Raw genomic sequence first — 288,358 nt, forward strand, 5'->3', positions numbered from 1 at the left:
AGCTTTGTGCAGCTTGGAACAAGAAGCCTATGGCAGCTGCAAAGGGAAAGTGAGGAGTTTACTTTGGAGATTTCCCAACTGTAGCCAAACGCTGGGCAAGCTGGAGATCTAGTCATGCAGGACATTTTCCAGGTGTTTAATCTACAGTGGCTAAATGCACACTTTTGTTATAAGCAATGTGTTGAAGGGGCTGGCAGGATTTTATCCTTTTTGCTAAATTCTTTTGCCAAAATTAAGGAAGGGTAGCTGTGCAGCAGGACTCAAGTCTTGAACCTTTCACGTCTGAGTAGGGTGCACCGATCCCATCGCTAAATAAAGCATTTCAAAGGACTGCCCAAAAAGGTACTGACAGGATCAGGAAAGACCCTGGGCAGGGTTCACAACTAACCTTTATAGCCTATTTTAGGGGTACACGAAGACCTGAATGGGCTTTGTGCCCAAGGAAGAATATTATCCTTCAGGGGATATGAAACTAACAGTCTTATATTGTACTGAAGCCAAAAAGGGTAGAGCACTCTGGGCCAAATGCATCCGTACTGGAAACCCCATGATCTGGGAAGGCTACAACAAGGATGAATTAAACCAATGTGTTTGAATCAAAATGGATGCCAAGTGGTAACCATTCCCACATTAATATAGCTAACAACTCTTGGAGAAAGCATGTTCCAATGAAATGCATAAACCTAAGAACTTTCTTTCCAGGTGAATAATGTAGGGATAAATTAAAAGCAGGGAATGTTGGTAAGTGCTATGAGGATGTCCATGCTAAAAAGCTATCAATCCCCATCTTCCCTGGCTCCCTTTCTCAACACCTTCTTCCTCACTAATCTCACTTGCAATGTTCTGAAGCAAGTTGCCGCCAAGTCAGGTAACCAGGGCCAGGCACAAGTTCTCATACTACAACCTCTTCAGATACGCGCTGCAGTTTTGTCAAAATGTAGGGAGATTGCCCAAAAAACAATTGCTCATTTTAAACAAGGTGATTATGAACTTCAGACTCTTCACCTCGGCTTTGTCTCTGAAAAACTCACCATTGAAAAGATTGCTTCCAATTTCTACACAGTAATTTTCACCCCCACAAACATGTGAACTGTGAGGTCTTTCAGTTAGCAAATACTAAAACCTAGAGTCAGCTTTTCCAGAAGTTGTTCTGGAGTACATTGGAGTCCTCCTGACTTTACTGGGGCCATTTATCTCACATTGACATCAGTACGTCTGTTAACTTGAGACCACTGTCTAAGCCCTTGGCCTCCAAATACCCCTTTTTCTGATCAAACAAGTCCTTACCATAAACTTTGAGAGATTTGCACATTGCATTTAAAACCAAATTTGATCCCCGGGCTCCTATTCATAAGCTCTTTGTACTCCGTATCCTCTAAGTGCCTTGGATCCCTAGTACCCACCAGCAAAGTTTGCTGGACATCAAAACTCATCCTTCAGATTTGGGGCCACTTTCTCCTTCCAGATAGCATTAACCATAACCAGCACAACCAAAGGAGTGAACTGAGAACACCGACAGAGGAAAAAGTCTCTCTGAAACCCAGACATATTTAACAAAGTCAGGGAGAGATGCCTCCTACAACACCACCGCAGGTTCTCCTGCTGACCAGTTCACACAGAATTTCCCTCTCAGACTCCTTGCCCTGCCTGCACCATTTGCAGATGCTTGTTTCCTCATAAGCTGTGAAGGAAATCTTACTAACTGGCTTAACTCTGTGGTTTTTCCATACTCTTTTAAAGCATTGCAATACCTACATAAACCTCACTGCCTCCCTAAAATTGAGGAGAGAAAGCGACAAACGTTGATCCATCCTTCAAATTCAATACTGTGCTGATTAAGGAACTATTGGCTTTGGCCCTAGATACCTCTTGACATGAAATTATCCTGCAGAGAGTATAGATAAGGCTGTGCTAGTGCTGTGATTTTACCAAAAGCATGGAGATTTGAAGGTGGAATTAAGCTAGATCTTCTCTCCTGTTTGTGCTGTGGGGGAGGCTCTGAATTGCTGAGAGCTGCTCAGATCTTTCCAGCTGGAAAATTTCTCCAAGAGGGCTGAGGGATGATGACCTGAGCCAGCTTTCAGCCATGTAATCACCGCTCGTGCGAGATGCTTTGTTTTATCCCAATTTTCAGCTGCTCTTTTGTCCACAGGGAACTAAAAACATCTCAACCGCTTGTGTCCAAGCCAAAGCTTTAAGATTTGACTGCAAGACAGGTGTTGACCATTGATATAACATGATAATTTCCATCAGCCACATATTTCTCCTTTCCTCACATACCTGTTACTCGTCTCTAGCATCAGTGCTTGCCTAGAAATATCTGCATGGGCAGGACTTCACAGACAAAGAGACGCTTCTCAAATCACTCAAGTTTTATGTCATATCATAAAATAGCATTGACTGCATGGGACTTTAAAGACTGTCAATTTCCAGCACCCCTACTGAGGGCCAGTTGCTAGCTCTAGATCAGGCTGCCCATTCAACCTGCCCTTGAACACCTCCAAGGATGGGGCAAAAGTTTTATAATGAGACATGCTATAGACACACATTTTCCTCACTTTTCCTCCTTCCATTTTGAAAAGCACAGACCATTTGATGTTCATAAAAACAGGAGACAAAATGCAAGGCCATGCCCTTGGATTCATCTCCTGGACCCTGACGCTTGGCTGCTAGTGCCAGCTGGACCCTGTGCTCAGCACCCTCTGCAAGTCTGCCAATGCATTCCTTGCTCCCTGCTGACTTATGATGTCACTTGGAGCAAAACTCATCTCAGTATCTTTCTTTTATTGCAAAGCTGGAAATAAAAGCAGCAGTACCCAGGCTTCTCAGCTGGTATAAAAAGGAGAGCTGTGTTGGTTTATACCAACTGAGGATGTGGTCCAAGCCGCCTGGGGAGTTTGGTTGTTTTTTTCCCCTGCAAGCCGTTTGCTGTAATCTCAAGGCCATTAGAAAAAAAATGTTAACATCAGCCAGTTGGGGGCAGGAGTGAAAAACACCCTGAAAATTTAATATAGTTGCAGAGCACTTCTTGTTTCTTCCATTAAGTAATATTCTCAGGTTACCAGAAAGGAATTTGTTGTACTTCGCCATATTTCCCTGCTAGTGAAAAATGACCAGGCCTTGAACTACTATGGGTTAGGGCCCTTACACCCTTACCAACCCAAGGTCGATTAGGCATCAATTTCCAGATCCTTGGCAATACAACTAGGAAATGTGGGAGGTTCATTGTCTTCAGCTTGCTGCTGCTGGCTTGATGCAATAGCTATACATCACACAGACGACTGACAGGCTCAGAATGTCCATGTCAATCTGCAGCTGCCTTTAATCATACACAGATTTATGAGACACCCCCCACACCCCTGCAGAGATCTAGAAACTGTGCTTTGTTTTGACTTGACATACATTTTTCCATTTAAGATTAATAAGTATGAGCCCTATTAGACTGCAGCTATGAACCAGGAGGGGCAAACCTCCATCCGAAATGGAGGAAATGATGATGTAATTTTGAACCGCTAAGGACTGAAGGGATTAAAAGATTTGGAGTAGGATTTGGAAAGTCTCTGGTGTTGCTTACGGTAGGGCTGCATTGCCTGCCTCGCCATCTGGACAGAAAAGGCCTTTTTCCTATTTACTGGTTTGGGGTTGTTGTTATAGCTGTGCTGCTCACAAGCACCACTGCACTTAATGTTCCATCATCATTTCCATCATAAACCCTTTTCTGCCCTGAGGGGCTACAACGTCACAGTAAATATTTGCTGCAGGGTAGATTTTGCCACCAGGGCCTGGGCTCAGGCCGAAGAGCAGCAGGGGCACTCGGCAGGATCAGACTTGGAAGCTTTCCACCACATAGCAACTTTACACTTACCTCATTTTGCTAAATTGAACATTTCTAGCCATTAACAACAACCATGGACCAAAGGCTGATGCTCCTTTTCCATGGGTTTGGACAGCTTGCTGTCCAAGGATTCATAAGGTGACCACTGTGGTGGTAGGACACACGTACTGAGTGATCCTGGCTGACACTCTGCACGTGAGCACATGTCAAACCACAGCAGCACACCGGTTCAGCTGCATGCTGGCTCAGCAGCACAGCGATTCCAGGCAGCTGGCTTCCCAATTTCATTTCTTGCTTTCTAATGCAACAAGCAGGATTTGCATGGAGAGGGGAGCAGCTGTATTTCTTAGCATCCCTATGGCCATTCTGCTCTCCTAAATGAGATCTGAGAGAGCAAAAGTGAAGTCATCTCATGCTATGGAGATCGCACTACAGCTCCATACTGCTCAGCTCCTACTGCTGGTCCTTGTTGTGTTATATACCAGTAGTTTGCAGTGTAGTATACCAGTAGAGTACAATAGTTGTTCCTAATTTTGAGAAATGAATTTCTTCTTTTAACTGCATAATTAAAGCCTCCTTATAAATCCAAATCCTCCTTATTAACCAAAAGTGGTTTCCCTGAACAAAGCAGGCATCAAGTAACAGGTGAGGCATCACCTGCTCCTATGCAAACAACCTGCTCACCAGGATTCTATCCGCCCTCCTGTGTTATTTTCTCAGGATCAGGTTCCATGTCTGACTGCAGGTCCAGGCCCTTGCTGTTTTTTTTTCCCTATTTGCTCCCTTTCCCAGTTCCTCTAACATACAGAGAGTTAGAATCAGAGCTGTACACCATTGCACTTGCATTGTCAGAAGTGCCTATTTGAAGTTTCTCATGGAAAAATCAGATTTTCCAGTTATAGATATATCCATATCAAGTACATAAGAGGGATTTTGAACTCAGAATAAGTTAACAGATGGCAAGACAATGAATTAACTTCTCTACGAGCAGAAAAGGTAGTTTGACACGTGCTTCCTTCTTGATGAGCAAATCTCATCAGCTCTCTAAATATGTGGAAAGTAGTTATGCAAAGAAATGGGCGTATCCTCCAGTAAGAAACTGATTCAGAAATACATTTTCCAAGCCTGAATTGTCATTACTCTGCTATACTGAAGCACAGCATGAACTTGTGATCTACTCTTGTTAGCTTTAATCACAAAGCAAGCAAGTAAAATCAGCAATCCAGACACACTGAAATAAATGCAAGAGGCCTGATAAACCTGCAAGAGCAACCACAGCTGCAAATCAGAGGCTCAAAAGAAATGAAAGTACATCAATCTAGCACAAGAGGATTCCAAATACCTACTTCCTCATTTGCCTCTGAAGTCATGGAAGTTGTTATCAGAGCGTATTACAGCACTCAGGTTCCCCTGAACTCCTCATCTGAACAGAAATAGCACAGGAACTGTCTTACAAAGGTGATAGTAAATCAAAAAGGAAACAACAGTTTTAGTGGAACCCCTGGGAGCTGAAGAGTGAGCCATTCTGTTACAGCATAAAGGCTGGCTATGAACACAGAGCTAAATGAACCTAAAAAAAAAAAAGAGTAGTGATTTACAGGATTCATATTCTTGTATTATTTTTATTATTATTTTATTACACAGTTCATCCAGCACCAGCTGAAATGTCAGAACTCACCAAAGCTGTGTTAGCCACTGCAACAGAAGACCTAATATTGTGGAAGGGAAGTCATGTCTGTCTGTCTCACACCCAGGCACACTTCTATGCTGGGGAAGGGGGTGCTGCTATGGGTAGAGCTTCTGCAGAGCATGGCAGCCTTCATCAGCTGAGATAATAAGGCACAGGAATTTTATAAAGCTGCTCTATTGTACCAAGTGAATAAAAATACAACAGGCAATATTGCTTGCCAGTGACTGACACTGGTATAGTTTTGTCATCTTCTGTTTTCACTCTCTCTGCGCCATCCTTAGAGCAGTTGCAAGCTGCCAACCAGAAGCAGATTTCAGTGTTCAGAGCGAGCGCTGCATCCTTTCTGCAGATGCTGTGCTCGTTATGTGTACTAGAAAAAGGACTGGAAAAGTATCTCAGAAGGGTACCTTACCATAAGTCACACTTTCAAGATTATAAGTGGCAGCTGATTGGTAGGCTGAAGGCAACAACCAGTTTTACCCCAATTGTATTTCCAACCCTCAGCTGTCACCTGGATAGGTGGTACTGCACCACCAGTTTGTTCTCAGGCCTGGAAGGAGTTTGGTTCCTCTTTCCCTGAGCCCTAAGGGACAGGTGGAGGTTTGCCACCAATGTGGGAGGAAATCTCCCCCTTGATTCCAGATGCATGACATTATATCTGTAAATTCTGGTCAGCGTTGCCATTGCTGGCTTCCATGGGGTTGTTTAAAAGGGCTTTTTCCCATTGTTTTTCCAAGGACCTGCCCAAAAATGTTTCCATCCAAACCACCATCACGCAAAGCTCCAACAGAGGAGCAAAGAACAATAGCACACAAGGTTCCAAGTTCAATAGCAATTTCAAGGATTTCAACTGTCGAAGTTAATTAGTGGCAATTTCTCTTAGGGCTCCTTTGCTTAACCCCTGAAGGATAATGCTTGGAAAGCTGCTGGTGGAGAGGGCACGAGAGGTCAGAAGAGCAGTTTTGCAGCAGCCAGGAAGAGTTAAGAAGACTGAACTGAAAAACAGAATGTGTTGTGAAGTGAAAATTTCAGACAAAATGAGATTGACCTTTTATTTCCATTTTTGTTAAGAAAGAGGCATGAGCCTGGAGGGTGGGGTCCAGAGCCTGGATTTTGGGCAGGACTGTTTTAGTAAGCTGATCATATGCCAACTCTTGTTCCAGGGCAAGCACCTCCCAACTTCAGGGTATTTTAAAGAAGCCTGGATCCTGATCTGAAACCTGTGGCTTGGGCTTGCTCCTGAACTTTTCCTTACTAAAAGGAAGAACTATCCTATGGTAAGCCACTGCAGAATAACACTGGAGTTCTGCTTTCTTGCAGGAATCTGCTTTGACATGCCTTTCTGATAGAAGGTATAGTTGCTAAATACAAGACTGAAAGCCAGAAGAACTGGGAAAGCCAACCATTCCAAACACTGATGTACAAACAGCCTCCAAACAATACACCAGAACAGTTCCTGACCTTCCTGCACAAGGACCATGATGTTCTGAGCAAGCCCCTCCAAGCAAACTGCATTGCAGGATGCCAGCTGGGTGCAGCCCCTTTCCTCATGGAAGCTGTTCTTCCTCAGCATCACCTCTGAAATAAAAGGCACAGCACACAGTGTCCTTGATGAGCCCATAGCAGAGTTGATAACAAGGAGCAGCTCCATTGGGACTTCATGCAGGACAAACATACGCTGAGCCACAGCCAAGGTCTCACAAGAGGGCCATATACCTTTAGTTGGCTCAAGAGGACCTGCAGAAACCCCTTATTTCAGGCCCTGTCAGGCAATATACCTGTGAGGATTCAAGTTTTTTCTTCTGGAAGGGCCAAGGGATTGCAAGTGCTCCCCAAGCCTCAACTTAAGAGAGCAGATCAAATGGAGAACACTCAGTTCAACATCCTGCACCACTTAGTCCCCTTTATATGCTGTGCCTCTGCCCCTGGGCTTGTCCCCAGGGCTTGTCCCCAGGGCTGTCCTATGGGAGCATCCCCCAAAGCTGCCCCGCTGTTACTCACACACACCCCACAGTGCATACCACAGCAAGATCAAAGCAACAAGCCCTAGTCAGGCACCAGCCCCTGAGGCCCAGCCTTTGCTGACTCTTCACAACACACTACTTTACTCCCTCTATTTTAACATATTTACGTTCTGTGCATGGTATTACAGATGGGACCTGGCCAGATTTAAGGGCTGACCACGAATACAGCAAACGTAGCTCAGTAAAAAACAAGGGAGCGTTCAGAATATCAGCACTTCAGTGTTACCTGAGATACAGCATTTGCTGGTGATATTCCTAGAGCTCCTACCCATCTTGCAAACAGCAGCAGCTGAAACATAGGCAAATCCTCAGTACCACTCCAGACAAAAACATAAGAACCTTGCACCCAAGCAAAATGCCCAGCAGTGCCCCCCTCTCAGAGCTCAGGATCTGATATAAATGAGGAGGGGAAGCTGACAGCAGGTGGAGGCTTTCAGGCTAATGACCTCCAGCAATTTGTCTGCAGGTGCTGTACAGGTGGTCTGAGCCCAGAGGCACCCTAGGAAAAATGATGGTAATTCTATGCCTACTATTGCTCCATCCAAGCTATAGCCTTGGGATGCTGAAAAAAAAATGCATGTTAACAACTAAGAGTTTTTTCCCTGACCATTTGAAGGAAGAGCAAAAGATTTGATGCCTAAAAAGGTTTTATTGCTAATTCAGTAGCTTGCTGCTTGTCAGCTTTGATAGAACTCCACAGATGAGCCCTTGCTTATGGTTTAGAAGGGCATTCAGAAGCTAACCCCAGTGGTGTTTAAAAAACAAAACTAAAGACGATGTATGTTCTTTCCTAAGGCCAGCAAGGCCTTGAACAAGTGCTGGGTGAGGTGTGGGGCTTTCGTGAGTCACAAACCCTCTGCTTCCTCCTGAAATGGGCTCCAGTTCTTCTCCAGACTGCTGATGGAGGACTGTGGCTGTTTTCAGGCTTACAGCTGTTGAGCAGCTCTTCATGCTAAGCCAAATTCTCAAGGCATATGAACTTCAGAAGTCACAGTAATTTCTAAGGAGAAGCAGTAATTTATCCTGGTGAGAGCTAGGTCTTGTGTTATCAACAAATCTTGTTTCTGGAATCAAATAAAAAACCTTCACCACTATTCTGTGCTCTGACGTAGAGAACGTGCTATGAAATAAAGTCTCTTGTTCATAGTGCATGCTCTACCAGTTCTTAACATCAGATACAGCTCTGTGATCAAGTGAGAGTTTTATTGTGCATTTGTTCACGTTGCACGTGCAATGCTTGGGTTTCATCGCAGCAAGCAGTTATCATCCTTTCCCCTCCCAGGGACACACGCAAGCTCAAAGCTTGGTGTGGGCTGACCCCAGGTTTACTGAGGCACCAAAGGCTTTGTCCACACGCTCAGCATCTGGGAGAGGGTGTAGGGAAGTGCTGGGGAGGTCTCACTCAGATGGCAGAGGAGTCCATTAAACAGCATGGACTGAAAATGGGAGTTGCCCTCTATTATTGAAAGGTGAAACACGGCAAAGAGGCACAGACAGGGATCAGAAGAGGCGGCTGTTCGAAGAATGAGAGCAGGGGTATGGAGCCGAAGGAAAACATGTTGTGCTGCACATGTGAGATCTGTCCTCCACCTTCACATCTGGGAACCTGCCTCGCCATAAGAGAAACTGCTGTAGCAGCACCCATCCCATGCGATGGGGCACCTGTGCACTCAGCAGGAGAGATGAGACCAAGAGGGAAGGGATTTTCTGAAAGCAAATGGGTGTTTTTCAGCCACTACTAAACAAAGAGCCCTGTCAGAGAAGAGCCCCATCCACGCCACCACTGCCACCTGAGACTGAATACACTCCCTGGGGGCCTATTTTCCCAGGGTACAGAATGTTCTGCCCATCTTCTGCCTCTTGTTGGACCAACACACCAAGCAGAGAAAAGCAGCATGGACAGAGTACAAACAGTGACAGCATGACCAGGCAGCCGCATTTCTTTGTCGTGGTGTTTCCATACTGCGAGTTCAGTCCAAGCTTTCCTCTGAAAAAGTCTCCTGGGGGATGTTTGATCTTCCCACTTGTTTTTGTTCCATCTGTCTTTTCAGAAAGTCCCCGAGGAATATTTATTCTTTCTTTGGAATCTGCTGTCTCTTTCATAAACTCTTTCTCACTTCTGCTATAAAAACATACCCAGGACAGAACTCCTTCCAGCTTCCAATTTAATTTTATTCTTGGGCAGTTTATACCCAGTTGTTTCCATGCTTTAACCTGAGTAGCTCTTTTCCATCCCCGGTGTGCTGCCTCACAGAGTGTGAAAAGTAAATCATTTCTCATGAGGGCACCTCACGTTTCTTTATGTTTCAGATGGGCTGTCTTGGACTTATCACAGACCACTTATAAAGTGTTGATGAGCTTCTCTTCAAAGACTTTGGCATGCATCAGGGTATCAGCTAGATACAAGAAGCTGGAAGAAAGGCACACAACCCCACTGCAGCCTCTTTATTAGTGAGGATTTTTCAAGCTGAAAGCCAATCTCTCTGAATGAGTGCAAGCCTCGTCCTGCAATAAGTGTAAGGATTTCTCTTCCTGTCTTTTGTATCCACCACTATTTTCCAACACCTATTTTCAGATGTCATAAGGAAATCCCAACTGTATCCATATGTGGACCAGGTTGCCCAGTGAGGATGTGGATCCCCCTCCCTGGAAGCATTCAAGGCCAGGCTGGATGGGGCTGCGAGCTACCTGCTCTAAAGGGAGGTGTCCCTGCCTATAGCAGGGGGTTGGAACTGGATGGTCTTCAAGGTCCCTTCCAACCCAAAGTCACATTCAGTTGCCATACATATTTTGTATGATGGGAGACTTTTTCTGCAGCTGTGTGGTTGGGTATTTTGTTGGTTGGTTTTGTGTGTGTTTGTTTGTTTTCCTGGATATCAAAGTCCATATAAATAAATCCATTGCAAGTTCATCCTGGCAGAACTCACTGTGCCAAGAGCACCCAGTTCTGCTTTTTTGTACTTTCAAGCTGAATATCCATCTACTTATCTTCTAGTTCAAGCTCTTCCCAGGCCAGGTTAGAGCTAGTTTATGTACTAAGAACTTGTATAACATCTATGCAATTCAGCTTTCTTGCTTTTTAGATGACAGTGTTGAGCTAAACTGAAAAACCTTTGAGGATTTTTCCCCTCTCAGCACAATTTTGCATTATCTGAAAAAATAAAACCTCCTTTATTTGCACTTCTGAATTATGGATGGGCACAGAAACGCACTGCAAATGTCCTGTGTTAGCCAAATTCCCAAGCTGGCCCAGTTCCCACACCAAGGAGACTGACCTTCATTGGTCTCCGTGACCTCTCTGTCACCTTAGTCAGGAAATGTTCCCCAAAAGCAAAAGCAGGAATTTGCTGCATCATCTTTTGCGTTGTTAAGCACCACATAGTTTGAGGAGTACAACTAAATGCACCAGTCTCCTTTCAGCCCTACGCTTTCAGATGTTTTCAGGTTGAATCCATCTATTTTTAGGCTAAATAACTGTGACCTTTTCACTCACCTTCTGCTGGTTTGTCCTGGCAGCAGCAGGACTGAAGATGCATGCAGTCTGTGTTGAGAAATGAGTGTGCAGGGCAGCCTCTCATTCTCCCTCAAACCTGATGCTATTCATGCTGGAGTTGTGTGTGGGGAAAAGCCATAGTAAGGAAAGCACAATATGGCCACAGCAAGGGGAGGTGAGAACCAGCAACCACACATTTCTGTCCATACCAATTTAACTGACTCAATAATTCATATAGGTCCCTTCCAACGTGGGATATTCTATGACTGTTCTTTCCTGAAAGTCCTTAGAGTCTTTTATTCCTTTTGGGGCACAATCCAAACACTGCTTATCTGAACTTTTGCCCACTTTGCTCTTTTCCTTCTGAGAACCTGATTGGGAATATGTAACACCATAAAAGCACTGTGGGGTTTTGGGCTTCCCCCATCCCTGTCACAGAGCCTAAGTGTGTGTCACCTGCAAAATAAATCAGTGCAAAGGTAGACATGTGCTTTATAATTAAGACTCCTTCAGTAGTTTTTCTGGCTCCATTTTACAAAATTCTGAATCACCCTGGCTCAAGCTGGAAGGAATCAGTGTTACTAGGAAGAGAGAGGGGTCCTAAATGCCTTCACACACACACACACAACTCATACGATTCTGTGATCCTATAAGTAACTCCTGCTCTGCTCTGGGGCATCTTGTGGAGCTGCTGGGATTTTGAACATCTCCTACTTGTTTCCAGAGCATCTCACGATGCCCCAGGTGACATCCAAAGGGCCAAAGCCTTCTTTCCCCCATTGATGGAAGATGATGTAAGACACAGTCAGAGAATTGCAGGGGTTGGATGGGACCTCAAGAGATCATCGAATCCAACCCCCTGAAAGCAGGCTCCCTACAATAGGTCAGACAAGTAGATGTCCAGATAGGTCTTGAATATCTCCACAGAAGGAGACTCCACAACCTCTCAGGGTAACCTGTTTCAGTGCTCTGTCACTTTCATCATAAAAAAGTTCTGCACGTTTGTACGGAACTTCCTCTGTTCAAGTTTTAGGCTGTTACTCCTTGACCTATCACTACACACCTCCAAGAAGAGCCTGGCCCCATCCATTTGCCTTCCACCTCCCTTTGGATATTTCCAAACATTTATCAGATCCCCTCTCAGTCTTCTTTTCCCCAGGCTGAACAGTCCCTTGTTTCTCAGCCTTTCCTCATACAGGAGATGCTCCAGGCCCTCTATTATCTTTGTGGCCCCACGCTGGATTCCTTCTAAGAGATCCCTGTCCTTTTTGAACTGGAAGACTGGTCCTACATCAATGACATACTCATGGGACCAAAAACAATGGTTGTCACAGGGACCAAGGCCATAGTGCTGCGAGCAGGCTGTGGGAGGGAGTGAAGGGACAGGTATATTCCCCTTACCAGCCACATCACACCCTATAGCCAGCTTTCTCCAGTGTCTCAATCTCTATCACACAAGATGATGAGGTGGCAGAGTCTTCTTGCAAGACTGGAGTGGTGATGCCTTTGACACCTTTACATTGTTCAGGGATGTCTGTGATCGCAGGGGTTTTGTTGGCGACAAGAGCCTGCCCTGCTGAGCAGCACAGTGCCACAGCCCTGCTTATAGCAAGGGATCCCACAATGGTGATCCCCCAGCAGCCAACCACAGCACGAGGTGCTGGTAGGATTATGGCACGTGGGTCAGAACAGACCTAGTGATGCCATGTTGTGTCAGCAGGAAAGCCACCAGAGTTGGCCAAGGCCAGGAGCTGGCTGTGCTCACAAGTACCAGTAGGCTGTGCAGGATGGTTCTGCTTCCAGGATTCCAGCAGCATATTGCTTCTATTTTCATAGTCACCAGTAACACAAGACCTGGCATCTTCTCAAAGATGAGAGGAGGTTTGGAAGTCAAAGACATTTTTAATTCCCTTGCATTTCCATCCTACTACTGGGTGTATGTGATTGTATTCTGCACACAAAAAGAGGCAAGAAGAAGTGAGTAAAATTGGTGGCAAAGCACAGTCCTCAATTTGACACAGGTCTTTTTAACCATGTCACAGAGGATGGCTGCACTCCCCCTGAAAGTATGCATTTCTTTCATAATCGAAAGACTTTATTTTTTTCCTTTCAAAATCAATGGAATGTGGACAACGAACAATTTCACATTGAGAGGCCAATTTTTCATCAGGGTTTATCCTTTTGATTTGGGAACTGGCTCAGTTAAGCTGGAAAATTCTGTGAGATGTTGCAATAAAAGAGGCTCTATTTTTGCATTAGTTAAAATATGCACACACAGAAACCCCAGCAATACAAAAGCAAGCAAACAAAGAAGTGCTCAGCCCATAAGCTCCAAGCTGCCCAAAATTTCTCATTTCAAGCACAAACAGCAGAGAAACCCTTGGCATCTCTAATAATACAGCAAGCTGCCACCCAACCACAGCATAATATTTCCACTAGGCAGCACATTTTGCTCTGTGAAAGTTAACTGTGGCTTCAGATGCCTAAAAGTCACCTCAATGTGTTGCAGTGTGCTGTAAACTTTGGTATTAATAGTCATATGTCATATATTCACGACAGTTTCTGGATTTGCTTTAGGACTGAAATGCTTCTGGGCAACAAAACCAATTTGCTACCCTCTGTTGTTGTCTTTTCCTGATTCCCTAGAAGGAGTTTCTCACTGAACTTTTCCCTTTCTGGCCTGCTTCTGTGCACGCTGCTTTGCTTTTGCTGTCTGAGAGAAAAGGAGAATCCAGATCTGGGATAGGCTTCAGGCCAGACCAGCTCAGATTTTCCATCCCATCTGTAACTGAGACGCAACAGGCACAGGTTAGGGCTGGGCAGCAGCGCCAACATCAGAAGCCCCATTTCTGGCAGTTTTCTTCTCCAGGTCTGTGTGTGTGATTCATGTTATGGCTTTCAGACCAAATACAGTAAAACTAGTTACCAGCATACGTTCAGACACTGAATCAAAGTTGGAGGGAAGGGTAGGGTTCTCTGCATTCACATGAAGCCTGCATACACTCGCTGGCAGATATTTATAGAGCATGACAGCATTAGCTCTCATCTGCAGTCAAGAAGTGGGATACATTACATGAATTCAGGGCTGCCAGTTCAACATAATTTCCTTTCAACACCATGACCAAATTGCTGCACCTCATTGCCTTGACTTTCACACCTGTGAAATGGGGATAATACTTATCCCTTTAGCAGGAGATAATGTTAAAAACATTACTTAAACTGTTTGTAAAAACGCTCTGGAGAAGCATCGACTCCTTCCTGTAAAATAACTTTATCTGCCCTGGCTGATATTAGACAGGAGGAGCTGAAATCCAAGCCAGGACATTGAGGGGGAAAGGAAGCATAATTTCCTGTTTGCATGGTGCACTCTGAAGAGCATAAAGCTGAGGGACACTGTGAGAAAAGGCTTTTTCAGCCAGTTCCCAGCTTTCACCAGGCTGTGCTCATGCAATGCCACGGTCCTTAACAAAGGCATTTGCGCGGTGTGAGAGGAGAATGCGATCCTTTCACATAAGATCAATTTTCCCTAGATTCCAGAGCAGACATGGTGCTGTGTGCCCCTGTGCAGTGGTACCTTCTGGTCGCAGGACGAACCTGGGTAACAAGCAGAGCACAGCTGAGAAAGCAATGGAAAATCCAGCCAGGCAGGAAGCTTTTCCTTCTCGATCCCTGTGAAGGTCTCCAGGTTTGGCAGGCTTTGTAAACTCAGTAGCGGGAACAGAAAAGGAAAAACCATCGTGTACAATTTTTCTGCGGTCTACAAAAGTCAAATGAATCAAAAAGGTAAGACAGCAAGACATCTGTGATACAAGATTTGTTCTGTGAATGTTTAAAGCATTTAATCACCATCCGTGTGGCTTCCAATTTTGTTTGCTAGGGCTTTATTACTTATTGTGTAAGGTAAAATCACATATATCGCAAGCGCTTTCTGGCTGTGTTCCATATTCTGCTCTCCTTCACTGGTGTGTTTTCCCCTTTGCATGGCTTGGGCAACTCCCCACAGAGCTGCCCATCTGTCCACCTTCCTCTCCTTTCTGCCTTCTGATTTATTACCAGGAATTGTCCGTGTCACAGCAGTGAAGTCCCTGCTGTCACAGTGGGGTCAGCCATGCCTCCTCTTTACATCCACCACCCATAGCACCCTGTCAGAGCTATGCCACCCATCTGCAACCAAGGCACGGTCACTCCATTGGGGCAGATGACCCCAATTCCCACCACCCATGGCTCAGCAATGAGGTGAGCGTACCACTGCTATCATGGTCCCATCCGTTCACCCCCTGTGCCATAGTATAGCTCCTTTTGCATCTCTTCACCCACAGCAATGAAAAGTAGCATTGCTTAGGTTGGTGTGGGAGACCTGGGAGCCACCACAACCTGAGCATGGAGCTCAGATGCCCCCAGCAGCCCCCAGCTCTGCGATCTGCACACAGGACAGGCAAAGGGCAAGTGGCCCAGTGTGGGTCTGCAAATTGCTGGAAAACCTGAAAACAGCCCCTGGTGCTCAGCCTTGTTCAGTCCCATCTAAACCCCTCAGTGTCCTGCTGCAGGCCCAAACCCAAGTTCTCAGCTATGGCTGTTGAATTCCCATTAAATAACTGAGTTTCCTTTAAACTCCATCCAAAACAAGAAGCTTAAGACTTACAGCAGTGTCTCTCAGGACCTATCAGCTCTCCTTTGGTGATATATTTCTTTCTATTGAAGGGAAAATTTCACAATACTTTGCTGCTTCCAGGCACCGTGACCAGAGACAGCGCAGAGCTGCTCTCCCATCATTTCCCCAGGGATTCACACATCCCAGGCTGTGCATTCAACCTTCAGTTTTCTGCTCTTGTTCTAGCCCGTCTGCTAGAATTGATTCAGAGCTGTAGGAAAAAAACATCCTGGGGCAGCCTATCCCATGCTGCACCCACTCCTGTAAAACCCCATCCGGAGCACCACTGGTTCTTATCAGCCATCACACCTTAAAGTATAAAAGGTGTGCCTAATATTAGCCAGGAAACATCGTGATGAAGACCTGGACTTTCTCAGCTAATCGGTATTAATAACTTCCTATGTTTGAAGACAGCCCATAGGAAATGCAGCCTGACTCATCTACCCCGTAATTAGATGAACTCCTCGAAAAAGTGCAGGTGGCTGCACCACAAAGGCACATTAGCCAAGGTGCAGAATATGCTCCTGACCAAAGGGCAGATAACAGCAGCAATAATTTCCTCCGGTGATATAATACAAAAAAGCAGTATTTCTGACAGGTCTGGCATCTGGCTGAGGCTGGAAACTCAAGCAGTCCTTTTCGATTTCTCCCTCTCTCTTTTATCTCGCTCAAGGGAAATCTGCAATACGCACAAAGCCTTGATTTATTTTTTTGCACTCTCACAAATTACTGGAAAATAATTACATAGAGAAATCTCACACACACACGCACAAAAAAAGATATTTGGGCCTTTTGGCTGTTTTGGTTACACCCAGTTTGTGATCCCTACCAAAGATATTTGGTTCCCCTGTTCTCTTTTTCTGCCGAGTTCAGCCATATATCACTTCTATGCACCCGAAGGCCACAGTGTAATGCAATATGAAGCTATGAAGGGGATAAAGTTACATATTCTCCATTGATTTTCCATTGTATCTGTTATCTTTAATGTCAGAACGTGGGTTGGTGCGAGGGCCGGAAGCCTCTGCGCCTCTATGCTGCATGAAAACCATCCTCTGGGGGCAGTTAAAATCAGCTGTGAGGTGCAGGAGAAGACAGGCAGCCCCCAGAGGAGGGAGGAAGAAGGTAGGAGAGGGAAGGGATTAGGGAAGGGGCTGGGAGGCAAGCAGGGCAGGGCTGGCACTGGAAGCAAGGGAAGGAGAAGAGCAAGGGAGAGGAAGCAGGCACTATTGGTGGTAGGCTGGTGGTTGCACTAGATGATCTAAGAAGCCTTTTCCAACCTTAATGATCTTATGGCAGATCTGCCTCAAGGCTTCTTGGCAGAGGACAAATACTTCTTGCTTTCAGAATGAAGAAAGGTGTGAAAAAGAATAGTTTAGTGGTGCATGATGCTGCTGGCACAAATCCCTTCCAGCCCTACCACTGCTGCCTGAGATGCTCAAAGGCCATTGCCCCCCGAACACAGGGCCTTGTGGAGGACAGGCTGAGAGCTGCTGCTCAGCCTGCAGGACATTGATTTCTGGACCCTTTTCCCCAGTCCAGCTGGATTTAAGGCTGAGCACAGCGCTGGGGAGTGAGGAAGAGGAGCAGGCTGGGAGGATGCAGCCACACAGAGGGCTGGCAGCTTGCAGCCCAGATGGACTCAATTGCACTGGGACGAGATGTTAACATTCACTCCCTAACAAGCTTCTCAAATCATGTTTTTTAAGGTCGTGTGTTAACAGAAAACAACTGTTCAAATTTAGCAAGTTCCAGCACCACTCTCACCCTCATTACGCTGCAGGAGTGAGAAACACCGCTGTGATTCAATCTCCATTCCTCTTACATAGGGTCAGAGCAGTTTGCCATGCAGGCAGCTGCCTTGCATGGTCTCACCTGGGTCATCCTGGTGGGATTTGCCCCCTCCCACCCAGGAGGGCTTCCCATCTATCAGTAGAGCTCCATCATCTCCACTCTACAGTTGCTGCTGGTAACCCTGGAGTGTATTTTTAAGATCAAAATTCTTCTGAAGGACAAGAAACCTGCTCGTCTTCACCTGACCTTTACTGCTCTGCATACTCGTGCTGACATCTGTGACTAATCTGTGATCTATGAAACCAAGCTGTGACCAATACAGAAAATCTTGATGAGAGCCTTGCCTGGATCACTAGCAGGCTCCCCAGCCTTGCTTAGGGAAGCTGCCCTGGAACAGCCACCTCTGGCTATCTCCATGGGTGACATTTTGGAGTAAGCATCCCACCCCAAGTGTGAGAGGCTGTGCCCCAGAGGGCAGTGGGCACAGAACAGGCTGCCCAGGGCAGTAGGTATGGCCCTGAGTGCCAGAGCTCAAGGAGTGCTGGCACACCACTCAGAAACGTGAAGTTTGGGAAGTCCTGTGTGGTTCGACTCATAGAATGACCTGGGTTGAAAAGGACCACAATGCTCATCCAGTTCCAACCCCCTGCTATGTGCAGCGTCGACCAACCAGCAGACCAGGCTGTCCAGAGCCACATCCAGCCTGGCCTTGAATGCCTCCAGGGATGGGGCAACCACAGCCTCCTTGGGCAACCTGTTCCAGTGCATCACCAAAAGGGTCACGACTCAATGACCCCTGTGGTTCCATCCCAACTCAGGGCATCCTGTGATGCTATGGGGATGTACACCAGGCTCCTTCGGGGCTGCCTGGCTCCATGTGAGTGCACACGTGCATGCGCTGCACAGCGGGGCCCCGCTCCTCCTTTAAACAGCCAATTAAAGCCTACTTTGGCACTTAGCACACGACAGCAGCTTGCAGCACTTAAGCTGCTTAGCACAGTGTGAATTTAATTTGATAAAGGGGCAACTAATAAAGATCTTGGAAGGCCGGTTAAAGTTCATTAAGCTTTTCCTTTCAAGGTACATTTCCCTCCCGTGCTCACGTCTGTATTTTTAAAGCCACGTAATATCCTGCCACCAGAAAAAGGTGCCTGTGTCACATCCCGACAGGGTACATTTAAGGTTCTGCTTCCTGAGTCATCTCAGGCCTCGATTCTTTGCCCAGAAATGTACAGAAAGAGGAGAGCACGTTGGGTTCGTGCAGCTTCTGCAAGGGGAGCTCAGCTCCTGTCACACTACGCTCCATCCATCCTATTTCTTCTGTGCAACCCGTGGTTCCAGATGGCTTTCATAAACAGATGAGGAGGCTCCTCTGAGTTCACTGGCTTAATGAAGCCCGTATGGCTGACTCATGTAATAAGTATTTAATCATGCTGATGAAAATCATTTTCAAAACTTCCCACCACACACAGTGCCATTCCCTGCACAGCCGTGGAGCTGATAACACAACAGCACAGCCAAGGAGCCTCCAGTCACCAGCGCTTGCTCAGGTGCCATGACTCTCATTATGGAGCTATAAACGTGCACAGGCATCTGTGTATCATCACCATTCTTTGCAAACAAATCACCCACAGAAGTGCCACAGAGTTTTTCAAGCTCCTCATTCTCTGGGCAGCTGTTTCAGGGGTCACTCATAGGTTAACACTTTGGTGTTTATATTTTCTCATTGGTTTCAGTGTGTGCTCTCAAATGCCCATGCCTTAAAAACTGGCCGAGTTTAAGTGGTCTCCATTTGCAAACAAAAGAATGCCAAAATACCTTGCAGATACTGAGTCACCTCTAGCTGGAGTTGATTCCTCTTGTCTGCAGAAGTCCTCAATGCTATGAAGAATGTGGACCTTCATCATTTCCAGAGCACAGATCTAAATGAATGCATCTAAGTCCATCACATGGCAACTACGGTGCTGTTGTCACCCAGATCATCCTGCATGGGCTGGAAGAGTCAGTGTCAAGGGTTGCTGACTCATGCAGGCTGCATGTGGCTCTGGGCAGTCTGGTTTGGTGGTTGGCAACCCTGTCCATGGCAGGAGGTTGAAACTAGATGATCATTATGGTCCTTTTCAATCCAGGCCATTCTATGATTCTATGAAGATCTGAATTTCTTGGGGGAAAGGGTCCAGAACCATTAACTCCTAGGGCTGGATTCACATCCTCACGTTTGTGCTTACAACAGGCTCATTGCTGCTCAGCAGGCCAACGTGCCTGAGAGCTCTGCAAAGAGGAAGAAGATGAACATGCTATCATGGTATGCCCAGGAACTGCTCCATTCCTCATGATTGACTGAATTGCCCTTAGTGCAAAGTAGGTGCTTCTATCCATAGCTGTTCTTTGGTGGTTCGCATTCAAAGCTTCAAGACTGGAAAGTCTTCTGGTTAACTTCAACTTGTACTCCTGTAGCACTCAGACACACGCAGCTGCAAATAACTGGGGCATTACGGTCTTACAGGCTTGATAATGAGATCCAGAGTCCACTTTGCACAAGTGCATCATCCTCCCATGCATGGGCTTACAAAGTTTGGAGCTGCAGGATAAAACTCTGCAAGTAATGGCTTTCCACACCTCTTCTCGCCTTTCACTTCAGAGCACCCAATAAAGATGTTGCTGTGATTGTTCAGAACACCTTAAATAAAACTGGAACAGCAGAGAGATCTCAATTTCCACATTTATGACTTCAAACTTCAGAGCTAAACGACACCAAAAAGAGAGTTTAATGCCCATAAATCCTTCAGGGCCACCTGATTCATGACTCAGCCCAAGTGCCCAAGTCCCCAAGAGTCAGGAGGACAACTCTTTAAAACACCGTTTGCTGTTATCACTGGAAACTTTAACCCACTGGTTTCACACTCGGAAGGTTTAAGCTGCAAATGGCAGGTTAGGATTTATGTGCTCCTCTGAACAAAATACGTCAGGGTGGGAAAACTTGACCTGACAGATTTGAGACACGCCTGCCATAAATAACCAATTGATCGGCTGACTAGCAAAGCCATTAGCAGGCGTGAGGTGCCTGCTGAGGTTCAGACACCACATAAAATGCTGGAGGTGCCAGCAAAATGGACACAGCAATTGGCCATGCAGTCATCTGCTTACAAGCTGCCTGTGAGGGCTCGTGAAAAATGGGGTGGCTTTCATCTCATCCTCTTGACATCACGGCTCTGGTGCTGGGATCCAGACTGTCACAGGCAAACGGGGAAGAAAAGAGAGACAAAATGAAAGCTTCATTCTTGAGCAGTAAATCATCCGCAGGAGTAGAACTATTTCGAATTAAGTTGGAGAACCTGCCTTGACAGTTGCAGGCAATGAGTCTTTTCTGCTGTAAATCATCACAGCTGCCAAATGGCACCGGTGAGCCTGAGCTAATGGGGCTTTCCACCCCATGAAAAGAGGCAGCAGCAGTCGTAGGAGGAGGAAATTTGACATCCCTGATCATAGGCTGTCAGATGAAATGACCAGGAGTTATGTTTTACTGTCTGAGAATGGACTTGGCCAAGCTCTAGTCCCCCCATTTTATCACCACCAAGGTACATATCTGCATACAGCCTCTGTTCCAACAAACTCTCCAGCAGTGCAACCTGCAGGACAGTGAGCATCGCTGGAGCAAGGTCTCACCCTAGGCTCCAAGTCTGTGCCCAGAACCCATGGCCTTCCTTTCATCAATGCATTCAAAACACCAAGGGTTGGCTTTACTGGCAACTGGTGTCCTCATGCTGGTTTGGGAGGAAGCTTCTGGGATCTTAGTTCCAAGAAGGCAGCCATTGGATCGCACTTCTGGAAGAAGGGAACAGGTATTGCTTGCTCTGTTCCCAGTGAGTTTGGTTAGTCCTGCCCTTCCAATGCTTTCACCACAACATTCACCAGCAAGGTGAATTCTGCAGTGCCCCAGGCCTGCTGGGAAAGGCCTTCCTCTTGCTTGCTTGGGCCTTTAGGCATCTTAGACTTGTGCTTTTATGACATGACAGAGTGAACAATGACCCCGCATTCACTTCTCAGCTACTGAGTGCTCAGCCCAGCTTCCCTCCTTGGTAGCTTCTGTCTTTCTCCCTTTGCACTGCCCAGGTTTTGGAAACCTAACACTGCATTCTGCACAAATATTTTGCTACAGGAGAGAAAGTTCTTGGTTTTGGAAGTGACATTTTAGTGCACCCAGTGCAAATGTTTATAAATACATACCTGCACACAGACACAGCTCTTGTCAAAACACATTCAAAGGATACCTAGGTTCTTTCGTGTATTACATACTCGGGGTGAAAATAACCAGCTATATTTAACCCAGATCCAAGCTTAGCCTAAATTATTGTAAAGGTCAATTAAAGAACAGAAAATCTCACTAGCAAAGAGGTAAAAAGCTCCCATCCATCTGCCATTCCACGAGCTTTAACAGAACCAAATCACAGAACAAAAAATTGCAATTAAGTAGGATCTTATATAAAACTTGGTGACAACTCCAAGTTTCTGTACCTGCCAAGGCCTGAATGCAGATGACTGAATTTGGCCTACAGCAGTTGATGGAAACTCCATCACTCACTGCGCTGATGTAGTTGTTTGGAAACCAATGGCTCTTGGCAGAGAAAACACATTTCAGCTTCTGTTGAATGACTGCACACATGATGAGCAGAAGATAGGCCAATAGCCGGCTTTCAGATCTGGATTATGTTTTGGCTGGGACTTAAAGTTCAGGTCTGGGGCCAAACGAAGGCTAGAATTTAACCTGAAACATTATCCTGAAATCACATGGACTCCTCTCCTCAGGTATTGGACCCGGTGGAACCCAGAGATATTTTCTCTCTTGCAACCACTAGCCTGCTCGTTTGGCAGGCGCTGCAGTGCTTGCTGCATTCCTGTTCTTTGGCCCTATATGAGTCAGTTCTGGAAAACTCTTATTTGACCACAACTGGAAAAGAAAAAAACTTTAAAACAAAACATAAAAATACACGAAAATCCCAAGCCCAAACCCACAGATCAAATTTGTCAGGCTGGTTGGAACCACAAAGCCTAGATTTCCACACCAGCAGCCTGCACGAGTCCAGCAGCCCCCACAAGGACCGCCAGCAGCCGGGGGGCTCATGGGGCTGGGACCCCCCTGCAGGTACCCAGCTGGAGCCAGGGAATGATGGGCAGCCCACAGCCAGCCGAATCCCCTTACAAACACCGGGGTTTGTTCTCTGGTCGCCTCGAAAAGCTATTTCCAGATCTTAACTAAATACCTTCCTTCAACCTCAGAGCACCTCCCCAAGTAAACATAACCACCTCCCAGGTTTGGGCCGTATGCAGGAATGGTATTTAGTGCAGGTCACAGCTTAAAATGCCATCAAAAATATCTGGAAGGGCAGGCAGGGTTGGGCTCTGCCATCAGCGGTGCGGTGAGGACACCTCAGAGTGTCTGCTGAGGTTGGGTGGGTGATGAACACCAAAACATTTGTGCAATCAGCAGAAACAAACCCCTGGCTCTGCTCCTCGCTGATTCTCACCATGTCCTGCACACTGGGAACCCATTAGAAAGGCAGCAATGGAAAACCTGGGAAGCGAATCGAAGTGAAGAAAAGCCCTTGGTGTAATTTTACAGCGTGTGAAAGACTTAAAGCAAGAAACACAACCAGATGCCACAAGGAAACTACTTCCAATTAGTTCTGCTTTGTGTTATACCTACTGATGAAAAATAAAAACAAATTTATTCTGTCAACAGCTCTATCTATAGCATAATCCTTAAATGAACTCATCCGTCAAACTGGTCTCCTCTGGCAAAACACATTACAATCCCTGTTTCTCAGCTGTGGGAATCAATCATCTGTTTCCCAAACCCATTGGTCAACATCTCGGGAACCCAATATATTTTTATTGCGCTGAACAAGCCAGTTGCAAGGCACCAACTTCACCACACCACCAATGCACGGCGTGCCCATCTGTGAGCAAACTCTGCTATTTCTATTAAATCATCTATTAAAAGTGTAATGCAGCCCCGGGAGTTTCTTGCAGATGTATCAGCACAGACAGACAAACTGCAGCGGAGGTTTTAGCTGAAGCCACCTCATGGAGGTTTATTACTTAGATGTATTTTAACTGTTAGAATAATAACTATTATGAATTTCAGTGGGAATCCCTCAAAATAATCTACACTGTTGCTGTCAGTGCAGAAATCCAAGGAGACGTGTTAAGGACACCTGGGTCTTACTGTCTGTGCTCAGGTTGGGTATTAGGAAAAATATTTTCTCTTAAAGAGTGGTGATGCAGTGACACAGCTGCACAGGGAGTGGTGGGGTCACCATCCTGGAGGTGTTCAAGTGCCATGGAGATGTGGCATTGAGGGATGTGGGCAGTGGGCATGGTGGGATGGGCTGGAGTTGAGTGTGGGGATCTTGGAGGTCTTTTCCAACCTGAATGACTCTCTGGCTTTTGCTGCTCTTGGTGTTAGAAGAGCAGCAATATCCTGCCACAGCCTTTGGTTCAAGAGAAACTCCCATCATCCCCCATGGATTTCATTTACCTGGGATATTTGGAATGTTTTTTTCTTACCAGGTTTGATGTTTTTTGATGTTAGGTTTTACCAATGGCTAAACTCTTCAGAGAGATGTAAATAACATTTCCTTGAAGCCTCGGGTGCACACAGAGCTCTCTCCCCACCAATGGGCAGAACTCGTTGCTTAATACGATTGGCTAGGGTCAACAAGAGAAGCACATGGACCCCTAAAAGCACCATGGGAAGCTGACCAAGTAACAAAGCCTAATGTTTTACTCACATTTTTAACAACATTAGAGTTTACTGAATGGTTGGGCCAGCAGCAGATTGGAGAAAATTAAGGCATGCCTGCAGCGTGGCAACCAACCTCTTCCAGCGTGAAGACTGAGTGTGGCCAAACTCCAGGGACCTGTGTGCCCACTTCAACAGGTATGAAGTCTGTGCTGTAGGGGCCCACTGATGCACTCAGAGATCAATACATTTCACTGCAGAGACAAAGGATTCATTTTGTCAGTTTCGTGCCTCCAGCATCAACATCCTTGGGAGGAATGAAAAGCTGCCAGCAGGGCAGGCTGAAAAACAAAGCAAACAAGATACCCGTGATTGGAGAGCCCATCCATCTCCTTGCCCTCACTGGCTCATCATTCAAAAGCAAATGAAGCTACGGAACTATGGCATCACCAAACGCAAGCATGGAAACCCTGAGTCAGCCCCACACTGTGTGTGTGGTTTCACAGGATGCACTGAACACACCTTTGCTTTGCTTTGCTATGACTAAGGTCTGCTCTACAACCACAAAAGACGAATTTTTGTCTTTGAAGATGCAATTTTGTCTACTGGCACAAGCTTACAGCCTAAAGCTTCTACATGGATACCAGGTGTAGCTACCTCATACTGTGCCACTCATGAATATGAGAGCAGATACTTGAATTGAGTGGAGACATTTGCACCCTGAGGAGCTGCCCTGACTGCTCATGCCCCTCACAGCCCCAAAGCTGTTGCTCATCCCCACTATAAATAAATATCCCCCCAACCCTCCTCACCCCCCAGTCCCCAGTGGGGCACCAGCTGCTTCACCCCCAGCAGGACATCAGGCCCTGAGCCCTGGGACATCCCAGCTGGCTCTCCCAGAGGCACCGGCAGATTAGCAGCTCTATTTTTCAAGCTGCCCCTATAGCTTTCATTCAGTTTGCAGGAATTCCAGGCAAGTTGGCAGGGCAAGCAGGTCTATATATAAACCCCAGTGGCCATTTCGTCAAGTAAAGCGTGATGAGCAAATGGCCTCAGTACCTGGAATGCAGCTTTGTGCAACTGACAGGTCAGCAAAGCAGCTGATATCTCTCCTCGCAGCACAATGGGGATAGCACAGATTCCATCAGCACTATTTTTTTCCTAACCTGCTGTGCACTAAGAAATTTATTCTAGGAACATTAGGGAGCAGGGGGGTAAAAATAGATGTGCAGGTTCAGCAAATCTCTCTCTACTCCTTGCACTTCAACTTTTTTTGCAGAGAATGGATGCAGAAAGTCGTGCTGAGCTCTGTGTTCAGCAGTTCCAGGGAAGGACACAGCTGCTCTGCAGGTTCCCGGCAGCCTGGGCACTTCTGTGCTTGCAATTCAAACTGGAAAGATGGGTTTCAAAGATGAGGAATTTCACTCTGTGAAATATCAACCTCTGGAATATTAAAATTTGCAGAAGCACTGCAGCTCAGATACTTTCTAACAACCTCATTTCAGCAAATGGCTTCTAGAGAGCTCTTCTATCAGCACGCCCTACCAGCTGGGGAAACGCCACCTAATGCCCTGCTTCTGGATCAGGCATGAAACAAAAGGACAGAGGACAGAGCCAAACTGAGTAGGACAGAGGGCAGCAGGGCCTGAGGTTTTTCTGGCTCTTGGCTCCAGCCCTGCAGCATCTGAGCCCTGCAAACTACATCCGGGATCCCTCCACCATCCCCACGTGTAGAATCATAGAATCACAAAGGTTGGAAAAGACCACTAAGATCATCTAGTCCAAGCGTCAACCCATCCTTGCCGTGCCCACAAAATGTGAAAATCCCAATATCAAATGCAACTACCTGGGAGGGAGGCTCCAGCATGGACCCAGTCTCCAAATTTCTCCACTCTCCTCTGGCCAAATCCTTCATTTGCTACATGACAAAATGGAGCCCTAATTTCCACACTGGTCTCCAGAAAAGTAGTTCAACAACCTGGGCCAATCAGACTCCCATAGATCATATAAATCTAGTGCCTTTGATTATTACATCATGCCAGAAAACTGAAATGCAAGTCAGATGGTTAAGGCATTACTGTGAAGACTCAACAATGCAAACCTCCCCAAAATGTTTGCTGCGCTGACAATAGGAGTGTGACATCATGTGCAAACAGGCCTTAAATCTAAACCAGGTGCAGTGAGCTGCCTGGCTTCCCAGGGCTGCTGCGTGAACCACGAGCCTGCAAGTGGCAATGCTGGAGGCAAGAGGAAGGCCAAGCCAGGACAGAACTCATTCAGCAGCACCAGCAAGTATGAGCAGCTGCCGCAGGGCAGCACCAAATTCTGCATCACATATGAAAAATGCAGCTGTGGGGCCATTTGTACCAATTCTAGTTGGGGGGAATTTTATAAATGAGATACAAATTTGCTGATGCTCGTTTCCATGCAATGAGCACGCTTCCATTCTTCTACCTCTGTTATCAAGTCCATAGCAGAGTAATGAGGTTGGTCCATACAACTGCCCTGTTCAGGACTGCCTCATACTGAAGGGTTTAGGGGTGCGTAACACAAAGGTTGGCAGCCAGGACAGCTGTCAGGGAGCACAGTAGGCCCTTCCCTTCCATGATGCTGTGGTTGCCAGTTTCCTCAAGCAGTCGTCCACCTTTCCTTGGCCATGGAGATGCTACAGCCTGAGCTGGGGTAACAGCAACAAATTTGCACTTCTGGAACCGACAGCAGAGCGCAGCGTCGGCTTCACTTTGCTTTCCACACTATGCACAGGAAGCAAAGATGAGCAGCAAATGAGTTATGCAAACACTGTTCTTTATTTTCTGTTTTTCTTGGAACACGCCGCGGCTGCTCCATTGAAATCTGTGGGAGGAAGAACTCGAAACAGGAAATGCATGGCACACAGATCAGATGTTCACGAGGTATTTTTTACATACAGATGGCTTCTTTTAAAAAAGAAAACTTCAATTCCACATTAAGCACAGTTGAATGATCACTTTTGAAACACAAATACTAAAAACATCACCACAAACTGTAAAAATTAGGCAGCTCTTTTTCAACAGTGGAAACTGTCTCTCAGTGGCAGTCATTGGGAAGTAGATGTGTCCCAAAGCTCCATGGAATGCAGAACAACTATAATGAATGCTTTCAACATCAAAGGCAATGTAAAACAATGATTCTGTGTTAAGTGTTAAATCTAATTAGGAGAGCAGTTCTACAGCAATCAGTGTTATTGTAACTCCTGGATTGACCTAAAGCTGAAGCTTTAATTAGAGTGCATTAGGATGCCCACTACTGAGCTAACGTTAATCTTCATTTCTGCACGTAGGGACAGTTGGAAACAACGTGATTAATCTTCATGTCTTTGCAGGGATGCATTGGTACAATGTCCACCTCCTCCTACCGTTTATAGGAAGCAAAATAAAGAAGCCAGGCTGCTGAATTTGCAGAATTCCAAATTCAGAACCTCACTCTGGCTCTGTAAGAGCGTTGGAGCCAGCTCAACACACCTGTGTTCAAGGTGAAATAATCACTTGTATCCAGAACAGGCACAGCTCTGTCCTCACATGTTGTGTGCCTTGCTGAATCTGCATGATGATGCTAATGAAAATTGCCATATTCCATAGAGATAATCCTAAAAATTAATTTCATGAAATTATTTTTTAAAAGATTGGCCATTTTGGATCAGGCCTATAGGCCCAGGTCTATAAGCTGCTCTACTGCTGCCCAATGGAGGTACACACAGGCAGATGGTTCCTCCAAGTCCTCTCAGCCTCCACGAACTGCTGGGTTCAGAGCACTGATTTCCAGATCCTTACCACGAGGACCGTTTGTGCACAGTCAGAAATACAGCAATAAAGAACAAGCCTGCATCCTCTCCCATGCGAACAACAAGTTTACAAGCAGGGTGGGATGTAACATCTGCCCTAGCAGCTCAAGCACAGAGATCTTGTTGCACCGTTGTGCCTCCGTGCTCAGGGGAAGGTGAAGAGAGGGGCAGAGAGGAGAGGATGGTATCACAGAGGTTCGGTTTACACTGCACAGGGACATGAGAGAACTTTAAACAAACTGCAGTGAAAATCAGTATCGAGATGCTTAAAAAGAAGGGAATAAACAGTGAGCACTGAGCACAATGCACACACAGGCTGTAAGCACTCTGTGTGCAGTGCTCCCTTCTGCAATGCTGTTTATAAGAGACACCACCAGCCCAGCTAACCACAGTGCATCTGAAACCTGAGCAGCCTTTACATGGGCACAGAATGGAAAGAGGAGAACGAGAGAAAACAAATCAAAGGCTACTGACTCATTTTCATCTCTCACATTGTTCTCCTCGTGCAGCTGGGGAAAGGCAACCTTTCCAAGCCAGGTCAGACATGCTAAGGGATCCTTCTAGCTGAGGCTTCAGAAAATAAGAAGGTATACACATAATAAAGCAGAACCACTGAAATGCACCAATTTGGAAATATAACAACAACAAAAAAAAACTGTATACAAGTTTAAAGAAAAATATATTTAAAAGCATGTGAGTGTGAGAGTGGAGCTCAACAGAACTCATGCTTGTGTACTGCTGTAGTGAAACCCTTACAGGACATAATGCACAAACAGTCTGGGGAAGACTGAGACTAAAAATAGTGTCCTTACTCTGCTTCTGAATTGTGGAAAACAAATGCACCTTTTCCTAAATTCAGCAGCAATATTTCTCTCCTTCTGCCCCTCTCCTCAGGTTTTAAGTTACGCATCATAGGACCCTCTTAAAAGCAGCAGCATTTCTCTTTTGCAAATGGAAGATAACAGCGTTCTGCAAACCGGTGTGCTTCCATCCCTTCTGCACCACAGCCAAAATGTAATAATAGAGCTCCAGCAGAGGTGCGAATTGCTTCCCTTCATCCTCACGGAACATTAACTTCACACACTGGTATTCATCAGCCCAATGCTACCTACCAGGGCAGTCAGTTAACAGCCTGGCTCATGTACCCAGAGCTTAAAACCAATAATGCAGTAATTTCCATAGCATTACAGGAATCAGCTGTAAAACCTACGCCTTATTTCAAGCATTTTCTCAGCCCCATCTTTCAACATGATGCACACAAACCCAACTGTGCAGACATAGGGGATTGCAGGGCAGGGCAGACTCAGTTTTTTTCTCTGGGAGAAACAAAGAGCAAAAGCTCAGCAGAATCTTGCCAACTTTCTGTACCTTCACAGATGATGTAAATCTTCCACATTAAGTCCTGCTGTTCAGAGTTTAAAATAAAGTGCCTGCAATGATGTCTTACAACTACTATTCAATAGTAAGCTGCGAGACCGTGATATATGAGAAACAGTTTTCATAAAACCTCACAATTCTAAGAAATATTCTTCCTAATTTCTAGCATCTTACAAAATATATCTACAGTTCACTGATGTGAATGTAAGGTCTCCTGTTTTCCTAAGTTTTGGTTCAGTTAGAAAATCATTTCCTGATCTGCAGCTATCACTGATTTCTCAAGGTACACTTCATATGAAATAGATACTCAGGTTTTTGCACTGCTGCCAGAGATGCTCTGCCTGACAGAAACCCCACAGCCAACAAAGCCTGGGAGCACAAAGCTATCAGAGGGCAGCCACAGGCATGAGGGGCTACACCTGATTATCAAGAACTGAAAAGGAAGGGTGAACTGCAAGGACAAAGGCAAGATGGACAGCCCCAATCCCTGATACTCACACAGTGCTGAGAAACTGTCTGATCAACCCCTTGATCACAGGAGGCCAGACAGCTCTCAAGTTAGAAGCATCTCAAGTGCACAAAGATGGAGAGTGAGGTTTGTGAGAAAAACACTGATCTAATGGCTGCTGTGGCCTTAAAAAGGCCATCCTCCTTCCCTTCCCCATCTCCAAGAGAGCTCACTTTGTTCAGTTTTTGGCAGATAACTCATCATCTTTCCAGGTTTTCTGCTAGTGAAACTGAGCAGGAGCCACCACTATGCCAGTGCCATAGGAGTGGTGTGAGTGTCTACCCAGGAGTGGACATGCTGTTTCTGGTAGTGACCTCACCTTGTGTCATGAAACCCCAGGTAGAAACTTTGTGATAAAAACACCTGCAATCTTTTCCAGAATACAGTGTACTGACTTATAAAGAATGGGGATCCTAACAAAACTCCTGAATTAGTTCCTATGCCTCATCACTCGAGTCTATTTCTGCATTAAACTCCTAAGCAGAAGAACATTCCTCAGGCAAAAGGATTCCTGAAGCAGTACCAACTGCACACTAACACCACCTGGGTGCCTGCAGGCCATCTATCAAAAAGGAAAAACATCTTACGGATCCCAGAGTTGAGTGATCTGCTGGCACTGAAGTCAGAGAAGGCACAGCTTGCCAGCTCAGGAACAGAGATGGTGGTTCCAACTCTGCTATTTTCTGTTCCTCCCTATTACACAGGGAAGGATCAAGCGCATTCTCTCTGGGTTATGTTGAATTTGGCACATCTTTTTCTGGAGAGCCCAGTGCTCCCTGCAGCCACTGGCACAGGCAGCCACGCTTTCCCAAGGCAGTCAGCTTACAAGTGAAGTCCTTCCAAGCTGAAATCAATCTTCAGGTTGCTCTACAGCCACCAGCAGTGAGGAGCTGAGTTACCAGCTATTGTGACAACATTAACAAAAATTAAAAATCAATACTTGAAAGACTGAATGCTGCCTCTCCTGCATCATGGGAAAATATGACTGTTTATGCAAGAAGTGCCTTTGGGAACGGCACAGATACGATTTTGCTGTAGCTTTATTGCTCACCTTTAGTTTCTGGCCCCAGTTTTGCACAGGAACTTAAGACAGACAGACCTGCTGCTAAGAGGTTAGAAATGTCAGTTTCTAGGGCGTCTTCCGTATCTCAAATGAGAAAACATATGTCAACATACTAACAGAACTGTTTCAACAGGATTTTCTAGCTAGAGTCAACTAATTTACTGTTCACCTTACGGACTGAAACATTTCCATAAATGTCATACACTAGCTTCTTTCATGTTACACAAATGAATTAATTTACTATGTTTCATTTGTATTTCATTCCAATTCTCAGATGTAAAAGTGCTAAGCTAAATTAAAAGAAATACTGCATCTGGAAATAATGAAGAATTTTCCCACTCTCTAAATCTTGCCGTTCGAGTCTGAGGTCTGATTTCTGAACTTTACATAAGGCATTTCTGCGGAGGCTTAACTTCTTCAGGGTATAAAGTCTCTCAAGAGATTAGGCTATTCTAAAGACATCAGACTCCATCTGATAGTAGCAAATTTAAGGAAGCTTACCATGATATTAGTAGAATGAAAGCAGTGGCTGATATGAGGGACTTCTGTGGTGGGCACCCCATACCATATGTAACAAAGCCCAGCTGGTGTTGAAAACTGCATTCACGATTCATTTAGACAGAAAAAAATTGCAATTACAAAAGGGTGTGTGAATGTTTCGAGATTTGGGGTAAAATCAAGGTTCCATAAACATAAAATCTCCTTTGCCTTTAGGACAGCAGAATGCCACCTTTCAAGTCCAAATGTACAGCAGTACATAAAACAGATACGTTCTACTTCAAATAGGAAACACTGGTAGAAATGGGAGTGAGAGAGAAAAAGAAAAGTCTCCCACTGGCAGGAATACTGAGGTAATTTGAATAATACTGAATTAACTGAAAGTGATCAGTTATTAACTACAAACAGAATCACTAATGCTGCAAGAACTTATTATGCTGGATGGGCAAAAGCTGCTCATTTAAAAATTACTTCAACATGATTCAAGTACACAGGAGGTATAAAACAAGAATACATTTCTCATGATGTGCCCATTAAACTGGACTAAGATGGCTGGCCTCTGAATATATATTAGGATAAATTAGGGTAAACACTTGGAATCAGTCAGTTCCTAATATCAACTGGCTGAAATTTTGGAAATCATAAAGCAACAGCAGTCTTCTAAGCAGTCTGCAGTCTGCTAAGATAATATGCTATATGCACATCACAACTGATTTAAAATCCACCTCATTCTCTTTAAAAGAAAAGTTGTCTTAAGGTTCTGCATTCATTCACCACGTGCTCCAAACCATCTTTGTGCAGCAGGAATTATCAAGAGATCTTTGTACCTGCCACAAGAGCATCATTAAGAAGTAGTATTTTAGACTCAAGAGTAATGAAGGAACATCACCAACAGGCTGAAAAAGTGTTATTTCTTCTGAAGATGGTTGCTGTCAGTGCTTTCTGTAGGCTGTCCGTATCTCTGGGTCTTGCTGTCCTCCTGAAGCCCACTTTGGAAAGTAACCACATGGCATCACTGATTAATCCAGTTGAGGATTATCAGAATTAAACTGAGCAGACCAACACAAACGCCAAAAATAAGCAATGCACATGCCTGTGAAGAAAGAAGGAAAAAATCTGTATCACTGAAAATAAAAAAAACTGTGTAAGAACAGGTTTAAACGGTGTGTTTTAAAACAGTCTTTCATGCTGCAAATTAGTCTTCAAACACAAGGTATTTGCTTAGAATGAAATGAAACTAAGTCTGCTCAAGGATAGTTTCACTGGGCTCTCTCACAATGGTTTGGTTCACTTGCACTGTTCCCCTGAGAACTGTACAGGTCTGCTTGAATAAACACAACTGTGAATGAATGAAGGAAATTAATATGTATTTTATTCAAAATGGTTGAAAGACCATCATCACTGGATTTTCTTTCAGGTTCCCTGTTTCATCAACATGAGAGCAGTCCTACGAGTCATAGCAATGGCAGATGGTCACAGCATAGGCACTCTCACCGTTTTTAGGACGAGAGGTGACACCTTTCAGTTGTAGCAGGGAAGATTCAGTTTGGATATTAGGAAAAATTCCTTCTCAGCAAGAATGGTGATGCAGGGGCACAGCTGCCCTGGGAGTGGTGGGGTCACCATCCTGGAGGTGTTCAAGAACTACAGAGATGTGGCACTGAGGGATGTGGGCAGTGGGCATGGTGGGGGTGGGTTGGGGTTTGACTTGGGCATCTTAGTGGTCCTTTCCAACCTGGATGCCATGATTTGAGATGCTGCCATGACATTGGGCTGAGCAGTGGCTAAAAAGAAGACAAGCACAGCTGCAGTGCAAAAAGCAGGCTGCTGCACAAATTCCAATTAGAACTCAACCAAATGTGCCAAAAGAGAAACCATAAAAGAAAAAAAACAACATGGTTTTGAGGAGGCTTAAATAGAAAACAAGCATAAACACTGTTTCACTTAAACACAGTTTGGCTTTGTTCCAGCTGCCCAAACAACATCAGAGTAATGCGTAAAAACCGCGGAGAAACTGGATTAAAAATCGACATCTGAAAACTATAGAGAAAAGCATGTATTCAGATCAACAGACCAGAATACAGACACTCTGCTATTCGGAGAGGTCTTGTAAAAAAGGAGTTTCAGACACAGCAGAGCTAACGTGAACAATAAAAGAAAACGCTCACAGATTTTGTGAACTGCATTGCAAACTGGAACTTTGCCCATTAGATTACGTTCTCTCCAGTGCATTAAAATGTATCTAAAATGAGCCTCTTTAAATGCAATTAGTACATGCACAGAAAAAGCATACCCCGAGTTTGTGTGGTGACAGAAAGTCCTCTCTGCTGAGCTTAAGATAAAACAGTCCAGGATACACAAAAAGCAAACATGTCGATGTGGTTGAACCTATAAGAACCAGAAAGTAAGACTTCACTCAGAGCACGACTGGAACACAGTGGCTCAGTGCAATTCTGAACTTCTCAAAGATAATAATAAAAACCCACAACAACTTACCAACGACTCCAAATACATTTTTAATGTCTGGCACATACAGCGCAAACAAAACAATGATTGTATTCAGAAGTAAAGTGACAAGGATGTGGCCAATCCAAGACATGGGAAGGTGAGAGAAAAACACCATCAATACAGCCTTCCTCGCCTACATAAAATGAAAAGGAACACAGAATGGGTAAATGAACACAGGTACTTCTTTTTTAATCTTATTCAATTTCACAAATGGGTATAAAGAATTTTACCACACGGGATGCAAAAGAACATTTTAACTCGAAATGTAAAAATCATTTAATAATAGTTAAATTACGTCTTTTTCACTCTGTAGCATGGAATTAACTTCAAAATTGAAGCACTATCACATGGCCATTGGTCCTGAGAACAATTCCTGCTGGGACAAGTAAAGATTTGGGGGCCAATAGTGTGCTGCCAACTGGTATGTAACCCAGGGTGCTTACCTAGACATAGTTTTGACTACTGTTTTTGGTTTATTTTTCATAACTGAATGAATTCTCTCAAATCTACCATGGTATTGATAAGCTAAAGCAGTATTCTTGCAGTGAAATAAGTCAATATGTGTTTTCAATTTACGATGAAATTGAGTTTTCAAGTATAAGTGTGTTTGTGTGTGTGTGTGTGTGCAGAAAGGAAAACCTAAGTCAGCAAAACTCAATTTAGGAGAAAAAAAAAAATCAAACTAAATAAACTTCAGAAGTTCCGAATTCTCTAAATTAAAAACAATGCTGTGGGCTAGTTTTAATCTGAAATCTGTCTCTAGAGCACAAATTAGCTTAGCGGCTCGTTGTTATTTTGGAGCTCTCATGGAACACATGCAAATCTGTGGTCTTTGATCAATCACTTGACAAGTGAATAAGATACACAGGACTAGATGTGTCTCAGATATTACAGCCTGCAAAGCATTAGTGTTAGCATTGCTTATGCCAGAGAGGAGTACTTACTGGGAAGTGGATTAGAGGGACTGTCAGGAGCACAGAGAACAGTATGGCCAGTTTAACAGTCATGATGACAGTATCATGTGGCAGGTAACTGCTGTAACCTCGCAGCAATTCAGAGTCCACTTTGTCTGAAAAGCAGAAAAAGGAATTCTCCTCTAAATCATTTGAGAACTAACGTGAAGTAATGAGCAACATGTATGAAGCTTACATTCAAACGGACCGATCTGCTTGTGAGTACTGCACAGCAGAGGAGACTGTATATAAACCCTACTGATGAACCAGCTAAAACTGATCTGCAACCTACAGAAAACAGAAAACAATCTGTGCAAGAGGCAAGATGCTGTAGAGACTCTGCTGAACTAAAAGCCATCTAAGTGAAGATGAAGGAAATATGGAAAAGGAAGGCTTAAAAAGAAAGCAATTCCAAGCTTGCAGATACGTGTTCTGAAACTTTCAATCCATTCACTAGAAAAGTAATTTTTAATCTTATCTGAATTTTACCATGTTAGCTAGACTTAAAATAAAAGACAAGTTTTAGTGGCCTGAAGGGATGAGCAAACAGCAGAAGTAAAACCTAGAAAACTGCTGAAAATATCTCCAATAACTGAAGAAAACATACATCTGTCAGTATGCATAAGCCTTAGACAATTCCTATAGGAGTATTTTAAACAGACAACAAAAAGCACTATTCACAAATTAAAACATAGGTTTAATTAAAGTCAGGATGACTGGATTGACTGAACCTTGACAAAAGCTCTGAAACTTAAGAAGGGGCTTCACTAATGAACAAAGAAAATGCATCTGGGCTGCTTGAGCTTTCTATCACAACTCTCTAGCAGCACTGTAAGCAGCACCACTACTGCACTGAGCAAGTCAGAGTTCTGGAAGTGGTCTGTCTGCTCCTCCCACTCTGAGTGCTTTGTTGGGCTTCAGAACAGACCAAATTTCCACCCAAGTGCAGGCGCTGCATTGAGTTTCAAATTCACAGAAAACAGTACAAAACTTCTGAGCCACAGAACGATGAAATATGACTCATTTCAAAGAAGGAACTCCTTCTTTGTTTTCAATTTAAAATAAAATGTTTTACATTTTCCTGGACTGGTATTTTAGGAACAGAAAACAGATTCCCCCTATTTAAAGAACTAAGTTAATTAAACAAGACAACCAAAAAGTTAAAAAAGGAGCAGAAGCTTGGAAGGGAAAAATGTAATCTCTTGCAGACATTCACTGTTGGTTCTGATGTTTTGGGCTCTTGAGTTTAAGAATTACTGAAAGAAATCATGCTTGCAGAAAACCAGAAATATTCAGTGACACAAACTAATAGACTGCAGTCAAAAGGCTTTGCCTCAAAGAAATGATGCAGTGAAGGTAATCGGAACTGGGGTCAGTTTCTATGAATTATTGCATTTTATTTTTGCTGAGATGTGACCTGGAGACAGATGGTTATCCCAGAGTGACTGCTGAATCTCTCACAGTGATGCTTCAAGTCTGAATTCCCTACAAAGTCACATGGAAACAGCAACAATAATATATGCTACTAGGAGCTTCAAGACTCCCCACTTCATATTTCAAAGGATTCTGTGCCAAGGAAATGCTTTCTGAAGTTATGGTCAGACATACAGTAATGCTTGGGAAACAAGGTGCAAAATTGCTCTCAAATTTGCAATTTTTAGCTGCTAAAAGCCAAATTCTTGCTGTATACTGTAGTAACATTACTGTAGTGTTGTTGTCTTAAAAGAGGCACTCACCTACTTCTGCCAAAATTATGATGGACCTTTTAAAAAACAAGAGCCACTATGCAGGTAAGAGCTGTGACATCTGAGTGTTGGTAAAATGCAATACCACCCCTCACTTATGTGTGAACTCAACTGAAAAACTGCACCCAAATGTATACTGAAGTGCAGCTGTAACACTGGTAGTGCAGTACGTTGTCATGTCAGCTCTAGAGCAAATGGAACTGGAAGGTATCCATGGAACTGGTCAGGGCAGTTTTATATCCCACTCTTCTGTTTGGAAAATGAAAAGGCATATTCTTCAAGTGCCGTGTTGACGATATCTCTAAGAAATGTGCTTTTCTTGGTTCATTATGTGCATCAAACAGACACCATTTCTGACTCAGGAAATGCACACAAGGCAATTTACTGAAGATGGGAAGCATGTGCTGGGAAGCTTTGAGCTCTACATTTTTAACTTCTTTCCTAGCCTTTTGTCCCTGCCCTCTGCTGAAGCCAAGACACAAAATTAGATTGCTCCTTCATCTGTTTCAGACCTTCTAAGTTTCTTGTTGCCAGTTAATTCTTTTCTGTATTTACCTCACACATTAAAAAAAAAAAAGCATAATGAAAAATTCATTTTGTGTAATCCTTTAAAATAAAGCTTTATGTTAGGAAAGGAACAAATCTTTCAGCAGATTTCTAGTGAAACAGCTAGTGCTAGTTCTGATAAATCTGTAAAAAACCCAGAAGCAAAACATGCTTTGTTCCCAAGCTGTATCAGACAGGACAAGCATGCCTGCAAAAATTCATGTCTCCCCAGCATTAGGGCTAGCTTCTCATGGGTCACATTCATATCTTGCGTGCAGAGCATCTCTGAGCATAAACCCTGCAATTACATGTTGAGAAGTCAATGGTACTACAACACTTTGGGAGATTCTCCATGGGACTAAGATCTATGAGGATCCCAGTGTATTGATGCATAAGCAAGCCTGAATTACTGAAGATAATGCATGCATCATTTATTATTACACTGCATTCTAGAGAATACTTCAAAAATATACTCACCATAAAATGTCAGATACCCAAACAAAGCAGACATAAAGTAAATTATGAAACTCAGGCCAATTCCTGTGACAGCTACATTCTGCATTCTACTTTTGGATGGACTGGAAAGAAAAAAAAAAAAAAAGAAGTGTTGATTCATCTATTTTGTGGACCATTCAACACAACGTAGGATATGTTATCAGACAACATAGCAGCCTGCCATTTATGAGAAAGCAACCTTGTAATTTAGGGGCACGCAGTATTTGCTGAAGATTGTGCTCTCAGTAACACGGTTCTTTTTAAAGTACTTTTTATCTTGTAGTGAAGATTCACTTATCACAGCCATCTAGCACCATCCCCAGCTGGAAAGGAATTCTGACATGCCTGTCAGTGAGATTTATTTGTACATTTATTTGATTTTTAATAAAATAAAAATAGCAGTTTATACAGGATCTGGGCCAAAAAAACCACTAAATCTAGTGAAATACAGATAACAAAGAAAAAAAAATAACTACTGAGCACCTTAGTAAATGACCTTTTTTTGAATGACCTTTTCTCAAGATGGCCAAGACAATGTACTGACATTGGTGACAGAACCACATTTGCTATTTTTCTCTCCAGTTAAAGAAGATCAGCTAATTACAGATTAGAACTGTACATTTCCAAAAAACATGAAGGTGATTGAGGCTGCAGTGTTTGATGGCATTAACTTGAAAATATGACACTCAATATTAATTTAGGAAAACAGAACAGAATGCTCCCATTACATCTGAACATTGCACGTGTTCTCATACATTACCTTTGGAGCTCACAGTAAATCGGTAAGACTGAGGTATGGCAGAGAAAAGAGAAGGCCATGGTGGGTATTGCATAAGCACTCTAAAATAGAAGATAAACACCGTGTAAGTTGTTTGTTATTACAGATAGGTGGGAAATTATCTGGAGGAATTCAGTGCAAGCCTTGAAAGACGTTGGAAATCATTCAATTTAATGCTTCAAGAGAAATCTCTGTAACACAGAACGGTGCCTCCGAGTCGTTACATAGAACTGGATCTCTTGAACAAGCCTCGCTTCTGGCATTGTTCTTAGCTTACCATTCCACAATCAGGAGAGCTCACTGGACAGCACGTCAATGAGCTAACAACTGAGAAGACAAGTAATTAAGTAAAAAGAGTAGGAATTTCCCCAAGGCTGGTGTATCGTCCACGAAATTCTCTGTCTTTTTAGCTACCTGTCAAATTACTGTCTCCCTTACCCTGACTTCCCTATTTTCTCACTACTTCTTAAATACTTGGATACAGTTCCCAGAAAACATAACGTGCTTTATCATCTCAAGTTTTAAGACAGTTACGTAACTGGGATTGTACCAAACACAATTAGTGGTATATTATTTCAAAAACTTACATTAGAAGAGATGAATCATCTAGTATAGCCTGCTTCAATTGCCAAGTGGAATAAGCTAAACTACAACAAGGCCCACGCTGGTAAAAATCTGCCACTTTCAATTGATAACATTGAAAAAGGCAAAATGCAATAGAGACGAGTTCCAAAATTCTACAAAGCACAAAGGCCAGACAAAAAGCTGGATCCTCGTGGTGCTTGATTCTGGCCAAAGCAAAATTTCTTCTGTGATCTGCATTTAACATTTGTCTGATGTTTGGGTGGTTTTTATGGGCTGGAGCGTTAGATTTTGTTCTTTCACACAAATGTTACCAACCGTGGCCCATTTGAATTCCAATATGCTACAGACCTTTCTCAAACCTCTTCCTCTTTTTTTCCCCATTCTCTTTACCCCAAAGCAACCAGAGCTGTACATGATAGCTCCCCTCCGGCAAGCCTTGTTGGGTGATGATGTAATTTAAAAGCACATTAATTAACAAATACCAGAGCTGACATCCAATGAAATGCATAAGATTGCACTAGGACTGAAGAATTAGCTCCAGATAAGAAAAAATGAAACTTATATCCAGGCAGTTTCAGAAAACATGTTCTTTAAGGATCTAAATGAATGCGTACAGTCAAGCAGCTCTGCATTCCAGCTGAGGGCACAGATAGTGCCCAGATCCAACTGCATCCTGAGGCTGAGCACCACTGCATCTGTTACACTTGATACTTTGGTCACATTTGCAAAATGTTTTCATAAAATGCTAACTTGGACACCCACCCTTCATATTTAAGAGCGAGACTGGAAAACACTTGGCAGTAGGTATAGGAAATATTTCCACAGCCTGTAACTGGTTTTACAGATGTTCAGCTTACCCTGGATAGAATTTAAACCCCAATTTTTTAACACCTCCCGCCTTTAGTTAGCTTATTGTTAATAGAGATTACCTCTTTTGAAAGATGAAAGAGCTTTGCTTTACAATCCGCAGTAGAATTTGAAACCTGTAAGACATATATGGCAAAAAAAAAAAAACAACACATAAGGAAAGAATGAGCCCAAGCCACAGACATGAAAGGTTTTGGTTTTCTTGATAGTAAAATTGTGATAGCTAAGAAAAGAAGGAATTTAAATAGCAAGTCATTCTGAAAGCGTTAATGTAAAAAAAGCATTACAGTTATTAATAAAATGTTAGAAGAACTTCCAAACAGCATGCACTTTACCTGTAAAGTCTCTATTGCACTGCTCAGAGGTAGAGGACAAGGGATGGACCATTTTTTTATCATAATCTGCAAAGACAGCATGGATTATATCCCCCAAATCAAGATACCTTCAGATACACATAGCTAAAGTATCAGACAGTTGGTACGCAAAGCTGGAAGCTAAACCCACAGTAAATTAACTAACTTGACTGGTAGGCAGACAGGCTACAGAAAGGGGAGCCTGACAGCAAAGTTTGTCAGTGCCATTCCACACAGCTGCTGGCTAAGCACAGCTGGCAGCCTTATGGCTTGCCTGTCTGGAGGTGCTGTGCTGAAATAAGCTATGACATTAGCTGAAATACAACCGGTGCTCCACATTCACTCTCTCTGTGCTCCATGCTCACCACCTCCCATACAGAATAGCTGCTGTGTTAGCTGTCCCAGGCCCTTTCCCTAAGCAGACAAGCCCTTAACAGATATAGAGCAGAGCCTAGGGCTAATCTTAAAAGGCAGAAACATATGGTGTGGACTAGAAAGCAAAGGAAAAACAATAAATGCAATTATTGTCCCGGAATGTCATTGGGGCTTTAGCTACACCCTGCTGCTTTAGGGACTGCCAAGTAACAGGGCTGAAAATCAAAGGGAAATTAAAGTAAGCAATGTTACCTCCTCTTTCAGGAGTCTCATTTAAAATGATAGTGGCATTGCTCTTCTCACCCTAATTAATTTCCTATTGTAGATGCCTGGCCTTAGAGGTTATAATTCTTTTGAAGCCTAGAGCAAATAATTAAAAACTTAATTAAAGACTCAGATCCATGAGAAGAATAACATGGGAGAGAACATTTCTTCTGGCTCAAGGAATCCACCTTTTGCTCACAGCCAACTGGTGTTTCCCAGAGAACTTTGTGCCATAAAGGCCAAAGAAAAGCAAGAGAAGTCTGCCTGTGTGGGACAAGGAAACAGCAGGTACCCACCATGCTGCTTCTGCTGTGGCAATACCTGCTTGGAGATGTTCAAGAACTATGGAGACGTGGCACTGATGGACATGGTCAGTGGGCATGGTGGGGGTGGGCTGGGGTTGAGCATCGTGGATGTCTTTTCCAACCTGAATAATTCTATGAGAAGGAAACGAGTTTTTCAAGGAGATCTCTCCATACTTGCAAGGTACCCAAAGAGGGGAAATAAAGGAGAGACTTGGAGGGCTCCAAAGTAAAAGGATCTGCGAGAGCTCTGGCTAAGATTTGAACAGGCTTCCTAAGCAACGTGAAGGTGCACCAGCTAAAAGGCAAGCCTTGGGGAAAGTGAGCTGTGCTTGGCAGTGGGTAGGCACACAGCTTTCTGCTAAAGGGCAACACTGTGCAGAAATACTGCAGAGGCGGAGGAAGAAAGAAAAGCCAACTACAAAAACTGGAGAACATTCTTCTAAAAGGGCATGAATAGAGATTTTCAACAAATTGAAACGGAAATAAAAAGAGACAATAGAAAATGCACTAAATTCATTTTAAATATAGAATTTTATTTGCCTACCCTCTTAATTACTCAAATCTGTTTGGATTACTGAGTGCAGTACACTTCATATCTCTAATGAAGCCACCAGCAGGAAGAGATTTTTCATTGCTTGTGCAGCCTGATCCACATAAGCACTGTTTTTCGAGTGTAACAAACATTTGGTTGTAACTTAGAAAAAAAGCAAAACCTAAAGGCAGATTCTGATGAAAACAAAGTGCTTCAAATCCTCAGCACAAACACTGCTACAAATAAAGTCAGTCACTGGCTCTGGGCAGCCTGGTTTGGTGGTTGGTGACCCTGCACATGGCAGGGATGCTGAAAGTAAATGATCATTGTGGTCCTTTTCAACCCAGGCCATTCTGTGATTCAGAGTTCTCAGAACGTTCTAATAGATGTTGCTTTTTATTATCCTGCGGATAGAAAACAGGAATCCCTTTATTCCAGCACTCCTGACAGCACTCAGCAAAGACGGGCTCTGTGTATAACATCATTCACTACATGTGGCAGGTTCCCAATCTGCATCACATTTTGTTCTGGGAACGTAAACAAGAGATTCAGAAAAATACCACTAGGAATCATTAACACCTTTGTTGAACAAGCTACCAATAGGGCTGTTCCCACCAAAAAATCTGGTTTTACTCCTCACCAATATTCAATACAGCAAGAAGAGGCAATAAAAGAGTGCAACGATCACGTTTCATTTCTCTTCATTTAGGATTCACATCGGGAAAGTATTCAACAATGAGAAACAAGAGAAAGTGCTCAGGACCTCACAGAATCTGGCTTTCAATTAACAGCTGCATACATACACATTTTTTCTCCCTCATCAGTTCATCTTGGTGTTTTCATTCTTTCCAAGTGAGGACTATAAGCACTGCATTAACTCTACAGGAAAAGACAGCAAAGCACAGGAGGTGTGTGACCTGCCAAGGCCCCATAGCACAGCACAGAGCACAGTCTGCAGACCTGCTGACCAGGACACACTGCCTATCACACCTATCTTTTCCACTGTATTAAAACTGTGGCTTGCTGGCAAGAGGCTTCACAGATGGCATGCACTTGAAAATGCACAGAATTATTTTGTATGTAAAATACAACTGCACAGCTTGCATATGACTAGCACAGCTTTCTTCTGGAATCAATTAAAACATATCTACCATACAGAAATTAACACTGTGCAAACGAAAACAGCATTTCAACAGCACACGCCATCCACTTCAAAGCAATTAGATGTGGAAATCAAGCCACAGTTAATGCCTTTGTGTTTCAATGTGTTTGAGTTTCAATGCCTGATGAAGTCGGAGAAAATACTGTGCAAAGAGTATTAGCTCTCCTTAAATATCACTGCGTGCTCCTTATCTAGAATTTTCCACACCTTTCTGTTACAAAGAAACACACCTAAATCCTAGCTTAAATCACCACAGTCGCAACCGCATGCAAGTCTTGTTTATCTGAGCTCCAAATTACTTTCAGTGCACTTCCCCATCAGAAAAGCTTTCTTCAGATATGTGCACAAATTCACAGCCAAATACAGGAATTGAAATTGTTGAGAAACTGTTGCAAGTAGCTTCACCCTGAGACCTATTTCAGCATATTTTTTTTTTCCTTCTTTCAAGATAAATTTTAGGGAAGAGGTCAAAAGTTAAGGTAATTTATAAATATTACAAATGCATTTCCATTAGCTCTGAAAGGCTGTGGCTGCTCCTCAATGCTAAGCTTTGGAAGAATACTTCCCAAGGTCCTCCAAACACTGCAGCTCTCCAGGGATACCCCAGGGTGATGTTTTGACAGCTTTGAAGTTTGGTTTTATCACATGGTTTAGCTCCTAATGGATTACCTTGGTCTCCCGGATGGCATGTTTGTTCAACTTGCCTTCAACTCTGTTTATCCCTTTGTAAAGCAGGTATTAAAAGCAAGTCAATGCAAGCCAGAATGATGAGGGAGAGGGGGAACATTGTTCCAGGCTCCCCAAAAAGATCCCCATTGCTCTACCTGGCTAATAGAGTGCAAGTAGCTTGGTTGTGCCATTTACTACACGTGTGCCTTCACATAGCTTTCACTGTAAGGAGGAAAAATGGTGCAACTTAAAGGTATGTTTTTCCTCCCAGATCTGCCGAGCAGTTCTCACTTGAGATATTTGGAAACATGTACCTCAGAGGGGCCTGGAGAGGGTGAGCATCAGGGTCAAAAAGCCCATATGGCTTAGAGAAAAGAACCTTTCCTTTCAGCAGGAAAGAAGAATAAGGTCATTGACGTATTAATGAATCTTGTAAACTGTCTTAATGAAGTTCTAGTTTTCCTTGCCTTTTTTTGAACCCAGTCACTCCATCGTACATGTAAATCTAATTTATTTGGAGTATATTAAATTTTCTTCTGCACTAGTTGCAGTAAGTAATAGTTAGAAGCTAAGCAAACAAAATTCCATTCTGTTACTAGCAGGGAAACAAAAGTATATGTGCCAGCTCCCTTCAGTGCACTGTCAGCAAAACAAAAATATTGTTGCATTTGCCAGTCCAAAATATAATTATTTTAAATCTTTTCACATGTTTGAAAGTTCATACGCATTTCCATGCCTCAGCAAAACAAATAGAGTCTGTCCAAGCAAGCACATACTGAACTCCAAGAAAACTAAATGCTACATAAAATGGAAGAGAGGAGAGGAAGACAATTCATTTCAAAACAGTCTTGTGAAAACATTTAAACAATAAGAAAAAAAAAAATAGATAAGCTCTGCTCTGATTTTTAACTTACCACAAGCACAAAGTACACCATAAAGAAAAATGATAAACTACTTGTGTAGCCAAGAAAGCCTGTAAAATAACAGTAAAAATAAAAGAGAATTTATAAGGAAAGTGATCCTAATGTACAGCTAAAGCTTTACATTTTAGGCATGTTTTCTATTACAGTGCTTGGTATCTGGGGCTTAGGACTCAGAATAACAACATTCCAACTGCCTGTCACAGATCATTTATGCAGTTTTGTAGGGCAGAATTAGAACTGGCTTACCACTAATGGCATGCTGTAAGTAAATGCAGCTCTTTAATGTTCTGCTGTAAAGATTTTATTTTAGTATTGCAGACAAAATACTACTGCAACCCAAGTAATAGGTTAACTAGGCAGGGCTGGAAGGCAGAACACAGTACAACTTAAGCAGCCCCCACAATGGCCAGCCCCCTGCCAGTTTAAATAAATAAATAACCCATTAAGGTTTTAAAGTCTTCAACTGTAATTGCTACTAAAGTAGAATAATATTTGCTTCTCTCCTTTAATTACTCACCGATTTTAGGAAGAAGCGCGAGGGGAAATACAATGCAGACCCAAGTAATGAGTAGCAGCAGTCTCCCATCGAGGTACCAGGACCTGTTGGAAAAGCTGCTTGTGACTGATCCACAATTCATGAGGCCTAAAAATTACCTTCTACTTTAAAACTGCCATCTTGGACAAAGTAACCACTAAAGACAGAAGCAGTAAATAATTCCAGTCGCACATGCTGTTTGCATGGGTTTGTACTCCCAGTGTCTGTACTGATATAAAATAGAGCTCCCAGACAGTGAGAAGCAGAGCACCATCCCATAATTAACCACCATGCTGGCGATGCTCCATCTGCATGGATGGAGGCCCTGATGTGTGTACAGCTTCTTCTCAGCAGCTCAATATGTGAACCCCTGCCTCCACTCAAACCAGTGATGAGCATGGAAGGGCATTCTGTACCACGCCACTCTCCAACAGAAGTACTTCTATCACAGAAGCACAGGGGTTGGAGGAGACCTTCTGGGGATCACCAAGCCCAACCCCCACAGTGTTCCATGCATCTCAAATTGGGTTACACTGAGCTGTGCACTTCCACAACTGGAAGAAGCTGCAACTCTCATTCCCATTTACTGCATGATCTCCTGTTCATCATTCCCACATCATATCACAGAAAGATAGAATAGTCTGGGTTGCAAAGGAGCACAGTGCTCATCCAGCTCCAACCCCCTGCTGTGTGCAGGTCGCCAACCAGCAGCCCAGGCTGCCCAGAGCCACATCCAGCCTGGCCTTGAATGCCTGCAGGGATGGGGCATCCACAGCCTCCTTGGGCAACCTGTGCCAGTGCCTCACCATCCTCTGAGTGTCCTCTGCTTCTCAGTGTTTCCAGGAGCCATGAAACAGGAAGTCAAGCAGCCCAGAAGCCAATCTATTGTCTGTTTAAGTTTTCTAAACACAGACATTTTCCACCCAAATTTTGCTATTCCTATCAGCACAGGTCAAATATTAGAGGAAATATACAAGTCAATCAGCTTGCTGCTAATTTGAAGTAACATTTGCTCTCCAGAGGTAATATAACAAAGAACTGTAAAAAGGGAGACTTTCTTGTCTTTAATATAGCACTGAACGATCCTTCATTCATTGCAACACCATCAAAGCACAAAAGAGATGGAAACAGCTGTAATGTCCGTATAAAAACGTAGATGTAAAAAGCACCATGGAGGCATATGAAGTCTTGATGCTGTTAAAAATCTATTCAGTACCAAAATCTCATCTCCTAAGCAGAGGGAAGCACAGATGTGTAAGCTGTTAAGAAACAGAAACATCTCAAGGGTGGCTCCCCGAACTTGGCACTGGCCATATCCTGTACTGATAAACATCTTGCACATCAGCCCTCGACTTTACTACCTATAAACACCCTGGCCTTTGACCTCCACGTTTATTTAGTCCAGGATATGGTTAGCACCTAATAAACAGGCAGCACCTCAAGTTATCATACGGAAAGCAGCAAACACCTGTGTTGAAGAATTACCAGAGACAGATATGGAGCACCGTCACACAGCGTGGCCAACTGGCTGCATCACTTAACATCAAAAAATTACATGTGATACAAATGAATGGAGTCACGTCAGTGCTGAAGGAATCCTGCCTATTTCCAAAGCAAAGTAACCCTGCAGTAACAACACCATACACACCACTGCAGCTCAGCAAGCCCAAGGAAGAAAGTACTTTGGTTACTGTATGGTGAGAAGAAGAAACTGGAGGGGGAAGGGAACAAAAAGAGCAGAACTGCAGTGAGGTGAAGGAGAAAAAATTTTGCAAAGTGTTTACTTTTAGAATATCCTTGATTAAAAAATTATTTTGAAATAACAAACAGACCAGTGGAAAGCAGAGGACCATCTACTGGTTGTCAAAAAACGCGGCTGTTTGCTCCCAGAATACTGCTGTAGAAATACACTTATTTTCCACAGGCAGAATAAATGTTCCTATATTTCCTTTAAAATCAGTTAATCCGCAGATATAATCCCATATGATAAAAACATTCCAAGTATGAAATGCAGAATATAAATCCTTGCCTCTACTGAAAATGCTTTGGCATGCAGATGTTCCTCCTCCGTCCCTCCCCCACTTTTAACTGAAAGCAGACATTTATAAATTGCTTTAATTTCATTCCTGAATGCAACAGGACAAGGGATTCATATGTTCTACATTAGGATCTGACTCTCAGTCCATATCAATTATGTAACACACAAGCAAGACAACTTAATTGCATCAATCATATCCTCCTGACAGGGTCATTAAATGTTAACAGAGGGCTCACGAATTACAAGTTTTTAACACAATCCTCATTGGAAGCTATGTTCATGTCATCAAAACTACGTGGAATTCTTCTTATGCAGACAGACAGAAACATCTCAACTTGCAATTAACAAGTGTTTATATTGCATGTTTTTGTTTTCTAACAAAGACACGTTGATATTTTGAACGCTGGCTCTGATCCTTTCCAATGCACGCACACCTGCTTACCTTTAGCTACAAAAATAATCCAATTTGCAAAATGATTTTCCTGTGAGCATGCCTTGGGTTGGTATATGCACAGAAAACATTTCTCACAGTTTAACTGACACTTCTGACAGCTTTTAACTCCAGTTAAAGATAAATCCTGCACCCAAACGGCAGCATATCAGATGCCAGGGACAGAACAGAAACAGAGCAGTTGTGCAGCCACATCTGGAAACAAGAGGCCCAGTTAAAGGATTTTAATCAAATGAGGCAATATTTATGCCCTCTGCATACGTAAGTTGCTACTTGGTCCTGATAACTGATTGCCTATTTGTCTTGAAAAATTCCCTACAATTTACATTCTGTTACTCAAAACCCACTCCAGTGTTAAGATAATCATGGAATGGTTTGGGTTGGAAGGGATCTTTAATGTCACCCCGTTCCAATCTCCCTGCTATAGGCAGGGACACCTCCCTCTAGACCAGGTTCCTCACAGCCCCATCCAGCCTGGCCTTGAATGCTTCCAGGGATGAGGCACCCACAGCCTCACTGGGCAACTGTTCCAGTTAAGAAATAAGCAACGTTCTGCAGCAAAAGATGATGATCCATCATGGCAATATAGATGAAATACAGTAGTGGGCATGCACACGCCAGCTGTGTCCACAAAGCTGGAATACTGACTGACTGCTGCATCTCAAGTACTTGCTAGGGCAAAGAACAGAGGAGTCAAACTGTGTCACACGAACACCATTCAGCAGAAGAGCTCTCAGCAAGCAGGCAAGGCTCTAGCTGAAAATGAACCGCTTGAGCTGCGGCTGGCATTGCAGCAGACCATTTCAGCTCCTTCCAAAGGCAAAATTGAACTTCATTCCCACCGTGCAGTTCTGGCTGAGCAAAACGTATGGGTGGCACACAGTGCAATGAGAATTGCTGTGGCTCAGCCCACTTATAGTAACTGGTTCAGCCACTGTAACCTGTTTGCTTGCTCACTAGCTGAAGATCTGCACAAGGACCTTTGATAAAGAGCATCATCTGCTTAATACATCTGTTGTTTATACTGTCTTCTTTAGACAGAACAATCTTTCATATGTATGTACATATGCATGCGTAGGGCACTTTCAGATCCTACCTATTAGAAGTGCTCATAAGCTGCTTAAAACTGTGTCTTTGTTGGGAAAAGTCCGTTTGCATAAACAGAGCTGGCATCAAATTAAGAAAAAAAACCAGCATAAGTGATGTTACATGCAAACAACAGCAATGAACAGATTGGAGCAGATAGAGCAGCAGATTCAACAGCACTCTGTATGGGACAGGAGAGCTGAAAGCACAATTTGGAAGGAGAGGGTAATAAAGCCCAAATGAAAAGCTGATGATTATCACAGCTGGAAAAGTTGCACTAACAGATCAAAAATGACATGCACATAAAACATAATTGTTTATTATTAGGCCCTTACTAAATATGCATTATCGTGAAGGCGAAAGGAGGGCAGGAAGACAGAAAGTGAGGTTAGCACCACACCGTTTCTCAAAGCACATGTTATACAATTGAAGCAAAAAGAAAAAATAGGACTTAAACTAAAGTGCCTTTTTAAAAACCAATTTCAACTTAGGAAGTATACCAGAAGCATCACACAGCCTTGAGAAAACTACACTGTCTTCAATCCAGCTTGAGCTCAAAACACCTAAAAAAAAAAATCAGCTTGGAAAAATTGCAGTAACAGTGTGAGATACACAATCAGGAACGACAGCAGCACTGCAACAGCCTGAACAAGAGATTTCAGCACTGAAGCTGCAGCGTTTGCCCCAGGGCAGGCACAGATTCCTTGTGACAGCTCTAATAGGAATCTGAGAGACACACATTACATCCAGCTTTATAGCTCAGATGTGAAGAATAATTTCTTTACTGGCAGCCAAGTTATGGAATTATAAACCAAGCCTGGAAACCTGGCCTTTTTCCCAAGACAAGTCCAATTACTGGAGCAAGACAACAAAATATTTAAATTTAAATGTCTGCCAGATTTCATACTGTGGTCTTGAAATATTTTAAGTGATAACATGACAGCAGTTTAAATGTTTCTCCTCCCCTCCCTCCCATTCCTTCCTGCTTTCCCTTTCAAATTTTTACAGATTTCTTTGAATGGAGTTCTGCCACCAACTTTAAGGTTGTCTGATGGGAAAGAATCACGCTCTGTGTGCGCTGCAGAAGGTTTACAGATGCCAAATATTTCATATTCCAAGAATGCCTGTAAATAAGTCATTTTTTTAGCACGTGAGATCAGAAGGCAGTGTCAGTACCCATCTCCTCCAGCAGTCCTGAGCTGCTTTCTTCTTCAAGATATATTCACAATGCTTGCAGCATTTTTACTTACCCGCTCTCATCTCCACTTAAGAACCCTGCAACAGCACCAGGAAGCTCAGACTTCACAATTAACAGATAAGATGACATAGCTGCAAACAGAAGCAGAGCAGATTTAGCAGAGGAACAGCAGTACTGTACCAACCAGCGTGGCTTAACCAGCACGCTTATGACTGGGACATCTCAGCTGTATATTAGACACCGTGGCACCAGAATCAACATTTATTTTCTCATATGCTTCCTTTAAAAATAGCTGCAAATCCCCGAGTACCGTGCTGATGCTGGCTAATGCTTCCAGAGAGGCTGTTATGACGTGAGTCTTGAAGCAAGGAAAACATCATCCAAAGGGCTAACAAAACAATACTGAGCAGCAGGCTGACCCTTTACCTGGCAACACAGATCTGCACAGACTGGGGCTGCAGCACTTCTTCCCAGCTCTGCAGTAGATGTTGTTGATGAGGATGAGAGTAACTCCTGAGATTTGCTTCTATCAACACAACAGATCTTTTTAAAATACTCTGTATTTGTTGTTGTTCAATTGTCGCTGCACTAAGCAAATGCACTGCAAATCTAAGCACAAGAATGGGACTTGAAAGGCTCTTTATATACTGCATGTCTGTATTTACAAGAACTACAAATCCGAAGAGAAAGTGTTAGTTAATCCTGCGGGAGTGATGATTTGAAATAGAGCATTTATATTTGTATTCATCAGAAAGTAATGATGCATACAAATAAATCCAAGCACTACTTCACGGTGCCATTTTTCTGCTTTGCTCGGCGAAATGATCAAAGGCATAAGTAATCAGAAAAAAAGGTGTCAATACAGAGGAGTTCTTACATTTTTTCCTCACAAATTCTATTACCCTGATACCTTCACATATTGCTGCTGTCACTTTTTGCTTTCACACAAACAGCAAACGTTTGTACAACCCAGAAACCAAGAGAGAATTACTCGTAACATCAGGCATTACAAAGAGCTCCAGCAAACATCGCAGCCTGCTGGGAGCTGACTGCCATCTGTCCAAGTGATGTCACCACCGTGCCTGCAAACGCCTTCAGTCGTGTCCAAAGCTTGATGAAAATTCATCTGTTGCATTCAAATCTTACTGACCTGTGTTTGGTAGTTCAGAACACCGTGCTTCCTTTTCTGATGTCCTCCAGAAATAATAATTGTTTGAAAAATGTATGACAGCAAACTTCCATCCATACACTGAGTTAAGAGTGGATGTGGAAAATGTGGACTCTGACACTGCTGTACTGCAGCAGCCAGTGTTAAATCTGAAGAAGAGGAATGTGGTCTCCATAAAGAAAGCAAATTGCATTAATGCAAAGTGACATCTACCTACCGCAAGGTTAAATTAAAAACAGTTGGTGGATCACTAAATAAGGGAATATTCGCTTCTTCGTAATTAAAAGCTCTGATTTTTTTTAGGATTTGACTGTATTTCCCTGTTGACGTGTAGCTGTTTACATCAGGCCAGGTGTGTTATCCATTGCCATTACTCTCCAGTCTGCAAAGATCACAAAGATCTTTACATCGTGTGCATTTCTAAATCACCAGAATTTGTAAGAAAATTAACACTAAGCTGGGGGTGAGCGGGTGTTTCACCCTAAGCAAAGAGAGATGGTCAAAAAAATCAGGAGGTGAAAAAAGAAAACTTCCTCTAAAGTATAATTAAATTTATTTACCCATTAGCCTCCTTTCTTGCATTGCACAATGCTTTGTACACAAGCAAATTGGAATCTTGATATATTTATGCACTTCAGAAAGGTTTCAAAATTAGTTCTTTTGCAGCTCAGCTGCAGAAAGCTTCAATTTCCAGATCAGATTTCCTCCTACCATGCAATCTGTCACTCTTCCCTCACATTCCTATTAGCCTCTGGCTAATCATTTGATCACTTATCCTTTGTTGTGCACTCACTCTTTGTTTTTTAAAGAGGAGTCCAATTTCACTGGATTCCACTCTGGAGTTGGGAACCAATCATGCACCACGAGTCTTGCACATGCTGAACATTTGTCTCCATCTCTCTTCCTTTCCTTGTGCATATGAGAAACAACCTCATGGGGCAGGACTTTTTTTTTTTTTTTTTTTTGCCAGTTTATCTCCTCCTGTTTGTTCTATAAGATGGAGAAAATAAATAACAATTTTATTTACATCCTGCTGCTCAGATACAACATGAGTCTCTTAAATAAACCTGAGCAGGACACCCTCACATAATACAGTTTAACAGAACAAATCCTGCTTGCTTTGTAGTTTACAAATGTAGCTGTAGTGCAGCCCATGCTTCTCACAAGCTGCAGCTCCTTCAAGTTTTACCCAGCACGACAGAAGTAAAAGATAGAAACTGCTGTATCACATTCTACAAGTTCTGAATAAGTGACTCTGAACAGATGAGACATTACAAATGACACACTCCACTACAAACTGAGTGCAGAAGACTGTTTCTCAAAGCTGAAGTTACCTTAGCTAGAAATAAAGGGCACGTGGTGTGGCTGAGGAAGAGTTGCTCATCTTTTGATCCAAATGTGACATTTTACTTAACTTTCCTGATGCCAACAATGAAGAGCAATGCCAAATAGTACTGGAAAATCTGAATGTCAGCCACCCTTGGTAGTGGGATATAAAGCAAAAGGAAGAGATGCCAGAGTCACATGGCTACACTGTGCCACAAGTGAGCACAACACAAAGCATACCTCTGGCTCTGGTTTATTCCACTCTGGCAATACCTGCATCCTTCACTTGCAAAATAAGAGTAATGTTTTAAAGATTAACTTTTAAGGCACCTTTTATCATATAAAAAGCCTGGTAGGTCTACATTAGTCTTTAGGATTCAAGATTTCAAACCTATCAGCAATAACATTCCCTTCAGCTTGTCCCCCTTTCACACACGTGGTACAAGAGCAGAACTTACTGCTCCTGCACCTCATTTCATCCCCAGAATTCAAAGCCAGCACCCTGTTTTCCTTCTATCACCTCTTTGCAGAATGAGCCATCTGTCTGAGCACCGGGTGAGGCAGGCCTCCTGCAAAACAAAGGGCGTTCAGTGCTGTAACCTGAGGCTTTGGCAGCACACAGGTGCTGATACCCATCACTGGAGCAACCTCAATTTGGTCACTTCTTCATTTTTAGCTACTATTGCAGCATCGATGCTACCTTACAATAACTTTCAATATGCACCAGGAGCTATTGGATGGAAACTAAGTGAGTCTGAAGTTCTGTATTCAGGAAAATCGATATTCCAATACTAAAACAGCATTCAGCAGGAATCAGAATTACTACTTAGTCATTCAATAGACTTAGCACCGCCTTGGAAGCAGCAAGAAATTACATTCTTAAAATACATACATATATGACTTTGTCACATTCCGAAATTTGGCATTGACTTTGATGAAAAAAAGTTTGTCATACAGGAAAGCATACTTGCATTACACTTTCATTAATACATTACATTATCTCTCTTTGCTTAGGGTGAAACACCCGCTCACCCCCAGCAGAACATTACAACCTGCTGAGCTGTATAACTATGTACCATGAAGATATTATTCAAAATTATTATTCAAAATACCCTCAGTGTGCTATAATACTGCTTCACACTCAGCACATGGGCCCCTACCTGAACAAAACATTAATTGCTGTTTTTAATTGTTGTTTTTAAGTTAGTTCCCAAACCCCTCTTTAGAGGCAGCCCACATGTGACTGATGTTTCAGTTACCAGAAATGCATCTGTAATGTTTCCTTACTGTCCTATCAAAAAACGATCAGCTGCTGAAGTCCACACAGTCCAATGCAAGAGAATATATATACATTAAACTTATGCACAAACATAAGATTCATTCCTTCCTTAGAAAATGGCTGGTGATAGAGTCCTCCGTGTAATTTCACTCAAGGGAAGGATTCTAAATCTCCTGATCAGTCTTCCTAACCTACCACTGTGGCTGATCACATTAGATCTATATAGACATCTCACTATAAAGACATCTCACACCATTAAGGGCTGAGCAAAAATGGAACCAGGCTGCAGTCTCCCTGAGCAGGAGAGGCAGGCTGTGAAAATGGCTGTTATCCACACAAAAGCATCGGCCCTGCAGCTTCTACTGAAAAAGAGCTATGCTGGTTTGGGAACCAGGGACAAGCAGAGCAATTCCTGTTCTCATCTAGGTGAGACAGAGAGATTCCTCCCAAGTACCATGAGATGCTTGAGATTAATCAAGACGCTTGCAACTCTTAATCCTCTGAAGTGTTCCATTAATAAGATCCTTGTTTTTCCCAAAATACTGAAAAGATCAGAGGCTGAAAGACAGAAATAAGAGAATAAATCCTATTTCACAGCACACTTAAGCCAAAGCGAGCTGCATCTTATTTCCCTCTTATTTCACTGGGGACACACAGGCAGCAGATTTCTTTTACTAAGATGTCATTAGTTTAATTGCACTTACACTAATAGAACTGCAGTGCTTTCCTATTCATGTTCCAAAGCACAGCTGCAGGTGAGGAGTTCTGCTGTTTTGTTTTTAAAGCAAGGTGAGCATCCCCTGCAGCGTAAACCTTCCCAACAACCACTAACTGCAATGGGAAAACAGCACGGTCATCCATTGTGAAACCAGCACAGGAGCACACAAACCTGCCCTTAATTAGGGCACTGGAAATCCTCACTGAGAAACAATGAAGGTAATTAGGCTGTCAGGTCAAAAGCAAACTGCGCTGTGAAAACAAACATTTGAGTTTGCTTGAAAACAGAACGAGGCTTTCCATCCTTAACGGCAGCTCAGTGGTTTCTTAAGGTACCAGCAGTGCAGTTCTCAGCGTGTGACAAGGCGTGCTTCCTTCTTCCACGATTTGCACTGTTTATTTATTTTCAAACTCCGTAGAGTACTGGACTCTGGTTAGAAAAATAAGGGTTCCCATCTTCTCTCTTGTTTTTCTCAAAACGTTTACTACCTCATAGACAAGTTTTGTGAAATACATTTATAATTAAACTTCAGAATTGAGGAACCCTGAGTGGAAGGAAAAAGAATGCTGTATTCTCTTGGTAAAACAAGCTCCTTGTTTCGCTTTGTTGTGAGACGCGTAATGAAAGGGAGCACGCGTATTCCTCACACAGGGGAAAGGGGGGGAAAAAGAAGGGGGAAAGGCGGGAAAAAGCGGCCCCGGGGCAGCAGCGCGGGGCGGCCAGCAGGTGGCGCTGTCGGAGCAGCCCTCAGCCGCAGCCGCTGCTGTCCCCGAGGCGGCCCGCAGCCCCGCGCGGCGCCCGGGAGCTGAGCCGCTCCGGATAAGCGAAGCCCTTCCAGCCTGGGATATTCTCTAGTTCTACAATCCTCCGCACGGCAAGAGATGTGCGTTTGGGAAACTGCTCCACTTACAGACCTGGAGATGGTCTGTGTTGGAAGGGACCTTTACGAACGCCTCTGCATTTGGACAACGACAGCTTTCCTGCGGCTCTACAGAACCAACCCGTGCCTTTCGCCTCGGGGCATCCGCTAGGAGAAAAATCAGCTCCGCAGTCGTTCAGCGTGGGCAATTAGGATGTCAAATGCAAATCTGCAATTCAGGCTCTCTTTCTAAACGAGCAAAGATGACAAATGACAAAGCCTAGCTGTATTTAAATGCTCGCTAAAAGCTTTCTCTCCCACAAATGAATGTAAATCACTTCCGAGCTTCAATTACTTTTAGACGTGATCAAACCGACTTTAAAAATGCAGTGAGTGACAGTAAGCCCAGCTCAGTCGCTTATTTTAATCGCAAATCATTATTCATTATCTAGAGCTCCCCAATCACCTTTGAAATCAGATCCCACATGATGCAATGTACCCAGGTCTGATGATGGAGGAGGTAGCAGAAAACAATGTTTATTTTTAGCCTTATTCTGGAATTAAAGCTGTTGACAGAGGCTGGAATTCTGCCCACCAGACACAGTGCTTCCTTCAAACAGCCATAAAACAAAAGGAGGGGAACACCTCATTGCACAGAGGTAAAAGGGCAGAACCGAAGCTTTAGCCTTCATTGCAGCACGGCTCCAGTTCAGGACAAACAGTTTCATCATTCCCATTTAAAATACATCGGAGCCAGAAAGACAAGAGATTTGCCTTTCTTTCTTCAAGCAGCCAGGCTCAGTGAGAGATGCAGAAAGCCCTTCATCCCTAACCCGGGCTGTCCCAAAGCACAGAAGGCATTTTTTGAAGAGAGAAACAGTACAGAAATGTGAATGCTACACAGGATGTGAGGCAGCTCCTCACACTGATAGCACAGTGACAGCACAACACGTATTCTGTGTGGAGGAAGGTGCCAAAGCAGTGTGTGAAAACCCACAGTTCCACAAGCGTGCTTCCTCAAAGTCTGGGGCACGGCTTCATTTTACCTACCTCAACTAGCTCAGAAAACAAAAGCCAGCTTGCTTTCAGTATTTGAAACTGAGCTCCTTGGAATCTTTGCAAACAAGAGCTGAGGATCCACAAAACGCTGCCACTCTAACAAGAAAAATACTGGCACTGGAAACAGAAGCATCGAGAGAGTTCTGAACACTTCCATCAAAATGAGGGTGCTCGAATACATCCAAAAGAGAATTTCCTACCTGCAGAATCCTCCCCCTCGACCAGCTGAACAGAAAAGCAGCGCTTGGCAAAGCAGGCCCCACTTGCTGGCAGAGAGGCCCACTGCAAAGGACAGAACAAGCACTGCTCGTATCCAGCGCAGGCCTCTAGAGTTACCAAAGTGAATTTTATTAAAAATGACACAGAGAAAGTTATGAACTGCTAGGAGGAAGAAATGAGAGCCTTATTTCCTTTGACCACAGAGCCCTGTGCGTTATCCCAGATCTCCAGAACCTGCACTGCGTACCCCCCCTCACCCAGTACTATTTATTAAGAGGTCCACTTGAACGGTAAAGGAAATTAAAACATTTGTTCACTGCTACAGAACATTCTCTACAACCCATGTGAATAAATAATCCTTAATTTTGCAATTAAAATGTTCGCTCCTGTCTAAAGCTAATGCAAGGGGTTTTAATAGCTGCTGAAGTCAAGCAGTTTTTATTACAGGAGCTTCCAGTGTAACAAAAGATTCTGATGTTATCCTACAAGCAGTTAGTTGGTCTAGCACCAGGCCACAACGTAGTAACAAGAGATCACTGAATTGTCTGGACTTGACAGATGATAACTAAAGGGAAGAAGAACAAAACTGGAATGCTGTTTCCTCCTGGCACTGCAGGTAATCATGTGTGTCTTGAGGGCGTAGGAGAGAATGGGAAGGAGGGAACCTTCACACTGTTTCCTCATCTAAATGAAAGAATCCAAAACATTCAAAGGAATCAGCCAAAGAAAATAAAAATAGTTCTGTTAAACACTGTTGGCTTTTGGATTATTTACTTCTAAGGACTCTACTACTCTGTAACTCCAGTATGTAAACGTACCTGAATAGAGCTGAAGTGCTTAGGTGATTATTTTAATGCAAAGACAGCTCGTGTTATTTTATTGTTACACATAAGGAAAGATACTGAAAATATTTGAATCCAAGGTAACCAACAAAGAAAAACCTATCACAATATAGCACATTTGGAATGTCACAGCTGAGCTTTCCATTGTTACACGTATCACTAAAATGGGTCAGCAAGTTCCAAAGGAAAAAAAAAAAACCACAAGAACACACAATGTGAAAAAAAAAAAAAATACAGCTTCCAAGATACAAATGTCCAGAAGAACAGGGGGGAGATGACAGTTCTGCAGCCCCCTTCCAGCCAGCAGTGCCAACTGATGGATGTCCTCCACACCATGGGATGCAGAGCAGGCATACAATCTGCCCCCCAGGAAGCACCCACCTACCCCATGGCCACAGCACTTCAGCTCTGTGTGATCACACAGATCTTACATCTTCTTAATCACAACCTTAAGAACGCTTTCATTTCATTACTGCCTTTGGCATTTCTGGAGTTTTGTGGACTGTAGAGATTAGACCCCACTCAGTTAAAATCGAGCGTATGAAGTTTCTTACCTCCTATATTCTGGATAATTATTGTAGTTGCAACAAGGACCTATAAAAAAAAATTGATTTCTTTAGAAAGGGTAAGGATAACTGGAGTCGTATGCCTGTAACGGTCATAAAAACAAATACGCATAATCTTAAACAGACCAGATGCAAAAGCAGCAACCAGTACTGAAAGGAAAGGCATCTTCTGCTTCACCAAAACAACACATGGAAACCAACCTCAAATGAATATAAAAGCAAAGCAATCCCTGAAGAAAAAAAAAAAAAAAAAAAAAGCATTTTCATTCTGAGATGACAAAACAAGAGTAGTTAAAGGGCAAAGCTTTGTTTTGCAGATCATAGAGAAAGTAAGTGCTTCCCAATCGATGTCAGGTAGGTAGAAAGGGAAATCATCCTTTGCCTCTGAAAAGGCACTCAGACAGCAGAGATGATCTACGCAAACTATTCCTCACTCTATGTAACTATGAATATTAACAGTCACAAGTTTTTTATGCCTATAAACTAGACAGACATTTCTTTTTGTGATTGCTATTACTCACACTGGACTAACAGAATATAGAGACAATCATAGGGCAAACAAATAGTTGACTGAATCTAAACAGTTGCTAACTTCCAATTGACAAAACCCAAGCAGCCGTGTGTGAAGCTTTCCCACTGTTTTAGCTTCAGCTCAGATCTAAAACAGTGCCCTCACCTACACAGCAGTCATTCGTGCCGTACATCATTACATAGCAGCGCCTTTCTACTACCAGAACTCAGCCTGGAAAATACGTTGAAAAAAAATAAAATCAAACCACAATTGTGGAAGAAAACCAAATTTGTATTTTCAAATAAGTTCTGGAAGCAGAGTTGCCGTTTTTCCCAGTCGATCAGTTAGAAAAGCACAGCAGACCTGTAATGAGCTGAATGTCAGCGCATTGCCGTTTGTCACCGACGGAAAGAAACGCGCCGTGCCTTTGGAGAGGGAGAGTCAGCAAGCTTCCATCTGCTGATCCCTAGCCTCACAAATCACACCAGTGTTCTCAGCATGAGATCACTGTATGGGTGAAGAGCTGCTTTACCCCAGGAGCAGTTACCAGCAGTTCACTATCAGCCCGGAGTTCAAGCATCGTCCTACAATGCTCTATCAGTAGTGGATGGCTTGGATGAGGGAAGAATGAGCACATCTTAACATACAAAGAAACCAAAAGAAGCAAAAACTGCAATCTGTGCCTGACCAAGCTGAGAGAAGCTCAGGGAGAACACTGGAATTCAAAATGACCGTGATAAATGAGGACAGTCTAAAAATCAATAGCACCAGTAAAAAGCAATGCATTCAGGAAGCAGAGATCAAATGTAGGGTTCACAGTTATTAGACTGCAAATGGAGAAAAGAGCCTGAGATAAAACAATTAGTGGCAGCCACAGCAATGGCAAACCTTGTTTATCCCTGGCAAGCTCTCAGCCAGCGTCCTGCACTCCATTGTTTGATCAAGGTGTACGAACAGCACAGATGCTTCCACAGGCAAAGGTCAGTGCTGCAGAAAAACATGGGTTCCTCTAGGAAGGCTTGGTGACCTCCGGCTTTCTGCTTAATCCAAACAGCTTCCCAACCTGGGTCAGTGGCTGGGACATACCTCAATCCATACACACTGAAAAGCCATGATTTTTAGCAGAGGAAGTGACTTAAAATAGTAAACTACAGAACAGTTACATTTGGGGAGGATAATACAAATCACCACAGTAAAGCTGTGATACCTCCTTCACTGGATAACATGGAATATTCACTAAATAACAAATCAGATATTTGCCATGAATTGCTTCCCTGTGCTGCAGAGAAGAGGGGAAAAAAAATAAAAATAAAAATTGGTCACATCTTAATATCCCCTTACGCCCTGTGTTTCTATGGCTGCTGCACCTAATGGCTTGTGGTTAACATACCCACAGCCCCTCTCAGGAAAATAGGATGATATATCTTAATATTAGAATGGTATGAAATCATCTGCTGGGGGCGATCACATCTTCGCTCTGCTCAATAGATATTGATCTCACACACTGCACTCATTATCTGCTCATTAATGCTAATGGCAGCTTATACCTAATAGCTCAGTTTTGACTCTTATATGAAAACAGAAGTGAGACTTCAGTCCGTTAAGCAGAACTCACTGAAGGAGTTGGTTTTCAGAAAGCTATTGAAATTGCAGTGGTGTGGTCAAACCTGCTTTTAGAATCACTTAAACGAAACAGAGCAGAGTCACAGTATTATATGCACAGTATTTACCATTAGTATTTCGTGTTACTGGTCAACAATGTCCATCAAGAAAAACAGATACAATTCCCATTACTAAAACAGCACAACTTACGTGCCCAGTATGCTTACATCAAAACATTAGCATTCATGAAACATCCCTGTTTATATATGTTGTAGAAACTGCATGAAAGGCAAACACCGCCGAGCTCTACGAGAACCTCCAAGAGCAGCAGTAAATCACCCAGGTGTCTCTTAACAGCTCACAGCAACGGTGCAACGGGACTGAAACCAACCTGGAACGGATGGCTCAGCTGACCTGAGTGCAAAGCCAGCGAGCAGACACTGGGAAATACAGTAAGAGGAACACGCTGGCAGGAAAGGAGCACAAAAACTTGTATGCAAGAAGTGCCTGTTACACAGCTAGCACAACACTGGCTGAAAGGGAGGAGAAAGTTGGTTTTGGGAACTAAATGATTTTTTATTTTTATTTTTATTTTTTACAATATCAGAACTTCACCAATCACACGGATTGCATCCATATATCCTTACTATGCAGTTAACAGCTGTGTATCAGAAGCAGGAGAACAAGAAACACACAGGCACCAACAAACACTTGCCTTTCCAGCTGATCCAAATGCAAACAGGCCGAGGTCCTCGTAGGAAGTGACAGCTGTCGATAAGAAAGAAATAAAAAAGCTAAAATATTCCTAACTGCAAAAATCACTCCAGCTTTGCCTTTTCCTTTTTTTTTTTTTTTTTTTTTCTTTTAAAATGAGTGCAGCTCAGGACCCAATTAAGAGACTATTTTATAATACAGCCTACTTATAAAATAGCATTAGGATACACTCGCATTCTTGCTCCTAAATATCTGCCCGACCATTCAGACTCACCAGGAATTCAATGTACCATTAAAAATAGCTGTATAAAAAATAAAAGTACTACACTGGGAACTGGCTGCCTTTTCCCAAAGAGTTTTGCATGCAACACTACCGATGAAGAATTTTGCTATTAGTCTCAAGAATTAGAGGCAAGCTATTTCTAGATTTTATTTCTTAAGTGTATGCTTGTTTTTAAGTGAAGACAATAAGAGAAACGTGCCTTCATCTTTCCCCAAACATAAACACCAATCAATCACTATTGTGGCAGCTTTCAAAAACACAGCTTCCAACACTGCTGAAGGTAAACACCTTCTTGGGCTGCAATCTGTTACAAAAAGCAGACGACAACAAACAAAACCAAGCCAAAGCAGAGGCAAAAGCAAAGCAAGCAGCCTGCCCTTACTCGCACCTTCCCAACTCATCACACCACCACAGCCTGCGGTTTCCTGAGCAGCCAAAGCTCACCTCTAATACTCAAAACAACTCAGAACGATCCCTTCTCAGAAAGGAGGAAATCATATTAAAGTCTTCCACAGTTGCTCTCCATTCTGCCATCAGAAGCTCTAGCGATACCAAAAGGATGAAAACTCCAGAGAACGGCCCAGAGCTGTAAATGCCTCTGAGGGTAAAATTAACCTCCAAAGCACACAGCTCTCTTGATGCAACTCTCGCCTCCCCTTCCTTGGTTCCACTTGGTGGACTACAGCTGCTCCTCCTGCTGCTTGTTCCTTTCTCAGTGAGGCCTGGGTGAGGAGGCAGCTCCGTACCAGGGCTGCCATATTAAATATTCAATACATTTCATTGTCTGTTACTAGATTTTACCCTCTATTTTTCTTCGATTTACATTTACAAAGCAGTTAGCAGCAGATAAATAGCATTTTCAAAGGCCGGTGTTTAGTATGTCTGAGAGCTGCTCGTACCGCATGGGAACAAATACCCAACACACACAAACAGGGAATTACTAAGAAAAAATGTTTTCCACAGAACTCCAAACTGGCAACACGAAGCCTTGGAAGAGTTTTTGTAGCCATTCTGGTTATTTAATGAGTTTAGTCCTGCGAACACTGAGGGAGCGTTAATATTTAATCACATTACTTTGGTACTTTCAAAAAAAATATATGGAACAAAATATCCAGCACTACTGCCAGAAATGCATTCTGCCTGCCTGGCTTCATTTCTTGTGCATTACTAATGGAAATCATTTCACCCCAAAGTCAAACTGGTGAGAAAAGCACAGGCAATCCTCGTGAGCAGCTCCAAATGGAAAAAAGCAAAAAGCCACGAAGCTCCAGGGACATCCCCCTTAAATTCCTCATTCCTCCACTTACAGCATTTTGCCACCCCAAGCCCTGAAACAGCTTTTGTAGCACTGAATTAACACCAGGAGGAAACCCCATCCAACCCAACCCCAACACACGGCACTGTTTGTTTTCTAAGTCATTTGGCCTCACAAATCATTTGACCTGGACAAAGCCACCCCACACCAACATCACTTACAAACTCAAGGCACTTCTTTGTTTTCAAACTACAACTTAAATGCTGCTCCGTTTGAAACAGAATTAATATTAAAGCTTCCTTTTCAGAAGGGGTTTTATATGTTGACTCTTTCCTAGGATTACTTTTATGATTTAAATACCTGAGCGAACAGTTTTCCAACAGTCCCATAAGGCTTTTCTTTACCCTTTCCCCTTCACACTTTCCTAGCTCACCTTTTTCAGTATAAAACTACTAACATCACTTTCCCATTCCTCGCCACAGATTAATACTGTAACACCGTTCACAGATGAACGCATGCTTAATGTTAAAATGCTCTACTTTAGAAGTATTTACACAAACTTCACTTTGGAAAGGCACAACTGGTCACACATCTCCTTTTTTTTCCTGAGGAAAAGCCTGGGATGCTATTTAATGTCAACTTACTTCAGTAGTTCACAGGACCTACAGCCGATAAAGATCACCACCATCACCCCTTAAAACAGCAACCAAAAATGCAGCAGAGACACCTGAGCATAGCTCCAGAGCTGGGATGCCCATCAGCACTAGGTGCTAACTAGTTACTGACCACATGGTGCTCATTTCAGACTAGGGGAGTACCTTCATCCCATCATTTAGGGCTACTCCTTGCTTTCGGCTGTTTGCATTTCCACAATGCATCCAGGAGGTGATGTGTTGCCTTTGACAATAAATAAGTGAGGAGTTAAACTATGCTGATGTGTGTATTAGGTCTCCATATTCAGTTTCCCTCCTCCCTCTTTCACCCCCAGCAGTTCTCTGCAAGGATATCTTCCTATTATTTTACCAGATAACAACACAACACCATCCGGTGCCTGTATAATACAGAACTTAAGAAGCGAGCAAACATCACCAAGATTCACCCCTTACCTCAGTCTTTTTTTCTTTTACTATGTACCTTTCTAGCTATTTATCCCAGGTTCTGATTCCTCTCTAAGAAGCAAAGCTTCAGAAAGAAAAAAGAGTTGCAGTGAGCCACAAGTCATTTAGCAGCCAATATTACACACAGATGTAGCCCTACCTCTGAAGAAGGTTTTTAAGGAGCGCATGAGGCAGATCACTCAGTAGGTGAAGACAGGAGCAGCAGATCTAAGAAGAGTCAAGAAGCAAAGATCAGAGAGAGCCCAAAGCTAGCTACAGAAAGCACAGCCTGTAAGGAATGGAACGCAGCTTTCCCCCATCACCTTTGAAAAGAGGGGAAAAGAGATGAGATGGAAACAATAACCAGGTTCCTGGAAGAGATGGAGGCTTCCCACTGAGACAAGGCCTTTGTGTGCTGGAACTCAAGGAAGCAGCCAGGCGTTCAGTAACAATTAAAACAAGCAAGAATTAAAATATTAGCAGCAGACTAGAACTCAAATGTTAGGATCTCCTGTTTGGACATTCTCAAAGCAGTGTAATTTCTAAGTAAGGACTGCACTTCTCACCCAGTATCAGAAATGTTGTGAAAACACACATCTGTGAAGCCTGTATTATAACAAAATCTGACCAGTATTCACTTCAAACAGTGGATAAATGTATTACAGTTAGAATAAAGGCAGTTGGCTGCTTACTGAGAGCAACACTGAGACTGCATATAGACAACCACACACCAAAAAATCACGGTCTAGCTCACAACAAAATTATTTGGGTGAGGAAATAGGAGACCTATCTTCTTGGGAATATGCCAGGTGCATTCTGAGGGAAATAAATGAGAAGCCAGCTAGGCAGTATTGCCAGTAAATCAGTTAGTTTGGTGTTTACTTTTCATATAAGACGTTTTGAATCTGTGGGGCTTTTTAATGGCAATTGGGAACTGTTCGATGAATCTAGATGATCTCTGAGGTCCTTCTCAACCCAGGCCATTCTATGACCAGACGAAGGATGGCTGTGGGACAGCTCTCCTCACTTACCGGTCTGCGTGCACATGCTGAGGAGCAGGAACACGGAGTAAGCCGCGAGGCCGGCGACCGTCAGCAGCAGGGCGCTGGAAGCACAACGCATTCACGTGAGCAACTCCCGCACAACAACGTGCTTTCTATCTTTAAAAACGCTCCGTTTGCAAAAACAAACAAAAAAAACATTTATCACAAGACAGCATTTCCTCATGTCGTGCTTTCCATTCAGGGGCCACACGTTCCTTCCACAGTGCGCACACGGGGGCGAGACAAGAGAACAGCACAGAGGCAGCGCCGAGCGAGGTGAGCCGAGCCCCGCACGCCGCGCCCGCACCCCGCCGGTCCGTGAGCACAACCCCGCTGCTCCCCCCGCTTCTCCACGGCCGCTCCTCGCCCGCCGGACCTCACCTGAAGCCCAGGACTCCCGTGCCGGCCATGGCGTAGGACAAGCCGAGGATGCCGCTGCCCATGATCGCGTTCATGAGGTTGAACACGGAGAGGCCGAAGGAGGAGCCGCGCTGCGAGGAGCCCTGCGGGGAAAGCGCGCTCAGCGCGAGGTGCCCGCGAGGTGCCCGCCCGCCGCCCCCCTCCCTCACACGCACTCTGCCCGACGCCGGCGGCAGCAGCGGGGCGGTCTCCTCGTCCTCCTCGCTTTCGCCGTCGCCGTCCTCCCCCTGGCTGCAGTCCCGCTGCCGCCGGGCGGACAGGTACCAGCCCCGCTGGGCCCCCCGCGGCGGCGCCTCCATGGCCGCGCAGCGCCGCGGCTCTGAGCGGAGCGGGGCGTCGCCGAGGGAGGGGGGCGTGGCGTGGGGGGCGTGGCTTACGTCGAGACCCCGCCCCCGGCTCTCGGAGCGACGCGGAATGATGACGTAACGGGGTGCCGGCGTGCGCGGAGGGGCTCGGCATGAGGTGAGGGCGGGAGTGGAGGGGGGCGGTAACCATGGCAACGCGCGGCCTGCGTGCGGGGCGACCCGGGCCTTCCGCGGGGGGAGGCTCCCGTCCGGCCTGAGAGGCCGTGGGCTTTGAGCCCGGTGCCTCTCGGGGAGCCGAGGCCGTATCCCCTACCAGGTCCTTTTTTCCTCTCGGTTCGGTATGAAGGAATCCCCACGGCTCCGCTCGTGGCTGTGGGAGGGGAGGAGAGGCCTCGCTGGGGCAGCTGCGGGAAGGCAGACCTGCCCAGAGCCGATGCTGTCGTTCCTCTCGCGATGGTGCTGTTGTAATGGCTTCCAGATGGGCCTGGTGTGGTGGATATTAAATCGTGGTAATGGAGGATCCATGCTAATTGGGTCGGCGGTCTTCAGCTGGAGAGAAGGGGAAAGCTGAAGGGAGACGATGGGATGCACCGACGTGAGCGCACCTAAAGAATGTGGTGCTTGTGTTTGAGTCAGCAGGGAAGGGAGCCGTGCGGTGCCAAAAGACTTGGATGAGGAAAATGAGCTGTTGTGGAGATGTGGGAGCACTGGGGTCTGCAAGGCAGGAGCAGGGCTCCAGCACCCAAGGGCCTGCAGCAGGGAGCTGCGTTATGGGTTCAGAAAATGGATTGGAAAAGAGCACTAAGATCCCAAGTCCAACCCCAGCCCATCCCCACCAGGCCAATGCTCAGTGCCACATCTCCATGGTTCTGGAACACCTCCAGGCTGACCCCACTGCTCCCTGGGCAGCTGTGCCACTGCATCACCACTATTTCTGAAAAGAGATTTTTCCTAATATCCAACCTGAACCTCGTCTGGCACAACTGTCAGCTCATAGTGTGCAGGCCAGTGGAACGGCTGCCTTCTCCTCAACCACCAGCCTTAAAGCAGATTGCCTGATTAGACAGGACAGCATCAGCCTCCAATGCTACCGGCATCATCCATTCCTGTCTAGGAGCACCCAAGACCCCTCAGTCTGTCTCTAGTGGAGGAAACCACTTGAAGAAGCAAAGAGCTCCTTTTCAAGTCCACATCCTATGAGAAGCTCTGGAGGATGGTTCAGCCATCCGAGCAGACATTACTAATGCTTCCCTGTAATGCTAGGAGAATCCTCCATTTAATCCTTTGCCTTTCTGGCAGTTGATGTGGTTCATGGAGCAAAGGCAGTGCTGTGTGCAACCCGTACTGCTGGGATGTGGAGGCAGGAATTCCTACTGAGCAGCTGTGACCGGTGTTGCTAATAGTTGTTTTCCAGCAACCACTGCTTGGTAATGCATTTATCAGAGGCAGAAGGGATCCGGCAGTGGGATCAAGGCGGTAGAAACTTTTTATTTGGCTTACTGGGATTAATATTGCATTTATTAGAATAGAGAGAGGCCGTTGTATTTTGGCAGGAGATGCTTATCTCACTGCTTGAAGTCAGTCAATGTGTTAAGTTTAAAAACATGCTTGCAAAAGGACAGAAATTTGTCGTGTATAATTGATAATAAAGAGGTTTGCAAAACTGTTGTGGATTCCCTGGTACACATGGAAATTCTAGTTAAAGAGAACAGCAAATCCATATGATTTGCAGCCTTTTTAATGGAATGGTTACATAATGTCTATAAAATGAATGATTTCTCTTCTAGGATATTATGGGGATTTGGATACTCTGCCAGACTACTGAAAACTAATCATTATAGGCCAGCTGCATCAAATACATCATCTCCAGCAGCTTGGATGCTATTGGCACAGCGTTCTGGCAGAATACCTGCACTCTTTGCAGTAGATCAGAAGAGGAGAATTTTCACAATGCCTGAAACAGTGCAGGGTGACACGAAGCCAGGACTGTACTCGCCGCATCCTCAAGTGCGTGGGATGACGCTGCTCGACAGAGAGGCTTTTAAAAGGACAGTCGTCGTTCCAGCTCTTAAAGTCAAGAAGGAAATTGTCCATACTTTGCTGAAGTCCCTAAAACAGACGGTACTGCAGCGACCCGGGCTGAAACGAGTGGTTGAGGATCCAGAAGATGAGGACAGCAAACTCGTTATATTGGATCCTCATAAAGTGCCGGAATTCTCATTGGGAGAGTCAGAGAAAGAGGTATTAAAACAGCTTCACATTAGTCCTGAGGTGTCCAAGTACAATTTGGAGCTGACTTACGAGAACTTCAAGTCAGAGGAGATCCTACGAGCGGTCCTTCCTGAAGGCCAAGATGTCACCTCTGGCTTTAGCCGTGTTGGTCACATCGCTCATGTGAATCTTAGGGACCATCAGCTCCCTTACAGACATTTGATCGGTAGGTAAACAGCTCTCACCAAAGAACTTATTCCATTTCCAAAGATATTTGTACAATTATTCTGCCCAAAACTACCACGTGCACAAAGAGGGCTGACAACAACTCTGTTCTTTGATATTTTGTCATTAAATTGCTTTGTGCTGATGCTTTAGCTGTACACAGAAGACACAACTCTTTGAACAATAACTGTGGTCTCACTGCTCTGAGTGTTGGATCAGGGCTGTGTGTGTGCTTCAGTGAGATCCAGCACTGTGCAGTCATTGGGGGGGGCTGTTGTAATACGTGTTTGCTTTTATAAACGTGAAAGTACACTGCAGTGTTTGTATCTTTTATATGACGTTAAGGTTGTAGCTCCTTAACCAGAATATCTCCTGTCCTCTTTTCAGGCCAGGTTATAGTTGACAAGAATCCAGGCATCACCTGTGTGGTGAATAAAACCAATATTATTGACAGCACATACAGAAATTTCCAAATGGAAGTGCTTGCAGGAGAGAGCAACCTGGTAACCAAGGTACAGGACTTTTCCCCTCTTACTTCAAACTTCATGTGCTAAAACCCAAAGCCGTCTACTGGAGAGCTGTGGTGGAAAGACACCGGTGAGGCCGCTGCCTTGCACAGGGAAGGCATTTGAACTGTCAAGTCAGAAGTGACAAGCAAATATTGTGCAGATGGTGTTAGCTCATTGCACATCTGGTGTAGCTGAGTGCACACCAAGGGATGCCAATCCACGTCAGCACGTTTCTTGCTGGCAAAGCGAACGTCGCAGTGAGTTGGAATAAGTTCCTTCAGAGCCACACAGTTCAGTGTAGTGGTGTGAAGAGAGCATTGTATTGCACTGCATTCCTGTCTGAATAAACAGTTTGTTTCTGGGTCTGTTGGTAGGATAAGGGGCATCTTCAAGTTTGGGCTTGGATCTGTTTCCAGTCTCTGTCACCTTAAGAGAGATAAAATGCGGTGTTTTTCAGCCAGCACAACTGGCTCCCAGTGGCTCTGGATTTGGCTGGCTGCTGCCATTCTCGGGCTGTATCATTCTCAGACACTTATTTATTGTGTAGACTCTGTGCTAAGGAGGGTTTGAGGCATCTTCCCAAGATCTGCTTTCAATAATGGAGTTGTCAGACAGCCACAAAGCTCGTGAAAAGCCTCAGATTTTATTTTGTATGGTCATTTTAAGCTCTTGCTTTACATCCACCTGGTGATTAAGAAATGCATAAGTGAGCCATCTGGATTGACAGCTGAAACATTCCTTATGGCTATTCATGACGAGCAGACCTGTTTATACACGTTGCACATACACTATCAATGGGACAAATGTCAGTCTGCACATTACCTTTTGTTTTTTAGCTGTCTTAATTACTGATTTTGCTTTAACGTGTCTGGAATTCAGACACGGAGACTTAACCAAAGGTTTCTGTCTTCCAGGTCAAAGAAAATAACTTCACATATGAGCTGGACTTTGCTAAAGTCTACTGGAACCCCCGTCTTTCCACAGAACACGGCCGTATCGTTGAGCTCTTACAGCCTGGCGATGTCCTTTTTGATGTCTTTGCTGGGATCGGACCTTTTGCTATTCCAGCAGCAAAGAAGAGGTGTGCTGTATTTGCAAATGATCTCAACCCAGAATCCTACAACTGGCTGCTGCACAACTGCAAGCTAAACAAAGTAGACAACAGAATAAAAGCATTCAACATGGATGGCAGGGACTTCCTCCTGGGGCCGGTGAGAGAAGAGCTAAGGAAAGAGCTCCCACTTGTAAAAGAGCAGAAAACAGCTTTTCACATCGTCATGAACTTGCCAGCTTTGGCTATTGAATTTCTGGATGCTTTCAGGCATCTCTTAGTCGCAGAGCCCTGCAGTGCTGCTGTCCTCCCCACCGTGCACTGCTATGGTTTCTCCAAACATGAAAATCCAACCAAAGACATCCAGGAACGGGCTGAGGCAGCGCTGGGAGCCTCCCTGGAGGGCCGCTGCTCTACTTACCTGGTTAGAAACGTTGCTCCAAACAAGGAGATGCTGTGCATAACTTTCCAGATCCCAGTGGACGTGCTGTACAAGAGGCCCTGCCCTGCTGGAGGTAAGTGGCATGTGGGTTTCAGGCTGCTCTTCTGCTGTTTGAGATTGGTCCCACCTCATCAGTCCATGGGCCACTTGTGCCACAAGTGTGTGTGTGCCACAGCTGCGGGGCTTCATCAGCAACCTCTGATTCCGGCAGAAGCCTTCACGGCCTGCATAGCATCATCCCACAGCCCTAAAGCAGAGCTTTTGCCTTTAGATATCCTCAGTGACCAACAAATTGCTCATTTGTTTCTTGTAGAAACCGCTTGGTTCAGTGACACTGAGCTTGGCACAGTGTGACAAGTTGGGATAGGGGAACTTTCCATCTGCAGTTACATGAACTGGAGGGAGGTTTGAGTAAGGTTTTATTGCCACGAAACATTTTTATGCTGTTACATGCAGTGCTGAGATGTTGGTCAAAAAGCAGCTCAGCACAGGTGTTTTGAGAGTCCTCTCCAGCAGTCCGTGAAGGAAAGACCTCCCTTTATTGCTGTAACAGCCTTCATTTGTGTTTGGGCTCACAGCTTCTAGTTCAATCCTGTGTATTGCGTGGCTTGTGCTTCAGTTCTGTCTGTTTACTGCATGCTAAAGAACTTTTCCAACTTTCTTCTAGAAAAACCAGCCCCTAAGCGCCTGCGTGCCTGCAAGGATTCCACTGGAGAAGACATAGAGAGCTGAAAACCAGAGCTCTGGTCATGACCTGATCAGTTTGCATAAGGTGTGCTTAGGTTACCTCTAGTCCTTCCCTTCAGTTGTTACCCATCTCAGGCACACAGTGTGCTGCAACCTTCCTTTCTGAGCACTGCTTCCTGCATTCATTTTTTTTTAATTGTGGGATCAATTTCCAGATTCATACTGTTCTTCTTACTGCAAGAAATAAAACTTCACTGTTTTTGTACAAAAATGTGTTGTCATACTCTGCTATTTCACACCCTGTCATGATTCGGTGACGCAGACTGGGGCAGTTCTCTGCTGCAGTGTTACTTTAGTACAGTTTGCAGTGAGAACACATTTGTGTATGTTGTAGGACCTAGCAGGATGATTTGTGTAACCCCTCATCTACAGCACAGGCCGGGATTCTCTTTGATAAATGGTCTGTAGGAATATTGGATTACTCTTAGCATACGCACAGACAGCTCTGCTGTAAGCAAGGCAGCCCTTCAGAGGCTGACCTAAGGAACAGAGAGGCAGCAGTAGCCATGTATAGCTCCTGGGCTTTTGGAGTCATAAATGCTTTTTACCACTAGGAGATTGTTGGGGTTAGGAGCTACTCTGATGCCACCAGCACACTTGTACACGTTGCCTTAGAGCAGCAGACTGGAAACCTGTACGGAGCTGATGGGTCCTCCTCTCACCGTGAGCCTTCCTCCTCTCTGTTTGTGCTTTCTCCAAGCTGTCCCCCTACCTCTGATGCAGCCTCTGGATGATCTCTGACTGGCTGCTGGTATTCTGCAGGGATTCAAAAAAGCATTGCCCTTAATTTCCTTTTCTTCCTTATCCAAACTATTGTTGGGCAACGTCAACCACAGACAATTTACTTGGGCAGAGAACTCGCATCACGCTCTCGGTTTCAGATACTTTCCTTCAGCCCAAGCTCACTCATAGCAACCCTTGCTAGATGTCCCTCACCCTCCTCCCTTACCCTGATGTCCTGCTGCTCTCCCTGCTCAGTGGCTCTTACAGCCCTTTTCCCTTGGCTATACAGCCTGGTTACTGCTAGATTGCGTTTATCAAACTAGGGGGGGAAAAACACGATGACTCACTCATGCTATCTGAAAGCTGCTGTACAGATTGCTTCCTCAGCCTGCCACTCCAGCCCCAGCATTCCTCCACTGGCCTTAAAATGGTATCACAGCGACTTTAACCTATTTGTCCTTTCTGTCAGTGTCAGTCACATCACATCCTACCAGCCACGGCTCCTCTCAGAGCAGGAGCTGCACTCCTGCCTCCAGGCCGCGATGCTATCTCTGCTGATACATCCTCTATCATCACAGCACGCTCTCCTACAGCTGCTCTTTGCATCTCTCACAAACACCACGAAGCTGCTGTTGTTTTTCAGAGCCCTCCATGAACACCACGGCGGTGATGAGGGCGCTGACCGCCCTGGCACCACGCAGTCACCCGCTGAGCTGAGCCAACTCCATGACCTGTAGCTGACAGAATGCAGAGCCCTTTGTGTCTGCTGCTTCGCAATGCCAGCTTGGGGCTTCTTGGCACTGCTGCTGTGAGAGAAACAAGGGTTTGATCACCTTTTTGCTGTCTACATTACACTGATTTTCAGTACGTGACCAAAATTTCCCAGAGCAGGGAGGGTTTTAGTGCTCAGCGGTTTTTTCATGTAAGGATTATATGCTATAGCAGAATGAGCTTACGTGCAGGTGAATGGGTTACATTTAACTGCACTTAAAATTAAGGGTTTTTTCCATGTTTGCGTGCAGCTACAACTTTTGCATAGAAACCTTGCACATTTAAATAGCAAAATGTAGCCAGCGTGCAGCCAAGTGGCAGAAGTACGTGGTACAGATCAGTACACGTCCTGCATTCGCTAGGTTAAGAGGCTGTACAGAGTGAATGGAAACTGGATCTGCAGTAAGGTGCACCTTGGGTCCGGGTGAGCATGGAACAGCACAGTGCCCCTGGCTGCTGCCTCTCCTTGCCAGGAGCCCGAGCTGAATCCCAAAGGAACTGCCAGAGCTTCTGGCTGCCAGGGAAACCAGCAAACAGATCTGGGAGCAGTGGCAGCCATCTGCCGTGAGATGAGGAACAGATAAATCAAGGCCACGTAAACTTTTAGGCTTTACAGATGAGAGGAAAGGAAGCAGGGCCTCCAGGGACAGAAGGCTGAGAAGGCCAGACTACAAGAAGAGTACGAGTGGTTTCCAACAGGCGCTGCACAGCTGAGGGCTGCAGCTCCCGGCCCAAACGCTCCCTTCTGCAGGGCAGGCAGCGCTCAGCAGGCTGTGCCTTTCTGCACCTCAGCGTTACCTGCTGACAGCACTCTGCACAGTACAACGGGACTGAAGAGAAAATGTTGGCACCCCCCTCCCCGTCCTTAATAAAGGAAGCGCCGAGTCTGGAACGGAGCTTATTCTTCTCTTTATTACAACTCAGACAAAAATACATTCAGTCAGCACGCTCCTCAGAGCAGTATTCAACAACTATTTGGGGATGACTTATAAAATGTGGTCCAGGCTTTACTCTACATTGCCCTGAATGGTTTCCAGTCTTCTGCAATTTATACACATCCGTGGAAAAAGCATCCCAAGACAGCACCCTGCTCCTGCTGCAATTAGCTTGAGCGAGGGGAAGGGATACACGAAAGCAGCAAATCGAGTGGCCAGGTTCATCCCTACAGCCAAAGGGAGGATGCTCCTGCCAAAAGAAGCTCCTGCACACTTGACACAGAAGGTGCAAACATAGCTAAGGAAACAAAACCCACTGTGACTGCTTTGAGGAACCGGCAGCATATTCAGGTCTCCCTGACAGCTTGAGAGGAACACAGCAGAAAGACTTTCAGCTCAAACTTTGCTTGTTCTCCAGACAAAGGTAACAACCAAGTGACATCAGGAAGGATCCTACACAAGAGTCATGTCAGCACAGTTCCTGTGTTTCTCGTCTCATCCCGCTGGCAGGAGGAAAAACCCACTTGTCTGAACTGGGGAAGCCAATTTTATGGGAAGAAAACGTAGGCTCGAATGTTGACACTAAATGTTATAATCAAAATGGCATTTAAATGCTTGTGCAAATAAAACCCTGCAATAAGAGTTAAACCACGAACTTTAATAAAAAAGTCTGGCTTTATTTAAAGAAATTTACAAGTGTATTTTTTTTTTAAACCTCAAACATACACAGCTGAGTTATTCACATCTTCCATTAGATGTGGCTTATTGCTTCAGCCTCCCTCAGCAAAGTGCCACATGACTAACGAGCTTCCCACTCCACAAAAATGTATCTACCATTTTACAAAGCCCTGGTGCAGTCTTCTTTTTTTCCTTTAGCACTTAAACACAGCTGGTTTTACACAGAGAAGTGACTGCAGCTCAGCCATTGTGCAATGGCAGCAATTTTACCAACCTCTGCCGCCTTAACTTGCTCCTCATCTCATCCAGCATCCCCTTATTGCAGCTGGTGCACACTGGCTAACTGGGGAACCAGAAGAGACCACTGAAAGCATCCTGCAAGGCTCGGTGGCACGCAAGAGAAGAAGTGTAGCCCCCAGCAACATCCTGTGGAGAAGCGGCTCGTACGTGGTTCAGGTACCTGAAACAGTGAGAGGCATTACGTTAGCACTGAAAGAAACCTGTCAAACACCTTCACAATTCCAGTGGTGAAGCTGGGAATGTTTTTCTGGGAGAAAGCAGACTGTTTGCAAGGGTGGATGGTGATAGGACAAGGGGGAATGGCTTTAAACTGAGATGGGAGGTTTAGGTTCGATGTTAGGAGGAAGTTTTTCAGCCAGAGGGTGGTGAGGCACTGGCACAGGTTGCCCAAGGAGGCTGTGGATGCCCCATCCCTGCAGGCATTCAAGGCCAGGCTGGATGTGGCTCTGGGCAGCCTGGGCTGCTGGTTGGTGACCTGCACACAGCAGGGGGTTGGAGCTGGATGAGCACTGTGGGCCTTTGCAATTCAGGCCATTCTATAAAAGCAAAGAGGAAGAAGCTGCCTGTTTGCAGTGCCTGTGCTCATTAGGGAAGAGGTCATCTTTTTTCCCATTTAGCAGTTCCTTCTAACAGTACAAGGCCAGCACAAGCCTTCCTACACTCCCACAGCAGTCACGGGGTTTCAGCTCTGTGCAGTTGATGCCAGGCACTCTCATATCCAGCCATGCTGCTCTGACCACACCAGGGCTGAACCCTGCTCTCGGGCTGATGGGTCTCTGCAGTAAGCCTACGGATACCAGGACCTTGCATCAGTATGAGGCTGTTGTCAACATTTGGGCTAAAATTCACCCTTCATTAACCACCATGCCAGCTTGCAGAGCCATCAAATTTTGCCCCACACCAGGCAGACCTGCAGATGCCTCAGCTCCTTCCTGAGGGCCCAAACGCAGCTGCTGCACACACTGAGAGCTCCAGTGGAAGGCATCTGCTCAGCAGGCTCGTGTTTTCATTCAGTGCTGTATCCCTACAGCGCTTGCATCCCACACAAGAAAACATCAGAACAGATTCTCGGCATTTTACACCCAAACTGCATCAAATGGATTATCAAATAATAAAAGACAGAGGCTCTGCCTAGCATGATCAGCAGAATATCTCACATTTTAAACACCAGATAAAATATCACAAATGAGAACTGCTTCGCACTGTAAGGCACCGAGTTTCAGAGAGCTGTTGTGATTCATCACTCAGTTGGTCCTGGGAAGTCCTTCCACCTCTGCCTTGGCAATTCAAGCATCAACTTGCAAAACACATACAGCCCTTTATAATGCTATCCTGAGAAACCTAAACCAGCTGCACTTCTGGCAGGAAAACACAAGACCACCAGTAAAATATCCAAAACAGTTGCATCTTTTAATTTACGACTATACGCTGTTTCCATAAAGAGTATATAAAACAGGTCAGGTTTTATAGGTAAGACATAATAAACGGTCATACTCACTGATGCCATAAATGTGTAGAAAAAGAGGTTACTTAAAAATGATTAATTACAGCTAAAAACTATTTCTTGCACCTAATAACCACAACACAAGGAACGCTGCTGAGCTATCGTTGGCAACATGCTAAAGCCAAGGCACAGTTTGCCCACAGTGGCTGAACTGAGGTGAGCTCCACTGCCTGGCATCAGGGCACAAGCCCTGTGGTGACAACGCTCAGTGCAAAGGGAACCTGCAGATACAGCAGCTAAGTTGCTGTCATCTCTTACTGCGTAAGGAAAGGCAGGCTGCAGAGAGCTCCTGCTGTGTAGGAGAGTGCAATCTGCCCTAGGAGATGTTTGAAATGAACATTCCTCTTACTCGCCCCTTAGTATTTTTGGAGGAAAATCTCATCCTTCCCAAAGGCCTTTTACCACTGCTGTGGGAAACAGGAGCTCCTTCCCCAGCCAGGAATGATGAAGGATCCTGACCATACCAATTTCCTCCCAAGCACTGGTGTGAAACTACCTCCACCCTCCAAACCAGAGAGTCTTATAAAACCAATTCCCACGGCAGAGAGATCGCACTTCTATCATGTTTATTTCATCACACCAGCTTTACTTTCCACTCCTGTACAGAACAGTCCAGAGAGAACGGGGATTATTTTACCTTCCTATATTAGCCAAGGTTGGTTGTGCATTTTTTGTTACTCTTCTAATATATCACTGAAGGAAGAGAGAGGCAGTTTGTCGTTTCCCTTTTTTAGGTCAGCCAAAATCAGGGCATTAACAACAACAAGCCCCGACTTACAGATCTTACAGCATTCCCAGTTAACTGGCAATACAGACCTGCTATTGCCAGAAAGGCTCCCATCAGCTTTTCCTAGGGCAACGTGCTCCCGTGACACAAGCACGACGCGCTGCTGGCTGACAAGTGAGATCTTTATTTTCCTGTTAAGTATCTAAACCTAATGCTCTTGACCCATTTAATTACTGTGGTGCACCAGGCAATTGCAAAGAATGTGCCACGCTGCAGCCGCACAATGAGAAGGGAATGTTTCGCCGGCTTTGCCACACCGGTCCCCATCTGTGCTGTTGAAGCCTGCTATGCCCATCGCTGCAGTGTCTCTCTGAACTGGATTCCTGGGGTTTCTGGCAGAGGTCAGCAACTCTTTTCATCTGCACCTTCAGAACAGCACCGGGAAGAAGCGCCTGCCAAGTCTTGTTTCCAAAAGTCAAGCTCAGTTAGGTCCTGGGAGCTGGAGGTAATTGCTCTGACTAGTTAGCAAATTCCAGCACACTGGGTCTGTTTTTCATAGGTTTATTTTAAGTACCTGTAAATCTTATAAGCAGAAACCAGGAAAAAGAGGTTTGCTTTTCCTGGTGCGCAGTTTTTTAATGTAACTCGTATTTACTGAGGGCAGACTAAGCTCTGAAGTCCAAACAAAAAAAGCCTGTGCTATTATTTCTGAACAAGGCTAAGCAGCCCTGTGCTCCCTGCTGCACGGTTTCACACTTGCCATTGACTGCAATCCTGGTGCTCTGTGTCACGCTCTGCCCAAGCAGGCCCCTTCCCCTCGCTGCAGCCCTTGGATGTTGATCTTCCCCATTAACCTTTCACGTCAGTTAAAACACGTCGTATTTTGTTCTTCATGAGCCTTAAGGGGTTTCATTCCTGACCTTCAGTTTCTCATCGCCACGTGGAAAAAAAAAGTCTCCTGTATTCAGGGAAAAAGGTGTAATTTGCATTCGGTTCAGCCTCAGCATCAAGCTGGTCACTGCTGGGGCCAGGCTTCCTTTCTGTTCTCTTTTCCCAGGGCCGTGTCACCATCACTTCATCAGGAACAACTGCAGCCGCCAGAGAACCACACAGCAGCACTCAGCATGCCAGCAAGCTGCATCCCTGCACCGCTGCTTTAGAAGGCTGGGGGACCCAACACCACACAGCAGCACCTGGGATCACTGGCAAACACTCACTGCCCAAAGGCTGCCTTCGCTGGGCTGCCTGACCTCTTCCAGGCTGAGATGCTGCAGGCACTCAGTGGTCCCAGTCTGAGCAGCCTTCTCCATGCCTCTTCCTGCCCTGCTCACCAGTCACACCAAGAGCCTCACAGTGTCACCCTGTATCGTCCTTGTCATCACCTCAGCATCTCCTCTAATCTCACCACACTCCGGGATGTGGTTCCATACAACTTAAGCCAACTGATGCTGCTGGGGATGGGGCATCACATTTTCTCTTCCCTTCCAATCCAACCAGTCCGTGATTCTATATGTGAAAGTAAGGTACGAGGAAGACACCTTCTGTAATGGTTCTTGACTGAACCTGAAGTGGAAATGGGAGCTCTCTCAATTCACTCCCCAAAGGAAGTTGCTGAGAAGACATAGTGCAGGTTGCTGACCAGATCCTGCTGCTCTTCCCATCCTGGTCTGGCCCTGGGCCCCACCATGTGCTCTGTAAGAAAGGGAAACCACAGGAACCAGCAAAGCATCATTCCCCATTCTCCATTAGAGGAGCAGGAAAAGGATAAGCTTGGCCCATTTATCTGGGCTGAACACAGCTATGGACACTTTGATGCGGCTCCCAGAGACCAAGATTTAAGTTTTGATGCTTTTCTGGGCGATGGTGCAAGTGGAAGGATTCACCTGGAACATTCCATACTGCGCTCTGCCTGCATCGTCCTCTGTGGGGTCACACATTCTGGCTTTCCTTTCTCCTCTCCAGTGGCACTTGGCATGGAGAAAGCCTTTGGGAGCATCTCTGGGGCTCTTCTCTCACTTATCTTACTGAAACTCATTAAAGGCTTCAGAAATGTCATGGGAAGTTGGAGACAGTACAATCAAATAAGCAAATCAAGCTAAAAATACTACCCAGATGACAAACAAAAAAAGCCCCACAGTATTTCCCTCCACTCATCAGTCAGAAACCCCTTATGCAGAAGCACCTGGGGCTATTTCACACAATCACCCCCATTTGACCAAGATAAAAATACTCCCACTGGTGTATTTGCAGATGCCTTACAGGAGGTATGCGTGCAGCACTGCGTATTTGGCACACAGATTTCACTTTTTTTTAATCTGTGAGACATTTTAAGGAGGTGGAGAAAAGAAAAGTCACTGACAAGTTGTTTGACAAAGGAAAGATACTGTAATTCTATTCCACATAATAGATTTGCTGTTCATTTGATTATCTGCAGTATCCAGGAGAAAAAGCAATGGTGCAGACATTAGATCTGGGATATTTTCCAGATTCATCATTTAAATAATAAATACTGCTTGCATGAAAGCAAGCAAAATACTGCTTGGGAAAACTGTGTAAAGCAGGAGTAACGTAGTAGCATAGGCTGCATCCCTGACTCTTCCTGAGAAAGTACTCCCCTTAGATTTAGCACATATCTAAGATAAGCTGTCAATGCACTATTCAGAGGGTTCTTTCAGAGACTGGTTTCTATCAGATGGAAGATGCACAAACTGGATTTTCTCTGGGCAGTTTTTTTGTTGAGGGATGTGGGGCCTGGGTTCTACTGCAGCCTCTGAGCAGATAGAAACCGAGCTCTTCACTCACCTTCATCTTGGCTTGAACCGGTTCTAGGACATGATTTATGCAGCCAAAGCAGAATTTGTTGACAAAATAAACCAGGTTCATTGTTACTCTTCATTAATAGGCCTGGGAAACTCATTCAGGAACCGGCCCCTGCTAAGTAGTAGCAAAGAGCAGTTTTGCTCTCCCTATCTCAGAGATTGTAATGTCTGAGGACGAAAACACAACCTGAAAGGCAGGTGGTCAAGAAAGCAGTCTGAATTGCAGTTCAACCATGCACAGACTCACGATAGGCCTGATCCCAAGCCCTCACAAGTCAAAAAGCCATCTTTCACCTATTTTAACAGACACTGCCACTACATTCAGGTTTTATAAATAAACCAACAATCCCTGGTGCACAAACGTCCAGCCTGTGCTCAGCCTGCTGCAATGTACAACCCAGCTGTAAGGCAACCTCTGACTCCGTGCAGGCCCAGCTCCATCCCCGCTGCAGGCCTTGCACCAGGCTTCCATCAGCTGCTCTTCTCCTTGACCCCCCAGGACCACAAGGACCAAAGGGAGACATTTCTTGTAGAGCTGAATTAGGAAAATTGCTCACCAGGAAGGAGTAGGCCCTGAGCTGTCTCCAGGAACCAAGATGTCACTGGGTTGATCAATGCGGTGTGACAGTTTTAATTACCTCAATTGGAATGTGACCATGAAGACAATAAGATGGAGAATGAATTACTGTGGTGTGGGGTTTGCTACAAGCCCCAGTGAGCAGGCAGGCAGCCACCCGCTGCAAAAGCCAACAGCTTTCTGTTGTTGCTCAATGCCTCTGGATAGCACTGTTTACACGACTGCAGCCACCAGTGTGAATGTCTGAAAACTGCTAAGTGCAACAAGGTCCAAATACAACAGATCCCAAGGCAGACTCTAAAAAATGTATTTTTAACCAGTTATGTCACCTGTTAGTCTTGCAACAGGACAAGACCAAATGCAGCCTGCAGCACAAGGATACAAGGGGACAAGGAAAAGTCAGCCTAAATGCCACAATACAAATTTGGCTGCAGGAAAAAATAAATAAATAAATAAGGCCACAGACAACAGTGAGCTACCATAAATAAATACCAGGAAACCTCAGCAAGACTGCAATCCCATCTGCAGACAGCAGCTCCACCAGGGCAGGTTCAGCTCGGTAAGTTGGTCTGGTTGCTGATTAATAACACTGTTTGCCTAAGCTGGTTTTCTGAGGGAGCTGAAATTGCTTACCACAGTGTCAGATGAGTGCCAGGCCCAGCACTAAGAAAGGAACATGACAGTCATTGTCTTTTCCACGCCACAAGCTGGCTCAGCCCATCCACAGTGGCTATGCCCGAGAGACTGCTGCAGAGCTGTCACCTGCTCCTCGTGACGCCTCAGACTCATGCCAAAAAACCCAACCTACCAAATCAACAGAAGAAATCTAGGACATGCAGAGATTCATTTGACTATCTTTCATCTGCTTTTTCTAAATGGCAATGTGCTACAAATGCTGTCCGTGTTTCTAGACATCAGTAGTTGCACATTAAGAACAGGTGGTAAAAGAGTTCTTTAAAATTCAACAGGTCTGCCACAGCACATCTCAGCTAACACAAACAGCACAGGTAGGAAGGGCAAAGCCTTGGAAAGAACAGCCCTGAAGCAGCAGTCTGTGATAACAGCAGTTCTGATTCCAAAGGCTGAAATCCACACGGAGCTATTCCACCCTCTTTGCCTACACTTCTTTCCTCCCTCGGATCAAAGGGCAAACATTTCAGACCCCAAATCCATGCGTGCCCTGCTGCATCAGCCAGCCCTGCAGCACCCAGCAGCAGGTCCACAGAGCTCGCTGCTCCTCCTCCTCATCAGGAAGCTGCTGCTGGGCCTATAAAAGGATCTCTGGAGTGTTTAACATAGGAACTAAGGCACTTTAATTTGATGTTTCACATAAACTGTTTCCTCTTTTAATGGTGAAGCACACATATAAACTGTAAGAGACATGCACTGACCTCTATCAGAGATTTTATTACAAATTACCTATGGCATTGTTGAGTACAACTGTGAACCTCGTAGCAGAAACAGCTTTAGATTCCAAGATACAAAGTCAAAGAAGGCAGCCTCTTTCAGACATCATGACACAGATGCATGGCAGAGGGGAAGAGAACAGAATCAGGTTTTCCCACATCATTTTTGCTGAGCCCTTCCTCTTTCTGCGATGAAATCCAGACCCTCCAGATAACAAACATTTCCACTACAAAGCTAATAGTTGGTGAGGATGGAACAGAGGAAAGGCTATCTCAAATTTTCTGGTTGCTGCAGGTACTGCTGCTACAGTTGTTTTTAGAGACCTGCAGTCCCACTGCAGGGTCCTGGCCCAAAGGCAGCAGCTTCAGTGTCACCATTTCACGTGGAGAAATACTGAGCCATCAAGTACGACAGACATAAAGACTGCATGGAGACTTCAAGCACTTTGCCATGGCACATAACACCCTTAAACAGTGCAGGCTGATCTAGTCTCACTTTCAAAGGAACCACAAATCCAATTACACCTGTGGACAGTATGTTAAAAATATCAAGACACAATTAACCTCATATTCCACTGAGGAGTTACACGAGTCAGAGGTTTATGTTCAAGAATTCATATATGTAAATCCAGAGCGAGCTTCACAAAGCCATTCTGCATTTCATGTGAGCACAGAATGCACCATGGATGTCACTGTAATTACTCTGATAATAACCAAATGCCACATTTAATCAGGTTCCCTTACTGTGTGACTAGACAGCCTCACCTCAGACAAGGTATAACACTGTTTTACCCCTACAAAATGTAAATAGCAGTGCAAGCTAGCGCATTCCTACCTTTGTGGTAAACTTGGGCACTTGAGCCTATGCAGGAAATGTTGAAAGTACTTTCAAAAGCTAAAGCACTGATAAAGGTCACTGCTGTTTGTTTTTTCTCCTAAATTAAAAACAACCAAAAAGCCTGAAGCACACAGAGCACCCCACAGCCATCATTTCCAAACTGAGAGAGAGGGACCACATTCCCAGCGCGATTAAGTCAGCATGGCTTACAGCCTTCTGTGCTGTCACAGGGCAAATCCAAGACAGTGATTATGCTGATGTTCTCCTCATGTTAGCACGCAATGTTTTAAAATAAAACTGGGAAATGGAAAGCAGAACCTGCAAACACGTTAAGCCTCTGCATGGAGGAAAACTAAAGGCTTCTCAGTTTTTGTGTGGAAGTGGCAGCCTGGTCTGGTGGTTGGAGACCCTGCACATAGCAGAGGGGCTGAAACTAGATGATCATTGTGGTCCGTTTCAACCCAGGCCGTTCTATGATTCTTTAATGGCTCGGGGGCTTCCTTACACCCCCATCCCTCTCTGTATCACTCTCAGTCATCCATAATGGCTCCACAGACATTGGTCACAAACCCGCACTGAAGATGCTCCTCATTGCCCACCACACACCCTGGCACCACACACTGCTTCCAGCATCCAAACGCCATCCCCAAAACACACCCAACCTCCACCATTTGGATGATTCGTTTTCCCTTCCAACTGAACCCATTTCTGCTTAAATCCTTTCCCAAGCAACCGCCTGGATTAATCACCCCTGCATACCTAACGGGGAACAAACGGTTAATGTTTATTTCTAGAAAGGGTTATCTTGCTCACAGGAAGCCTTCCCTCAGCGTGAGCCACTTCCGCAGGCCGTGCCCTCGCAAGTGGAGCAGTGAGGAGGGCTCCGAGGGGCACCTGGTCCCCCATCTGTCATCCCCCCGAGGTCACTCGCCAGCTGTCTGTTCTCTCAACGCCCGGCCCCTCCACCACCACCCAGGCATTCTCCCTCGCTCAGGTTTCCAGGTCTGAACTTCCAGATCCAGTAAATCAATCAGCCAATGCAGAAACTCCTCCAACAACTGCAAGTAAGCAGTTTGACACCCTTGAGCAACCTCGCCGCGTAACAAGGACACTGCAGTCCCAGCTGGAATCCAGCAAAGCGCTCGCTCTGCATGGCTGGTGTGGATTTCACCCTGGGACTGCTGAACTGCAGCTACATTTAGTCTATGACTAAGTCAGGCTCCGCTCATACTTGACCCTGGGAAGAATGTCATTGAACGTAGGGACTTTTCTCTCAGCTACAATTTCAGATTTTCCCATTTAAAGGCTAAAAGCACCGATAAGCCATCGCATCCATAACTGCAAAGTCACCTGCTTCAACACACTGTGGAAATGTTTCGGCATGGCTCGATCTTTGGATTTTTCACTTCCCCTTGCCCTCGAAACCGTGCTTTCCTCCTGCAGGCTGTGCTTAGGACAAAGGGCACCAGAAGAACAAGCCTATCTTTAACTATTATCACTCTGAAGATGCTAACCATCGTTTTGAAGCCTGCTACCTGAGTCAGGGTTGTTTTCACAGACCTACCTTTCAGAGACAGAGTAAGTTCAGTCTAAAAGACATCACCTCACCATCCCTGTGACCAGGAGGACGTTTCCCTGGGTTCAGCTCCTGGAATATAGCATCTCCAGTGCAGGCAAGAAGGGCGAACACAACTTTTATTCTGAAAGTCCTTTTTTTATATATACACATTCTTCTTCAAGGATCAAAACTCCCCGCTGTTCCTCACTTTCTGCCTTTTTCTCCAACTTCCTCACACCCCAGCACATACCATAAATCCCCCAGTGCACGGCCAGCAATCCATACTGATGAACCACATTTCTTTTTGAGCAGGAGACATGAAAGAGATTCCTAACAAGCCAGCCCCATGCAAATTATGCAGCTATGAAGCAAACTGGAACCCTCTGTGAGCAGAGCAGTCAGCCACTATCACCTCCAGGAAGAGGACGGGACGTACCGCAACTTTTCCCCTCTGTTTTTGCTATCTTTTGTGGATGGACTTGAAGAATTAAAAAGCATCACTTTCTTCCCGTCAGCATAAAGGACTGCAAATGACACAGAAAATGCATTTATCCCTGCTGCAAGATTTGCAGATGGGAAAAAAAATCATCTGAACAAAGCAAAAAACGTGCACGATCTCAACCTTGAAAATGCTGTCTCCCCAGATCCGCTGTTCTGTTTTCACTGTAATGCAGAATCCTCCATTCCAACAGAACACAACACATTTGCATTGTATGCCACTTCCAGTTTAAGATGACTCAGAAACAAAACAGTACAAGATGCACAAGAATTTCTAGAGGCTTTTCTAACCACCGATACTGATCAGATAAGTAAGCAGCCAAACCTAGCAATTATCTTGAATGAGTAACTACAAGCACAGAGCAAGCTAAAAAATAACCAAAGTTATTTTCTCTAGGCAGTATTTAAAAAACATATATGTCAAAAGCAAAAATTCTGTAGGTGGAATGACACCACCTCAAGAAGTTCAGACCACTCAGGTCAAAACAAGGTGAAAAAGACAAAGGACAGCCTGCTTGGTATTGCAGCTGACAATGCTCAAATGCATGAGACTCCTTGTGTCTTTGTGTTCTGGGTGCAGCTGATCAGGTCAGCATTTCAAATTGACGGTGAGGATCAAGCTTACAGCTCCCAGCCATGCTGACATGAGCTCTCAGGAAGGCCTGGAAGAGTGGGAGGGAGAAAAGAGAGGGCAGGAGGTAAGAGTGAGGGCTTATCCTGCGAAACATGGCTGGGCCAAGAGTTACAAGCATCTGCTTTAAGCCACGTGCACCCTTTTGGCTGAGCTCTCAAACAACCACCTGCAAAGAGACTGCTGAGCCCAGCAGGTTGAGGGAGGTGATTCTGCCCCTCTGCTCTGCTCTCATGAAACCCCACCTGGAGTACTGCGTCCAATTCTTCAGCCTCCAACACAAGGACACGAAATTGCTAGAGTGGGTCCAGAGGAGGGCCATGAAGATGACCAGAGGGCTGGAGCATCTCTCCTACAAGGACAGGCTGAGAGAGCTGGGGCTTTTCAGCCTGGAGAAGGCTCCAAGACCTTCTAGTGGCCTTAAGGGTACCTGAAGGGTACTACAGAAAAGCTGGGGAGGGACTTTTAAGGGCAGGTAGCAACAGAATGAGGGGGAAATGGCTTTGAACTGGAATAGGGTAGATTTAGACTAGATATTAGGAAGAAATTATTCACTGTGAGGGTAGTGATGCACTGGAACAGGCTGCCCAGTGAGGTTGTGGATGCCCCCTCCCTGGAGGCATTCAAGGCCAGGCTGGATGGGGCTGAGAGCAACCTGGGCTGGAGGGAGGCGTCCCTGCCCATAGCAGGAGTTGGAACTGGATGATTTTAAAGGTCCCTTCCAACCCAAACCATTTTATGATTCAGTCTCATGAAGCAGTCTCAGAGCAGGAGTGATACCACTCCTCCAACCCCAATTACAGGTCCAGGGGCATGAGAGGCACTGGGAAGCCTGACTGCCAGTAAACACTGAGGCAAATAACGTTTGGTACCTCAGCCTTCCCCATGTCTACTAAGTCAGTTCTCAGTTCTCATTTATCAGAGGGGGTACGTTCTTCTTGGCTTGCCTCTTCTGATCAACTTCTGTCAGTGCAGTGTAGGAGCTATTATTTTTGGCCTTGAGAACAAAACATTATTCATTCTCTTTTTCTATTTTTAAGTTTAACGTTTCTATTGTGAAATCTAGGTGTAATTCTCTAGATTTTATTGTCTGTCTCTATTGTGCCCTCGTGGAATTTCTAGAGGAGAAAAAAACTGTGATGGTGGGAGATTTTCATTTTACTCTTCTAAAACAGACAGTGAGTTAAATGCCTACACAATGTCTGTTAAATTAATTTTTATACTCTGCTGCTAATTTCAGAAAGTTTAATACAACTTCTTGAACCAGCAGGAGTACAGACCTCAAAGCAGGAGAGCAGTGAGTTAGGCAGAACCCACCAGCTTTACCTGGGGAAGAGAAGCGCTAGCAGAGCTGTTGCACATGAGCAACATTCAATGTTACTGAAATCCTCCAGGGATTATTTGTACAGCAATCTGACTCACCTTGCAAACTGTATCCTCACTAAACATAAAGGAGTTGTGCACACTGATTGAATTGATTCTGAAACCCTCTGGTGAAGAAACTGCATCTTCGGGTGCTCGCAGGAGCGCTTTGCAATGGTGTGGGTGGGTGATCATTCATAAGTAATGATATTTAATAAATTATCTGGTGATACCTTGCCGAGGAAAGAACTCACATTAACACTAGGTGGCAGAAGCCTCTGTCACATTACAGACACCTGCAAACAGATTCACTCACAGACTTAACACTACTCCTGGGCACACTTTCTGCACTTGAACTATGAATTGCATCTTTTTTAGTTAGGTGAAATTCTGTAAGTGACAGGCAATTCTGTTAAGACTGCATGCAAGTAGAAGAAAAATTCACAGTTTAAGAGACAGAAATGGTCACAAGGACAACACCACAATAAAAACATACACAGTTAGTTACTGTGAAAAATAACTTGAAACCAAGTGGATTATGACAGCAATCCCACTGCCCACAGCTGAAAAACCTACAGCCTACAAAAATCATTCAAACTGCTCAAGACTCCGTGCCAAGGAGGTCTCCTAAAAGTGGCAGCTGTTCATTAATGGGGAAACATTTTCAGGAGATATTTGTGTAATTACATATGATTTTCCACAGTTTAGCTAGTCTATTTTTATGTATTTGCCCTTTGAAAAATGCTCGTGCTTCATTTTTCTCTGTTCCGGCCACTTTTTTATTATCTGCTCAAAGTTTCTTTCTCATCTACTCTAAATATGAAAACAAAACATTCAGTTTCTGGTTTAAAAGGCAAGTGAAAAATTATCAGCAACCACAGCTCAAAGGCAGTAAACGAAGAAGAATTTACTGTGGGCTCTAGCAACCTGGATAGAAAAGAAAGCAAACATCAATGTGAGATGTGAGCAGGAAGCGCTGAACACAGAAAGAAAAAGTGAAAACCAGGCAAAGCCTAGGTGTTCAAAAACATAAAGACGTGGGGGAAATTACACTATTTCCTCTGACAGTAAGTATAAGAGTCGAGAGCAAAGATTTCTTCCAAATCACTGTGGCTCCACTGCTTTTACACTTGCCAACCAGTAACTTCCCAGATTTACAGTGCTCAAGGAGTGGGTTCTGCAGGAGTAGCTGGTGCCAATGAAGAGAGAGCTTGGTAGCACTGCAGTGGGTTATTTTGCACCTCCAGACACGGAGGCTCTTGGTGTTTAAATATAGTGTATTTTATCATTCACACTTGTCAGCAGTGGAAATTGTCATCTAAGCAGTAAAAAGATGCTGTTGAAAAAACAGGAAGGATTGGTTAGAAAGTAAAAATTACTTTGGCTGCGACAACTCATCTGACTGCTCATTTGGAAGGTAAAAGATCAAGCCACCCATTGGAATTTGCTGCCTGAAAGTCAGGAAAACCAGTAGTAGGTAGGAAAGCCTACCTGCCAAGGCTACAGCCACTGCCAGCAGATTATTAATGCATCTGACTGCATTCTTTAATGTTTCTTAAGAAGCGACTATGTTAACTGAAAAGGTGTGATGTGTCACCATCCCTTCTATTCTCTCCTCTTCATCTTCTTTCCTATATTAAAACCTCAGCTACCAAAGAAAACAATCATGTTTCACCTCATCTTTTCCCAGCTTTTCTGAAGTTCAGTTCCTGCTTGATAGCAATATATACAGTCTAAGTACTATCTGTGACAAGCTGTTTGACAACCCTAAGTTGCACATCTATTTTCCTCCCAGTGCTTTGGAGTTGGTAGGGCTTAGATGGGAAATGGAGGCCAATTAAAATAAACACAGACAATATCAATGAATTCTTCAGAAACACACAAGACAAGCAAAATGAAACACTACTGGCTCTTGCCCACAATTAGGGTTCAGCACATCTCGCACATCGAACGCCCTGGCTGAGATCCAGAAAGACACTTAAGCACATGTCTTATTTTAAGCATGTGAGCAGTGCCATTGATTTTTCACTTATGCCAGTAAGAATATTCAATGCGCTTAAAGTTAAGCACATTGTTAAGTGCCTTCCTGGATCGAGGCCAGGCTATTTAGCCCTTGCAAGAGTTAGACTACAGAATATTTACCATTATTTTAACTTCTCAAGACTTTCTTTGAGATAAAGTTTTATGGTGCGTGGAAATACTTCATTCATTGAGTATCACGCAAGCAAGGACTGTTTGAAGGCACCTTCAGGGAACGAGTACTCTCCTTTCCACATCTTTTGAAGTAGTAACTGGAAGCATAATCAAAACGTGCAGGCAGATACACCGAGGAAGGGAATTAGTTCTGAAAAGGAATTCCATGCTCTATATTACCTGTCTTGGAAAACAAAATTTGCCCCATAGTTTGAAGCTGAAATTTTAATTTTCAGTGAAAACTGACCAAGTAATCAGCTAATATCTTATTTCGATACCAACTCCTGTACAGCAACTTTGAAGAACATACTAATTGTTGGCTGAAATTAATTATCACAATAAGCTTGCATTCAATTCCATTTTTCCTTCTTCCTTTCACATCAAGTCAAATAAAAAAAAACTGAAGGAAAGACCTGTTAGTGCTTCATCAAGGTGATCTCACCACATCAGAGCACTTTGCAGAGATCAAAGGCACAACCAACACCACAGCTTTTTGCTACAAAGCAGCAAACACCATTTACTTTGCAATAAACAAGCCAACTGCATAAATACCTGCTTGCACGATAAAATCCAAGTTCACTTTTTGATTCTGGCAACATTCAAACCCGGTAGGGAAAGTATGAAACTGATTGTGGTATATGAACAAAAAGCCAATTTAAAGCTGTGTTATCTCTCTGAAACCTCAGGTTGACTCAGCTGTTATCACTCACCATTCCTCCCCAGTGCAACTCCTCTGGTTTCTCACCAGCAAGGCCACACCTGATGGTGACTAACATCCACAGCACCACTTCAGAAACGTGGCGGTGAACTTCCACGGACAATCACTGAGGCCTCTGCAAAAAGGAACTAAGAACGCAATGCTGACAGACACTTTCAGGTAGATTCTGGTTTAGAAGGCTTTGATATGACTGAAATACTCTCTTCTCTATAAGGAGAGATATTTTACATACCTCAACGCTGAGGTTTGGTGAAATGCTGTAATTATTTCACACAGAGGGCAGAGGAGGTGGACAGAAAGGCCATAGAGGAGCACTGAGGCTGCAAGGCACGCCAGCCTGTCCAGGGCAGGATCAGCCAGGGCAGTCAGTTCCTGGAGGATCTCTAGGAGGAGGAAGGCTTCACCATCTCTTTCAGTAATCTGTTCCAGTGTTTGATCTCCTTCATAGTAAAAAAAATTTCTTTCCCCTTCCTGTCCGTCTTGCACATGGGAAACAGACTGAACTGGTTTAATTAGTTCCCATTTTGTATCTGATGTAGGTTAAATGAGAATGCTATGTTAATGGGGACATGAACTAACTCTACTTCTAAACAGGTATCTGCTGGCTTTTGTCACTTTTGAAGAAGGAAAAACAGGCTCCCTTCACTTTCACTTGAGATAACAGCAACAAGAAAGCTGCATTCGAGATCTAGGATTATAGCCAGTTTATTACTGGAAGTAAATATTGGACGTGTGCAGTGTTAGTTTTCGCTGCCACAACTAGAAAAATTATTCTTGAATTTATACCTTAGATAGAACGCTGCTTAGCTAAAGTGAAAGCATATTCCAAGAAGTGTGAAAAAACAAACTTACCATGACTTCAAATCTACATTACTTACACTGAGGAGTTTGTTTTCATAGAAGTACATTTAGTGGCAGTATAAAGTTTCTCATGAAATGTTTTTAGAGATAATGAATGCCTGATGTCCAAAAAGAGCGTGGCATGAAGTTTCATCACCAACTTGTGTAAACTAACCTCAAATTTAACCAAATGCAACTGTGATCAATACTGTGTCAATCTGAAAATATCTGTGTTTTTGTTTTTAAGGCAGCAAAACCAGCTGCAAGAACGAGGAAACGCTGAAATCCTCAAACTGAATGGAGTTCCGCTGAAAGGACTGGAACAGTTACAGTGACAGGGAAAAGCCAGAAGAATGGAATGTTTTGATAGCGCTGCCACATTTAGCAAGAAGAGAGTCAAGTGCAAGAGAAAGAAGGAGCTAATCAGAGCAGTTTGTTATTTATGTGTGTTATTTTATTTCCTCCTTTTAAAGATGGCAACCTCTACCTCTAGAGAGCCTGCAGCACGGAATGTTCCTCCACACAGCTTTTAATCGCTGCGCGGTGTCGGGTACCATGGACTTGTATTGAATGTTCCTGGGCATGTTTGTAAAGCAAAAACTAGCCAAAATAAATAACCAAACAAAACAACCTCAAAGTGTAATAATAATAATAATCAGATCTCCCATCAATCTCTGAGAAACACTCATCACCCTGCAGCTTTAGTAATGCAGCTGCTTTCGGTCCGGATGACTTAAAGGACTCCTGCAGCAGCGGACAGAAAGCTCACAGAGCACACAGTCACATATCTCCCTAGCCTGTGAAAACCTGAATTCCTACAACAATTTTATCTTTGTTCTGCGGCAGCATGCAGCCACCTGTAGTACTTAGTGGAGAGACGGAATGCAGTCTGGTCACCCAATCTGACAACACGAGCTATGATATATCAGAGAGGCACAGACCCTTCTTAGAGTTCTGCAGATATCCTGCTGGATGTGCTGCGTGTTTGTACATAAGTGTAAGCGTGCATAAACATGCATGAGCAAATGCTGCCTATCACCAGTATCTGTCGTGCATCACAATAGCAGAAGGAGGATACAGAATAAAAAGTCATTTAGATGAATCCCTTTTTGTTGTCATCATCATTTCTTGGCAGTATCACTTATCACGAGTTGCAGTGGAAAAACTTGCCTCTGGTTTCCTCTCCAAAAAATGAATTGTGGGAAGAAAAGGTGTCAGCGTGGGGAGAAAAGAGTCGTATTCCTCAAACAAGAACCCCTACCATGGCAGCCTTGCTAACTCCTCCTCCACTGTCAGAAAATTTCTGCAAAAGAATCCCATGCTGCTGGAACAGAAAAATTGCAAAGCTTCAGGTATGACACAGACTGGTAGTGCAGGGATTAAAGAGCAAAATAAGACCTTTGACATCCAAATACTAAAATCTTATAACGTGACAAATCCATAGACACTGAAGAGGTTTAAATCATAACAATATGAAGTCAAAGAGAAGGACAACAACTAAAACCCAACAGAATACAAAATCTAGGACTTCACAGCCTCACAGAACATCCTGTAATTTTGTCTTCACACCTCAGGCAGAAAATCACAGGGCCACAGCAAGGCAGTGGATATATGAGGACTGAGAACCCCAAAACAAAGATGAATTGAGGTGGTTGATTTTATTATTTTATCCCTAAATCCTTAAACAATAGTAATTTTTTAAAAAGCATATTAAAAGCACTACTGCTAAAGGACCATATATGCCAGTGTTGTACTTTATGCACATTTCTCCTTCCACCTCTGAAAGGGTGTCCAGTATTTGACGTAACTGGGAGGAAGAATTTTCTCCCCTGGCTAAGTCAATTACCTCTGCTGTATTTGTACAGTCTGTCAGAGCTGAATCTGCTATCTTTTTGGGTCTGACACAAACTTCTACACCTACTTGACAGATCAAACGGGTTTTAAAGAAATTACTGTGCTTTGAAGGGGAGTTCCTGCCTACATTAACTCAAAAAGCTGCAAGACAAGAGGTGAGCGATTACTAAATTAGTAAGATACATTCGCCTCAAATATTGAAATACAGCACATCTTTGTACTTGAGCTCATTTTAACTTATTAATGCAATTTGCCATTTCATTATGAAGATCCTTTAGCCTTCGAGCATTATCATAAACGTATGTGAAGTCTAATAAAGTAATTGAAGTAATTTCCCCACTTTGTGCTCTTGGAGTGCTTAATTTCTCATATCATTGAGATACAAAACCTCATTACTGAGGAGAAAATAAAGAAACTGTCTGGCTTACAGCTTTAACACAGTCACAAACAGGCGTACTTATATATGCAAATATGCACACTGGATGTTACAACCAAGTTTGTTTGTTTTTAAGACTACACAAAAACATTAGTGCCTTATGCAACATCATACAACACAATGTCATTAAATTACAGATCATGCCAAACTTCGGCACTATTGGACCAGCTGACAGATCACATCACGTTCTGTTGTCACTGCAATTCTTGCTCAGACTTATTTTCCATTAGCCCCAGTTTAATGTCTGTGTTTGTCACATATCAATGGATAGACCGCCTAATTAATCCACCTCTGTGGATCCCCACGTCTCAGCTCTGAAGCCACAGAGCAGAACAGAAGGAAAATGGTCACTTGGATTTATTCTGCAGTACGATGTGGTATTCTGTCCACCAAAACCACTCTGGCACTTTGATGAGAAAAAGGGTTGAATACAGTCACTTTACTAGCAGAAGGAAGGTAGTCATTTCCAGCAGGTTGGTCAAGCCAGCATAGTCCATCACATCTGACAGCTTGCTAACATGATTTAAGGAAAGAGAGGCACAGGACCATACTGGTTTCTCCCATCAGCAGGACAAGCTAAGGAGGTTTTCAAAGGCTTAAGTAACAGTTTGGCGCACAAATCCACTAAAGGCTAATGTGAAGTTGGCTCTCAATCCCATTAGTGATGAAGAATTTCTCATACTACATCACTTCTGCTAGCTGGAGCCATGGAGAAGGAAAACATACAGCAAACGCAGAGCTGGCTCTTCCAGACCACCTCTGGTATTCCAACACACTCTGGCCATGCCTGTGCTCCAAGCTGCTCTGGAAGCTGTCTCAAACACAGCCCCCACACTTTACCACGACTGCAGTTCTAGACAATTTCTCTGTAACTCTTCAGAGGGATTAAATCTGTTTCTATGCAAATTCCTCACTTAAAAAAATAACAATAACCGCTCTATGGTGTTTTCCTCAAGGAAAAAAAAAAAAGATATACTAAGATTTCAATAGAAATGCTGTGAGTCATCTTCCTGACAACGTAATCTTTTCACATTGGAGTTATTGTCCTTTAACTCCACCAGAGTAAAAAGCTCTGGCTCCATTTAACGCACCGCTCCCGAATATGTTCCACACTGACCTACGTGTTTGTTTAGCCAACACAGCTCTCCAATTTCTTGCCCCCAAGATCTAACGCACCTCTCAGTGACTCACCTCAACAGAAAGGAAAGATCAAGCTCACCTTTAGGTTTCTAACAAAAACACGTCGGCTTTTCTTTAAAGCACCACATTCAAAATCATTTCGTAGGTGCTACACCAAAATAGATTTAAGCACAGCTTGCACCAATAGATCACAAAAAATAAGTGTGAATGGGGATTCATCCTCTGATGAGGTATTTTCCCTGCAGGGATCTTGTTTTATCTCAGTGATACTCAACAGCTTTCATCTACTATTTGAAAGAAAATACAAAATTCACTGCTTGTAAAATGTGCAGCTGTCACAAAATCTGAGGGCGCTGAGAAAATAGATGAATTTTTCAGACTAGTCCATAGCACTTCCTAACACTGGCTTCTTCCAACCAAAGACACGTTAATAGCAAAGGTCATGCAGCTAGGAGTAACAAACACAGGGCACACAAGACACAGCTGCACGTAAACGAATTAATACTGGAAACAACAGAGATAACAGTGGCCAACTTACAAAACCTGAGCTCCAGTTATCCTAGGAGGTGGGTACATATGCATAGTGCCAAGCATTGGAATGTAAGGAGAGAGATTTACATAAGGTCTGAAACCAAAATCCGAAAGCTTTTGGTGCTCAGTTACCTTTGAAGATGTTGGCCTACCTGATTTAACAAAAGCTACACAGGAATCTGTGACAGGAACGGATCTGATCCCTCTCCCAGCATGGCCATCTATCTCTGCCTTTGCTGCTCCACAAGCACTTCCAAAACAGCACGCTCAGCCCATGCACCAACACATCCCTTTATACTAACACCACGTCTCCAACACCTTTCATACTCTGGTCTCTTTACCCTTAGCCAGTATGTTTTTCAAATCAAGCCAAAGCCTCAAGTTCATTAAAACCAGCAAGACAGACTCCTCATTCAATTAGCTGCCCCAGAAAATGTAACCTTTGTCTATTCAGTGCTCAAACTGTTCTTCTGTATGAAGTTCTACAGTAAGCGTTAGCTTCTCTCTTCTGGGGCAAGACACCTATCTTAATCTGTGGCTGCTAAAACACTTAATGCATTGACATGCCTACAGAAACACCTAATAATGCAACAGCAGTAATGGCAATATTATTTTGGATATGTAAAATGATATACATGCATACATACATGCACCTACACACATTTCTATATATAAAGTAATACCAGCAGGAATTACAGCTTTTCTCTGTGCACAAAGCATGCTTCCAAGGCAGTTATTCTTGATGCCCTGAGGTCAACTCTCTTCTTGTGGGAAATCAACAGTGTCACTGCTGTTTTGTCAGCACTTTGCCAGGAAGTGGAGGCATTTGGGGAGCTCTCCTTGTCCCTCTGCTCCCCCTACCATGTGGTAGCTGCTCCACTGCTAGCATCCAAACCTTTGGCCAGAGGAAAAGCAAAACTTCTGGTAACAACTCATTAATAGAAAAGGCAATCAGTGAATTTAGATACGCACTGTAAGAAAGTAGAAATGAAAGAAGGTGATGGGAATTCAGGAGTACATGTTTATTTAGATTTTCCTGTCACTCCAAATTACTGTTTTTCCTATTACTCCAGAAAGTTTGCTAAATTTAGCATGTCTTCTGAACCATTTTTGTTCAGCGTGTTGGGTTTGGGGTTGGTTTTTTTTTTGCTTTGTTCTGCTGTGGTTTTTTTAAACATCAAAAGTATTTCAGAACCTCTCCTTTATTTGTATTTCTTGCTTTACATATTGTTTTTGCTTTCTTAAGGAAATTGGCAGCAAAAAAAGCTCTTCTAAAACCAAGTCACAAACATTTAGCAGTGTTGCCATTTCAAACACCAGACTCAGCTGAAACTGCTGTGTGGCAAGGCTGTGCTGTTTCAGCTGCTGGAGCCCTCAGAAAGGGCAAAAAATGCTGAATAAAAACAAAATATAAGTCATGAATCAACAAAATTCTGGGGTTTGTTGCAACTAACCATCCTTCAAAGCCAAGTGCAAATACAGTATGCACTACTCTTTGAAAATACCAGTAGCCTGTGTTACCACCTCCACTCAGTCATTCCAGCTTATGTGGTTTCCTCTAGTGTAATTAGCACTCCCTGTGCCTAACACTGATATTCTAGAGCAAGTTTTGCAATTTTGCAGATAATGAGCCAAAACACCAGTGGGAAAGTCAAAGGACAGCCCGTAAGGAGCCTAGGCATACAACTACCCTAGATTTCAGTGAAGATTCAACCTTGGTAACCTTCTCAGGCTTACAAAGAGCAACACAGTGGTGGAATCAGCTCTCCTGAGGCCTGGTGCAGAGCCTCTGGTGTCACTGCCACTCCTAAGCAGGGCTGCTGGGCTCAGTCTGACATCTGAAACAAACTGCAGTGCTCCATCACCATTTCCACTGACACAAGAGGTGCACAAGTGCGTGAGGAAAGCATGAAACAGTACCTACATCTCTGCAAATTGAGCTTCACTCACAAATTACTTTTCTAAGGGGATAAAAATAGTATTAAAAGATACTGACTTTCTTAAGAGGGGCAGATTCTGATCTAAAAGTCTCAGCCTCCAAAACCTGCTACCACAGTACAGGCGGGCAGCTGATCTCAGCAGGTAGCTCCAGTCGTTTTTTCAACAGTTCTGCCTTGAAATGTGGGACAGTCAACAGCAGCAACAGCTCCCAGGAAAACCCCACTCCTAGTAACCTGGCCAAACTCTTACCCCAATAAACAGACATGTTGTAAAGGAGTCATTTTGACGACTGCTCTACTCAAAAGTTAAAAGATCAAGGCGGCTCCTACAGGACTCCTCTAGGCAGAGTACCCTCTCATTCACAGTGGAGCTGAAAGCAAACTCTTGTATTTCATTTTCACCTTCTCCACAACACTTAGTGAGTTTGCATCTCTTCTGTTAGGGGAAAAAATAATAGGCAGAATGCACCTAGAACATGGAATAAGAACAAATAACAGCACAGTTTTCTTTCCTTGTTTCAGATTGTTCACAGACTCGGTATCTGTAGGGCTTTTCATTCCAAAATCAACTGTGCACTGGAGGGCCTGGAACAGCACAGCCTTTCTGCTTCCAAGTTTTGAGATGGCCTCAGAGTGCAGCTCTGCTCTCTCATTTTTGGAATAATTTTTGACAATTAACAGAATCGATGACCACAGAGCAATGAAGTCTGCCCAATCGATCAAGGCCTAAATGTGAAAAGAGGAGGAGGAGAGAGGGAAGCTTCTAATGACAGGAAGGGGAGAAGAAGCGTAGATTTATTTTGGCCTTATTCATGAGCATTTCCTCATGACTTCTGGAAGACTATCAGGAAATAAAGATAGCAGCCAGCAGTCACCTCTGAATCTTTTTTTAAGGGAGAACTAAAATGCAGTGGTAGCAAAAAGAGGAAATGCAAATATTTTATTCAAGACAGATGCTACCCCAGCGTGCAAAGCTGGCGTAAAACCAACGTATAGAGGCTCTCTGGGAAATTCTCAGTAAATACTAAAAACATGAATATGCTAAAATCCACATTTTTTCCAAAGCTGATAGAAAAATTATAACGTAGACTGACGCTCCTAATAATAAAGAGATAAGATTCCCAAGAGTGGATAAACTATCTCTTATCTTGAATCCCAATCAATGTCAATAGACAGCAGAAAAAAGTCACTGTTCCAGAGCCAGGACCACAGCACCTCTTCTGCCCTTCCAGAAAGGCTCACCTGTCATATTGAAATGAGAAAGCAGAGGTGCCTGGAGTCATGCCTAAGGGGCTAAAGCCACCAATACCCAAGACATAGGACTGTCTCTCTACACCATTTCTCACCAAATGGCTTACATGGCAGGGCTTCTGAGTCCATCTGGCCTAACTCCTGCTCTAGCAGCACCACCGAGAGCAGGGTACACAGATCCATGTCTGGGCAGCTTTAGAATCAGATCCCCAAGAAGGACTCCTCCTGACTCCTCAGCACAGGTACTTGCCTTGCTATCAGCCAACATGTCTCCCTACTATGAGTATTTCCCAGTTCCCTACTCAGAAGGGACACCCTGCCCCTCTGGAGAAGTCCAGAGAGGCGTTGGATTCCCTGTCCCTGGAGGTGATCAGGGCCAGGTTGGATGGGGCCCTGAGCAGCCTGGTCTAGTAATTAGATCTGGAGGTTGGCAGCCTTGCTTGTAGCAGGGGGGTTGGAGCTTCATGATCCTTGAGGTCCTTTCCAACTGGGGCCATTCTGTGATTTTCTGAATGGAAAGTTACTGCCCGTTCTTCCTAGCACATCCTTAGCACATCTCTCTGCAGCACAGCTCCAGAGCTACCTTGCCAGTAGCTGCACTTGGGAGGCTGAAGAGGTGTCAGCAGGCAAAGAGCAAGGGATTAGCCATCTATCCCTGCCTATCTGACACCATAATGTGCTGCCAATAGCCACAGCCATGCTGTGATTTAAGACTGAAGCTATTCAGGACTGTCACCAACAGCAGCCTGACCTGGCTGCCCTTTAGGTAGCTGACAAATCCCAGTTAGCTGTCCTATGCCTCTCAAATAGCTGCATATTGTCAGCAACTAACTGCAAGGGTAGAGAGAAGGGAAAACAGACTACTTGAAAGCCAACAGAAGGCAGCCCTTGTGCTGTGTGCTACGCACAAGACTAAGAGCCAGACAACAACCACCACCTGGTACCTGGAAGGCATTTAAAGCACAGGGAACGTGCTCACCTGGCTTAGAGGAAACACTGCTGTTCCATCAGGACTCTGAATTCCCAGTAAAAAAGCTGCACTGACAAATCTGTACAGATGGGTCGCTACAAAGAATGTCTAAAATGGACTTTTTTGTAACAGAAATATTTAAGATACAGAACAACGCAATCCCTTCCAATGCAAAAGTAACCAAGCATGTAGCATGCACATTATGTCAGCTTCAATAATAAATCTAACCTGCTGATATTTTCAACACCATACTTGGTTCTCACACAGTTTTGAATTACTCCAGTGCTATTTCTAAACAAATTCTTTCAGTAAAGAGAATATCAATATATCAAAACTATTTAAAACAAGCGAGGTTCCTCTTCTGTAAAGCAATCATTCAAAGTACTGAAAAAGTTTCCAAGGCACCCTCCACGTCCAAATGACAAATATCAGCTGGATTTAAAACAAACAAACTGAAAAACCCAAATGAGCAGAGTTTTACTCGAGGAAAAACATTAAATATTTTCAAGAAGAGGAACTGAAAAACTCATTCTTAAAGAAAAAACAAGTACGCACACCTGCTGTTCTATCAATCTAAGCAGGAAACAATTTCACTGCTGCATCATAAGTAGAAGAAAAGTGCTTATTAAAACATTAATCACAGTCCATTATATTCTGACTCCATGCCAGAAGTTCCCATTACATCACTGAAATATCTATTAACCAAAACCTGATTCTGACAAGTTACAGAAGTGTAGTGTTTAGGATTTAGTAATGTAAAAGTCAGTTTTAAAAGAACAGTTACACAATTGATTTTGCAGTGGCAAGCACGTATAATTAATTGTTTTTTGTGACATTTATTACTGCAATGGAGTTGATTTAACTGGTGTTTCTACTGTAAAATTATTCAAAAATTATTTCAAACTTCATCTACTTTTATTAAACACATTTATTGTGAAAGTATTAAATACCTGGGACTGGCTAAACAATTTTAAAATGTGCTGGATACACCGGTACATGTAAAACTGTATTGTCTCGTGTAAATATGGGCCTTGTTTAGAACTGCGTCTCACAGGAAATTATGCCAAATGAAAACCATCTCCCCTTCTCCTCTCTCACTGGAAAGGATTTATGTTTCTACATTTAATACCAGTTAGGTTAAGAAATGAAAATACGGTGGTGTTACCTTCATGCCTGAGCAATAGTTCATCTGTGAAGGATGATTATGTTCAAACCGCTGTTTCATTATTAGAAACATGGCCTAACTTGAACGCCTCAGTTTTGAAGGATGAGAAGTGAACAACTCAGCTCCTTCTGGAAGCCTGACACTGCACGGTTTGTTTACCTAGAACAGATCTCAACTTACTATGACCAACGCTTCAAAAAACAAGATGATGAAAATCAGCTCCTAAATGTGTATATATAAACTCCAGCCAACCAACTTAATTGCAGGTACTTTCCTCAACCCACTGTAAGCAGCCCCACACATACACAAAGCCGCAGAGCACGACCCTAACCCTAGAGAGAAGAAGAAAAGGCTCCTTTTCAAAAATGCTGAGTTAACAAGCACTTCTGTAGCTGTATGTTAAGTACCACCAGTCCTCAGAAGATTGCTCTATGCTCAGGACTCAAGGCAAACCCTCCCTGGCTGTGTTATGGATTCTACCGGTCAAGGCAAATCACTGCAACCACTCCATGAGCCGACTTCAGCATCGCCAGCGAGATTTCTGGGTAACACAGCACACGAGTGGGTGCGAGGTGACCGAGTAACGTTTCATCCATGGAACACAGAGGCTGATTTGATCAGATCCTGTGATTTGGAATAAAAGCAGTAGATGTTTATAAGTAACTAATATTTTGAGTTCCCACTGATTGTACCCCATGCTGCAAACACTGGCATTTCAGAGGTTCTGAATTCAAAGCACCTCATGTTCTGCTGTCTACAATGAATCAAGGGTCAAAGCTAAGAACAGCTGTGAATTTTTTGGTTGGCTGCTGGTTTTTCAAAGCTTTGGGTTCCTCTTCTGCCCCTTGCCCCAACATACAAGTCTCCAGACACAAAATACATCCGAGCTAATAATCTTTTACCTGTCCTTGGACAGCTTCCAACTCCAAAAATCCGAAGAGCTTCAGTTTTCCTCTCCTTTCTTTTTAAGAAGTGCCATATGCACCACGACTCATGCAGCCTGACTTCCAACAGTTTGCTCCCATGGGAGCTTGCAAGCTCTGACTGAAGCTGTTCATCAGCAAGCAGGACATACATGGGGTGTCTCATTCCCATGCAACTTCCTACATGTCCAGTAAGTTCTAAACTCACCACGCAGCCTTTTTGTCATCAGATGCACTTTTAGGGTCGCCCCCAAGATCCAACACCTCTTCATGCAGCAGCCTGGGGCCTATTTACCCTTGAAATTTCTGCTGTTGCGCTGACTGAAATCAGTGAACAGATGCAAAAACTGCTGCAATGGAGATACAAACAAAGACTCTCCAGTTTGTAAGACCTGCATTTAATTTTTCTTCAAAAGAAACCAGAAAAAAAATGAAGAATATCGGGTGTGAAATCAGATATATGCACAGAATCAACTTAATGAGTGAGATTACTGACTTTGGCTAGTGGTATATTCCCCTGGGAAGAGACTCCTCAATCCAACTTCTTTGCACCCTTCAGATAAACTTTAAACTTTGTTGACACCTCTCGTCAAGAATAATGCTGGAACAAAGCTATCTGTAGTGAGGGTAAAGAAGAATCATGAGCAACAGCTTGAAATGCTGCTTGAATCTTAAAGCATCTCCTTTGTGTTTCTCTCTGCCATTTCAGGAAACTTGTAATTAATCATTTTTTTTAGCCATTTGACACTTGAGCAAATATTTTCATTTGGAGTACTGTGTTACAACTATCTTCGTTAGCATCAGAGGCAAGAAAATACATTATTTCTGGCATTATTTTCCTCTTTTGGGGGTCTGTTTTTCTGCCTTAGTCTTGGTAATTTTCATTATATACTACCCATCCTTGTTGAAACAGCAGCATTGAAGGGTCTAGGAAGACTCACTCTCTGCTTTTCAGACATCCTTCTTGCATTTTTACTACTCAATGGAGTTTTATAAATACCTTAGAGGGCAAATTCAAAACAGGATGCTCCTCACCTTTGTGCTTCAACTGCATCTGAGACTAAATAATTAATTTAGAAGATTAGTCTATTCAAACAGGCCACTCAGAAAGCCATAGCATGTTTGCTGAGGATCCCCCAGAACAACTCCTTGCCGTGACATCCCTGTGTCAGAGTGCAAAGCAAGAGTGATTCTCAGATGCTGATCAAGCAGGGTGGTTCTTCCCTCATTCTTCAGCATGCTATCGAGCCTTGCCCTCCCATACTCTCCATCCATCATCCAAATGACTTTGCTCTTCTTGCTCCTTTATCACTAAGGCATTCTTTTTGCAGCTCATCACTGATCTTCAAGAAACTGTGGTTCTGTCCTGGAAAGAGCTACAAAAGCTGAGGGCATTGAGGCTCTCCTGTTGCAGGAAAGATCACCATGTCTTGCCTACAGAAAACATATTATTTTTCTTGTGGTAACTTGCAGTCCTCAATTCATCTGGCTTAGGAGTCAGAGGAAGTACTCAAAAAAGCAACACAATGGAGTGCAGGAGAAACAAGGAAGGAGAAACAAAGTGTAGATAAGCACTGAGCACAAAAAATACTGACCTCAAACCTACAACAGTTTCAGAGATGCAGTGAAAAAATTAAAAATAACTTCCAGAAAAAATATATTTTTCTAAGCAGATGGAGAACAAGTAAGGAGTGAAGCCTGTGGACATGAAGTCACCGGAGAACCACATATAGAAAGTGATAACAATGTAGGGGTGAAGGGAAGGATGAAAGCAGCAAAGGCTTTCATATAAGAGCTAGTACAGATCACAGAGCATGTAAGAGAGCGGTAATAAAAGTGCTTTGATTTGGTGAAGCACAGAAGAGTGCATAAAACAGTGCATTTGGCCCACACAGCTGCAGGATGCCTCCTGTCACATCGCAATCCATCATCAGACGGCTTTGCCTGACGGTGTTTCAGCTGCCTACTTAGCACTATTGCCTCTACACCTGCAGAGAGGGTTCAGGGTTTGCCTCCTACCAATTAGCAGCAGTAAAAGCAATGCTACCATCCTGATTTTTGAAGCAATTTTAAATATTTACTAGGTTACCGTAGTACAGTTTGCCAGACAGTTAGCTCTTCATTCCATATGTTAAGGCTCTGATTTATTATTTTTTTTATATTACATGTATTTTAATAAACAGCACGGTTTAGTGTTCTGCAAGCCCACACTACAAAAAGACTATTCTGGAATAAATGGTATAATTACATTTCCTACAGCGACCTTGTAATCTCTCGAGTATTTATTCTAGACTAAACAGCCTTACTCAGCTGCCCTGTGTCTGATTGTCGATGAAAGAAGCTTGTTTGACAACTGCTTCGAGCAGAAACATATTTTTTCCATGATTGCATGAAAAAAAGTAAAAAAACATTACCAGACCAGTATTCTGAGCACAGAGACTCGTGTTAGATCGATGAGTTAATATTGAAGCCACACGCCAACAAAAACAATTACCATGGACATTCTGCTGTCATGGCCAGCTTTTGAGGTTATTTAGTGGTACGTATACAACTACGGCCAACTTTAAATGTGAGAAACAACACGGTGTATGTATGCTTCCTTCTTTGTTTCTTTATATATTTTCCATATTCTCTGCTTTTATAACCCTCCCGAGACATTTTACAGTTACAGAGCCCACACTATACCCACAGGTGGGCGGGCAGGAAGTACAACTCTGTTTCATAAGCAGTCCACTTCTAATATATTCAATGCCTAATGACCTTGACAGAAGAGCTCCATGCAAAACACCATATACTACAGGGTGTCGTTTGAAATGTTCATAGACATTTTTGCCAGAAAGCTGATTTCTTAAACAGTAAGATTTCAGACTTACCATAGGCTGTGCTCCTTTCCTCAATTTCCATTTGGGTGGAGAAAAATTGGTGCTAATCTACCTCCCGTATATTGAATATGCATCGTTACAGGACCTTACTGCAAAAATCTGCAGTATGCTAAGCCAATGTAAGGTAGCTTCCACATCAAACCAAATAGACAGTGTACACATAAGCCCATGGTCTTGTATAACAAACAATTTACTTTTAAAGGCTGTGTGTAAAAGGAATGGTGTCAGTAAAACCATAATCACTTTTTACCTGCCAATTCTCATTCATTAAGTGTCTGACTCAAAGTACCTCAAAGCCAACAGAAACCTTTCTGTTGACTTCAGAAAACAGAGCATGAGGCCCTGCATCAAGAGGCACCGGGAAACTCAGACCACGAGCTTTGAGAGCCAGGAGAGCTCCTGTAAGAACAAGTGCAGTGCTCCCAGTGCCCCCAAAGCAAGACAAGCTCCTCTCTTGCGATTCTGACTACTGAGCTTAATGAGAAACTGTCCTGTACCAAGAAGCAGAAAGAACTCAGTGTTCAAAATCCATGGATCAAGACTGATCAAATAAGCCCTTAGTTTCTGGCTTTCCAAGAAATATCTGCATACTCCAATCACAAAGCAAGCAGATGTGAAAATTCACCTGTTACAACTTTCAACACTCAGTGGTCCTGTCACCCATTCAAAATCAATTCCCAGTTATTTTCCTGTCTTGAATGCAGTGCAGAAACTGACCAGCTTGAGAACAGTTTGGAGAGCATCCTCACTATTGCCTCATTTAAAAAAAAAATACACCATTGTGATTGACAGCAAAGAAGCTAAACTAGTCATCTCCAGATTAAGTGCCAGAACTCTACATGTGTTTCAAATTACACTGCAACACTGTACAACAAAGAAATATGCAGAAATTTTCCACTTGGAATGAAGGCTAAAAATTAAATGCTAACAAAGTTGTAACAGATATGAAATCCAGCCTACTCATCTTCACTCAAGACTTAAAATGACCGAGATGCTGCACACTAAGGAAAAAAGGAATGGATCAATCCAGTTGCCCATTATAAAAAGCACAGTGGGCTAAAACATATTCATTCTATGTACAAAATTCCCCCAAACTCTGACTTTCCTTCAGAACTTACTCTCAATTCTTAAAAGGACATTTTGATTCACTTTAACTTCTAAATTAACTACTAAGGTATGTTAATAGCTTCACCAGTGTTTGCCACTGACCTTTGTTTTTGCATCACACACCATTTTATTTTAAGCAGAGCAGGCTTGGTTTCTTTACAAGATCTGCACAAAAATTCCCTGTTAAGGCTGAGGATTTTGAAGTTGAGTGCTAACAGAAATCATAATTAATCATATCTGTAAATTGCCTCTATACTGTGAGCATCGTGTCAATAGGACTGTGCTGTGCTAGAGTGAGAGCTACTTTGGATTACAAGAGACTGGTTTTAAACTTTGAGACACCGAATTCTTCATCCAAAATGTTGATTGCAGAAGCAGGTTTTTAATGTACAGTTATTTTGCATGTAGCTCGTGCATGGCACTCCCACAGCTGTAACTACTTGGTGAGACTGCTGTGCTGCGGCTCCTGCTAACCCCATGGACCATCCAAAGAATGAATCCACATTTTTCAGGACCTTAAACAAACCATCATTTTTATCCTTGCATTATTATTATTCTTCAGAATCAAAACTACACAACAAGCATATTTAAATCAACAAAGCTCTTCACATGTGAAAGGGAGCCAACTTCCATCCCCCTCTTCTTTCACTCCTTGGCATGACAGATTGTTTTATTTTTCATTTCTTCTGTTTTGCTGTAAGAAAAATTCTATCTATTCCAGATCTCTAACCGCACAGACAAATTCAGTGTGCTCAGCTAAAACATTAGCAAAAAAGAAAAAAGAAAAAGGAAAGGAAAAATAAAGAAGACAGATCCTTTTGCCTCCTCTTAGGATACCCAGAGGTAAAGCAATGGCAGCAAGTGCCCTAGCATTTGGGCACTCTTGCTCTGTCAGCCACACATCCTCCATTCCCAGACTGATCGCCTTGCATGACTTAGGCAGTTCAACAGATTTGGACTGATTTGAGCCACAAGATGATATTCCCCACTTCAGACAAATGACACCAACCCAGACGGTTCTCAAAAACAAATGATGTGGCCCGTGAATGCACTGCTCCTAACGTGGCATCCCAAGTTAACTTCCAAAAACAAAATCGACAGAAGCCCATTTGGAATAGGAAGAAATGGAGAAATGTTGGCTCCCAAATATGATATTGAAAAAGAAGCATACTTTCAAAGGAAACAAAACTAATCTCTGAAACTACACTAGGTAAAGAAGGAGGAACAACAGTAAAATCTCAGAAGGGTGAGATGACAGTGGCCAATGTGGTATTTTCTTTAAACAAGAAAATTCAGAATTGACAAAAGATACTCAAAACTCATTTTGGCACTGGAATGTCGCACAGAGAGCAAATCTCAAGGCAGGTGCCAGTTGTGTCAGTATCTGCCAGTTGTGTCAGCACCTGATACCTAGCTGCCCTTTGCTGATGGCTCCTTCAAACCTCTGGTTGCCTGAAGGTGCACTGTGCCAAAGGCTCACTGGATGGACCCAGACTGGAGCAGTGGGTCTGAAAAATTAACAAGTTTCCCATTGAACTGGGAAGCCTAGAACTGGAAACCGTTCTCTGGATGCGATGCTATGATTGCGTGGCTTCACCAGGGCAGAGTAGTAGAGGAAGGGAACCTCCCTTGACCTGCTGGCTATGCTCTTTTCAATGCACCCCAGGCTACCACTGGCCTTCTTGGTCACAGGGGCACACTGTGGGCTTATGGCCAACCTGCTCACCACCAGGGCACCAAGGTCCTTCAAAACAAGTCAGCCCCTAACGCGCCTATAGGCATTCCTCCGCAACTGTAGGACCCTACACCTGTCTTTGTCAACCTTAGTGGCCCTGCATGAGGCAGGGGGTTGGAGATTCATGACCCTTGAGGTCCCTTCCAACCCTGGCCATTCTGTGAACTTTATGGGCAAGTCTTCTCTGCTTATTCCTTCCAACTCACGCTACGCACATGAAGTGTTCTCTGCCACCAAGATCAAATCATCTCCATCTGGCCACAGCACGTTCAGAGGGATTCATGGAAACATCACAGGACTTCCTTGCAGCAGCCCCACCACTAAGGAGTCAAGGGCATCTCTGAGGAAGTTGCTTTCACTTCCTCTGCCTAAAGGCTAAATGTTTTAACTACAAGTTAGTGTAAAACATATTGCTCCTAGAAAGTCGTGTATTTCAGGATTCTTGCTTATATTTTGTTCTTTCAAAAAAGTCTCCTTTTATGAAAAAATGATTTGGAAGGTGGACAGGACACAAAATCCTATACTTACTACCAATCCTTTGTATGGGAAAAGAAAAAAAATGTTTCTTCATTATTGTCAAACCACCAATAAAACAGCAAAAAAATATGGATCATATGGATGTTAATGCTTTCCTACAGTAAATAAAATTAAAGAAATTTACAGTCTTAAGAGAAATTACAAACAGATTTCTAAAAGCCATTTGGAACATAATTTTGTTATTTGCAAAACAAGTGAAGTCCAAACAGAAGAGCAGAGGGATGATGCAGAATCAAGGTTATTGGACTGTACAAAGTTGGTGGGGATTATTGGATTTTTTGTTAGTCTAAAGAGCAAATAACGAGTCAACTTAAAACACTATATTTTTTTTTAGTTAGAAAAGGTCCCTAGCAAGTGTCCTGAATGATCTCTTAAGGATTCACTCTTTTTCCAGTTTTGCTAGAAATCTCCCTGCCAGCTGCTTCCTTCATTATAGCAGCTTACTAAGAAAGAAAAAGCAACACTTATTCTGACAACTGAAGTCAGTCTTGCAGAATGTAAAAGGTTAAGATTGGAATATTTAAAACACTCATTCTGCTGGGTGTTCTGAAGATAAATTAAAACAAAGTCATTAATTATGTTAACAGAAGTGAACTCAAAGCCTCCAGATTGGCAGCATCTTTGCAATAATTCCAGCTCCAGAAACTCAGATGACAACAGCCTGCACATTTGAGGGAACTATTTAGCAGCAGAAAATGGCCAAACTTTAATCTGCAAGATTGTTAACAGGAACAACAAATGTTGCTGTACTTTATGAATAACAACAGCACAAACTGAGCAAACACTCACAAATTTGGAAGGACTGTGGAAAATTGCTTTCTTTCTCACAGAAAGATGATGAAAATGGGCCAAAGATGAAGGAGTAAAAACTGTAAATACTTTTAAACTGAACCTGAGTTTATACGAGTCCAAATTTAGAGGAAAATAGCAATCTTTAGCAGGGATGGATAACATCATGCCCAGCAATTCTGCCTCACTGAGGCAGCTGCAAACAGCTGCCTGAAGAAAAAAAAACAAACAACAAAAACCTGGGATCAAAGCACACTAGTTAAGCATTCACCATCAACAGGAAATGCACATGAGTTCGTATAAACACAGAAATAAAAACACATAAATGAACAGCCTTGCATGGTTTAAGGTATTTCAGACAGCCAAAGGTACAGGGTTAGACATTTCGATGGGATGGATGTGGACAGCAGTGCTCCTGCTGGACCTGGATGCCAGCAATCACCTGACAGGGCACGAGCACAGAGACAGAGAACCCTCATGGTACAAGTAAGTTTTTTTCCCCCTCAACATTCCCATTTGTGATAAGGCTTGGGGCTGAGAGGGCCCCAAGGCTCCCATCACCCTGGAGGTCCCTCACAGCTGTGCTCCATCCAAACAGGTGGTGAAGGTTGAATCTGGCTCTGCCCAAGTTTAAACTGCTAATTAATATTTGGTCTCGGAAGCTTGGGAACAGATAATAAATATTACAGGCACCATAAGGATAGAAACAATAAAAACGGAGACAACCTCAATTCCAGACAGCCTTGAATTTTCTACATCACCATTACTTTGCAGATTTGTTTTAAAAAGTCAATCTATATCATTTCCTGGGTGAGATGAAATTCTGTCTGTGCCACTGAACTAGTCAGAATTCCTGTTTGAATTTCAGTGTTCCCTTAATCTGCATACTGAAGTGCCTCAGCTTTATTCAGTCCTTTCTGGCTTCAGTTTTCCCATAAGCATGAAGGTAAATAACTAATTTTTATTTTTTAAATGCTTTCTTGCCTTGCTGAGCTCACATTCACTCTGCCTCATCATTTTCCAGCAGCTCCAAGTGCTTGTGACCTTGGAAGTCAGAACAACCAGTTTGGGGATGCTCCCTATCTTCGCAGTGACACATTTTCAGGTGGTATTTCAGCTACAAACACTTCTTCAGAGGGCAGACACGTCACTTTTGGCCTTCCCAGCCTCCATTACCCAGGCACAGCATGCTCCCAAACTCACTTCCAAACATGGCTGCACACCACAGTGCTGCCAAGCTGCTGGACCAGCCCTGCTTTATACTTTTTGACATAGTTAAGCTCTGTGCTTCATTTCTCACAAACGCAGTTTGACTGTAGACAGCAGTCGACAAGTAAATCTACCCCTTTTCCATGGCAAAAGGCCCAACTTTAATATTTTTACTGGCTTACAGCTGGGTAAATTAAGCCCCAGAATTTTATTTATTTCTTTTTTAATACCGTGCAACTGAAAATGAACAGCTACTTCACTGCGACTGCCAAGGACAACCTTAAAAACACTAATGCAATCCAGTCCAGCTCTCAATAGATCTATAAAGGCTTGAAGACCAAAAATTTTAGCTTATCCACCCAAACAAAATGTTGGTTGGTTGGGCAGGAAGTCTAATATTTCATTAAGATCCTTTACATACATACATATATATATATATATATAATATATGTAAAAATACCTACATGCTGGGAAAGTAAAGATAGTAGCCATCTCAGCTTTAATGCTGTGAAATGGGAATGAAAATCTGCAGTGTTACTTACCCAAGTCTTCCCAAACTTTCCAGATCTGGAACTGGTGGTCCATATGTCTCCACTTGCGGAGGCTGGTACTCATACAAAGTTTCCTCCAGCTTCTGAACGGGAGCTAACGAAACATGCTGACCCTGATTAAAAAAAATAAACAAATAAATAAAAGCAGAGATAAATAAATGTCTACAAAGTGGGTCAAAGTCTTGTTTACACTTATTAAACGCATTGCAAGAACAAGCATACAGCATTAAGCTGGTCTGGACAAAGACCATCCCCAGTAAAGACACACTGTCTACCACATCACTGATTTCTTCAAGATTTAAACTTTTTATTGTGATCTACAGTTTGGAACTCATGTTTCACTATTTGTAGCTATTTGGATAAGATAGGAAGGAAAGGATAAAGTTTTACTGCAGGCAAACTTACTGTTAGAGAGAGCAGCTGCCTCCAGTGTCACTAGTAAAATTACCAGTAGGTAAAAGAATTCCATTTTTCAGAAGTAATATCAAACAAATGGCTCTGAGCAAGCCTATTAGATTCTGTAATCAATGAGTTCTTGAAAGCCTTAATTAGAAAGGGAAGCCTCTTTCATTTCTCTCCGCAGACTTTGTAAGCTACAATATATAATGGCTCTCCAGATAAGACTTTTATGGTACAATACAATTAATTCATTCAGCAAATTCCCATTTGTTTCATAACTAAAAATACAGAAACACACAAGCATAAAATTTTAATTCCACATGGTACTTTTGCAAGCCCTTCAGACCACTGAGAAACTGCTAGACTTTCCTTCCCCTGCTCTCCAAGCCCCTATCACTCCAAGCTCTCACAAAACAGGAGACTTGTGGCTGCAAAGGAGGGGTCAGGAGGATATGAGATAGAGCCAAAGTTAACAGATGTTGCTGCGTGACATTCTACACTGATTTGTTGATCTTTCACACAGTTTCAATTTTCTACTGTATTCTATGGTGCTCACAAAAATTAGCAGCGGCAGCAAAAAGACGGAGCACTGTGAACTCCCCCAAAATAGCCCGGCTTCCCCTACAGAAACTGACCTTCACATCTGCAAAATGCAGGAATTTAGGAAAGTAGCAGTATTGTTCGTGTAGACATTTTGTCTGCAGTGGGAGATCGGAAACTTCCCATGGTGTAATGCCACGTTTAACCCAGGCTCCCACTGGCGATCCCTCACTGAGCTTCAGTTCCCTGGGGTTCCTCAAGATGCATCTACTGCCTCAACTGGGAACTCAGGATTCCTCATGTGGGCCACTGGGTTAAAATTAACTAAGCAGGAAAAACAAAAAAAAAAGGCAGTAGAAAGGGAAAGCTGCTAATTAAATTTGTGGTTGGGGGCAACGACCTTCCTGAGATGTCCTGTCATGGATCCAGGCTGAACTCTACAGGTCAAGATTTCCATTGACAAGGCTTTGTGCTTGTGATGGAATCAGTAGCTGTGGCCTTTCTGTACTGCTCAGCAAGGCAGGAGGAGCTCCTGGTAGTGCTGTGCCAGTGTTGGAAACAAAACGTTATGGAGAAAGTTCTCAAGTCAGCCATGAGTCACTGCAACGTTCAGTCACAGCACATTCATTTCTGTGCCACAAGATATTGCCACAGCATCAGAACCAGGCAAACACACGTTTTAAAAAGCAGGAAGAGAAAGGTTAAAGATTTCGTTTCAATATTCCTACATGTTTTGTTCTGTTTTTTGAGATACAAATGCAGGGTCTCTTTTTACATTGCTAGAAGTTGTCAATTTCCAATCCATTCCAGTTCATGAAAATAATACACTCTGTAACTATGCTGATGTGGGCAGATAACATCCATTGTAAGAAACCAATGTTTGAATGAGACATTCCGGTTTAACAATCATTGCATCTCCAACCAAAGTGAATGGGAAATAGATATCAACAACATTTCACATGTGTACACCCTCATCTGGTGAGTGAAAAGTCTCACTCTTTCCAAATCCTGAGGAATTTTGTTCCAGCCAGAGAAAAGAAAATTCAGTTTCAGGCAAAGATCAAAACCTTGATAAATATTTTTGGAAATTACTTGTGTGTGGAAAAAGGGAGCAGCTCAGATTGCAGGAGCCACATCTCTGGAGGGCATCACCAGAACAGCTGCTTGCAGAGTTGCCATTGGTGCATTCCTAACACTTTTTTAATGAGAGCAACTCCTGCTGACATTGGCCAAGAGGCACAGGAAGGCTCCTGACAAACAGACCGGGCTCATCACAAGTCCCTTTCCACACCATTCATATTGCTGCAGATGTCCATCTCTGTCTGGGAAATCCTGGTAGGACAGGATGAAAATATTTCATCCGTCTTCCTCTGTGGGATTCCCGATGTGCCAGAGGTTGCAAGGGATCACAATGGCTATTTGCTCTCACAGCAGTCAGCTGTTCAGCACAGGTGAGCTGCATCTGGACACTGAGAGGTCAGCGTGCCAACTGCATGGCAGGCACTGGTCTAAACATTAGGGGAAAGACACAGAGCCGCAACAGGATCCTTCAATGAGATGCATAATGCAAAAACACCACACCAAGTTGTCCCAGAGAGCAAGGCTGCATACAAACACCATCCATCCTTGGGCTGCCAGCATGTTCCTCTATGGCACCCAAGGGCTACAACTGGCAGCTTAGGCAAAGCTCCTTTTGAACGGCATCCAATCCAGACTTACAGATTTCAGACATCCCGTCAGTGAGTTGCTCCAATAAGCAATTACTTTCACCATTAAACATAGGCAGCTCATTTCTAGTTTATCAAGCACAGTCTCAAAGTGCCCTTACTCTCCTTGGACTTCCTCATTCCCATCCCAGGCCAAGGTGTGAGTGTTAGGAAGCATCGTGTGCTTTGGCATGGCAAAGTGCCTGCGTCCTTTTGGACCTGTCCTGCACATCTACCCCAAGGAGAACGTGCAGCTGTGTGACAGAGCTCATTTGTTTTCCTTTCCCAAAAATCACAACTTTAGCTGATGGGCTTTGGCAACATGGATTAAATTCCACTTAGCAACGGGAAAAATACACAACTGCCTGTTGCAACTGCCCTATAACTGCTTGGCCTTCAGGTATAGGTTTTTTTCTTACAAACTGGATTTTCCTCTTGACTTGGGAATTGGCTTGAGGGAAGGACAAGAGTCACAAGACGTATTTCCCAGCTGAATCTTAGCCAAACTCCACAAGCACATCAGCTCTGTAGGTATTTTGGATGTACAGCAGCTCAGGGCGGGCTGTTTCCTGCTTGTGCAGCCCCACACAATTACATGGGGGTCCCAACACTGAGCACTGCACATGTCTGAGCAGAGGGGCTGCAATGGAAGGCAGTGAAAGTTTACCAATAAAAAACATCGCCCTTTATCTTTGCACTGATGTTGGGCTAAGATGCATTTACAGTAAATGTTGCTGAAGTTAAAAGGTTCAGTGTGACCAATTCAGGCAGCTGAAATCCTTCTGACCAGCAGCATCCCCTTTTTGTGTCTCTGTCCCATGCCATTGCACAAATGATTGCTATACTGTCATGCAACTTCAGACATCACAAGACACAGTAACTATTACTTAGGACTTAGATGGCACTTTTACAGATCCACAAACCATCTCACATCTATGAGGTAAGATTCATAAATTTCCTGTATTCGACTAGACAGCCAGACCTACCTCTTTCCAGCATCAGCAGACATTTATTAGTGTGCTAAAACCAAAATAAAGGCACTAGGTTCAAGATTCTGCCTTTGCATTACTTTCTCCTGACAAACCTAAGACTGACGTTGTGGTCATGGGTAAGTATTTCTAATTCCCTTTGGATGCTGTAATGTTTGTGTAAAGGAAACTGACAGCATCCAAATGGAGACAGAGAAGGCTTCCAAGAACACAGACAACAGATTTTCCTACCTCTTCTCCCTCCCACCCTCTATCTTCATGGCATAGAAGTCTTTCTCTGCAATTATTCTAGGCACTAGAGCTGCCTATTACATCTTGGAATGTATGGAACCTCAAAAAACAAAAACAAAAACCAACCACCACCACCAAACACTGCTCATTAGAACTAATCCATCTGCTTATCCATATAACCTTCTGAAGAAGATTGCACTGAAATGGATTTGTGAGCAACTGACTTCCATTTGTGTACAGTATGGTTTTAGTTTGAACGAATAGGACTGAGTTGTGAGGGGTGTGTCAAATAATGTTTTTGTGCTACAAATAAAAAGGATTGATTTTTTTTTGTTGCTCTGAGAGCTCTAATTTTAAACAGTAATTTTTTAAAATAGGAGTCTTTTTTTTTTTTGGTTTCAGACTATGGTGCAACGTGGCGCTAAGAAAAACAAAACAAACACCAACTCACAGATTATATACATGGATGCAAAGAGCTGCCCTTGGAGTGGCAAGAAGCTTATCTCAAACAAAAACAGTAAAACCAAACAATGCTCTTCTAGGAAACATCACAGCCCACTTCAGCCTAGTAGAGCATTAGAGTTTGTACAGGGAGGCTTGGCAAATGCCAGGTATGTCAGTATTTGCCTGCTTGCAGAAAGAGGTTCTTTTAGCACAGCAAGTCCAGAAATTGCAGCTCAAGGTGCAGCATTCCCACTTCTTCCCATCCTCTCATCTCTCACTTCCCCTGGTGCCAGAACTATACTGCCTTCCTGCACCTCCCTCCTTCTGCGGCAAAAGGAAAAACAAGCAGCAGCCTTCTCAGAAATCTGAAGTGCCAAAGAGGAGGAGAAAGCAGAATGACAACACCAAGAACGCACTAGTAGGGGAAAGAGAAGAAACAGTTATGCCACAAAAACATCCCCAGGCAAGAGACAGAAGCCAGAGATTGGGGTCATTAAAACTTGTCTGGGCAATGCATGCTCCTGTACTAGAGGTGGCTGGATGAGATGGCGTGGCGAGTCTTTCTGCTTTTTACATTTCCCTCTGCTTAGGAACGTCCCCAGGGCTGCTATCAGCACACTGACAGAACGCTCCAGATAACAGAACCAGCAGTATTTACGTGCTGAGTCTCATTGGCTCAACTCACAGCAGCGCTGCGTTTGGGTGCGACTCTCTGCCCATTGCATTGCACACGGATCTCACAGCAAGCGGGGACGGAGCTGCACAGCACGGGGTGCCAGCACACGACTGCTGCAGCTCGACCGTACGCAGCGCTGCAGAACTCAGCTCAAACTCCTCTTGCTGCACTGCACTTGAGCCTGTCATTATCCAAATGCTTGCAAGGAATGGTACAACAATACTTTAAATTCCTGCCGTTTTCAGTGTGAGCAATCTTAGAAAACTACTTCGCTTTTAAACTTGTGACATTCTGCTTTTCTGTACGTATTTTCACGTTAATAGAATTTCCTTCAGAACAACATTAATGCGAATGCCCCAAGCAGTGCAGTCAGAGCCAAGAGCTGGGTTTTCAGTTTCCACCCTCCCCACTTTATTGACAAATCCATGTCAGCAATGCTAATGTGGCTTTCTGATTCTGATTAACTACCTTGTTTGACTACAGTAATACTCAGGAAAAGGAGAATGAAACTGATAGATTTGGAGGGCTCAGTTAATATTATTTTAACCTTTACCCTCCCTGTCTTCCACAGCTTTTTTAAATAAACAAGAAAAATGTCAAACTAAAATGCATAATTCCATTCCCTAGCCTAGAATTCCTACACCAGTGAGGTTTTTCCGAGCACTCAAATATCTGAAACCAACTGTTCTTTCTTCTGCTTTTGAAAACCAACAATAAATTCAATTTCTTTACACAATTGTGAGAAGTGCTAAGGGGATACCCCAGTAGCTAAGCAGAAAGAGAACAAATGATCTGACACAGAAACCATCAAAATCCATGCAATTTTTGCTACTGATCTCAAAATGAAGAATGCGACCATGTGTGGTAGGACAAAGATAAAGGACCCACACCCCACTTCCCTCAGGGGCCAATGATTTCAGATGCCTCTTACCAATACAACTAGATGTAGACTTTTGTTTTTCCCCCCCCCCACGGTAATTTAATTTTGAATGCCAAAATGGATTTAAAAGCTGTGCTTTCTTTACGAATGGCAAGAACACAGCAAGAGATCATCAGCACAGAAGAAGCTGCTACCAAAGGCGATCACATATGTGGTCAGTTACATGAAAACCTGTATCTGGGAACTTAACCACATAGTTGCATGTGCTCAGCTATACTTGCCTCCAAGCTTCTCCTTACAACTTTCTGACATAAATAATTACTTGACCAGACTTATCTTTAAGCTCCTGCCAAAAAGCCACATTTCTCTAATCTCTTGGAAGAAAGTCTACGTCCATTGCATAAGCTGAAATATAATTCTGGTTCAGTGCCAGAATCAGGATTTAGTGACTACTCTTCACAGAAAAGTCTTCTGCCTCTTTTTCCATTCGTGGATGACACTGTGTGCCACCAGCATCTCACAGCAAGCTGTCAAGCACAGCCATGACCCAGGGGACAGGCTGGATGTTTGTGGGACCGAGTCATGCACTCGTTTTCAGCAGCGACTCCACAGCTCTGGCAAGCTTTCCTCAAAATCTCTCAGCGCTCAAAGGACAGCACTGTACACAAGACAGCACCGTTTCTGGAAAGAGAGCATTAAAACACAATGACATTTTCATGCAACTTGTGAGCCCACAGGTCAGCACCCTGGTTTTCAGGGCTCATTTCTCAATCTCGCTCAGCGTTGTTCCCAACCTGGTCTCAGCTCCATTTAGTGCAACACATCATGCTTATCATGGCACACCAGCATCTTCTTTCCATAGCCCAGAGGCAAGCTTTGCGGAGGGTGACTTGGCGTCAATGTTCTGTGCAGTTTGCTCTGCTGTTTCCCAGTGTGCTATGTCAGTATTGCAGCGTGAAGCAGAATTGAGCAAACTTTTGTTATATTTCTACCATTAGACTTCTGGAGCCTCAATCATTTTGATTTGGCTCTCAACTGAGCAAACGTTCTGCAGTAGCCAGTCTAATTACAGGATTATGGGCCTTAATATAATACGGCTTTAAATACTCACATTAAGGGCCTAATTTTTCAAGGGATGTGAAATAGAAATCAGTTTGACCAATGCCACTCTGTGCATCACAACACGTAAATTTCAGAGAACAGGCACACCATGGGGATCAGAGCACAGCAATAGCTGCACATCACTCACCAGCCAGCAACAATTGCTTGAGCCTGAGCACGGCTGAACCTGCTGCTGCTCCTGGGGGGTTGCAGTGAAGTTGAGTGTTACGCTGATACGACGCCTCAATTATGCAAGAAAATAATTTAGCACTGTAACTCTGTGAATTCCTGGAGAACAATGGAACTTGTAAAACATAGCTGCTTTATTGGTGAACATGACAGCAGACCATGAGCAGCCAAATATCACTGTACCCGTCGCCTGTTCCTTCCTGGGACCCTCTGCAGCAGTTTCCTCAACCACAAATATCCCCAGCTACACAGTTTCATTCTTAAGGAATGCAGGGTCTGAAGGATGGTTTTTAAAGAAACACTGCTTAGAATAACACAACTGAACAGAAAGCTGACCTCAGTCTGGAGAAGATGAGAAATTCCATGTGTGAAAATCTGAGACATATTCCCTATTTCGCTGAGCGTACAGCCTAGCCACAGATAAAGGTTGATAAAGATGCAGAGCACCACAACCAGAATGGCTTGTGTCTGACTGATAAAGAAATAAAGTGAGATTCCTCGAATAGCTAGATTTTAAGGAGGGACTGCTAGAAGTTGATAACTCTCTGGCAAAAGTAAGCATACAAGTTTTTATAGCAATGGGAACAAAGAAAGGAATGAAATATGAAAGGACAATAAAGGCAGATGGGAAGCAAGAAAAGAATAGGAAAAAGAGGAGAAGAGAAAGTCTGAATGAGCAATCAGCAAGGAGGAGGCACTCAGAACAACCTCAGCCCAAAAGCAGAAAAATGAAGACAGCATCCCCAGGCATTAGCATTACATGAGCCATCTTCAAAATATTTATGCTCTGCATTTACTATAAATTTTAAATGAAAACTGAAACCTCTTAGCAACATATTTACAAATTACCGCTTTTAGAACAGAGTGGGAAGGAGTTTATTTCCAGCCTTTTTTCTTACTTGCACGCAGAAAGCACTGCAAATGTAGTACGCAGTTCATGCACCACTCTGTAAACACACGTTTAATTTTATTAACAAATTAAATGAAACACTGGGGCAGAAGCAACTTTTTCATAAATACTCACAAAATTCACTCTTTGGTCCTTTTTGAGAGGTTTATTTTCTGTCTCTGTTTTAATTGCGTGTAGCAAAGTGACACCTGCACCTGAATTACAGAGAAGTAACAGCTTTCCAAGTGGTTTATACTTCCCGTGGCACCTGAATCTTAGCAGAACTTTGCACAGGATCCCCAGAACTTCCCAGGACCAGCAGCTCCATTTCCAAGCTCTGGCTGCTTCTAGGAGCGCTGCACGAAGAGTCCCTCTGTGTACTCAGATACGGACACAGCCCTGCATGTGGTTCCAGGGGCTGCAGCTTTGTGGCTCCGTGAAGCACAACAACCAGAAACATCTAAAGCATCCCTAGAACAAGCAAAAAGGAACGGCTCCTGCTGTGAAAAATCTACAGGCTCACTCAGAGGAAAAGAGAAGCAGGCAGCAGAACAGCAACATAGTCACACGCTTATTTCACTTAGCCCTAGAAAAAGCCTATTTATCTATTTAAAAACATTAGGAGATGCCTCATCTGTTTTATCTCGTTCACTGGCTCCTTTGTGAGTCCCTTAGAACACTTGTATTCAAATTTATTTTAAAAAAAAAAAACAACAACCAAGTGTTGCCACAGATTCTGAAAGAGGAGACTGCTGTGAAAGCAACTGCAGCACAAACATCACATTTCCAGCGAGTTACAGAGGTTGCATGGGTATTTCCTGCTACAGGCTCATAACAAGACAGTTCTGCCTTAAAAACAACACTTCCATTGTAGGAAGAATGATAAGCTCTGAAATAAGCAATGGATGAACCGACACCAGCAGGATGCCCTGAAATTCAGAGGGAAATCACTCAGATGCAGCACACCAAAGATGGGGGCTTTCACTGCACTCATATGCCGTGGTTCCTTCTTTCTTCATGGGGAAGCACCACAAACTAGCTGTACTCCAAGACAAGGGCAGCTCCGAGAACAAATATTAAAGCATTTGTTAATCAAAGGACTAAACATATGAAAGAAAAAAGGAAAGCTTTCCTGTGTGTTATTTCCATCAGGAAAATAGGCACTGAGCTCTCCACACACGATGCAAATGTCCAACTCTGGCTCGGGGCAGCTGCTGTTCTGAGAAACAAACCAAAATGAGCTGATCATTTGAATTCCCTTAAAACTCAAAATACTGAGCCAAATAAAGCAAAGCAGAGCTTACTGCATGGTTTAAAAAGCCACGTCTAACATCTCTGTGCATTTAGAAATTATAATTTTACCTGTAGGAGAGAAAAAAAATTCAAGCTCCTTTTCTCCTCCACTCTGAACTACTAAGTCCGAATCCCTACATAAGAAGTAATAAAAATAGTTTGGTTTCTGGTAGCAATAACAAAAATGTGGGCAAGATTAATTCTTACACTTTTATGGCAAACAATCTAAAGCAGATGTTTGAGAATAAAAGCGAGATGTCAAAGTAGTTAATAGGAGCATTTCAAAACCAAACAACAAAACAACTTGCAGCTTTACGTGCTTATGTAAAACTCTAAATCACCTCAGCCAGCTTCCACCCTTAGCCCTTCTCTATTCTATGGAGCTTCACAGCTACCAAAAATGTTACATTCATGTCAAACACACTACAGGTCCATGTCTCCCAAAGGAAGATATCAGGACAGAAGCGAGCTTTGCTGATTAGAGACCAACTGCTGAATCAGGACCTTTGTGGTTTGAAATAAAGCGGAATAAAGTTCCCGACTTTAAGAGACAGAATATATTTTAAAGATATCTTTAAAAAGCTCAGCTTCTATTTACACTTCCTCTAGAATACTCCGTTTTAAGACAGAGATCAAGCTTCATGTTGTAAGGTCAGAAATCAACATATGCATTCCTGAGAATCAGACTTCAAATACCCATTTGAAGTTATCCACACTTTCTTGTTTGTGAGTTCAAAGAATTGCCGATCATAAAGCAAACTTGAAGACATTAAATCTTCCAAGTACAAATTTCACAAAAGACGATGCGTGCATGCAGGAGAATTGAGTCCTTCTACATTTAATATGGCAAAAGTTTGTGTAAGGTAACCATAAGCACACCCTTTTCAAATGAAACTAGCTTTTATTGTGAACACGAAAGACACTGTGTTAACTTAAAACACCATTCACTCAGATGTGCCTTCCAAAACGCCTTAAGCAGGATTATATTGATTTAAATAAAGTAAATTAGGCAAGTTTTTGCACTCAAGCTTCCCACTCAAACAGGATTTGCCGAGCCCTTTGAGTTTAATCAGCGGTACAATCACACAGGTACACAAGAGACTGACTAAGCACACACACATGCAATTCTGGACTCACCAGCCAAGCTGATTTTCTGGCCAGCTACGAAGAACTGCCTTCTGAGCTATCAGCCCAAATCTCCATCTACCTGGAAGCCATCCACCCAGCAACACTGTGCTGCTGTGCATCTGCTTTGCTGTTCCACTCCATTACACGAAATACTAACCCTTCCTTACCGGCATGGGGTAACTGATACCGTATCAGTGAAGTTAATGGGAGCAAATCAGAAAGCCTTGAGTACTGTGAATAATGATATTTTGTTGCGTTTCCTTTCCCAAGAACAGGCAGTTGGGGGGGGGAGAGGGGGAGGGTGGAAGAAGGTATTCTCTACCCTGCCCCAATTTATTTCACTGCAAGCTGCTAAAGAAGCTCTCAGCACATTTATCTTTATACAGAGCGGGATTTTGCTTTTTTATTTAAGTCTCCAAGATCTGCCAAGAAAGGTAATGAAAACTGTATTTTCAACAACAGATAGCTTTAAAAATTTTTTTTTAATCACCACCAGCTTATCTAGCTTTGCCCTAACTCTGGGTATATACCTTCTTCAATCAATAATGAACTGAAAGCCACGTTTTTGCCTTTAGCTTCACATTAATCTAGGGTCCTGTTTAAACCACAATACTGTATCAAGTTTTGTCTCTCCATCTCCTTTTCACAGCCACCACTGTGATGCTGAGACGCCCGTCACGAGGACAGAGCATTGGTACCTGCAGCATCTGAGAGACCAGCAAGGAAAGCAGCTCACCTTAGGAAGTTGTCTAATCCCAGACTCAGCTGCACAGGTGGCTGTGGCAGCCTGCCCTGGGGCGTTAGCAGAAGCTGGGAGTCACAGCAACTGCTTGCTGCTATCCAGACAAGGAAATTCAGACTTTGTTTCATCTTCCGTATCTCAGATTTAAATTTACACTAAAAGGCAGCTACCCAGTATACTCTTTCAGTCATACAGCCAGCTAACTCACAGCAAACCAGCAGTTCTGCCATGATAACGCATCACAGGATGCACCTACATTTGTTTCTGTTGGATGTCAGTTTGCTTGTTATTATAATCTATAACGTACTTGGTTGTTTATAGTGTACATGCGCATTGCTTATTTAGTCTAAAGAATAACCAAGTCTCAATTGTAGCCACTTGTCATATATGCATATACTCTGATTCACAAGTAATCCAGCACAGTAATTACGCAGTTCTTAACAAATGCTATCAGTGCACATCTTGCAACACCCTACAATGCCCCAATCCTGGGAGCATTTACACACAGGCTTCAGTCAAAAGCATTTCAAGCCAACAAATCTATTTGCTATGAGGAAGTTTCATCAGATGCTTATTTGGGGCTTAGACACAGATGCTAAGTCGAATCAACATTACCGAAAATTACTCATTTTAGGCACAGAAGGCAAAAGGAGCAGCCCATGCTGATTGCTTCGCCTGGATGGCGGCCTGCAAGTCCAGTCCAACAAAGGCCAGCAAGCCTAAACGTGACTGCGTAAACTGAGCCCATCCGTTCCGCTGCAATTACCGATGGCAGGAAACACAATGGCCTAGGAAGCAGGGGCTTGCAGAAACAGGCCCTGAGAGAAGCAGCCTGCATCCTGACAGCACCAGTCCCCACTCTGCGTCCCCTGGCAGCCCACGGATACTGCTTGAAAGCCAGGCAGCTCACTCAGGCCATGCTGGGCCCACAGAGTGCCGCCGGCCATTGGTAGCCCTCAGGGCTGAGCAAGGATGGAGTAACAGAGCCGAGGGTGAAGCCAGCATGAGGACGTGCTTGCTTCATTTCATAGCTTAAGGGTTCTCTGGGTCAGAACCAGGATGATCCGCATCTTATGTGATCAAGATCCTCTTCCAACTTCAGATCATCATTTTAACATGACTATTGCCATGATCAGGCTGGCTTTTCCACTAAGGCAGACTTGTGGAAGCTTACAGTAAGATGAATATTATGAGAGTATTCAAGTTGCTTGGGCCATTTTTGAAGCAAACACCCACTTCTGAAACTAATTAAAACAGATGCTTAGCCGTGCCACTTTAACTGCAGGTGGGCATCAAGAGAGTAATACAAAGCAAGAGAGATTTTAAGAAGTAGACGGGGCTTCCGAGTACCTCCTTAAGAGCAGTAATTCATTACAAAAAACACCTTCATTTTATTATCTGGGCCCCAATTCCATGGCCTACACAAATGGAGAAAACAGTTTCATTAGGGATTATATATAACTGGGGCCATTACTCTGATCAACTGTATCGAGCATCCTTAAGAAGCTAATTTACAGAGACAGTTTCCAAATTTCTCTGATTATGTCTTTAAAACATTCAAAAGAAGACAGTAGACAGTTATAAATCATACAGACACACAGCCGCAGTAATCCATGCTATTTTAAGAAGTAGAAGAAGCGATTCACTGTAAAAGCCATTGAATTAACTGTATTTACTTCAGTGTCTTATTTGAATAAATCGTACCTCAGTGCTGGACAGTACATCTAACATTTGTCTTCATAGTAGAAAAAAATAAGAAATCACAAAGTCACCAAATGCAATGCAGACAAATCACAATCCTCTGCAAACTGACATTTGGGGCATCAATATGTAATGCACCTTAATCACATCAAACAACGTGAAAATCTGCCTTCTTTTGCAATCCACATCAGATTGATTTAATTTCTGCATTTACTGAACTGCACAAACGGTCGTTTGATGCAATCAGTTCAGTTCCATTTAAAGAATAACACATCACAGTGCTCTTAAGTCTTTTTGGAAATACCTCTGTTGCCCAGCAGCACAAGGCTTCCACCAGTTGCTGCTCCACATGCTATTGCCAATCAGCTGCATTTGCTGTAGCGCATTCCAAATTTTACTAATTAATCTCCACACTAAGCCACACCAATGGCTGGTTGCCATTTGAAATGATCATCATCTTTTATTTAAAGACATAGTGACCCTATGGTCAATCTCAGACCTTACTTTAAAACAAATTGCTCCCAGTTTCAGGGAACTTGATCCACTGCAATAACGAGTTGGCTTTACTTGATTTTTTTTTTTAACTGGACAGAGAAAGTATCCTGATGCAATTGTCAGTAATTTGAGTGTCTGTACTAAGCATACTGAATTATTTCAATGATAATTGGTAAGAATTGAGAAAAACCTTACATTTTCATCTAGGAGTTACAGTCAGCAGAGGTTACCGAGATGCAAACTGCTGGAAGAAAGGACCACTCGCTCTTGCAAAACAAGCTTTGAAGCTGTGTTTTAAAGACTCCAGCCTATTGCTACATTTCATATGAGGTTTTAAATATTGATTTCACACAGACCTATCGCTCACACTATTGTTACAGGCTGCTCTCATTCAGCAGTGCATGTGAGCTCTGTGACCTTCACAATGACCTCTACAAAAGCAGTTGTGCATTTTAGTGTGGTGTAAATCCTCACAGACAAGTCGAACCTGTTCTTTTTGGCATCCAGCCCTTCAGATGAATACTCTGCTGAGATTTATTATGAAAGGGGAACGAAGGGGCATTATTGCACAACAGCCATCCCTCTCATACAGAGAAGTTCTATCTTTTACAACTTTTAAAGGCTTTTAAATAAACACATTTTCTTTATTACACTAAATACACACAATGAACACTAAATTGATCATATTTTCCACATTTTCTGCAACTAAAATTCATTGTCATTTACCAAAATGTAGACATGCCCAGAAAAAGCGTGTATGCAAAGGTGTTTTCTCTTGTCATTAATAAATAATATTCATACTTCCTGTTACTGTACACGAGGGATTGGTGTTTCCTAACACACCATTCAGTTACAACACTGAAGTATTATTCCACATCGTAGCAACACACACTGCCTTAAAAGGGACATTAATTATTTTTGTAATGCCATGAAGTTGCTGCAGGATATTAGACTGTCTCCATAGGAAGCACACTCCTATGGTAAAATGATGAATGACAACATTTGCACGTTTTTAATTAGATTTCAGAAGAGCATCGACAAAGTTATTTTCCATGCTCTCAACTTAATACTTCACAAGCCCAAATGCAAATAAAATAGAAGATTAATTGAATTTCAAAATGTAAATTATAAATTACGAAAGGGACAAATTTTATAAATTCAGTGAACCTGCTAGAATAGAACAGTAAGTGTATCATTCACATTATCCACTTCCCTTAGCATTTCCTAATTCATTTTTCAACAAAACATGCTCTGTTAGGGAAGACAGTGAAACCCAAACAAAAACCACCCAAAGCTGCATTGATACTCTATTCCAAAAACTCATGTTCAAACTGGCTTCATCTGATAGCCTCGTGGAATCAACTCCAAGTATTTTGATTGAAACAAACACTTTCTTATCTAAATCTCTGAATTCCCCTAAAAAGTTCCTTTCCCCTGCAGTGGGAACAGCCACAAACAAGTGACAATGCATACACACATGGCAGTTGTCTGGTTTTTTTCAGCCCAAGCCCATGTCCTTCTCCTTGTCTCACATTCACTAACCCACAGTCCATCAGGTCTGGCCTTCCTCAAGTCTCCCCTGGTCTTTCCTTAGCTTTCTTCCTCCTCCTGTTCCACCAGCACAATCAAACACAACAATGCACAATTCTGAAGATTTCCCCATACAAGTTTAAAAAAAACAAGTGCCACCATTCCATCTTTCCCTACTGCACTTTCATAGCCTCAGAGCTGCAGCGGTTTTCCTTACATAACATGCAGCAAGAATTTTTACCAACTAAATTTGCTTTTCCTCTGTAGGTCCCCATCTGCCACCTTATCACGGATTTCCAATCCTGATAATACCACTAAGATGAATTAGAGATAGCCTGAAGATAATAGAAGATAAACCAGCATGATATGCAGTGCTGTATTAAGAATCAAGTATCCTGAGTGCTAATGAAAGGTTTCTTCCTACAGAAGAAATTCCACATTTTGAAAAGCTGCAGAGGTCATGTACTTTCCATAAACAACAACAAAAAAAAAGAGATGAAAATAAATATTCAGCTGTATTTATACTTCATTCTTCATAGAAACAAAAACAAACAAACAAAAGAAGCCCAGTTACAACCATTATTTTACTCAAGGTTTAAGAGCAATCAACAGTTAAATGAGTACAACATCCATCAGGAACGCTTCTTTTGCTTAAAGAGTCACATCTTTGTTTGATTCTGTATCTGAAATTAACCGATCAGATGCAAGTTGTGTTAAAAACAGCATAAAACAGAAGCTGTACACAACACTATCAGTAAAACTACACTAACGCAACATTACGGATAAAGGTGGTTTTTGTGTTAGGGCTTTTTTTGTTTTGTTATGTTTTTTTATTATTATTATTATTATTATTCCAAGCATTTCGATTTCTTGAATGGACTAATCCTGTCTAGGCTCCAGGTTCCACATAAATCAAAATGGGAATTCAAGCTCATGGCATCTCACAAAGAAGTACATCGAGTAAATAAGTGAAAACTGAATGGGTGAAGATGAAGGAGGCAGATAGTTTCCATTGTAATCCCCTATACATCCTCCCATCAGCTCTGAAGCCAAGCCATCTTCCTCTCCCCACGCAATGAATAAAACCCTAATAATGCACTAGTAGGAACAAATGCAAAAGGGAATCCATGGTATGCACGCACAGCTAAGATAGTGCCAACAGACATTAAACACCAGGATATAGATGTTGAAATTCTGTGCCAAGTTCTCTTCTGTCAAGCAGACCACATGATAGCCCTCCAACTTCATCCATATGACAGTGTGCCAGTGGCTGGTGGGAAATCCTTACGATAAAGCTCTTTGGATTATGCTTTTTCTGAACTGCAGTTATGACCAGGCTCAAAACTTGCTCCAAAAGAAAGCAAAGAAAGCGGTGCCGTTCCCAGTATCATTACCATTGGACTTTCACAGAAACTGCTGCCCTTTTGGTAAGGCAGAAGCTTCTTTGAATATTTACTAATGGATTATTCCTCACACTTCACCTGCATGAGCCCTAAGATCCTACTGCTCTGAGGGCAGCACTACAGCTGGAAAGCTTTATGCATAGTTTTGGATGGAGGTGCCTTTTTTCCGCCCTGCTGGCCGTGTGTGCATGCCCACAGGTACACAAATACAGGCGGCCCTAAACCCTGGTGCCAAAGAGTGCCTAATGATGGCGAGGATCAGATGCCCGCATCGATCCCGTTTAGATCTGTCAGCAAGTCTACACGGCACAGAGCAAAAGGTCTTGTTTACTTGAGCACTGCTTGTGACAGTCTTACAGGGGATCACGTTTCTGTCATTCTCTGCTTTGGAGAAAAGAGCAGCACTGCCTTTATTCATGCCTCTCTTTCAAGAGATGAAACGAGAACAGTCCTCAGATCTAAAAATACATGGTTCTTCACTCCTGCTCACAGCCTTCGGTTCTGAATTGTTCCTCCCTCCTCCAACTGTATCTGCCCTTCCTTGTTCCACCGCAACAGTTCCCCATGCACAACCTTTCAGTGCACTATCTACCTTGCCCAGGATCTTCTTAATGTCCCAGAGAAACACAAGAATGATTACACTGACACAAACCCATCGTTTCACGTTCTACTAATCCTTGCAAATGTTGCAAGTTCCAGTGTCTCGTAATTGAGAGGGATTGTTCCACATGTGCTCTCTGTCCCTCCATTTCCTGTCTGTACCACTACTCACATTTGTCTGAGTGAGTCAAAGCAGGTTTCTTTGTTTCCAAAATATTTTTAATTATCCTACCATTTTAAAGAGAACCTACATAAAATACAACATTTATACTACATTAGTGTCTCCTCTGTAAGAGGCTGAGGATGTTTTGCTCTGCCACACATTCTGATGGAACTGTACCACGTCACAGGTTACACCTGGCTCTCCCACTTCCCCAAAATACAGTTACCTGTGTAGTAGCTATGCTTAGACAAAGTAGAACAATAAACTAAAACAATAACTTCTCCACACTGATATATTTCGTATTTAGGATTTTCTTCTTTTAAAAAGTTAGGAGGAATGAACACAAGCAAAACTTTCAGAGACCAACACGCTCCTGCAGGAAGATGACTTCTCTTTCATTAGCAGCCAATGTTGTCAATAATTCCTTCCAGCAACACCCTGACTGACACACTGAATCCAGACTAGGTATGCACAGGGAAATTTACCTTTTCATGTCCAACACTGATTGCCTAAAACAATATTCCCTTCTCCCACTCTCTGCACCTGAACAAACATTCTTCAGGAAAATTATTATTGAAGTCTTGGTACAGAACATCGTCTCTTTGATCCAAAATATCTTTTACTGCAAATATCCTAGTACAATATGAGAGCATCTTGTATGGCCAACCACTGGAAACTCAGGCCCCCAGTACACCTTTGAAAAACATCTCTATTTTTAAATCTATTTTTAATTTGTAAATATGCTATTTTTTAAACTTCAGAAGTTGAGTAACTTGTCTGCTGTGTTGCCTTACATGCAAGCATAGATGCAGAAAGAAGAGGCTGCTACACAGCACACCCAGCATGGCCTCAATCAACACGCTGAACACTTCTTCCCTTGTAGGAAATTAAGGTATTAGTAAAGATGGTGCATCTCAAAGATAAAATCAAAACTGAAGATGCTGTGGGGAAAAAGAGGTCTTGCATGTACACCTCTGCCTACAGCCAGAATTCCTGTTAGAAAGTGAGTGGGACGTCATATTCAAAACCATCTAAGTGTGTACACACAATCCTGCTGCCCTCTCAGGTCAGACCTTACACAGGAACTTCTCCAGCCAGATGTGTGACAGAACACTGCCCTGGTTTCAGCTGGGATAATTTTCTTCATAGCACCTAATACTGTGCAATGGTTTGGATCTAGAATGAAAATAGTGGTAATAACAGCAGTCATTGCTGAGCAGTGCCTACTCTAAGTACTGTAAGTCAAAGACTTTTCAGCTTCTCGTGCTGCCCTACCAGCAAGAAGGCTGGGGGTACACAAGGAGTTGGGTGGGACAGAACTAGGACAGCTGGCCCAAAGGAATATCTTGTATCATATGGTGTCATGCTGAGCAGTAAAACTGGGGATGTTGGCCAGGAGAGCTGCCACTGTTTGGAGGTCGGCTGGGCATCAGCCAGCACTTGCTGAGCAATTGCACTGTACATTGCTTGTTTGGGTTTGGTTGTCTTTGCGGTCTCTTTTGTTCCTCCTTTCTATCTTATCAAACTGTCCTTATCTCAACCCCTGAATTCTCATACACATATTTTTCCCAGTTCTTTCCGCTATCTCTCTGGAGTGTAGCAATGAGCAACAGTTGCACGATGCTTAGCCGCCTACCAAGTAAACCACAACCACCCCCAATCCCCAAATCCTTCCATCACTGAGCTCTCTTAAAATTCCCAACCCCATACAGGAACTCCTCAGCCTTTCCTGCTCCCCCTACTCTTCTCTCATTCCCACCTTTCTGCCAAACTGCCCCAAATTCCCCACCAGAGTGACAAATACACATTTCCCATCTCTTTGTTCTCTCCAAAGCATCTCCTATCAAAATCCCTTCCTTCTCCTCCATCCATCATTTTCTGTCCTGCGCTTCCCCATCCCTAAAATGCCCTGAACCCATGCTCCATCCTGACACCATTGCTACTGTTAGCAGGATTGGATACTGAACTTTCCACCAGGTCTCTTCTGGTGACCATTTCCCACTACAATCACTCCTTTTGTCCTTTAGGTTCTCTTTGCACGACATTTCAACTCTCCACAAATTTCAAAGACAACACAGGGCAAAATTTGTCTGAAGAAGATACAAGCAAAGAAGACACAGGCAAAGAAGAGACCTAACAATGCTGCAAAGGTGAACAGGCTTTACAACACAGGCAGGTAGAGGGTTCGAGCCTCCTCCACTCTGGGTCCAACAAACCCAGGGGCCTCATACATCTTCTCCAAATCTTCCCCATCTTCACACAATCACAGAATGGCCAGGGCTGGAAGGGACCTCAAGCATCACGAATCTCCAACTCTCCTGCCACATGCAGGGCCACCAACCTCCACATTTAATACCAGACCAGGCTGCCCAGGGCCCCATCCAACCTGGCTTTGAACACCTCCAGGGATGGACGGGGCATCCACAACCTCTCTGGGCAGCTGTTCCAGCACCTCACCACTCTCTCTGTAAAGAACTTCTCCCTGACATCCAACCTAAATCTTCCCTCCCTCAACTTAAAACCATTTCCCCTTGTCCTGCTGTTATCTATCCTTTCAAAGAGTTGATTCCCCTCCTGTTTGTAGCCTTCCTCTTCATAGCCCTCCTTTGGAGGCTCTATAACAGCGATAGCTCTCGGTGTTTATAAGAAATGGGAGTAGTCAAGAATAAAACTAATCTGTGAGGTAAGTCTCACACATGCCTAAGAGGCAAGTGTCTCCAAGACAGATGCAATCCAGCTGACAGCTGACTCGGAGGAATCCGTGAGCCCATTCCCCAGCTCTGCCATTCCAGGCTGTCAGCCCCCCCTCAGGTAAACAATAGAGAGGATCAAGGAATGACACAAAACTGCTTTGATCAGCAGCAACAGAAGATTAAAAGAAAACCTGTAGTGCTCTCACAAATGCAGGCAAGCGCTAAGAAAATGGGACTATGGCAAGAACAGCTCACACTTCTCTGTGCACGTACACAAATTCAATCTTTTAACGTGACTAAATGCCTCCAAATCTTTCTTTGCTCTTAGTACAGCTCCTTCAATATTTTTACTTCTCTCCGTAAATTAATTTTCCTAATTTGAAAAGTCCTTTGCCACTTGATAAATGTAATTCATACCTAGTCTGTAAAGCGCAGACAAACTACTTGCAATTGAGAATTGCAAAAGAAATCAAGTATTTGATTGTTAAACAACAATTAAGACATCTGGAGTACTTTTCTAGATGTAAATTCTAAAACATCAGTTCTATGAAGTCCCATTACCTCATCACCTTGAAGTACACAGGAAGTTTCTACATAAAGGCAGAGAGCAACGTGCTTTTTGCATCTGTGAAGACAGAACGCAAACTAACAAATCTGCACTGTGTGAAGGAAATGCACTAACAAAGCTTCCCCTAAATGCAAAGGCAAGGGCAATGAGCTGCTATCAGAGGCAGCCTGGGGAGACTGCTGAGCCTCCATCTCAGAAGGTCTTTAGGAACAGGTTAGACAAGTCCCTGTCGGGAACATTTAAGTATCACCAAATCCTCAAAGCAGAAGTAGGAACTCAGGACCTCAGACAAGCACAGCAATTATGCAATTCCACAAGTAACAACTGCAATTTGGGTACCAAAGTTTTGCATCTTATTCATTTTTCTTCGTAGACCAAAAGTTCCACTCTTTATGAGGGAATCTGTCCTCTCTTGATTTTCAGTATCATCTCTAGCAAGATTTCAGGAGATGGATTCAATGATCTTTGCGGCTCCCTTCCAACTCAGGATACAATGAGAAGGTTACAACCATGCTTTCATAAAAGGTATTTACCTCTCCTGGAGTCTATCTCTACCATCCGGTATGCGTACTTTTAAGTAAGCATCAAACACCACTACTGAACCTTTTGCATTAAAAAATGTGGTTCAGTTAACTCTGTGCTGTTCCTTTAACATGTACATTAATACTGGGCATTCATGACGTGTGCAACTCCTGGCCAAAGCAGAGCATCAAAATGGCACACATACACTAAATTGTATCTTGTTAAAAAGAACAGCAGCACCAAGAAGTTATATTGGAACAATCTATTAATGTGTTTACATTATATGAATGATTTGCTGTTCCTTCTCAAGGCATGTAGGAAGTCAGCACTTCTCAAACGTGTAAAGTATTTCCATGTGCTTAAAGCATGATCTTTCCAAAACAAACAATGATTGAGAAATTTTTTATTATTCTTTATTTTCTTGCCAGCTGTTTTTTTGGACTTCCCTCTCAGCCACCTTCTTTCTTTCAGTCAGATCTCTCCTTATTGCTCACAGTAACACCTACTCAAGCAACAGCTTATTCAGAGCTATAAGACTCAGAAATGGGAACATCTCAATCTGATTTAAGTGGTATTTTCCTCAGATCAGTTTACAAGGTGTCTCTGTGCTGTTGTTGCAAGCATTAGGTCTCCTTGGTTGTCAGGATGGAACTTGGGCATCCTACAGTAGAACTCAGAGGCCATTTCTTGCTGCCTTCTCTCAGTGCTGCTTCAGGCAAAGGAACAGAGCACAGGCTGACCAGAGCACCCCAGCAGCCTCTTCCCTGTGAGCCTTTTCCTAAGACTTGTTTTGTGTGACTAAAGCAATGTACTTATTGCTTGAGATACACAGATGTACTGCTGAAATTTCATGCTGAAGAATCAAGGCAAGTGAACCCTTGAGCAACTCCATAAATTAAATATGGAGGAAGAGAGAGAAATAAATAAATAAGGGAAGGAGGCTTCCATTTCAAAAAGCATCCGATAAAGGGCAGATACACCGCACCACTAGCTAGAGCCACTAGCTTCACTAATATATACATTTGTCTCCTTGTTTGCTCCTGTACAATTAACAGCTTTGGCATCATTTCGTTCACTAAATTCCACTCATTACAGCTGTGCAAACTTCTGGGCTGAATTCTTATTTATACTGTATGTGCATATAAACATGTGCTGATTTAGCCATGGAAAGGAGCCTTAAAGCAAATGTACAAATATTTATTCTAACCGAGCAGTATAAAAGAGCCCAACCATAAAACAGAATCAGGGCAAGTGGTTCTGATTATGTCTGTGCACCAAACTGTTTAATTTTGACTATGGCATCTTTCCTAAGGCATTCCAAACATTAATCCTGCAAAGAGATACAGCAAGACATAGAATCACATTTTCTAAATCCAGTCTCCTTTTCCAAGGCCAACAATGCATAAATGAAAGGAAGGGAAATGATAAATACTATCATTTACTTTGCTTTTCTTTCCCCCAAAACATTTCTTACCTACATTTAGAAAAACGCTCATTAAGTGAATATAATGTGCTTAATGTTTACACACTTTGATATAACAGTAATTACACAGCGAGCGCAGAACCCAATTAAATGTTTTTGACTCAGTTTATGGGTTGAAGTGCACACGAAGCATTCTGATGATAGAACAGTTTTAAATAAAGTGTACCTGGCATACACTTCAAAAACAGAGTTCAAAAATTTAAGCACAGCTCTGCATGTATGCATTCAAAGCTTAACATCACATCTTTAAATAGCAGGCTAGAGATTCGGTGAAGCAAATATATTTTCTCCTGCTAATCACTCTCCGTCACACCGCTGTGAAGTTACAGGTACATTGTATACATAACCCTATGGGACTGAAGTGAGCACTATATGGGTCACAGCACTCAAAATCCAGTACCTTAGCCCTAAACTGAGTTCTGCCATTCAGCACTTTTTGTGTCCCTTCATTCATATATTTGTCTTCTATATGTATTGTCAGAGATCCAACAGCCCCCATTTCTTCTTCCTTCTTCACTTATCAGAAATAGATATCCTCCCCACCAGATCAATGCGATGTTCATTGCTGAAAACAAGTTATTGCTAACGATGGCAAAAAGTCAAAGCTAAAGCCACATGCAGTATTCTTTCTAGAAGTCATGATGAAGTGCTGAGGGAGGGCACACTCCCACTTGCAGAGCTGCTGTTACACTGACATACGTGTGCACCTGCTCACCAAACGTGCAACCCTTGAACGTCCACTCCAAAGAAGTGCTGTTTCTTTCAATATCTCACCCAGAGACCTGCTGGAAAGCACTGCAAAACAAATCCCCTCACCGGCACATCCTATTTCCTCTGCAGTAGGATTCTCTTTCATGGGGCTGCTGCCCAGCACACTGTGCCTAAGCTGGGACACAGCCACGTGTGCGAAAGGCACCTGCACCACAAGGGGAACGAAGCAGCCTCGTGGTACAGATTCAACAGCTGACTCCTGCTGGAGCTCTAGACAACATTCAGTGCTGCTGAAAAACGTTACCCTTACATGCATGCTCTCTAAAACTAGTGTGCCCATTCTGACAGAATCAGTACGCCTGAACACATTACTCTCACTTGAGAACGTGTTGCAATTTTGTCTAGAATCACAAAGACATGCTATGAAAAGATAAATATTCCACCCAGCTGCAGAAAAAGCCATGCATGGCACAAGCCTGATGAAGATTAAAAAGAAAATACCAATTAAACTCAGATCTCAAAGAAATCAGTTCCATCTGAAGTGTTCCAGCCAGAAGATCAACAGCTGAACTAACAGCAAAGGAAGGAAAACGGCTGGATTTTATTTTATTTTAAACTTTAGGCAAATTCTAACAGCGCCAATAATAAATGTATAATAAAGCCCAACAAAACAACAAACAAAAACCCAAAACAAAACAGAGCAGTAAAAATTGGGAAAGCAAGACCAGGAGGCTGAAACAGTTCCCTGCCACACAGATGGGATGGCAAAGCTGGAGAACAGCCACAGCCTAAACAGAAGTGCTGCACTCACTTCACTTACCTCAGAGTCCCTGGCATTTGTCTAAGCAGCTTTGAAAGAGCACAACTTATTAAAAAGGTATTTTGAGAGACTTTTTTTGTGTTTGGAACAGGATTTTGGATAATTGCTCCATGAGCTATAAAAGAAACAGACTGAAAAGCAGGAGCCGCTGCTGAACAGTTGTTTGCACAGGAAGCAATATTGTAGGAAAAGGCAATAATGAAGAACAGTTAATTTGACCTGAGCTGATGAGGTCAACGTTTTAAAAGAAATAGCTCCACATAATGTAAAATAAGAATGCTATTTCCCATTAGAATAATACAGCAAGTGTAACGCCACAAGAAATCCATTCCTTAGCACATGTTATGCTCAGTTTAGTAGTAACATGCATTCCTGAGGTGTCCTAGACATCCTGTGTCTGACAAAGATTCATTTCACTGAAATACTGATTTGACTGCTGCCTCCTGCGAGCTCTGACTGCTCCAGCCTGCACACTGCTCTCATGGCTTCCAGTTACAAACAGCCTGAAACTACGGCGACTGGAATAAAACCCTGATAACATTCAGACACTAAGTTAAATGCGACGTCGCCGCTGTGATTTGGACAGTAAAGGAGCCGAAGCAGATATTTCACTCTTAATTTGCTGCCATTCAGAGGTGCTGTTGACAGGAGATGGAGCCCGGCTCAGCGGAAGAGACACTAGGTCAGGAATTCAGTAGGGCTGGATCCTATTCCTCCTTCCGCCCTGCTCTGTTGTCTAATCCTGGGCGAGCACATCGCCTCCGGGCATCTGCTTCCCTCCCTCCCCAACACTTCTATTTGAACTGCAAATTCATAATGACCATCTCGGTGATGACGAAGCATGTATGCTGCACCAATGCTTCTATTAATAAATCCTCCCACTGCCATTAAGTATTAAAACAGAAATCCTGAGAGAAATTGAATGATCAGTGAGATGTTATATTCCTTTTGAGTTATTTGGATACGAAATGCAGAGGAAAGCTTTCTCAATGGTAAGCAGGCCAGAGGACACCCACACTCGTCTATATACTTGGACAATGCAGTTAGAGGAAGCTGAGTTTTTAACTACGTGAATTTACTTCAAGAATACTATCACTGGAGGCTAAGCACCCCCAGGGACCTGGGAAAGGGAGCAAAGACACTGTAAAACAAAAAGCAACAGAAAAGGAAGAAGACACGCAGCCTGAAATGGGCTTAAGATGGTCTGCACTCAGGCCACTCTAAGGGATTCATTTGGACTTACTACAGACACATAAATAGCTGGGTCCCAGGCTCAGAGGTTTGCACATTCCCAGTTCATGATGAATTAAAGAGGAGCTGAATATCTCTACACTTTTATGTGTTTTTAACCCCAGATGTACTGTAAAGCATGTAACTACAAGCACCAAAAGGCTCCCACAGTCCTGTAAACACTAGATTCACAAAAAAAACACTAGAATTACTGTAGTATAATGGATTCCTGCTTACATTCGTACATTGCCATTAACATACAATGCATAAGAGCACCTCTCCCACTTTAAAAACTAGTTAAAGCCATCCTCCCAACCAGAAATGGTCACTATATACACCAAGAAATGGAAGAACAGTTCTGTTCCCAGTCATGACATCTGTTTTGCACACCCTGGTAAGCCCTAGAAACAGTATTCATTTCTAGTAACCACTGCTCTTCTTCGGTCTGGTACTAAAATCTGAAGTGCATGCATTGGTAAGCAATATTTTCAGCATTACTGCACTAAGTATAATTGTCATAATTTCTCTTGCAGCTTCTACTGATGAGATTAGATATAATGAGACTAATATTTTACATATTCAAATATGCTAAAATCCTGTTCCTTATTATGATAAGTGTGATGAGCAGAAAACTCTGAAGAGCCTCTATCCCCACTTGGGGAGGCCAAATCACACTGACTGACAGCTTCAAGCATGGAAGATACAACGTACTGAAATTAATTTAAAATATTAATGAGATCCATTAGAATGCAAATAAAAAAGTAAAGCAACTCCTGCCTGAAAGGAGCAAAACAACAGTTTAATAAAATGAAAAATGAAGATGGAAACTCTAGCCCCTGATCTAATCGTCTTTCTCGTGCTATAGGGGATGCTCTTGCTCAGCTTACCAGGGACAGCCATTCCCTCCCTCTTGTAAGCACAGGAACTCCACAGAACTTATATGACACCTTAAATGAGCCAACTTCCTTGAGCTCAGCCCAAGAGACTAGAATGGGCATGCCTCTTAATTCACGAAGCAAGAAACTCGTCCAATTATCAGTCAGGCTGATGAGCACCACTGACCATGACCATCCCAGGAAAAACACTCATGTTAAAGCTGAAAAAGAAAAATGCACTGCCACAACTGGCGTGTTTGTAAAGCCTTTGTGTAAATAGAAGTTCCAGATCTGCCAGCATCTCAGCCAGCTTTACTCGGGTTCCCTTCCTTTGAACAAAATTAAAGACAACATCCACTAGAAAAGGTCAGCTGGGGAAAAATAAAGGGATGAATGCACATCTGCATGGTGCAAGAACCTTTAATGGTGGGCCCAGAATAGAATTTTTGAAAGCAGGCAGATTGTGTACAGTAGGATTTCAGAAAAATAAAATCAACCTGGAACACATTATGTATCTTAGGTGAGTCTCAAGGTAGAATGTCATCCAGTGCTGTCACTACATCATCGGCTGCACCAAATCACAATCAACTACTGCTTTTTACAAAATGAACTCATTCTGAGCCGAAAAACATGCATTTGACAACAGTAACTTTCCAAGAGGCATCCTTGTCCTGATCTGAAAACATCAAGAACTAGAGATTTCGTCACATTCGTCACAGTCAATTTTAACATGAGACCAATTAACCACTGGAACACTGTGAACTCTGAGGTCTATTTGTTCCTCCAGTTTCTATTAAGCTCCTATTTGTTTAACTAAGGTTACCAGTTCTTGCTACACTAGCTGCTGTGCTGTTCAGACCTGGCTTTTTCTGCAGCGAGGAGGTGCTTATTGCACACTGAGTCACAGCATAACCTTCTCATGAACTACAGGCAGAACTCAGCACAAAGCATAACCTAACCACCTTTGAATGACCCTTCTTGCTTTCAAAACTGTCAGCAGAATGCTTCAGTGTATGAGTCTTCCCAACACTGCATCCAGGAGAAGTCCCTTCATATTTTATTGCAGTACTATTTATACACCCAAGGTTCACGTGCACTGCTGTGGTTGAGGGTCAGATTCATTTGTACGGTTAGTTAAACTTCCAAGCCCTCTTCACAGGGCCCAATATTTATTCTTCTATTTATAATTTTGCATTTAGCCATATTAAGACACAGGTCATTCAGAGGAGGCCATCTTGCCAAAACTGCCCTGGAAATTGCCAACTTGCATGTCACCCACAGAAATCCAGCATCTGCTTCCCAGCAGTGCACGATGTCCTTGCAGAACACCCCTTCCAGAAATATTCCCATTCTGTGGTAACCAACAGCTACAACAGGCATCACAAGTAGCCAGAGAATTCATTTACCATGCGGGGTATCAATATTCTTTTTGTCCAATGCCATTTCTATGAACTTCTAAGTAATGTTGTTACATAATTCAATCAGGCATCCTACAAATATGGAGATAGGCAACTTTCTCAAGGTAGCCTGTAATTTTAATCAGTATGAAATTAATTTTGTTTGATGGCATCCATTTTCCACAGAACACGAGGCACTAACTTCAAATATCCTCACCTTTCACTTTTATTTTAATCTTTAACTGTACTTACACTTTTTTTAATATATATCTAAGATCAACCAGGGTGGAGGGTTTTGTTCATTCATCGGAAACCGAACAAATAAAATCAGTCACCTAATCACACTTCCTGAATACAGACAGAACAACAATCAGTTACCAGGAGTATCCCTTCTTACTGCAAATAGCAAGATTTAAGAGTCACAATGTTAGAAATCTCCTCATCCAAGTCCTTTCCCATTTTTGAACGAAGTTTACTTAGGGCTGCAGATTTGAAACGTCTGCAATTGCTTAATACTACTTAAAATCCATCTACAAATAAATTGCAAAGTACTTCCATTGTCCTCATCATGTAGTTAAGCTAATGGAAGCTTAACTTAGCTCTCTAAGCAAAGTTGGAAATACAGACAGCATAAAAAAAGTCTGAAAATATGTTCTAACAGCAAGTACAGGAATTCCAGTGGAATATTTTGTAACCAGAATCCACAAACACTTTTGTCTACCAGCTTTTCTACACACAGAAAATATCCCACAAAAATGACCTGTCTACCCCCAAGGTCTTAGACTGTAAGAAGAAAAAGGAAGAAGACAGAGCTTTGTACTACAGAAATGCAAAAGAACAATGTGCAAGAGCTGACACTGCTCTTAGCAAAGTAAGCTGCAAATGCTATTGCAGTGCAAACTCTTTGGGGGAAACAGACAACGAACATAGCCCAGATATCCTTGACAAATCCAAACTGACAAACTGATTAATTGATGGGAGAGTAGTTTGCAAGGCTTACTTTTTGCTTTCCTTACTTTCTGGTTTGCCAGGAGGGTAGGGAGTGTTGGTTATTTTCAAGACATCATTTAGCATTATCAACTCTAAAAAACAAAGACTAAGAGAAGAGCAGGAATTTTTTAAAAAGCAGGAAATCAGTCAGGTACAAAAGAGATCAACAACTCGTACTCCATCTACACCCTCCTCTGTCCCAAAAACTAGGTTTATCTATCTTACATTTCTATGCACCACTAGATGCAGACTTTGCACCACGTTGAGACATAAATGCAGGAATGACGACAGATCTTTAGCTGTCACTACAGTAGTAACACTTGAAAAAATACTTGCTGCTTCCTGAATTCCAGTAGCAATGAAAACCACTCAGCATCATTTTCAGTGTTGCCTATCCACTTTCACTGATTATTTCAGTGCTCAGAGCAAACTTGGAGAGTGCAGTCTTTTAAATTTCAACTTCCAAAATTGTTACACAAATGAGAGACAATGTAATTCAACATACAGCACAGCACTGCATGTAATTCAACATACAGCACAGCACTGCTGAGGGTAAGGTATAGCTTGTTTTTAGACAACCATGCAATGAAAAGGTTTTGTATATTCCAAGAAGCTGAATAATGAAATATGCAGGCTGTTCTTTCCCAATTACATAAATAGAGATTCAATTATTCAATACAACATGCTATTCTGGTTAAAATAACCTTAAATTTCAAATCAGGAAATATGGTGCCTTTTGAAAGACGTTTAAAAAAAACGAACACAAGCATTTTGAAAGAATGCTTGAAAACAGTAAAAGAAGAAACTTACCATTTTGATGCCAGTGGAAAATGTGACTGGTTTGACAGGTTTGGGTTTTTCCAGTTGCATTTCTAGCTGAGTAGATCTGTCTTTATGCTGGGCCAAAAGCAGCGAAGCAGGAAGACTGGAGCTCTCCTGTAAGCATAAGAATAAACATCTGAATACTGAACCAGAGAAATACTAATTAATGCTGCATCCACTTCAAAACTGCAAGCTGTATCTGAAAGGGCATCCTTAGCAGAGCAGTGTAATGCTAAATATCCTCTATACAAAGGAAGAGTTTTCAGAAAGAAAAAGCTGCAGTAACACCATAAATCAGAGTAACCTGCAAATAATGATTTTTATAGAATCCACATTAAAGACAATGTAACAGGCTCCTTACTCCAACCAGCCAAGGTGACCGTATTTATTACAATTAAAAAGTAAAAATAAAAGCTTAATCAGAGAAGGAATAATACAAAGCAGTAGAACTTGGATCAGATGTTTATCTAAGACACATTCTTTCTACCAATGAACTCAGACCAGTTTGAAATTGTTTCCCATTAGATTTCACCTGAGGCCGTTTGGAAATGATCCTTGCTCTGCTTTGCACAATGGCACTATTGTAAGTGCAACCAACAGCATATTTATTTTCTCCTTCACCAACTTATTTTTAGGGAAGCCAGCCAATTTTTTTTTAAATATATAAAAGTAATAAAACGAATAGTTAAGCAAATTAGCTACTAAAGCTCTCGTGTAGGCTACAACAGAATGATTATTAACATACATCTATGTACTACATTATGGAGAGAGTCAGAAATTATTGACCAATTTTCTAATCAACTAATGTGACTATCCACATGCACACCGAGTTCCCCTGGGCTCCCAAGCTAGAACAGAAGTGAAGCTGAAAGCAGCGAAGAAGTTCAGAATAGATTATGCCCAGAGTTCTGCAGGGTACCATTTTTCACACAACACTCAAACCAAGCAAACATTGAACCGTGAACCATGCTGCAGCAGACTGGATGGTGATTTTCATTTCTATTTTAGAACAGTTCAGAGGAAGAAGTTGGAAGCTTTTTAAAGCTGCACGATGCCTTGCTGTCCACAGTAGCCTGAAGAAACCTCTACAAGTGCTCATGAAGAAAGGTTGTGTTTTACACCTATTATTCCCCCATCACTCTCCCTCCTCTTTCTTCTCGTTTCTTACACTCACTTCATCTCATAACAAGGTAGCAACTGCTAAAAGCAGAAAAATCTCACAGGAAATCGGCTCCAGAATGGCAAACATCAGACACGGAACCTTCCTGATATTTCAGCAGTTCCCAAGGTGGAAGAGGTTTAAAAATCTAAGTTGTAACGATGAGATTCTTGCACAGCTGGGAGAAAATCTGTACCACAGGAGTTTCAGCTGACAGTCCACATCTCCAAAGCATTTCACACACCCACAGCCATCCTGCAGACACCGGGAGCTGCTGGATCTCACAAGGATTGTCGATTCTTCTCATCTCCAGATTTAACACTGCAGGGTACTCTAGCTCATCTGACCACATCGTGTTCCTTAAACATTCACTGCATTTCTGGCACAATAAGGGAAGCCAATTTTTATACCAACTTCATAACAGCTCCACATCAGCGCAATGGTTGGTAACCAGATTACACAACTGTGGGAAATCACCACAGTGCCAGCAAGCCACCACATTCGTGATTGTTTGTCCTTCCTAACGTGCACACAGTCCTCCTGTTAACTATTAACACCGAAATACAAATCAAAGATCCAATCCTGTAAGCACTTATTCACACCAGCAATTTTCTGTATGGGGAAAAAAAAAAAAACCAACCATGTAAGCTACTTACATGTAAAAATTTCTGAAATATGTTTAAAGAAGCCTGAGGCTCTGGCAAAAGGTGGATGCTTGACATCTTTAAGACACCTTGACCTCTGTGTGATTCCAAACTACTGCATGGCCCAGGGGGAAGACGCCTGTTTGCCAAGTGCTGCAGTGCCATTCTGCTCCTACCTGTGGAGTGCAGGCTCTTGAAGAGCTAAGTGTAAGTCCCACATCACAGAAGACATCTAAGGGCTGTTCTGTAAACCTCTGTATACAGATGAGTTTATACAGTAAATAAAGGAAGTGCTTTAATATTTTATTAAACTCTGATTGCCCAAGTTTAGAGGCTTTAAAAGAGGGGAGAAAAAAAACTTAACCACACATCTCTTCTAATAAAAATGTAAAATACATTTGAGACTACAAGCCTAAATTACAACGAGGTGCCGTGCTTTTCAAGTGGGAGGTTTTATGGCAAAAGAGGTCACTTGTAATGAAGGTTATATAAAATCTGCTTCACTGAGTAGTGGGAGGCAAAATGGGCAACAGGTAACAGAGCAGGATTGGGAGCTGAAGCACGAGACTGTTCTTCTAGCAGCATGCAGAGCATGAGCCACACAAAACCTGATCCTCCTTGCACCAAACCATGCCAGCCTTCCTCCCTCTGCTCCCAGAGAGACCAAGCTCTCGAAGGCTCGGCCTCAAGGCCAGACCTTTCTGCAAGACCTGAGCAACCCAGAACCCAGAGCCTGCTGCTCAACATTTTAAATACCAAGCATTTCTGTGCCTATCTAAATTATAAGCTCTTTGAAAACAGGACAGTATACTTGTATGCAAAATTCTCCTGTTGAAAGTGCATGGGGCACGCTCACTTCAGGTGCTTTTCTCTTATAAGCCCAAAACCTCTCCGTCACTCAAAACAGAGGGAAGAGAGCACCTGCTGCACAAGAAATATGCCTTAAGTGTTCTCTGAACATCCAGTATGGCAGGGAAAAAAACTGGGAAGAAGAAAAAAAAAATCACCAAGAGCCAGGTCACATGGCTGCAGGTCCCAAACACCAGGTGATACGTTCAGAATAGAGCATCTGAAATCATAGGGTGAACGCTGGCAATTCCCACCTCCCTCCACTCACAGCCCTGCCAAGCCAGCATTTCTGCCATTGATATCATGGTACCACTGCAGACAGAGCTTAATCCTACTGGTTTTGGTACAGTACCATCCAACACCACAGATCTTTTCTTTTAATTTAATTCCTTACATTGCTCCTGCTTTTGCCGCATTTCTCAGCGCAGCACACATTTCAATTTTAAGCATGATCAGATTCATTTTCAGATATGTAGCACAGCATTAGATGGATTTAAGAGACCATAGGAAATGTTTATTTGTTTAACAACTGCTGGTTTTCCAGAGACTTTATAAGTCATTGTACAAACACCTTAATGCTGGTTTTATAAACCTTTAGTATTACAAAATAAGTTTTGATCCAAATTTGAGTTGACAGTGCCCCCTTCACAGAGACAGAACCTAACTTTAAACAACTTAAAGTTGCCCAGTTTCCCTCGTCAGCCTTTAAAATCACCTTTCTGTTATTTTTAGAATATTAAGATGTATTTTAATAGCAGTACATATGCAATCACAGTTAAAACTACCTATTTGGGTCATGTTTTAAGGATTATTTATAACCGTTCTTACCTCAAGCCATCTGGTGAAGTACGTTTCCAGTAAAACCAACTGCAGTGTAAAAGAACAACACTAGTCTCTAGTAAATTAAGGCTTCATTTTAGAGCAGGATTGAACTAAGTCAGAAACCAGTTCAAAATCCCTTTTCTGAGACAATAAATTTGAGTTTGCAGTGCAGTTTTTATGAATTGATCCATTGCTCAAACTGTTCCCAATCATGGGAATTGTAAGCACTTATACCTTGAAAGTGAAAAGAGCCTACTGGATGCAAAGTCACAGGCTTGAAGGATTCTCAGGGAGCCTTTCTGCTCATCTCTGCTCCATACTATAAACAATGAAATAACAGCTCCTTTAAACAAACCAGGGAAAGGTTTCCACAGCCCCTGGCTTTGAAAACAATAGCTCTTCAGGAGAGCTCCCACAACCCCTGAATTGCACACTGACGCTCTCTCTTCGTGCCCCGGCTCAAAGAAGAATTCTCTTTTTCCTGGAAAATCAGGGAAGTGTTTCCCTCTTAAATAAAAATCAAGAGTACAAAGCAGGAATTAATGTTATACTCACATAAGATACTGAAATGAGACAAATTCTGAATTAAAATCTGCCAAGAAGCTTTAAACCACACATGGACATAACTGCATACTTTGTAAGTACATGCATACGTACTTATTTCTTCTGTAATGTTATACACAGACTGTTTTCAGGAGTGATAGAAGGTGTGAATGTTTGTGCAGGGGTTGTCAACACATATATAGGAAAAAAAACTGAGAAGTGAATCTTGATTAAAGAGCTTCTCTATGGCCAAATTTCAAATACAGAAAGATGGCAAAGTAAGCCAAAAACAAGATTAAGACCATTTCTAGAAGGAGTTAAGTTTCTCTTCAGAAGCCTATACACCCCTCAAATGAATCCAATGTTTGTTCACATCAGAAGAAGCATCTCATGCACAGAATGCCCACCATAAGAGAACATGACAGGTTCAGAGCAAGAAAACTTCTAGTAGCTGTTCAGGAAGCTGCTAAGCCTCAAGTCTTCTTTCCAAGCTTCCCTGTGAGAAACTCTCTCCTTGAAACCTGGGAAAGCATTCCAGGACTAGCCCTGCCTTTATGCCCTTCACTGGGCACTCAGTCCACTGCTGAGCAGAAGACAGTGAATGAAAAGGTCTTTACGCTGATCCAACACAGAGATTCCTGTGTGATCCATACCCAGCCTATTACTTAGTTGCTCTGACTCAAAATGGGTTGACCAATGCTCAATTAAGTCACAAAAATACTGTTACCTGCTCTTCATTTTTCTACTGCAGAAGTACTGAGCTCATAAAGTCGCTCCTGATTACTGCTTTGCTTCAGCATACCAGACTGTCAGCCACAGATATTCATGACTGCTTAACAAACAGTGACAAGATTTCATGTTATGATTGAACCAACTTATGTAGCTCCTCTCTTCCTCTCTGCAAATTGCCTGATCAGACATACACCACAGCAGAAGCAATTATCATCAGCTGAAGGAAACAGAAGTAGGCAATTGCACAGGCTACACCATAGCAAAACTCATTCATCATACATCAGCTTTGACATGGAGTAGTGACTGCATCAGCTATCTAAGTGAAAACCTGCATCTTGTGGCTCTCACATTGTCAAGCTGAATGGAAGTCCACACTTTTATGCTCTCTTTTCTTCACATATACAGTGCAGTATCAACTGTTAAGGAAACTGATACAGTGGCTACATTCACTAAGGACATTTCTGAAATAAAAACCTTCTAAATTTGAAGGAGGCTTATTTGGATCTTATCAAGAATCAATTTGGCACTGAAATATCCAAGAACGCTCGCCCTATAATTCCTGAGCAGCATTGGAAATTCTGGACAAATGTGTCCATTCAGTCTATGAGCTAGTTGTGATATCTCAGAAGCATCCTCCCCCACTAGCCCTTGGCTTACCAAAACTGTTCAGAGTTCTTTCTAGCATTGCAGTAAGTGGAAGGAGACAGAAGAGTAGTATAAATCATGCAAGACAGGAAAACAGAAAGGGGCAGCTCGGTTAATTCCACAGTGAACTGAAAGATATGTATATAAACCCATGTGGTATTTGCTCTGGTACAGAGCATTCAAAGCCTCCAGCTTCGTTACTCACCAGTTCATCCAAGAGTGCTTGTTTATTCTTCCTTTTCATCATCTGTTGTAGCTGTTCCTCTTTCTGTTCAAGCAGTCGCCTTTGTTCATTCTCCTGTCGTTCCACCTCTAAAGCTTCCTCCAACTCTTCCTGCTCCCGGGTCTGAAATGGAAACATGAGAAACTGACTCTCAGCAATCTTCATCCTTGCATGGACTGAGATCTCTTACAACTTTTCTGCCTATCAGAGGACATAGGGCAGACCAAGCAATGGAAAAGCAGCCAAATTTTACCTTTTAATGCTCATTATGGATGATGATTCCTACCCTTCTCCTGCTGCCTGATGACAGATTTTCACCTTGCTGCTGCAGAAAAAGTACCCATCCAGATTTTGGCTCTAAATGATAGAGAATGACAATGGCTTTTCCTTTGATCTTAGCAGTAAAATGAAGGCATCCCTCTTTGCTCCCCCACACTCTACTTCTCAAGAGATGTAAGAAAGTGACAGAAAATATAATTTCACAAAACTTTTCCTCATCGCCCTTTTCTAGATCAGCTGCATCTTGTGTGCAAAATTCTGTTTATCAGTGGCATAGAAGAAGTGTATGAACTAGAACATATTTATGAATGAACATCTTACAGGTATAGAGATAAGTGAGGTATTTTTCCTATGACTTGAATAATACTTGTGTGTATTATTCATGTATTATTAGGTGTATAACAGAAACAGCTCACTAGGACAAAGATGACTGCGTTTTTGTTTCAGGATTAACTTCTAAAGATGAAAAAGGCTTTTTAAAACTGCTGAGTTAACTGTATTTAAAACTCACAGTGGAACTAAAAAGAAGAGGGCTGAAAAAGTGACAACCACTGAAAGGGGAAAAAAAAAAAGATTCAAGGTGAACAATGTTATACAGAAGAGAGAATCAAAAGAATGCCGATCGGAGAAAAGATGGTATAGAGCAATTACATACAGAAAACATCTTCCCAAATCTTCCTTCCACAAAATAATGAACCAAAGGAAGATCCAAAATAAATGCAGAGAGTACTAAAATCATATAAAGTTTAAATGGTCAATTAACCCACTGAAAGGGTTTAAGCAGAACATTACTGCAGCTAAGAGCTTAGAAAAATCTGTTCTGTAACACAACCCGAAGTCGTATCACAAAGCACAGTGGTGTGACAAAGGCCACAATATGCTCACAAACATCCTGTTAGCAGGAAGATCAGGCTGCTGGGTCCCAGATGGGCCCAGTTACTCCCTGTTGCAAGAGCTGACAAGATCTCAGTGCTTGCCACTGAGTCAATGGATGACGCCTTCATTCTACAAGTAGCAGCGACACTGGTGAACAGAAGGTCAACAAGATGCCTTCTCTTCACGTTCAATGAAAGGAAATAAACAATAAATAATAAAAAATCCTCCCATTGCTAACTGAGCCTCCCATTGCTTATTTCAAAGAAGTAATACGTCTAGTTAGTTCAGTCAACAGAACTAAGAGCTCAGGGTCTATAAACACTCCAAGCCTCTTCTATGTTTATGCATAAAAACTGCCTGGACTTTGTAACGAAACAAAAGCAAAATTGTAAGAAAGTGCTGACAGATCTGAAAAACCAGCCGAGAATAATCAGAGCCAGGAATAAGTAAACTAATATACAAACCTAAACTGGATCGGGCTACAGCAATAACAGAAGAACAAGTCAGATAAAATTCTTTCTGAAAGGAAGACCAAACAAAATAATAATAACAAGAGAGCTCGACAGGCAGCAAGGGTTGTGTCAAGCTTAAAGTTAGTCTGGACACAGTTCCATGACCTGAAGAAGTAAAGATGATCACAGTGAAGGCCTCGGGCAAAGTCAAAACAAAAGAAGAGAAAATATGATGTGCTACTTGATCACTACTGATTTTGAATTTCTTGTATGACAGTGCTACAAGAAAAAAACAACCTTAGGATCACTCATGTCAACACATTTTCAGTAGAGAGGAGAAAAACTGCTGAGGTCTCGGGTCCAATATAGCTTTCAACTTTGGTCCTTTCTGCCTGCCAAACAAAAATACAAACTGGAACAGGATAAGGGTTAAAATAAATAAGTAAATAAAATAACATGTATCAAGTGTGATGGAAAATATCAATGTTTCCTCAGAAGCAAAACAGGACAGTGGACACTTATTTGTCAGTCCAGCAACTAAGGGACAAAAACTGACCATAAGAAGTTCAGGCTTGAAGTTACAACATCTTTTCCCATTCAAGGAGAAAAGGCATTCTAAATTCTGATATGAAGAGCTAGAGGAAAAAAAAAAAAAAGTATCTTTTCAGCTTTCAGGAGAGGGGTAAATTAATGGGCAAGATTGTGCATTTTTGTAATAGCAATTGTGTGAAGTCTATTATTTAGTTTCAATTGTTCAAAAATAAAAGAATCCAGACTTACAGGAGACCTGCAGACATGCAGACTTGCCCAGCTTCCACAAAACAGCCTCTAGCACAGCAAGTCCACTCGTTAGAGGATACAGAAGACCCAGAGGGTTGAGGTGTGTACAGAGTATTACTGTGCTGCTTGATGTGATCACACTGCTAGCACACAGGCTGTCTGCAAGTCAAGTACACAAAGGGGAAATGGGCAGCAGGTAAAGCACACTATTCTTATGGCAACGCTAGAGGTTGTGCCTGCATTGTAAAATAAGAGCCAAATATTTGCAAGGTCTCTTCCAGCTCTGAAGCAGAGGGTATCGCACAGTGTCACACACAGGATAACAGATCAGAGAGATGGTCCCCTAGGGACATTTCCTTGCCTTTAGGAGGAAGAGGTTCAAACAAACATTTTTCAGATTCCAGTCTCCTCCTGTGAAATCCTAGTGCTAAAGAAATCGCTGGGAGTTTTGCCACAGACTTCAGGGGAGTGAGGATTTCACCCCTACTGATCTGAAAGCCAGTCCTTAGTGCGACTGGAATACAAACACAAAACCTTGTTAAGTCACACTCTGGGCAGACATTTTCCTTCAAGAACCAATAAAAATGTGTATTTTTATACTGAACAAGTACTTAACAGATTGAACTTTTCTTACAGAAGGAAATGTTTGAAAGTTTATTTTTAAAGAACAAAATGATATCTGAGCCATATTTTAGCAAATGCATCTTCAAAGAACTGTGTGTTCTGCATATAGATCATATATACAGTGCTCCCGATGTTACTGTTATCAGCTCTCAAACAAAAGTTTAAATGTTTGTTTCAACATCTTTCATTTTAAATTTTGCATAAGCCAGACCTGTGCTTTCCTTCAGTTTAACAGTTCTCTCTTGGGAGCTTCATAATGTCTGCATCTGGATTCCTTTTAGCATTCAGATGAGAAAGGAGCGATTGTCCTAGCTTAGGAATGAAGTTGGTCTCTCCTGGATATTGTCCAATGAGACTGCCAGCACAATGTAGTGGTGATGTATTAAATGCAGACTTCACTGCCTGTCCCTCTTTTTAAATGCCTTCCAAAATGAAAGATAATTGCATTTCAACTATCAATTTCATCTCTTCAAGCAGCACTGAGTATCATTATCACAGAATATTAGCATATTGCAGTTTTTGAATACAAAGTGAAGTATGCATAGTGCCTTCAGTTTTGGCTTGCTTTTAAGATATTTTAGAAAGTATGCCACTTTGAAAATCCTTTAATTCTTCTGCTAATGAATAAGAATTGTAAGGGAGAAGAGAAGTTAAACTAACCAGTTTTATCTTGTTTTTCTGAATGACTTCTTTGTTATCCTTCTGGTACAGTTCCATTTTCCTTTTAGTGTTCTCCAAATCCACATTGTTAGTCAAGTTAAACACTGCATAAATATTGGAAAGACATAAAGTAAAAGTATTAGGTCAGCATGCATTTCTATCACAAGGAAATACTATTCTTATTCACTCCATCACTTCCAGCAACAAACACAAACATCACAATAATAGAATTTAGAAATGCCTTGTAGAGCAAGACGCAGCTTGCTAAATCCCTGCAAAATGATACTGTTTCAATGCCTCTTGATCGTGACAGGCTAGATCTCACATAATTATGAGCAAACAGAGTTGGCCAGCAAGCTCCACAGTTTTGCAGAACATTCCTAACTATCTACATACAGCATGGAATACACCTCAAGAATTGATTGGTTTCTACAATCAACAGCTTAAAAGATGGTTTGGATGACCAGTAACTCAATACGGTGCCTGAGTCTTACACCTCTAGGTCACTAGTTCAATTGTGGGCAAAGTGAATTCCAACAGAAAGCCATTATCACTGGGAAGTCGCCCAGTGTTCGATATCAAGAGTGGATCACATCCACAGTCCTAAAGCTTGTGAAGACCACAAATGTACAGCAATCTTCCCAAAGATCTCTAAGAGCTTTGTAACACATCTACTGTAAGCTTACAAGAGCAGCAGAGAAATTCACACAGCCAGTGACGAATCCCTTCCAAGAGAATAGCAGCACAGCAATTGCACAACCAGCAAGGGAAGGAGCTGCAGTGAAAATGCCAGCAACAGGAACTGGAAGATTTTTATTTGGTTCTCTGTTCCTAGTCTTTTTAAGTGACTAGAGCTAACTGAACCCTGTGCATGGGTACCACTGCAAAATCATTTGTGTAAACAAGACTGAGAGAAATAGAAGGCGAAAGAACGATATCTGTGTTGCTCCCCATCAGAACAGCACACATCTCAGTTTGGTAAAGATTAACATCCCTTACTCTTTTCTTCTCTTCACAGGTAATGTGGCAGAAATTAACTTTCAGGAGGGCTCTAGATAAGGCAAACCACCCACAACCTAGATTGGCAAGACCGTTGAGAGCAATCAGAGAAACAGAAAAATGAAATTTCGGTTAGATTTTATGAGGAGATTCTTTACTCAGAGGGCAGTAAGGCATTGCTGCCCAGAGAAGCAGTCTCTTCCTGGACACCCCATTCCTGGAGGTGCCCAAGGCCAGGCTGGATGGGCCCTGGGCAGCCTGAGCTGATGGGTGGCAACTAGCCCACAGCGTGGAGTTGGAACCTCCTGGACTTTAAGTTCCCTTCCAACCTCATCAGTCTGTGATTCTATAAAATCAAAGCAATAGATCAATTAATGGGGATAGACGGGGGAGATCTGCAGCGTAAGAGTCACTGGCTACTGTTGGACTTACCCAGCAGCACAGACTACACTTCTCCCAGGCACAGGAGTTGCCTCTCCCCCTGTTCTGACTGCAGGATTCCGGGTGCTCCATGGTGTCTGCAAAACCTTCCAGTAACCTGAACTGTGTCAGTACAGGCAATGGACAAGTGCCAGAGATGGTGTAAGGGAAGTAATAGAAATGTAAGAACACTCTCTTTCCAGGAGTACAGAACTAGCACTTTACTTCTATCAGAAGCATTCAGTCTTTCCTTGAACCACAGCAAAAAGGGCTAGGCAGGATATAGCTGAAGAAATTCACAGCCTTAAGCAAACAAACAAAATGCTGCGTTTATTATTTTTTCCCCTTTTCTAAATAATAAGCACTATCAGGAGGACCGACATTTCAATTCAGTCTGGCTCCTGATAAGCAGCAGAACTCTTGCAGCCCTGCCCCAGCCTCCTCACTTCAGGAGGGATCTGAGAAGCAGGCTGGTTTTGTGGGCTAAGCATTTGATTGGGAATCAAAACCTGGGTTCAATTTCCAGCTTTGCTGCTGTTCCAGGGCAGATCACTTGACCTCTACACTGGAGGTCTCCCATATATGAGAACCATTAGCAGGAGGATAAAGCTTCCTTTCTCCTGGATACATTCTGCTGTTTCTCCTTACTCCAGCTCCATGTAGCACCTATCTCAGGGTCTTGATCTCACCTCAAGTGGAGCCCTGGACATTACCACAAACCAACACATCGCTCTGAGAGCTCTTTGACTTTCTAAGTTCAGCTTCTTGGGTTTTGGAAGCAAATTACTAATTTCAGTGTATTTTTCCCCACTCCAAAAGGGTTATAAGAACATTTCCAGTTTCTTATTGCAATTACATACTGCTTTCCAGACCTGGCAGCATTTCCTTAATAAAACACAGTATTTCAGTTTAAGCTTTTATTATTTGAGGGAAGATTTGACCTCCGGTTTCTAGTCTACAGTCCCCAGCTGACAAGCAGCTTCACATTTGAGTATTACAGCACAGAAGAACGGTCATGTGAAAATGCTGGCATTCTATCAGATCAAGGCTCTGCAATGACAGCAGCTGCATGGGGATGTCAGCACTTCCTACAACTTAAATCCACACACCAGCTCTGTAAACTTTTCAATGACGACACAAGAAAGAAATAGCACATGAGCCATGCTGTGCTAGCAGGATGCCCAGATGCCACCTTCAGGTGCAAGAGGAGGAACAAGATGAGATGCCAAAATGCCTCAGGCTCCTGAACATCTTGGTTGTTCCTCTAAAAATAATCCAGCAATAAGCAGATGACCTGGCTTTTGCAAGTATTGCTGCTTGAAACATTCAAGTGGGCTTTTTTTTCCTCAGTTATTAATGGATTCAACAATACACAATCTCAGTTTGTGAAACACCAAACATAAGATTTAAAACCCACATCAGGTAAGAAAGCAAATGTTAGACATATGCAGATCACTGCCTTTATTTATAACTACTTACAAAAGTGAGTAATCTTTATCCTTTCTATCACCTTATATCACCTTGCAGCAAAGTGCTGTGTTTATTTCTCCATCTGCCTCCCTGTGGTGGCTGGAAACCATGGGAAGAATTCTGTCTGCAACCAAATGTCCTCGCACTGATTCTTCTCTGCCTGTCTTCCTCTACTTTGTCACCTCAGGACATGGTAGGGCAGCAATCAGAAAGATTCATACCTCCTATACCCTCAAAAACCAGAGCAGATCTCTCCTACTAAACAGTGCCTTGCTGTCACTGAGGAAAAAACATCATCCTGGTCCCAGTCACCCTTAGCTATTGCTCCTCAACACCAAGGGGCCCTCATTTCAACACTTAACATACTGGAGATTTACGTTTTATTGCAGCAGTGTGAAGACCTGGTTGTGCCTAAACCGAGATCAGCATCAGCAGCTGCCCTTGAATTAATGAAAAGAATATCCTCCCTCCTACATAAACATCCTAGCAGCAAAACAAACTGAGCTCTCTGACACCGCTCAGTTATCAGTAACCAACCTGTCAGCCTAAATACTTTCCAACATATTTTCTAGTTTATTTTTCATGGGTTTCAAACATCTCTTCATCAATAACTACAGAATGCAGACCTGCCATTTTATCCCCATAATTACAATAGTCAGGTTCATTTTGGAAGGGGGACTGGGTCACGATTACTTCCTTCTCTTCTCCATGCCCCCACCACTATTTATCTGGCATTTAAAAACCAGCAAATATCAAATCAAAGAACACAGTAACTAATGCTCAGCATCTTACCTTCTACACATATAGGACTACACTGCATTGTTTGATTTGGTTTTATTTGTGTTTTGTCAGAAATTCATTTTTAAACTTAATTCTTCCAAATGTTCCTTTAAAAAAAAAAAGGACAACGAAAATTATAGAACTAGAACAGAAAGAGCTAAAAAAAACAAAACCCTGACTCACATGCTGTATCTCCCCTGAAAAATATTGGTGCAGGTCTGAATATGAGTGGCAAAGCAGATGGCTAGTTTGAAAAGGTTTCAAAGAGAAGACAGGCTTATTTTTGTCTGTGTTAAAATATAGCATAAGCTGATATAAGAGGTCTGAAACCCTTGAGGGAAAAGAAACAGAAGCTGTTTTGTATGCAACAATTATTTATCTGCTTATCCATCTCACACTGGTTCGTTTATAAATTGACTTGCCTTGAGACATCTGTTGAAGTACAACAGGAAGACTATTGTGTTTTCCTGAAACTTTTCATTCTATTTAGGTAAAATTCCTTCCTTTGGAAATTCAGCCTCTGCAGGAAGACTTTCACTGCTTTTTAAAAAGCAACATTTATTCCGCAGTTCTATAACAAATGGGAAAGTATTTTCTTGTTATAAAAGGAACTCAAGATTTGAGCCAAAGCTTTGGATTACATGGAACAGTAAGTTGTCCAGAGATGCAGCACTGTGTGTATGTCACTCCACTGCAGAACTTCAAATTCGATCCATCAAAATATCCTTGTTTTAAGTCTGAGATACTGAAAACTATCTGAGATTTCTCCTCCTAGAAGAGACACCAATATTACCACGTTAAAATATTTGTTATTCAAACTTTAGGCTCACTACCTCTCTGGTGAGACAGCAGGTGATTAGTTTAATGACCTACAAAGTCAGTTCCTATACTGATCCTTTTTCCCACATCCACAATCCTCTTAAAACCTTCACCTTCCATTCTCTGTACTTCCAGCTGAACCCAGCTAGTGGGAAAATGGCCACACATCCAACTCCTTTCTGAAGGAGGTATTTGTGGATTAAGGAAAATGTTAAGGTTTGCTGTAAAGAACATTCCTCCTCCCTACTACCAAGAACTCCTCCATTACCATCTTTGTAAATAACCAGCTAGAGACTGAGAATGGCAGAAGTGCTTTGGGCAGAGCACTCTAAGTAGAGTCATGACCACATCCTCAGTCTGCACAGGGAGACCAGAGCTGCTTTGGCACCTTTGCTTGGTGCTTTCCATCTCTGGGCAAACCTGTGGGGCCTCACCCTTTCACAAGGATGGGAGCAGTTTGGTGGTAGAAGAGACAGGCAAGACCTTAAGAGGTCTCTTTCCACCAACATTGCTACAAAAAAAAAATAAAAAGTCAGGAAAACCAAAATGCAAAATTAAGCCAGGAAAAAAAAATCTAGTTAGGCATTACTAAACATTTCTGTTTATTTTCAGTTGTCTTTTCTTGTGACGATTTTCCAGAAAAACACTTTGTTATGGAATTGAATTATTTGAATCACTAATCCTCATCAGATAAGAAGGATCACTGTGGCTGGAACAGCATGATACTGAAATCTCAGCTCAGATGAGATGACTGAAACTGATCTTTGATAAGGCCACCCTATTTCACATTAGGTTCCTCCCATTCTTAGCAAAGCAGCACCATCTTTTTACATACAGGAGAAAACCCTCAAACAATAAACAACATAACCTACAAGCGATCATAGATAATAAAATCCTGTCTATCCAAGGATCACTTGTTAGATAAACATTGGGAGCAAACAAATCACCAGGCAGCTGCTATTACACAAAGTCTCAGAGAAGTAATGAGATCCTGGAATCCAAGGGGCACAAACACAGAAGCCTCCTTCTAACACGAATGTACTGAATGTTAAAAGAAATAATAGCTATTAGCAATTGTGTTGTGGTAATGCCTAGAGGCCTCGTTCAGGTATCAGGAGAGCGGTGCCAAGCCGTGTGTACACACAGGATAGGAGGCAGGCCCTGCTTTGGAAAGCTGGCACACCTGGCTTTCAAGAACTGGCTGTGAAGACACCCTGGGGAAGAAGAAAATCTTGTAGAAAGCACAAGGAAAGTTTGCATGATGTCCAGAGAGTGCAGCCCTGTTGGCAAACTCTAAGGTTTAACCTCCCAGCAGGACACAGACCTGACTTATTTCAATAGATGTTGCATGCATTGCTCCAAATGATATCTTTTAACTTTTTCACTTCATTATTACTCCCGGTTCTAATGACAACTAACTGCTAACAATGTTACCAAATCGTCCAACTGATTTTTCTTCTGGAGAAAGCCTGCATTAAAATGTGGTTTCTATTTTAAAGCCTTGTATAACACATTTTAGCCCAAAGCATTATTTAGTGGCTACATTCTAAACCACTAAAAATTTGCTCTTTATAACACCAATCTGAAGATATGACTACCCTCGTGTTTGACCTTTTCCCCCCACCTCTGTTGCTGTACCACCCAACGCTTTTCTTTAAATAGCAAAGTTTGTAGTTATAATACTCCTGCTACAAAGGGGGAGATGTGCTTCAAGTGAGGCCATACATCACCTCAATGGAATAAACCACTGCAGTCACTACAAATGCTGGAGATGATCTACCTGAAACATTTGGAAAAGCTATCAGAATCCTGCCAGGGTCACACAAGCATACTCACACAGGATGTTTACATATTTTCTCTGCCAAGCAACTACTTTATCTGAAACCCCTTCACAACTTAAGAATCAAAACTTACCAGCAAAGAGCAAACAGGGTAAAGCTGTGCTTTTTAACACGTTGACCTTCTCACAGAAAAACTGGGAATTTGGGGCAGGAGAAAGAAAGGGGAAGATCTGGTTCTCTGCACCCTCGCTTCCCAACCTGGCAGCTCTAACAATCACCAGCAGCCCCTGCCAACCTGCCATCCATTGGCCCCATGAGGCAGAGCTTTGCTCCGCATGACTACACTCTTTCTTTCCCTTCCCACAGCCCAGTTTCCCACGTGCACAAACAAGCAGGGAATTCACATATACAAAGAAAAAGGAAATAACTACTCTTACCAGTTAAATCTAAAATACCCATAGAGTTGCAGGCGCCTTTAGCACATTGTTCTGCCATGCCACACACAACATGCCCTAAAAAAGTGCTGAATAAGTAACACTACTGCTGCATATCAGACAGCAGTCAGTTGGAGAGTTCTGCTCAGGAACACAGGCAGGACGTTTGGGGAGATGACAACAATCAATGAAGTCTGAAAGCAAAGTGCGACCATGGGAACAAACAGGGCTTGAATTCTTGTTGGATGCGTTTCTTGAATCTAACAAGCCCTCTGGATTCTGGATCTACAGCACATTAATAGATCATAAACTACTCCTGTGACTGTGAAGACACAACCCTGGCTGAAGGAAGGAGGTATTCCATCTTTGTAGACCTTTCAGGTGTTTTAGGTCCCTTCCCAGCAACTAACTTCAATTCCTGGCATGCATTTACTGAGCTCCTACGTGATACATTTGCAGGACCAGCACAATTACAGACAAGTTTGCACTTCTCCACGAGGTTACGAGGATCAGTTTCAAGTTCTGTTGCTTCCAAAGCAAATGGCTATCAGAGGCTCTGGAATCATCTGAAATTTACCCACCTAATCCCCAGAGCTGGGGAATCATCACATGCTGCACAAATTGACAAGGTTCAGGAGTTTTCAGGCAAAACTTCAACTCCCTTGTGGCAGGTACCAGAATATCACATAACAGCAGTAAGTGGGAAACCTGTATTTAAAACTACATAAATACAAAGCAGTTTCCCTTTCTGTGCACACACAGACTCTTCCAGAATCCTCTGGCTAAGCTGCAATCAGTCTTTCTGTTCACCCTCTCCTTCCTCTACACCATCCAAAACATATACAAACAGAACTACACCCACATTGTCTCCTCCAGATATTTGGACCCATATGAGTGTGCCTGGTGTTTCCCAGCCACACGATTTAGCTCTCCAGCCTCAGCCTTCCGATGCCAACAAAAACATGACACATTGCTCACAGCAGTAAGTGTACTGGATATGTTTCTACAAAATGCCTTCGTGCAAAAAGCAGCCAGGGCTCCTTTGAAAAGCAGCATCTCCATGACTTCCTTCAAATGGCATTCGCTGCCTTTTCTGCACATTTTAAGCCACCTCTTCATCCTCCAGGACAGAAAAAAGAGAAGTCTATAAAACCAAGAAGCAAACCATTTAGGAGTCTCTCCTTTGAACACATCCATGTTTTTCTAAGCAAAATCCATCACTCCACCATAAATCACAAGTCACCCTAACTAAGAAAAAAAATAAACTCTGTTGATAACATAGGCCCCTTCCAAAGGGCAAAGTTCTACTTCAACTAAACCAAAGAAAAAGAAACCAACGTCTGTTCCTAAACCTTCTTCTTCTGCACAGCAACAGAAAATGCTACCACAGTGGTATGTAAGGTCATCAGCTTCAAAGCAGCTTCAACTACTGTAACTTGCAGAAGCAAAACTGATGAAAGACACCATATGGCTTCTGTCATGGTAGATAAAGCTAATGGAGGCATATAATGAAAATTTGAATTTCTCTTCTGTTTAATCTTTCCCAGTGCAGCCCCGACAACCGCTTGCAAGCCCTCCTTTTCTAGCTATAAAGCACTACTTCCACTTTGAATTGTGTTTTTCCTTTGGAAGATAAAATATTTTACTTCACAACGCCCTACAGTTCAGCAAATACGGTTAAAATATACAGGAAAAAAAGTAATTAGATAAACATCTGATACTACAATAAATCCTATTACAGGAACCCAACTTCGACATAGGCAGCTTGTCAAGATAAAGGCCTATGGTCTCATGAGCACAGCACATCAAAAATGCAAGCATAAAGACTTACCTATTTCTTCTATTTCTTCCAGGAAATCATTATATTCACTTAGGCTGGGAAAGTCATCCTCTCTTTTATTGTATCTTTGAGAAAGGAGAAACAATCGTTTGTATAATGCACACAGATGAAATTTCAATTCAGCAAGGCTCTTGCTGCAAGCATATTAAGTATTGACCTAGTTTTATCAACAGTGTTCTTTGTTGCTCCCACAGCTGACCAACGTACACAGTCTTTAAAATGAGACAGAAGTGCTTGGAAAGGAGACGGTCTGGTATAAATCAGTGCTATCTTTCCCTACTGTTTGTAGGCTCCTTTTTCAGCAGTTCAGGTAAACAGAAGCACAAAACCTAGTTCATTGTTATTCCAAGCCAACCTGTCATCATGAAAAACCTGCTGAAGGCAGAAACAACAGCAACACCCACAAGAAAACTTTTTTTTGTACAAGTACGGAAAAGAGAGTAGGGCTTTTTGCCAACAAAAGAAAGCTTATGTCAGCAGCAAACTCAAAGTGCTACATGATTATCTTACTCCATACCAATAGATCCTTCCAGAACTCATTTATTCAACTCTCTGTAGCTGGAAAAAAGGGACAACAAGTCTGGTAAGAACACAGACAAGCTCTCAAAATCAAGATACGTAGCCTCTCACAATAAAACACAGAACGGAGATTCTGCCTGCTCTGCAGCAGACCAAGACACATGACACCTAGAAATACAAAAACCAAATTCTGAGAACTCAGGCACAGTTCCAATTTGGAGGGGGAGGTGGGTCTGCCTCCGAAAAATTAATCTGGCAAATCCAAGCAGGCCAAGTATTTTACAGCATTTTCTGTTCTAACTATGCTTCTTTTTGTCTTTAGTCAATCAAGTTGACTTTATTCCAATTTAACTTTTGTTAGCTTCACTAGACTTTATAATCAAACCTCAAAATTATTACTTTCCACATCAGCATCTTGTATTCAGTGAAGCAATTCTCTTACATCTCATAAGATTCATTTAGTTCAAGTCTTCACTAAGTCTTAGACAAAGGCTGCCAAGCTTACGATTTACCTGTGTTCCCTCTTGCACACCTCTGTCCAAGTTTGCTACATTCCATCAGCCCTCCTTCTTTTAGCACTCATCAAGTGGCCTACTTCTTTTTTTCTTGTAAAATATCGTTTAATGGCCACAAGACATGAGATGCAATTTGAGATGCAATTTATCTCAACTCCAAGAGCTCTCAAATCCACATGACTGTCTCGCAACACAGTGCTTGTAAGCAATGGTTTCTGCTAACAATTGCTGTGTGGAAAACAATGTGAACAGCCTCTCTTCTGCCCATTTTCATCTGGAAGGGAACTAGCCTTCAGTTCTCCAAACAGGTCCCCAGGCAACAAAACAATCCAGGTCCTAATTCTGTCCCACTCCCATGTTCACCCCTTCAAAGGGAAAGCAGCTGTGGTCCTCAGCATGAAATCATCTCCATTTGGGAGGTAGGTCTTTGCCAAATACCCCACACAGAAACACCCAACATTTTCTAACACTAAGTAGGAGTTCCTCCAGGCTAAGCTGAGACTTCATTCCTCAGTCATTGCACAAAATCAGATTCTCTATAATTCCTCAACGTTAAATGGAGTCAAGTTAAGTTCTGGTGTTGGGTTTTAGGAGTTTTTATTGGTTTGTTTTTAAATTGCTACAGGAAAAATAAGACAAGTTTTGAAAATGGGAGCCACGAAACAGATCCATATTCTGATCTTTTGACTGGTGACACTCACATTTTCAGCACTTTCTTACGGATTTCCACTTCCTTGTCAACAGCAGGATCGTCGAAGAGCTGCACCCTGAAGTTACTCTTCCGCAGCGGCGTATCGCACTCATGGCAGTTCCCAGCCCCTCTCACAAACAGCAGCTCCACGCAGCTCTCACATCTGAGGGAGAAGGACATAGAGGCACATACACGTTAAACTGTAAATGAAAGACTTGGACTCCCTTTTTTTTATTGCACATGCTCTCCAAACGAGCACCACATCTCCCCTTTCTTTCACTTTTTGCACACTGTCACATCAAACTCCGCCGTTCTTCCCCAAAGCATCCAACACCTGCACAGAAGCAGGGACTCTGCACCATGCCTGGAAGGAAACGACCTCAGCAGCACAAAGGCATTCACTCACCCTGCCCAAACAGCTTCACCTCTTTGCTGAGCCCGAAAGCTAATCCAAACACAATGATGGGTTTTGTGTCATGAGGAAGTTTGTTTATTGACACCAAACTCATTTCACACCAAGAAGGCTGCAATATCCTTATTTACTCTGAGCACTACCTTGCCACACAAAAAGCCCCGTTTATTTTCTCAGCACGAGGGGGGATACCAGATCCTGCCCAGAGCCTTCCAAAGCCCTTACCAGCATTACTGTGGAGGAACTATTGCAAAAACCCAGCTGAACTCCAGCCCAATATGAAGAAAGGAACCCAAAAGAATCCCTACACCATTTTTACCTGTGCCCGACATTCTGCACCTCTCCCACACTTGCTGTTAATACTTTCAAAATTGCACACAAATAAGTGCCCTACAGAGGTGCACAACAATAAAAATAACCTTCAGGCTTTATTTCTTCCATCTTACTGAAGATTTCAGATTTTAGCATGACACTAACTAGCAAGTCAGCGGGCATTTAAGAAAGGAAGAGCGCACTAGGAGCTAAGTTACTGTATAAAAAGTACTTGGGTATGAATAAGTGCAAATTTCCAGCAGAGGACAACACCTGCTGCAGTCATTTCCTACTGCCAAGGGGGGCAAGGGGTATCTATTTATAACCTGGGCATATTGAAGCCAAGACTGTTGTACATTAAGGGCTGTGCTGTGCCTTCAAGTCAGCACAAAATCTAAACAAGTTAAGGGAAGCAATACTGACGTGGTTGCAAAGGATCTTAAACAGAACTTCCACCCCGCGGACCGGCTCCTAACTAGACTGGTTCCAGTACACACAGAGGCAGAACTGACTACTGCCAACCAGTTTTGTTCAGCTGCTGTTTGGGAGATTAGAAAGTGTAAGAGAACTGTGATTGTATCCTACAATTTAAGAAAAATTACTGCAATTTTGTTTGTTAACAGAAGTAGAACTCCAGCTCTGTAATGCATCTTGCAGCTGACTGCACTAAAGAGCAAATGTTGGATTTACCTAGAGATTTCCCTGCTCTGGCATTCCTCTGGTTAGAGAAACAAATGCACTTAAAAACACTTTAGCTGGGAAGGGAAAAAGCAAACCTTTCAGCAAGCTATGTCTGAAAGTCAGAAGATACGAGGACATGAGCTCAGGCTGCTTTAGGGAGGTGTTTTAACTCACTGTTAAGCAACACTAAATGAAAGAGAGAGACGAAAGGCTCTTTCTCCTTCCCACAACCGGCCCATGCCTGCAGCAGCCCTGCACACAAGGACAGTTTCACTGTCTCCTTCATTCTGGCAGCCAGCGCTGTTTGTACATCTTTCAACACAGCAACTACAGCACTTGGAAAGAAGAAAAAAAAAAAAAAAACCAACCTTGTCTCCTCCTTCCTATTTTTAAGTTATAAAAAAAGGTGAGCAAAGCTCCAGAACTTGGCAAGAGGATCCAAGCACAGGTGTTTGATTTGTTTTTATCACAGTGTTGCCTAAGGACCAACAGAACAGGGTCTCCCTGTGCGAGATGTTATGCACAGACAGTAGCACCTGAAACTACTTCACCTTTTTCCCCCCCTCTCTTCCCCAAATCAAAGACATTTCAAGTTTACGCAGGACCCAGCTAGGGAAAACACCCCTCCTTGCACAAGCACTCCATGCAAGTGCTTCAGTGCCTGCCCAAACTGGGAGCAGAGCTCCTAAGGCTAGAAAGCTGCTTTCCTATAAAAATCACATTTAAAAAATAAATTTAAAAAAAAAAAAAAAAAGATGAGTGCAAACTTCACAAGGGGAATCCCATATCAGGTGATTGAGTTCTTTCTCATTCACACACATCCATGCTTATATTCATTCTTTTTGAACACAGAAGCAGTTATACGGGCCAGGACAGGACCAAGCCCAAGCCCTGCCTTCTCTCCATCTCCCCATAGGTTTAATGCACCCATTTAGACCCATACTCAATCCCAGCAGAGCTGCCTATGCCCCAGTGATGGACGCACGATGGGTCCCACAACTCCTCCTCGCTCCTGGAGGAGAAAAGCCATCTCCGAAATTCCTGGCAAGTGAGCCCACCTCATCTCCTGGAAAAACAAAGTATCCACGATAGGATACTAAACAGCAGTACACCACATCGGTTTGCTCTGTATTTGCTCTCCCTTTCATCCCCAGGAAGGCACGGCTCAGCCTCAGCAGTCTGCAGCGATGCACATTTTTGAGGACAGCAGCACTAAAGCAGCTCAGCGGTTTGGCAGCACCGCTGCACAAAGCACAGCACGCCTTACACACATCTCAGTGCTCAGGGGCTTCAGGATCATACGGAAAATGTTTTGAACGCATTGCAGAAAAAGAGAAGTTCCTCCACACACAAACTCTGTGCAAGGAGGACAAGAGACAAGCAGGGGAGCCCCCGGCACATCCAAACTGACAAGGATGGCCCAACGCAAGTGCAGCTCCACAGCACTGCTTATTTTTCTAGCTTGGCTGGCAAGAGAGCAAACAAAACAGAATGAAGGAAGAGCCATTCTCACAAGCAGAGCACTAAATACCCTCCCTTTTTAAATTTTAGATTCTGCTGACCGGAGCAAAAAATTTTCAGGGCTTTGATACGCAGCCATTAATCAGATCAGAAAGAGAATCTTTATTGCTCTTGCTGTTGACTGGGAATATTAAAGAATGAGTTACTGACCTTCTTCACAAGGGCTATTTTTAGTAGATACGCTCGTTAAATAGAATCAAGTATTTAGAATCTCTAAGGCCCTCTTTTTCAGCTTTTATAACCAAGATGTTTCTGTAATTTAAACTAACAGGCAAAACAAACCATCCTCTCTACTATGGAAAAGTTTAGATTAAAAACATAACGATACAGTCTTCTGTACAGAGCCAAGACGAACTCCAAACAAATGAAATGGAAAGTATCAGCAAAAATAAAAATAAATAAATAAAAAAAGATGTGTTTTCACTTGTTCCTCAATTCTGATGTCAGATGGAAATTTACTTACAGAAATGGAATGATCCTTGATTTACGGACAGGGAACATTAAAAACAAACAGGACCAAAAACCACACGAAAAAGCTTAGAGAGACATCCCCATTTTTAAATCAAAGAGGCTTCTAAGAACATTCACAGGCTTTTTGTTCAGCTCAGATCAGACTATTTTGAGTCCTGTAAGGACATAAGTGGCACAGTGTGGAGCATGCAGCCATCAGACCTGTTTGTTTCACAACCTCCAGTATGTTGAGCAAGTGCTCAGAACCCACAGAGGTTTCTACCACGTAGCCAAGAGCTCATCTACTATTTGCAATTGGCCATTGCAGGTTTCTTTTCCAAAACCAAGTTGATGGACTAAGAGGTACATCCTAGAATGCAGCTTCTTGGAATGGACTGCCCAGGGAGGTGGTGGAGTCACCGAGCCTGGTGGTGTTCAAGGAAAGGCTGGATGTTGCGTTGAGGGACATGGTTTAGTGGGAGCTATTGGGAATAGGTGAACGGTTGGACTGGATGATCTTTTAGGTCTTTTCCAACCTTGGTGATTCTATGATTCTTCTTGGAGTCTGCAGCAATGATGAACTTTCACTGATCCAAGCAGCTCTGGGATCCAAACGAAAGCAATTAGTTTGTTGAATGCTACATTACAGGTTAGGTATCAAAAACAGAGAGAAGAGAAAGAAGCGTGACTGCAATGGCACACGTCAGAGAGCCCATTATGGCAGTAAGACATCTCAGGTTATGGGCAGAAATCACAGTTCCATCCACCAACAGATGAGAATGTAATACTTTATAAGCTGTATTCAGTTGCCTGCAGCCCCCCTCTGCTCAGCCCACAGTAACATGCACTGCAAGCCTGAACTTCAGAAACCACTTCCAATTTATTTTTTGCCCCACAAGAATACCGAGACCCTAGAGAGCTGATCTTAACCCCTCTTGTAAATAACAGAGTATAACAACAACAAAAAAAAAAAAGGCTCTGGTACTCGGTCTGTAACTGTATCATGTCAATTCTCAGCATCATCTGCCAAGCATACCATCTTTCTTTTAGACTATTTATACCTTTGGGGAAAAGGATGCACGCATAGACTTCTGTTTCACTGCTGTTCTGTCAGACGAGTTCTACTCCATACTGCAGAAAGGAGGAGGTGAAACGAACCCAGATACCTCAAGAATTCCAGAGACACTCAGCCCCAGGTAACCCTATTTTCCAAACACCCAGACACACGTCCGGGTCATTCTGCAAACACTACAGCCCAGCTCATCCCACCTGCACTCACCAGAAAGCAGACCAGGTTGCGGTTGAACTACAGCCCTGAATGAGTGGCAGTGAAAGCAATAAATAAATAAATAAATAAAAAGGACACTGGGCATGAATTAATGATCAACAGAAACACTTCCACCAGCCATTGTGTTTCAACATCGCCATTACAAAACCATTTCAAGTGGCTTGGGCCTGATAAGGGAGTTTTGCAGCAAACTGAAACTTAACTAATGCAGAACACCAGGCTTTTTTTTTTCTTTTTGGACCCCTTAAGCACATAGAAAATATTTCCACTGATGTTTGAATAAAAGTGGTTCTTCATGAGATACTGCTGCATAATCAGTTAAGCACACAATAATGAAAACGTATCCTATGGCACATTTATCTCAATTGAGTCGAGATGACAAGCCAATACTTGAAAGGCCAATTCTTGACAATTCGCAAGCAGCTGCACGGCATTGAGAAATAAATGTTTTCACAATGACTAGGCATACCAAAATCGATAGAGAACTTACCCAATGCACCAGAATAACGACTTCAAATCCATTACAGCCGACTGGGCAAACACATGCACTAAAACAATAATTCAACTATGTCAATAACACTTTTCTTCTGTTTTATTCTCTTTCAGTAAGAACTTTCGCAAGTTTTTCAGGTTCTCAATAGATCAGGCTTGGTTGCTTCCAGGATTAGGAGCTGCCCACAAACACCTGACCCTGAGACACCATTACGAAATTCCCCACATCTGCCTTAAACCTATAAACACACACCTTTCACACGGGGTCCAGCTCAATGCACCCCTTGGCTCACAGCACCCAGCACAAACACGCTTGTCGTCCCCAAGTTCAGGCTCTCACACCAAGCTCCACACAGGACATGCTGCCCCACAGCCATCTGTGACATCAGAGGAACTCCTGGACCACTGTGGGCAGGCCTTGCTGGCTCACTTGCATTGGCTTATAGAACACCTGCACATATCAGAAATCTCACTTGAAAAACTAAAACACATAATTGAAAATACGCACTTTAGGGACCCAAAGTAGTCACAAGAAATGTTTTGCTTGAATTAATACAATAGCGTGTAGAAGCAAGACAAGGAAATAAGGCTGTACAGTAGAAAGTGGAAAATAAATCAAAATGGTATTAAAGGCATGATGTGATATCCTGACCACAATACTGAGTGTCACAAGACACTCCCACGTTTCACGTCTAATCTCAGACAGTAAGAAGATAAAGTTGATAAAACACACATCTGCAAGAGAACTGGGCACATGCCCAAGGTTTTCCATAAAAACAACAGTGGTCTGGGGTCTCAATGGGAAGCATGCAAGCGTTTTAAAAACCATCTCAAAAGCAAGATTTCTCAAAATCAAAACCTTTACCAATCTCTTGCAGGCATACCTGCTGAATGCTCTGCATATGTTGGCTCTTCTCCCTTGGCCTTTGGGAGGAACCAAGCCAAATTTCTGCCAAAAGCACTGACTTGTATTTCACCCTTAGCATAAAAGCTACACAGTCTGGTTTCCTTGAACTATTCAAACACAGTGAGATACCCTGGACACATGTACTGTGTAACAGCTAAACAGAACGGTCTATTGGAACAAAGACAACTTCCAGTCCTGACAGCACTGAGAACACTGCTGGTGCTCAAAGAGCAGCGTACAAGGAAGAACCATTAGGTTTCCTTGGCTTGAAAGTCACAGCAGATTGTGCTTTCAAAGTGCTCTGTACTAGCTGCTGTTTTATGATAGAAAGCAATCAACTATTTCCTTTCAGATAAGTAGTTTTAGATAAATAGTTTCATTCATTGCTGTCAAAAACTAGTGACCAAATAAGTTGTGAGACACCATCTTCTGTTCCCATGAGCAGCAAATGTCTTCACAACCTTGATTTTGTATGTTCAACAGAGGAAGCCAACACTTGCATTTCTATGTGTTGAGGCAGCAGCAGTTCCAAAGCTGTTCATCTCCCTTCACCCTGCTGCACAACGTCCCTTCCCTGCTGCCATCTCTCACAGGCCAGAAACAAACACTTGTGCAGCCATATGGTTGTTTGCGGAGTTTTTTTTCTGCCAGACAAACTCACCCACTTGGTTCACCGCATAGCTCACATATACTTATACCAGCACATAGCAAAGGGCAAAGTGAAAAGAGGAACCAGCAAAGAGGGTGAGAACACTTCAGCAGGATATTGCCAAATATAAAATCACAGTCAGAGCAGTACGTATATCACACTATGCCATGGAGGTCTTGAAAGACACATGTTTCAGAATCATTCCTTGGGGAGGCTGAAGCTGGAAGGGGAGTTGTGTTCAGCATCAGAGGATGCCAGTGCCCAGAAGAATGGTGAAATGCCACATACCTCAACAGCTTGGCAGATCCCACCTCCAAGCAGAACAAGAAGAACCCATGAACGAGCTCCAGGCCCCAACAAGTCTGGCAGCCAGACTTCCTGCAGACAGGTCAGGGCATCCCACAAAAAACATTCACATTCAGGCATCTTGCACCACTGTATTTACACACAGTTGGTACTGACAGCCGGGGATCCCTTGGCTGAGGCCACGCATGGAACACAAGCAGAACAGCTGGGCTGCAAAGAACAAGGATGGCACTGCAACAACTGAAGCTGATGTAGGCACACAGCCTTGAAAGCTTTGAGAACAAAAGGCCCTCCACAGTGTCCAGCATGGACTCACATTATGGCTGAGGCTGGCAGGGCCCTCTGGGTGCCTCTGGCTCAGGGTTCCCAGGCCTGCATCCAGGCAGCTTCTGAACATCTCCCAGGAAAAGGCCCCACAACATTTCCAAGCAGCCTGAGCTGCTTTTAAAGCTATCTGAGATGCGACATCTCAGCCCTTGGAGGAATACTTCCCCTAGAAAAGACTTCCTCACAAGTGCCCATGAAAGTAACCACAGCAAATTGAAGTGGAAGATGCCCAGAGCCAAGATGCTGTTTGAGATGAAACAAGACCCAGCATCAAGGTACTGGGAGGCAGCATGAAAAGTTTCCTTCCTAAGCTTTGAATTCAAGAGCACGCAATGCTGTCTATTAAAACGTGTCCTTCCCTTCCCTCTCCCAAAGCTTTATGACATTCTTTTAGCTTGATCCAGAAGCATAAGAAAAGAGAATAGGATTAATAAGCATCCTCCTTTACTCGAGGGTACCCTCGGCTGCTTCATCAATATCCCTCCCGAGAGGAGCACTGCAAAAATCACAATGGAGTTTAGTAAGCTTATGAGGAAGACTTCATGACCTGGTTGTGTCTTGAAGACAATTTGAATTACTAATCAAGAAGAGGTCATTCAGTCCTATCTATGGCCCTAGCTGCTTGTCCTAGTTCTGTTTTTAGAGCAACAACATGCACAACACAGATGTTCTAGCATCTGCTCTTAACAGAAATAACTCCTAACCGTCAAACCGAAGCACTCTTTCTTAAATTACACAGATCCACATTCTCCCATCAATAACCAAATCATTTATCTTATCTGGCATAAAACATGATGTGTGAATGTCTCAGAGATCCAAGCTTGATTCACTTGGGTCAATTTTTGTCACCTGGAAAAGGAGAGAGGGTAAAATCACACTGTTCAGTTTGTCTGACCTTAGCAACTGATAAAATAGCACCAAAGAATGAGAGCAAGCATTCTTTGCCCGTCTTATTTCAGATAGTACAGCAATTTAAGACATAAGCAACAGATATATATTCAAGCATGTGGAAAAAAAAATCTGTTAGCATTACATACATATTTCCATATACATTAGCTGATGCTTACTTCTGTACACTTTGCACTACAACACGTCTTAGCTTGGAAGCAAAACAAGTCTAGATGGATAGTTTCTGTGCAGCAAAAGGTGGTGGTCATGCCTCAGCAGCCCGTCATTCCCTCCTCTTCATCAGCCCTATGTGGACTCAGTGCACAAACCACTTCTCAAGACTGCTGCCATTTGGTGAGACAGGCCAAAGGCAGCAGCACCCTTTCAACAGTAAGGATTCAGGTCTGCCAGGTAAGCGTAGGTAACTTAACCCCAATTCTCTACCGGAATTCCAATGGATTGGGCTGCTCTTAATTGCCTGACCTACAGCCATGCTCAGAGTGGCTTGCTAAAGCTTTCTTGCCCCTACTGTAACAGTGTGAAAGAATGGGAGAGAAGAAAGAATGACTTTTACATTGTCCTCAAAGAGCTGACAGAGCTGAGCCTAAATTACAGTTAATATTGAAAGCTGCAGAAAAGTTCATTAAAGAAAATAAAAAGGACCAACATTTTATTGCCATCTTGCACCCACACAACTCAATCCTTGACAGGTTTGGGTGAGTATTTTTTCCAAGTGAAAGGCATAGGAAAAATAGGGGAAAAAAAAATGACAGAGTGAAAGGTTTGTGTACATCCATTTTTGAAAACAGACAAAAAAGTAAGATGAAATGGTATGTATTTGGCAAGACAACCACTAAAAAAATCTAACAAGCAATTCACAGCTTGCTGAACAAGTTCACTTGAAAATAACCACACACAGACAGGGCTGGAAGGGCCTGCTGGGGTCATCCCCTGCATTTCCATGGAGTATTTGATATCTGCACATCTGCCCTAAATGGCACAGCAAGTTAGACTTACAGGTTTCCTCTACTATCTGTAACCAAGCAGATTCTATTCTAAAAATTTAAAAAATAAAATAAAATGAAAAAATAAAGCTTTTTTTTTTTTTTTTAATCTCACCAGACTCCGTTTTCCTCTGCATACGTGCAAAGGAGCATCCTTCAGAAAACCCCAGCAGTAGCAAATCAAACTGCTTCCCCCTCCCTCCTCTCATTTGGGAATCTCCTACTTCCTACCAATTTTTAAGGGTCATTCCTCACTTCATTTTCACATAATCCCTAAACAACCATTATCACATCTTTACTCAGCATGAGGTAAAATATAGACTGTGCTTGGTAAACAGTGGAGACCTTAAGATTACATTCTTAGTGGGACACAGCATGATAAATATTTCAGGGATGTCTCGAAATATCCTACAACATGTAGTGTATATATACAGCATTATGTAATGTGTATCACATATAATGTGTGAAACTATCTCAAAAATAAACATTTTTAGTTTTTTCTTTTTAAATAGAGAGAAAAGAGCAAAGCCTCCCCCTATGCTGGCCATCAAGCAGGTCAGTCTGCAATTTCCCTTTTAAGGGTGGCACAGATCCTAATCTACCTGAAGGCAGCTAGGAAGCACTTCTTTGCATTGCAAATGTAATCACTTAAAATCAAATCAAAATTTTTTAAAAAGCACATATTTTTTCCTTGATTCTGAGCTTAAAAACAAACAGCAATTGCTATTTTAATACATTAACCAGGTTGGTTAATACCAACTTGTTTTTACTACTCAAAACTTTCTGAAAGCAAGGAAAGTGGTCATATCCAGTGCAACTCTTCATAGAGAAAGGTATTAAATAAAAACAAGGAGGACACGTGCCAGGCCTTCATTAGCTGCACTGGCATCTCAAACATTTCCTAAAGACTGTAGGGAACAAAAACCCAGCCCTGTTCCATAAAGCTGGAGGTGCCTTCAAAGGTTATCAAACATGGCAAAGTAAGCAAATATTTTACTCACCAAAGAGGTAACACAAATTATTTTCCCAATGTTGCAGCACATCTCAAACTATTTAATCACAATGACGATGAATGTGCTACATATAAGAGTTACCTGCTATATATTCTATTCCCTTTAGTGGCACAGAAGAAGCAGCACGATGCATTACACTCTTGTTTGTGCTTCTATCCACATGCATTATATGCCACAAAGCTCACAGATCAGCACACCCAGAGCTGTTACCCTGCAGTGGATGCAAGCACTCAGACAAGAGACAACCCAGGACACGGGCAGGGGAGCACACAGCTGCATCTCCCCCCAGCTTTTCACATTCTAATTTTTATCGAAAACTTTGAAGTGAGACAAATATCCACAGATCTGTTCCTCTTTACGTGTTGGAGCACAGAACTGTTGGGTGGTTGTGTGGCTCACAGCCAACCCACAGCCATCATTGCTCAGGCAGCACAGCTCTGCCACCCCACAGGTCCCCACTGATTGAGTACAGGGCTGTCAAAAATACACAAGGAAACAAACACCCCAAGACATAGATGATCAGCTCTACACAATACTTGAGCTTATCTGTTTCACCCAAACATCAGCTGCGAAGCCTTCAACAATGCTGCAGGTTTTCTCATAAACACCACGCTGTTCATAATTACAGAGGTCTGTGCACCTATTTTGTATTGGGATCACAACAGCTGCATTAAAAACATTGTTCCCAGTCTGAGAAACAGCTGCTATTACTTTCCTTATCCACATAAACTGCACGCGATAAACACTTGATACTATCTAGCACTGCTAAAAGCAGTCAAATTAAAACTAATCAGGAGACTATAGCCTTGAGCACATATCCCTAGAAAGACTGGAAGCCTTTGAACACACAGTTCTATGGTTTTCAAATGCTCCCAGCGACATTTGAATAGTAAGTCATTCTCCAAGCAAATCTGGGGTTCTGCAGATCCTTCAGAAAAGCAACAGCCCTCTAAATTGTTTGACCAACAGGTTGGGGTCCAGTAAAGAAACCTCAAAACACAAAGGACAGGACGCCCTGAAATGAGGAATCTCACCAGTTTCTAACATTGTGGAGGTGCCCACTTCAAAAGTAGGCCAGAGCAAACTGTGTACACAAAGCATAAAGTTTTCTTGATTACAAAATGAATCTATAAGGAGATTCCAGACTGTGAATTATTTACTATCATCATTTCAGAGCATTATATATGAGTGAATTATTGGGCTCAATCCTGCAAACTTTAAGCACAATTTGCTACTGATGTCCAGCAGGGACACCCTGGGCAAACAAGGCTTCTTCAGGACTGGTTTTCAGTCTGTTGGCTGAGGTTCTCTCTCCACACAAACCTCTGTTCTCCTCAAACCTGGAAGCACAAGCTTAGCATTGCAGCACTCTCCAGGAAATCCACCATCTTACCCACTTCCACAAAGGACATAGCCAGGTTTACCAGTCACAAATCATAAAGGGATCCAGATGTGAGGAAGGCACAGGCTGCCTCTAGATCCCAAAGCTCACACAGAAGCTGTGCAGACCCCAAGAAGCCAGAACCCGGTACAGGAGCTGCAGTTGGTGACTATGGGACTGTTGCACAACATCTGAATCTGAAGAGCAGCTCTATGCAGACTGTTGTGTTACTGTTACATTACTGTTCAACTGCAAAGACTGGAATCCCATGCCGGATGGTTTTCTTGGAGAACCCTGTAAAACAAGTTTGGTGGCACTCACAGAATCTAACATACAGGGTTAACCAGTTGAACAAAATTCCCCTGTAAAAAATATGCTTGGCCTTAAAATAAGTAAGTAAGTAAGTAAATAAATAAATAAATAAAAATCAGAGGACGGATCACATTATCAAAGTGGCTCCAAGGTGGGAAGCAACACAGTTCTACTCACCGTGGTGCTCAACAGACCAGCCCAAACCTGCTGTCCCACCATGGTCACCTTCCTCCAGCAATGCAGCTCAGTGGGGTGCAGGCAGGGGGTGTCAGCCCCCAAACAATTTCCTGCCTGTTGTGCTCATTAGAAAAAAATACACGTGTAAATGAATTCAGTGATCCTACAGAGCATGTAACTGGCCCTTCTTTTTCCCCCCTTCAAGGAGGCCCTACATGTCACCTCATTCACACTACATCAGCACCAATCCTGGCACACTGAGTCTTCAAAACCATTGTATATTAAAAATAGAATGCATGACTCAGGTGGTTTAAGGATGCATATGCTTACACAAAAAAAAAAAAAAAAAAACCCACAAAAATATCACTTCTAATAGCAATTTATACAATAGTCGGCAAAACTGCCAAAAAAGTTGGCTGCAAAACTTTCAAATGATGGAACTGAAGCACACCATGTGTTCTTTAAGAAAAATTAGAGCTATTAAAATGCAGGGCAGGGAAAACTTCCTTGCTGATCAGCCCTTACGTAGATTTAATGTCACTGACGGTCAACGTTCACCTTATCTGAAGGTGCTCTCATGGAGGCAGGGGCAGCAGAAGCAATCTCCTGCCTCTCCTTGTCTGCTGAAGGTCTGACGTTAATGCTTACACCTCTCAGCCTGCAATCACACAGATACAATCACACCGAACTCTTATCAATACTCTATGGGTGGAATTAAGTCTCACTCAATTTCTCGTGAGCTTTAAATGATAAAGAGTTAAAACTGTGGGAATGTACATAATAAAGGTAGCTTAAAGTGTAATGCGGGCTAAGGCATTAAGAGTGAATGCACTAATAAGATAATAGCATGTTTTGGTTCTGCTGGAGAGGCAGGAATTTCTCACTAAGGGCACAAACAGCCCCAAGTGCCAGCAGCACCTGCACCATGCCCCCACCCACACAGCAAACAGCTGACACTAAGGACAAACTGCTCCTGCAGCAGCAATCTATAGCAAAACCAGTTTCAAGTGGAGCTAAGTGGTCCATGAAGCGGCCAAACCAAAAGTTGCTCTTTGTTTTTGACAATATACAGTTCAGTCACTTTTTCCATCCCTGGGGTATCCATTCAAGAGGCGTGTTAAAACTCAATACTTCACCACTGGCTACACAACAGTTTACAGCCTATAGACTCATTTTAACTTTCTCAGACATAACATGTCAGAAGTTGACTATATTCAGATCTATTTTACTACTTTAAAAAAAAAAAATCTGGTCTAATCCTTCAGGCAACTGCTGGAGAGGAGAGTTTGTTTCATAGCCCACTGGGAATGGAGGAGGCCAAGGAAGGAGGGGAAACAAAACGACAACCTCTGGTGGGCTTCAGGGCTTTGGATTCCACGCCACACTTCTCATTTGAACAGCCCCACAGGTACATCAGTGCTTAAAACCAGACTTCATTATCATTCACAAACTCCAGCCCTGCAAGACAACAGCCTCCAGAGAGCAAGCACAAACATCCCCACTACACAGAAAGGAGAAGAGAAAAATCAAGGAACAGATTAAACACCTGAGAAGATTCTTATTAGATGCACTGAGTAATTCCTATGTAACTGCAGAGCTTTTGTTTTACTTAGGAAGCCAGTGTGGATTTAGGGCTGCCCAGCATTCCTTTCTGCAAGCAATCCTAACAGCAAGGCTATACTTACACTAAACATGGAGGGGAAACTGATCAAGAACTGCTTTCCACTTTTTCACCGCAGATGTAAGTATTCTAGTCTTATTCAAAAAGAAAAGCTATAAAGGAATAATATACATTAAAGGGAAACTGCTTCAAAGAAGTGAGAGCCTAAACTCAGCACACCAGGCTACAACTCCACTTTGTTCCACTCAGCAATACCAGCAAGGGTCTTTCCACCACTGAGGAAACAAACAAACACAAAATCACCACTGCTTCCTGTGCTACAGGAATTACTTATCAACTATCAAATTCACACAGAGCAGAAACAAGCAAAAGAACCACGCTGCCCAAAGGGATGCCTGAAGACACAGAGCCCATGCTCCCTGTCCTCAAGGCACAACTATAGATAACTGTATTTTTGGTTTCTATTTTTGGGACTTTGCTCGTCCTGTCTGAAGATCACCCTGCTCCAAAGGTCGCATGGCAGAAATGCTTCCTGCAGCTTTCACAGGCTGCTGATGCCACCTGGGGAAAATGCGTCACTCCGATCACTGCCAGAGCACCAAGGAAAACAGGTCAGAAGACAAAAGCCTTCCTCAACTTGAAGCGGTGTTTACGAATGTGATGAATGCCAGTGTGTGTCCTAGCATGCAAGCCTGAAAATAAGTCAAGCACCTGGACCTCTGCACAAAAGGCTGACTCACCTGTACGGCATCCATTATCCTTTGCAGAGACCCCAAGTTTTGCACTCCAGGGACACAAAGTACTTTCAGGAAGCTAAAGGCAGCGTGACTTTCCCTTGTCCTTCTCTGCAGCTGCACACAGCAGGTAAGAGCTATGGGATTGCTTCCCAACCACAGGCAGCAATGACTTGCATGCACACAAAACACTCCCAAGATCCATCCCTACTCTACTCTAAGAGCAGAACAATAAACAGCAGAGATTTAAGAACCACAATCACCTAAACTCAGTGTTACTCCCCATCCCACCTTGCCACTCCACTGAGAAAAGAACACACGTAACAAAGCAAGCACTCCACTGAGAGACACTGCATTAAACAAGTCATGGGGAAACTGTGATTTTCTTGTTCACACTGTGCCCTCAAATTTGTTTGCCTTTCACACTACAGCTAATTCAAGGCTGACTCCTTTCCCTGTGCAAAGCCATCGTGAGCTGAGACTGCAAGGGTTTTTCAGCTACCAATGTGAAAGATGCTTAAAAGAAGTCCACAGAAGTAACATGTTGTGATGGCAGCCACGACGCATCAAATATCAGCCTTGCTTCATGGTCAGTCCCACCACAACCAAAACAGATTCTGCTTTGCATTGTCTTCCCTTCCGTTTACGTAGGGAAGAAAAACAGGCAAAATGAAAATCGTCGCTCACACGAAGTACCACACATTGATCATCCTGGATAACACAGCTCACAAACACCTCATTCACACTGCTGACAACACCAGGAGACCAATGTAGAATGAATCCCTTTGCTCCAGCTTTGAAAGGGCTACAAAGAGACCTGAAAAACTCTGACCATGCTTCCAAGCAAAAAGTTGCATCTTCCCCAGCATAGCTCTTTCCAAACTGCAGCACTTCCAATAATCCACAAATGATCTTTTCATTCTCAGGAACATAAGCTTTACACAATACAAAGAGATGGTTGCTTGTGATTTGTTTAAGCCAAATCCAAATCCAAGCTGTACAGCGTTTGAGCAAAAAAACAAAAAAAACCTGAGCCTCTGCATGCTCAGGCTGTCAACTAAAGCAAACACATCAACCCCCACCGAATGCAAAGGGGAAATTGTGTGGGATCATCCAACATCCAAAGTTTTGGGGCATGGCTGCCAATAGCTACATGGTTAATTCATGCTGAACAAACACTACCAGGACTGCCAGCCTCCCGGTGCGGGGCTGAAACCATCATCAAGGAAGCACGTGAACACTGCATACGGTTATTTTTACCCAGCATCACCTATGGCTACAATTGCAAGGTGCAGTCTAGCCCTACAGTAGCTCATCCTTCTATCAAATCAAGGCTGATATGGCTTCCCAGCCCTCATTCACATCCTAAAGCTTGTATTCAGTTTCCTGGGAGCAGCATAAGGAGCTAATCCATTTGAAAACCATTAAATGGATCAAGCCCTGCACTGGCTCACCTCTCAATGCCAAAAAAACAAATGTAGGAACACACGGTAGGACAAGCATGCAATAATGAGGATATCTGAATTTCAATGAGCTGGACTTACCACAAAGACTCAACTGGAAGTCACCATGTATGTGTCCAGCAATTTCTTTTATTACTTTTTATTACTTTTTACCAAACTGCTGCTCATCTTTTTCCTTCCTGTCACCCTTATACATAAAAGGCATGGTCAACAAAGTCTTCATGCACAAAGCAAATATGTGTCCAATCAAAAGCTTGTATTTGCCAGAAGCAGAGCACAAGCAGACTCAATGTTTTGAGCACAAGCAGTAACAGTACTGCCAACAAGGGCACAATCACAGATGCTTGACAGAGCACAGCCTTCTTCTTCGTGATTCAGCTTAAAAAATGCACAGATAAAACCTGCATGGGAAGGGGCATGACTGCCAAAGAGTCTCAGAAAACAAGAGAACCCACAGGAAAGGCAGAGAGGCAGTTACAGAGCAGATGTTGCTTATCCCCACCTCCTCCCTGTACCTGCATCAGCACTGCAGCTTGCTGCCTTTCCAACACGTGGATGTAACTGTTTGTGGGGTTGGGACACAAGGCATAACAAATGTGAAACAAGGGGGGAAAAAGGAAAAAAAAAAAGACACCATATCCAGCTTAATCCCACTCTTTTTCAAACTCTACTGCTTCTTTTTAATCTTAGTTTCCCTTCCTCCAGGATCAAAATTTCAGCTTTAATACTGCACAGCAGCACTGAGATGACCCAGTGCATTAGCTGCCCAAAACACTGTTTTACACAAGTTACCTGTCACCTATGTGCTCCATGTCATAACACTAAATAAAACCTTTTAAAACCTTAAAAACTGTACTGCAAGGTTGAAATATAATTACCTTAATGAACACAAACACCTTTTCTGGAATGCCCAGTAGCTATTCATAGAATCAAAACAGTCCAGCTTTAACACTCTTCACCATGATGAGGCTCTCAAATGCTCATCTTTGTTTGCTGTAGAAGGAAGTTGTTGGAAAATAAAAGGGTAAGTGGCAAAGTTCTAACATTCCCCCAGAGAACACTTCTGAGAACCCTGTAAAGTCTCGATTCTTCTCATCAGTACTTTTGTGTCACATGAGAAACATAAGCATCAAAGGTTTTGTACACAGAGTCACTGTGTACCATGAGAAAGGGAAGAAATGAACAAGCTTATTATTCATTACAGATGCTTGATAATGTCCAGTAGATACTTGGCTATCAAATAAAGATGAAAATGTTCTCTGAATATGGTACAAAATAAACTCCTAAAAGATTTTTAAAAAACAGCATTCCATGCCAATAATCATGTTATCATATATACAGAGAAACCAAGCTCAATCTGAACGAGAAAACCTTTTTCTAATATTTCCTAACTTCTGAGCTCTGGAATCCAAAAGAAAGGTTGGAGCATAGTTTGTATGTGCAATTAGTATATACCATAAGAGCCCCCACATAAAAACAAGTTTTCCTTAAAGCATCTGGAAAAAAAACTGCAGAAATTAGGAAAGTAAAAAATAAGTTTGTGCTGAAGTTCCTCCAAGCTTGCAAAAAACTTTTCTCATCGTAATAAGGTTGCATTTATTACAAAATCACAGTAAAAAGCTGCCCCAGACAGCAGGTCACACTTGAGACTGACAAGTAAAATAGCTGGTGTCACTCAGGACAAGATGATAGAGAGTCATTTAAGACTGTTGAACTAGTAAAGTTTAAAAACAGAACAAACACACACTGTTCTTTCTCAAATACCTTCAGTCTCTACTGCGAACAGTCCCAGCCAAATATGAAAAGTGACTCTCAAGACAAACTCCTAACTTACTGCTACCAATTTACCTTAAATAAACTGTGTCAAGTAAATGACTTCATAGAGAAGCAACCATCAGAAAAGATGCACGCATTTCAGGAGTGAAAATAAATAGTGATCAGGAAAGTAATTGCTACATAAGGAATCTCACTGCTCCTATGGACTACATGGGTGTTCAAACATCTGATGAACTGAGCTCATCTTCGGGAACACCAGCCTTGCCACACAGCTCTCCTCTTCCCCAGTGCTCTCCTCTGCATGGCTAGGAAACAAGAACTTTCATTAGGAATCTGAACTTTTTAATTAGCCATCAGAAATTCAGTAAATACATCAATCAGTACCTAATGGAAATGTCCCGATGCTGCCCAGCAGCTCCATAAAATGCCTGGAGCAGACTGGAACAGCAAGTTTACTTCCCTGTTCAGGATACATCAGATCATGCAAACCAGATCTCTTCTATTAAGACAAGAGTCTCTGAAAGCCTTACAAATTGGGAAGGGCAGGATTCAGAAGGTAAAAAAAGCCATACTCTTGCTGGGATACACTCTAGGGACCAGGAAACAATCAGAGCCAGGTCTTGCAGAGACCGCAGGCTGTGCTGCATTGCTTAACTTCCCCTGGCAAAGGCTTGCATCCCAGCAGGACAGAGCTGGCTGGGGAGGCAGAAGTCAGAAGCCAGGCCACTCCTGCCCTGCCTGTCCCCACTGCCTGGGGATGACAGCCACAAGGCTCCCTGACACTGCTGGTGGCAGTGAGCAGCACAAGACAGGGATGATGCCATAGCTTCTCAGTCCTAGAGATAGAAGAAAATTCTGGGGCTGCTATCCCACCTGGGAGAACATCCATATAATACGTTTGGCAGACATCAGTGTGTTTCATTTGAGATGCTGTCAAAACATGCATAAAATGTTAGGTTTAAAGAAAAAAAAAAAAAAAACAACACAGGAGACCACCCAAACTAACCCTGATCGTGTAATGTATCAAATAAACTAAGGCAAGAAATTTAGAACAGCCAAGAGCCATCAGGATACAAGCATGCAATGCGTGCATAAATTTGTTGTGGCACTAAAACAACTCTGATTTCTTAAATATATATATATTAAATACTAAATTGCATACTGCTGAGAAAGAAAGTGAAGCAGAAGCTACTCTCTGCACCTCCTTTTGTATTATTACAAAGGCTTTTTTTTTTTTTTAATGTGTAGCAGCAAATATTTCTGGTTATTATATTTTATGATTCTGTACTCGAGAGCATTGTATTATATATGGCCTTTTTCTGCAATTAACCTCCAAAACAAATTAAATATTAATGGGTAAACGCCAATTATGATTTTGAGAAACAATAAAAGGACCATAAATTAAATAATGCAGATAGAACAGTAAAGCATTTTCACATGATCAAAACAGTGTTTTAGCGTTAACGTTTTCCCATTCTAATGGAAAATGTAACCCTGCTCTCATAGCTGTGGTCACTGCATATAATGCAGAGCAACGCCACCTTTTCTGCAGCTCCGCTCCTGCTAAGTGCGAGCACGAGGAGCTGTGCTGCTCCTCCAGCCGAGCCAAGCAGCACAACAAGATCTGATGTTTCACAGCAATCCCTCGTTTGACGCTGCGCAGTGCTGCACGATACTTTCACAGCTATTCCTAGACTGTTTCCATCTTCTGCAATTCATTACACACAGTTCTATATTTCGCTCAGTAGTACCAGCTCTGCCACATATATGAAGAATTTTCCCACTATTGTACTTTTTAACCTTAGGCTTGCTAACGGAGGGGGGAGGAAGAAAGTCACAACGCAGAAATACTTTGAAATATCACTCAGGCAACAGCCTCATTGCTTTAAGGTCACTGCTTCTGTTTCCCAGGGCTGATTTTTATGAAAAAAATAGAGGTCTGAAACAAACCATTTAAACCAGCTTCTAAATGCAGTCCAATGCTGATTTAAATAGCAGCTGCTTGACGCTGAGATGCACGGCCCCTCCCACGCTTCACCACTCCAGTCAATGGCTGCTTCACAAACTGCAAGTGACATGGAACACGTTGTTCACAAACAAACCAGATTTATGGTTATGTTCAGTTGTTCCTGTTATCTGAAATTAGAATTTGAAGCTCATTAAAAATGAATATGTTTCAGAGAAAGTAGAGGCACTGCATTGTATTGATGAAAGCTTCATTAAATTTTCAATGATAAAGCTGCTTCTATATTTGTGAAGGAAGGACGTGTGGTAGAAAGACATTGGTTGGGGCAACTCTCCTTCAGGCAACTTTGCATCTTTCTACCATCACTAAAACCCATTTCAGAATAAAACACTGAACTAATTAGGGGTAAGAGAAAGAGGTGGAGGTCCATTACATTCAATGAATGATTACTTTCAGATGCATTCACCAATTGAAGCTCTGGAAGGAGGGAACCACTAGAACTCTGGAAATGGGATCCAACTGATCCAGCTCACAGAAAACACAGGCTGTGCAGGTTCTTGCTTAATGATGCAGTTACCTCTGAACTACCCACATAGAGAAATCCCATGAGTTTTGGAAATCAAGTCTTACTTGTGCAAGTAGAAATATAAAGTTGCATCGCAGTCATAAATACAGCCTTATTATTTTTTTTTTGCCAGACTGAAGCCAAAAAAAAAAAAGTCAACCTGCAACAGAGCATAAATAGGTCAGACCATGTCTAATTTATAATTCTCTCACGTCAGACAATTAAAATCTGTGTATGTAAACCACCCATAACCAATCTGCATGGAAGAATGCAGAATGAAACTGCAGAAGAGAAAATCCCAGTGGTCTGATCCCTCTGGTGGTCACACGCACTGATAGAAACGCACTCCATCTCTGCACAGTTACCCCTTCCCTCAGAAGGCAGGCTGAGGCAGTCAGGCTGCTCCCCTCTGCATCCATCAGCCTGCTTCAGCCCAGCCAGGCAGTGGCTGGAGGCCTCGTGCCACGTCACTCCTGCACAGCGTATGGCTGAGCGCTGCCTTTTTCCCCTTCAAGCTATGTGCTTGCCTGCCAGAAGCTGAGCTGTAGGGCTGCTCTTTTCAGCTTGCCAGGACTGCCACCTCCTTCAGCCCTCCAGAGAGACAACATTCAACCAATGTGCATGCAGACAATGTCATTTTATCCTTGTTTATTCTCCCCATTCAAACCCTGTTTCAACAAGTTTACTTTTTTTTTTCCTTCCTCTCCAGTTTTCCTTGGCATGCACAGTGAGCATTTAGCAACCGACCTCCTCAAAAATCACCATGAGGCACTATTATCCTCACATCACCAGTTAAGGAAATTAAGCCGATATAACGCCTGAAGCATGCCCAAATTTCACATTTCTGATTTGAGAGCGATTAGCATTAGCGCTCTGTAGGATTTCTTCTGCTCAAAGCACAGCTCCCAGGGAGTGGAGGAGCATTTCTGCAGGCTGTACTTCTGCAGGGCAGCCTGAGCAGCAGGTGAGCCCCTGGAAAATGTGGGGCTTCGGGAACTTGGCAGCTCCAGGACTTTGCAAAGCATTCCTCAAATGCTGGGTGCTGCTGCAACCCCACAAGGGAAAAGCAATGTATTGGGGTCACACGCTCCAGGTCACTCCCCTAAGGTCCTTATGCAGTTGTTCCCTTTCCCAACCAAGATCCATTTCTGCATTTGTGTTTTGTGCACTGTCACAAGGTAGGGCTGGGAGTCACCCTCCCCTTCCAGGTCCTCTACAAACACAGCGGTTTCCACAGAGCCATGAGATGTTTCCCAGACACATTCTCTATTAAGGAGAGGGATCTTTCCAAAATTTCTTACTAAGCAGCAAAGCTTCCCATGTGCATGCCCCAATTTCATCCTAAGGAACAGGTCTGCAGGGGGCTGCTGGACTCATGCACCACTGACGTACTGCCCACACAGAGACAGCTCGCTCTGGACACATCAGCATTTCCATCCTGTGCCACCTTTCCACAAAACCAAACAGACAGAATAGAAACAAGGATTTGTTTAATGAGACTTTAGGCCAGGTTTTGTTGGAAGACTAGAAACAAGACGATTCAAACAAATACAGTAATTCTAGACTAAGCTCAACTGACATGGGCCTCTCCAGCTCCCATACTGCCCCAATGCTGCCTGGCTCACAACATTCACAGCAGCACCACATCATCCTGGTGTTGCCCTCAGTCTTAAACGTCCCCTTTCTCAGGATGCAGATATTGTTTGCTTTCTCTGGAACAAGGGGATTTGGAGGATTTAAAGGCAGCTTCTCATCTCCAGGCCACAGCAAATCAGTCACAGAGTTATCAGACTACACAACCACCACTGACAGCCCTTCCCAACACCATCCAGGGTGCGTAAGGACTGAGAGTTTGCAGTCTTCTTAAGCTTGCAGACAACTACCCCGAGAACAACACGAACCCTTCTCTTTACACAAGGCTATTCATATACTCATGTTAAAGATTATCCAGTCATTAGTTACACATATAGACTTTTCAGCTCCTAATCTCCATGAAGTTACCAGTTTTTATAGGACGCGCACACGACACACTGCCAGCAAGGAGTACAAAGGCATGTGTGTCTGCCCGTACTTGCCTGGAACAAGCGAGGTCTTCCTCCTTCAACCTGGCACTGTCAGCAGTTCTTGTGATGCAACAAATCTTGGTGCCAAACCTGCGGCCCAATCAGACCCAACACTTCCCATGCTGACTCCCAGGTTTGAAGGTGTCAGAATCAGCCGAAGCGCTCCATTCACTTTTGCTGTCTAGGAAAATGAGAAATTCTCTGTAACCTGGGCACAAACGGACAGCCTGCTGACACTGCTTGGCATTACTAAAATTAGGGAGCGGAACGTTCTTAGGACTTGAGAACTCTGACCTGAACGCTGCTTCTTAAAAAGCACCTGCTCCTCACTCTGCACCAACCCACTGTTTTCCAGCTCTCTGTACAACCACTTATCTTTGTAACTTTAAGGAATCAACATGCTCAGATGAAGCCTAGGATTCTGCAAATGCTCAGACATATATTTAACCTTTGTGCTATTCATTGGAGCAGGACTACAGTAAAACAGTAAAAATAATTACCTACGTGTTTCTCAGTTTGAAGCATAACTGCCATCAAACCAGATTATTTGCTGATCATTCGTTTGTGGCAGAGGCATCCTGTTCTCTTTCCTGAACATGAACACTCTCCCTCCCATGTATGCTGTATACAACTACAAAGGAAGCACAACTTAGAACATTATATTCAGAGCCTCAAAGTTGATCTTAGCTAAAAAAGTCCGATTTTGTGAGGTACAGCAGGAACTATTGCGAAGCTCTTAGATCAGATCTTGTCACAAATAATTATTGCAAAACATTAAAAAAAAAAAAAAAAGCAGATCTCACTACAAAACTCAGTGCCCCCTTAGCATCAATTCTTATGACTGTAATAACTACCAGAGCAGCTCTTCTGCGATGAAATACCCACCATTTCCTGCAAGACATTAAATAAAAAAGGGAACTGGAGATGTGAATCCTAACTGCCCACAACAGCAGCTCATGAGCTTGTCCCACATTCTGCTACCATCAGGGAAGGTTCTTTTCTTTTTTTTTTTTTAATTTCCTAAGCATATCTGAACACTGGAATACTCAATTCAATTTCCAACATGCTGACCCAGCCTTACTTCAGACTTCACCTTCACTTGTCCTTGGAACAGAAAAATAACAAGAAACCAATGCCTTGGACAAAGAACACGGGAATGGAACTTCCCAGTGTTCTAAGACGGCCTTTTCAATTCTGTTCTCCTAACAATTTAGTATTATCTGAGGCACGTAACTTTCCTAACTCAGGAAGATATTTGCTCAATTTCCTAACTGTTCAATCTAAGCATATCATTTACCAGCATTTTCGAGCTCAGGCAACAATAGAGAACTCAAACATCCTCACAAACCCACAGAATTATTAGCTTGAATTATAAAGTAATAGATGTATTTTTAACATCATTTCAACAGAAGTATTTAGACTGTGATCCAGAGCCAAATTTAAAAGCAGATATTCACTGTCAAAACTGGATGGCAGAAGGAAGTAACCTCTTGGGTATTTCAGCAATGATTTAACCACCACCCATGACTAAGTTGGAGAGGCTTTAGAAGAGTCATGGGATGGATCAGTTCTAATCTCAATTAATAAAAACAGGAATAACTCCAAAAAGACAAAGAAAGGCAACTCAGATCTTTATACCTTGAGAAAATTTGAGGGAACTGGGATTATTTAGCTTGGAGAAGAGAAGGCTCCAGGGAGACCTCACTGTGGCCTTCCAATACTTGAAGGGAGCGTACAAACAGGAGGGGGAACGGCTGTTTGTGAGGGTGGATGGTGATAGGACAAGGGGGAATGGCTTTAAACTGAGACGGAGAGGTTTAGATTGGATATGAGGAGGAAGTTTTTCACTCAGAGGGTGGTGAGGCACTGGCACAGGTTGCCCAAGGAGGCTGTGGATGCCCCATCCCTGCAGGCATTCAAGGCCAGGCTGGATGTGGCTCTGGGCAGCCTGGTCTGCTGGTTGGCGACCTGCACACAGCAGGGGGTTGGAACTGGATGAGCATTGTGCTCCTTTTCAACCCAGGCCTTAGGAAAACAATAATAATAATAATAATAATAATAATAATAATAATAATAATAATAATAATAATTCAGGAGAAAAAAAAACTCTTTCTGCGGGAATATATTCAGCTAAAAAATAAATCACCTTTTTTGCTTCTTCCTTTGAGGATGCAAATAGGCTTTGATTGTGCTGCTATTTCAAACAAACGTCAGCCAACCTAACTTCCTGTGGCACATCCAGGTGAAAAGTTACATTATGTTTTCCCCAGTTCATCCATAAGAAGTAGTTAAAATGAAGCATCTTATCTAGTTTTTCAGTAGAAAAACCCAGAGGCCTTAAAAAAGCAAATATACCACACAGCAAACTTCTAGGGAACAAGTGACAGCCCTGAATACAACAGCTTGTGCACCTTGTATTTAAGATGCTTCGTTTAGGAAGAAAAATCTTGCTGAATAAAACTCAAATATGTATTTAAGCACTTAATTCCCACATGCTTAGGTTAAAATTACAGGTCTGACAGATCCTCACTACCTACCCCTAATTAGGCTTCTTCAGACTTAACTTGGCTTAAGCACAGTTTTATGTTATTTTCCACAATCTCTGGGGCTTCCCCCTCCACCCTAGAAGACAGTGATTTTCTTGAACCACACTGCAGAGAAGAATGCAGCAGGAGGCCAAGCGATCCTTTCACTTGGAAGGAGATTAAACACAGAGATTCCAAACTTTTTTCCAATGACTCCAGCCCCACGTGCTGCCATGAGATCCCACTCTGCTGTATTCACTGGGGATGCTCATACTTTCAACTCCTGGTGAATCTGACAGCCGCAAAACTCCAAGTGCTCCTAGCATTAAAATAAACAAGCAAATAATGAAACCTCTGTTTCTTCATTTTAGCAGCCGTTAGAGCTGCAATTAGAGTTCTCAGAGGATGCACTTACCCCCTAATGAATCCCTGGAACAGCCATAACAGGGTGCAGGGCAGATTAGAATCCCCACAACACAACCCACTGAATTGATGTCTCCCCTGAGCGATACAAAGCTGGGCCCAGAGATCCTAAGCATTGTTACACCATCTTCATTTTGGAGCCTTATTAACAAATTAATTGAGAAATAAACATGCCTCCCTCTGGGAAAAGGAGGAAAAAAAATCAATTTTAATAAAGAGACTAGACACCTTTCCACAAGGCTCTTGTGGACAGGAAGAAGACAGCAGAAAAGTTTATTATCAAGCAAAATCATTAACGACCATCTAACATTGCAGCCGTGTAGGAACAAAGGCAAACACAGGACAGGGATGAAAGCAGGAGCGGAAAGCTTTCTGCAGAGGCTGCTCCAGTGCCCACACCCATCTCCCAGAGCTGTCAAGCACGGGAAGGACACTTTGCAGAGACAGCACAACGCCGGGGGGGAAAGGGAGTTTCTGTGCTTTTGTTAGTCTGCAGACATCCACGCTTCCTCCCTCCAGTTAGGATAGGTCACAGGTAGCTGGAGCAGCCCCGCTGACTCCAAAGGAGCTTTACACACCAGTTTCTCCCCCCCCATGAGCAGGCAGCAGGACAACAAAGCAGAACCAGCAGCCCCCATTAATTGCTTTTTTACATAAGACTTTTGTCTGATTGTCGGAGGCCATATGGTCCAAGTTTACAGCCAACAGTAAATGTCTTTACCCTGCCCTGTTTGCGGTAACAACCTCAACATTCTTTTAATGTAGTTCTTGGTGGACACATTTCCTTTCTTCTTTACGTAAGTAAATCACCGGGATGTGCTTAACCTGCCCTCTAAAACTCAGCATAGGCCATGAAATTCAAGCAGATTGAATAAAAGATAATTCAGAGTCTCGAAGCCAGGTGGATTGCAACTGCACTGGCACACACACACACCCTGCATCCGTGTATTCAGAGAAGACATTAGGAATCTGAAAAATCAAAAACTGCATTCAAAAGCCTTTGTGCACCCATGACAATTCTTCAGAGTGAGCTTTTAAAAAGAAGGCAAAGCTACCACTTCACCTTAGAAAATAATGCATGGCAGAACTTTAATCAAGCACTGCTCCGTAATTAGACACGCTTTCCCCTGAGCAAAAGCATCTTTAAAGCCAAGCATGTGATGCCTTGAACCTCTGTGATACTTAAGAAAATAAACTTAAAAAGACATTCATTATTCTTGAACCGAGCATTTCCATACTAAGTCCCACCTTAGAACAACTTTTAACTGCTAATTTATCATCTGCCCTCCCTGTGACAGGGAAGATTTATAGTGGAAAAGGCTTATTTAAGATTACAGTAATGCCAAAAACATATGGTGTTACACTTCTTGTTGTTTTGGTCAAGCAACAATAACTAAGGAAAATACTAAAAAAATACCCCCCCATATATTCCCATAGTTGTAGGGTTTGGCATGGTTCCATCAGAGTGAACTACAGCGGCAACTCAACCTGAAGGATGTTTACAGCAGAGACTGAGTGTCCAATCTTATCCTCTTGCACTCATCTGGCTACCCCTTATCTCCACTGCAGCACCAAGGTGCTTATCAGTGCTCTGACCCCTGCCACCAGTGGATGCAAGCACATTCCAAAGCTCCCTGGCCACAGAAGAACTCAGCATGGCAAACATATGGTGCTACGAGAAAGCTGCTCCTCCCTCCTCTGCCTATCTGCCTGTGTTGCTGTGCTCGATGCTACCTGCATACATAGGTGCTATGTCTCAGGGCCTAGGTCACAGTAAAAGAGAGATGGGAGGCTAAATAGGTACTAGACCACATACAATCTACTCCAGAGATTTATATTAGCAAAATCAGGAAGGGGAAAAAGATGAACAACAGAACAGCCGAAGCACAAACTTCATAGCAATGAGGACCTTCACTGCAGGCATCTGCCAAGAAAAAAGAAAAAAAAAAAAAAGAGGAGCAAAAAGGACACACATTGCCCAACAAGCTCTCAAATACTTTGAGATTAACCTTGTTTACACAAGAAATAGGGGGAAAAAAAAGCTATGGAAGGAAGTCTCTTCTAGTTTCATTCTAAGCAAAGGGGAGGAACTAGCTAGGAAAGTGAAAGCAGAAACTTCCAACTCCTGAGACAACAGAAAGCAGGAAAAAGCACCACTTGCTATTCTTCAGGAGGACAGAACAGCCACAAAATAAAGAAAGTGAACTAACAATAAAGGAACAAGCTATCTGAAAGCCAGAAGATCTGAAGTTCTCTGACGAACCATAGCCAAGTATAATCACAGAACTGTAGGAGCTAGAAGGGACCTCCAGAGACCACCAAGTCCAGCTCCCCTGCAAAGCAAGCCCCTACAGCAGGCAAAAGCTGTTTAATGATTTGAAATTCAACAGATTTTGCATGTATTCCCTTTTGTAAAACTTCAAATAACTGAAGGTGACTGAAGGTGAACAGTACAATTATTAAACCAGGAAAAGTAAAAGCATTAGGAAAGAAACAACCTGTAGGTAACAAAATATCCCTTCAGAACACACGCAGTGAAGGAAAGAGCAGTTAAGTAGGAGTGTGTTAACACCATCTCTAACAGGTAATGCTAAAGCATTCAGAGGGTTTGCTGCATCAGCCTTCACGAGGTCAGAGGAGCTGGCTAATGAAACCCCTGTCAGCACAGAACGACAAGAACACAAGCCAAAACTGGGAAACACATCAGAGCAATTGCCTCAGAACTCCTGAGCAAACATCAAACAAAGACAATTAAGGCAATACAACTCTGCAGGGAACTTACTAATCTTCACCTATGAATAGTATTCAGGCATCACTGCGTTCAAAGAGTACTTCAAGGTTTCCAAATCTGGTCAACATAACAACGTGTACTCTACAAAAAGCAACACAGGCAGTTATCAAAGACCATTTCTGCTCCACACATCAGGTTCCAGCAGCCTGAAGAAGGAGACAAACACTGACTCCTACAAAGCAGGAAACCAAATACACATGGTAGCACAGGTTGCCATCAGTCCTGGGATGATGCTGGAATACATGAGCTGCCAAGCAATCTATCTGCTGCATATTTCAGATAACACAGTTAAAGCCAGTGTAAGAACAAACCATAACAAGGGAACAGAATTTCCTTCAGTGACAGAGGAGCAAAGCAGACAGGGAAACGGCAACTTGAGGCAATATAATTTTGATTTTGTGAGACTTCTGACACATCAATTAACATTCATACAAACTGGAAAAAGAGTACATAATGAAGTACTGAGAGATTCCTAGAACCCTACAGGAAGAAGCCAGTACCTTTATTTTAGAGAGAAAACACACATAGCAAGCCATTACCAAGAAACAGCTTCAAGCACGGGGGTTTTAGTAATAGCATACAGAAATAAGCACTTGTAATACTAAAAACACCACTTTAAAGGTGTTACTAGAAGGACACTACAGAAGAAAAGCGACCCACTGGAATCACATCAAGATGAAAACTTCTTACAACAGAGGTAAAGAAATACAGAAATCCTACCTACGCAGCGACTTCAACTTCACCCTCATGCTCATATGCTTTAAGGCAGTGGATCCCCATTGCAGTACCTCTGTACTGGGAAGGCAAAGGAAGGACCAATCTCTCTGGATCCAGGCAGGGTCAGGCTGGGTGGCACTGCACAGTTCTTTCTACCTGCAGATACCTGGGCTGCCCAAGCCCAAAGCTGCAAGAGCTTAGATCACCAATTTGGCCATGGAGAAAACAATTCCAAATGCAGAAGTGCAAAGAACAAGAGCTGAGGAAAGCAGAGGCAGTTTCTGAGCAGCTAGGAAGAAACAAGGAAAGCCAGGCAGGAATATTAGCCTCAAACAAGTTGTATCCAGGATAGCACAAAATACAACTGATATTCTCAAGAAAAACTCAGCTATAAAAGAAAACATTGAGAATCAAAGGAGACCAAACTGAAATACGCTGTCCTCTGCTGGAAGTGGCTCTAGAGGAGCTTGAAAGCAGAAGGTCAAGAAGTGCTTTGATCTCCACTGGAAAAGAAGATAGATAGAATCATCATTTTCAAGCTGCACAGCCACGCCTAAACCAGCTGCTACCTTTTGAACTAATTTTGTGCTGATGCTGCAGTTCCACACAGCCAGCGTTGCTGTTACCAAAGGGACACTCCTGCTACCTCTTCCTCCTACAGTAGCACCACTAGGAGAGCATCTGCTGCCCTCCCACATGCTTCCCTGGTGGCAGCAAAAGTGCGTGCATGGACATAGAAGACGTGATCAGGGAAAGGGATTAAAACAATCCCCCTTTTTTCTTTTCACCCTTAAGTAATATAACATAAACCCCTTGCTGCAATCCAGTTTCTTCATCCTGATAACTTACTACATGAGCACGCAGGATTTTTTAGGCAGTCTGAAACATACACATTATCCTAACATTTACGTAATGGAACAAATGGAGAGATACATTAAAAAGATGGAAAAAAAACCAAAACAAAAACGGATTGCTACTGCAGTATGGGGGTTTCTATCATGAATATCTAGAAAGAATTTAGAGCAGCACCTTTACAACTTGCCCAGAACCTAAGGAAGACCTCCAGATGCATAAGTGCACGTGTTCAGACCACACAGTGCTTACATCAGTACTGCCAGCAGCGGGAATTACCCACGTGTTCAGCTTTGGGAGACAGGAACAACATCGGTAAGGACCTCCCTGCTGCAAAAGGGATGTACTTGGAGAAGCACCGCCAGCACACGCTCAGCAGAGGATAGCCCAACATTAAAAGCAGCACCGAACCTTCAGATAAAGCATTACTCATTCAGAACACACAGGGTAATATATACATAAAGGTGTTTTTTTCCCTCAGTCACCCAAGCAGAGCACTAAACAAAAACGAGAAGCCTTTAAATCGCCCAGAAACGCGTTTCCCGCTCCTCCCTCCTCTCCATACCTAGAATCCTCGCCTGGCCGCAGCCCGACAGCCCAGCACAACACCAGGTCGCTCCCCGGGCCCCAGCGCTCCCAGCGCACCCCGGCAGCCCCCACGTAACCCCGGGCTCACTCACAGCGTGTGCCCGCAGACATTGACCATCAGCTTCAAGGAGGGGTTGCGGTACTTAGTGGTCTTACAGCGCGGGCAGCCCTGCTCGTCCATGGCTGCTGCCGCCGCCTCCTCCTCCTCCTCCTCCCCTGACTGCTCGCCGCTCCCTTCCGCCTTCCGCCGCCCGGTGCGCCTCCAAAGCGGCCCCCCGGCACCGCCCGCCGCCCCGCGCGTTCCGCACCGCGGCTCTCAGCACAGCGCACGGCCGGGCCGGGCCGGTACGAACCGCTCCGAGCGGCACCGCGCCTCACAGCCAGCCTCAAGGGAGTCCCAGCACGGGGAGAAAAGCTTTATTTTTTCCACCTCCGGCCCCGCGGGACGGCAAACTGAGGAGAACGGGCTGAGGGGGCCGCGCGGCTCCAGGTGAAGGGAGGAGGGAGTGGGGGGGGGCTGAGGAGAGCGGGGCCGTTTGATTGACAGTTGCCATGGCGACGCGCGAGTCCCCGCCCTCTCCTGGCGGTGCAGCCAATGGGAGGGCGCGGCCGGGCCAGCAGGCTGCGGTGCCATATAGTATTGCGGCGGGGCCGGGAGTCACGTTGGGGGGAGCCGCGGAGAGGAGCCCGTTTACACTACTTTGCTATAGCAGCTCTCGTTAATGGTTATTGCGTGGCCGGGAGGAAACCTGATCGGCTAGAGCCGGCCGAGAGCAGGAGGAGGAGGAGTGGACTTTCCGGAGAGATAGAAGAGGGGGGAGAGGAGGAGAAGGGGACACCGAGAGAGGGGAGAGAAAAAAAAAAAAAAAAAAAGAAAACAAACCAAGTCATGTCTTCTGCCTCCCCCGCGGACGAGATCACGATCAAGCAAGAAAATGTGATGGAAATCCTCTCCGACGCCGGCAAGGTGCCCCCGGACGGAGCGGCCGCGCTGAGCCCCGCGCCGCCGCCCCCCCCCGCCGCCGCCCCGTTCCCCATGGAGCACGGAGCCGCCGCCGGGGAGGAGGGCAGCGCCGAGCCCGTCCTGCTCCACACGGAACTTTTGGCCCGGAACCACCACGCCGCCGCCGCCTCTCCCTCCTCCTCCTCCTCCTCGTCCTCTTCGTCGTCCTCCTCGCAGCCCCCCCTGGCTTTCTCCCCGGACCACGTCGCGTGTGTGTGCGAGGCGCTGCAGCAGGGGGGCAACCTGGACCGCCTGGCCCGGTTCCTGTGGTCTTTGCCCCCGAGCGATCTGCTACGTGGCAACGAGAGCCTGATGAAAGCCCGGGCGCTGGTGGCTTTCCACCAGGGCATCTACGCCGAGCTCTACAGCATCCTGGAGAGCCACAACTTCGACTCGTCCAACCACCCGCTGCTGCAGGAGCTGTGGTACAAAGCTCGCTACACCGAGGCGGAGCGAGCCCGGGGCAAACCCCTGGGGGCGGTGGACAAGTACCGGCTGCGGAGGAAATACCCCCTGCCCCGCACCATCTGGGACGGCGAGGAGACGGTGTACTGCTTTAAGGAGAAGTCCCGCAACGCCCTCAAGGAGCTCTACAAGCAGAACCGCTACCCCTCGCCGGCCGAGAAGCGCAACCTGGCCAAGATCACCGGGCTGTCCCTCACGCAGGTCAGCAACTGGTTCAAGAACCGCCGCCAGCGGGACCGCAACCCGTCCGAGACGCAGTCCAAAAGGTGAGCGCTCGCTCCGCTCCCCGCCCCCTCTCCCGCCGCCGTCTCTCCCTCTCCCGGCCCTTTCTTCCCTTGCAAACATGGCGCTTACCTTCGGCCTCCCTCCTTCCCCCTCCCCACTCCCTCGCTCCCAGCGCACCCCCCCGGGCGCAACTTTTCCGGCCGTCTCTGTGCGTGCGTGAGGCGGGGGAGGTGCGTGTGTGTGTATGTATATGGTGCGTGCGGGGCGGGGGGGGGCAGCGATGTTTGTTTGTTTCCTCTCTGTTTTGTTGGTTGTTTTTTTTTTTTTGTTGTGTTTCTGTTTTTTCTTTTAAACTTAACCATCCCTCCTGACAGAGTTAATCATTGACGCGCGGGGTCCCGCCGCTCACTCTTGTTTTGAAACCTGATTCGGGAGCGGCCCCCGCTCGGGTTTCAACGGGGCGAAGCACCGAGGCCCGAGTGGCGGCGGAGCGCGGCCCTCCCGCCCGGCCCCGTCCTTCCCCCCCCCCCCCCCCCAACACACCCCTCCCGCCCCGCTCCGCCCGGCGCTGCGCGGCCCCGCTCCGCCTCCTCCCCCCGGGGCGTGGGGCCGCGGCGGGGGCTCGGGCAGGTGGAGGTGACCTCCCTGCTGCCGCCCCTCCCGCCCGCCTTCCTGCCTTCCTCCCTCCGCGGGAAGGAGGGAGAGGGAGTGAAAAAAAAGGGGGGGGGGGGAAGGAAAGAAAAAAAAAAAAAGGGGGAAAAAAGAAAGAAAGAGGGGGGGAAAAAAAAAAAAAAAGAACGAAACAAACAACAAAAAAATAAAAAGCAGAGGGCCCCAAGGCATTTCTCAACCAAGGGCGCGATTGTGCAGCGCGGCCCCCCTTTCCTCGGGACACATCAAAGGGCGGGGGGGGGGAAGGGGGGGAGGGAAAGACCGAAAAATGCGATGTGGGGCGGTGGAGTCAGCGAGCAAAACGCAGCGCTGCGCTCCCGGGGCCGCCCCGCCGCCGGTTCTTCCTCGCACAAAAGGCGGAGGTGGCACCTGGAGGCCGCGCTGCCCCGGGTGTCCCCTCGGGGCCTCTCCCGCAGCCTCCCGGCCCGCAGCTGCCGCGGAGCTCTAAACCAAATGGCTGCTGTTGCTGCTTTCGCACGTGCGGGCACCCTTCTGTCGGGTGGACGGAGGACTGGGCCCGGCCCGGTGGGCTCTACTTGGTTGGGGTCAGCGAGGAGTTTGTAAAGCAGTTTCGCCCTGCTGTGATGTGTTCTTTACTGAGAAACCTCTGGTTTGACTCGCTTTAAAGGCAAAATGTAGGAAATAGAAGTTACTCCCACAAGCCATATCGTGGCAGAGAGGCAGGTCCAGAGCTTTGGTCCAGAGCTCTCTGGTAACAGTGTCATCTCTCCGTCTTTCCCAAAAGTGAATCAGATGGCAACCCCAGCACGGAGGATGAGTCCAGTAAGGGGCAGGAGGATTTATCCCCGCATCCGCTCTCCAGCTCATCTGACGGAGTCACCAGCCTCAGCCTTCCCAGCCACATGGAGCCCGTCTACATGCAGCAGCTTGGAAACACTAAAATAGCTTTGAGCTCATCTGGTGTCTTGTTGAATGGGAACCTCGTGCCTGCCAGTAGTTCTCCCGTCTTTCTCAATGGTAGCTCTTTTCTTCAAGGACCCAATGGTGTCATTCTCAATGGACTCAGCGTTGGGGCTTCCCAGCCGGTGACTTTAAATTCACCCAAAACCACTTCAAGTGCTGTGAGCAATGGGGTGTCCATCACTGACATCATGTCATCTTCTTCGGAAGATGTGAAGGACTTCAAACTCCTCCAGGCTTCAGTCCCCAACACAGCAGCAGACACATTCAGCCCCAGCAACATACCGGTCTCCTTCCCAGGATTGATACCGAGCTCAGAAGTGAAAAGGGAAAACACACAAACTGTTGCTTCCCAAGATGGAGGCTCTGTAGTTACTTTTACTGCTCCTGTCCAAATAAACCAGTATGGCATTGTCCAGATCCCCAATTCAGGAACAAATGGCCAGTTGCTGAACGGAAGCATTGGTTTTTCTTCTCTGCAGCTGCCTCCTGTTTCTGTGGCAGCTTCTCAAGGTAAAAGCTTTATTTGTTGCAGGGAAAACTGTGAGGAAAAAATCGGGGTTGGGCACATGTTACAAAGCTATAATACTTTTTCTTTTAGTGCACTTACATGTGCTGGCCCCAGCTACGCACAGCACATCACATCATTTGTCCCTTTTCCTTTCGTGTGGATTCTTTTCACAGGTAGGCTGTGATGTGAGAGCTGAACTGCTTTATCAAGAGCAGGGAAGGAAGCCTGCTGCTTTCCACTTTCTTCATTCCACGCTTTTTCCCCAAAGCCTATGATATCAGTCTTCACAGAAATTTGTAAATTTCACACATTTCAGTAAATCAAAATACTCCCCGTGTGCCATTAAAATCTTTTTTTTTTTTTTTTTTTTTTTTTTAATGAGAAAGTTTATAAAAATGAGAACTGCAGCAGCTGGAAACTGTTGCCGTTGTTGTTCTTGTGGTGGTTGTTTGGTTGGTTTTTGTTTTTTAGCCAAACAATTTCATAAATAAATTTTATATGGCCATAGACACAGCAAAACCAAGTTGCACTCGTGCACTTCCTATCCCATAATTAAGAATGAATAAACTGCAGGAAAACAATAGGCATATGTAATAGCTTGTAGATAGAAAGTGCAGGGGGGATTTGGGTAAAACTGCCCTCTGTCCAAGGGAAATATGTCATCACAGGCTCACGTGCCAAGTGTGCAGGCTCCTCCCTGACTTTGCCAGGGTTTGTCTTAACAATGCCATACTCTGAGACTTCTGGCCAGCCAGGAAGAAGCGCAGCAGTGGCTCTGCTTCATTATTTTGAGGCAGCTCAGACACAAAGCGGAACTGAACGACTTTGTTACTTATTAACCACTGTATCTTTGGTTATGAAAATGATTAAACTTGAATGAATTGCTGTAGTTCCAGGAGTGCTGAGTGCTGCACTGGTAATCATATTGTTAGCTAATTTCAGCTATAGGAACTTAACTTTTTTGCTGTTAAAACAGCACAGAAAGGAATATTGAGGCTGTACAAATGCTTTTTAAACAGGTAGACAATCATAAGAACTGAAGATATGACTTTTTCCAGTGAGTTTTGGTCACTGGGAGTTGTTGACAATTTGTTAAAGATTAAAAAAGGCAAGACGTTGGTGCGAATACCACCTGCAATTACAAAGCTGTGTAATCCATGTGCTCCAAGGCATAAGCTGACAGCTGGCAGCAGTGAGAAAGAAATTTGTGCTCCTGAAATATGGGACAATGGGAAAGTCCAAAGTGCATAATAAGCCACTCTCTAAACATTTTGCCCATGGTTGACAATATCGGGAGGTTGATCCATACTACATCTGGTGCAGAGAAGAGTCAGGATCCACACTGGCTGCTTTGTTTTCTCTCCTTTTTTTTTTTCTTTTTTTTTTTCAACATGAAGAGGATGAATAGCTCCCACTATTCCAAGTGAAGTGCATTGCAGACTGAGTAAGCTACAGTAAATGACACATTATTGCCAGGTAACTTCCAGTTGCCTCAGCTTTAGTATTCTGGTTTATATGTGCAAGTATCATCTTCCAAAAAATCATCACGATTGATGAGTGGAAATGAATGAGGACCTAAACTTGTCCCCCAGGTGACATATGCTTCAGTGCTGTTATGAAAAATCACACTGTCTCCAGCTGTACCTCTTAAAATTACAGTTATTAAAAACCTATTGTGAAAGATGTTTAAAGTGGGACCCTGTCACAATAGCCAGCATATCTTATTTTAGGGATGGTTACAATGACCACTTTCACGGTGTGTCCAGTAGAACCAAATTCAGATCTTGTCTGGCCAGATTTTCTTGCTGTGCTTATCTAGGACATCACCCAAGCAGTCCAGTGGCTTTCAGAGAGGGTGGTTGGGGTGGCTTTACACCACACAGTCAGTGTAGGAGGATTAGGCTTCTAGCAATATGTGATGAAGCACAGTGAAAGGCAGTACGTCTGTGTGCTTGACTGACTGCATAGTTATCCTGGTAGAAGTTATTGTTGTTTGAACTTTCCTCCTGCAGGTTCACTTGGGTAGGTTCTGCCTAGCAATGGTGTATTTTATGTGACGTGTCTATGCTTTCCCACACACAAGTTGTGATCTGTCTCTGAACTATCTTTAATAGCTTCTCATGCTTCTATTCTTAGATAGAAATGGAGTGGTGGCAACTAGTGAGGGCCAAAGCACGTTCATTTTAATCACATGGCTAGGAACTGTTTGCTCCTTAATGAGAGTGAGTCTGAAAGATACCTAATTTACCACAACTTTTATTTTCTCTTTCTAGATGCAGTTTCTATTAACAGAAGCTTTTATTTCTTCCTAATTTTTTTCTCACCTGTTGTAAACAGTGCTCTTCTGTGTCATGTGGGATATGTTGTGTGCATGTACTTCTAACGCAGGACTGCCAAGGCTTCTCAGCAGAACGACCGCAGAGCTTTCTGACAGCTGTAATCTGTATTTTCTTCTCTTTTGTTTCCCTTTCCCTAGATAACGTTTCGGTGAATTCTAGCACATCAGATGGAGGAACTTTCACAAGTGACTCTTCAACGGTGCAACAAGGAAAGGTTTTCTTCAGCCCCCTCGCTCCGAGCGCCGTCGTTTATACAGTTCCCAATTCAGGTCAGGCGGTGGGATCCATCAAGCAGGAAGGACTGGAAAGAAGCCTTGTGTTTTCTCAGTTAATGCCAGTCGGTCAGAACACGCAACTCAATGTAAACATGTCTTCTGAAAATATATCTAGCGGAGGACTGCAGTCCCTGGCCTCCTCGTTAGTGAATGTAACGCCCTCACATAATTTCTCCCTCACGCCGCCGACTCTTTTAAATGCTGCAGAACTGAGCTCTGGTATCTCTGAGAGCCAGTCCATGTCGTCGCCCGTAACCAGTACCTCTACCGTGATATCTATCAGCAACACTAACTATGCAACTCTACAGAACTGCTCCCTCATTACCAGTCAAGATCTGTTGTCCATTTCTACAGCACAGCCCGCACTTGGAGAGATCGTTTTTACGACCGGGGACCGTGTGAGCCATCCATCTGCACAGGTACACCAGGATTTTGTCCGAGAGCACAGGTTGGTTCTGCAAGCTGTACCAGACGTCAAAGAGAATTTCTTGCCTAATTCGGAAAGCAAATCAACCGGCAGTTTGATGATGCTGGATTCGAAGTCCAAGTATGTTATGAGTAACATGGTTGACACGGTTTGTGAAGAACTGGAAACGGACAAAAAGGAACTTGCCAAACTGCAGACAGTTCAGATGGATGAAGATATGCAAGACTTATAATTTTTTTTCTTGCTTTCTGTTTCAGTAGATAAGACTCCTGTTTGAGGCCCTAAGAAGCACCAAGTGGAGTGGGTTTTTTGTTGTTGTTTTTTTAAAGAAAACAGAAGAACATTTAAATGGTCTGAATTGATGTACAGAGGAATCTCTGGCAACGGGTCTCAGTTGCCGCACTTGGTTTGCATGCAGTATTCTCTTTTAAGCAGATTAAAGGAGAAAGGAAACGCCAGGGGAAGTACCAAGCAAATGGGTACAGGTTTGGCTACTGCTACTGCGCTGATAACCTAACTAGATTCTCTGTAGTGCAACATACTATCAACAGTAAGTATACACTCCTAACAGTAGGTAGAAAGCAAAAATCTTGCTCTGGAAAGGTAGAAATGATGCAGTTGTTTTCGCTGTTTACTTCTAGTCCATGGGCATTGAAACATTTTTTAAGAACTCTAGACGATACCTCACAGGCTACTTTTTTGTTGTTGGAGGTTAAGAAACAAAACAGAACCATAACTAATTTTGTTACTGGTGTGTTTGCTTTTTTTTTTTATTTTTTTTTTTTCCAGCAGGCTTGTGTTCATACCAAAAATCTCACATCAAACATTGACAGGTTTCGAGGTGCTACAGATAGCATTTTGTCAGTGCACCAAAAAAGCATCATCTGAAACTCTAATTATGCAACTCGGAAGCTTTCTCTCCAGTATGAATGTAAATATTGTTTCAGCTCTTATCAAGGAGACTTTTTTTTTTTTTTAATTAGTACAATGGATTTTATTTATGGTTAATGTTCCCTTTCACTTTAGACACAATGCATTGAAAAGGAAAACGTTTTTTGGCTGTTTAATTTATTTTTATTGTTTGAGCAGGAAGTAAACGTAGTTATTTCCGACAAGGTTTTACTTTTTTGTAGTTTTTCAAGCAATAGACTGTAAAAGTAAAATGTTAATCACACTGAAACTAGAAAATGAGCTCCCAGTCTCACAAACCCAAGAGGTCCCTGTCTCTACCCCCTCTGTCTTTGTGTTCAGGGGTTTTTTGTTTGTTTTGTTAGTAATTTGCAAATTAGTTGAACCTTTTTTCTTTGTGTATTTTTTATGGAATTCCATGTGCCTTTCTTCCTAGTGGCCTTATCTTTGTTACTAAAGCACAGTGGCAGGAGGAATAAAAACACTGACTTGCAAATCTCCGTCCTCAGGGCCGAATCCTGATGCCTTACTTTTGCAAGTAGCCCTGCTGACCCCAGAGTCCCTACTTGCACGAGTAAGAAGAGTTGAGTCTTTTGGAAGAGTTGAGTCTTTTGGTCAGGCTGGGTGACATTGAATGGTGGTGCAGGGAGCTGGAGGCAGGAGGATTGTGCATAGGGACCACGGGCAGAGCAGTGCAGGAGGAAAGATCTTGGCTCTGGCCTCGGTCTGATGAGTGTGGAAGGTTGGTGGGCAGGCCAGGGAAGGGAGCCCCATGTTTCCCCACAGCCGTTGGCCCAGCAGCCCTTGTGGGAGGGCTTCAGCTGCTGTTCAGCAAGCAGGCCCCCATCCAGGAGTGCACTTAAGCATGGATTTATAAATCCTTCCAGAATAAGCAGGGCGGGGGCCGGTGGTGGGAACTGCAGCTGCCCAGAAGGTCTGTGGAGCAGCCCTGCTCCCTGCCTGCATGTGGATGGGTGTCCTCTCCCTTCACCCCTCTGCTCTCCTTCACGGACAGCACAAGCAGGCAGACTGTGGGCAGGTGGAAAAGCCCTTACCTTTCCTCCAGAGAAATTTCTGTAGCGTGGAAAAGCACATCCTTAAGCTTTAAAATAATAATAATAATGCAGATGTATAAAAACGACATGCTGTTTATTTTGTGTTTCTGTTTTATTTTTATTTCTTATTCTAATGTGAATATATACAGTAGGTAAAGCATGTATTCATCCTCATCAGGGGCATGGGCCGAAGCCTTTGGAAGACAATAGGAAATTTTTTCTTAAACTTCTGAGGGCTCCATGCCAGGCCTAACACAAAATCACTTGGGCAAAAAGAGTGGACAGGAAAGTGAATAGAGAGAGCACATCCCAGTCTGTTTCTGTCTTGGTTATTACCTGGTTCTGTGGAAAGCCTTTAAGGAATGAAGGTTTCTCCCATATGGCACAGACATCCTTGCTGTTGTTTTGCACTATATTGGATGCAGCATGTTTTGCAAGGCAGCGTGTGAAACCTCAGAGCTGAGCTCTGCTGGTAAATGCTGCAGTTTACACTGCAAGCTGGAGTCTTGAACATTGCAGGGAAAAGTGCAGGGGAAGGGAAGAGCAAGCGTGCGAGGCTTGCACTTTGCAAGGAGTCACTGGTGCTTGGCAAACAGAAGCAGCCCCTGAGTAGTTGGCTGTCCCCACATGCACCCAAACAAAAAGGGTGTTTAAGGCAAGTGCTTTAAAGTGGAGATTATTACAAGCAGAGCATGGAGCTATATATATTTATATATATATATATTCCCCTGGCACAACTTGTCTTGGCATTCAGGGGATCTCCATGTGAGCAGGGAATGGGATGGTGCAGAACTCTGCTCCAGTGGTTTATCTGAGTGCCTTGCTGGGCTCCAGCATGAACAATTTGTTTTCCACCCCTCCTTCACCCTCAAAACAAAGATGATGATTATGATAACAGTATCTGCATCTAATCTGCATGAATTACTCAACTTGGGGAAAAAAAGGATCCTGTATTGCTGTATTAATGGAGAACGTGTGCACAGAGCGGGAGCTGTGTGTAGCTCTGAGGGAGTTGTTCAGGGCTGAACGTTTGGTTTGTGGAGCTCGGACTTGTTTCTAAAGGCAAGCTAGAGAATATTTCAGAGCTCTCTGTCAAATGTTGAACTCATCAGGTTCCATAACTGAAAAGACTGTGGTGTCATGATGTTACTTTTTTTTTTTTTTCTCCTCCCTTACATTTGTGGTGTTACTGAGGCTCTGAATTCCATGGCTTTGCAGCACAGTTGATGTGAAAACTGTGTATGCTGTTACAGTGGTGCGTATCTCGGGGTGCCTGGTACTTCTAATAGGAGACCTCCCCTTCTTTCGTGGGAGCAGAGGATGTATATAAAAGCAGTGGTTTGGGACAAAGTAAGATTAATCTATTCGTCTTCCAGGTATCAAGTAACTTATTTCGTTATTATGTTTTACTCTTTCTTTCTCCCACTGAAAAATAAGTGTCATTCCCTCCAGATGATGTAGTTAGAACCTCGTGTTTTTTTGCAGGTACATATGCACAATATAAAGACTCATTGCACGGTACAGTGTTTCTAAAATAGATATTTAAATAGTAGTTTTACTCCTACTGTAAATTAAGGGTCGGTTTTTATTATGCGGCCCTCAAGCAAGAAGGCTGACTGCTCTACGTAGACAGGACACAAAGCCCCATCGAGCATCTGGGGCCAGATCTTCAGCTGCTGTAAATAAGGCATTGCTCCACTGTTTCCCAACTGAAGATTTTACATGGTGTTCAGGGGGTACGGATGCTCATCTCCCACAGATACTCATGGCGGTGAGCATCTGAATCTCACAGACGGTCCTTACTGTCACGTTCTATTGTTTCAATGGAAGATCAGTCTATCCAGCACAACTACTACTTCTCTTCCCTTCCCGCTGTGGATGAGAATAAAGGATCATTTCAACTTCACATATGTTTGTAACTTGTAAGTCCACTGGAAATCTTACAGGAAACGTTGCCAAATTCTACTGCTTTTCTGGTCCCAGACTCAGCTTTGAAAAATACGCTTAAAGTTTAAGCAAATTCCTATAAAGCATGAGTGCTAAAAAAAGAAACAAACAAAAAAAAACTGTATTCTTCACTACCTTTAATTAAAGCTGCCTCTGTTTCACCAGACTTTCGCAGAGAACCAGAAATATCCTGAATCAAATGCTCTGTCTGGACTATTTGCAGCATTATCCCTGCGGTCTCACCTAATTGGACATTTCAGCCACAGCAGTCGTGGACATCTGTCAGCCAGCTCCTTGGCTGGGATAAACGAGCACAGTTCACTGACTTTCGTGTCATTTCACACCAGCTGAGAATGTGGTCCATTCATTTCACTGGAGCTGGATCAGGGATGGATTTGGCCCAGTTTGCAGTGACACTACAAAGCAGTTCACAAGGCCGATGCTCAGACAGTTGCAATGAACGGCACCAACCTATCCAAGCAAATACCTCTTGCCATTTATCGTTTCGCCCTGCCTGTGGATTCAGGAAGATGCATTTAGAAAGCTGTTTTCTCTAGAAATAAGGCTGGAACCATCTCTATTGTTGTTATCCTTATGAGATCAATGACAACAATGGATGGATTCACGGAAATGATTTGCAGTTAAATTAAGCAAGGCAGAATTTGGCCCCGCGTGCACAGGAACTTTTCCTGTATGCAGATTTCCAGTGCCTGTGCACTTTTCTTAACGAGGACAGACAAACAACCAGTAGGGCACATCCCTCTGGTTCTGCATGAAGCAAACATGCAGGATCCCAGGAGCATGGAGCCTGTGTTGTCTGTGGTCCGGCAGCATCTCAAATCACAAAAGCAACAATAATTTTGTAACTCCAAAAGCAAAATGAATGGCATTTTACAAGCAAGGAGACCTGAAGTCTTCCTGTATCTCCTAGCAGTTACTGTCTTGAAGGATGTTTTATATCTTACTTTTATGTTTCATATAATTTAAACTTAGCTTCTTACATTTCTGAACTCAAGGAGGAGGGGGTGAATCCTCTGACTTTCAGGATTCACATTCAGAGGATGTTTGTTCTTTTGCTGCATGTACTGCTTGTCCAGAACTAACCAGTTATTTCTGCGATATGGGTTTATTGTGCCTTACAACAAATGAGATGTTGAAGCGGAATGTACGCATTAGAGGGAATAATCAGAAGTCTTTACTGCACTGTTAGATGATGCCGACCCAGAGAGCATCATCAAACATATCTGTGCTTAATTACCCAACCAAAGAGATCTAAAGTATGTATGTTTGTTGTACTGTAATAGGGGTTTGTGCCTGGACAATTAAGTGTTTTATTTGTATTCTGAGATGATGTGAACTTATTTTTCTAAACACTATACTGAATAAACTTTATATTTATACACATCTCGTGTAAGTATTTCTCTTCAGCTACAGTATCTTTGAATTGTGTGTTAAAAGAGCAATCCAAGGTAGATCAGTGCTTGTAATGGCTCGCTGTGAGGGTGATGGCAGCAGTGGATGCCTGCACTCACCATGGAACTGATGTGAAGCCTCCCTAAGAAGCACGAGCTCTTCTTGTGATTCAAATGGTTTTTTTTTCCAGACCGTAACTTTGCTTCAAAAACACTAAATTAAAAACCATAAATCTTCTATTTCATATGAAACCCACGTATTAAATCTTGTCTCAGACCAAATTTACGCCCTAATTAAATACCATCATAATACATTTCTACCTACTGCTTGGGACCGGACGGTATTTACTCACAGCTTCCTTGACATTAGGACTGTTTTGGTTTTGGGTAGGTAAATCCCTATTTGCTGAATGTGTGGAGATTCTATCCCAGCAGCAGCACACATCCTGCTCGCCCCACACAGCACTGCTCACAGTATTCCTGGAGGCCCCCCAGCCCTGCACATCCCTCCCTCTCTGCCCCGTGGCTCCTCTGCAGCTGCCGCAGCAAATCCAGCTCCCCGAAGGTAGAAGGAGAGAATTGTGGTGTTGCCCAACTACTTTTCCTTCCCAGCAGCAGCGTGTGTGACTCAGTCCTGTTGTTCATATCACTTACCTTTGGCATGGCAAAGGTTTTGCCTGAGCAGTAGGACTGGAATAATATTTTCCTGCCTGTGGGGGACGGCTGCAGTTTCCAAGTAGTTAATTGATCTCCGACAGCAGCTCCGTTCCAGCTTTGCTTGGGGCAAGGCTGAGGGTCTGAAGCCATCCTTCAGCTTGGCCGACCCAACGCAAGTGGGCTGGGAGCAGCTTCTCATCTGAGGCTTTCCTGTGGGCTCCTGTTGCTGCCCTGTAGGTGCAGGGGGGAGCAGCTGCTGGGTCGGCTCCGCTTCGGGGGGGATCCCTTGCAGCCACAGGAGGGACTTGTGGCTGTGCAGCCCCCAGCTCGGCCCGGCAGAGCACAGGAGGGCAAGTGAGAAGCGGAAAGTCTCTGCCTATGCAAATGTCAAAATTCTCCCTGAGCAGCCACCCATGCGGTATGCAGGATGAATCATGTCCTAACGGAGCACATTCCTACTACTTTGGAGGGCTTTGCAGATGTGTTCCAGGTCACCTTAGGCGAGAAAACCACACACAGCCACGGTTACTTGTTCCCTGGCAGCTTGTGTGCAGATGGGGAAAGGGGGACAGCACCTTCAGAAGGTTGGGCAGCCCTCTCCCCGAGCTGGGACCCTTTGTGTGGGGATACAGGATGCTGGAGAGAGGACCAGGGCTGCCAGAGCAGTAGGCACTCGGCTGGGAGGAAGCTGATGGGCTCCTGATCTAGCTGGGAATGGAAGCAGTGCTGGAAGACTGCTTTTCATCCCCTGTTTCTGGCTGGACTTTCCCTAGCAATGGCTCAGAGGGAGTTTTTCTGCTCTAAGAGGCATAGCGTGGGTCAGTAAAGCAAGGTCTTAATGAACACGTTCGTGGCTTGGATACTGGAGGTCTCCTTCCAAGGCTGCATGAGTCCCCCCACCGCGGTGATCGCTGGCTGCAGAAGTCTTTGGGCTGGAGCCTCAGTGATGGATACAGATCACATCTTTAATACAGAAATACATTTCAGAAGGAAAATGATTCCCAGAAATAGGAATTCATCTGCCAAACAATGTGTGCATAACTGACTTTACACTCAGAGGTGCCAGAAAGTTCAGGAACGAGACCAACAATAAAAACCAACACACGTGTGAAAAATCTACTACATTAAAGCCAGATTCAATAAAAATAGCACCTACTTTATATGCTGCCGAAGCTGGCACAGGCCTCAGAAAGGAGAAGGAAAAAGATAAAATGAGGAGTTGCACCCAGCCCCGAGGAACCTAGCAGTGCTGATGGTGACTCAGTAACTCCCGTGCAACTTTCTCAACTCCTCATCCTGCTGCTTCTCGGGCAGAAAGACCCCATTTGGAATACCTGAGCCTGGCTGATAGGCTTTATATCAGGAGCTGTAAGATGTGGCCCTTCTGAGCTGCATACGGTCTGCGGCGTTAAGAGGAAAGCACCGAGAGCAGAACTCGCCCGGTGATGCCGGTGGCAGAGCAAACTCAGGTCTCTGCCTCCCCCTGTTGCTTTGCCCACTGCCTCCCGTTTCTCCCGAGGAGCCAAACGTGATGCAATGCCCCCTGAGAGCAGCAGGAGGACGGGCTGCCTTTACCGGAGCCAGCTTACTGCGTTCATTTCTTCCCTTGCATTTCTTCCCTATGTTCGCAGCCGCATTCTGACGCTGACAAGCGGCAGTGAAGGAACCCCCGACCATGGGATGGGAGAGGCTGCTCCTGTGTGCATCACCCCGACCGATGTGCGTGCAGCTGGCCCTGTTTTTTAACAAAACCTCTTTGTTTTGACGCTCCCTGTAAAGAGGCAGGCCTTGCTTGCCAAAATCAAAACCCAGCAGCCCCCAAAAACAAGGATATTCAACCAAACCAAGTATTCAAGGGCAGGCTGGATGGGGTTGTGAGCAGCCTGGTCCAGAGAGAGAGGTGTCCCTGCCTATAACAGGGAGTTGGGACTTGATGATCTTCAAGGTCCCTTCCAAGCCAAACCATTCTGTGACTCCATGTGGGAGCATACTGCTGGCAGCAGCCCATTTCCAGCTATCATGACAACAGCTGCACATGGGCATCACAACAGCAGGGCATGGGCATCTTGCACCCGCCAGGCAGGAACCTGGGTGGCCCTTGTTTCTAGGAATAGGAAACTTTTCTTCTCAGAAGGAGCAGTGAAGCAGTGGCACAGCTGCCCAGGGAGTGCTGGAGTCCCCATCCCTGGAGGTGCTCCAGAACCATGGAGATGTGGCACTGAGGGACGTGGGCATGGTGGGGCTGGGCTGGGGTTGGACTCGGTGAACGTTATGGTCTTTTCCAACTTTATGATTCCGTGGGATGATTCCACAATCCCATGACTCCATCTTTACATCCAGCTGTTCCCTATCCACAGTTTGGGCAGCTGAGCACATCCCAGCATCTCCATCGGCAGGGATGTGTCCCAGGTAGCACAGAATGGGTCTCACAGCCCCAGCCCTGTCTCAAAACGAAGCACTGTTCTGATTTGCCAACTTTCACAATTTATGAACTCTGCAATATTTAGTAACTGGTGAGAGAGGGGAAATAGGAAGGAGGTTTTATGGCCACAGCTTCCTACTAGTCTGAAAAATTGAGTTCCTAGTTGAAAAAGACAAGTACAAGAAAGAAGAAAAAAAAAAAAAAAGAAAAGAAAAAGGAGATACTGAAGGTCCCCAAACCATAATACATATAAATATTGGTATATTGCATTTAATAAATACAAAACAAAATGCAAAGTATTTCTTCAAGCCAGTACCTCTAAGGCTCACTCTATTTTTAAGCAGTTCAAGCATATTCTTAGTCACAGCCCCGGAGAAAGCAGGTAGGATCCGTATAGCAGCCTGTGCCTGTCCTTAAATCAGTTTACCATGAGCAAATGGCTTCTGGTGGTGACAAATGGTGCTCAGTGGAGTTACTGCTGATAAGGGAGATGAGACCAACCCCAGCAGTGGTGGGAAATGAAACACCCAGCACATGCTTTGTGCTAGGGAACGCCTCAAACCCTGCTCCACAAGCACTCCAAAGCATTCATTCTCCCAGGCAGAGATCTGAAGGTAAATGTCATTGACTTGGGGGGTTGGAAATAGATGGTCTTTGAGGTTCCTTCCAACCCAAGCCATTCTCAGTGCTGGCCTGGCTGCAGGAGGGCACAGTGCAATGCTCAGTCACCAACAGAGCTGCACAGCCATCTCCCCAGCACTCAGATGACACTCGCACTGCACTGCCTGGCAATTCTGCATGGTATGTGGATTAATTTTCTTCTCCATAATGAGGAATCCAATCTGAAATGCACAGATTAGTTTACTAATCTGTGCAAATCCTATTAATATTCCTTATGCTGCCGTGATCTCACTCACGCTCTCACAAACCTGCTGCATTAGATTGGTTTTCCCTCAACTCCAACAGGCCCCACCTGGCTGTGCTCATATCCTCCCAAAATGGCCATGGCCACCAATGGATTTCTTCCCTTTCCAGTCCTCTTTCCCAGCTCCCTTGTGTCCCACGGTGCAACATGCCCTGGATCAAAGCATTAGAGCTGTAAATCACTGCGGTGCCACCGGAGCTGAAGGGATTATAGGAAGGAGTGCTCAGCTTTCACAGGGATGGGCAGAGCCAGGATCTTCTTCATGCAGCATTGCTGCCTTTTGGTGCCCATCCACAGTGACAGGGAAGGGAAGGGAAGGGAAGGGAAGGGAAGGGAAGGGAAGGGAAGGGAAGGGAAGGGAAGGGAAGGGAAGGGAAGGGAAGGGAAGGGAAGGGAAGGGAAGGGAAGGGAAGGGAAGGGAAGGGAAGGGAAGGGAAGGGAAGGGAAGGGAAGGGAAGGGAAGGGAAGGGAAGGGAAGGGAAGGGAAGGGAAGGGAAGGGAAGGGAAGGGAAGGGAAGGGAAGGGAAGGGAAGGGAAGGGAAGGGAAGGGAAGGGACTCTGTTGTAAAATCAGCAAGATCTCCAGGCTAGCTTTGGGACCTCATAGCTTCATTCGCATTGAGTTAGACTCAATGATCTTTACAGGTCCCTTCCAACTTGGGAAGTTCTTTGATTCTATGATTCAGCCAAACTTCTTCTTCGGGAACCATCGGTTGTGTTGAGTAAAAAAGATTTGCCCTCACTTCTTCAAGAAAGGGAAGAGTGGGCTCACAGATGTGCCTGGGAATAACTGGCACTGCTGTCCAGAGAGCTGGAGGCACCCCACCCCTGGAGGTGCCAAGGCCAGGCTGAATAGGGCCCTGAATAGCCTGAGCTGGTGAGGACCAACCAGCCCATGGCAGGGATTGGAACCGTGTGGGCTTTAAGGTCCCATCCAACCCAACCATGAAACAGGAGGAATTAAGTTTCTACTAATAACTGGTGTCACTGAAAAGCTCCCAGTCTGACCCTAGGCTGCTTGGGGAACCAGCAGGCGGGGCAAGGGGGACAAATAGAGGAGGAACAGGAATCCGTTCGTTCCTTTTTGAGCTGTTCTGATGAGCTCTGCTGATAAGGGACCCACATGCTGCTTTTGTGTGCTCAGGTTTTAGGCTCAAACATTCAGCTCCCCGGCTTTGGGTAAAATAAATACACTTCTGGCTTCCTCAGCCACCCCTTGGAAGCAATGCCATCGAGCAATCAGATGTGAGCCATGCAGAGGGTGGGGGAGGAAGGAAATGCACATCTGGATGTGCCAAGTGGTGCAAAGCAGAGCTGCACAGCTGGATATGCCAAAGGTACAGGGCAGAGCTGCACTGATCCTGGTGCCCTGGCTGCCTGCTGCCCTGGCTCTGGGGCTGCTGCTACACCACATGCTCGGAGCCTGGGGCCTCATGGAGCTGAATGGCTTTTGTAGCTGAGAGCACTAATGTACGGAGGCAAGTGGGAATTAATTATTTAATGTGATTCTCATTGGTAGGAAGCTCCTGTGCCCCTCGTGCGGCTCAGCTCCCATTAAATGTGCGTTGCTTCCTTCAGACTGCAGCAACCTGAGAGCAGCAGAAAATTATGGTTAAACCCAGCTTCGTCTCACAGTGAGCTCTGTTTAAATGGACAGAGTGGCACTCAGGTAACCAGGAGCTCAGTTTGGTGTTATTAATATGGGCGGTGATGGCTGTGGGCAAAGCTCAGCATCCCCACCTGGGAGAACTGCCCCATCGATATCCCTAAGCATATCCCCAAACACAAATACAACGCTTTTGCCTTTTTCCTCTTTTGGAATGAGAAAAACACACCTGTATAGATGTGCCTCTCTGAGATCCAGGAGCACAAACCTTGAAGTAACACAGCAAGGCTCAGGAGCGAGGAGTGCAGTCTCCATGGAGGCGAGGCACTGCTGAAGGTCGATGAAATCATACACCCGGTGCGGGGCAGTGAGCTGATCCACCACTCTGATCTGCTGCTCTCAGAGCCGATTCCCCCGGCAAGCTGCGTTGTGCTGCTGGAAAAGATAATCACTCATGGGAGACGCGGGGAGAGAAAGGAAAAAAAAACAACGCGGTGCTGGCAGAGCAATTCCCTTTAAAGGCAAAGAGAGGCGAAAGCATCTCGGTGCTTCCCTGCTCACCCGCGGGCTGAGCATCCCCCGGTGCGGCAGAGGCAGATGGAGGGCACCCGCCCGCCGCCAGCACCCGCCTCGACATGAGCTGACCTTTCCCCTCTCTAAAATTTCAAAGCTGGAGCTGGCGGCGCTGAGCAGACCGCGTGCCATCTGCGGGCTGACCCCGGCCCCGCACTGCCCGGTGGCATCGCTAATGGGAGGTGAAAGGTCCCCTCCGCCCCACGCTGCCACCACCGACCCACCGGGATGGGCTGGGATTCGATGAGATGCGACGGGACCGATGGGATGCGATGGGATGGGACGCTCCCGAGAGCTGCGGATCGCACCCCGAGCCACGTCGGGCGTAATCACCTTGCCGAGAAAATATTTGCTCAGTGCCCAAATGCAAAGCGAAGGCAAACAGCCCCGCATGGAAATGTGGTACCCGTGCACTGCGCGGTGCTGCGTTTTGCATCTCCCAGACTAGGGGCGTGGATGGAGCCTTCACAGGGACAAAAAGAAGGGTGTACGAGGCTGCCCCATAGGTGCCAGTGGGGAAATGAGGCACCGTGGAAGGGATAAGCACTGAGAATGGAGCGGGTGTCGTCGTCCACCCCCTCCCAGTACCAGCGGGGTTCTGGGAGAGGGCTTAGTACTGCCACAACGTGGGGAGGAGTGGCAGCCCCCATCCAAAATGGACTTTTTTTTTTCCTTTTTATTCATTTTTTTCCCCATTTTTTCCTTTTTTTTTTTTTTAACAATTTTTTCCTCACTTTTTGAAAAATATTTTCAGCGCTTTTTGCACAAAAAGAAGAAGAAGAAGAAAAAAAAAAAAAAAGCATTGTAACATAGCACGGGAAACAAACAAAACAAACAAACATACATACAAACCCAAACCCCGGCCCTGCAAAACAACCACATAGCCACCCTTTCGTGGCCGACTCCAACTCTGTCCTCAGTCTCCCATCGCCGGGCATCCCCATTCCTCACCACCCCTTAAAGAAGCAGCGGCTGCCAACCCCCCGCCGGGACACGCGTGGGGCGGTTCGGTTCCGCGCAGCCACGCGTGCGGGGAGCGGTGCCACGGATGGGACGCGCACACGAGTGGCTTTGGGACACGCCGTGGGCAGCCCCTCGTGTGGCTCCGTCCCGCGTGGGCTGAGCACTGCTCTCTCCGTTCGCTGTTTCGCTTCGGTTTTTGCCCGCAATTCACCCGCAGCGCTGCTGAGGTGGGGACACGCGTGGGCAGCGCAGCCGCGGCTGAGCCCTCGCTGCCGTTCTGCAGGGAATTCCTCTTTCTGTCGCATCTCGGTGCGTGGAAACGCGACCGTTCGTTTCCGATCCCCACCGAGCGTTCACACGCATTTACTGGGAGCGCGGAAGCCGGAGGCCCACGCGTGTCGGGAACGCGGGTGGCAGCGGGGAGTGCCGTGCGGGGATCGCCTGCTCCTGCGGCCCCGCTCGGGGTGGGAGAGCTCTTGAGAAAGGGACAGAAAGCTGCAACAGGCATCGCCTCGTGTCGTGGTAATTCCGTTCTGCTGAGAAACGGGAAGAAAACGAGTGGGAACTGTCGGACACGCGTGGGTATTGTCGGACACGAGGCCGGGGGGAGCTTTGGGGGGGTCGCGTTGGGGAACCGCAGCCGCAAAGTGCTGGGAGGGGGAAACTTCGGTGGGGTTTTCCACGCACACGGACACGCGTGGGAGCGACGAGCTCAATCCCCGGCGTGGTCCTTTGCTTTAGGAACGCGCTCATCCCGCGGAGCTGAGGCTGATCGGGGGCAGCCCGGCCGCTCGCTCTCCCCGCAGCAGCCGAACATCTTGAAGTAATCAGCAGCTGAGAACGGAGACGTCCCCCTGGCATCTCAGGTTAAAGGAGGAGGTCCAGGAAAATGTGGTAGAGCCATTACAAGAAACCTGAGATGCATTCATCAGAGACTCCAATTGCCATCGCATTAGGATTGATTAGAGACCAGCAGTACCGTAATGACCCGGAAAGAGGGGCATAGAGGGATTATTAATATCAGACTTTGAAACAAAAAAAAAAAAAAAGAAAAAAAAGAAAAGGAAAAAGAAAAGAAAAAAATAAAGGAAAAGAAAAGGAAAAAAAAAAGAAAAGGAAAGGAAAGGGAAAAAGAAAAGAAAAGAAAGGTAGAAAGGAAAAAAAAAAAAAAAAAAAAAAAAAAGGAGGAGGAGGGAAAAGGGGCTTTAAAGCGGGGAAAATCGCTTTGCGGGGCTGCTGCCGGGACACGCACCTACCTGAGGAGCGCGGGCACCGTTCGGTGATTGCAGCCGTATGAGAGCAAAAGGAACGGACCCAACGGACCCCACGGACCCCCACGGCCCGGCGCTGCCCGAGGGGACACGGCCGGAGCGGGGCTCGGTCCCCGTACGCCCGCATCGACGGCGGCGGGGACGGGAGGAGCCGCGCTGCTCCTCGGCTCCTTGCGCCAAAACAAACCGGCCCCTCCTGGTCTGGGTTTAAATGGAGCTCACGGGATAATTAACTCCATCTTTGCAGCCCCGCTTTAACTGTTTGTTTAGTGTCACCCCGTATTACCGTCACCGGCACTTTCCTCTGAACGGGAGGAGCCGGAGGGCTTCACCTCCCCGGAGGAAATTCTTGGGAGCTTAAAAAAAAAACAAAACAAAAAAAAACCATATCAAAATAAAAAATAAAATTCAGAGTCTCCCGGAGGTCCGTCAGCAGCGGGGAAACGGGGTGCGGGAGGAAAGCCGGGGGGACGGACGGGATGCACGGCCGCCTGCTCCCCTTTAATCCGTAGAAGTGAACGGAGAAAGGGCCCTTTGTGGCCCGGCCCGGGGTGCGTCCCGGCCAGAGGGGCACAGGGGGAGCGCTGTGCAGGGAGAGGGGTCGTAACCCCCTCCCCCTCCCCGATCATCCCAAGGCCCCCCGTTAAAAAAATAGAATAATACGGGGGGAGAGGGAGGGAGAGGCGACACAAATCCTTATTGTTCGGGGCGAGCCGGCAGCGGGCTGTCTCCCTGCGCATTCGGCGGGGAAGGCAGCGCGGATCCGGTATCACGTTGCAGATTCTCACTAAAGATAACGAAATGTGATCTATTTTTCAGAACAGCAAGTGGATGGGAAAGGAGCCCTCTCCAACACAAACCTCATTGACTAATGGGGCGGTTTTGGGTTTCGCCTCCGAAAGGTTCGGAAATCGGCAGCGTTCTGTTACCGCCCGCCCGGCTCCAGCCCAGAGCCCGCGGCTCTTATCGGACACCGCTCCCAGCGCTGCCTTCTGCTGCTCCTCTTCCCCAGAAACCCTCACTTTAAAAATACATAGAGGTCTTTAGGTTTATTTTTTAGGTTTATTTCTATTTCGGATGGGCAGAGGGGGCCGTGTTTTCTATGTTTTCTGTACTTCTTTTTTTTTTTTTTTTTTTTTTTTTGCTTTTTTTTTCCGGCGAAATCGGCAAAAAACGGCCGAGCGCTGCCCCGGCTCTGTCCCCATCCCTGCTCCGCATCGAATAAACCCGCGGAGATTTCCGCTCCTGCGCAAAGAGCGGAGCCAGGTTGAGCCCGATCCATACGGCACAGAATCGCTCCAGTCGCTGTTCGGCCGTTCGCTTCGAGCTCCGTTCTTTTGCTTTTATTCGAGCGCTTCGAAACCATTTCTCGTCTGAATTTATGGGGCTAAACGGAGCGTGAGGTTCGGAAATCCGTGCCGTTTCACTTCTTTCGCAAGGTTTGAAGCGAAAACTTTTTTGTAGGAAAAGCAGGCGGTAACGCACAGGGCTGGGAGCTGCCCCGTGGGCACAGCCCCGTTCGATCCGCGGGCGCTGTGGGGCGCGGAGCGGTGCGGCCCCGCTCGAGGCTGAGCCCCAGCGTTCGGGGTCGGCCTTAGGAAGGGACTGGCAGGGAGAAGCCGCACTCGTTACCAAAAAAAAAAAAAAAAAAAAAAAAAAAAGGGCTCCCCACGGCCCCGCTTTGCCTCCTTCACCCCTCAGCCCTGAAGGGACGAACCCTCAGGTCTGTGCTTCCCAAATGTTCTTGGAAAAATAACAAGAGGAACGCATCGTAATAAAGGGAAAGGGGTGGGGAGCGCGTCCCGGGCTCGGTGCGGCCGTGGCACCGCTCCTGCGGGAGGCTCCGAGCCCACCGCTGTAATTCTGCGCACTTGCTCCAGACTTTAGGGTATTAGTTGGTGTTAGAGCCGGGTTTAAGGCTCCGTTCCGGTCCCCACGCAGCTGCCTTGTCAATAAGGATCTGTTCCAAGCAGACATTCCTTCTGGGAGGACACTGCAGCTCTTTAAGACTTCATCTGCAACATCACAAGCACTAAAATAAAATGGAAGGGAAAATTAGCAGACACGCGGTCATGGGACGCGGCGGTGCCCGAGCGGTGCGGAGCGGACAGGCGGGCGGCAGCGCCTTATTTAACCGCCCCGAGAGGAGCAGGACATGGGAAAAACAACCACCGAGACATGGGGGGACGGCGGCGGGGCCTGCAGCCGGGGTGCGGCGGGAGGGACCCGGCCGGGTCCAGCCGGAGGGTTCGGGGCCGGGTATCGGGTACGGGGATGGGGATGGGGCAGCGGGAGCACAGCCGGCCATGGCTTGTAGTCCTCCCCGGCCCGGCCGCGCGGAGCTCACGAGGGAATAAATCAGCTCGCTCTCGGAGAAGACAAACAGGTTTTCAAGAGCCCCTCGATTGTTCTCAGAACCCACGGAGTGAGCCCAAACGCCGGCCGGAGGGTGCTCAAAGCGCAGCGCTCCGCTTATCTCAGCGCGTATAAACACTGCCATAAAGACACCCTCATCCACGCCCTTATCTCAGCGCATTGTCCCCATCTCCCAGCCCGCCCAGGCTCCCGACGGCAGCTTATCTCTGCTTGGGGAACCTAATTGCTTTCTAATTTTTGCAGTAATTGCTTTGGAGCGAGGTGTGCAGATGAGGATTTGGGCGAATGAAAGCGCCGCCGCTGTTTTTTCTCTTCCCCCTTCCCCGAGGGCAGCTCCAAGGGCGCTCTCTCCCGACCTGAGCGGTCCCGGCCCGGACCCCCCCGGGCTGAAGGGGAAGGCGGAGAGGTGCGGGGGGGGGGGGGGGGGGGCGCGTCTCCGCTCTGCTGTTCAGCGCTCGGCATCCGCTGTGCGGCCGAGCGGTATTTATTCATTCACGCCTGGAGTGAGGGTGATGGAAGACGGGACGAGGAGGGGAATTTAGAGAATGAAGAAATTGGAAAGAAAAAAAAAAAGTATATGAAGGGAAATAAATGAAAGAATAAAAAAAAGAAAAAAAAAAAAGAAAAAATAAAGAAAAAATAAAGAAAGGAAAAACCAAAGAAAAAATAAAGAAAAATGAAAAGCTAACAAACGAAGCGGAATGGAAACAGGAGAGCCGCGCAGATGCCCGCGGGGTGCGGGGCGCGCCGTGCCCGGAGCTCCCCCCGCAGCCGCAGCCGCAGCCGCACCCGCGCAGCCGCGCCGAGGCCGGGGCCGCGCCGCCAGGCCCCGCCCGCCCGTGCCGAGGCTCTGCCCGCCGGGCCGGGCTGGGCTGGGCTGGGCCGGGCCGGGTCGGGGCCCTCCGCGACGGGGGCCGAGCCGCGGGCGCCCAATCAGCGCGGCGCGGGGGCTCGGGCGCTTTAAGCGCGGCGGCGGCGGCGGAGCGGGGGCAAAGTTCCCCCCGGCGCTCCGCCGAGCATCCCCCGCTCCGCCGCCGCGGCCGCCTCCGCGCCTCCCCGCTCTGGGGACGGGACCGGGCCCGGGGCTCTCCCCGCCCCTCCGCCGCCTCCCGGTGCCGCACGCAGCCCCGAGCCGCCCCTCGGCGCCCGGCCCCGGCCATGTCGATGCTGCCGTCGTTCGGCTTCACGCAGGAGCAGGTCGCCTGCGTGTGCGAGGTGCTGCAGCAGGGGGGGAACCTGGAGCGCCTGGGCCGCTTCCTCTGGTCGCTGCCGGCCTGCGACCACCTGCACAAGAACGAGAGCGTCCTCAAGGCCAAAGCGGTGGTGGCCTTCCACCGGGGCAACTTCCGCGAGCTCTACAAGATCCTGGAGAGCCACCAGTTCTCGCCCCACAACCACCCCAAGCTGCAGCAGCTCTGGCTCAAGGCGCACTACGTGGAAGCCGAGAAGCTGCGCGGGCGGCCGCTGGGAGCCGTGGGCAAATACCGGGTGCGCCGAAAGTTCCCCCTGCCCCGCACCATCTGGGACGGCGAGGAGACGAGCTACTGCTTCAAGGAGAAGTCGCGGGGGGTGCTGCGGGAGTGGTACGCGCACAACCCCTACCCCTCTCCCCGCGAGAAGCGGGAGCTGGCCGAGGCCACCGGGCTCACCACCACGCAGGTCAGCAACTGGTTCAAGAACCGGCGGCAGCGGGACCGGGCGGCGGAGGCCAAGGAGAGGTACGTGCCTTCCCCTCCCGCTTTCGTCCCTTTTTTTCTCCCGGCCCCGCGCGGACAGCCGTCCCGATCCCCCCGACGCCCCGTTCCGCGTTGTGCTCTCCGCCGGACGCGCGGCACCGGAGCCGCCGCCGCCGGACGGTCCAGACCCGGTCCCACCTGCCCGTGGGCACCGATCCCCCCCTTCCATCCCCTCCTCTCCGGCGGCTCTCCCGGGCCGCCCCCGCCTTTGTTCGGTGCCTTCCGGGCCGCGAGCGCCGCGGCCCAGCTGCCGGCCCCGGGGGGATCTCCGGCGGTTCCGCGCGGTGTGGGCTCGCGGCGGCTGTTTCTTGCGGCCCGGCCCGCATCTCCTCTCGCTTCCGCGTCCGCCCGCGGCCCCGCGGGGCGAGAATCCTTCCCGGCCCCGCCGAGCACCGAGCGCCGTTCCCGGGCCCGCGGGGCCGCGCTGGGATTTGCAATGAAAAAGACGGACGAAAAGGAACGGCGGAGTCCCCTCGTCCTTCCTCACCTCGGTTCCCGGCAGCTCCGGGACGCGCGATGTGCAGCAGCTGTCTAAATAGGGGCCGAGCCCGGCAGCTGCGGGACGATCCGTTAGGAACATACTGGGCGCTTTCTTCCTTTTCTTTTTCTTTTTCTTTTTTTTTTTTTTTTTTCCCTTCCTTCCCCCATCCCGGAGGCCCCCGCCCTGACCGCCCGCTGTGCTTCTGCCTTCGCAGGGAGAACACGGAGAACAACAACGCGGCCACCAACAAACCCAACCAGCTCTCCCCTCTGGACGGGAGCAAACCCCTCATGTCCAGCTCCGAGGAAGAATTTTCACCGCCGCAGAGCCCGGATCAGAACTCGGTCCTCCTGTTGCAGGGGAACCTCGCTCACGGCAGGAGCTCCGCGTACCCGCTGAGCTCCCTGCCCGCCCCCCCGGGCACGCACAGCCTCCCGGGCCATCAGCTCCAGGACTCGCTGCTGGGGCCGCTCACCTCCAGCCTGGTGGACCTGGGCTCCTAAAGGGCTCCACTCTCAAACACGGACTCTCGGTTGTACATAGCGGACGGTGATCCTGAACGTGACTTCGGCTCTTCTCCACGGTCTCAGCTCCAGGTCCGGTCCCCCCCCCCCCCGCCCCCCAACTCCCTTCCCTACTGTCGTTATTTTTATTATTATTATTATTATTATTATTATTGTTATTTTTTTCCACGTAGCCAAACGCAGAGAGCGGCAGAAAGCCCTCAGCCTTTCGAGTTCAAGTGAGCGGGAATTACAACAACAGAAAGAGAAATGAAAGGGGAGAGGGGAGGGAAAAAAATCCAACCCCGAACCTCGGATCCCCATTGCGCCCCATAAATCCCAACTGATGCGGCCCAGAGGCAGAGGGAGCACAGGGCCCTTTGTGGCAGCAGGAGGAGGGAGGGGAACTTTTCGTTTACATTTCTTTTTTTTTTTTCATATTTAGCTTCACCGGAAGGATTTCGATGTAGTTTAAAATTAAAAAAGAAATATATATATATATATTATATTATATATATATATATATAATTAGGAAGCGGCAGTATGAGGGTTTTACCAAGTGCCTATGTCTTAACGCGGCGGTGCTGCTCCCCTGCCGGGACACGCAGCGATTCGGCTTCACATTAGGACAAGAACAACAGCGAAAATAAATGCGGACGGCCCTTTCCTTCTGCACGAGCGTCTCTCTCTGTCTGCCTCTTCCCCCCCCCCCCCCCCCCAACCCCCAGCTCTGCCTCTCAGTAAGCCCGCAGCTGTCTGCCTCGAGTCTGTGTTACCGACCTCGCGTGTGCTTTCAGGTTTCTTTTCTATTGTACTCAAACAGCCGAAATTAAACACCGCTGATGGCAGAACCCCGACGCTGCGCTCTTCTCTGTGGAGCTCCTCAGCCCCCCCCCTCCTCCCCTTGCCAGCCCCCTCCCCCCCGCCTTCTCACGACGTGGGAGCCGCTCTCCTTCCAAAGCTGCCCCTTTGCTGTGCCACCACCGAGGGATGGAGCCGAGGTCGGGGTTCGGGGGCTGCACACCGGGACCGCCCCCGGCCGCACGGTGCGGATGGTGTCGCTTTCCGCACACCCCCGCGTCCGCGTTTTGCACCATCGAGCGGGTGTTTGTTTAAAGCTCCACCGTGTTTGTACTCGGGGTCTCGGGCCGTGGAGAAATGTCACCCTCTGCAGGAGGGTCTCTCCCGGCCGCCTTCTTCCCGAGCGGGTCCCGCTGCGCTCCTCGGCTGCCCCCGGCTTCCCCCGCCCGACTCCGGCCGCGAGGTCACAGCACCGGGGCGCTTTTCATCCTCCCCGGCTGTGGCGGCGGCCGCCCCGTCGGGGCACGCGGCGCCGGTCCCGACGGGTTCCGCGAGGCCCTTCGCTCGCTTCAGGAACGGGCCGGCTCCGCGAAGCGGGGAGGGTACGGCCGCCCCGAGGGGACGGGATGGGGAGGGCAGCGCGGCCGGTGGACCCGCATTGCCCGTCGCAGGGCATCGATCGGGCCCCGTCACGAAGCTCGCTGGAGTGGAAGGATAAACACTGCGCGGGGCTCCAGCCCTGCGCGGCGCAAATCAAAGCGGGCATCGCGGGCCGGGGACTATTTTCAAAGCAAACGGCGCAGAGGCGCTTCCTGCGCGCAGGCGGCCTTAAGGCTCCGCTTCCGGGGGGGGCAACCGGGGGGGTCCTGCTCTCCCAGCTCCCCCACCTTCGCACAGAGCCGCTGCCAGGCCTGTCGGCTGCAGAGCGGGACGGCGCAAACAGCACGCAGATGACGCGCAGCGCCGCGCGCACCGCCCTTCTGTCCGCAGAGCCCTGCGTACGGCCCGGCTCTGCATTCTCTACCGGGGAGAGCTTGCAGGTAGGTGGGGAAGGCCGAAGGGAAAGCCCTGGAAGTAAATGCTGGACGTAAGAAGAGACGGGGCCGCGCAGGTGGGAGCGGAGCCCGGCGCACTTCGGTCGGCTCCCTCCGGGCGCGCTTGACCTCGCAGTAAGCTTGTCACAGCACAGCCAGCCCGAGGAGCAGCCCGGGCCCGCCCTCACCTCACTTTGCTCTGCTTTCATCGGCAGGAAGGGGTTAATCCACCCTCGCCCCCCCCCCCCCCCCCCCCCCTCCCCTTCACCTCCCAGGACAGATTTCACACTGTGTCCAGGTCAGCCAAAAAGGGGAGGAAATGGGGAACAGCAGAATGATTAATTCTACCTGCTTTTCCCATGAGTGATCACCTGCTTTTGGGGTCATGAATAGCAGGTAGCTCTCCCCGTCTCCAGCTCTGAGAGGCTCATTTGTTTGGTGACAGCTGAGTGACAAGACCTGAAACCTGAGCCCTCAACTTTGCCTGATGTGTGGATAAAACCCTGGATGTTCCCTCAAACATTTCAGGAAATGAAAGTTGTAACGCGATCCCTTGCGCGCCCACATCTCCCCCAGCAACACACAAAAGCTCAAAGGAACCTTCTCGGATTAAATTCAGCCTGGAGAGGATGGAAGGAAAATGGAGAGCAGGCTGAGAGGGCTGGGGCTGGCAGGCATTTCTGCAGCCCTTATTGGAAATGTCTGTCCAAAGCAGGGATTTGGAAAGGTCACCTCTACCATAAGTGCCTTTCGCCCCGCAGAGCCACACGGGGAGCCCGCTTCTCCCCAGCCCACCTCTGCCTGCAGAGCACTGGGGGTTATGCTGAGATTCCCTGGGCAGGAAATTCGGTGTGTAAAAACCAGTGCCAAGCAGGGAAGCCACCCCCCTCCTCACTCCTCATTTCATTTCCCGGGTCACGTTTAGAGAGTATCGTCCTGTGGCCGCGTTTGCAAACCGCATGCCTGCTCTGCCCCTACCCTGCCATGAGCTCTCCATTCTCGTTCCCAAAACAGGGCAGGTACAGCCCCGCTCTCAGTCCTACCACCCTGGTCACGCAGTGAATGGCAGATGCTCGCTCAGCCAATGCATTTAAATCCACCAATTTTAGGACTGAGCACCGACATTCGCAGCTGTGTGGCAGCGATGGTGCAGGTGGGGACCTCTGTGCTCCGTGTCCGTGCAGCCCAGGCACCAAGCTGCCAGCACCTCACCGATGAGCGCTGGAGCTGGGATGGTGCAGGGAGAGGAATTGGGATGGGGCATCCATCCATATTGCAGGCAGTTCTGCGGTGCTGGCTGTCACGAGGCAGGCAGTCTCACCCAGCCATAGACAAAGCCCCATTCAGCAGCTGTTTGACTATTACTGAGGTGCTGAACACTCCACAGAGCTGCAAAGAAAACTTAGCACGTGCACCGCGATAACACTTCACCTTTGCCCTCTTCCCTTGCTGACGCTTTCCTGCAGCAGACAGGGAGAAGTGCAGGAGTGCTGTATGGGAACAGGTGGGAGCCCTCACTGAGTGCTCCTCTGTCAGGAGCTGTGCACAAAGGATGAGCTGTGGCTGCTGTGCTGGGTCTGTACGGTGCCTCCGGGGAGCCCAGGGCAGCCTCTGGCATTTGCTCCCAGCTCCTTACGTGGGGGCTGAACGCTCTCCAAAGCATATAATCCCAATCCTAATAATGAGGTTAAAGAGATGGATTTAGTTCAATTACAGTTTCCTGTGTTCGCTGGTCCTCAGCTTCCTGAAAGTGTCTCTGTGGGCAGAGGGGCTCCTTTCTCTACCTGCAGGAGCTCTTTGCCTCCAACAGCTGGGCGCAAGCCGCGTTTTCACGGCTTTAAACTGAAAGAGGGGAGATTTAGGAGGAAATTCCTTACTCAGGGGGCGGTGAGGCCCTGGCACTGCTGCCCAGAGCTGTGGGTGCCCCATCCCTGGAGGTGCCGAGGCCACGGATGGGGCCCTGGGCAGCCTGAGCTGCAGGGAGGGGAGGGACAGCCAACCAAGGTCCCTTCCAACCCAACCATGTTGGGATTCCATGGTTCTGTGGTCTTGAAGGTCCCTTCCAAACCAATGTAATTGCATTCTGTGATTATATGCTTCCATGATCCTCTGCCTTTGTACAGTGCTACCTGCTCAGGCTGAAGGCTGTGAGCTGGGATAGGAACTGTGCCTTCAGCCTTGTAACAAGGCACCACGGCTTATCATTATGTAACTCAATATTACTAATCACACAACACAAAAAACAATGGAATAAAACACAATGCCCAACGAGGCCTGTGGCTAACACTCCCTGAAGAAATAGTCTGTTTTCTAGAACCAAACAAACAAACAAAAAAATCAACAACCAAGGAAATCAGAAACAATTGAAAATGAAATCACATCTGCAAACCATCAGCGCTCTCCTCCTGAGCCCTGGGGATGCAGCCCCACTGCTGGGTGCAGGACCCACAGAAGGGCAAAGCTTCAGCATTTGTTCAGTGGAAGGAGGGGTCACATCACACTGGAACAAATCAGAGATTTATGGAGGGAATGAAGATCTTCCTATTCCTGATTGACCAGGCTGCTTTAAAGCAGGAGGAAAAGAGGCAAAATGAGCAGCAGCACCTGAAAGGTGTGGGTAGGATGGAGCTGTAACTCACTATCTGGGGAGCTCAGTGTGTGCAGTGTGGCCCCTGCACTGTGATATAATGCCATAAAAGCCACAAGCAGGGCAGGAGCTGCAGAGGAGGTCAACCCAAAACCCATAAAGGGGAAAACGAATGCAGCACATGGAGCCATCCTGGTGCACACAGGGGCAATCTGTACTTACACAGCCCCACCTGAACTGGGTATCTGTGCCTCCAATCTGCATGGTACGATTGTTCTCCCCTGGAAATCCCAACCGCAGGGACTGCTGGCAGCTCAGCTGGAGCCAGAGTGTCCACCTGAGCACTGGGGTGCTTTCATGTGGCAAAGAAACCACAGGGCCATTTTCTTGAAATAACAAGAGAAAAACAGAGAAGCTGCTGGGGGAGAAGGAGCAAACGGTGCTGTCATTGTGGGTGCAGGCCGCTGGCCTCATGCCAGCCACCAGAGCAGGGGTGAGATGTGCCAGTGGGGTGACAGCTGCCACCAGCCATGGGAAAGTGGTGCCCAAAGCAGGCTGGTTTTTAGGGATCTGCCCAAACTTGGCTGTTTTTCATTGCAAACTCTTTATTTTAGAGCTGGTGTCCGGGGTGTGGGAATTGTGTGGGGGATGTTGGAAGCGGTCATCACCGGTGTGACACTGGGTGCTTTGAGAGTTGCTTGGGTGGAACTGTGCATGATTAATGTCTGCACTGGGCGGGAGATGGAATACATGAACGTGTCACACCCAGATATGTGGATGTGTAGAGATAGAGCTGCTCACTGGAAGGACCCATCGCATAAGCCATTGCCATGGGGTAGAAGAGCAGGATTAGGTCGAAGTAACATTGTGGGTTTGTGCCTATGGTGGTTCAGGAGGCAGCTGCAGGACACGTGTCTGGGCACAGGGGTGGGCAGCTCCCTCTGGTCCGCACATCGACCTGGGCTCCTCTTGAAACAAAAAGCTGGAAAAAATGGTTGTTTGGGGGAAATCCCAGCAAGAGTCAAGTGATGCTGGAGGGGGAGTCTCCTTCTGTGGAGGTGGCACTCAGAGAACTGTTTGTATCTGCCTGGTGTGCCGAGCTCTGAGCATCATGGGGCTGTGTGAGCACACAGAGCCCCCCAGGGGAGGTTGGTGGGCACAGGGGTCCCAGCCCCTACCAAACCCCTAAACCAGGACACAGCCCAGTGTGTGACAGTGGGTTGTAGGCAAGAAAGGGGTGAGCTCAGCCAGGCTCCAACGGCCCATGGGGACGTGGTGGTGTCTCCTCAACAGCTTGGCTTCATTGAGGACGAAGACATCCCAGTGCAGACGGACACCGAGCACCCAGCACGCACACAGAGTTGTTGGGGTGATGAGTGACAAAGCCCTCTGGCCCTGCCCACAGCCAACGCAGCTCTCAGCAGCCCTTCCTTCTCCAGGGCTCAGTGTTTCTGGCAAAGCTCACGCGGAATGAGAACGCCTGTAATTTTCTGAAATTCCTTAATCCTGCTCATTTTCTCCCTTTCCCCGGGAGATCAGCAGCCGCAGTGGTCTCCCCGAGCCCACCCACCAATTACAAGACATGAGCTCAGCCAACTGCCGGCCAGAAACAACATCACGGGGCCGCGCAGCTCAGCAGCACCGCTCGTGTTTCTGACTCCTCTGTGCTGCAGCTGCTGGAAGGCGAATCACAATGAGCCCTGCAGTGCTCCAGCGGCCAAACCGAAGGGAGAAAGGCAGAAAACAGCCTTTTCTTCTCCCTCCTGCAACCATCCTGGCTTCCCATGAGGGACTGACCCTAAAATTTCTGCACAGCTCCTTTAGGTCTCTCCCTTTTCCTTTTGGCTGCCACTTCTCACCAAACTTGAACCCATGGGTTGGTGGTTGGACTAGATAGCTTTATTTGTATTTCCAACCTTAATGATCACAGAATCACAGAATGGCCAGGGTTGGAAGGGACCTCAAGGATCATGAAGCTCCAACCCCCTGCCACAGGCAGGGCCACCAACCTCCACATTTAATACCAGCCCAGGCTGCCCAGGGCCCCATCCAACCTGGCCTTGAACATCTCCAGGGATGGACGGGGCATCCTCAACCTCTCTGGGCAGCTGTTCCAGCACCTCACTACTCTCTCTGTAAAGAACTTCTCCCTGACATCCAACCTCAATCCTCCTTCCCTCAACTTAGAACCATTTCTCCTTGTCCTGCTGTTACCAACCATTTCAAAGAGTTGACTCCCCTCCTAAAGTTTCTACGATCATCTCTCAAATTCACCCCAAAAGGCCCTGCACTGGGACAGTGCTGGGAGAATGGGAGTTGGTAGCAGGAAGGTGGCGTTTAGCAGAAAGTCTCCTCTCCAGAGGAGTAGGATCAGACAGAGCCCCAAGGAAGATGGGCTAAAGATAAAGGCTGAGCTCATGGGGAGCAGTGGTGACATGTGCCTCAGTGCGTGCTCAGCAGGCACAGCTGGAAGCACTGGTGGGCAGGTCTTTGGCCAGCATAAAGCTGTGCAGTGCATGGAAGGGCGTTTTGTTTTGGTTTGGTTTAATTCTATGTTCACATTCAAGGATTTACAGTAAGTCAGGTTCCTTTCCTGTACTGCCCTGGTTTGTGGTGCTGGGTGTTCTGCCTGGGCTGCCTTCCTATTGGTATGTGAAGGGGACACTCTTTAGCAGGGTCAGTTGTGGTAGAGCAAAGGGAAGTGGTTTCAAACTACAACAGGAGAGATTTAGAATGGATATAAGGAATTAGTGTTTTACACTAAGGGTGGTGGGGCAAGGGTTGCCCAGAGAGGTGGTGGTTATCCCATCCCTGCAGACTCCCAAGGTCAGGCTGGGTGGGCTCTGAGCACCTGATGGAGCTGTGGGTGCTCCTGCTCATTGCAGGAAGGTTGGATGGCCCTTAAAAGTCCCTTACAACTCAAACCATTCTACGATTCCACCTCCATTTCTTGAACGCTGCGGTGTTCGCGGGGCTGCAGTGCCACCTGCTGTCACCGCGGCCCTTTGCTGGCGACCCCGCCGGTTCCTCGGCCTCGCAACCCGGGCTTGGCCCCTTCCCCGGCTCCGGAATGGGTTTGTCCGCCGGAAAACAGAACAGATGAAAGGCTGTGGGCAAAGCTGATGTTGGGTCGAAGGGATGGAGAGCTACCCGTGGGATATCCCCACATCACGGCAGCCCGGGACGCTGCAGATATTGGGCTGTGGTTTCCTTCTGGACGTCCTCCTTGACACAGCTGCCCATGGAGTGGTGGGGTCACCGTCCCTCGAGGTGCTCCAGAACCATGGAGATGTGGCACTGGGCAGTAGGGGGGGTGGGCTGGGGACAGACCAGATGATCTTAATGACCTTTTCTGACCATAGTGCCCGTATGATCCCGGTGCCTAAGTGGGTTCTGCAGGGGCTTCAGCTGGTGTGACTCTGGCTCTCTCTGCTCCTCACTGCAGGAACAATCTGGGTTTTGCACCATGTGCATGTGCTGACATGGCCCTGAGCTGGTGGCCAACTTGTATTTCTCTCCCCCAACCTGTTTTCAGCCTAAAAAGCCCCAAATCCTCTCCTGGTTCACCCACTGCTGCCCCTTGTCTAGGAGAGAGCTGCTTTGCCCAAAGGGAATGGGGAGTTCATGGCTGGTGTTCTCTGGTTGTTCTTCCATTTACATTGAAAAAAGAATGGAAATCTAAAGGAAAAAATAAGAGAGGGGAAAAAAAACCAAACCCAATGGGTAGAGAGGCTATAGCTGCTGAAAAATAAACATTTGGGGTAAAAAAAATATGCAAGTGTGAGCCAGCTCCAGGCTGCATGGGCAGCGTGTAGAAACAACAGAAAGTTTGGAGGAAATCAGATACTCACCATGAAAATGTGGGATTTGTAGCTGAGTGAACGTTGCCATGGAAAAGCCATGTCTGTGCAGCCCCGTGGCATGAGCTGCACTGATGCCATGCAGATGAGGGGGTGGGCAGGGCTGGGGGCTGCCCTCTACCTGTGTGAGTTATTGCATGAATTGTGTTCATTTGGCACAAAGGAGAGCTGAAAGCTGCCCACAGAGCAAACCAACCCTCTTTGCCCCGGAGGAGATGTGCGGCATTGGTGCATCTCCACCATTTGGCATTTTGGGAATGGTGTTTCCTTACAGCACCAGCAGGGCTGGCGGTGTTGAACACCCCTCATTGGGCTCAGCCAAAATGAAACAGGGAAAGGAAAACTAAGGGGAAACTTGGCATCGGCCGCTCCTCTCGCTGGGCTGTGAGGAAGCGGCGCACAGAGAAGCAGTCATATTCCCTGCACTGTGTCCTGTGGAGCCAAGGCAGTGGGCCAGGGGAGATGGAGCCTGGAATGGGCTGTGTGCTGTAAGCCAGGAGCTGGGAGTGGGAGAACAACGTGTGGCCCCGTCCCTCCTCCTCCTCACCATCCCTCCAAGGACATAAATGCCTCTCCATCGTACCCCGCTCCACCACTGCATCTCAGCAGGCCAAGCATTCACTCAGTGCCAAGCAGGCGGGCGGCTCGCTTTCCTGGCATGTGTCCTCCTTGGCTCCCTGCTCAGACCCGCGTCTTCCACTATTTAGTTATTTATTTATTAATGTTTTCCCCTCTCTTTAAAATTCGTCATTGGTTTTAATTAGGTGGCCACGGGCTTTGCAGCCCTGGTGCCCATCCAAGAGCAAAAAGCAGAGGTCTGAGCACCGGTACCTGGCATGGGGCAGCCAAAATCACCTTCCCTCCTCCCAAAAACAAGGCTCAGAGATACTCAAAGTGTTTTATTTGGTACCACCTCTGGTCACCCAAGTGCATCTCCACAGAAAGCACCTCCAGGGGGCCCACTATGGAAATACCACCTTGTGGGGAGCAGCAGGGATCGGGACGTGGGGAGCCCCAAGTGGGGTATCCCAATACAAGGGGGAATGGATAGAGAGGGGTGAACCCCAAACCAGCAGAACTGAGTCCCCACAGCCCCAGGAGCCCCAGAACTGCCCCCCCCTCCCTTTGCCCCAATGTTTTTCTTTCATTTTATTTTTAGACCCGCTGCTCCCGTTAGCTCTTTTCTATTTGTTTTTGGTTCTTATTATTCCTGGCTTCTCCCAGTGTTTTGCTTTCCTTCCTTAGCCCTCGCCCGGATGTTTATTCTCCCTGCGTGTTTTTGAGCATTCCCAAGGTGCCTCCTGGCTAAAAGATGGGGAGGGCTGTCAGCATCGCCCCAGAGCTGCAGTGTTGTGCTCCCCGGGGTCAATGGGGATAGGACCTTCACCTCTGTGTCCCATTTGTTCTGGGTTCCCCTGTTAAAGTCTTAATTCCAGCGCAAAGGCACAGAGTTCCCTTTATTTTCTTCTTTTGGGGTTCATCTGCATTCCTCTTCCCCTGAAATTTGCGTTCAGGACTTTAAAGGGCTTCAGGGAGCTCTGTGCCTCTATATGGGGATTTTTATTGCTTGACTTCAAAGCGGTGCAATAACAGAGCGGGCGCTCAGGTAGGAAAAGGCTCTTTCTTCTCTCCATCTGTGGAGGTGTGCCATGGGACACAGCAGCATCCCCACACACACAGAGTTAGGGGGCTTGGGGGGTGGAAAACAGAGGGGGCTGAGAACTTTGCATCAAAATATTGTTGGTTTTGGAAGGGAAAAGAACAGCGTACACAGCCCAAAGTCATTATCCCTTAGGCTTAGAGGGGATAAAAAGCAGAAGGAAAAGCATTTAGGATGTAAGCACAGTGCATTTGCTCTCCTTGCTGCATTTGGTCCAGCAGAAGGAGTAGGAGAGCTCAGCATTGCAGGGAGCAGGGCATACCCCTCCCAACCAAGAGCCTGGCAATAAAATGCAGTTTTCTGCATGTGTGTCTTTTATGAACATTTCATTCCCCAGGAAGGATGGGCACTGTGTTGCCTGCTTGTGGCCTGGGATGAAAGAGAACGCTGAAAAACCACGGGACACCCATCCCATCCCATGCTTGGGATCCTGCTCCAGCTCCAGCCCTACTGATGGCACAGAAACCATCGGTGCACACAAAGCACAGGCATATAAATGGCCATGTGTCTGCAGGGCTCACCTCATACCTTAGGGTCCGGTTTTCACCCCACCAGTGCAGGGTGCAACAGCTTTGCCATCTCCCCCATCCACTGCCTTCATTAAAAAGTGGAAGGCGGGGGATTTTTTATAGGATCATTAAGGTTGGAAAAAACCTCTAAGACTGTTCAGTCCAACCCCAGCCCACTCCCACCATGCCCACCACCCGGGTCCCTCAGTGCCACATTCCCATGGTCCTGGAACCCCTCCAGGGATGCTGACCCCCACCCCTCCCTGTGCAGCTGTGCCACTGCACCACCACTCCTCCTGGGAAGAAATGTTTCTTAATATCCAACCTAAACCCTCCCTTGGTGCAACTTAAGGCCATTACTTTTCATCCTGTGGCCTCATGGACCAATATAAAGAGTACTACCTGAAAGGGGAATGCTGAGAAGGGGCTGCAGGCACATGGGGACAAAGCATCTCCATCACAGGGGAACGTTGTCACACTCAGGTGGCAATCACCACCTCCCAGCACCTCTACAGGGAAGGCTGCTCCAATTTTGCAAGCCCCACAGAAGAGACAGGAAGGAGAAAGCTCAATTCCCATATCTCTGACAGGTGAGCTCTGACCTGCTTTGCACTACAGCCAAATGTTGAACTGTAGGGATGCAGCCACATCTCTGCACACCCTGAGAGGAAAGTTCCACAGCTGCCAGCCTGGAATCCACAGGAGCTGGATCTCATTTGATGTACTGTAATTCAGCTTGCAGGTTTTGTTGCTCCCTTCTCATCCTCCAGCAAAACCAATACCTTGGGGTCCTTCCATAGACCCCATTTCCACGCACCTGCCGGCTCTACTGCTCCTTTAGGGCTGCCCTTAGGGCTGCCAGTAGGTGTGGGATGCTCTGCTCCTCCTGGGCCGCCCTTTATGAAGAAGAAGCACTGTGACTGCATTCCATGGGAACTGTGAGTACACTACATGCTGAAGGCACTCTCTCAAGGAAGCAGTGGGTGCCCCATCCCTGGAGGTGCCCAAGGCTGTCGATGGGGCTCTGGGCAGCCAGAGCTGGTGGTGGGCACCCAGCCCACGGCAGGGGTGGGGATGGAGAGGCTGTAAGGTCTCTTTCAACCCAAGCTGTTCTTTGATTCCACGGTTCGGTGATTCCTTGCTGCCACAGTTAGCTCCCAGCTCTGCTCAGAGCACCTTCCCCAAGCGCAGGGAGGCACCCGGCCCCATTCCAGAACGTCCCCTCCCGTCAGCACCCAACCCGCTGCCTGCCCTCTCCCTGCTGCCCGCGGGTGACCCCGCCGTTCTGCCCTCCCTCCACACGGGGGCGCTGTTGCCCCATTTCTCCTCGGCCGCCCCTCCGAGCACCGCCCTCCCCCGGCCCCGCCTCTGCCAGCGCTGCCGGCGTGCGGCTCCGTCATTCCGTGCGTGCTGCCGGTGGTTGAGCAATCTGAGCTGCTGGAGGAGGCCACGAAGATGCTCGGAGGGTGGGACACCTCTCCTACAGAGCCAGGGAGCTGGTGGTGCGCAGCCTGGAGGAGGGAAGGATCCGGGAGACCTCACTGCAGCCTTAAGAGAACTTGTAAACAGGAGGAGGACTGACTTTGTATGCAGTCTGATAGTGATGGGACAATGGGGAATGGCTTTAAACTAAAAGAGGGGTGATTGAGGTTAAATGTTAGGAAAAAAATTCTTTACTCAGAGGGCAGTGAAGCCCTGGCACTGCTGCCCAGAGCTGTGGGTGCCCCATCCCTGCAGGTGCCCGAGGCCATGGACGGGGCACTGCACAGTGCATCCTGAGCTGGGGGGACACTCAGCCCACAGCAGGAATAGCACTGGATGGGCTTTAAGATCCCTTCCAACCATTCTGTGATTCTATGGTTCTGTGATTACTGTTGCACGGTGATTTGCATTGAGAGCAAAGCCACACAAACCTCCATAGGAAAACCTCACATAAACCCATACCAAAGCTGAGTGTTTCCAACCCGCAGCCTCAAGCACAAATATGGCAGGTATCACCTATCGTTGTGTGGTATTTCTTAAATATTTAAGATCAAAGAGTTTTTAGCCTAAATGGCTGCCTGAAGTTTCAGCATTGGACATTTACAAAATTACTGCTGGGCCGCATGGATGAACAGAGGTCGGCTTTTTGGATTTTTTCGTTGTGTTTCAGGACAGTCAGCTGCTTTTCAAAGGCCATCCTACATGGGGCATTGAGCACACAGCCAGGAGTGCTGGTGGGCTTGCAGAACCTGAGTGTTCTCACATGTCTTCCATGTTTGTATCATAGGATCACAGAATCACAGAATGGCCTGGGTTGAAAAGGACCACAATTACCATCTAGTTTCAACCCCCCAGCTATGTGCAGGGTCAACAACCAGCAGACCAGAATGTCCAGAGCCTGGCCTTGAATGCCTCCAGAGATGGGGCATCCACAACCTCCTTGGGCAACCTGTTCCAGTGTGTCAATGTTTATACCATGCAGAAGATGCTTTTAGGCTGTTTTTCAAGATATCATCATTGTGTATAGGGAAAACTTGATTATTATTTGCTCCATCCACCAAACTCACCCTCGGTTCTCTGTCCCAACACAGTCCCTTGGTGTTTCCTGGCAAAGTCCCCAGAGAGGAGCTGTGAGATGGTGCTGAGCCCAAGCACAGGATCTTGCACACGACAGCAGCTTCAATTCATTGCAAGGAGAAATCTCACCCATGGGGCTGCAGCCAGTGGGGCGTTTTCAGCCTCCCCTCCCCTTGGGCTTCCAGGTGTGATGCTTTCTGCCAGCACCCAAGGGATTTTCACACGTGCTGGGCAGCAGGAAGCATTAAAAAACCAACAAATTCTCACTGGCAACTCCATATGTTTTCATCTTTCCTATCTGCAGCACCGGTGGCTGGGGCTGGCCAGGATGGAAAGCAAGTTCGGGTCCCTCAAATCTGAGTTTATGGCCAACACCCAGCTCCCAGTGGGGCAGGGGCTGTTTTCCTTTTGCAGGCACCCTTGGGTCCTGGCAGTAATCTTGAAGCATCTGCTCCAAATCATCCAGGATTACAGGAATTAAAGAAAAAACCAATTAGAGACCCGGGGTCCTGCAAGCACAAATCCGTTTAACCTTAATCTCATGGGGAACAGAGCTGCTGCCCCTTCCCAAAAGGCAGAGAGACAGTCCTCCCTCTGGATGTTTTTTTGTGCGTCCTCTGGTACCGTCTCCTCTCAGCCCAATTACCCATTTTTACCTATGTGGGCTAATGGAGAAAGGGCACGCAAGGCTTTGGGGTCTGTCCCACCTTCTGTCCCACCATGACCACCCTCATGGGCTTTGCTGGCAATTCAACGTGGAAAAGATCCTAGCATTCACTAGGAGGATCTCCTTCCCTATTTCTTGCAGTGCTGTAGGGTCTCCTCCAGCAGTTAGTTACATCTTTCACCTGCTGCTCTGAACTCTTTAAAAAGTAAAGGCATTGTCCATGGAGTGTGTCCATGGGGAGCGACCAACTCCATGGAAAGTGTGCTGTGATCAGCACTGAGGCCCTCCCATGTGTGCTGACCTTTGTATTTGCCTGTGTATCTTTTGTCAAGAAGACATCGAGGCCGTGATGCCACCAGGCACCCTGTGTGCCCAGGGACTTCCCATGTGTAATCCCCAGACACCAGGCTGAGGAAAGGTCAGGAGAAAGCTCATAGGAATGTATGGAGAAGATCAAAGGAAAACTCTGCATTTTCAGCCCAGTTTTCATACCATGGCAGAACTGGTGTTGGCTGCTGGGAGAGAAGCAGAGCTTTCCTCAGAGGGGGCTTGAACTACGTGTGGGATTTGCTGCCAGTGGGATGTTCAGCTCGGATGCTTTACAGCAGTGAATCTGAGAGGCAGAACTGAACAAGTAGCACAAATGCCACCCCATGAGGTGCTGTGCTCTTTCAGATGCCAGCTGGACACAGTCAGCCCTGACTTGTGTCAGGGTGCTCAGTGAAGGATTCTCCTCGTGGATGGTCATTTGCAGGACGACAAATCCCAGCAGTGCCTTTCCATTTTGGAAGTTTCTCTGTGTGATAAATGAGGGAAGGAATGTGACCCCCCCGGGTGGGTATTGCTTCCATCACTCAGAAGAAGATGGCAGTGGGAGAACATTCCCAAGCTTCTGCGTGACAGCCAGCTTTCATTTGGCTTACATACCACATGGACTGGGAGATCTGAGCCAACATCACTTATGGACACAGCTAACAGCCTGTCCATTTGGTGCTCATCATGAGACAGACCCCTTCCATCTCCCATAGAAAAGCTGCTGCCCACCTCACCCATCTCAGGGGCGGTGAGGATTTTCTTAGGGATCCTTGGATTTTCCTGATGCCTGGCAGCACTGCTTCTGTCTTTGCAATGGAGAATTGCAAGGATGGGAAGAGATACTTCTTAGGGTCTGTGCATTTTGTTACAAAGTTCTTTTTTTTTTTTATGTCTGGCTGATTCATCCCCTGAAAATGGTGATTTCATGTTGTTATATTAGGATCTGGATGAATGATCACTGCAGTCAGCGGGAACCTCTCTGTTAATCTTCAGAGTTGGAATCCAGTGTGAAATGATAGCAAGATGCAATGTAGAGCTCAGCAGCCCGTGCTAGAGGAAAGATCATTTATTTATGCTACAAATAAGTATTAGACTCCTATTAAATAAATAAATGAAGCCATTAATCACATCCACTCTGCAATGCTACCAAGGAGTCCTTCTGCTCCACAGCAGATTTCTTCTCTAGAAGGGTGGCACAGCAGCGCAGGGAGTGGTGGGGTCACTGTGCCTGGGGGTGTTCCAGCAGCATGGAGATGTGGCACTGATGGATGTGGGCAGTGGGTATGATGGGGTCATTTGATGGTTGGTCAAGATGACCTTGGAGGTCTTTTCCAGCCTTAATGATTCTAAGGTTCTATGGTTCTGATCCTTTGCTGTGGCTCCAAGGCATTTGTAGCTGCTCTGAGCCATGCCCAGTGGCTTTGTTGAAGACAAAAGATGCAAACGGGATGGATAATGCTGAGCTGAGACACTGGGAGCTCCCTGAGCAATCAGATGTGTGCATTTGGAAGGTGAAACCCAGGAACCTTGTGCTGACTGCGCCAGCCTCACAACACAAACAAAACCAAGCAGAGAAACCGTGCTTCTGTGTATGCACAGTGACATATAGAGGTGACATGTGAGCAGCAACTTCCAATGCCTGGAAGGCCAGGAGAGCCTCAGCAAGGTGACTTACTCCTAACAAAGCACAGGGAATGGTTCAGAGTAATAAAGAAAACTGCAACCCACAGTGCAGCGCGGTGAGAACAGCCTTTCAGCTGTCACCCTGCCTCATGTGCTGTGGCTGTGACTGCGCAGCCCCCCCATGGCACAGACAGCCCCCTGAGTCCTGCAGGAGCACGGGGGTGCTGAGGAATGCTGCTCGTGGAGGTGACACACTGCAGGATCGGGGCTGCACACGGTGACAGCTCGATGCTGCTTCCACTGTGTGAGGGAGCAGCAAAGAAATGGCATTTCTGATGAAAGAGCTGAAGCAGGGGGGATTTACTGAAGCAGTGTTACACTGCCCGTGCAGCTTGCTCGCTTGGCTGTTGCTAGCAGTTGAGATATTGTCCGAGCTGTCCTGCTCATCAGTGCATGAACTCAGAAAACACTTAGCCACTACCAGCTCTGTGCATTATTTCAGCTGGGAGAACCAGGGTAGGTAAAGTAACGATGATGGATCTAAATGATAATAAAGTCTCCCTGTTGAAAATGTAAAGTGCTACACAACTATTTTTAGTGACCTCTCCAGCTGAGATAATGCAGGAAGCTAACTAGATGTGAACACCCATCTTAGGTGGATTGATTCTTACAGTTTGCCAACCAAGGTGAATTGTAGGAGGTTAATGTTCATGCTCCAATACAAGAGATATCCGTCACGTAAAGAGGTGCGTAGTGTACATGTAAAGAAATCACTTATTCAGTATCTAATGTGGATGTGATGGCTTTTTCCTTTGTGCACATTTATTTCTGCAATGGACGTTTATTTCCATCCAAACACTAAGAGCTCCCTCCCTTCTCTCCTCCTCCCCCTTTTCCCTATGTGTGTATGTGTGCACGATGTGTGCAGACTCTTGGCTTTGCTTCAGGAAAGCAAAGCGTTCTTGGGTGGGGCGAGAGAAAGGATTTAAATTTGATTTTCCAAAATAAAACATTTTTTTTTTTAAACATTTATTTCCCTCTTTAAAAATGCCCCGAATCTGAGATCTTGGGTCCAAATTTTCAGATTCAGAACCTCACATGGAAGCGACAATGCCTAGAATTCATAGCTTCTGAAATACAAGGGCTGAGCACCTGCAGAGAGATGCAGCACGCCGGGTGTCTGTGCAACACTGCAGCACTCTGCAGCAAACTCATTACTTCCCAAAGCCCAGTGGTGTCGGAAGGGCTCTGTGTGTCCTCCCCTCCCAGCTCTCCGATGGCAATTAGCGACATCAATAAGTAAGAGGACAAATCCTTGTCTCTACAAAACAAGCCACAAGCAGAGCAGCTCTCTCACTTTCCTCTTGGGCTGCATTACAAACCCTAATTTTTTATATTTCATCTGTTTAAAGCCCCATGCCTACACTCACTTCGTTTGGAGATGATGCCCTTAAAACCAACGGGCAGTGAAGTCTTGGGGCGGATGAGACCCGAGGCTGCCGTATCCATTGAGTCCCGTGCACACAAAGGGGGCAACCAGCAGGGAGATTTTCAGCTTTGGGGTTCTTGGTTCTTTGCTCCATTTAGCAAAGAGCTTTTGGAATGAGGAAATGACTCTGTTGACCTCTTGGCTCCTGGAGGCAGTGAGTGTCCAGCAGAAGCAAAGCCAGGAGAAAAGGGCAGAGTGCAGCTAAAAAGCTTCAGTAGGAATATGTATGAGCGCTTGCATGGTAATAAGCTGAAATACTACTGGGAAAATCAGCTGAAAAGAGATGAGCAGATCTGTGAAGAGCCATGAACTGCGTGCTGACAAGTACCAGCCGGCATTGCTCTGGTATTGCTTGCAGAGCTCCCCATGCAGACACCCCACTGCTGCAGCCTGGGAGTACTTCTGACCCCTGGGTGACCCACCCAGCAAAGCTGCTGGGAAATACTCCAGCACCTTAAGTATAACAATCAAGCTTGTTAGCATTGCTCCTCTAATGCTTGTGATGTCAAAGGATAAAAAGGAGCACGGGATGAGTGGGAACAATACTCACAGAAACTCAACTTTGGCCTCAGGAGCCTCTGCAGTCAATAGGCAGGAACGAGCTCTCCCAGACAGGGTGCTTGATTAGAGAGCTGATCTTGGTTAACACTGCACAGATCTTCTTGCTGGGAAGGATGGATGGAGGGGGAGGAGGTGGGAGCGTCTCTCCGGGCAACAGAGCTGGATTGGCAGGGCTGGATTACAGCCGTGTGGGATTAGGGGCTGTGCGTCACCCACCCAGGGACAGTCCCTATCTCACTGCCTGCGCTGGGGACCTCAGCCTGGGAGCATCTGTCCCCGGTGGGCTGCCGCCTGTGCTGGGAAGCAGAGGGCAACAAATGCAGGAGAAAGTGCCCGTGAGCCCAGGTGATGTGGTACAATGCCCACAGAGCTTTCCAATTGATGTAAAGAACCACTCGGCCTGAAGAGGTGGTTCCAATGTAAAAGTGCTGTTCTCTCAAAGTGTCTGAAAACACCAGACCTGTGTGTCCCCGTGTGGGGCTGGTTTCACTGTTCTTCATGGGGAGTTATCCTCCAGTATGAGGTTCTGGAAGAAGAGCCATCATTCTGGTCTTGTGACTCTTTGGCGTTGCAACTGTGCTATGAGAGCACTTCAAGAATTGCTTTGGCAGAAGCATGTGTATTTCGATAGGTAACCCAGACAAGTGAAACTGGTAGAAATAGAATCATAGAACCATTAAGGTTGGAAAAGACCTCTAGGATCACTGAGCCCAACCCCAGTCCGACTCCACCGCGCCCACTGCCCAGGTCCCTCAGTGCCACATCTCCGTGGTTCTTGAGCATCTTCACAGACAGCGACCCACCACTCCCTGGGCGGCTGTACCACTGCATCACCACTCCTTCTGAGAAGAAAAGCCTTTATTCTGAGTGGAGCCACTGATGGACATCATAAGAAGATTCAACACCGCAAAATTTTCCACCTGAAACAAAACACGCTCTGCTCTCCCATTGTAGAGCTCTCCATTGCAGTCAGTGGGTCATGGAAAAGAAGAGGGTATGGCAGAATAAAGCTCCATGCTTGCCCTGGTGAAGCCCCCAGTGATGTGTGGGTTACTATGGAGTTATTGAAGAAATGCAGAGGAGCTCGTTCTGCTGATCAGTGCCTATGTGTGCAGGTATGCAGAGATCAGCTCAGGCTGTGCATCTCCTGCAGGAACCCCTCAGAAATCTGCATTCGCCCATGGGAAGTCTTCCAAGGGACAGAACTTCAGGGAAGTACTGGGGGGAGCAGCTTTAAGTGGAAATATGGAAGTGCACCTAAATCCTTTAAGCTGTGGAATATCTCAAGTGGTTTAGTACAGCTGTATGTGTGCTCAGACACTAAAACACATGAGAGATTTATCATTTAACCTATTAAAATAGCAGGAGAGCCCCTGACTCAGGGTGCATCAGACCAGGTGGCATCATCCTGCCGTGACAATGGAGAGCTAAAACTGCTGCAGATGTTTTCCCAGAGGAGCCTGCGTTGGAGGAAGATGTGTTTGGGCAGAGCACATCCCGAGGGCAAGAAGGGGCTGTGAGGACAGTGCATTGGCACTGTTTTTAGAGTCGAAGTGTCATCGTGCCTCCAAGGAGGGCTGGAGGGAACAAATGCATGAGCCCACTTTGCTTTTATAATGTTTGAAGTGGGAAACTGCCATCCAGACTGGATTCCTTATGGGGTCTGTATTGCAGATCAGAAAGTAGCAGGGTTAAAATGGGCTTTCCAGGGAATTTCTGCATTTTGGAGTGGACTTGGACTGAAAATGTTGAAGGGGGGGGGGAGCCATTTCTAGGATTCTTGCCGTTTTCTAGGGTCTTGCAACCTGTCCTGAAACAGAAAGGAACAAAAATTCAAGGGCTTTCTCCATCACGCCCATGCTGAGAATGAAGGCAGATGGATTGCAAAGTGCTTGCATGCCTCAGGGGACCTAACACTGCCTGTTCCTTCCCTTAATTCCTAGCCAGGTCTCGCCCCTTCCAGAGGAGGCACAGCAAGATCAGCCCAAGGTTCAGGATCCAGCTGTGTGCCGTGGGGAGGGAAATGGGGAGAGGATGGGTCCTGGTTTGGCACGGGCACTCTGTGGCCTCTCACACCTCCATCCTCTGCTTGGATCTCCTGGAAGAGAAGTAAATAAGGTTGTACATGCAGAAGCCGACGCATTCCTGAGGGAGAGGTATGAGCATCGCTGGAGGTATTATGCTCTCTCATGGTATTACCCCTGCATCATCTGGGGGTGACTGGATGTGAGACACACTCTGATCCTCCCAAGCCTTTAATTGGATGCATGAAAACTCCAAAATGCGAGCGGCTCCCGTGCTTCCCCGGCTGTGAGACACACCAGTCTGTGCCACACAAGGCGTTTGCCAACGAGCCGAGCTGGGGGAAAGCTGGGGAAATACCTCGCACGGCCGCAGACGCCCAGCCTTCTTTCGTTCTGAAAAGCAAATAAAGCAGTCGGGCGAGCGGCGAGCAGCAGCGGCGGGGCAGCGAGGGATGCAGCAGGGCAGCTCCGCGGTTTCCCGAGACCCCCGCACCCCCCGGCCTCCCTGCCGCCTGCTCTGTAGGGCCGGGGCTGAACAATGTGTCCCGGCTAAGTGGAGCCTTCTGTCCCCAGCTGCACCGGGGCCGAGCTCGCCCCAACCTGCAAGCCTTTTGCTTTCCTCCTTTTTTGCTCTCTCAAAATCAATTTGCGGACAGCTCCTCATTTTTCCCCCTCGCGAACTTATTAGCTATTCAGCCCCGGCGAGCACTCGTAAGCATCCTTTGTCCCAGGGAGGGCCGGAGCTCCCTTCATTAGCGGTGATTACCCTGAGCGGTCTGACAGCCTCCCAGCCCGCTTACAAGACTTTCCCATTCAGCCCCGCTCGGGGCTGCCCCGCTTCTCAAAAGAAACGGAAATATTCCACCATTTCTCCTCCCCCCTCCCCGGTTGAATAGAGGAAAAGCTGCTTCTCTCCTCCGCCCTCCCCGTTCGCTTCACTTTTGATACAATATTTTCCTTCTTTGTTAAACCGGAGAGAGAGGGGTCAAGGCAGACTTTTGCGACCCTTTTCTGAGAGCCGTGTTTAATGTCAATACCTCTCCCCCCTTCCTTCCCCCGATTATTATTATAATTTTTCAAACAGCGGAAACCCGGGGAGAGACGAAGCAAAAAGCAGAAAAAAAGAAAAAAAAGAAAAAAAAAAAGAAAAGAAAGAAAGAAAAAAATGAGAACAAGAGAAAAGGGAAAGGTGCTGCCTTTCGGTGCTGGGAGGGAAAAGACAGAGGGGAAAAACATGTATGGGTTTCCTCCGAGGGTCGTAGAAGCGAAACCGGGCTCCGGAGGGGGAAACTGGGGCCTGGAAGGTGTAAGAGGGGCCGGGCGCTGCTCGGGTCCCCGCGCTCCCATCCGTGGGTTCGGACATCTGAGGGGACCCTCGGAGCGCACCGTGCAGCTCTGGTGGCATTTCAACTCTTTGTCGGAAAACATCGAACAGTCGCCTCTGCCCAGAGCCTAAATCCCGGTTTTTGTAGCTAGGAAGGAGTTCTAAACCAGGGAGGCAGGCTGTGTGGGTTCATAGAATTATCTCCTTCTTTATATGTCTTTTGGAAAGGGTTAATTCCTCGCAACCAGGCGCTACAACTGCTACATCCGCAGAAGCCAAGGGAGAAACCACGACGAGCTGTGCCTATTCCTTCGGAAAAGAAATAATTATATTTATATAAAATAAAGAATTAACTGCGTTGTGCTTCAGTCGATTCCATTCTAGGTGTGAAATCAGGATTTTTTTTTTTCGCTTTCCCCCAAACTCCCGGCTAAGAAGCCCATCGATGGCCGCTCCGTTCGGCTCCTATCGGCCAAAAAGGAAAATCCCGAGGAAGGCAAAACGCGGTGCCAGGCTCTGATCACGGCAGGGCAGAACCGAGCGCAGCCCCGTAGGCTGCAAGGAGAGCCCTACGCGGAGCTGGGAGCCTCAGCCCTGGGCCCGTTGCCCAAACCGGGATGCGCCGATGTCACCCGGCGGGGAAAACCGGGGCTCGGGAAGGGATTTGAAAGCAGCTCGGCAATACCTGGAGCCGGCCCCGTCCTTAGGAAAAGCGGCTCTCACGCACGGAGCCGACCGAAGGAGGCTGCGGGGAGACGGCGGCACTGCGGTGCGGGCGGAGGGGGAAAGGAACATCGCCCCGAAACGGAGCCGTGAAGCGGCGGTGCCCCCCGGGCGGTGCCGGGCTCGGGCTGAGGAAGGCGGCGAGGAAGCAGCTTAGCGGGAGGCTCGGCGAGGACACGGCGGCGAACGCGATGAGAGCGAGCGGACAAAAAAAGCACAGCTCAGGCGATTTAAAGATCAATGTCAAATTGTATAATATAAAATCCTTCTGCTGAGGGTGAAAGCTTAGCCCGCTCCTCGGAGCCGCCGTTTGCTTTCCTGCCGAAAAAACAGCCGTCAAACAGAAGGGGGGACCCCACGGCGCTGGGATTTGGGGTCACTTCGCCCCGATCCGACCCTGCCCGGGCACGGGGCTGCTCATTTCCATCCTCTTTGCACTCATCGGGGAGGAAGCCCGGCGTCCCCGCCTCGGCACGATTTCCCCTTCTTTCTCCTCTCCTCGTTTTTTCTCCCCCCTTTTCCCCATTCCTTCCCATTAAATCCCCCGAAATCTCTAACCCGAGAGACCGCAGCGCTGCCTCCTCCCTCCTTTCCCCGCTCACCGCATCCTCCTACGGCCGCTCCCCTCGCCTCATCCCGACCCTCCCGACCCCCCATTGCCGACACTTCACCCCGTGTCGGGACGCGGCTCTTTGGTTCCGAAGTGCCCGCGGCTGCCGAAGCTGCGCTGCGGGGACCGCCGGGCCCGGGGCCGTAAGCTGCCATTTGAAAGCAGATCCGAAGGTCGTTCACCAAATATTTTATTACGGTTTTTAGGCTGCTTCATACACTTTTCGTCCTGCACATGCTCTACAAGTCACCTGTGCACATAGAGAACAAGCCAAAAAAAAAAAAAAAAAATTAATAATAATAATAATAGAAAAAAATCTACCATCGCCATCCCTTAAATAAGTAAATAAACATTATATATATATATATAAAAACCCCTTTAAAGTAAAGCGAAACCCAGCCACGAGAGCAGCGCCTGTTCCACACGGAGCCTCCCCCCCTCTGGATATGGGCGCTTGGGCATTTTGCAGTTGGCATTCTTTTCTTTTTCTTTTCTTTTCTTTTCTTTTCTTTTCTTTTCTTTTCTTTTCTTTTCTTTTCTTTTCTTTTCTTTTCTTTTCTTTTCTTTTCTTTTCTTTTCTTTTCTTTTCTTTTCTTTTTTTTAACATTTTCCATATTTTTTCCTTTTTTTTTCTTTTTTTTTCCTTTTTTTTTCTTTTTCCCCCTTTTCTTTCTTTCTTTCTTTCTTTCTTTCTTTCTTTCTTTCTTTCTTTCTTTCTTTCTTTCTTTCTTTCTTTCTTTCTTTCTTTCTTTCTTTCTTTCTTTCTTTCTTTCCTTTTTTCAGGCATGAATTCTACGAATCCTCGAAAATAAAGGCGACAACGATTTTGTTTTGTTTTGTTTTGTTTTTCTCACGGGTTTTAATGCAGTCCTCTGCGGGTCCGGCGGCTCGGGGGGGGTTCCGTAGCCCGGCTCCGGGCGCAGCGGTAGGCACTGGGGAGCTCCCCCCGTTTCGTCATGGCGCTCGGTGTCAGATGTCACATTCACTGTCGCTGGATGTGATGGAGATGGCGGAGGTGGCCGCTTTGCTGGAGAGGCTGACGGCTGGGCTGGAGGCCGCCCCCCCCCGCCTCCCCTCCGCTCTCCTCCTCCGCTTGCAGCGATCGCCCCGAGCCCTGCGCTAGGACCTGCTGCTGTAGCCTGCAAGGAAGCGGCACACCGAGCGTCACCGGGGGGCACACGGAGCACCCCTGCCATCCTGCAGCCCCTTCCCCGATGGGCAGCGGCCCCTCCCAGCCCGGCTGCCCAGCCCGGCCCTACTGCTGAGCCCACGCAGAGGCTTTCGTGCTTTTCTCCCTGCTTTGGGGGTGCCGTAAAAGCCACGGCCCCGACGTGGCAGGTGACAAGATTGCCTCTTTCTCCCCCAGGCTCGTGCAGGACTGAGTACCGGAGGGAGCCGCTCGCTTCACCGCCTGCCTGATTGTGCCAGGTTAAAATGAAAAGAAAAAGAGAGAGAGAGAGAGAGAAAAGAGGAAGGAAAAAAAAACCCCAAAAAGTGACCCAAGGAGCGCTGTTGTGTTGGCTCCAAGAATTAGCGCACAGCGGGGATATTGGGCCGCATCGCTGGCCCTGCTCCGGACAGACAGACACAGTGAACGAGGTGTCCGTGTGTCCAGGCACGGTTCCGGGGGGCTCTGCCCGCCCCATCGGATCGCACGGCCCTGCTCTGTGCGGGTCAATCCGAGCTGCAGAGCACATGGGGGCTGCCCGAGCCGGGATAAAAATACAAATAAAATAAATAATGTATTTTAAAAGGAATGATGATGGCGATGATGATAATGATAATAAAAGAAACGAAGCTGTCAGGTTTTCCCTCTGCTCCCGCTTTCCCTCGCTGCTGTGCCCTTACAGGACCGCCCCGAGGCTCTGCCCGTCGGGCCGAACCCCTCCCGGCCCCGCGGCCTCCAGCCCTGCGGTCGGGCAGCACCTACCTGTTCTTGGCGGCCGCCGCCCTGTCCCTTTGCCTGCGGTTTTTGAACCAGTTGCCCACCTGCGTGGGGGTAAGTCCCGTGGCCTGAGCCAGTTCCCTCTTTTTGCTGGGGTTGGGGTAAGGGTCCTGCAGGTACCACTCCCTCAGCAAATGCCTCGTCCGCTCCTTGAAGCAATGCGTCTTCTGCTCGCCGTCCCAGATGGTGCGCGGCAGAGGGAACTTCTTCCTCACCCGGTATTTGTCCACCGGCCCCAAGGGTCGGCCCCGCAGCTTCTCCGCCTCCTGGTAGTGCGCTTCCAGCCACAGGGCTTGCAGCTTGCCGTGGGACTCCTTGGTGAACTTGTGGTTCTCCAAGATATGGTAGAGCTCTCTGTAGTTCCCCGTGTGGAAGGCCACGATGGCCCGGGCTCTCAGCACCGACTCGTTCTTGTTGAGCGCTTCGCAAGCCGCCGGGGCCACGGGCAGGGACCAGAGGAAGCGCCCCAGGCGCTCAATGTCCCCGCTTTCCTCCAGGGTCTCGCATACCCCAGCCACCTGCTGCGGGCTGAAATTGAGGATGGGCAGCTGGAACATGGAGGCGGCTCCGATGCCCCCCGCCGCCGGCTCGCACAGCCCCGCGGCGGGGAAGCGGGCAGCGGCCCCGGCGGCCGCCCCGAGCCCCGCTTCTGCCTCGCCCGGAGCCGGCGGAGAGAGGGAGCTGCGGCCGGAGGGCGGCGCGGGGCGGAGAGGCGACGGGGAGCGCTCGGCGGCGACTGGGGGCGGTGGGTAGGGGCAAGGAGGAGGAGGATGGAGGAAAGGGGGGAGGGCGGGCGTGGGGGGAGGGAGGGAAGGGAAAGGGAAGGGAAAAAAAAAAAAAAAAAAAAAAGAAAGAAAGAAAAATGGGAAAAAAATAAAAAGGGAAAAAAGAAAAGGCACAACCCCGGCTCCACGCCGCCACCGCCGTGCTGCAGCGGGAGAGGCTGATTCGCTGCCGGGCTCGGCAGATTGGCTCCGGGTTTCCATGGCGGGGCTGCCACTCACTGTCAGCCGCTGCCAATCACGGCGGCGGGCAGCGCCGCTGAGCCCGGGGCACCTCCCCGGCAGCCGCAGCTCCCGCTGCCCCGGGCCGGGTCCCCGCCCCGCTCCCAGGGGTTCCCGCCCTGGTCCCGGGGGGGTCCCCGACTCTCTCCTGGGTGTCCCCGACCCGTTCCGTGGGGCCCCCGTCCAGCCCCGGGGATCCCGGCCGGCTCCGGGGGTATCCGTCTCGCTCCCGGGGGTCCCGGTGCCACTCTCGGGGGTCCCTGTCCCGTCCCCGAGGGTTCCCGTTCAGCTCCCGGGGTTCCCCACTCGCTCCAGTGCTCTCCGTCTCTCTTCAGCGGGTCTCCGCCCCGCTGCCAGGGCTCCTCGTCCTGCTCCCAGGGGTCCCCGTGCCACTCCCGTACGTTCTTGTCAGCTGTTGGGGGTCTCCGTCCCTTTCGGAGGGTCCCCATCAAGTTCCGGGGGTCCCCATCCCTCTCACTGGGGTCCCACGGGCAGCGTGAGAAAGCGCTGAACAGAGAACCGGGCCCCGGTGCTGATGGAAAGACGGAGGGAGCGGGGCACAGGAGGGCGGCACGGGGACCCAGGGCCGGGCGCGGGGCTGCACAGCCGGAGCTCGGGGCTCTGCGGGATGGAGCAGTGCGGAGGGATCGCACAGAGATCGGCTGCTGCGTTGTAGAAGCGCTGCCGGGGGCGCCGCTGACAATGGATGCGGGTAGAGCAGTGCAGGAGGGGCTGAGATTTAGGGAAAAACTGCCCCTCGTTTCCCCTTATCAGTGACTTCCCGTCTCTGTTACTACGAGGAATTATCTGCAAAGGGCTCAGCGCCCTTCTCTGCCCTATTAAAGCTTTATCATTTTATTTCCCCCCCTAACATTTAAAACCGTATTGTTTTCGGCTGAGTGGCCCTGAACAGACGCAGAGAACAGCGGCGGGGAGTGAGAAGTCATCGCTAGGTCAGGACGGCGACTCGAAGCAGATTTCAGGAATCTTTTGCAATATTGATCACCCCGAGGTAGCCCTTCCCGCGGCTTCCTTCTCACCGAGCCCCGACGCGGGGCCGCGCTGGGAGCGGAGCGGGGACGGCAGCGGCGCGGAGCGCGGCTTCGAGCGGAGGCACCAAATCACGGGGCCGCGTTCTTCATTCCGTATCTCGCGGCTCAGCGGCGATGCCTTTCCGGGAACGTGTGGGGCCACGCTCGGAAAGGCAGCGTCTATTGGGAAATAAGCTCAATATGTTCCTTGCGATGCTTTTTTTTTTTTTTTTCCTGGAACACTTGTCAAAGGAATGCTTCCATGATTCGATGTCTTGTTGACTTTCCTTTCTCCTTTTCCTTTCTTTTTCTTTTCTTTTTTTTTTTTTGATTAATTTAATATTTTATTACCATCACTGTGCTGTTTTTCTTTCTCTCCTCCTTTGTCGGTTGCCCAAAATTAAGCAGATTCCCGTTTCCCCCCATCATCCATCTCCCCGCAGAACGGAGCCGCACTGGGCTCGCCTCTTTCCTTTAGTATCAAGTACAATTTGTCTTTTGCTCGTGAAGATTTGGTAAATCAGAAGGCAGATAGATAGCGCAGATGGTCGGAGGTGTCGGGTCAGATTATGGTACGCCTCAGTACAGTGCTAAGCTCATTCTGACGGAAAACCCTGATATTATTTTCACAGATCTACACAGTTCACTTGAAAAAAACCCTCGGAGCCATTTACATCATTTATGTGAGGCTCACAGCTAGCGGGATGGAGCAGCTTTCAATACTGCTCATTTTCATAGAATCCGACAGAGCCGGGGAGACAGAAAAGCACACGCAGAACTCTGCGGTTCAGAGACGCTCCGCAGAAACTTGAAGAATAAACGAGGGACGCTGCGGCTTCGCTTTGTGGACCCGGGTTGGGTCCACAAAGCGAAAAGGAAAGGAAAAACAGGAGAAAGGGAAAATAACATCTGTAAACATTGCTGAGGTTCAAACACTGATGTTTGTCCCATCCGCCCCATCCACGCCCGATGGAATGGGGAAAAACTTCAACTGAACAGCTCAGGGAGGTCCCACATAGCCCTGTCGGGAGGGATAAAAGCCCCGAAGCTGCTCGGGGTGAGCACGGGGCTTCCTTGGAGCATCCCCGGACGCGGCTGGTGGGAACAGCCCTGAGACTTTCTCAGAGAGGTGAAGGCGGCAATGCTGTGCGGATGGGGAGCACATTCAGATCGGCAATATGACGATTAATAATATACTGCAGCTAAAATTAATTAATTAATTAATTTTTAAGCGTCCGCATGATCTGGTGGGGGAATAACCGGGTTGCAACCTAATGATTGTAGACAGAGCGAGACTGGCTCCACAATGAAAGCCAGCACTGTAGGCTAAATAAATGAATCCTCATTAGAAGCAGCGAAAGCCGCTCGCGGGGCGGGGGGCTGCCCCCCAACTCCCAGCCTTTGTTCCCCACCACGCTGGTTCTGCTGGGGGTGGGAAGAATAGCCAACACCGGGCAGCGCCCAGCAGCCCCTCGTTAACTTCTAAGGGGTGACCGCTGCCGCAGCCCTCGGGCACGGCCGGGTGCCGGCCCCGTTTTGGGAGCCGGGGGCTTCGGAAGCGTTTTCCCACCTTACATAATAACTACAGGCGTTCTTCGTGCCATTATCAGCCGGCAATGATGGCCACCTTCAGCCGGGCCACGGCTCTGCCATCCGCTACGGGGGAGCCAAGTAGGGTGCGGGGATCCCCTTCAGGGATGAGCCCACTGGAGAAGAAGGAATAAAATTGCACTTCAAAAAATAAATCGGCAAAAACACTGCCTGCCGTAAGGGCCGTGCCATGCGGCCCGGGGCCAGCGGAGCCCTCCAGCATCGGCTCCAGGAGCCACCCCGTGCCCCGTCGGATCCCAAAACCGTCCTCCCCCCGGGATCGTTTATGTAGAAGCAGTTTGGCACGCAGCAGAGGTGCGAATACATTTTTTAAGCCTTTGATTGGCGTTAAGTATTGCATTAACAAATCCCCCCTCGGGAAGGAGAAACCCCACTTTAGAGGTCTCGATAGGATTGAGGGAGATGTGGAAGTTCATTAAGCGATGCTAAGCGGCGTTGCCTGAGTGCACGCAGTCCCTGGGGCGGGTACCTGCGGAGCCAGCCGGGATTTTTGAGGGCTTGGGCTCGGTGCTGATGCTCCGGGAAGCGGGGAGAAGCGGTTCTCCCACGCCGCGGGTGGAGCGGGGATGTTCAGCCCAGGGCTGAGCTGTTGGGGGGTGCTGCCCTCGGTACCTTTCTTAATGCTCGTCTTTATCCCTATTCCTATCCTTATCCCTATCCCTATCCCCATCCTTATTCTTATCCCTATCCTTATCCCAATTGCTGTGCCCCTGAAACATCGTTTACCACTCCTTCCGTTTCTTCCCCCAAAAGAGCTGTGCTTAAGGCTGTAATCTGCTCAGTATTAGGCGAGAGAGAGCAGGCTGAGTGCTCGCTTAAAGCACCCATAGCCCTCAGAAAGACCAAAAGGTCCCTAAAAACAAGGGGTGGGGGGGGGGGGGGGAGGGGGGAGGGAGACTCGCTGTACTCCGCTCTGCTTCAGGTCTCTGGTTCCCATCGGGGTTTTCTCTGAAAATTCGAACAAAAGGAAACAAAGCGTTCAAATAAAGACGGGAGTTTCTGCTGGCTCTTATTTTCTCTGTGAAAAGTTCCTCATTCACACCTTCTTCCCTTAGGAAACTCGAAAAGGCGTTCCCTACCGGGGGAGGTTGGAACCGAGAGGCGTCAAAGCAAAACGCATTTTGTGCCTTTGGAAGCGCACAAAACAATCCTTCAAATATTACATATCGTCCCAGGATGGGGACGAGAGCTGCCTCCAAACCGCTTATAGAACGTAACGCAGCAAGCAACGAGGGGAATGGATGCGTTCGGGTGAAGCATCAGGATGGGAAGCCGTGAGGCGGTTTAGTGTCTGAGGTGAAGGCACGGGGATGGCAGCACAGCGGGCTCAGGGCTGAGCCGGGCGCGCTTTCCTTGCGGGGCTGGCTCTGGAAATGTCCTCAAACTCGTTTCATCGGACGTTGAGAGACGAGGAACGTTGGTGTGAGGAGAATCCCCCGGGCTGCGCGGCTCTGCCCGCCAGGTGGAGCATCCTCATCGCGTTTCAGCCGCTTCCGAAGCGCCCGGAGAGGCGGTTGCTCTCCCGGCTCCGGCCGCGGGGCTGCTGCGGGGCGAACCGCGCTGAGGGGAGAAGGCGCCGCCCCGCCATTTTCTCGCCTCACAGCTCGGGGTGCGCGGGCCGCTGTGAGGGAGGCGGGCGAGGAGCCCGAGGAGCTGGGAAGGGCCTTTAGCAGGGCGCGGGGCTTCTCCTGGGGTAGGTGCCATAGGTCGTCCTTTTTTCTCTTGGGGATGGCGGAGGAGAAGCTGAAGGAGTGAGGCCGTGCCCGCGCCTCGGCTCCCCTCCACCCGACAGCGGCTGTGGCCCTGGACGGCTGTCGTGGCTCTCCTCGCCCTTCCCCTTCCGTCAGCGCTTCTAACGGGGCAGGGTCGGCTTGCGGAAGTCGGTGACCCGAACGTGCGGCCCCTCACACACCCTCACACCGTCAGCGGCCATTTTGAGGCGCTCTGTTGCAGCCCCCGAGGTGTCAGTGTCATTTATTGATTGATTTATTTCCAGGAATTTAAGGAGTGATCCATGGCGATATATTTTAACTTTATTTGTCCAACTAAAGAAAGCGTTGCAATCAAGGGGATATTTAACTTTATGAGGACTTGACGTTGGCTAATGAAGGCCTCCGCACACAGTGGTGATGTGCTTTAAACCCAGTTAGAAACAGGGAATTCAGAAGTGCAGAGCCCTACCACGCTCAGTTACAGTCGCTAGACTTGTGGGTTTTTTACCAGTCAGGAGAGGGCTTCGATGCTGTGGCAAGAAGTGACAACAGCAGCGGTTCTCACCTTGGGAGAGTTCACGTTTTATTGCTTAAACGATGGAGCAGAAGAGGGGTAGAGGGGTAACAGCACAAAGAGAGAACAACAGAGACGTGTGCCTTGCTTTTAGCAGAGAAATGTGAACTCAGCTAAATTCCAGGAACTAGATAACCAGTCGGGTGAGAGTCCTTTAGGATAGCGAATATCACAGGAGAGATACAGTTCATCATCAGAAGAGCTTTGCTGGAATTAAAATGGTTTATACAAAGCCAACAGAAATTGATAGCTTTGTGCAGCAGGTGTAGAATTGAGCGTTATGACAGAATTTTAAAGAGTAAGGGTCATGTAAATAAAAATAATACACAACCAGTAGTTGTTTTAGGTAGCTATTTGTAGAGGATGCCCGCGTAGTTTGAGCTCTGAGCAAGTGATTTTAAGCAAGGAATTTTTCTTAGAGTACGGGTGTTTATCACCTGTTAATGAAGCACCTTGCCAGACTGGATATGAAGCCACAGCTGTAAATCTGTAATGAGGAATTGCAGTCAGCAATTGTCAGTGCTGAGATAGCAGGCAGACACACAGCATACAATCAGTTTTTCTGGTTTCTGGACTCTGTGCTGTCCCATGATTCATTAAATTGAGTCCTATACAATCGAGTTTATTTAGGTGTTCAGAAAGGGCTAGATGCCTAATGTATGTATTTTTTGTAGAGTTCCAAAAAGCACAGATAGCGTCAAGCTGAGAGAGCCATTAGAAATCATCTGTTCCTGTTTGAAGCTCTTTTACTCACTGCTGTGTAGTGTATATTTTTCAGACATTAGCATTAAAATACAGAAAAATGTCATAAGCTGTCAATTTTATTACATTACCTGTTAAAGGTTGTGATCTATAGTTTCTTTTTGAAAAGGACCCTAAAAATGCCTTTTTTTTTTTTTTTTTTTTCTGTAGCAGAAGTTTGAGGATTCTGCTCTGTAGTGCTTCTTTCGGATCAGAAAAATAACAGCCCCACGTGAGAACATCTGAATTTGTCATCCCAGGTTGGCAAATGGTTTAATGCTACTTTTCTCCAGTAAAGTCAAGAATCAGTCTTTAGTACAGCCATACCCTGAACATCTTTTGTTTCAGGCTGTTTTAAAATCTGCAGTCACCTGACAGATCACCAATGCAGTGAAATTTCAGCCCTTTCTACCAGCAACACACTGCCTTTGAATTTACAAACAGAAATTGGTCATTTGCAGTTTTGTTACTTAATTTAAAAAAATATCTAGAACAGTAAATACTTCTATGTATACATGCTTACAGAAGCATTATCATTTTCTGCAATTTCACTCTTTAAACAAACTGTAAAAAAATACACAAGAAAACAAATCTATCTTTAGTTCAGTTTTTCCTTTTTTTTTAATTAGTATTCACAGAACAAAATTAATCACAACTATTTTAAAGGAGTAAATGATATATGTCATCTTAATAATAAGCTGTTGTGATTTATACAACAATGAGAAGAAATTCTTTGCTGTTATATGTTCAAAGTAGTGTTTGTACTCTTTTTTCACCATTTCTGTACCTTATTTGTATGCCCCATTTTCTTGCAGGCTTTGTAGGAACTGTCAGGGAAGCAGCTAACAAGCATTGTTAAACTGTTTCTAGAGAAAGAGTAAACAAACACGAGGGTTTTCCACCTGATGCTTTGCTGTTTGACTCCCATTTAGTGACAAAAGAGATTTCCAGGAATTCATGTGCCTCCCTTGGATAGTTAGCTACCAGTGTCTGCTTAGCTACATTTTAGGGTCAGATAGACATCATTCAGCAGTGAGAGGGTTTCATTTTGCATCCTGCACACTAGACAGATCTTCAATATATGCTCCCAAGTAATTTTTAGTTCTTAATATGTTACTTATTATTTTCTTTTATTTGTTCCTGCAAAAGCAGAAATGTTTTGCTTTGGCTTGAATTACTTCTGACATTTTCTCTCAATTATTTTCCTAAAAATGTTGCTAGCTGTTTCCAGGCACCAGTAACTAGGGTGCCAATCTTGTATATATGTTTGGTAAAACTGTTCTCTCTTTCTTGGAGCTTTTATCACTGCCTGTTCTAATCCGGTGTCTTGGATTAGTAGCCCTGATCCTCACATAAGTATTAGGCAAATTCATTTCTGTCAAACATCCAGCATTTTAAATGCTCCCTTCTCTTCCCTCCCTGCTGTTTTCACAGTCTCAGTGCTACACTATGCAATCTTAATGCCACTTTAGTCCAATTCTGAAGTTGTTTTCTATTCCACTTTATCTTGGATTAGGATCTCATCCCCATTGCCAATTGGTTGTGGCTTTACTTTTTACACACAGCCAAAGGAAGTGTTCGTTCACCCATGGGAAGGCTGCTGTGGGACAGTCATGTTTCAGTGTGTCTGAGCTAACTGCCCGTGTTCAGGATGTTCTGATTAGGTACTGATTGCATCCTTTCAGGAGGGCGACATGAGTACAAGCTGTTTAAAAAAACAGAGCTGAATTTCTGCACGTAGCAGCACTCTACAGACAGAAGAATCAATTTGCAATAATCTGCTTTCTGTTGCATTTTAGTTCTGTCTTTAATCCCACTTATGCACATACTTTCTGATTCAAATGTACTTTGCAATTATTTCTGGAGGACTGTACAGAATGGATAAGAAGCTTTTCCATTACCATCACTGCAGTTGATAGGCTTAGTAAACCAGCTGGACTAGAGGCTCCACTTTTTGTACACGAGCATTTCTTACTGCATTCTTCCCACCTTCCAAGAATGCTAAACCTCTTCAACACAGAACTTCTCCAGGAACATTTACCTAAGCTGTACACTTCCTTCTTCCCCAACTGTGGCTTAGACCTCCAGTAAATCCATTACTACAATTGGTGAAAAATTTGGTTCCATTAAAATGGAACTTTGACTTGTTTATTGTATTAATAAAGCTTTGTAAATCTGTAAACTGCACTTTTCTCCCGAGGTTTACACGATGAGTGACAGACTCGTAAGCAACTTGGATAAACTCCTGCTTGAGTTCGGTAAGTCATTATATTGTATATTTTTAAAGTGAAAATTACCAGTGCACTGCATAAAGTGATATTTTTAACTTTATGCAGTTACATTAACTTTAAATAAGCATTTAAATATTAGGGTTTTGATGATCACCTACATAATGATGACGTTATGGAGCAGGGTTCTGCAAATTACTTAATAGCAAAATTGCTTGTCTGAAGGGGGACTTTTAGATGTCTCATTAAAATCTTTGCTAATTGATGTTTGTACAATTAATGTTGCAAAATGTTTGTTTAACAGTTCATTGTAGATAAACGTGTTTATTTTTCTTTTCAGTTTTCCAGCTAAAACAAACTTCTTATGCAAAGGAACATGTAAATCAACAGATAAATTGTGAGTAGTGATAAGATATCATTTTATTAGCTGTTGAATACTCTGTTTCATCAGTCCTGATACATGTCTGAGTTTCAGAGGCGGAAGCAAGCTTAATAATGAAAGCTGCCCAGTGTCCTGCTCTCACCCTGTCTCATCTTTTGCCATCAATACTTGCTCGTTCTCCCTAGCAGACTTTGCTTTTGCCTTCGACTTTTAGCTAATGCTGCTCAGCTGTCTCATGGACAGCCAGTTTCGTGCTGCGCCATTTCCTGCTCTTACTCAGTAGCTCCTCACAGTTGCTGGCAGTTCTTTGGTTCAGCTGTGCTTGCTCAATACATCTGCCACTTGTCTGCCTTCTCTCTTCATGTTTTTTGTTCTTCCCAAATTTGGACCTGTGCCTCACTGCTTCTTCTCTCTTTCTGTCTTCCTACAATAATGAAAGTTCTCTCAGTTGCTGCAACCTACTCAAGCCTGGTTCTTCTTTTCTGTGGTCGAGCAGCTGGTCATTTTATTTGAAATCCCAAACAGTAACACCAATGGGAAAGCCTTGCTCCAATGAAATTCTTCCTTCCTAGGACTAACAGTATAATATTATGGACTTAGATCTTGTCTGATTTATTTATTTTTTAACTATCCTGCCAGTTGTATCACTCAGTCACAGGAATGGATATAGAGACAACCTAAAGAAATCCGTGCTCATCTCTGCTACCTCACAGGTAGAAGCTGAAGTTCAAGTCCTTCAGGAATAAGAGAGTGTTCTGCATTGTATTGGTGGCAGTATTTCTAATGATCTTAAGTGATACGTCCAAGAAAGTACTTACATATTGAGAGGGTTATCAATATTAGATTGAAGTATTTTGAACATTAAAGCATCTATTACACAAAATCTGGTACCCATAGAGTTCTGTAATAATTCTTTGGTCTCCGTCTGTAAATTTAGAGCTATTTGTGGCTTCAAATTTGTTCGAGCTTACTGCAAGTGAGCATGTTTTAGGTGAAATCCAAAGGCTTAGTAACTGTAGTAACATACTACAGTTGTTTGAGAGTTCAGTTGAAAATGTGCATGAACTCAAAAGAAACACTTAGACTTCAGGTATTCAAGGTATTAAGACACTGTATATACTCTGGATTACTCAAGATATTAAAATACATTGGGATTCTGTTGTTTTTTGCTGGCTGATGTTTATCTCTGACAGGTACACTTCTCCTGTATCAGCCCAGATGGAACTGCAAGTGAATATGTAGCAAATGCTGCAAAAACAGACCCAAAGTTTAGGATGATCTAAAGCTATAGAGCAGTAATTCACACAACTTGAGATAAATCTCAACTAAGTTGCCCTGCTTTAACAGATGTGAGGGGGCAGGATGTCTGTGATTGAGTGACTTCAGTTTAGTGGCACCATCTTTGTTGTTAGGGCAGCAGTGATGGCAAGGGAGATTTGTCACAAGTAGTTCTGAACCTCTGTAGGAAAGAATAAGAGATAGAAAACACAGGGAAACAAACAAACAAACAAACATGCACTTCGTTCTGCCCATCGCATTGCAATGTGAATATGCCTTGTAGCTCTCACAGCTTGTACTTGTGAAACAATGCTGGTAACATCCATGTTTTTGGGGATTTGTCATAACAATAGATGCTCCTCATTAATTGGCATCTATTTCCTACTCAATATATTAATCCATCATACATTACATTTTTTTATTTGTACTTATTTGCTCCCAATTCCAGCAATCATTTGTGTATATGCTGTTAGAGATGTTTTTAGTTTTCCTTTCTTGAAGTCAGCTTTTCCATTTAAAACATTCTTATTTCTGGACTTCTATAAAATAAAAGGTATTTAAAGAGACTTTTATCTCAAGCAACTCTTGTGCTCCGATCGGTCTCCCAGTTGCAAGCATTACCACAAGAAAAGTGGCTCCCACTGTTCTCCTGCATACTACCTCTAGTGTCTGCAGACACTTGTCCTTCTGTGAACTTTGGAGAAGAGTTGGCATTAACTATTTATAAGCATTTTAATTTCTACCACTATTAATAGCTTCAGTTTCACATGGACTGGGATGGAGAAACAGCACTGATGTTTTCTTCCAAAGCCAATTTCATAATATTAAATAAAAATCAGTGTTCTCACCACACAGCTCTTTTTTTTTTTTTTTCATTCACTTTGTTGTTGCTTTGCTTAACTGCAGTCTGTTTGCTCATCTGCTACTACTGAGACCAAGCACTTAGGAAGAAATTTTGACTCTCTGAATGTAGACTTTTTATTTCATGGCTATGTTGCAAGCACTTAAACATATTTCTATATTTTCAGTGTATTCTTCAAAAATCACAGAAAAAAGGAATGAAATTGCTAGATTGCAGGAAAATATAAATAACTGCAATGATGCAATTGCTGATTTACGCAAGCAAAATGAGAATTGTAAGGACAGCTGTAACGTGTAAGTATAATGTGAGCTGAACTTTTAGTCAGAGCTAGCATTAAGAGTCAGAATATAATAATATAAGAATATAGCCATAGAATCACAGAATGGCTTGGACTGGAATGGACCTCAAGGATCACGAAGCTCCAACCCCCTGCCACATGCAAGGCCACCAACCTCCACATTTCATAGCAGCCCAGGCTGCCCAGGGCCCCATCCAACCTGGCCTTGAGCACCTCCAGGGATGGACAGGGCATCCACAGCCTCTCTGGGCAGCTGTTCCAGCACCTCACCATTCTCTCTGTAAAGAACTTAGCAGATCCTATCATTTTTGTTTTCTTGCAAATCTATACCTGAAGATAAGTGCTTGAATATAGATGTCCGTTGCATGTATTTGAAAAAAATTATAGAAGGTTTCTAAGAATGAAAAAAGAAATGAAAGTTGCACCAGAGTCCTTCCTAGGTTTCAAAGTAGCCACAAAGAGAAGAAGGAAAGGAATCATAAGTGAATGGAGGTTTAGTTGGCAGCTGATTGAATTGATTGTTATTCTGTAATGATTTGTAGCTTTGTTAAAATAAGTTAGGAAAAGATTTGAACTTGAGAATAAAATTTCAGTTTATTTATACACTTTTTATACAATATAAAATGAACACTTTTGTAAATTACTGGAAACCATTCCATGCTGATTTCTTTTTCTTTCTTTTTTTTTTTTTTTTAAGTTGTAAATCAGCAATTAGGTAATGCAAACAAGGAAATAAGAAATTAAGGGTGAACTAAAAATCTGACCAAATTTTGAACCATTAAATTCAAAGGGCATTGGCTGAGGTCCTAAAAAGAACAGTCAGTGGCATTCATGTAAAGAGACTGAAAATAAGAAATGACTCCATAAGGGATACGGTATTCATAGAGACTGTGCTTGCAGAAGGATGAGATTTTGTCTTAAATTATTGAAAATATCACCCATCAACGTACTGAAAACTGTACTAAACAAGTCCTAGCTGTGAGATCAGACAAAGAAAGTACTAGAATCATCTTAAATTTCTAATATTTGTCCTAGTTGATACTCCTGATACTCTGGATAATTTTCTAACATTGGTCTTGTAAATTCAGATTCTGTATTTGACTGGCAATCGTCCTCACAGCTGATTGATTCAGAGATGAGTATCATTACATTTAGTTGCCAGGAACAGTCAATAGAGCTCTCAAAGAAACTGCTTGTTGTCTGGATTACTAGACATCATATTGAGGCACAAAGACTTTGAACAAAATACTGCATTCTTACATGCAACAAGTCTACTGAAAATACAATACATGAGATGTGGATCAAGATACTACTGTGATTTCTAAAAAATCCATAGAAGTCTATTTAACAAAGAACTGAAGAATACTATGACAAAGAAGAAATACATATTCTTAGGAACATAATGACATTTTTCTAATATTTAGCTGCTTGAATGATTCAGGCATGACGCGTTGATCCAAGAGCAAGAAGTGTTGAAATACTGTTGATGAGACCATTTCAAATGTTATCGTTCCTCTTACAGTGTTTTAATTTGTGTTCATGATGGTGGAGTGGATGGAAATATAAAAGAAAGCCAGATGAACACAGAATGTTTCTAATTTAGGAAATTAACTGTTGTCTTGTCCAGCTGGCTAAACCACAGGAAATTTTTAGTGCCTTCAGATAAGTGTGGATAGAGATTTCTCTATACCTTTGCTGATGAAAGGAGGAGCAAACAAATGCAATAGTTATCAAGAGCTTCCATGAAATGGTGCACTTAGCAAACTATGGATCAACTACTTGGATCCTTCATGCCTTGTTCTGTTGCAAAGCTTATTCTCATACTCTGTGTTCTCCACATGCCTGCAGAACAAGTGTGAATACAAAATGTAACATGCATTTGGCTTGTAAAAGTGGGTAGAGCCTTCTGATCCCAGGCTGGATGTGGCTCTGGGCAGCCTGGTCTGGTGGTTTACGACCCTGCACATAGCAGAGGGGTTGAAACTAGATGATCATTGTGGTCCTTTTCAACCCAGGCCATTCTATGGTTCTATGATTCTATGATTCTGTGATTCTATGATTCTATGATTCTATGATTGATCTTTGGTTAATATGAGTTCCACACCATTTTCGTTGCTCTTTTTTTTTAACTCCAAAGAAAGACATGGAGTTTTCTGGAAGAAGATCACAGCGTTTGTGTGCCTGTGTGCACCTACACATGTACTGTTAGTTTCTGACTTTTAAAAATCTAAGCCCTTAAAACTGTGGCTTTCTGTTGAATCTTCGGAAGGTGTGGTGAAGAAGCATTTCTTAATTACATTTTTAATAATTAGTGGTGCTAGCCAGTTTGTGCCAAATAATGCTAAATATCCTGAACCAATGCTGCACTTCCTCGTTGAACTTTTTTTCCAATGAGAAACTTTAATGCTGTTATAGATGTTGATTATGCATGTGTTCTATCACCTGGAGTACATTGTTTTTTTGCTCAAGGTTATTGGACTTTAGCAAATTAATGTCTATCTTTATTTCCATAATGGAAACAGCTGTTTACACCGCCTTTAGAGTGCTTGTCCAGAAATACATCCATACTTCCTGTGATTGCATGCTACACGCTTGTTTTGGACCATAGGGCATACTCACCCAATGCCCTTTACGTGCCCTACTCATGAATATGCAGCGTAAAATGGACCACATGTCCTCGGTTACTCTTACCATTGCAGTAGAAAATAGTTCCTTTGCTCAGCTGTGACCTTATTCTGCATTTCTTCATTGATAATTTCCATCTCTTTAAATGTAACTTTTTGTTGTTGTTGTTAACCTGTTCCAAATCTATGTAGGGCTTCAGGTGCTTTCAGATTTTCTTCTTCTGCCTTTTTGGTGCTTGATGGGATCTATGCAAGTGCTCCTAAAGTTGGGATTTGTTTGCATGTCTCCTAGGTCTGATAGTTCGAGCCAAACTTCATTTATTAGAGATGTTTACATTGCCCTAGAGTAGCAGTATTCTGGATGATGCCATAGAGGCAAAAAAGAACATATCTTGCCAGCGACTGAAGTTCAGTTCTCATCTGCAATTAACTTATTTTCAACTACTTAGCTGGAGCTTTTTACACTAGAAAAATACGTGCTTGACTTCCAGCACATTAAGTGACTTGCTCTAGTTAGCTAGCTAAAGTAAGTTGTTTATGTCTTCTTTTTTTAATTGCTTTTTTATTAGGAAGGACCATTTACACACGTCTTTTTTGTACTTTGCAGCTGGAAGCCCACATATGCAATTCTTAGCAAGCATGAAGAATATGTGAAGAATGAACTTGAAGTTTTACAAGAAGCTACAGAAAATGAGAGGTATCAGTGATCATATGAGATAAGATTTCTAGAAGCAGTGCTTGTTGATGGCAGTGCTGTCTAAACTGATCTGCAAAGTTATGCAGTCTGCATCAAAAAGTTTTGGTAAACATTTCACTGTAATAAAAGAATATTCACTTTCCATTATTAGGAGTTCATCTGTGACTTTGTAGATGCTAGTGAAATAGGATAAAATATAGCTTTTTCAGATAACTTCCCAAATTTCTATAACAATTTTCAGAACACTGTTTAATTGCCCACAATTTCAAGAGAAGCCCTCTGAATTTGGATAATCATAAGGTAATCAGTGTTTCAGCTTTGACAGAAAAACAAAATATCAGAGCATATTTGCAGAAACATATTTTAATTACAGATGGTTTTTTTAACCATTATCATGACATGTCTTCACACATGCTGTAATTTCAGTAGTTTCAGACATTCAGGTTTGGAAGACTTTTTGGAAAATACTGAGATTCGATGTTTTCTAGAAGCATCACATAAATGAACTTGAGCCTTTACTTTCACATCTGCACTAAACAAGATAACTGATGCATTCAAATAATTTGTTTTTCTTTATTTATGAATAATTCTTCAAAATAACTACAAAGCATTCAAGTTCAGTATTAAGGCCAGGTTGGACGGGGTCCTGGGCAACCTGATCTGAATGTGTGTGTTTGGTGGCCCTGCTAGGCAGGGGGGTTGGAACTACATGATCCTTGAGGTCCCTTCCAACCCGGGTGATTCTGTGATTCTGTGATCTACCAGCACTGAGTGGGATGAAGAACAGACCCTGAAAATTTTCACTTAAATTTTGGAAGTGGGTTGTGACAAAGTTAAAGCTGTGAAATATTGTTTAACATTCAGGAAAAAAAAAGTCTTTGTTTTAGAGAGGTTGCTCACCTTTACTGATCTGCTTGGGAAGAGGAAGAGGTTGGTTAGTTGTGTGTTAAAAAAGTCATGGCAGATCCATCTAGACATCTGGATAGCAGTGCAGGGGTGTTACTATAGGCAACTGCAATTTCAAATGTTGGCTGTGTTTTATGCTAGTGTTCTTCTTGCAAGTAGTTCAAGACAGCAGAAGTAGAATGCCTGGCAGCCTTTAATTAACTCTGTTAGTAGCTGATCTGCCTTCCTCTTTAGAGCTCCGTATTTGGTGAAAAATGAAGCTAAATTGGCTTTCTATGAGTATATGAGCCTTTTTGGCCTTCACTAATTTGAGCTGACAAGCCAAAGAAGCATTACTTTTAAATTGCTTCTTTAGATAACTAGTTTCAATTCCAACATGAAAGTGTTTGCTTTTTTTTTTACCTCCTGAGCTTTTAATTGTGAAACATCACGACTATAAACCACGGAATAAATTTAATTCATGTATTTCATGAAAGTTGTCTCGAGAGACTTCTTTCAAATACAGTCCCTCTGTACTGAAGCATTTGCTTATTTTATTTTATTTGCATATACTCAAATCAGCAAGGCGTGCATTCAACAAATTCTGAATAGATAAATTAGGAAGAAAAATAAGTGCATTTAAAACGTTATGTGCTGAATGCCCTTCTTAAGCTGGCATTTGTGGACATTCAGGACATGCTGCTTTACATGCTAAGATCTTTTTAAAAGATGACTTTAATGTGAACAGTACTGAATTCTAAACAGCTGATGTTCAACTGTGTGAATGGAAGGATGCGAATTACTTAGGAAAAATACTGGAAATAGAGTCAATTCCTCAAGACTTCTATGCTATATTCCATACGGCCATAAATATTTATTTGTGGAAAACAAATTTTGGGGAAAAAGTGTGTTTAAAGTTTGAGGATGATACTCAGAAGCCTGAAATGTATCACTTGCAATTATTTGACTTTGATTTATATTTTAAAATTTATTTGCAAATGTCACTGTTGCTTAGCTATTGTTTGTAGAATCTACTAAATGAAATGGAAGTATGTATTATTTTATCTTTCATACCTTGACAGTATACACAAATGTTTAGGAAATCCAATAACTTCACGGATTCCCAAGACTGTCCATGAAAAAAGCCATGAGAAAAACAGATAGACTGATGTCCTTTTCTACATAAAGTTTGGAAATTTCTTGATTTCACAACCTGGAATCATAGCAGTGTTAATCTACAACTTCTTTCCCTTGAATATGTGTGCTGCATTTCAGTCAGTTTAATGGGATGCCTGGAGCATCGTTTTATTTGAAAAATGAGATTTCATTTTCTGCTATGACATTAAAAAATTGACATTTCTTTTGTAAGAGAAGTTTCAACAATTGTGTATGGACAGAAATGTCTCTTGTGCTGCCCAGTCTAACCAGCCAGCAGCCAAAGTGTCTGTTTTTCAGTCAGTCAGTAATAGCAGTTTGACATATAGTTATTCTTTAAAGAGGAATACTGTGATTTGGATACAGTGAGAGCTAGTCCTTATTGCAGGCAAACAGGTGTGTCTGTGCCTTCAGTTGCTGTTATGCATAATGATTTGTTTCATAGAGGAATTTCTAATTAATCTGCAGTGTACTGATAACGTAATATTTTCACACGTGCTTCTGTTACTAAGCTTTTGCTTTCAAATGTGGAGATAAATATACCAGGCCTTGGTTGTTGTTATTGATAATTTTAAAAACAGTTAATAATTAACGCTTGCTTTCCTGCAGGTTACCTGTGTGTGACATTAACAGTTAGAATCAGTTCCTTTGTTAATTACTCAGTGTTCATCACTGTGCTTTCCCTGCAGATACTGAGTTTGCATTGGAAATGATCTGTAATGCACGCTAGACCTAGCAGCACTTCTGGAGAGTAATAAGAAATGCTTCCCAGTCACACAGTTGAATATTTGATCTGCTGTTTGCAAGCTATCTCGCAAATTCCTTGTCTAATTGAGAAAACAGACCAAAGAATCTCATCCAGCATAGTCACTGTCATTGATTTAGCACAAGCCAATTTCTGTTCTGTCCAATAGTACTTCTTTTTCTCTTTTTTCCAAGGAGAATAATGATCAATTTTCAGCTTTATGTGATGAATTACATCTAATTGCTTCTTATGGCGGTTGTTTTTATAACAGTATTTCAAATGCTCATTTAAACTTTAACAACGTCATGAAGATTTATTTAATGGGACCTCTTAATTGATGCTACCTGCTTTAGTAATTTGTAGCTATGTTCTCACTCAATGTCAGTGAAATTATATCAGTGTGAGATTAATGTAGAGGGCAGTCTTATGAGAAGCTGAATATTTTGGCTCTTTTCCAGTTAAGCATTGAAGTGTTTGCTTAACCTTAGGTTTGGTAGTCTTGTTATTTTAGTGTGACTGTTGTGTTTGTGTGAGGCTTCCCTCAATCAGATAGCTCAGCATTTCTGCAGCACTGCATCAGGCTGATCTAAATCACAGAATCATAAGAATGGCTTGGGTTGGAAGGGACCTCAAGGATCATCAAGCTCCAACTCCCTGCCACAGGCAGGCTACTAACCTCCACATTTGACACTAGATATATATATAAATACTGTATGTATATAAATACTGGGTGCTAGGCCAAATGATCCTTTACTGTAAATTTGATACAGCTCCACTGATACAGGTTGAGTTCTGCCAATAAGCAGAAGCAGAGAATTTGGCTTGCTGTGAGTTTCACGATAATTAAACAAGGAAGATTTGTCATCTGTCAAGCTGCCTTCATGGTATGGTCTAGATTCCTTTCAGAATTATGGCTGTTATATCATGAATGTATTTTTGCTATGTACAGCACAATTTTCCATGAAAACAGATGGAAGAAAACAAAATGAAATCAAATAGAGACATACTGAAAAAGTACTCTGACCTTTTCCAGAATAACAGCAAGTCTAACTGAGATGATTCCATTAAGTAATAGCTTTCCTTTCTAAAAGATATCTAAATTATATATTTTATAGGAAAATGTATCAAGATTACATAATCCAGTATAAGGAGACTCTGAAGCAACACCGTGAAAAATATGCAGAAACTGCCCTTGCACAGGAATATTACAAAAAAAAGAAAGAGCTTGAGGAAATCCAGAACAGAATTCAGAAACGGTCTGAACAATATAAATTGAAAGAAGATGCTGACTTGGACATACTTGGTACTGTTATTATCAATGCTTATGCAGTAGAGCCTGTTGCTGGTGGACTGCATGTTACAGCCCTGTACAGAAATCCATTTATTGATTTATCAGAGCTTCTCTTAAGCTGATAAAAAAAATCTTCATTTTTGTTGTACCATGTTTAGGAAAAAAAACTGTAGCAAACTGAGATTTGGAAGACGAATTTAGTTGGAGTATGCATGCTAATGTTCTTTCCTCCAACCTGTAAGTGTAAGTGTAAGAGAGGTTGGCCAGTGGGCTTCTTAGGGTAAAAAAATCAACCAGTATTAGTTTAGAATTAGCTTCTCAAACACTTACTTGCTTATTTACTTATTGTGCTATTTTAAATGTCATTACTTTCTGTATTATTGCTATTACTTTTATGAGCTATTACACAATGGTAAGTGTTCCTGAACCATTAATTTAAACTGTATTTGTAGAGAAAATGAGACTTGTTAATGTTCTGAAACAAAATTTTATTTTTACAGAGCCTGCTCCTTTTAAATCCATTAATGACTGGGCTTTGTATATGTATCCTTGAAGTGTAATGTTAATACAGTTTACAGGAAGGAAAGTTTATATTTAACTTTCACAGCTTTTGATTTAAAAATACAGTAATTATGTTTAGAGTGGCAGCACAGCCATTTCCCCATGGGATAACTGTAGGTCAAATAATAGTTTTTCAGTTAAAATTTGCTGGAACATTTTGAGGAAGATAATTGTAGTTCACCTTATGACCTATCAGTCCAAAAAGCTTCATTAAAGAGAAGACTGAAGTTGGATTTGGAGATTTTCCTAAGACATGTGGAATAGTCAGGACTTTCTGTCACTGTAGAACTTGCACTTACAACATAGAACTGTGAGGGACCTGATTATATCCCCTTCTTTAATAAAATCATGTTGCCACGTATATTCCTTAATTTGGAAGTGCTTCTTTGAGACAAAAAACACAGGAAATGTTAAAGCTTGCTGAAACTGCTACACAAGAATCAACTGAACTAGAAAAAGAAGCAGACGAAATAGAAATGAAAATTAATTATCTTAAAAAAGTAAGTGTGTATTATATATATGTAGGTACTTGTACAATTGACTTGCTGAAACAAAATAGTAGTATATTTTCAAGCATATGAGCCAACAGGATGATACTAGAATTAATGATTATTCATTATTATCATTTTGGCTACAAAAAAATTCTGCTTGCACTGATTCATCACTTTAGAAGCCCTTTGCAGCAAGTAGCTGCATCGTTTTCACATTTTCTTATTAAATTGTGATGTTTATTTATTCTTTTTCTTTTAAGACATTTGAAGAGACCACAGAAGATCAAAATAATTCAGAAATGATTGAAGGAAAAAATCAGAAAAGTCTAGAGAAGCCAAAGGAATTTAAAGAAAGGTGTGTTTTTAGAAATTCTTTCCTTCTCCTTGCTTTCATCCAGAAAAACATCTCAATATTCACACAAAGGTGGCAACAAAACACAAGTTGTTGCTGTAGAGCGACTAACAAGGTTTTCAACCCAAGACATATGAGTCATTTACATAACTTTAAAAGAATCTTATTTCTTGGTGTTCAGTGGTGGCAAATTTCTATTGCCAGAAAATGAGTGTTACCTGGAAATAACTATTCAGAAGTATTTTGTCTAAAACTTTGCTCCTCACAGCTTCTGCTAATGGATCTGTGTGGATAGTTTTATGGCTTGTAATTACAGTTACAGTGACTGTGCAGTCAAAAATAGAATACATTAACTATACTGAACAAGTATTTGGTGAAAAGTTCAGGGTTACAAATGTCATTGCCTTCAGCTCCAAACTACTCTTAGAAATTTAACACTTAATTTGGTTCTTAAAACAAGTGTGAGTGAAAGTTTCATTGACAGGATTAATGGCTTAGTAAATTAGTCAGTGGTCATTTACAACTGGGACTCGCTTTAATTTGAGCTCAATTACAGTGGCTGAAGTCACCATCAGGACCATCTTGCACTCATCTGGATTTCTTGTGAGTATTAAGACATGAAACTTAAAACTGACTCTGTTGGACAAAAATCCAAAAGACTTAGTCCAAATGATTTTATGTCATGGTGTGCTTGATAAGGGTGCTCTTCAGAGCTTTGAACTGGGATTTAGTGGACTATATGTACTGAAAGGTCTCCTTTTAACTGTCTCCTTCCCCAGGAATACTTTACGTTTTTAATATCTTCTTATAGAACCCTGTATTATTCAAATGATTAATTTTTCATTGTTTAAGATCTTACACCAGTTCTGCCTTCTTATCTAAATTTGGTATGATTGGAAAGATCTCAGAAACACAGGGAAACAAGAAATCCATGCAGTTCTAAGACTGGGTGAAGAAGATTGGAAATACTCCCTTAGAATTCTCAAAGGGCTCCAAGTATGTTCAGTATGCAGAAAATGCCAATTAAAAGCATACTATAGAGGGAGGAGATCTCTGTTTTGGGCACAGAGGTGCAAGAAGTACTCAGTGAAACCACTTTTAGAAAGGAATCTGCAGGGTGTTTGCTGGACTTGCCACTTTCATAAAGTTACCTCTTCCATAAAGTTTTCAGGTGCTTGAACCTTCATCAAAAATTGTGCTTTGATTGTGCACAAGTAGATCTTTTGATGCTCTGCTGAAGTTCCACGGCTTACATCATGGTTATAAGATGCTGTAAACATTTCACACCATTCTAACTCACACTGCTCTTTAACCTCCATGCATGTGTTCATGTGATATAGCATATACTACCAGACCACAACCTGATTACTAATTAACATTGCTTTTCTAGAGTAAATTTTAAAGCATAGTCTTGCCAAAGTTTTGTAAAACATAAGGGCTTATGGAAAATGGTGTAAAAGTTGTTTTAAAACATCCCTCTTTAGTGTATTAAAAGAGAAAGGAAGCACAGAAATATCTGAGTAACTACTGATGGTAAAAATTGGAATATTACTAATCTGTGATTGTAATCACTGTGGAAAGAAGCAGAAAATGTACTAAGACAATGATTCACATGAATTAAAACCTTTGTAGACTCAAATCAATGTAGAAAAATATAATAAGAGAGTAAGGGTACCAAAGGCAGGAGCTGTTGTGCAGTCACCACAGGGTAATTCCTGAGCAGAGAGATCTTTGTAAAGCAGGAGGTAACTTCATCTTCTGCCACAAAAGAAGAACAAAAAAAGAGTTGTATTGTGAAATTCCATAAACTGGTGCAGAAAAGCATGGATCCAGCAAACGTCAAACAGAACAACAAAAGCACTGAGCAGAATAACGTACAAATTAATACCCATGGAATACTGTAGAGGGCTACAAGATAAGAAAGGAACATGAAAGTTAACTGATAGCTGCTGGTGTATATGTTCTTTGGGCAGGAGGATGGCAGTGGTAATCATTTTGTCAAAAAGATTGGAACAGCTGCAAAACACATTAGTCTTCTGATGCAACCTATTTTCTTTGAGTAGTGGACTTCTGTAGTGCACGAGTTATATTCAACAAGTATTATAGTTCAAATTTCCATACCAGAAGTCCTCATCAGTGACCAAAAAGGAGCACCAAGTAATAGTGTACCCCTGGTTAAATTTTAAAGTGATTTGGACTGCTCTTGTGTCTTGAACTTTTTTGAAGCCCTGGATTGTGTTTCTTGATTAAAAATGGTATTACACAGAAATCTCCAACAGTGCTTTGGTATGTATCATCTTCATTCCCTATGCTTTTCTGGAATGCTTAGGAGAGATTAAATTCATTTATTCTGCAATCCTGGCTGTTTTTTTTTTTTTCCTTCATTTTGATTATGCATTAGTTCCATCTCTGAATACCAAAAATACCTTGTGTTCCAAATGAGGAGTTTTTGCTAAAACTTCTTCTAGAGGAAGAAGTTCTGTAGACTATGATTTCATTCCCTTCTGTGCCTTTGCATTACAAGTGATAAGACTTCAGCGATCAAATAAAAGACTTTGCAATATAATTCTTGTAAAATATTGTAAATCTGTTTCTGGACTTCTAAGTGTAAACATCAGTGAAGAATCACAGAATCATAGAATCAAAAAGACTGGAAAAGACCTACAAGATCATCCAGTCCAACCATCCCCTTACCAGCAATAGCTCTCACTAAACCAAGTCTCTCAACACAATGTCTAAACGTTCCTTGAACACCTCCAGGTTTGGTGACTCCACCACCTCGCTGGGCAGCCCGTTCCAGTGTCTGACCACTGTGTTGGAAAAGAGTTAACCCTGTACTGACCACAGCAACTGCTAAGGAAATGAAATTTTATTTTGACCTAAGAATATCTTTTTTTGCACTTTAATAAAAACTGAAAATATTACATGTTTTGCCACATGGATCAAGATAAAGATCTTTTGTCCACTCAGATGTCTACTTACAGTGAAGCAAAAAAAGGAAGACAAATGATGTTTCTTGTTATTGCAGTTCAGAATATTTTGACTTTCAGTCTGCAGTTTGATTTTTTTCCCAGTAGTTATTAATGTCAGAGAAGATATCTTTTTTTTTTTTTTTTTAATAATTTTTTGGGTGAGGGAAGGGAGCAGATGTATTGTGTGTTTATGAAGTTTCACTGCAGGTCCTTTTGGAAGTTTTTGTTACTTAAAAAAATCAATATCTCAAGAGTTTCTGACTCCTGTTTGCAACTCTACCATCAATCCATCCTTCTGAATAGATACATATTGTAAAAGAATAGTTTATTTCCTGTATGGGAATTCTTTAGAAATACAGGGAATTGTCTGCTGGGTTTTACAAAAGCACACAGAAACTGACTCCAGGAACTTTTAAAAACACAATTTGGTATCCGAAGTAAGTAATGTAAAAGGATTGGTTACTGGCAATCTAAATCATGACCATCAGCAGCAGCCTTGTTCAATTCATTTCATTTTTGAATGACTGTGATAAAGTGGCCAGATAAGCCAGTCTGAACAAGGAGAAGCCATTTCAGCCTGGGTTCTGTGCTTAGCTCTGCTTTGACTAATCCTAAAGTTCTCCACATCTGATCTTAAAGATACTCAGTCATATAAACATCTTATTTTGCTGTAAATGAAAGATAAAGATGCTTTTAAATTATTTCTGTTCGATATATATTTTTGTTTGTCATAGTACGTGGTCCATGGTTTCCATAGTTTGTTAGATCCAGTATCTTAATCAATGCTTCTGGTTTGGTCAATGCTTCTGCTTTAGCCAGTAGCGTTACTTATTTTACTCTTTGATACCTTACAAAGTTCATCTTACATTTTACCTTATTTGTGAAAAATATAAAAAAAAAACTGGAGCACAGAAGTGCCAAGCAAGAATGTCAGGGAGGAAATAAAATAAAAGAAAAATTATTAAAAATAAAAAAAGGGTAAGTGATCCTGTGTCTGTTTCCACTCCCTATATTTGTGCTTAAGTAAGTCCAGGAGCTCCTTGTTGATCCATAGAGGCCTCCTGGCATTCTTTCCTGGCTGCCTTCCTTTTTCTCAGGATGCACGGCTTCTGGGTTGGAGGAGACATTCCTTGAATACTGTTCAGCTTTCTTGAGCTCCTCTTCCCTCCAGGTCTTTCTCCCATGTCACCAGCCAAGCAGTTCCTTGAAGAGTTCGAGGTCTGCTCTCTTAAATTCCAGAGTAGCAGGCCTGCTGTGCACCCTCCTTAATGCACCAAGGATCTTGAATTCCACCATTTTGTGGTCACACTCCACTATTTCCTGCCATTTTCTTTGATGCCGACAAAATTCAAGTCAGCAATGTTATGATGATCACTTTGGTACTGTTGCATGCCCTTTGCTTTCAGTGATATTCTATGGTGTTCTTTAAAGGGAAACTAAAGTCTTATTGATAGCTGGAGCTGAAAAGAGCTAGAATCCCCCTAGAAGCATGCATTTCCCTTGAGAACTTCACTTATTTGAAGCTGTTGAATTTTATGATTTCCAATCTTTTTTTTTTTAGGATATTTGAAGAGAGTGAACATCCTTCTTTGTCACATGAGAAACATCAGCTGTACAAACAATTACAACTCCCATGCATTCCTCGGAAATCAGTCCAGTCTTTACAGACTGCTAGATTCTCTATGCAGCAAACAGAAACAGGTGCAATGTGCTTCTAATTATCTTTTTTTTTTTTTTTTTTTTTTTTTTTTGTGAGAATTTGAGTTATTTTTGTGTAAATAAATGGGAACCATGGCAATGAATATTCTCAGCTGTTTTCACCGTGATGGATGTAGCTAGGCTTTCAGCAGAAGTTGGGTGCACACCTGTCTTTGTGTTCTGACAACCTCTGATTTCTCTCTCATCTGTGCATTGAGTAAAGTGACGTGGAAGATATACCTAACACACTGCATCAGAAAAAAACTGAAGCATACTTCTGGGAATGTTTGTAAATATATGGTAAATGTAACTATTATTTGTAGTAATTTGCTTGGAACTTTCACATTTTAGCTCTTCATGAGCAGTAAAATTTGTATGCTTTGTTGACAAGTTCAGTTTAACAATGCAATGCTTTGGATACTGAATCCTGTTTATATGTTTGTAAATTTAGGGAGAGAAGAAAAGGAAAATCCTATGGAACAATCAGTTGCTGCTAGCAGTTCTTCCAGCCATGCAGAAAATCCATCCCAGGTATGAGTACTGCCACTGGTAAAATGTGAGACTGTTTAATCTGTTGTATGTGGTTGTTTAAGTACAAAACACTTCAAACACACCCACTGCTATTTTGTCTTTCATAAAACTTGTTAATGATGGGTTCAAGATGCTGAAGACTTGGTAATCATAAAATTCTTTTTTTGATGCCATTTCTAACTCAATTGAAATTGCTTAAGTTATCATAAAGTGCTTCATGTTATTACTGCTAGTCACATTAAACATTCTAGTATTGCTTCCCTGTAGGGAGCCTGCTTTAGCAAGAGCAGATGGACTCAATGTTCTCTTCAGGTCCCTTCCAACCTCTGCGATTCTTTGATTCTGTGTGATTTCTTTCCAAACTTGGTGTGGACTGTATGTCCAAATAAATAACTTCTGTAAGAGTTTTAAACACACAGAATTTGATTATGTGCAGCAAAGTTTTGGAATTCAAGAAGGAATATAATCTTCTATTACTGATTCATCATCAGTCATCTACTCCGTGGGAAGGGATTTCACTGAGGACTAAGGATGTAGGATGCTCTGTGGGACTGTCTACAGTTTATCCAGAAAGAAAAAAAGGCTTAGAGAAGTAAAACCTCAGTAGCATTTCTTTGTACACTTAAGAAGTTCAGAACTGTGTTTCCTTCTCTATCCCATAACTCCTATGACATTTTGTTTGAAAAGGGGAAGTGTATTGCAGCTCAATATCCTAAAGACACAAACACAGTAAAACAACCCAAAAACAAGCTGGAGGAATAACTTGCACAGTCACAAAACAACACAAAAGAAAACCCACACTAATAAAAACACATTAGGTGAAAGAAAATTAACAAGGCTGATAGACTGTTGAAGTATAAAAGGAGTACTGGAAAAGGTGGCATCATCAGAGATAAATAGTTTGCAAGTATTTTTGCTGCGCAGCAATGTGGGGAAGTGTCCATACTGAAACTTTTCCTCATAAGGTATGTGTCACTGGACCTATTTCAAACCAAATGTCAGTGAAAATTTGCCAAGTAAAAAAGTTAACAGCTGTGATTTTCTTATAACTTACCAAGGAAATCAAGGTTATTGTGAGTGCATCATCAAATGCTTTAGGATTGAGCTTGTGGGAACAAAACCACCTTCATTAAATAAGACAAGGCAGTATGAAATGCCAGAGCTAGACTGAATGAAGCAAGACCAAAGTAAATTTCAGGTAGTTGTGATTTGTGACAGGCTTAGGGAGCTGAACATGATGAAGTTGATGGAAGGGTTGTTGCCAGGGTAATCCAGATGAGGATGGCTATCTGGGACCTAGAATTGCACTTAGAAAACAGTGGGAAGCAGTAAGTCAAGGTTAAGCAAACTTTAAGAAAGGGTGACAGCAATGGGGAGAAGATGGAGCAGAAGAAAAAGATTGGAGGACAGGAGGTCTTTATGCTTCCGGAAGGGAACTGTAAACTAAAGAAAGTGAGGGGTGGACAGATTTGGCACGTCCAGCCCTTTCGTCCCCTACCCTGATTCTATGATTCTATGATACGTTTTGCAAACTAAAACCAAACCACAACTAGCAACTCCCTGTGAAATAATATGTTATCTCATGCTGAGGCATAGACTCCTAGAGCCACTCTGCCCTTAGGGAACAAATACATGCTATGTGTTTGAGTCAGACCTTCTGGTCTGGCCAGTGTCTGTGAGGGGAGTGTTTGCGTGTTACCTACAGTTGTTCAGTCAACCTGGCAGATTTAATCACTTCTGTGTGTTCTGACTTTGGCCTTAGAAGGTGGAGACAGGCCTGGCTACAGCAGTAGTAAACACAAATAAAGTTTGTAAATTGTGTAATGCTATTTGTATGACTGAAAAGTTAGTTATTCACCTTTAGTTATCAGTGCTGTAAATGCAACTTTATTAGAAATAACAGATGTGGTTTTGAATAACATGTAGAAAAAATGTTAAACTGTTGGTAAAGCAGACAGGCAAAAATAGTTGCATAATTCCTAAAAAGAGCTTAACTGAGTGGATTTGTGGACAAATTAAGGACAGATTGGAAGGATATTGTCAAAGTAACAATTTCACGTGCTGCCTCTTGAATTTTTCTTGGTGTTTTAGATGGTTACTGGCAGTGCTGCAACTACTAATCTACAGGTTGCCCAAGTTCCATCAACAGCAAGTTTTCAAAGCCAAACGCAGTTCAGGTAACTTTTCTCTAATGAAGTAGCTTTCATTTTAGAGATAAAGTTTATGGAAATAACCCACATTCAAACAAGTGTAATTTTTGTCTTTTAGACTGCTACGGCCTCCAAAGCAAGTGACTGCTAATCAACAGTTTGAGAGTGAAAAAAGTGTAATAGGTAAAGTGCCACTGCTGTCCTCTGATCAGATGTGCTCTAACTGTATCCTGACCACATAATGATAAAACAGAGTATTCTAGAAGCCACACTGTCACTCTGATATGAAGTGGACCACCATTTGTTTTCCTTCTCCACTTTATTTAGTTTTAACTTGTGAGTACATCAGGCAGAACTGAGTCTTAAGTTTAAATGAAGACTGAACTGTGCAGTAATGTGAGATGCATTCTTCATCAACCACTGCTAATAAAAGGAATCCCCCAGAATTTCTAGTAAATCCACACTCTTAGTCTCAGGCTGTTTGGGCAAAATGAAAACCTGTTTGCAAATCTACTGAGAAGGCATGAGGAAATGCAAAGAAAAGGGCTATAGCAAACAAATATAGGAATCTTGAAGCATCAGATTAAGATCATTAAGAATGAAAACTGATATAAGAAATACACACAGAATGCTTACAGAAACACAATAGAGAATCTACAAATGCACCTGTAGTTTCAAAAATCCAGGGCACTGAGTTTTAGTTTAAATGCACTTTTTCCTAATTACACTTCCATTTAAAAAATTAGAGCCCATTTTTTTCTATAAGTAGAATCTGAATTATGTGTCTTAAAACACAAGATCTTAACTTACAGTGTGTGAAACATTGCATGGTCTCAAGCTTAGAGCAGAAATTTGAGTAACATTCTTCTCATTTCTTATGCTAGCTTTTGCCCAGGTCTTTAAGACATTTCTTCAGTCTCATGGACATGCTTTTTATATTGTGGTTCCTATTGACTGGTGTGAGCATTCTCAGAGTGCAACAGAAGGATTGGGCAAAAATAGCACTCTCAGGGAGTGACAGCTGAAGTTGAAGAACTTAGCAGACAAAATGAAGCAGCCTTAGTATAGCTTTGACAATAATAAATGGCAGAATAGGAGGAAAATATTATGAAAATTTGCCACAGAGTGGGTTATTATGGAAACTACAGTCAGAACACTTCCTTATCAATAGCAATGCCAAGTTAATAAATCTTTTTCAAGGATTCTTCCTCACCATGTAATTTTTATTTATCCATTTAAAATGCTGTTATAATATAAGGAGTGCTGTCTTCTTTGCATAGAAGACCAAGAGGCCAAATGTGATGATAAAGAAGCAGAAGAGCCTAAGGATTCTTCTTACATACCTCAAGTAAGCAGAGCATTTTAATGTCATAAGCAGTTATTTTATTTACAGTAGCCAATCTAACTTGATGTATTTGAGTCTTTTGGCAAGAACTAATTGTAATTCTCAGGAATTGTCAAAATGACTCATTGTAAGGCAACCAACAGAAGCCATTCCTTCTGATTACTAGGAGAATGACCTTGAGCATACCAGCATTCTGTGGTTTTTTAATGTCACCCTGTGAGGACAACTGTCCTATGCACATGATAGTTTCTAGATAGAACTGCTGTGTGACGTTTTCATCTGTGTAAGATAAGATACATTTGAACATTTTTTTGCATTTTTGCATTTGAAATTCACTTATCCCACAGAAATATAGTACAGAAAGTAGGCTCTGTGCTGGCCAGCTGCTTTTATTGGACTTTTATTACTTGAATGGGAATTTAGGCTCCATGCCATATTATTGAAGCCAGTTCTGTGTACACCTTGCATATGCAGGTGATACTGAGATCAAGTTTGAGACACTCAGCGTCCTCTAGCTGGCTTACTACAGGCTGACACCCGCAGGCAACTGGTGGAGAACAATGTTCTTAATATGTTCTTAATGTTCAACAATACTGAGTTTAGTGAAAATTGCTCCACAGAATCCAAGTGTACATTCTCAGTTAACATTTCCTGAAAAAGAGAAAATATTCTTAGTGAGATAATGCATACTCTGATGGTTTGTTCCTTTAATTTGCTAGGAAATATCAAGAAGATTCCAGTGTGACTTAAAGCATAAGCTAAGAGATGATTTAGAAAGAAACCAAGGCATTGTTTTCAACCAACTCAAATGTTTTTTTTGTGTGAATGAAGAACTTTCATATGTAGTTTCAATTGGAAGAAGTCAATTTTTAATTAGTTAAATTAGGGTTTCAGTTGTAACTATGGTGAATATGTAACAGGAAGCATTTGATTAAATTGCCTTTATTTTTAATGCAAATAAAAATAACTAACCTTAAAGCATACATTGAGCATGCTTAGAGAAATGGCCTAACACTATTTTGGGAAATTACATGTGCCATAAATACTGTTGTATATTTCTTAACAGGACAGACACACGTATTTTAAGCCAAATGAGAATAATCCTGACACAGCAGCAGAAGGTGCAGAACGTTTTCTAAGAGCACCTGAAACACCGGAGTTTGTTGGAACACCTGAGTCAAAGGGGAAGAAAACCCAGTTTTCCAAAACACCTCCATTTGACTTGTACGAATAAAGCTTTTGTCCAGGTTTCCTGAGCAAAATTGTAATGATGCTTATTGTTCCAGTATTTCCAGAATTTTTGAAAGATGCTATAGAAAGTCTTTCATAGAAAGTTCTTCCAAAAAAAAAAAAAGACAAAATACAATTTTTTTCTAAGTTAGATTTTGTTCTTGCAATATCATTTCTACTTGAATTGTAGATTGCTTTTCTTTTGACTGTTTTTTTTTAAGCATTTTTTTCTTGGAGCGTGAGAGCAAAAGGAAGGGAATTGATTAAGAGCACCACCTCACTCTGATGTAGAGGGTTGTGTCACCTGTTATGTGTTGCAGGAAGCAATTATTGCTGGAAGCTATAGAACTGTAGGAAAGTCAGAAAGAAAAAAAGCCACCTGTGCTACTTTTTTAAAACCATTGATGCAGTTTCTACCTTTTTGTCTTTACAGCATTCACAACATGGGCTGTGAAGAAGCAGCATCAAAATCTCCTGCTTTCTTTTCTCTTTTGGGCATCTCCCAGAAGTCACCTGGCTTTAATTTGTTTGATTCTTCTGTATTTGGGGCAGAAAATTCATCTGATGAGGTAAAAATTAGTACTTAAGAATATTAAATTTCCAAAAGCCAAAACATGCTGAGGAAGTAATAATAACAGTGAATGTTTTTTTTTCCAAACCAGACTGCTTTTTGGTGAGTGTCTTTTAAGAGCTTGCTTAATTTTACACTGGGTATCCTTTGAAAATGATTATCTCCTTATCTGCCCATGTGATGACCTCTGACCAAGTGTGAATCTTTCTCATATGGCTATGCAGATGCACAGATAGCTAGATTTACAAAAAGGGTTTCTGACTCAGCATTGCAATGCAAAATTGTAGATACTACTCACATGCGTATCCTGTATGGTTTTGTTTGGCTGTAGCAGGGAATCAGTCACTTAAAATGTTAGGTTTTTATCCTCCATATTTCACACAGTGTGGAATATGAAGGGAAGGAAGAGTTCATCCATTAGAAATGTTAAAATGTAAGTATGTACTAGCAGCTATATTTAAATCAAGGCAATAGATATTTAGCTAATTGAAACAGAGCCTGGAACCCTGGTAACACTTCTTATCCTTTGCCTAACTACAGTGCTCTACAGTAATTTTTTTTCCTTTCCAGGCTAGCAATATGTAATTGGATATTTGAGATAGGTGTGCATCAGTGTGGAGTGCATTACTTAGGTATCACTCACTGTAATGAACATTCAACCCTCACTGTGCAAATAAGGGAATGTAATCCAGGTATCTCAGATTTCAGTGGGTGTGCTGAGTCTTGCAGTTACTAGGTGAAAGCTGAAGGAGGAAAACCACGTTTTTATTTTGTCTTTAGTGAAGAATGTGTCGGTGATGCTACCTGGCATCAGCAGTGTATAGGAGAGAATAGGCTGGTGAGTAGTTTGTGAATGGTTTAGGAAGGAGATGGGTGTAGGTAAAGTGAAGGAAGTGCATAGGTAAGTTGTGTAATGCTCTCAGAGCCCATGCTATACTGTGAAAGCTCAGGAATTGAGCAGTGTCTAGCAGTCACTTTAATCTGTGGTCAGATGGGAGTTTTGAACTTATTTATCCATTATAAAAAGAGCTTAAGAGCTCTTCTGAAGTGTAGTAAGTGCTTACTTGATCATTCTTTCTGGCCACGTCAAATCCTACTGGGAGGCTGTAACTGCTGTTTTCTAAAATTCTGCAGAATTAAATATTTTTGAATCTTTTCAGGTTAAAAAACAGCAGAAAACCAGATCAGGTTTTGGCCTGTTTACAATCTGATGTTTTGTTCCAGAAAGTCTGAAAGTGTGCATTTGTAGATGGAAACAAAACATGAAGGTTATTGAAGAGCTTACCTTGAAACTTCAGGGTTTGACATATGAAGTTAAATTTAGAAACCGATATTCACTGGCAAAGTGTCTTTTTCACTGATTATGTGTCAGCATTAGAACTTAGGTTTTTCCTTTCTCATTTGTTAAATAAAATGACTGTTACATTTCAGATAGATGAAGGTTATTCTGTGGGAAACTTGAATCCCATGTCACCACATAAAGATTTTGGTAAGTCTAAAAGTGGAAAGAATTAGAAAGTGTTTGTGTATATCAGCTGTATTTTATTTATGTTTATATGGCAGGTGAGCTCACAATTCTGCTTAACGAGGCACCTTTGGTTGTCTAAAAAATGCTCATTTGTTGCATACTGATCTGTGATAACCCTGCTTAGTGGCTTGTTACGTCAATTTGTATTTTGAGTAGCTTAGTTTTATTCTCAAAATACCTGTCTTATGGGATTCGAATGTCTGAGATGTCCTGAAAAAACAGGTGTGAGAGAGTGCTTCAAACACACCTCATGCAACCCCAGCTCCTTCTGAGATGAACAGCAAGAGGGGAGAAAAGATTTCAAGTGTCAAAGTTCTGTAAGCTTTTTCACTCCTAAAAAGAAATCTGTTCTGTTAATGTAAAAGTTACAGTACTTGGAAGATGCAGTTTTTTAACTTAAAGCTACCAGCTTGGTGTTGGAAGAACAGATCTATTGTTTCCCTCTCCCCACAGCTGGAATGAAAATAGCTTACAAATGATGAGAGAAACCTAGATCAAAAGTTTAAATCAATGTAGGTGCACAATACAAAAACAGCACAAGTGAGGGAGGAGAATCAGACATTGTAAACCATATTTTCCTCTGACACTCAGCAAGCGTTGGGAGTAAAATATTATTAAAGAAAAGTATGCTGAATGCAGTAAAAATTAATCTAGCAATATATTACGTATTCCATATAGGAAGCTTATTTGGGAAATCAGAAAGTGAGGACACGTTTGCCTTTCCCTTCCCTTTGGAATCAACTTCTCATGCTTTTGGAGATGGCAAAGACGACTTCAGTTTTCCATTTGCATTTGGACAAGATCAAAGATCATCGCAGTCTCCTTCTGTGAAAGGTTTTCATTCTTCCTTGCAAAATACAAAGCCATCTACATTCTTTTGAATACCTCTGACTTCCTTTTAAATTCTTTTCCTACTTAGCCTTGACAAATGCTTCCGTTTTCATAAGTTAAAGTACAAAGCATTTCACCTTCTTTCATTTCACATAACCACACATTATTGCAATTGCTGCAAGAGCGCGTGTACATTCATCAAGTGCGTGCTTTGAGATGCTGCTTTTATTTTTCTTATTTCTTTTCTAAATATGTTGTTTTCATAAAATGTTATGATCTACCTAAACTGTCTCTTGGAAGTAGCAGATATGCCATTTTAAGATAGCATGTGGAATAATTATTTCCTTATCTGTGAGAGCCTCCAAACTTCTAGATACTTAGAATCTCTGACTTAAACGTTAAAAAAAGTAACTGTTTATTGTTCTGAACTTGAGTTACTGTTCTTAAATTGGTTATCTGTTATAAAATTCTTGAAATAAACATTTTGGTTTTTTTTTTAATGTAAAGTTTTGTAGTTGTTTCTTAAGATATGAAGTGAAGTGATGTAATAATAATGCTCAAGTTCTGTCTTTCTAGCTTACAACACTGAAAGCAAAGTAAGGGCCTTCCATTTTATCTGGTGTTGTAGTTTTAGTTTGTTTTAAAGATACAAGATCAGACAGTTTCTAAAGTATAACTGTGGTCAGTACAAATACATGCACCAGCTCTCCACAAATGGCTTTCCTTCTGGAATGACTGGTGGTGAAGATAGTACCAAGTCAGTCAGGAATGCAGACTGTTCTGAGCTGCCATGTCAGCACACAGTGATTCCCTCAGAACTGTTTCCATGAGCAGCACTTTCAGGTTTATGGTTTTTGAGGGAAACACCTGGACACTTTTTGAGTTGGTTTTTTTTTTAATGTTATATGTAAAACCCCTACCATCAGTTCTTGGTTCCTTGGTGGAGGAAATCTGTTTCGCAATCACATAGTGTGAAATAAATGCTCTAACAGCAACCAAGCAAGGTGCTGGAATGGAAGCAAAGGAAATTGAAGAAGACAATGCAGGAAATTGAACAGAAGGCATTGCAGATGTGCAAGCTAGTTAGAACACCTGAACTAGATGAAACAGGCTGACAAACAGCATCCTACCATTATAGTCTGCACAGTATGCCAGTAAACTCTAATTATAAAGTCCACAGTGGAGTAGAGTGCCCCTTCTCTCTATTTACCTGTAAAACCCTAACTGACCCAAAGCTCTGTCATCTATGCCACTGCCTATCTGCCAAACCCCTAAATGACTTAGGGCTGTTTTAACACAGGGATTTGGAGGGCCTGTCTGATATTTGGGATAGTTCTAGGGTATGCTACTGGCCAAGAATCTTCTGACATCACTTAGAAAGCTGAAAAGTGCAGTTTTACTAGCTCAGCTATTCCATAACTGAACCTTGCTTTCCTGTCATCTGATGAATTCTGTCATCCCTATCTCTGCCATTATAGTGCTGTAAAGAGGGCTGCTGGCTGAAGTGGGAGAAACCACAGTTCTACATCTTGCTGAATGACTACTTAGAGAAATTGGATAAGCTGGTTGATTGTAAGAAAGAGAAAACTACTTCATAAAAGGCAACAGCTCAGTATTTTGGATACTTCTCAGATACTTACAAGCATTAATGATTTTTGAACATGCACTGGGACTTCTTACTGTTGTCTGTCAAGTTTTGCCTGAAAATGATCCCTTGTTATCATGCCCATCAAATCAATAGTGGTTGTGTTGCTGGATTGCTGAGACTCAGATGCTGACTGATTTTGTTTTCTCTGTCCTTTCTGTGAACACCTGATTACACCCACCTCTTGTCAAAGGGTGCAGATAAAGATCCTCTTGTCAATGTAGCAAGGGTGATTTGAAAACAAGGAGCTTTTTGTTCATTACCAATTGTAATTTGCTGTTACTGTCCTTGTTGTGTAGATAAAGTTGAAGGACTGTGTGCCTGTTCCTCATTCCTCAAGGCAGAGTTGGTAGGTGTGATGTGTATCACTGCTGTCAGTGTGGAAAGCTAACTTAGTTGACTCTAGATTCCAATAGATGAGGAGTGCAGCTGAGCTAGAGACCAGTAGGCTCCAGCAATGGAATAGCAATGGCAGCTGGGGGGCTGAGATCTCTTAAAGGCAGTGCAGCTCTCCCTGTAGCAGTCACATGGTCACACCGTGTGCTTGTACTGTGAACACTTGGAAGCAGAGGTTGTCCTGTTCCGTCCTTGTATGGCACCTAATAAAATAGGATGCAGGTTCATAACTGAGCTCTAAGGCAATAATGCTACAAAAACTCACCTTCTCTTAAATAAACAGAGCAGGGCATTGACTCTGAATCTTGTACATGTATTGTAATCAGAAGGCAAATTTTTTTTACCATCTCATCGAAGTTTACAGTCACATTTTTGTCAGAAAACTGTTTCACTTGAAAATTCCTCATAAAATCTAGTGTACCACCCAGCGTTAGAGAAGTCCTGATGGAGCTGTGAGTGTCCCTGTTTGTTGTAAGGGAGTTGGAGTAGATGGCCTTTAAGGGTCATCATATGAACAATATAGAATGGTTAGCTAACAAATAAGCAACAGCTGGACAGATTTCATGCAAAAAATTAACGTAGAAACTATGAAGTAAAGCCAGCCTGCAGTGATATCCAGCAGTTGTAGGATGTAGGGTTTGTTTTCATGTAATGCTGTTCTGTGGCCTCACACAACACCTTTGAGAGAAAATTAAGCATTCATCAAACGGTTTCCACTCAAGCAATTAGCAATTTATTCCTTTTCTGTGACTTCATTCTGAGTCTATCAATATAAAACATGTATGCATGGCATAGTGCTCTTCAGGACAAATTTCATTGTGCTATTATATATAATCCTTAAGGTGATACAAATGTAAGTGTTCCTTCATTTTATATCAGATAAAAAACCTGTTTGGTGTTCAGGTGTGAATGGGGCATATAATAGTGATGAATTTGATTCATTTCCATATAAAAATTTCAACAGTACTATTGTGTGAGTATGCTGAGGGGGAAAAAATAGTACACAGCATCACACTCTAGTCTTCTTAAACTGTCCACTCATTTTATGAGTAATGTATCAAGCAGAATGCTGAGCTGGAGAAATTGCACTGAAACAAGTGGTACAAAACTGAATTACCACTCATGTATTGGGTGGAGAACATTAAATGTAAGCAGCTAGCCCTATGTTTAGCTACCTGTTAAGACTAACTGTAGGATGCCAAAAATACACCTGGAACTCTAACCATCAAGCAATTAATTTAAACTGTTTGCAACTCTTTACTGTCCAAGTTGCAGCCTTTCCATACAGTTCAATAATGTCACTGCACTGAACTCCATTGACATTTCTTTTAATTCTTGCCTGCCACGTTTGGGGCCTATTTTAAGGAAAAATATTCTAGTTTTGCTTTTTATTTCAAGACTATGAATACAGTTAAGACAGTGCTGGATATCAAGAGGCATCACTGCACGTATACAGATAAAAGCAAACTTTAAGGGCAGTAGTAGATGAATAATTGCACTGTAAGAAAACAATCTTATAGATAGCATTAACATACTTAAGCATTTCAAGGAAATAAGCTTTAAGTGCTACTTATTGTAACAGATTGGAATGTGTAGACTTACAGTATTAGGTGGTAATAATCTCCCCAGTGCGAGGCTGATTGCCTGGGCAGCAAGAGTTGGCTAATCCTTTGTGGTCAGTGCCATAAAACAAGGATTAGTTTTTCATTTGCTGCAACTGAGTGGGTCATTAGGATCCAAAGACACTAATGAGCCTGAACGGGCAATTGGATTCTGCTTTCAAAGTTGTGAGCTAGTCTAAAAGGAGATGATTGTGTCTTTTAATGATTTAAAACAGGATGTTTCAGTGGCCTTCTTCCTGAAGGAAAAAAAAAAAAAAAAGATACATAACCATGGAGTGCAAACCTGGAATGTAGACTGTTTCTCTTGGAACTTGAGTTGTTGCCAGATTCATTGCCTTAGAGGCTGAATGGCTCATTTAGGAATGTATCTGTTGCCTTGCTTTTATGTTCTGCTCTTGATGTCTCCAGAGTTGACACAAGTCACATGCAATCAAGTCTGTATCCCTGGTGGACAGGCACTGTCCTAATGTTCTCTGACTCACACCCAGGTTGTTTGCAGCTCAGCAGTTCTGCTTCCAGACACATCACTTTGTGTTCTGATGCTAACATCTTGCTGAGAAATTGCCTCTTGGCACGCTGTTCCTTGAATCCTGTACCTTGCTTGATTTGATGTGAAGATGATGCTCTTTTTAGCACTTGTAGCATGTCACCTTTGAAAAGGTAAGTTTTCCCCCCTTACTTTGCTATGTTCCAGATTTTTTTCTTTTCAATAACTGTGTTCCACAATAATGTGTTGTCTATGTTTGATTTCATTCAAATAACAGATGCTGCCAAAAGGATGTCAAAGAAACACCAATAGGTGGATATTTCGGTGTTAAGAGAATGTTTAAATATATGCAAAAAGCACATGTATTGATTGTCATAGGGGAAACAAGAGCAAATGTTCTAATAACATAATTTTCCATTGCACACCATAATTCACAAAGCAGCCACGTAATTATTTCATAGCACATCTTATTCCATAGTCCTCTGAGAATTGGGCTGGGGAAAATCTGGGAAAGAACTGCAGGACTGAGTACAAAGTTCTTGCTGGTAGGGAACCAGCTGCTGTGGCTGGTGGGAAGCCTGGTAGCTGACAGTCCATTCTGAACCTCAGTTTGGAGCTTGCAGTTGTAGTTTGCTCCCTCCTGCTGGGGCAGGACTGCCTTTGGCTAAGTGTGGGTTCTTGCTGTTTTCTCCTCCTCTTGAGGCACATTTGGCTGGTTTTACAGAATGCACGGTACCGTGAGCAGTGAGTTGCTCACTGCTACAGATGGAAAGGGCTTATGTCCAGAAGCTATGGGTATCAGGAGTTATTAAAAATGTTTCTTAACCATGACCTACAAATCCCTTGTAAGCATTGCTTTGCAGGGAGGTGCCGAGTCTTGGAAGCCTTCTAGCCATCACCCAAATGGAACAGACGTGCACCCCAGTTTCAAATCATCCCAGGTGGGTTGACAAACATCACCTGATAAAATATGTCCTTTAAAATAATTTTTGCTTTGAGAATCTCATCCTGGATGCTTCTGACTCGTCACGTTTCTCACTGCTGCATATATTGGAGGAGTTACTGTGTCTATTTCTCCATCGCAGTTGGAAGAGGTTCTCAAAAATACACCAACTCGTTGCTGATGTGATCCTAGGGGTGAGGTGTTAAACCAAGGCCAAGGCCACCAATTGTCACTGCAAAGCCCACTGCTAGGTGCTGCTGCTGTTCTGTTAGAAGAGGAGCGGTGCAGAGCGTAGCTTAGATTTTTTTTTCCCATCTTGAAACAATTCATGTGAATCACCATCAGAGGCCAAGGAAGAGTAGTGTCTTGATTAAAAAATGTAAATCACAGAGTATGTGGAAAACCAGTGCTAAATTTCACAGGTGCTTTTAAACCCAAACCGGCCATCCAGAGCACTTAAAAGAAACTGATTCTGAGAAGTAGGTATTGCTTCATCTAAACTTCCACTTAACCTTGGATTGTGCTCTTACAGGACTCAGAAAATAGATCGCTTGTTGCTTTCTGATTGCAGAAATGGTGCAGTAATAGTTGAGCAGATTTTTCTCTTATAGCTGAACTTCATAGGCCTGGGAGCTATGAAAGAGGCTTCACACTGTGAGGACTGGGGGTTTGCCGTTGGCACTGCATCAGCTTGTGGCTATGGTTTGTCAAATAGAAATAAATACGGTGTAGCAGAGACTAAGGTCTGCTGAGCACTTGGTGCTACAGGTAGTAACAATGCAGTGCTGTCTCTGGTGCAGAGTTGTATCAAAACGACTGGTTTTTGTGACTTCCTGAAGAATCATTAAGAAAGCCAGTAATTGGATGCATGTAAGAGGTTAATTGTTCAGGCTGCTCTTTTAAGTAGGCCTGAGATATGCTTGGTGCTTAGCAATAGGACACTTGGATTACAGTCTGGTGTTAACTGGAGCTGTGGATCTGCCCATCATCAGTCACTGAGCATCCCACAGTCCCCAGTAACATATAGAGGAGCTAACTTGGAGTTGGAATGTTAACACTGGATTGTTGCAGGCTTCCCTCACACCTACAAGGGGATCACAAGTAGGAAAATTAGGTCAGAAGTTCTGAATCTGTTGCTGCAGCCTCAACTGCTGAACAATCTATGGGTATGGAAAGAACATGGCTGTCAATAGTAACGTTCCCAACAGTTACACATCTACATAAAAGACTTGGAAACAATGATACGGAACTGTGAAGGTTGAAAAAGGTATATATGATCATCAAGTCCAACCACCAAGCCATCAGCAGCATGGCAGGCAAGAGTTTTTTTGTGCCAGCATCCAGGGAAGGTACAAGTTTCTTTTCTGAGAAATCAGAAACGCTGCTTCCAAATGGTGAGATGAGGATCAGCTCCCTTTGTACATGAAGCATCTGTGGGTTTGCCCTGAGCTCATGGCAATTTGTGCCTTCACAGTAAGCATGGATATGGAAGATCTGCACAACCTTCAGCTTCAGTCCTTGTGCTGGTTTTGGTTAAGAGGAGTTATGGAATCACGGAAAGGAAGACACAGACGATATAAACCAGTATACATATATTGCCACAATCACTCCAGCATTGCCTTGGGCATCTCTGAAATACAAAGCAAAAGCAAAACGTTGAGGATGAGCCTTTCCCAGTATGTAAATTAGAACATTCAGAGCAGTGTGAGGCTGGCAGCAGCGTGCTGCACTTTGTGTTGGTCGCAGCTCACTCGCATGCTGTGGTGTCAGTATTTCAGTGCAGTGTTTTACATCACAAAAAGAAAAAAAAGATGCTCCAGTGGACAGCGTATGAATTTCAGTTCCCTTCATTGAGCCTTATCCAAGCTGACACTACTGGAATAAAGTAGATTGTCAGAGGCTGGGCAGAGCACTTTTATCATTTGCAAGTATTGGCATAAAGTAAAATAATGATCTGAATTTCTGCTTTCTGTCTTTTGTGGCTTACTTTGTCAGTTACGGTGATGTTTTTGACAAGGGAGTGCTGCTGGGTTAGTGATTTCTTCCAGAGCTTCAGCAATAGTTAAGTTATCTGTTATTAACATCATATCAAGACTGACAGCTGATGGTCACTGCTTATATGTTGTCTTTGTAAATTAGAAAATGTAGTTAGGAGCAGCAAATGTATCCACTGCTATCAGGTTAATTCCATGAAATTGTTTATCGTGCCCTTTTATATGGGTAGAGCAAAATTCTGGATACTCTAAGTTGTATAAAACAATTGCAGTAATAAAGAAGATAAAAATGCTGAGCATGTCTTTGGAAAACTGGTTTGGGAAATACTTGTGACTCTGCAAATTCCTGCATGGAAGAAGATTTTAGAACAGCGTTCTTATTTGAATGCACATGCTTCTCATTGCAGTGCAGTGTGGTTTTGCAACCTAGTGGAACACATAGGTAACACTGAACTGTACCTCAGGTTTCCTTAGCAGGAACACTTGTCTTTATAGTTAGAAAGTTCTCTTGTTGAGAGTTGTAATATGAATACAGTTTAATTAATGTGAGATTTAAAGGGTGAGAGAAAGGCAGAAATCAAACTCTGAAGTCATTCCAAAATGAAAAAATAGTCTGACTTAATTATTCACTGCATGTGAGATCTGGATACACCTTGCTGCTGTTATGTCTCAAAGGACTGATTTGGGAGCAATCCCTCCTATCGTCCCTTCAGCAAAAGCAAGCATGTGAATTAATTTGTATTTATAGCTGGGAGGCTTGCATAGCAGTTATCAATATTACAGGAGTACCCAGAGGGCACAGCTTCACTTAGGGCTGCTTGGTGAGAGTCCAATCTTCAAATGTTTTACAGTTTAAAGGGGCTGAGCAGACAGTGGTGGGCTGGATTATAAATGCTGAGTGCTTCCTACCAGTGCTGAGCACATTGGTTTCCTCTGGAGCAAATGGGGGTTAAGGGTGTTTAGGATCCCAGTATTGGTCACACTGCTCCACTGAGCTCCACTGAGCTCGTTAAAAAGAAAAAAGCAATGACAAAAATTAAAAAAATAATTTATTTTTTCCCCCTCTGCTTGTTTCATAGCATTTGCAGAGGCGGAAAATCCTTAAAAGAAATACTCAGCGTTTGGAAACGATGGTTGTAGGAAATAGAAGTTCCTCTCTCTGGCTGGGTTTTGTTAGGCTGTCTCAGGAAAGCATCACTCACCACATTCGAACTGGGCTGTTTCCACTAGATCAGTGTTACTGACAAGCCATGCTCTGAGCAGAGTTGTCATCGAGAACTTCAGCTGGGAGAAATTTATAAAACCTGAAAAACAGCAGCTTTCAAAGTGCTGAATGTCCTTTCCAGTGTATGTCAGTCGAGAAAGATGATGAAAGCAAATCTGGTGAGGAGAGGAGAGGCAAACAGCAAGTCATAGAATCATAGGAGTCACAGTAAAATCTTTGAATCAAAGAAAGACTGACTATTAGTGCCATGATACAATGCATTAATTTCTTCTTACCCCCAGACCTTACGCAGGGCTGATGCAATATGAATCGATGTCTGCAAGTCCCAGAGCTCCCAGATCTGGATTTAGGAGGAGCAGGGGAGCTCCGTGGCACAGGGAACAACAGTATGCAGGCTGGCATCCAGTGTGGCTCATTACATCCCTGAAAGGCAGTGTATGTGCAAGCCATCAAGGCGTAGCAGCCAACACCATTTGGCCAGGTGAGTGGTCTGAGAAGCTGGTCCTGTTTTTCCAGTAGGAAATCCCTCTCTTCTGGGTAGTTGTCACTACTGGAGTCAGCATTACAGCTTATGGCAGCTGTTGTGGGAGGCAAAAAGAAGGTCGTCCATATGGTTCTGTGTGTCATTCCTGAAGCATGTTACGTTTGGGAGGATTCTCACAAATGTCAGTGTTGGGTCATTTAAGGGCTGATTCCATTTCAGCAAAGTCTGTGGGGATTGTGGCAGTTATTAGTGGGAGCAGAAACAAACCCTTAATCCCTGGCAATTCCATTTGTATTACATTATATACAGGGTGACACAGATGTGCACAGCATACATGAAAAATACAGGATCATGTGCTGCCATCACCTGTTCTCCAGCAACAGAGGGATGGAAAGCACAGCAATCTTCAGGCAGGCAGCTTTGGGATGCTCACAGCTGTACCAGCTGATTTCAACAAGTTGATGGACAGAAATCTCAAAAAGGGCTTATGTTATGTCTCATATTAAAAAATAAATTTACAATAACCCAAGAAAAGCAAGGACAAACTGTGTTCCAGCTCCATTCCTCTTGCCCATTCTCGCAGTATGGTGTAAGTGCCACTCATACACCCTGGCTGCAGAAGCATTCACAAGCAGCAAAAATTACCTCTGTAAGCAGAATGTGCAAGCACAGGTTTGTGTGCACAAACTAACAGCAATACATTGCTTCTCGTGTGCACACTTCAGTGGCAGCCTCTTCCTTCCCAAAGCAGTGTGGTGCCAGTGCAGACTTTCAGTGAGCTGCTGAATGAGTGGAAAACAATTAGCATTCTTGTGTATCAGTGCAATGAACATTAAAACAGCCATAAACACGGTGTCACCATTGCTGGGCCTGCCCTGTTTTATTAAGGTCAATGTCCAAGCTGTAAATGCATTTGTTTCATTACACCTTTGGATTTGTCTCTGGACCTGTCAGAGGTTTTCCTGTATCTCTGCTCTCAATGGATCAAAATTACAATGTTATCGTTGTTTATGTGTGCTAGAGTCTGTGAGAAGATGCAGTGTCTTTCATTAGACTCAACAATTAGAAAAGAAAGCTGAAAAGTGACTTGGTTTCAGCTGAGATATTTTGCATTTTTGGCTGCTCAGATGGAGCAAGGTGCGATCGAGCCTTTGCAGGGAGTGCACAGAGTGCTGCATACAGGAAGGTTGGATTCTCTGACCGTGCAGTCACTGTCACTAATGCTGAACTCTGCCCTTAGTAATACCTCAGCGTGACTCAGCCCAGGGCTCCAAGCGGAAGCAGAGCCACCCACCTCCTCCCACCTTGTCCAGCCTGCCTCCTGGCTTTGTCTCTTTCCACTCCTGTTCCCTCTTTCCATGTACTGGCAGCTTCTCCCACTCATTCATGATGGAAGAACCTGCCATTTGCAAAATTCATCCCTGTGCCCAGCACCCTTTGCTATCAGTCTTATCTATAGACTGTGTACATCAACCTGCCAACACTGCATCATAGATCAGCTCACCTCTACGTGTACAAAACAAATCATAGAAGCGGAATCATAGAATGATAGAATGGCCTGAGTTGAACAGGAGCACAGTGCTCATCCAGTTCCAACCCCCTGCTGCGTGCAGGTCGCCAACCAGGAGCCCAGGCTGCCCAGAGCCACATCCAGCCTGGCCCTGAATGCCTGCAGGGATGGGGCATCCACAGCCTCCTTGGGCAACCTGTGCCAGTGCCTCACCACCTTCTACAAACAAAGCAGACTCGGATCTTGGACGTTATGTCCCATGATGTGCACATGGTAAAATTTAAATAAGCTTATCTTACTGAGAAAGAAGAAAAAGCGTTCCTAGCACAGTTTAGGTAAACCAAGCAATTATTCTGCTACTAAGTGTAATTAATGCCTAATGACTTGCTTTGATTAACAGGACAATCAGCATCTGCTCCTACTAATAGGATTAGTAACCCAAGCCATCTCATATATTAGGAAGCTGTTCCTAATAGGGGACTATTCTGTATTAAAATCTATTTTTCCACATTCATCCCAAAGCAGAACAAAAGCAGCCCTGTGCTGTGTCCTAAAAGCAAAAGAAAGGGGAGGTGATATATTTCTGAACAAATGTAGAAGGAGCTTTAGAATGTCTTGAAGAATTTGTATTACTTAGTGGGGAAAATCCATCATTCTCCATGCTTTAAGAAATCTGATCTAGTGCTCTGAAAAATTTTATAGACAAATGACCAAACCCTTTAAAAATTTGCATCTTTTGGGATGTAGAGGCATCTCCTGGAATAGAATGTTGAACTTGGCTAGAATCTGCATCTGGTGTTTCTTAAACATTCCCGCGGTTTAGGAAACAGAGGAGTGGCATTTTAGTGATAATCGTTATTTTTTTCAGTCTCCCCATTTCTTTCTTTCTTTTTTTTTAATTACTGTATTGCTAAAGGGTTACAGCACCCACAGAAGCTACAAAGCTAATCATTCTTCATCATCTTCTATTGATCCTAAAGCCAGAGCTGGAGTGCAGTGAGACACAAACTAATCCAATCGTATAACAGGCAGCCCCATATGGTTCGTCACTGGCTTTGCTGTAAGCCAATCAATAATCACTTTGATGAAGAAAAACAAACGTAGCCCTTTTTTTTTGGCCAAAAGGCCATTTGTGCTCTGAATGTTGCAGCTCCCAAATGATGGCCAGGCGTTACAGACTTCTCGGTCACTTCAGTGCCCACTCAAACAGCTCTTGCAATGGATGGTAGATAACTTAGGAAATGATTCTCATTTCTGGGATTACTGCAGAGCCAAAAACAGAATTAACCTGAGACACACACGTTGCTTCTGAAAGCCTTTAGAAGAGATTAAAATGAGCAGCGTTTCCATTGTATGGAAACAAAACATGGCCCTGAAGAAACGAGGTCAGTATGAACCACTGGACATAGGAGGCTTGTGATGGAGGCTCACCTGGAGGCTTTTGTCCTTCACTCCATGGCTGAGCATTGCAAGACTGGAGAGTGAATCCATTCTGAGGGTTTATTCTGTTGATGGAAGCACTCACAGAAATACAATCATAGAACCATAGAATCGCTAAGGTTGGAAAAGACCTTTGAAATCTCCAATCCCAACCCGCTCCAACCATGCCCACCAACCCCGTTCCTCAGTGCCACATCTCCATGGTTCTGAAACACCATGGGGTCACTAGGGACGGTGACCCCACCAATCCCGGGCAGCTGTGCCACTGCATCACCAGAATGTTCAGCTGCTGTGATATGTGCAGTGCGAAAATAGTGGAGAGGGGCCATAATGCTGACATTTCAAGTGGCACTACTTGAGACCTTCTCTGAGTTTGTTTGGCTGAGGGCTAACTCGTGTTTGGTCACTGGTTGTGCATTTGCCCTCTGTACCACGTCTTCTGTGCCCACACAAACTATTTCAAGATCTCTTTAATAGGGACTTGTGCTGCAATTGCAGAAGGACTCCAGCAGGACTGAAGATGATGGATGATGACCAATGGCAATATTCATTGCATGCTCTGTGTCATGCAGTGAATAATTCCCCAGTAACAAACACTCAATGCTCACAGTGAGCTGCCTTTGACCAGATGAGAGATGTGGAAGACATCACAGTAAACTTAAAAAATAACACCAAATATCTGAATATGCAAAAGAAGTGAGATCTGCTCAATGATTCCCCACCACCCATGTGTTAATTAAATATATTGTATGCTGTGTATTATATCTTCTCTTGGCTTTATGTCCTCTTGGCTTGTATATTTACTCAGATGGACTGTCCTATTTCATAAACATACATCAGTTATAAGCATAAGGTCTTCCAACAACCCTCATACTCTTCTTATCCCTTATTTTACATGACTCTGCCTTTCAGATGTGCACTTCCTTCTGTTGCTTACCATGGTGTCCTGATTCAGGGTTTTATTTCTACTTCTGGAATCAAAGCTCCCTTGTCTTCTTTTGTCCTTATGGAGTCCAAGAGACATGGATGATCTGCCAGGGGATAAAGACAAGGAAACAAAAAATGCTCAGTACCTGATGACACATCAGCATTTATAGGTACCTTCCCCCAGCAGGTCTTTAAAATAGGGAATCTGCACACTAGCAGGTACCAAGCACTCAAGATGCCAGAATTTATAGGTGAAAATTATTTTTAAGTCAGGATGCATACTGTGTGCAGGGTAGGATCTCAGCAGAAATAACCTGCCTTAAAAGATGCTCAAAATCCAGCTCATGGACATCTTTCTCAGTACATGCTCTCAAGCTGGAGGATGAAGACTGGTCTGTGTTCTCTGATAGGCCCTACATTTCTCATTGCACTGTGTTGCATCTTTTTACTTCTGCTTGTAATTACAGCTGCTTTTTGATTGGTCCTGAAAGCAGTTTGAAGTGGTCTTTTTGTTCAGAAATGTCCCCAGGAAGTATATTATTAATAAAGAGATGCTAAAGCTGCAGCATCCCAAGTTACAATGCAGATATATTCTTGTGTATATTCCAGTACAGTCTTTGCAGTATAAAAGCAGAGACAAAACATCTGTGCTTCTTTCCTCCCTTGAATTCCATCTTTCACCACCTCATTCCCTTTGCAGATTGGTGTGCAACATTTGCTAAATATATGCATAATAGTGAAAACCACTACATAATGCACTGCATTGAAAAAGAGTCCTGTCAGGCTTCTAGGTCAAGGGAAGGAATATCTCTTTCTTTCCTAGTCAGCTCATCTTCCCATTTGTCTCCTTTCTCTTTATGAAAGAGCTCATGGGAAAGGTCTCCAGTTGAAGGAGCTATTCAGAAAAAGACCTGACATTTTGAATCAAAATTCAGACTGCCTCCAAGCATCCTGTCCACAGTGCTATTTAGCAATAATTGAAGTATGATGAAATTCATATTCACTCTGAAAACAAAATACATATGGGTACCTGATTTAACAAAATACAGGAAATTGCCTTTTAAAAGAAATACAAGACAAATGGGTGCAAAATGGATAATTTAGGTGGAGAGTGATAAAAGTCATGCCTGAATCCATGGGATGAAGAAGACAAGACCAAACAGTAGGCAGAAACACAAATGTTTGCATTCTTATTCTTCAGAAGAATTTGCAGATGGACTGGGACAAAGACTTGAGGAAGGTTCCCAGTTTCACCACCACACAACCCTGGCAATAGAGGCTCAGGGACTCACAGCACAGCACACACCACTCCCCATGTGTGTCTGCTTCTGGCCTCTGTGTCACACAGTCTCTGACATCAGTAGCAAATCTGGCACCTTCAGTGTGCTGAATTAATACCTTAAGTGTGTTTCTGTGCAAACTTGAATGGCATTGGGAAGATTTTAACCCCAAAAGCAAAAACAATCGGCCCGTGTGCATCTGATCAATGGCACAAATTCCTCCTTACCCAAGTCTGTCACTTATTAAACTTCAGCTGTGTGATAAATCACTCATTATATGAAAGCAGAACCAGCAACACAAGTCGTGTGAAAATTTGCCCATATGAGGATGTTTCAGAAGAGGCTGGAATAAAGCAGCTTGTAATCCACATTTGACAGTAATGATAGCAAAAGCCCTTTCAGACTCTTGAAAATGGTCAGGATTAGCTCTAAAGAGCAGTCAAACAGAGAAGCACTTTGGTTTTTGGAGTTAGGCACTAAGTGTTGAAGACCTGAAATGAGAACTGCCCACTGCTGGCGTATTCTTGCTTATCTCACACTCCAGCTGGTCTAAGAGATGAATAAGGAAGAGTGAGGACATGGGTGCTCAGGTAAGAATTCTTCATTAATGACTTCTGGACTTACAGATGGAATAGTTTTGCATGATGTGCTGATTTCATCAACTCCATCAGAGATCCCATAGTCCTGGCCTGGACTCCACTGAAATGAAAATTGTCACCTGAGCTGTCAACTGACCTCACTGCAACCAGGCAGCAGGAGCTACTGGCCTGTGTTCAGGATTCCTAGGCAACTGCAACAGGATGTGGTGATTTTCTTGGTAGGTCAAACTGATGGTTGCATTTGATGATCTGGAAGGTCATTCCCAATATAGATCATTCTAGGATCATTCTGTCGTTATCCTGGATATATTGTCACACAGGACAGTGAAATAATGGAGGATAAAAGCAAGGAGGTGGAAGGAGTTTTTGTACATCCCATTGGTTGCCCTTTAATCTGGCAGTAAAGAGAAAGCTGCAATTATCAGAAACTCTAATGCAGTGAGCTGGAACATCAGTGAGGACCATTTCGGTGCTTGCTAACATAGATGAAGAGCCATGGCCTGCAAAAGCCCAGACACATCCCACATTGTTTGCCTCAGTCATTGGCTCATGTCTCATGGTTAAATCCTTGTGTAAGAGTTTGCTAAGCAGCACCATCCAAAGGCTGAATTTTGTTCCCAAAGACATGTAGCGTGGTTTGCACTGATAGCATTTATGCTGCATGCATCTGCCTGTTGCCTAAAACCAGGACATCCCAGGGTGGTTGAGCACCACAAGAAGCATCACAGTCTGCAGGGGCTGGACAAGAAATGCCATGGACCCAAAGAATCATGGAATGGTTTGAGTTGGAAGGGAGCCTTAAAGGCCACCTGGTCCAACTCCCTGCAATGAACAGAGGTACCCACAGCTCCATCAGGTGCTCAGAGCCCATCCAGCCCGACCAGGCTGGAAACAAAAAAACATCAGTTTTGTTGGAAGGATCCATTGTGCTTCACAACATACCCAGCTCCATCAGTTCTTGCTCCTGCCCTGCCTGCCCTGCCTCCTGCTACAGGAATTTAAAAAGCTAACAACATACATATTTGCAAAGCCTCCAGGGGCAAAAATTGCCTTCACAGCCTTCATTGCATCTCTTGAACTCACATTCACAAGTACAGGATTCACTGTATTATCCACATCCATTCAGCACAAAGATCATTCTTTGACATCAGAGGAAAAGATAATGTATGGAGAAACAAAAGAATATGTAATGGAGATTTCCCCAGAGCGGAAAGGAGGGGAGAAATCTGCCATCACATATCATGCAGCTCACTAACAGATACATATTCATGATGCTTAATGTATTCTGGTAGTTCTTAAGTCTTCCTTGTAGTTCCTAACAATTATATCTGATCTCTTTGTTAGGGACAGAAAATGTAGACTTAATAAGATGTCAACAGACAAGGAGTATAAAGTAATTGCCTGTTACACTATAAATGTGTTATAATCATTTGCCAGAGGGAAAAGAAGTCTAATTGAATGAAAACTCTTGATGGTTTCATTATGTTTCTATTAAGAGGCAGTCAGCCCTCTGGATCCAGATAAGGAGCTTGATGCTTCTCGCTTTTACATCCACAGAAAATTTGGGGTAACTGAAATGTTGTCAGTGGGTTTGCAGCAATGCAAGTCTGGAATAAGAGTCAGTCTGGAGCATTTCTGAGCCAGGATGAAATGAAAACATTTATCATGCATGTGAATGGGGAAGAAGAATTCAATACAAATGAAAGTAAAGCTAAGCAAAATGTCAGAGCTCTTTCCAGGAACCGAGAACAGCATTTGTGTTAGAAGAATGACAAGTAAGAGCTCTATTTCTGCCTTCCAGGTGGCACTGCTAAAAGCCCAGGATAATTGTTTACTTATTCATAATTTAGTAAAACTTGCTTTTCTCTGCAGAACAGGCAGAACACAGCCGTTGAAATCCATCTTTTCTTTTGTCAAGACCAACCCAGCCTTTGTCAATCCCTCACTGACTCCCCCTTCCTCTGCTGCATCTGTGTAAGCTCCTCGTCCTTGCCTCTGTGCCCTGCATCCTTCCAGCTCTCCCCACTTTGCCTGCGTCCCCCCGCACACCCTCCATGCCCTATGTACCAACTCCAGTATCTGCTTCACAAGAACCTCTTGGCATTTCCCCTGCTGCCACCACTCATCACCTTCCCAAGGCGCTGCGCAAAGTCAGCCCCTCACCTACTCTCAGTACTTTCTGAAGAACCTTTTCTTCCTTCCTTCTTGACCTTAAAAAAACACAACTCCTGGTGGCTCCATCCACTCGACTACATGACTGCACATGACTACAGGAACTGTCGCTCCTCCTCTGCATCAGCCTCACTGGATATGCAGCTTTAGCACTGCTGTGTGCCCATGCTTTCTCAGCCCATCCATCCCAGTGGCTGCTGTAAAAAAAAAAGAAAAGATTTCCATCTAACTCAGTCTTGCTGTAATTCATAAATGTCTAATTTTTTTTCTTGCACTAGGAATAAACACCAATGCCTTTAGCCTATGACAAAAGGCCAACTTTCCTTAATGCTTTTCACATTCATGATTACCTGGGGACCTACAAGCAACAGGTGGGCAACTACTGCTTGCCTGCTTGCTTCCTCCGGGCAGAGAAGTTGTGTGAATTCATGCCATTACTGATATTTATTTAAAAGCTCATGTTTAAGGCTCAGCAAGATACAAAACCTGACTTACTTATGCAAAAAAAAGAAAGAGGGTTAGATATATCCTACTGTGAACCCAATGGTTAGGTCCTATCTATCTTGTCTTATCTCTCTCTACTTAAGAAAAGTACCCACGCACATCCCACCTCTTCACTCAGTTTGGATGGAAGAAGATCATGCTGTGTCTCTCAGCTTCTGATCTCAGTGTTAAGCCCCCACACCACTGTGGGGAGAAGTCTGGGGACAACACTCAGTCATTGCAGCTGAGACTGCCCTGCTGTGTCCCGCACTACTGCTGCAGCACTGCACTGCATGCTATCTTGCCTTCATTCATTTGGTTTGTGCGCTTTGAAGAACAAGCCATCTCAAAATTCTTGAATCGCAAACATTTCACTTAATTTCCTGTCTCTTTTTGGCTCTTTCTGGCTATTTTTACATTTTTCTTCTGC

The 288,358-nt window shown here is 44.4% G+C and overlaps 7 protein-coding genes across 12 annotated transcripts; 4 read left to right on the forward strand and 3 right to left on the reverse strand.

The window, feature by feature from the left end:
- Nucleotides 1-26,626: 26,626 nt before the first annotated feature.
- On the reverse strand, nt 26,627-65,165 carry SLC38A6 (solute carrier family 38 member 6). 3 transcript variants are annotated; one of them, XM_048948082.1, is made up of 17 exons: nt 64,783-64,821; nt 64,390-64,463; nt 63,519-63,586; nt 61,948-62,049; nt 60,725-60,777; nt 57,885-57,924; nt 49,913-49,991; nt 45,070-45,152; nt 44,544-44,602; nt 40,305-40,370; nt 40,032-40,085; nt 38,500-38,579; nt 37,722-37,822; nt 34,945-35,069; nt 33,989-34,133; nt 33,786-33,880; nt 26,627-32,585 (listed from the first exon to the last, which is right to left on the reverse strand). In XM_048948082.1, exons 3-17 carry the CDS (start codon nt 63,544-63,546, stop codon nt 32,505-32,507), a joined length of 1,191 nt encoding a protein of 396 aa, XP_048804039.1. In that variant the 5' UTR covers nt 63,547-63,586; nt 64,390-64,463; nt 64,783-64,821; the 3' UTR covers nt 26,627-32,504. The 3 variants fall into 3 exon arrangements, with proteins under 3 accessions (XP_048804039.1, XP_048804037.1, XP_048804038.1); XM_048948080.1 differs by lacking the exons at nt 61,948-62,049; nt 63,519-63,586 and adding an exon at nt 64,977-65,165 and having other exon boundaries at nt 64,783-64,904; XM_048948081.1 differs by lacking the exons at nt 57,885-57,924; nt 60,725-60,777; nt 61,948-62,049; nt 63,519-63,586 and adding an exon at nt 64,977-65,165 and having other exon boundaries at nt 64,783-64,904.
- Nucleotides 65,166-65,210: 45 nt separating this feature from the next.
- On the forward strand, nt 65,211-71,240 carry TRMT5 (tRNA methyltransferase 5). Of its 2 annotated transcripts, none has more exons than XM_048948078.1 (5): nt 65,211-65,283; nt 66,914-67,563; nt 67,950-68,074; nt 68,986-69,637; nt 70,232-71,238. In XM_048948078.1, the coding sequence occupies exons 1-5, from the start codon at nt 65,279-65,281 to the stop codon at nt 70,294-70,296; spliced, it is 1,497 nt and encodes a 498-aa protein (XP_048804035.1). In that variant the 5' UTR covers nt 65,211-65,278; the 3' UTR covers nt 70,297-71,238. The 2 variants fall into 2 exon arrangements, with proteins under 2 accessions (XP_048804035.1, XP_048804036.1); XM_048948079.1 differs by lacking the exon at nt 65,211-65,283 and adding an exon at nt 65,445-65,618 and having other exon boundaries at nt 70,232-71,240.
- Nucleotides 71,241-72,690: 1,450 nt separating this feature from the next.
- On the reverse strand, nt 72,691-187,832 carry MNAT1 (MNAT1 component of CDK activating kinase). The gene is made up of 8 exons (XM_048947498.1): nt 187,472-187,832; nt 157,186-157,338; nt 155,442-155,515; nt 146,908-147,011; nt 143,219-143,359; nt 137,608-137,733; nt 108,401-108,522; nt 72,691-73,878 (listed from the first exon to the last, which is right to left on the reverse strand). Exons 1-8 carry the CDS (start codon nt 187,558-187,560, stop codon nt 73,758-73,760), a joined length of 930 nt encoding a protein of 309 aa, XP_048803455.1. The 5' UTR covers nt 187,561-187,832; the 3' UTR covers nt 72,691-73,757.
- A 430-nt stretch (nt 187,833-188,262) lies between these two features.
- Nucleotides 188,263-199,522, forward strand: SIX4 (SIX homeobox 4). Of its 2 annotated transcripts, none has more exons than XM_048947496.1 (3): nt 188,263-189,113; nt 190,490-191,178; nt 193,653-199,522. In XM_048947496.1, exons 1-3 carry the CDS (start codon nt 188,269-188,271, stop codon nt 194,447-194,449), a joined length of 2,331 nt encoding a protein of 776 aa, XP_048803453.1. In that variant the 5' UTR covers nt 188,263-188,268; the 3' UTR covers nt 194,450-199,522. The 2 variants fall into 2 exon arrangements, with proteins under 2 accessions (XP_048803453.1, XP_048803454.1); XM_048947497.1 differs by lacking the exon at nt 193,653-199,522 and adding an exon at nt 191,350-191,552.
- Nucleotides 199,523-211,320: 11,798 nt separating this feature from the next.
- Nucleotides 211,321-213,334, forward strand: SIX1 (SIX homeobox 1). Of its 2 annotated transcripts, XR_007377686.1 has the most exons (3): nt 211,321-212,050; nt 212,764-213,145; nt 213,247-213,334. XR_007377686.1 is itself a non-coding variant. In XM_048948330.1 (2 exons), exons 1-2 carry the CDS (start codon nt 211,491-211,493, stop codon nt 213,050-213,052), a joined length of 849 nt encoding a protein of 282 aa, XP_048804287.1. In that variant the 5' UTR covers nt 211,321-211,490; the 3' UTR covers nt 213,053-213,334. The 2 variants fall into 2 exon arrangements, 1 of the variants encoding a protein (XP_048804287.1); XM_048948330.1 differs by having other exon boundaries at nt 212,764-213,334.
- A 23,001-nt stretch (nt 213,335-236,335) lies between these two features.
- On the reverse strand, nt 236,336-237,900 carry SIX6 (SIX homeobox 6). The gene is made up of 2 exons (XM_048948901.1): nt 237,329-237,900; nt 236,336-236,537 (listed from the first exon to the last, which is right to left on the reverse strand). Exons 1-2 carry the CDS (start codon nt 237,898-237,900, stop codon nt 236,381-236,383), a joined length of 729 nt encoding a protein of 242 aa, XP_048804858.1. The 3' UTR covers nt 236,336-236,380.
- A 4,595-nt stretch (nt 237,901-242,495) lies between these two features.
- Nucleotides 242,496-271,497, forward strand: C6H14orf39 (chromosome 6 C14orf39 homolog). Its single transcript, XM_048949652.1, has 19 exons — nt 242,496-242,682; nt 244,191-244,276; nt 246,217-246,274; nt 246,585-246,641; nt 248,933-249,059; nt 252,296-252,385; nt 256,286-256,473; nt 256,962-257,004; nt 257,402-257,522; nt 257,774-257,868; nt 262,399-262,538; nt 262,987-263,066; nt 265,158-265,243; nt 265,335-265,399; nt 266,497-266,564; nt 267,628-267,785; nt 268,225-268,360; nt 269,794-269,851; nt 270,569-271,497. Exons 3-19 carry the CDS (start codon nt 246,226-246,228, stop codon nt 270,769-270,771), a joined length of 1,764 nt encoding a protein of 587 aa, XP_048805609.1. The 5' UTR covers nt 242,496-242,682; nt 244,191-244,276; nt 246,217-246,225; the 3' UTR covers nt 270,772-271,497.
- Nucleotides 271,498-288,358: the final 16,861 nt, after the last annotated feature.

This window comes from Lagopus muta, chromosome 6 (genome assembly GCF_023343835.1).
Source record: "Lagopus muta isolate bLagMut1 chromosome 6, bLagMut1 primary, whole genome shotgun sequence".
NCBI lineage: Eukaryota > Metazoa > Chordata > Aves > Galliformes > Phasianidae > Lagopus > Lagopus muta.

Excerpts from the sequence above, each read along its gene's own strand:
- SLC38A6 (XM_048948080.1), bottom strand. The coding sequence starts at position 65,120 with ATGGAGGCGCCGCCGCGGGGGGCCCAGCGGGGCTGGTACCTGTCCGCC. Across the intron at positions 34,134-34,944 it reads TCCCTCTAATCCACTTCCCA|GCGAGGAAGGCTGTATTGAT; the intron begins GTAAGTACTCCT and ends CATTTTATGTAG. Across the intron at positions 32,586-33,785 it reads TGTCACCACACAAACTCGGG|GCATGTGCATTGCTTATTTT; the intron begins GTATGCTTTTTC and ends CTTTCTTCACAG.
- TRMT5 (XM_048948079.1), top strand. The coding sequence starts at position 65,467 with ATGAAGGAATCCCCACGGCTCCGCTCGTGGCTGTGGGAGGGGAGGAGA. Across the intron at positions 65,619-66,913 it reads TTCCAGATGGGCCTGGTGTG|GATATTATGGGGATTTGGAT; the intron begins GTGGATATTAAA and ends TTTCTCTTCTAG. Across the intron at positions 67,564-67,949 it reads CCCTTACAGACATTTGATCG|GCCAGGTTATAGTTGACAAG; the intron begins GTAGGTAAACAG and ends TCCTCTTTTCAG.
- MNAT1 (XM_048947498.1), bottom strand. The coding sequence starts at position 187,560 with ATGGACGAGCAGGGCTGCCCGCGCTGTAAGACCACTAAGTACCGCAAC. Across the intron at positions 147,012-155,441 it reads GGAAGAAATAGAAGAAATAG|TGTTTAACTTGACTAACAAT; the intron begins GTAAGTCTTTAT and ends ATATTTATGCAG. Across the intron at positions 143,360-146,907 it reads AGAAAAACAAGATAAAACTG|ACCCGGGAGCAGGAAGAGTT; the intron begins GTTAGTTTAACT and ends TTTCCATTTCAG.
- SIX4 (XM_048947496.1), top strand. The coding sequence starts at position 188,269 with ATGTCTTCTGCCTCCCCCGCGGACGAGATCACGATCAAGCAAGAAAAT. Across the intron at positions 189,114-190,489 it reads TCCGAGACGCAGTCCAAAAG|TGAATCAGATGGCAACCCCA; the intron begins GTGAGCGCTCGC and ends CTTTCCCAAAAG. Across the intron at positions 191,179-193,652 it reads TTCTGTGGCAGCTTCTCAAG|ATAACGTTTCGGTGAATTCT; the intron begins GTAAAAGCTTTA and ends CCCTTTCCCTAG.
- SIX1 (XM_048948330.1), top strand. The coding sequence starts at position 211,491 with ATGTCGATGCTGCCGTCGTTCGGCTTCACGCAGGAGCAGGTCGCCTGC. Across the intron at positions 212,051-212,763 it reads GCGGCGGAGGCCAAGGAGAG|GGAGAACACGGAGAACAACA; the intron begins GTACGTGCCTTC and ends CTGCCTTCGCAG.
- SIX6 (XM_048948901.1), bottom strand. The coding sequence starts at position 237,900 with ATGTTCCAGCTGCCCATCCTCAATTTCAGCCCGCAGCAGGTGGCTGGG. Across the intron at positions 236,538-237,328 it reads GCGGCGGCCGCCAAGAACAG|GCTACAGCAGCAGGTCCTAG; the intron begins GTAGGTGCTGCC and ends GCTTCCTTGCAG.
- C6H14orf39 (XM_048949652.1), top strand. The coding sequence starts at position 246,226 with ATGAGTGACAGACTCGTAAGCAACTTGGATAAACTCCTGCTTGAGTTC. Across the intron at positions 246,275-246,584 it reads TAAACTCCTGCTTGAGTTCG|TTTTCCAGCTAAAACAAACT; the intron begins GTAAGTCATTAT and ends TTTTCTTTTCAG. Across the intron at positions 256,474-256,961 it reads TGCTGACTTGGACATACTTG|AGCCTGCTCCTTTTAAATCC; the intron begins GTACTGTTATTA and ends TTATTTTTACAG.